Source organism: Cheilinus undulatus, linkage group 6 (genome assembly GCF_018320785.1).
Source record: "Cheilinus undulatus linkage group 6, ASM1832078v1, whole genome shotgun sequence".
NCBI classification, from domain to species: Eukaryota; Metazoa; Chordata; class Actinopteri; order Labriformes; family Labridae; genus Cheilinus; species Cheilinus undulatus.
The window spans coordinates 33,254,742-33,543,099 of NC_054870.1; the positions used below are offsets into that span (position 1 = coordinate 33,254,742).

The 288,358-nt window shown below is 38.8% G+C and overlaps 2 protein-coding genes across 2 annotated transcripts; one reads left to right on the forward strand and one right to left on the reverse strand.

The window, feature by feature from the left end:
* Positions 1 to 36,315: 36,315 nt before the first annotated feature.
* LOC121511084 (VPS10 domain-containing receptor SorCS1-like) lies at positions 36,316 to 151,445 on the forward strand. Its single transcript, XM_041789615.1, has 27 exons — positions 36,316 to 37,062; positions 79,770 to 79,837; positions 87,961 to 88,060; positions 88,272 to 88,430; positions 91,208 to 91,281; positions 99,626 to 99,690; positions 100,168 to 100,286; positions 100,612 to 100,701; positions 101,530 to 101,709; positions 105,666 to 105,812; positions 110,929 to 111,031; positions 111,260 to 111,336; positions 111,974 to 112,065; positions 112,212 to 112,319; positions 112,605 to 112,722; positions 112,888 to 113,021; positions 116,247 to 116,360; positions 117,768 to 117,939; positions 118,227 to 118,413; positions 119,780 to 119,913; positions 120,000 to 120,123; positions 127,718 to 127,830; positions 128,698 to 128,832; positions 136,357 to 136,456; positions 136,864 to 136,972; positions 141,010 to 141,164; positions 151,077 to 151,445. Exons 1-27 carry the CDS (start codon positions 36,373 to 36,375, stop codon positions 151,133 to 151,135), a joined length of 3,726 nt encoding a protein of 1,241 aa, XP_041645549.1. The 5' UTR covers positions 36,316 to 36,372; the 3' UTR covers positions 151,136 to 151,445.
* Positions 151,446 to 166,040: 14,595 nt separating this feature from the next.
* sorcs3b (sortilin related VPS10 domain containing receptor 3b) lies at positions 166,041 to 245,633 on the reverse strand. Its single transcript, XM_041789604.1, has 27 exons — positions 244,953 to 245,633; positions 211,543 to 211,610; positions 200,768 to 200,867; positions 200,447 to 200,605; positions 199,125 to 199,198; positions 198,201 to 198,265; positions 197,462 to 197,580; positions 195,654 to 195,743; positions 195,236 to 195,415; positions 191,369 to 191,515; positions 190,364 to 190,466; positions 189,880 to 189,956; positions 188,340 to 188,431; positions 187,434 to 187,541; positions 187,126 to 187,243; positions 186,811 to 186,944; positions 186,134 to 186,247; positions 185,375 to 185,546; positions 180,661 to 180,847; positions 180,229 to 180,362; positions 179,741 to 179,864; positions 179,317 to 179,429; positions 178,858 to 178,992; positions 176,003 to 176,102; positions 174,992 to 175,097; positions 173,602 to 173,762; positions 166,041 to 166,879 (listed from the first exon to the last, which is right to left on the reverse strand). The coding sequence occupies exons 1-27, from the start codon at positions 245,631 to 245,633 to the stop codon at positions 166,815 to 166,817; spliced, it is 3,726 nt and encodes a 1,241-aa protein (XP_041645538.1). The 3' UTR covers positions 166,041 to 166,814.
* Positions 245,634 to 288,358: the final 42,725 nt, after the last annotated feature.

A 288,358-nucleotide genomic window follows, 5' to 3' on the forward strand; every position in this document is an offset into this window, starting at 1 on the left:
TAAAACACTAACTGTTGATGAAGTTTTTGTTCTAAAATAAAAGAAAAACTGCAGGTTTCATGAACATTTCTAATTCTCCTCAGACAGGTGTGTAAGAGTCTTTATATGTGTAACATTAAGCTGAATTTCTACTTTAGTGGTCCTGTCTTTTTTTATATCCGTTAAATATCGATAAACAGCACATTTGTCATGTTCCCTGCAAATAACAACGTGCTAAACGTTAAAGTAGCGTTCACTTGACAATGCAAAATGCGGAGATTTTAACGTTTTTTTGTTCCCCATGAACATATAGTATTAAGGGAATATTTACCAAATATTTTTTTAACATAGCACACACCCCTGGCTCATGCAGGTGACACACAGACACACAGCTGGAGCGCACACACACAGCGCTGACACGCTGGTCCTTCGTGGTCAGAGAGGAGCTTTAAGAGGAGAAAGCTCTGCTTTTTATCCTCCAGTATTCCGAAACTTTTGCCCTCAACAGATAGAAGCCTGAGGTCTACGCTACCGACATGTTAGCGTGCGTTTCAGTGTAGGTGTGTGCATGAGCGTCGCATTTGTGTGTGTCATTGTTATGCAGCATGAAAGACGAGGATGAGAGGAGAGCAGCTGACGCTGCTGCGTAAAAGAGGCACGAACGGTCAACAAGAAAGGGACGACAGGAGAAAGAGTGACAGGGGGACAGGAGATCATGATGGAAACATCAAAAACCGAAGATTGCGGTCCTACAGCGATATCCAAGCTAACAGCTAACGCTGGACAATACTGGACAAGCCCACTGCCATGATTGGAAAGCCATGCCATAACGGACCAGGAGCAGAGCAAGAACATTTTTTTGCTGTCACAGAAAGATTTCAGTGTTGCTCTCTTCACTTGCTTGGATGAGACACAATGTCTGGTTCAGACAAAAGCGCCACTGCATCTTAGTCCCAGCTAATGACAGGCCTGTTGGAGTCATTAGCTGGGACACAACAACTTTCCATGTTGCTCTCAGCACTAACTCTAATGAAATGTGTTGGTCTGGCTAAGGCCGAGCTAACGTTCGGCTAGCAGCCGTTGTATACAAGCACAAGTAACCCTTTCCCCTTTAACTATCACACACTCACGCTGAAGCAGTTTGGCAGAAGAGCAAAAACACCCATTCTGTTACAGAAAGCGTTTAACGTTGTTGTCTTCCCTGGTTCTAATAAAGAAATGTCCAGTAGTGACTATAAGTGCTGCTGTGAATAATTCAGAGCTAATTGCTCCTCAAACAGCCATTGTACACAAGCATTCACACAAGAACTTACTTTTTCACTCTCAACTTTCACATAGTCATGCCAAAGCAGGTAAGCAGAGGAGTGAAAACATGTTTCCCAACACGACAAGCTTATAGGGTTGTTTTTATTCTTGTCATACAGAAATGTGTCCCAGCTCTGGTTAAACAGAGGCCATGCTAAAACTATATGGGAATAGTGGAGGCAGCCATTAGAGGGCTTTTAGCACAAGTAAACCCCACCCATAGGACAACTCTGTATGTATGGCTCTAGTTAACACGGTGGAGGCAGCCATCATTCAGCACAGTATCACGTACGTATCACGCAGGCAGTTACTTACTGAGTTACTTTCTTACTGAGCAAGCTGCAACCTCCGGTCCTGAAAAATGAAGCCAATGCGGAAGTGCAAAAAATTGCAATACAGCGAACGCCCACTTGACTTCCGTCTGGACACCTGTTAAACAGCCGTTTTTTACACTATAAATAAACTGGTTTACAGCCTGGTTAAAAAAAAAACAAACTTGTCTCAGTAGCTTATGTCTTCATGTGCTCTCGCTGTATGGGGGTGATTTTTTTGTACCACAATGGTTTAGATTATATTTCGGAAAAACCTCACTGCGGACTGATTGGCGTGTCTCATTTGATTGGCAAATAGCTCGACAGGCAGAGGCTACATTTCTGTTAACCAGAATGCTAGCTAGCTAGCTGTGAGGAAGTAGTGGGTGGGCCGTTAGGTTGATCCAAAGTTTGGTTGAGACCGCGATTTCAATAAGGAAGCCTCCGCGGATTGGCTTTAAGAGCTGTTTGAGTCCGCCTATTGAAAGCAGACGGCTGACATAACACAGGGTTTGTCCAATTCTTTCTACAGTCTATGTTACTGAGGCACAGAAATTGCCATGTGTAGGGCTGACCTCAGCGGTCAGCCAAAAATTCATGACAGACTGCCCCTAAAATCTTCTTTTACTTTCCTGTTCAATCATTCACACCACAGCAGGAAGTTTTCTTATTGGAAAAGCAGAACATGGTTCTTTGCTTTTTTGATTCTAGTGTCCAATCTTTGTGCTGAGCTAAATTAGTATGGCCCATATTTAGCCTGAGTGTGAACAAGAATGGTGCATATATCTTTATCTAACTTTAAAAGAGAAAGTCATTGTCTCAAAAGGTCAGACTTTTTCTTCTAACTGGATATTGTAATCCTAGCACTATTTCATCTTTCAGTCCCACAATGTCAGATGCATGGAGATGATCTCATTGTACTTCTCTGACCATGCTGATTGGCCGCTGCCATTGAATCTTGCCAGTGGCATCGGAAGCAGAGTCTCAAGTATTGATTTGAAATGGGGGTTTTAATCTTGAATGACAGGTCTCTATGAGTACCATTATGAGAGAGCTGCTCCAGTGAACTCCATTGATTAATTTTGTCTTTTGAAATGGCAGCCATGGGTCCAGTAAATATATTTCTTTGATACTGATTCAACAACTCAATATGCGGTCTTCTGCACTATTGTTCTCAGTTTTCTTGGGCAACTTTTTCCCCTACTCACTGCTCAGCGTGTCTTGGAAATAACGTAGCCAGATAAAACGGGTCTGTCAATAGAATTCACTGTGACATGTTCTCAATAGAGGCATGCCCTCTCTCTTGCTGAGGAATAGATTTACTTCAATTTCTCTTTATTCATATGTCATTCATGACAGTCACCTGCCTGCCGACGACTTCCGCCTACTGATTCTCTGCCAGAGTTTGGTGAAGCATTGCTGCAGTGCAGCCCAGCTGGTTGTTTAACTGAGAGATGGGAATAGCAGCAAAGAGACTTACCTATATGAAAGGAGCCGTGCATTTAAGACCTTCAAGCCTCTATATTAAAACCTTCATAAGTGGAGATTGACAGCTCAGCCGTCTGTGCTCGGGGATTCTTTGGGAAGTGCTGCCAAGTGCTGTACCTGTGGCCCTGAGCTGCAGTGCAGGGTCAGCGCTGGAGGTGGCCACCTCAGCTTGGTGTAAAATGGCCATTAAATCACAGGCTAGATCTTGTGTGAAGGCGTGTGTGTATTTTTGAGAATGTGTTCCATGTTTTACATTTCAATCTTCAGAGAATGTTGTTGTGAATAATGTGTGTATGATCCTGCAGGATTATGTGAGCAGGTATTTTACTTCTCTTTTGTGTACTGGTGGATGTTTATGTTTACCGTGCCAAATTTGCATGTGCATGTGTGAATCTGTGTGCAGGTCACCCTGAAGCTGACAGACCAGATGTGCGAGTGTCTGGATTGTGCAGAGTGATGAGTGGCTCCCTCGCTGACTCTGCAGACTTGGAACAATGCACACAGGTCTCTCCAACTAATGAGCTCTCTATATAGAGAGCACACAGAGAGAGCCTCCAGTTTCAATCAGGGCCTCCATATCTGGGGAGCAGAGCTTTTTATGCCTGTGCTGGCGCCGGACCAAGGAACTTGATACAAAATGCAAATGAGCATCGAGTACCTGAGGTTCCAGTTTGTTTCTGTCACAAGGTGGAGACTGACAGGTTCTTTGCATTGGGATGGAGTAGGCTCAGGCAATGCTGCTGCAGTGAGGCGATTTTTTATGTTAGACTCTCAGACAGACACAAATTCACAGGCTTTGCTTTGCCCAGATTCAGTTACAAAGCACTTTCCATATCTGTGACAGCAACCACAAATGTATAAAAATAAATCTAAAGTAACACAGAGGTAAGTTTTGTATGTAAACATACTGCATCACATCTCTGCATCTCAGCACAAGGACAAAGATGAATCATTTGTTTTAATGTTGCAAGCTTGTTGTATTGGAAAGCTGTTCTCCCTGATGGGTTGTTTGAACCGACTCACACAAATATAGGTTATGGGGCTCAGAGAGTGACGCAGCACCCCTTGGGGCTAGTGTCTGGACCTCTCACTGAGAAATGACTACATTATTCATTTCACCTCTAATGTCTTTGTTTGGCAACAGTTCTTAAAACAGAACAGGACCACTAACTTATCCTGACTGGAAGGCAGCAAAAATAGATTAAAGTCTTTAAAAGTATTAAAAAAAACATTTAAAGATAGATTATTTTTTGACAGCTGAACATCAGTGATTTAAAAAGCTGTATGTCATTATTAAAGGCAGCTACAGGAGGAAAATGTCCTTTTATCTCCATTAGTAGCAGCAGAATAAAGCAGGCATGAGCTGAATCTAGTCTTCCAGGTACTAAATGAGCTCAACTGAGTTGTGGAATTAACTGCTTTTAACCTAGGGTAAATATTTTTACCTGCCTAGGTGCTTTAACCTCAGGGGAGACTATATAAAGCACAACACCACAGGTTTCTGGACTGCTGGGTGCATTGAGACTTATCTAGGCTCGGTAATGATGAATGCTTTTCTGCACAACAGGCAGTTTGGAATGCAAATCTACTCTTATGCTACCAATCATAGCCTGGTAGCAATATCATAAAATATTCATTTTCACAGGAACCCTATTCTGTGGTGGTGCAAAATACTCTGCCTCTGATGGAGAAGTACAAAGATAGACTCACATACCCTACAGTGTTCCTGTGCCACGTCGTGTACCTGTCAGGGAAATTACAAAGGCTCGTGAGCTCACGTCAGATTTCAAACACCTAACCTCTCTGAGTAAGGGTTGTGTTTCTCTGGAAGCGCTAAATATATGAGATGCCCTCTAGTACCGTACAAGCTTGCTGTTTTTGATCTATGAGGTTGTGATATAAGCTTTGGTTAATAATTGATGTCTAGAAGGATGTCTCTCTCTAGCTCCTTCATATGACTCAAAAATGACATTCCTGAAAATAAGAGGGGTCTTCTGCTGGATGAAAATTTTCTCTTTGTGAATTACTGATGTACAGTGTAGGAGTTCCCACCCACTTCTTCTCCCTCGTTATTGTGGTTCTCTTGTTTTCAAGTGCGCCATGGCCTTTAGACTAGTGGAGAGAGGCTGGGCTGACCTCATTAGTGCTGACTTGCTAGCATATGAAGCTAGTGATCTGTGTCCTGAAGTTTCTATCTGCATGCTAAACAACAAAAATGACCTTCTGGTTTTTCTTCTGATGTGTCTCTCTTTGACTAATTAAGTTTGAGGAAAGGGGACTGGACGACAGCTACAGTGCTTGAAGAGGCGTGTGAATACCATGTAGCTGCCAAGCTACAAATGGATGTGCAAGCACAATTCAGAGGCAACACTTTTGAAGAACACATTAATTTGATATCTTGATGATAAGTGCAATAACTATCACTTCTCAGGTTCATACACAACAACAGCCACTGTTCTTAAGATAGAAAGCTACACAACCAACCACCTTAAGCCAGGCTTAAAAAACTTTGAACAAGACTTGATAAAAACATAGTGTATGGCTGACCGCAGCTATCTGGGATGCCTGTTGAAATGCCTGACTGAAATGTGTGTTCTGGCAGAGTAGTTTTGTCGAAGTTATAGTATAAAGGTTACTGAAATGTAAAAAGCTACATGTCGTCCTGTCTCTGTCTGTCTCCATCTGTATGTAATGAAGCCCTGAGCAGCATCATTCCCCCTCCCCTCCTGCTGTATAGTAGAATGTAATTTTCTGTCTTATATGTGTTATTTATAAATTCCTGATGTTTTTCAACTTGAGTGTTGAGCTTCTGCAGTTTTACATTGTCACCAATTGTGATTCTGGGTTTATCGCTGCTTCACACTCTGAAGCAGAGGGTGGCGCTATTGTGCCTAATTCATTGGGTGCTTGTCGCTGTTTAAAGAAAACCCTACAGAAGAAGAAAAATTTCAAAGGCGGGATACACATGTACTGCAGCAAGAAGGACTTACAAGTGTATTTTCACCGCAGTCTGCATCATTGAGCACACTGTAAGTGTTGAATATTGATATTTATTCATTTATCCTTCTTTTAGACATGTGCTGACCATAGACTGTAGAAAGAATTGGACAAACCCCTTGGGATGTCAGCCGTCTGCTTACAATAGGCGGACTCAAACAACTCTTGAAGCCAGTCCGCGGTGGCTTCTATATTGAAATCGCGGTCTCAACTGAACTTTGGATCAACCTAACAGCCCACCCACTAAGCACAACTTCCTGTCAGCTAGCTAGCTAGGTTGACAGAAACCTGGGGTCCGTTCATATAGTCCATTTTGCTTAGGAAGATTCCCAACTGAGTGAAACAACCCGTAAGCACTTTAGTGTCGGCCATGATAAACACTGGACCATCCTTTACCAAAGGAGAGATGAAAACACAACCCACAATTCATTGCATAAATTTCATTTAAAGTGACGAACCTGTTGACTGCTCATCAGATCAAGTGAATAACTTGACTGTAACTTTACTAGCCCCTATTTAAACAGTGAAATTCAATCAAACTTATAATCCATGTGATAAACTGAAGGCAGTAGGGATGAACAGAGAAATATTACAGACATAAAAACTTAATCATTCAACTTATGATAATGATTTAATTTCTTCTCATTTCCATTTTATTGAAATATTAAACCGATCAGTCAGTATTTTAAACTGTATTTGTTTTGCTATTTTGAAATATTAAAGTAAATGTGATAAGGTTGTAAATCACAACCAATTAAAGTGATAAAGTCGACGTGTTGCCATATTGTGAATATTTTATCTATCATTATAATCACGCAGGGAAGATGAAGTTTATAGAGCTTTTCACATAACGAGCTGAAAGAAAGACAGAACCAGAGTAGGCTGTAATAAAATTAACAGAGACGAGAAAATTAAGCAAAAAATGGATAGGTAAAGAATAAAGCAAAACAATTTAATATCACTGAGAAATAAAAGGACTTGAACATTATTCGTCTAGTCGTGTTGACTGAGCATACATTTCAGATTAAGAGAAAAGTTTCTGCTGTTCTGGACGTTCATACAGTTCCTCTTCCTGAAGAGACTTTGGCATATAAAAATCTTAATGAGCTTAATGATCTCTGACATTTTAGCGCTTCATTCGTAGCATATAACAACGCAGAGAATGCACCGAGTGGTAGATGCAAATTTTGTAGTCCATAAACATTAAATTGTAGTTTTTACACTAAAAAACATATGTCCCATATGTAACATATGATGAAGGGTAAAAACACAGTTTATTCCCTTTATTTCAAACATGACAGAAGCAACATATTCGTCACCTGTTGTTTTCTTTCACCTAACTACAAATGAACTGGATTTGTGTTTTGTTCAAAGCGATAAGAAGTTTAGCAAAACATTTTTCTGTGTATGTTCTTGAGCTTAGCATCAGTTTATCTCGTGCCACTTAGATACTCTGGTAAGTCATCCGATTCCAGTCTGGAGTACATTGATCTTCTGTTTTTCATCTCACAGTGAAACCTGAGTCTCCCTTATAAACATTTTTTGATTTTAACAAGACTAACCTGGAAAGATAAAGGCTAAATAAAAACAAATCTGTGTAGTCTGTTCTCAACACAACCCAAATCAGTTAAACTAAAAATCTGAACAACTTACAAACATAACTCCATATAAGCTTTACGCTGGACCAGCGATCTTGAGAGAAGATTAGTTAACAATAACAAAAATTCTTTGATTTAAAAAACTAATATGTAGGAAAGAACAAAATTGAACTCTTATATTCATAGAAAGATTGTTTTATGATTTGTATATCTGTCATTCATTCAGGAGGAGCCTGACAAGCCAAAGCTTGAAGATGCTGCAGTGGCCCTCGTCATCAAATTATTCAGGTTTACAGTGTGGTCGTGCTGCGGCTGTCCCAAGTGTCCCAAAACAGCTGGTTGGCTCTGGGCATGTTACAATGGATGAAAAGGCCCTGGCAAAAGCCTTTACCCTGACCAAGTGTTTTTTTGGGGGGAATTGGGATTTGATTGAGTTGATTACAAACCACTGACATATTGTTAAAATTATATAGGTTTTTACAATTACAACAGTTTTTTAATAAAGCAAAAAATTGGTGTTGACCACTTGGTTTAGCTAATGCAACATGTCTCGTTCTAGAAGACATAAGAAATATCCAATAATGCATTGCTGCTAGAATAGGGGACCTTCTACCAGCAAGTGTTTTACAAATTGTAAGAGATTTCTTAAAGTGAACCTTGGGACCCTGATGTAAACAGATAGACTGGGTATATAGAAGGGCAGAAAGACAGTTTTACAGTGAGGCAAAGTAAAAAGGAACCAATACATTTAGATCTGATGAAAATTTCAAACACATCCCAAAATAATACTACCACTAATTGTTATTCAGCAATCAATTCTACAATAGAAACTGTGTTTGACTGCAATTGTCATTTCTGAAATGAGGAAACAGTTTGAATGAGGACATTTATAATTGGTAATTACAAGCCTGTGAATCATGCTTGTGACTCGGCTGCTGTGGGGTAATGACTCCGTCAATATAAACTGCAAGTCCAGCTGTGCTGAAATTTGATTTGTCAAGTTGAGGAAGGATTAGGTGCTCATGTCTTCAACACACCCTGAAAAAACACTTATCTAGTTTAATTATGATACGAACTGCATGTGTGTGACTGGTAAAATTTCTAGGATTACTCTTTCTATTTCCAGATTGCTTTAATAATCTCTAATCTCTTTAATAATCTCTCTTGCACAGTCATAAAGCAGACAGGGTGGAATTCTTAAAGTTTAATTAGAAGCTACTTCAGAGGGACTTCAGGCCTGCTGTGCTTACATTTCAATATTTCTCACAGTTCACTGATTCTTGTGAATTTGGTTAAAACAGGTTTTAATTTTGAAAACAAAAAGTTAGTTAAATTACAAAATCTGAAGGTATATCATTATAGACCAAGGTCTTGGCTGTTCAGCAATGTACCAGTGCAACCTCCCATTTTAATTGTTTTTTTTTTTTTATAAAAAAGGCATTTCTCCAGTTATTACTTTGTTTTTGTCAACACCGTCAGACTCAATAAAAAGCAAATTGTTTTTTTATTAACATGTATTTAGAGTTTTTAAATCATTATCTGACATTCTTAGTACACATATATGCTGTTGAATGTTGAATATTCACTTTTGTTCATTTTTTATACTGTTTCACATGTACTCCTTTAAAAGATCTAACATCATACAACGTTTACTTTTAGTCTAAATAGAAAAAGTAATGTTTTTTAATTAACAAACATATTTTAGTATTAAAAGAGACTGTTACTTTAATAACTCAATAGCACTGAAGAAACATATTGTAAGCATATTCCTTTAAAACAAATAAAACTCCCTCTGACGGTGGTGACAGTGGCCTCATTACAACATACAACTCCAAAATGTATATGACTCAAGTCAATGGCTTCTTGCTTAACAACTTTATTTAACTATTTGGTCCAAAAAATAACAATCCTGAGCACTGTGATAAACATTTTTCAAGGAATATAAGGTACAGTTAAGCAATATCATTATTAAAAGTACCCCATCCCCATATAATCAAATATCAAATCATCAAAGTAAAAAATAAAGTCATTACCAGTAGGAATAATGTACAATGCATCACTGACATCATCTTAAACTGTCATCTAGTGCCCCCTACTCATAAAATAATACATTATATTCTTCTGTAAACTTACAGTGAATGTTAGATTTGGTTAAATGTTGTCATGCCATTTTCATTTGGCTTTGGTCATTGGAGATGCATAGCCTACATGGGATATTGTATACTATTTGCCTTGTAGGTAGGTAGTAGGTGCACTATGTGCATCCCAAATGACATAAGCCAAATGAACATGGCATAATAGTGAATTGAGAGAGGGAAGGCACACCTCACCCCCTCGAGTTGGACAATATGGAAGACATATAGGAGGAATTACATGAATGAAAATATAAAAGAGGTTAATGAAACATTACAGGTCATAATGGTTTTTATTGTGATCAACAATTATATTCTAGCCTCCACTGGGGACCATTTGGAGGTTTTTGTCAGCGCTGTCAGACAGAAAACCTGACGGTGTTCACGTCTGACGGTGGTGACAAAAACCTACTCTTTCACACGATATGCATGAGTTGTTCACATTAGCCATCTTTTTTCCCCTCTGTTGCTAGCTACTTCAGACCTCTTCTTAAAAAGTATACCTTTATGTCATAATCTAATCAACTATTTTTTATACAAAAGAGACGGTGTTGACATATTATGGTTGTGACTGTAGCAGTGTCCAAAAATATGAACAAGTTTAAGAGAAAATAGCAACTTTACAGAAGCTTGAGTGATCTCGAAGGATGCAGTAGAGCTGAAGGTTTGAAATTGGGCCCTAAGGAATGTAGTTGACCCTGTAGTTGCCTGATTTTATTGCTTTTTATTAATATCTAACGGTGGTGACAAATACATGGGGCACATTTTGAGCAACCACAAAATAATAGTAAATATTGTTAAAAACTCACCGTTTGTAGTTTTTAATACATATTACAATGTACTCTTTCTTGTGGTGAAGATATTATTCAGTCCAATTATTACTTTTTTTTTTTTTTAATCAAGTTGAAATGATTATCTTCTATCCGAGGGCAACTGATTTTGCAGGCAATGGGCCAGCATATAATCATTAAATTAATAAAAAAAATAAATAAACCTATAAAAGAACCTTACATATGTGCAAAGGATCCCCTGATTATAACCTTGATTCTTTTTATTCATGAAAATGTTTTTAATTTCCAACAGAATTAGCACTTTTCTCAGTGGGACATGTTTTTGCCAAAGTTTCAAGAATCGGTGAGTTATTAATGTTTACAGTGGGGCAAGTCCAGAACCTTTTGGCAATCATCATCTGTTACCATCTAATATACGAGATATATGCCTCATGAGAATGGGCAGGAATTTCTTTGTAATCCCAGTGAAATCAGAGTTAGTGTTCAACAACATTCAGGCAAGACTTTCTTTTCCATGTGGCATTCATATCTGTAATATCACTTCTTTGTCCGTGTTGTAAAGCTGGTCACCTTTTGAGTCTCAGTTTAACAAGAAAACAAAAGTGAAACAACAGCTTTACTCATGCTCAGTTCAGTATATGATGCTGAAAAAGAAACTAATTTCAAGATGATTTTCTCACAATTGAGGCGTCTTTTACATTAAGCATGATTGTTTCACAACGTGCTACAGCATGATAGCTCCACTGTTGGTCTGCCTCCACATCCTTCCATTTTCATGCACACATGCACCTGTACTCTGTCCCATACAGTAGGTGGCAGTACTTACTTTGTAAAATCTGACAATACAAAGAAAGAACAAAAGACGTCACGTTTCCTGCATCATGCTTGAGACCACCTCTTCGAGCAGAATCGTTGCTACAGCTTTTGCATTGTATTTTGGATTGCTGCTTAGCTTTGTGTTTCTGTGTTTTCCTGTTGTGTCTGAGCAAGTGCTCTACACTGAAAAAAGTACAACAATGCTGTTGTTGGATTGATGTAATTTTTTGTTTTATAACAGCCTAAAATGATTGATTTGTTCATTAAATCTAAATCTTCTAAATTATCTTAATGGTTGAACCTACATTTTTTTATTTAAACTGGCAGCTGGACACCAAATTAAATTCTGTCATTGGATCAATATATTTTTACTGCATTAAGCCTGCTGTGCGCATGCGCATTCATAACAACATCCTGTAGCTCCTGAGTGGATTCAAAAAACACTTGATGCGACAGCAGCCGTCACTTTCTGAGCAGCTCTCCCTCTACACTCCAGCAAAGGCATCCAGCGAACCGACTTCGACTGAGAAGAAAGTGCCAAGTTGGTAACAGAAAGGAAAAACATAAGCTTTGTGTGCAGTTGAATTAATCCAAATATAATTTATCCTTAAGTTGACTTTCAAGACTTGTGGGAGGCACATCAGCGCAGGGGTTAGTGCTGTTGCATCACAGCAAGAAGGTTGCTGGTTCGCTTCCCAGTCAGGGCCTTTCTGTGCAGAGTTTGCATGTCTCCCCGTGCACGTGTGGATTCTCTCTGGGTACTCTGGCCTCCAAAAAAATGCTCATTAGGTTAAATTGGTGACTCTGAGGGTGTATTCACACCTGGCTAGTTTGGGGCAGTTCCGAAACAGTGAGCGGCCCCCTAAAGTCCGGTTCGTTTGGACATATGTGAACACAGCAATCGCACTCGGATGTGGGACAAAACTAGCGGGCCGAGATCGCCAAAAGAGGGTGGTCTCGGCTCGCTTTCATTCAAGCCCTGTAGTGGTTCCTTTGCAGTGAGAACACAATCACCTCAGAAACCGGCACAACTGACTCTTAACTATAGTACACACTAGTCGTGGGGGCAGTAATGCGCCCGGTTGCCAACCATTCAGTTAAAACAATAGAAGAAGAAGGAGTAGTAGACGACTCAGCAACAGCAGAAGAAGAAGAGAAGGCTGAAAAACAACAGATCAATCTGAGCGAAATGAGTCGTGGCTCCGTGAGGCGGCACGTCTTCGTTTTAACAAGCACATCAGCACATTATTTTCCAGACGCAGTGTTGACTGTCGAAAAAAATGCATGTTTTGTTGATTAGCAAACACTGATATATTAGCCAGATGAACACTATAAAAAAAACTAGCCACACACGCTGCTGATGTTCCATGGCTGTTGTTTTTCCCCATGGAAAGTGGTTAAGAACCTGAATGAATGAATGAAGAAAAGGAAACTCCCCCGACTTCCGAGTAAGATTTCTGACCAATGAGAGATGAATTGGCATAAATTGGCATTTGTTTACAACTTTGGACCGCAAGAGACTTTTGCCGTGTGAACCCAAAGAACCAATTGACAACTGAAACAAATATATCGGTTTTACCCCTGAATCAGAACAAAGCAAACGAGCCACAGGTGTGAATACACCCTAAATTGGCTGGGATAGGCTAAAGCTCCACCACCACCACTTGCAACCCCCCCAAAACAACTATTATTTCTTAATTAACACAACCTAAAAAAAATTACATTTCTACAACCTTTATAAAATGGTTGTATGAACTTAAACATTTTAAGTTCAAATGAGTGGAATATTTATATCGGTTGATTATGGGAATTTTTTATTTTTAGTTTAGTACAATCTAAAATAATTAGGTTTGCTAAACCTTTAAACATTGTTTCTATGAACTTAAAAAATTTACATTTACCTAATTTAAAAAAAATTAATTGATTCAATTCAAAATGTTTTGTGTGATTGATTACTTCATTTTTTTAAAGTTCAACCAATGTTTTCCTTTTTTCAGTGTATTGTGTGGATGTTTGTATTCTGCTTAAGTGTGAGTCCTCTTTCTGTGCATCCAGCTTTGCTCGTTCCATGTCTTTTTGTCCCAGTGTGCTGTCTGTTGTGAATTCCCGATATCCCTGTTGCTTCCGAGGTGGAGGTCTGTGGTTGGCTGGTGGAGTGGGGCTGGCACCGCACTGAAGATTCAAATATGGCAGCCTTCGATTACTCAGAGACGTCTCTGAGAGCAGCATTTGTGTTTGTTTCAGACTTTCAAATTGTTTCCTATCTTTAGCTAACCTGACACGCCAGATGAAAAGGAAACATTTAGGAAAAGGCAGAGGCTTTGAAAAAAACTCGGAGTGTGATTGGACAAACGTTCTGTCACATCTCTACGCCCCAATAAGAGGAACAAAACACGTGATGTAGCCACTATCGAGCTGCGTGTGTGCAGCCACCGAGGAATAACGCGAAACATGGCGACTATGGACATGTCAGTACTAGACTTTTGTTGTTTTTGAAAAGAAAACAACTCACTGCTGTTCTTTATTCTTCTTTTAACAAAGAAATGTTGTCAAGTTCTAAAAAACTGGTGCTTAAGCAGCATCCACGTTAATCTCTGCTGCTAATTGCAGCAGCCTCTTGCTGCTGCCTGTTTACGTCACGACTGAAAGTCCTGAAAGTACTGCCCCTCGTCACTGATTGGTCCTGTCACTTTCTAACCGGGCCCAAACGGTTCAGATGGGAGCTCTGCAAGATGGATTCACCAGTGAGAAACACGGAAACGGGCGTATCCATCTGCTTTGCAAGGTTAATCTTTAGCACTGTGTTTTTTTTTATTAGTATTTTGGATGATTGGTATTTCGAATCACTTTGTAAATATTGCCCATTATATAGCTGGTGGTTTCTATAGAAAAAGGTGGCAATTGCCTTGTAATGTTTGTGAAGTATTTACTGAGTAATAATGTGTTCATTAAAGTGTAATTCCTCTATACTATTGTGGCAATTCTCTGGTAATTAGGTGGTATTTTTTCCTAACCCTAACTATAACTCTTACCCTTAGAATGACTCGCTTAATCAAGTGGGCCCCAAAAAAACTCTGGGAATTATCAAGCAATTTATATAGAAAACTTCCACCCTTTTTCTTTTAAATTACTTGAAAAAAGACCACCTACTTACCAGAGATTTGCCCCAATATTATGAGGGGTTACTTGAAAATTCAATCATTATTAATCACTTGTCATTTTACAAGCAATAACTCGTAAATATTGTAATAACATATTGCAATATTAAGTTAGCATTTTATCTAATAATCAAACAATTCCTTTTAATAGTGGCAATTCTCTGGCAGCATGGTAGCATTTTAACCCAAACCTAACCCTTAACCCTAATCCTAACCCATACCCTAATCCTAACACACTAATCCTATTGCTTTATTGGGCCAAAAATAAAGAAATCACCTGTGAATTATCAAGCGACTTCTTTAGAAAATTGTCATCTTAATTCTAAGACATTATTTGGTAAAATACCACCTAATTACTACAGAGCTGCCACAGCATTGAGAGGGTCAGGGTTAGGGTTAGGATTAGAGGGACAGGAGTCATCAAGGATACAGTCAATCCCCCCACAGTCAGCAACCTGACCGTGGTTTGTTGTAAGGGTTGAAGAGAAATTCACAGGCCGGCACATGCTGGGTGGGGAAAGCTGTCGTACAGTCCTTGTCGGCTAAGTGTGTACATAGCAACTCATAAAGGGACAAAATGGCATTTTTGGATAAGCTGGTAAAATTCTGGAGTGAAACAAACGTACATCTACAGTACTCCCCCTCAATAGACGTGACTCAGAAAGCCCATTATGTAGCTGATTAAAAGGCTTGAATCCATGAAGTTATTATAAGAATAATCAAAAATAATAACATTTATACATTTTATGAAAGAAAGTTATCTATAAATCTTTATATTAACATGTATTACATGGAGGCACAATGTAAAATGTGTTTTGAAACAATCAGAATGGTCTCACAAAGTCATACAGTAAGGATTAAAAACATGGGCTGAACTAAATCCAGTTGCTGTTGTAAAACAGGTTAGGGTTAGGGTAAAACACCAACTCAATATCAGAGAATTTTTACATTATTGTAAGGAGTTTCTTAATAATTAGAACATTATTGCCAGGTGAATATTTCCGTTTTATTACCAAATTATTAATTGATAAAATCCCACCTTATTATAACAAATTATATCATCCTATCTTACTAACTTGCCACCTTATCATCAAGAAATGACTAGATAATTACACTTATTGCTATTGAATTACTAGGTAATTCTGGCCCACTAAAATAAAGTGCTACCCAGCTTTTGAATGGCATTTTTTTAAAATCAAGGTCGGATGAGTCATTTCTGATGCGTTTCAGGTCAGTAGAAATTGCCATTCACCAAACAACACCAAGCAGATTTGTGGCTCAAGTGTGGATGTTTGATTTATCATGGATTGTTAGCTGCACTTTTATGCAGATATCTGTTCACAGAGACAAATAAATCCTCATAAGAACACCGTTGATGGGAGCTGATATGTCATTAACGTGGATAATGTTCCGTTTGTTTGTTGTTGTCAACACGGACCGTTCCATCTGCATAAACCAAAGTCTGCCGTTACATAATTAGTCAATACAGCTTTGACTACAAATGTAATACAAACACAAACCAGAGCACTTCACATGCTGAGAATCACGACCACTGTGTAAATACAGATTACAGTCAGGGTGTCTGCAGCTACAGGTTCAGGTTTAGTTTCCCTTCCCACATTCAGGTTGACCTCTGATCACATCAAGCTATCCCCGAGGAGTAAGATCTGTTAATCTAATAAAGGGATGAATCACCGTGCTGTCATACCCCGAGGTACCACGTTTTAGAAAAAGAAAACAAAGTGATGTGGGGCCATAAAGTGCAAACTTGTGTGCGTTTGTTACCCATAAATCAACAAAGCCCTGAGTGAGAAAGCAAATTTTCTCAAACTATATCTTCCTATCTTCCATTAGAAGCATAACATAAAAATAACATTTGTAACATAACTCAAACACAAAAATCTAATATTTTACTTCTGTAAACAGGCATAGTTGTAATTATTACACGATGCCAGGCTTTAACAGCATGCAAGGACAGATCGGTCCCCTTGTACAGAGCAGTGGAATATTAATTAAAAAGATGTTTTCTTTTCTGGAACATGTCAGCAGGGCCAATTTATGATGGATTTATATGTTTATTTAAGACTGCAAGGTTTCAAACTATAGAAAGTTTAGTCTTTTGAAAACAGCAGGTATTGGTAGCTGTAAAACAAAACATAATTTTAATAACATCGAAAATTTAATTAGAGAAGTCATTTAACACTCAGTGGAGACTAGAAAATATAAACGTAGCACAACAAGTAAGGACATTTGTGTTTGGTAGATTATTTGTCTGTTGTAACAATGGTTCTTGGTGATAAATCTTACACTGCAGGAAAGCCTGTTGATTTCTCCATTAAATGTGACACATTTGTACACATTTGTGGTAAGGAACATGCATTTGTGGGATGAGCAGCAGAGCTGAGCATGTGGGTTGACTCCATGAAAATTTTGCCCGACATTGCCAGTGCCAAACAGCTAATTTCGGGGTTGTTATTGGCTCTTGTTTAGAGCTTCTGGTGCCTGTGAGTATGGGCCCTGCTACAGTGGTCAGTAGGTGTCTGCCATGCTGATTGCTGCACTGATAGAGTATCCTCTGTCTCAATCCAGAGCGATATCAAGATAAGATTCTGCAACTAGCGACAATCTCATATCTCCTCGGTCAGGGACCGAACTCTATCCTCCAAGATGACAACACTTTCCCTCAGAGAGTGGGGTTTATCAGAGACTACCTCCAGAATTTGGGAGTGGAGAGGATGGAATGGCCGGCCAGCAGTCCTGACGTCAACCCCATTGAACACTTGTGGGAGCAGCTTTGGCGTGCTGTTCATGCTAGAGTGACCAACCCAAGGACACTGGATGACTTCCAACAAATTGTGGTTGAAAAAGATGGGATGGGATGCCATCCAACAGCAGTGTGTGACCAGGCTGGTGACCAGCATGAGGAGGAGGTGCCAGGCTGCTGTGGCTGTGTATGGTTCTTCCATATGCTACTGAGGCTCCTGATTGTTTAATGAATAATTTGTTACATTTCCAATATGTTTTGTTTCTTCAGACTTCAATCATCCAATCCACCAAACAAGAGTTAATGGCAGAATAAGCTGTTTGGCACTGGCAGAGGAGATTTCACAAATTTGTCATGGGCCCAACACCATATTCTCAGCTCTGCCGCTCATCCCACAAACGCATGTTCCTTACAAATGTTTCCCCATTTAAAAGGGAAATAAACAGGCCTTCAACAGTATAAGATTTATTGCCAAGAAGCGTTGTTACAACAAAGAAATAATTTTAAAAAACTACATAATTCTTACTTTTTGTGGTAGGTTTGGATGAAATAGAGATGAAAATGAAGCCAGATTTTTGCAAATATATCCAATATGCTGATATTTCTGAATTCAGTGCAGCTGATGTCCATAAAAGCACACAAAGAACAAGTCTATCCTGTTGTAGAATCTGTTTATCTTATTGTGGCAGGATTTTCTTTACAAACACTCATAAAACAAAAAAAATGTTACAAGAAATAAAATATGTTTTTTTTTTCTAAATATAGGCATTCAGGAATGAAAAACAAAGAAATTCTCTGATTACCTTTAGTATTTTTAACAGTAGCAGTAAACCAAGCTTCATCTGCCTTATGAGAGCCACAAACAGCACTGTAACAACCTGCAGACAGCTAGTGAGCTCTGTGCAGCACTAAATAATAATGTGACTCTTTTATTCAGCTTATACTTTACAAGTTGACTGAACACCCTCATTAAACAACAGGTTTGCAGGGTGAGTTCTTGAGAAAGTGATTGAAATAACTGACAAAAACATGCATTCCTCTCAAGTGAAAAGATTAAACAAGACTTTCAGACCAAAAAATAAAGTCCTTAGAACACACTTTAATATCTAAGGACTGAGGATGATGACTGCATCACGACTACGCTAACCTATGAGTATATGTGTATATTCTATTGGTTTGTAAGGCTGTAAATATCAGCAGAAATTTTCATATCTGCTGATACTGATAATTAGTTTCTTTTGCTATCATCTGCTGATACCAGTATAGGTCCCTACCAGGAAATATTGAATTTACTCTAAAGCATTGCTTCTCACCTGGTGGGTCTGGACCAAAAAACTGGGAAGCAAAGCCATTTTCAGTTGGTTGCAGATGTGCAGCTGAAGAAAAAATGTAGCACAAAATCAATAATGCACTTTTATTTTGAAGGACAAGTCTCCATCTCGTTTTACTGTCACTTTTTTCCATCTCAAGTCCAAACTGCCTCACTCTTGATTAAGAAAACAGTTAAGATTGAAAATTCAAAAAGTTTGGGTCTTGGTTTTTCTTTCAGTAGATGATTGTGGGTTCAGACCATGAACTAGTTAAAAAGCACTAATGTAATTCACATAATTTTAAAGTTTATACTTTCATTTTTCATTGAATGCCCTTCTCATAAAACCTTAAAAGGCAATATTATGTCTTCCTGCTAAAACTAATCAAACAAATGTGCCTCAGTCGACTGCAGCTACTGACCAATCGTATCAACTAATGAACTAAAACACAGATCAGTAAGTTTGTGTCAAACATTAGCATACAGTAGAAAAAGCTGAATCTTTATGTAGTAAAGTAAAATACATGCCTAAAATGCAATGTAAACATTTTAGTCCAACTGAAACTGTACGAACTGGAATTTAGCTATCTTATACAGTTGGGTATACTGTCTTAGACAAAACAGTTTCCATGCTAAGCTTTGACCCTCAAGTCCATTCATTCATTCAACATATAAACAAGTGCAATTCAGTTAAATTAAAAAACTTTATTTGTATCCTCGGGGGGAAATTCAAGATAAATATAGTGCATTCAGAAAGTACTCAGACCCTCTTGTCTTGATTTTGTTATATTGCAGCCTGATGCTACAGTCGAAATTCAAAATTCCAAAGAGTTATTATTATTCTCATAAATCTACACTCAGTACCCCATAAAGACAAAGTCAAAACAGAACTGTAGAAGTCCACCTGTGTTTATTTAAACTGATTGGGCATGATTTGGAAAGGCACACACATCTCTATAGAGGGCCTCACAGCTGATAATGCATGTCAGAGCAAAACAACCATGCCATGAGGTCAAAGGAACTGCCTGCTCAGAGATAGGATTGTTGCAAGGCACAGATCTGGAGAAGGCTACAGAAGAAAAATTCTGTGGCACTGGAGGTTCCGAAGAGCATAGTGACCTCAATGATTCTCATTTGGAAGAAGTTTGGCATAACCATGACTCTTCCAAGAGCTGGTTGCCTGGCCAAACAGCAATCAGGGGGAAAAGAGCTTTTATAAGAGAGGAGAGGTGACCTAGAACCTGATGGTCACTCTGATGGTGCGCCAGAGATCCTGGGTGGACATGGGACAAAGTTCCAGAAGGGCAACCATCACTGCAGCCCTCCACCTATTTATGCTTTATGGCAGAGTGGCTAAACAGAAGCCTGTCCTCAGTACAAAACACACAAAAGCCTGCTTGGTGTTTGCAAAAGTCCATATGAAAGCCAAGCTGTTGCTCTTTGCTAACTGTTGGTGCAATGTCCTTTCTTCTGCAAAAAGACACACCTTGTTATTGATTTTATGCAATTTTACTGAACACTATTCCACCAATCCATAGTGATGTTCCTATGATTTGCCTGATATGAAGACATTTTATGACTTTTTGAGGAGCTTGCACAAAGCCCTAGGCAAGTTTCTGCCTTAGCCTGACAGTAAAATCACATATGCATGTAAACATACTAAATGTTTAACCAAAAAAAAATCAACTCTGTCTACCTGGAAAGTTGATATTCCAGCATGTTCAAACAGAAGCACTGTTTAAATTGACAGCCTCTGCTGCTGTGAATAATGATAGCATGAGTAAAACCTCTGTTTGTATGTAAGTGCAGACGACTCATTAGAATCAGTTTTACCTCTGTATTTGCTGTTTATTCATAAAGCATCTGTTCCCTTTAACCATAATTTGAAACTGTTAAAGAGGGTTTTATTTATCTCTGTGTGGAAATAACGCAATAATGAGCAAAACAGAGAAGAGTATCATACATAAAACTATTACAACAGAGATATGTGGGATTATTGTAAACTCCTCAGGCCTTTTGATTTACAAGGCAAGCCAAGGCAGGTTTAATTCTATAGCACATTTCAGCAATTCATGGTGCTTTGTGCAAGACATAAAAACATAATGACAAAGGGGAGAAGCAACCCATTAGAACAAAACATTTAAGAAGCCATTAAAACAGCTGATAAATCCCAAAAAGCAGATAAAAGATTTCCCTGTAATACAAAGAAAGGGTAGTCAGAGGTGGTTTTAGTCATCTGGAGGCCCCATGCAAAGAGCAATATGAGGCCTTTCATATTCAGCTAAAAGTGATCATAACATAGGAACAAAGTAATTTGAAGTATATATATTTTTATAAATAATTACAGAATGACAAAACTACAGCACAAATGCAAGTGAAGAGTACTTGCCAAGACCAGGGGTCCGTCTCAGGGGCTTTTTTAAATAAACAAAATCTATTTTAATGGTGTTCTTTTTTTTCAGTCTTGCACTTATGTGCATTCAGAATAGATGTTGTAATCACTGAAAGTGATTTAATATATATGCTTTATATTAGGTGCACACCTGTAATGACTATATCTCTAGGCCCCATGAGGCCCCAAGCAGTTGCCTACCTTTGCCTATTGGTAAAACTGCCAATAAGGGTGGTAGAGGAAGCAAAAGAACTATTTTTTTTGTTTGTTTTTTTAAGCCTGATGAAATCAAGTGGTTAATGTTAGCTCAGGCAGGCCATGGTGTCAAATACTGCCATAATTGAGATCAGCTGATCTCATGCAAGTCCTTATCAGCCGACGGCCAGCTGATTTGCTTCTGATCATGCGATTGGCTAATCACACTTTGGCTTCCTTATTTAGACTGCTCTAGCCTGGCTCTCTTTGCTCTGTAAGCCTCTTTTTGCAACACTCCTCCACCCCAGCTCCTCCTTTTTTTCTGCTTCTGACTTAATCAGTGCCATTCTGTTGTCACTGATGCCTGCTCTGCTGTTTTTTTTTTTTTTTTTTTTTTGCTGCTTCTCTCCCTGTCTCAGGCTTTCTTTGTAGTCGTAGGAAGAGTGAAAGACAGGAGTGTGTGCTGCTCCTGCTTGATGCCCTTCCATGTAGGCTCATGGAAGGGCAGGGGGGTCCCAGAACAGCCACACTGCAAAACATAAATAACAGCAATAAGTGTAATAATAACTGCTAATAAAGGAAAATATTCAGAACAGAAAATGATGCTTGTTTCTTGACAAATATATATACTCTATATATTTAAGGTCATCTATGTTGACCTTTGGACCTGCCTAGTTTTTATGCATTTACAGTTATCTTTTCTGATCTGATTATATTTTACTTGCCCAATGACAGCTGGGTTGGCTCCAGCCTTCAGCAGCCCCAAAAGGGATAAGTGGTGAGGAAGATGGATGGATAGATGTTTTGACCTGCACATCTTTATTTATTTATTTACATTTACAGTAATCTATTCTGACCTGCACAACTCCTCCTGCTGAATGGTAGCGACACAAGATGCTACTCATCCAATGAGATGCTTCCTTCAGAGGAGGCATTGCTGTGGGTGTGAGAACAGCCTGCTACAGAAACACATGGAGATGTCAGGAAAGTCTCAGAAATCCAGGGGAGAAACTAAGTCGGGTGAGCTAAGAGCCCTCTATGATTGATCGTTTTCTAACCAACAGTATCTCCTGAAAGTTTTTGTTTTTAGTCGACATATAAATCCCTTCACTGACACTGACACTGTCTGATACAATTTCAGCACAGATTTACAATACCAACAACAAGAGTCAAAGATCATTTCTCTCACTAAAGAAAAAATGTGAGTGGGAAGAGGGAAAGAGAGAAGAGTCGGCGTTAGAGCGGTTCCGTTTTTAATGAGCTGAGATTGTTTTAAAAATTTGGTTTTGAAAATCAGTATCTTTAAAAACAAAAAAAGTGAAAGTCATGCTTTAATTTTATTTAATTTTTCTTTAATTAACCCTTTAAAATGTTAAATGAGGCCCTTTTCTAGAGCTTTCTGTATGCATTTGTTTTGAAATACAAGACTTCTTCAGCTTACAGAACTTTTATCATTTAATTCTGAGAGTATCCTCTTCTTCACAATAAATGCTGAAAATGTTTATCATGAACGGGGCTGAATCCTGTCACAAGTTAGATGATATGATATTCAGGACCTTTGCCTGAGGAGATTCTCTCTCTCGGACCTTGTCAAATTTTAATTTATGACCCCTGAAACCTGTTAAAGTTAGTGTCTAGGCTGTGCTTAAATTTTAAAATAAATTTGAAATGATAAGCTGAAAAAATGTGTTAATTTAAACAAATGTTCTTGGTCAGTAATACTTGCAACTTATCTTTTAGTGCAATAAATTTGTATTTAAAATTCATTTATAGTCTATACAGTGTCTTTTATCCATTACATGGACCTTAAGGTCCCTCTAAAGTGATAAAAAAAATATTTATTTTAGGTTTGTTGTATGACAGGCCACTTTGTTATGAACCACTAGGCCAAATTTCAGTCATGAAAAACATCTCTTAGTATATAAAGTTAAGCTTCAAAATCATGAAAATGAGGCAGTAAATTTTGCTCTAGGATGGTGTGGATGGGTCAGTTGAATGAGCTGAAGCCACGCCCACTCACAAGAAATATGATCCACTCAAATAAAAGAAAAGCTTCTGGTCAGAGCCCAGCTGTCAGAGCAGAGAGACAGAAGTTGGGGATTAAATTTACTGTTTTCTGGCACAAATCTCAAATCTATCAGCCACAGTCACTGATAGATTGGAAAAATTTATAGCGCAAAAATCAAAGGCACAGCATGTAGCCGTCTGTTAACTTTCAATGAAAGCTGGTGATGTTGTGGACTCAGATATTTGCTCTTCTCAGAAAAAACCAAGCCAGGAAAGACATGAACAACTTACAGTCACACGTATATCTCAGTGTTTTCACATGTTTAAAGTACGCTTATTCGAACATATGTGGTGTGTTCAGACATAAAGTTTGGATTTTACTTTACAAGGACTTTAACCAAATATTAACATTAGTTTAACTTATTATTAACCTTAATAATATGTTTATATTTGGGTCAGCTTCGTTATTAGGTGAATCCTTTCCACTCTCATCTTAATTCCAGTTGAATAATTTTTCAAGTGTCAAAATATTTCCATTAGTTGAGATGACATAATCACATTACATTGAGTTTAAAGTGCACAAACAGTGCTGTGACACCCTCCCAGCACCACAGTACACTCTGCCATCTCCCCACCTCTGTACTACCTCTGATGGCAGATCAGGGGCGACATGACTTCACCCTTCCATTACACCTCTGTGTGTTACACTGCAGATGAGGGAGCATAACTATCCAACCTTCACTTGGCAATATGTGAGCGCCAGCAGATGAGGCATCAAATGATTGTTTTCATCAAGGTCATAAGATAGTCAGGGTAGTCTGATGAGTGAAGAGACACTCCAGGTTTACAGGGCTTGCATACCATTTTTTTAAAATCATTTTCAGTCAATAAGTATTTGTCACAGCTGCATAATTCTGTCCTTTTTACTTATTAACACATCATAAAAACAGTTTCTTATTGCACTGCATGCCCTTTCCCCTAATTTGAAATTCTTCGCTTACTGGTGCATAATAGTCAACTTGACAGTCACTACTTTCTCACTGAGTTGTAAATATTTAAGCATGGTCTGGCAACCCATCCAGACGGTCAAACCACTTGCTGCTGTGCCTACCTCTGAATGCTGTGAATGCTGGAAATACAAAAATCTGTGGAGCCGACCCTTAAGACTCCTTGTACTTTTAAAAGTTCTGTGCCTGTAAAGGGGTAAAAAAAGAAGTCTGTATGACTTTGTTTCAATCCCTGGTGTCTGCTGTTGAACCACGCTGAGTATTTCCAAAAGTCCCTGCAGGCTGGGGAAAGTTCATGCAGTAAAAAGATAACTTTTTAACTTGTTTGTAGGATAAAGTACAAGTTGAAGGCCATTTCTGAAACTTCAGTTTCTCTATTTTCAGTATCCTTCAACTCATGACTTTTTGGAGGAAGTGTATTTTTCTTGTAACTGCTTCTGATTGTGAGAAGTCAGTTTATTATGGCAGTTTATAAAAGACTTTTCATCACTTTTTAAAATCATTTCATTAAAATGTCAGCTTCAAAATTCATAGTTTGCTGTATTTAATCATCAAGAGGTTGTCAAGATTAGATTGGCATATATTAACCAGGATCATGGCAAAACTTTACTTCATTAGTTTATACAAATGTCTTTTGGTGTAATAAACACATGTAAACCTATTTTATTTGGGTTTTGTTTATGAAACAATTAAAATTGATGTTGATTTTTGACATCAGTCAATACTTTTTAATTTGTGTGGGTCTTGGGGGCCCTGGCTTTTGCTATATTCAGGCATGAAAACGGGTCAGGGGTGAAAAAGGTGAGGAGGATACGACCCCTCTAGGGGGGTCCGGGGGCATGCTCCCCTGTAAGAAAAGTTTGAATATTTCATATTTAAAAGCATCAAACGGATGAATTTTGAGAGAAAAATCAAGCAGAATTACAAGACAGTATGAATGTATAATGGAGTATCTATCTATGCATGGTCACATTATGCTTTATAAGAAATGAGACTGACAACTTCTCTCATGAAATGCGCAACTACACAACTTTAATGTAGTCGCTCAGATGTGCAAATGGCCTATCAGTATTATCATTAAGTACAGACCCTGACAACGACAAACCTCAGACCACACTTATGTATGACAGGCCGTATATTCTAACCAGCCAAGCCTATCCATGCACAGCTCACTGCACAATGTGCCGCAGAATGAAAAAAGCAAGCCCTTAGATAGCGTTATCTCTCCTGCTGTGTTAGCTTACGTTATGCATCAATGACACGATGCCTCCTTCAGCAAGCTTTAATTCTTCCAGTGATATATTACCTGTAGCTAACATTAAGCCTATTTCAACAGAGTTCCTGGGTAAGTTAGATATACCAGAAAATATTGAAATTATTGAAACCATCACTCACCAAATTCAGTCAGGCAACTATCGTTAGCTATATTCCACTTTCCAAATCGGCGCGGCGTCTTCTTTTCAGCTTCCGAATGCTTTGGTCTGCACAAGCGAACTGCTTGTACACCTCACAAACCAATCAGGTAGCAGTATTCCCCTTCCTTCCCAGAGAAAAAACTGGTGATGCGAGGCCCTTAGCGCTAATGTTTCCATGCTCTCGCGTTTGTAGAGTGAATGTTTTTATCGAATTCAAGGCTCCCTTCAGGTGCGCGCACATGTTCGCAGTTCACTGATAATCTCTGGTATACCTCCATGTCCCGTTCATAAATGTCTGACTTTTTAAACTCTGAAATTCTTGTAAAAAACTGACGTTATAATCCCCAAAACTGGGATCACCCCCCCCCCCCCCTTTTTTCAGCTGAAAAATTAACAGATTTTTCTTTTTATTATATTTTACATTGGCCCTTATAAGCCATCATATATAATGTTTCTAATCATTAATTTAAAAACAAATTAAACATTTATGGCTGTAAAGTTTATTTTTTGTTTTTTGTTTTTGTTTTTTTTTGAATGGGTGTGTATGTGACTCACAGGTCTTTTGTGGCCAGCCTCAAGTGGACACTCGAGGAACTGCAGTTGATAGCGCTTCAACATCGGTTTACTTTTTGAACCGTAGAGGTTGCTGCTTGGCTCCCACTTACCACTCTCATTGGCAACTTAGCCAAGACTGTACAACAACAGTACGTCTTGGTTTCTTGGCACTGTAGGGGATAAAAAAATCAAGCACTGTAGCTAAGAGAACATGAACTTCTCCCAAAACCTCCCTAACAGTTAGTTTTCTCTAATGTGAATTCTGTGATAACACAAAGCTGCTGTTTGTTTTAAGCTGCACTAAGGCAAATTCAGAAAGCTGAAGGTTAACCAAACAATGAAAAATTGTGACTACCTTACCTCATTACTGAATGTTTGCTAAATAAATTATGGTTTTAAATGAGTTTTTTTATATGCAAGACCTGAAGGTTCAAGAATTAAAGCTGTTTCAACTGCACATTAAAATAAGTAGAAGACGATCCGTAATAAAAACAGCAGAGAGAAGTGTATTTCTGCTAAATGGCATGAGTCTTTTCACATGCTCTTGTGACATTGTATATTTTTCTGGAGGTGGAGGCGTATCTTCTTCACTTTCCTCAGATATTGTATTTTATATGTGGCAAAGTAACTAGGATATGTGATATGAAAAGGATACACCCCTCAGCCTTTCACAGAGGTCAGAGCACTTAACCCGCTGTCTGTATTGCATTTCACTATATCTCTCAATAACGTAATTGAAATCATTATTTGAAAAGGGCGATTTTCTCCCCTGCTCTCCCAGAGGTGTGTTCAGCACTAATTGAAGTGGATGTCTCAGGTGTGTATTGCTGCCTCCAACACCTCCTAACACAGCAAGTGTGCTTCATAACACATCAGTGTGAAGCCGAATCACAAAACCTGCCATAGAAGTTCCACACTTTTTCCCTCCCTTTTCATAGACAAGGATAAGGTGTACGCAATTATTGAAGTGTGAAAAGATAAGATTATTTTTCTCTTCCAAATGTGTGTGTGTTATTTGTCATGGACACACACTGCTGTTTCTGCTCAGAGCACAGCAGCAGTGAAGGCAGATGTTAGCTTTTTAGTCGGAGCAGAAGGGCGACACAATGTACTGTGCATAACTAATGTCCTTAGCGTCTTTGCTCCGTTTTTTCCACTCTTATGATCACCCGGGTAATTAGGACGGTTGTGAAAGTGAACCAGACATCAGTGTGGAAAAGGTCCAGTTTCAGGGGCGCACTATACACTGCTCTTTTCTTTTCCCGCCGAATTCAATTAAATTAAAAACACAGAATAATCCACCAACATGAATCGCTGTCGTCTTGTTCTTTTGTGTGCTTTTCACTCCCTGCTCACAAGTCTCCATCTGAGAAGTATGAGCTCGGGGAGCAGAACGCAGTTTGTATTCAGCCTGTGTGACAGCCGGCAAAGCAGCAATCTTGTCTGCCAGAAGACAATGATTCCACTCAGCTGCCATGTTTTGCACAATAATGTGCTCTACGACATCAGTTCTGAAATCTGTCATCCTGCTGAGAAACTTTAAGTCTGTGAGGGAGTCAAAGAGATCTGTCAAGGATATTTGATTTTTAAAGCATCCTTTATGACTCCTAGAATGTTCTGGTACTTTCCTCTGTCTACAAAGGTTTTATTTTGACATATGATTCCTCAGCTCATTTCTGAAAATCATTTATTGATTTTACATTCACAGAACTTCATCCTCTCACTGTGGCGTCAAAGAATAATCTATTTGCTCCTGGGAAGACTTTTTATGGGTAATGAAACAGGCTTAAATGAATTTTGATTCCTATATATGCCCTTGAAATACACTCAAGACCATCAGCAACAAGAATGGCCATTTTTATATTGTTTTTTTTACTATTATTGCCTGGAACTGCAGCCAAAGAAGACTCAGGGATAAACACCATGCGGCTGAAACAGGCTTTTGTTCATTCTTCCTGCCAGAGATTTATTATAATGTACACACTCACAGATTGATCCCCCTTCCCAGTGCCCCACTGGCCCACACTCACATTACTTCAGCCCCAACTGGACCTGAGCACAGTTACCTCTTCTAAAAACCTCCCCCCGTCATAAAGACTCATGCAAGGCTTTGGTCTTGGAATCAGCAGAGGTGGAAAAAGTACACGACTGTTGTACTCAAGTAAAGTACAGTTACTCAAGTTAAAATTTACTCAAGTAAAAGTAAAAGTATTTCAGGCGAAGTTTACTTTGTTTGTACTAAGTAGCTACTGAGGAGTTGCACATTATATCATCTTTCCTTATTGGCCAAAACAGCAAGCGATTAAATCTCCAACCAGGCTGTTCAGATAAAGTCACACATGTATAATAAAGTAAAACACACCGCAAAATAGACAGTGTTAATTCACATAGAGTTGGATTTAACACTTTCAAATTGTCTATAATAGTTAAACTACACTTTTGAAAGTGTTAAATATTTCCCAATATGACAAAGCTGCAGCAACCCTTACAAGGGAGTCAACCTCACAGCAAGGCAACTGATGAAGAACATGCATATATCTTTACGGAGCTTCTAAAGTGACAGGCTGGAACTCTTACCTCCAATTTCCACATATACAGCGACTTCGCCGCCATCCGCCGACGAATCATGGGGAATCAGTGCAGTTCCACGAACATGGAACGATAGTGATGGATAACAATAATGTGAATTTAAGAGGGGTCTGACTGCGGACCGTACATGACCACCCTTCTCGCAGACTATTTATGTGAGACAGCATCTCTGTCAGAACAGAAATACAAGCTAAAACTTAAGAAATAATTTAGAACTGTAATATTTTTTCTTGAGCTTATTTAGACGTGAACTTGAAAAGATATTTCTAGTCTGTATCAGAACTTCATACAAAACATAAGGGGCTGATAACATGGCAGATAGTTAATTTGTTGTTTTGTTGTATATTATGAGATCGTAACAAATTTAAATATGTGGCATGTGGTGTTACAGGGATGAATTAACATTAGTTTTGATCTGTTGCAATCATGATTTTGATAAATGGAGGAGTTAAAGCAAAGTTTTATTTCAGCCTCAAAACAAGAGTGGGGGGTTAAAGAGATCAGCTGTCCTTCTTGAACCGTGTGGAGTTCTGACATCTTATATTTTCATTATAAATCTAATGCGAGACACCAGGCCTCAATCAGTGTATCAAAGGGGGCGTGCAGCAGCAGATTTTTCCCTCTCCCTTAATCCATGGAGTTTGTAAGAAGACTCTCACACTACTTCACCCATAACACGAGGAGAGTGGTTTTTATCTGTAAATGATCTCAAAAGATAGTTGTATATGGATGAAAACACTGGACAGATGTATTCGATAAATTAAGGTGAGACACCTGCCCTGGTGTAGTCTCTGTCTGAAATCTGTCCACACAGCTGAGAGCGGAGAGGATATTCTCTTTATCTCAGCCCAAACTTTAAGCAACTGCTGTTACAGCTAGCATGTTGAAGATGCTGCTGCTGGGTAGAAACTGTTAACAGGCATGCAGGGGATTTTTAAATTAAAAGTGTAGCTTTAAGGTGAGGATATAGATTGATGTTTTGACTTTCTATCGATAGGATTGGATAATTAATAAACCAATCGATGTATTGATATTAGGGCTGTCAAAGTTAAAACGTCAATATCACGTTAACTCAGATTACTTTTAACACCACTAACTTTTTTGTTGCATGATTAACCCATGTGCGTTCTGTGTGACCCTTGACCCATCCTGTAGTGTGCCAGATCAGGAAGTGGCACCGCCATAATGCAGTGCAAGCCAGCAGAAATGGATAGAAGGACAGAGACTTTTGAATAGCAGGTTGAGCTTTGAGGTCATGCCAGATAAGACTGAAGTTATTTCTCTTACTGTCAGCATGAACTGAGTTACTAGGAGTTCGTAGAGTCTTAAATAGCCTGTACCACTCGCTGGCCAAGCACACCGCTAATGCAGAGAGCCGCCCCTTAGTCATACTGGATTGTTTACAATGGAGATGCTCAGACAACACTGCAAGCAGGGATGGACTCGCTATCTGGCACACCGGGCATTTCCCAGTGAGCTGACTCACTTTTAGGCCAGCGTGATTTATTCATTTATTTATACCTGCTATGAACCGGCACTACAGCTGCGCTGACCCTTTATATTGACTGTTGACTGTTAACTGGTCTGATCACATCTCCTAAAGGCCTGTTTACCCCCTCCCCCATCCTCACTCAGCTCCTGCTTGAAAGTGAAAGTATTCGAAGAAAATGAAACTTACTAAAATGATTGATTGGAACTGTAAATAAACCCTAAATTAAAAAACAAAACAAAACAAAACAAAAAAAAAAAACGGTCAATCAAGATGCCGCAAAAGTGTCAAAGACTCTGCTGTTCCTATAAGAGATGGTCTGATGCATGGTGCACAGCTACATCATGAGGAGGAGGAGGAGGAGACAGAGCAGCAGAGGCTGGTGTGTGACAGTGGTAGTGGGGGGTAGAGTACACAGTTACAGTAGTCAAGTAAAAGTGCTGTTACTTAGCAACAATAATTACTCAAGTAGAAGTAAAAGTACTCATAAAAATAAGTACTTGAGTAAGAGTAAATAAGTACCTTATTAAAAAAACTACTCAGGTAGTGAATAACTTCATGAGTAATTTTATTTTGTGCAATTTATTTTTATTTATTTATTTTTATTTAACCTTTATTTAACCAGGATTTATTCCCATTGAGATACAAAAATCTTTTACCTTTATTAAAACGTATTGCATTACAACATATTATTCAGGGGTCACTCCTCCGTTTACTCTGTGGTGCTGAGGATTTTACCTCACGCTGCTGTGAGAACTCAGCTGAGTGTAAAAAAAATACTTAATGAAACTAAATTATAGACAAGTAAAAGTAGTGACCAGTGCATGCCCAATGTAATGCAGTAGAAGTAAAAAGTACTCTGCTCAATAACTACTCTCAGAAATAGGATTTTTTTTAAAAAACCTACTCGAGTAGCATACATGTAATGGAGTAAATGTAACGCGTTAATATACCCACCTCTGGTGACAGGGGAGCAGAGGTGCAGACAGGTGAGCCTGAGAGTGAAGAAGCTCTGTAGAGTATCATAAGCTAAAAAGCATTATTAGACTGTGGGTCCCCTTTATTTATGAAGAGAAAAATGTTTGAGAATAAATCTGTAGCTCTTCTGTGATCTGAAGAATGAAAAGATGGTTGAGTCCTCTCAGTACACCTTAAAAGTTCTCCACTGAGACTTCTTTTACTTTGTGTGTTGATGAGTTTTGAAAAGCTGCTTCAAATGTGTGTTTATTGACATAATTCTAGTAAATCTACTGGACTGATGACAGTAATTTCTTACTGTCAGCATTTATTTTACATTTGGACATTTTTTAGTTTGAAAATAAAAAGATGATAAATAATAGCAGACTTTTTTCAGTAATTACTTGCTTGTTCTCGTGAGTAGGGCAGGTGTGTCCACCTTACTCACCTCTGACCACATCAGGACAGTGAAACACCATTAGATGTGTCTGTGTCTTACTGCTGAGCTCTCAGTGGAGACTTGACTTCTCCCAGTGATCTGTAGTGTAATTCTCTAACTGTATTTAGTCTCTTTTTTTGTAACATCCTGTTGTGAGTCCTCCTGGTGTAAAGTCTAAAGTTAGACTCTACATTGTGGTATAATTCAGTAATGTTACATTAAAGTCAGTATCTCAATCTGTTGTGGCTTGTTGGGCTTGAGTTTACCATGTTATGCTCTCAGCAGATTTTTCGAGTGTTCAGTATCTTTGAGCTTAGTGTAGAGAATTTTCTGGACATTATCTGTTTTGTTTGGGGTTGTTAAAATGAACCAACATTTGCATAAAGAAAGCATTTTTGTCCACTTGTGTTGATAAGGGTATTTAAATCTTGAGAAACAGTCCTGTAAGGTACATTTAGAACAGACAAAAAAGTGTGATTAATTTGCGATTAATCTCGAGTTTACTACTAGTCAAAAGTTGAAAACCTGACCTGCAAAACTTGACTAGAACATGTTACATGAAGCCAAGAAAAAAAGTCTGCTAACAAGTAACAAACTTGTCCTCCATGAAAACACTCTATGTGCAGCAAATGTATCTCATGTAGTTCCATTAGCTGTGAAAACTATGTAGATAATGTAGCTAAAGCTAAGCTCACAAAGCAGCTTTGTAGCTATGTTAGCTTTAGCTATGTTTGCAAAAGTTCACGTTGCTAAAGCTAACTTAGCTACATTAACTTATGAAGTAACGTTTATTCCATACCTAGCTTATCTATGTTAGCTTTAGCTTTGGCTAAAGTGAGCCAGTGTTTGTGTATCTGCTTCTAAAACGGATCTCTAAATAATTTGATTCCAGATTAGACCTCTGTCCTTTTTCTCTGTTTTATCCATGAAATGTTGCTTAGTCTATAATGTTTGCAATAGGGCAGGGAAATTAAATGAAAATTAGATCAAATCACAATATGGCCTGATGCAATTTTCAAATTACAGAAGGTGCAAGAGTACTTTAACCTGAAATTTGTGTCAAAATACCAGTTTAAAACTTGTTTATGCAACAGATATTTTATGCATTACATATTTAATCATTTATTTATCCGTTTATTTGTCAGAGACAATACATAAGCATTGCTGCATTTAATTACAGTGCAACTGATGCAATGTATAAAAGACATCTAGCCATGGCATACAGTATCCTACAATCATTCAAGAGCCTTTTTTGAGAAGTCTAAAAAAAATCCTACTTTCTTCATTTTTGTACTTTTTTTCTTATTAAATATGCAGCAGTTCATGTCAAATTCGCAATACGAGTCAAAATTATCACAATTAGATTTTTTTTATGGCTCAGCCCTTGTTTAATGTAATATTGTGTTGTTGTAGTATAGAATGATTGATGACTTGTGTTTGTTGGAAAATACATAACATGAGGCACTTAAGACATAATCGCATGACAATTCACAATTGCAATATTAGGGGAAAAAATGCTATTTATTATCTTCCCAAATAGTTCATCCCTAGTTTGCAATGTGGTTATCTCATGAATGTAACTTCCAGTCTTTGTTTATGAATAAAGTTGTTTCTTTTTTTTTTTTTATCTGAAACTGGAAATATGTTGTACTGGCAAGTTAAGGCACTGCTGTTCACATGAAGAGTTTTTGAGAGGGGCCATCAGAGATGTGCGGTCTGCAGCCAGACTGCCCTGGTAAATTAACTTATCACATAGTTAGATATAGATATGGCCCTCTAACTAGCACATCCACCTGTGCCATGTTCTTGACATGGAGCACAGCCATGGGAGCGGCCCTGAGCCTGTGACTAGAGATCACAAGATCATGGGAGGACGAGTTCATGCAGGACTAGTATGTAAACAACAGTTCACTTTTCCTTGACTTCAATGTTGTTGTCCATGATTTTTTGCTTTTGCCATTGATGAACAAATTAGGACGTTTAAAGCCTTTTATTTTCTAGACAGAATGTGTGGTTTCGTACAAAATTCTTAAGTTTTCCACCTCAAAAACAATCTTTTCCTTGTCCATGGAGTCATGTGACCCCTGTGACCCTCCGACCCACTGTTGACCTGTGGCTTGCGCATCAGGATAAGATGTAATGTTGATATAGTGATGAGATTTACAGTCAGGAGTGTGTGAACTGTGTTGAATTTTGAAATTGACTGGATGCTTTGAACGCTGTCGTTCCCGTTTGGATCTTCTCTTTGGGGATTGACGTGTTTCAGCAGTGGCCTCCAATGAAAACAGACCTAGCATGTATCTCATGTTGTTGCTCTTCAGAGTTAGACCAGAGCACCAGAGATTGTTTAGCGAGGGAGGGATTTGCTCTCGAGTGTGCAGATTACTGTGCAAGTGGAGTATGTGGAATTTGAGGGTCATGTTTCAACTGATTATCAAGAGGAATACATACATTGATTATACATCATGTCCCCGTTGTGCACCTGTGCATTCCTGTGAGCAACCATGCTGAAGCACACATCTTCCATCAGTGCCAAGGCTAAGGAAGAACGCTGTGCTTGAGTGCAGTACAGAGCACTCACACTAGTCAAACAAACTGAAACTTTGGGGTCTAGCAGGCTTGGGCATGGTTCAGTTTGGCAAGTGCGAATCTGCTCTTACATACAGTTTGCAAAGATCATACTTAGCAATAAACAAACCATCTGGTTTTGTCCACATGGGTCACAGAAATCAATGAAATTCCTCACATGAGCTTTAAATACAGGATAAGCACCATGATGTGGAGCTATTTGAATGGTTGTTTAATTATTCATGTCATTTTTTGGATGAGAAATACCACACAATCTTTGATTCCAGGCTCTTGAATTTGATATTTCTCTCCTGTTAGCTAATTTTGAACATTGTAAACGGAATACCTTTGAGATTTTGACAGTTTTTCAGATAAAGGAAGTCGTTCTTAAATGTCGCCTTAGTTGCAGTGTAATTCTGCGATGCTTTTTTGATAATTTTTGACATTTGTATAATCATCAAAGAAAAATCAGATTACTCAGTTATATGCAACAACACCTCAGTTGCATCCATCTTTTGATGCTTAATTATATCAAGCACAGAAATTCTCCAAGAGACACATGACAATGTTCTAAGAAAACGGACCTCATATACTCAAAGCCATGCATCCTGTGCACAACCATCCATGTCTAAACCAAGCAGACGGGTCAGGCAAAAATCCATTATAATGGCTTCACAATGTCATTGGAGATGTAACCCAGACTAAGTCAGAGCTGGTAAAAAATACATGCAGAGAGCTGTACAGGTGCCACTGACACAAGCATTAGTGCCTTTAAAGAAGTCCTCTGCACTGTAATAGATGGACTGAGCTTTAGCTTTGCATTACAGTCAAGACTTGAGCTTTTCAGCCAATGTTCTCCATGATTGAAATTCTCAGTCAGCCATCAATCTGCATTATAGACTGGTTTCCCCTTGTCTGGTGGGGGCTAACTGAAACAGATTGAGACAGCTCTTGCTCACTGCATCACTAATGGCTGCCAATGAAAGACATCTCTGTGCAGTTGACCCGTGTGTGGAACAGGATCACGTCGCAGCTCAGAGCGATGGGGAGAACACAGCTCAATATAAGGAGTCTCTTCGGCATCAGTCACCAGTCAACAGCATCCTCATCCTATTGACGAAACGTTGCCCAGAAATAGAATCTAATCACGGGGTTTGGACGGGCCCCTAGTTCTCCTAATGGTTTACCATTAGCTGACTGGAACAAAGCCCAAAGTATAGAGAAATATAACAATATATATCCCAAGGGGGCTGCATTGCATGACAATAATGGGTTCACAATTATTGCTATGGCACCTGCATCTGTGCTTATATTAAACAGCAGAGTCCAGTGATGAAGAGAGTGTGTTTGGTTTGAATCTTTGGCATTATTCTCTGTCTAACAACTGTCCATTAACCTGTAAAAAGGGTGCAGAAAACAGAAAATGTCGGGGAATATGCATTCAGCTGTGTTGAATGGATAACAGGAGAGCTGCAAACAATTTCCATGCCACTTTGCAGGCAGGACACAACAGAGTCATTACCTGCAGGGGCATAATTGACAGTGAACACAGGCTATCCTTTTAATTGATTACCTAGCCTCCTGTTAATGGAAAATGCAAAGGCTCATTGTATCTTCCATAAAGCTCATGTCTGGAGCATTAACACACAAAAAGGAGCAGGGGCACACCTAATAATGTTTCTGCACTTCTCCCCAGGGTGCTCCAACACCTGAGGATCCCTCAAGCTGATTTAATCCGAGGCATAATTACCTACAAGATGATGGTCCTTGCAAGAATAAGGCACAGTGGTGATCAAAAACCACAAAGGGACCACGAGCCTCTCCAGTAATATTACTTCATTAAGAGTACGCCCTGTTTTTTTTTTCATCCAGGCTGATGGGTATGCGGGGTACGAGCCCCCTCTCCCCAACTCGTCCAGGATTCAGCCTCCAGCTCCTCCTCTGATGCATCGTTTGCATCAGTACTTGGGAACACTTGTCCGCGCGCTGCTGCTGCACCTCCCTACAGTGCATTCACGGACTCCACTTTGCCAGGTGACGGCAGACACGCGCTGAAGAGTAAATAAAAATGATATGTTTTTAACACGCCTGAGGTGAGGAATTAACGGAGAATGGAGACGCGCCTCGGTCACTTCCTTTTGGCCGTTTTCTCGGAGTGGATTTGGCTCTTCACCCTAACTTCCATCCAGGGCGGAACGAAAGCGGAGGTGAGGTGCATTCCCTCGTGCCAGCTGCCGCTTATCAACGCGTTTCCCCGGGAACTCTCAGCGCTGGATTTGGCTGATTTTGACGAGACACCAGTTGAGGAGTTAGTTGGATTTATCGAGGGGTCACCGGAAGCCAAATCCACATTTGAAGGAGGCGAAAAAAAGCGCAACGTTGAGGAATTTACCGCGAGGGAAGAAAGTTCGTCTAAAGTGCAGCGACGGCTGGGGGGAAATAATACGAAGGACGCCTTGAACGGTCAGCAAAAACTTTCCCAGCAGGAAGTTAAATCTCTAAGTGTGGCTGTCCCATCACCCACTGACGCCCAAAAATCAGAGAATAACAGCTTTATCGCTGAAAATGGGGCGCAGCAGGTTGATTTAACGGGGGAAGAGGATGCAGACGTGCCCAGTTGGAGACGAACACGCGGCGCGAGGAGCGCAGAGGCATGGTCCGGATTCAGACCCGAGGAGGGCGGGGAGGATGCTTCGTTTGCGGACCAGGAGGAGGTTCAGCTCACAAGTTCTACATTCGCACTGACTGGGGACACGGCGCATAACCAGGCCATGGTGCACTGGTCCGGACAGAACAGCAGTGTAAGTAGTTCATGTGCAGCAGATTTACGCACGGACCTGATTCCGCCTGTTTTGACGCAGCGTGGTCAGTGCTTACAATTGGCCTCCACTGTGTCAACTCAGCCGTTTAAAACATGTTATGACTGGGAATGATGGAGTAAATGAGGCGAGGCAGAGATTAATGTGAGACTGCTGAGAGGTTGCGGAGTTTTAGGGAATCAGTCCTGCCTTGCCCCCTTCTCTCTCTCTCTCTCTTCCTCTCTCTATACCTTTTCCTCTGACTCACTCTTATTAGAAACGCACAGACACCTACTACTATTAGACACTGATTAATTGACTTGAAAGAAAACAAATTTTAACACAAGTTTAATGCTCTGGTTGAATTTGAAATAAATGATTGCCCTCACTTTCACATACATCCTCTCACTTTAAGGTAAATTGGGCTGTTTTTTAATTTCATTTTTCATTTTTTTAGGGTTGAAATCACTTATTTTGGCAGTCGGCTACAGGCTCATATTTCATCCATAAATGTGATCAATGAACCTTTTCATGCACCTTATCTTCTTGCTGGAGCCTCATCCACCCTGCTCATAAATAGAGAGATGGTTGCGGCTAAACCAAAGGTTAAACATACATCTCAGTGTTAAAGTAAACATGTTTATCTGTGTCTAAGAGGGTAAAATCAAGAGTAACAATGCAGAAAATTCTGATTTAGAAATCTTATTAGCAATAGTTTAATTGAATCTGCATGTTATTTTAAAAATGTGACTTGTAGAAAGAGTAAATAGCCTAAAGAAGAGCAAAATGGAGCAGAAAATAGCCTAATAGTAATGGCATGAATTTATTAATAGAGATAAACAGTCCAACTTTCAAAGCAACCACAAATGTGTTTTAACCCTGTGCTCATCGAGGTTGCTTTCCTAATATCAAGGGAACTGGCATTCACCAGTTTGGGAACATCCACTTCTTTTATTCCTGCGGTTTGGAACATCCAGCCACCAGCAGCTGGGGATGTGAGTGAATGGGAAAGCTCCAGAAACAACAGGGGGTCTGCAATGTAAGCGGGTCAAAGCCACTTACATTTGTACAAGCAGGAGGACTTTGAAATAGGCTCTTAAAGATGAGCCGAGCCCTGTGGAGTTCATCTAAAACCACACTGGTATGCTGTCTCTTTCGTGTTTTGATCACGAGTCAAGCAGCGGAATCTGAATAATTTCTAGCCCTTAAATAGACTTTTCAGTAAGAACGGGGAAATGTCTAGCTTGCTAAGAATTTAAGCATGAATTCAATTTTTTAACATCTCGGTGAATATAAACTCACTCTGGCCATATTGCTGAGATGAGAGACTGCTGATTTGGATGCCAGATTTATTAGTAGGATCACATTATGACACAGGGTCGAGGCTTGATCTGGAGAACCAGAGATCCGAGGTTCCTTGGATAGCACATCTCTTTTGGCCTCGGGCTAAGTAAAAGTATTTATTCCTTATTTGCCTTTCATTGAGTTTCACAAAGTTATCCCTCTTTTAGGTGAAGCACACACAGGCTGTGAGGCAGTTTAACACATTTGGGTTCATTATACAGATACGTATAATTGTGTGTCATCAGCATAATGACTATGGAAATTGACATAATTAAGACATTATCTCTGGCCAGCATATAGATTATGAAGTGCATGGGACTGGGGCAGCTTTTCAGCTTAATAAATGAAAATGGAAATTTGTCTGACACACAAGCTTCCAAAATTGCATTAATTTTCTCACAGTTCAGTTAAAATGACACAAATTTAAAACATATCAGCAAGACCAACCCATTACCACTGTGAGCTAACGATGCTGCGGTAAATAAAACTAATGCATCACTTCTATCCAGAGGAACTAGAAATGAATTTGAATGTTTTTAAGCAAATCAGTTTAAATTGCAAGTTTTAAACAAATGGAAATAGAAAGTGGCAAAAAAAACCTCCAGAATGCTTTTGTCACTCTCGGCTGTCTTGGAGAGAATTTGGGGCATTTTGGGTAAAAACATTGTTCCACTCTTTAGTCTGTACATTAAAATGAAGCTGCTACTAAGACAGATAGCAGGGGCCTAGCCTATTTTTTTCAGTTTGAACACAAACATAAATGAATTGGCTCAGAACAAACTGGATTTGTGACCATGTTTAACCATGTCATTATTCCTATGCATACATACTTACATACCACTATGTATGCATCGTTAGTGCAATGTAACATACATAGATACACTTATGTATGTTATCCATGTGCAATAATACACACACAAACATGTCTGTAAATGCAAATCTTCTGCAGCAGAGCTATGTGCAGATAAAAAGGCTAGGGGCAAATGTGCAATATCCTCAAACACATTAATAATCATGCACAATACTTCAGCACTTCACCATTTTAGCACTTTAACAACTTATTCACTTTAACTGCAAAGTTCACTTTATTCCTGGCCAGTCTTCATTGTCATATCTCCACCTTCTGTATTGTTCTATGCTGGCCTTTCAATATTAATGTATTGTTTATGTTGTTTGTCAGATTATACCTGTATTTCTTATTTTCGTTATGTACATGCTTGATGCCAAATTTTAAGATAATACTTTTATGTATACCGTCAACCTGCTGGGGATTACAGATAGAAATTAGCCTGTGGCTACAATCGGGCACATTTACACGTCCATGTTCATTAATGTTCACTTAAGTATGCACACTATGATAAATAAAGGGATAAATAGATAAATAAATGGAAGTAAAATATTTCAGTATTAAGTAGCTTTAGTGGCTCTTTTCTAGTTTCTATTAGTCATATCATGCTAAAGTTAATTATGAGTGGACAAAAGTATCAGTACATCTACATGTAAGTATCTGGACTTATGTAATAGAATCATTAAATGACAATACTGACCACTGAATTAGAAGCATAATGAAATCTTAACAGGTTTCCCTGCCAATTTGGATCATGCCACCACTTCATAACTCGTTAAGGTGGAACTTATGAAATGCATGAAGGAAGCCTGAATGAAACTTTGCTGGCATAAGCAGAAGTTGATACTGGGAAAAAGCAAAGAAAATTGGCAGAAGAATGAGCTCATTTCAGACAGCAGTGAAAAGAAGTCAATAGAAGAAGCATTAAGAAGCTGAAAGTGGAACCAAATTGCCATCAATAGTTGCATCATGCATTTATTTAATCTCTTTAGGGGTATTTATATTCTTTAGTTAATTAGATATTCTGTGGTGCATCGTTATATGATTGTCTTACAATATCTCAAATACCAAGGAACTGCTGTTTCCTAATAGCGTTGCTGTTGGCCTCTTATCGTATTGTGTTGTGCCATATATTGAATCTTAATGATTAAGGTTGCTCTCACGCTAGACCTGATTAGTCTGCTTCAAAAGAACTCTGGTTCGTTTCCCTGGATAGTCTTGTTTGTTTGGATTGACGTGACTGGTCGGCATAAAAACGGGGGTATCGGTTCGCTTCCAAACAAACCCTGGTTCAGTTTATTTGAGGTGTGAAAGTAAGGCACAGCAACTTTTGGACCAAAGGCAGGAAGTGGCAGTGAAATATGTATGCAATTTAACAGTCTTAAATAAATGTGTGTACCTTGCTTGGCGTCTGTGTAACTGTTGCAGCATGTCATTGTCTCATGTTGGCTCGCCTTCTTCGGTGCTGAAGACGAACATGCTGAACAGCTTGCTGCCTTGCTTACAACAACACCAGAGCAAAAGCAGAAAGCCTAAGACAGCATACATTTGCTGTTTTTTTTTTTTTTATTATTATTTTTGTGGTAAAACAGACTCCATCGGAAGGAGATGGATGTCCAGTTTCATCTTCTTCTATGACTTCTTTGTCGGGCTGATAGCAGTACTATAGAACTGCTTGACGTTATCTGGATGAGTTGGTTCATTTGACCAAGTGCAATGTGAAAGCGAATCAAACCACATGAGGGTGCAACAATATTGCAATTTCAGCTCCTGGATCAAACAGAGTCCCCTGGACTGTCAGGTGTGAAAAAGACATAAAACTGCTTAAGTAATTTACTGAAATAAAAAACCCAATCAGGCATGATGATCAGATGGTTATAGCACTGTCACCTCCCAGCAACTAAGCCTGGGTTTTGTTGCATGTCAGCCCCTGTGACTGACAGGCGATCTGTCCCTGCCAGTCACCAATGCCATTTTTATCAGTTCAGCTCCCCAAGACCCTCAAAGAATGGAAAAATAAAAATAATTTAGAAAACGAAGAATAAGAGTGACTTTGACCTGTGAGAGTGTGAAGTTTCAGACATAGCAATACTTTTAAAATCATGTTGTAAAGCACCATAATCCAAAAAGTGCCATACTTCAGATGTTCACTCATATTTATAACCAAAACAAATAGGACCTCGCCATAAAAATACTGATCATAAGACGATATCCTTGTGTACAATGTACACTAAGCAGATTACAGTAGGTCTTTCATGGACATGACTGTTGATTTAGCACTGGTCCAGTGAGTAATATGCCCTTTAGCTGTCCAGGTTGGGGTGTCACAGACATTGAGAACATGCAAAAGTCTATTAGACTTGTATTTTTGCTGCTGCTGTGGCATCAAAACAGATCATCTCTATTACATGCACAAGCAAATCATGGTCTTAAATCTTTTTGTCTTTAAGTGCCATCATCATCATCAGGATTTTTGGAATGTCTTTTTAAAGTAACACAACAAACCTTGTTGTCCAGTTTCGCCCTTACTCTTAATGGCACTGCGTCTAGTCTCATCGACTTACAGCTTAACATGAGCATGCTCTCTCTCTCTCTCTTTGCGTAGGTGTAGGCCAGATGGTCAACAAGGAAACGTCCAGATTTTACAGCTGGCGTACTTTTATTAGAAATCTATTTAAAGGAGCAATCCATTTGTCTTTCACAGGTTCAATATGTTTGTTTAACTTCTTAACTTCAATGATTCAGTTCTAACTACTCCCTAAAGGGAGATTTGAAATTTATTTATCGACCGGTCACACGTCATTGAGTAACTTTTACTTTGATTGATAGTGACTTTCACATACACAGGATACAAATATAACATGGATGAAATGGACATACGGTGCATATAAAAAGTATTCACCCCCTTAAATGTTTTAACCTTTTATTGATTTTATAAATCAATCATTGTCAATATAATCAGACTTTTTGGCAGAAAAATAAATAAAAACTCTTTAATGTCAAAGTGAAAGCAGATTTCTACACAGTATTGTTAAATAAATAAAATATGTAATGTTAAAAAAGTGACTGCATAAGAATTCAAATTCAAAATCAAATCAGTATTTCGCAGATGCACCTTTGGCTGCAATCACAGCACTGCGTCTGTGTGGATAGGTCTCAGTCAGGTTTGCACATCTGGACACTTCAATTTTACCCCATTCTTCTCTGCAAAACTGGGGGTGTGAACAGCCCTTTTCAAATCCAGCCACAAATTCTCTATTGCATTGAGGTCCGGGCTTTGACTCCTTTGGGTGATTGTCCTGCTGGGAAATAAATCTTCTCCCTCACTGTAGTTCTCTTTCAGACTTAGATTGTCCTTTACAAACCTTCCAGAGCCGGCTGCTGAGAAGCATCCCCACAGCATGATGCTGCCACCACTGTGCTTCACAGTGGGGATGGTGTGTTTGTGGTGTGCCAAACATAGTGTCTTGTCTGATGACCAAAAAAGCATCATTTTGGTTTCATCAGACCAAAGAGCTTTGTTTGTGAAGGCAGATTTACACATGTGCCAGGTTCCTACCCTTTCTTGATGATGGATTTAACTGAACTGTGGGGATGTTCTGTGCCTTGAATTTTTTTGTATCATCATCCCTTGATTTATGTTTTACATTAACCTTTGCTCTGAGTTGCGTGGAGTGTTCTTTTGCCTACATGGTGTAATGGTAGCCAGGAATACTGATTAATCAGTGACAGGATCTTCAAGTCACAGGTGTCTTTATACTACAATCACTTGGGACATATTAACCACACTCAGGTGATCCCCATTTCACTTATGGTGAGACTACTGGCAACAGTTGGCTGGACCTCTGTTGAATAAGGTCAGTCACTTTAAAGGAGGTATAAATTTATGCAATCAGTTATTTTACCTTGCATATTTTTGCTTATTTGACATTACTTTGTGGAAATATTTTACACACACACACCATTGGGTCCTATTAACCCTAAGGTGGATACACTGGCCACCAATAATGATAAGAGAAAAGATGTTTTCAGGGGTTGTGAATGCTTACAGTGTTCGTATAGAGAATATCTTCAGTGGCTTGTTAGCGTGACTCAGTTTGCGTGGGAAAGTGCGGCTCTGTTTTGACACTTCAGGCTGTGTCCTCACATGAGGATTTTGTCATACACGAAACAAGTTGTCAGGCTGCCCACACTTCTCAAAAAATTTAGACAAGTGTTAGTAAACAATATTGTTGAGCCTGCTAAAATATTTTTTACTTCTGATATTTTGCCTGCTTGGGCAATCAGCTTGTGAGGTGTTTCATGTGAGCTGTGTGATTTTCAGTTTTCCTGTCCTGTTTCAGAGGCTGAGAAATTTTTCCTTAGCATTTATCTGATTGTTACAGCTGCAGTTTCATTAAGCTTTTCAATCTGAAAGAAAACCAGGAAAATGCAGAGAAAATCTATTGCAATTTCACATTGATTTACGAGGTTGTTGTCTGTCATTGTCACAGTTTGTGCCTCCTACTCATAAGACTTAAAAGGGCTCAGGGGTAATTAACAGTCTCTGAAAAGATAATTAACCTCTTGGTTCAAGGATCTGATTGTAATGATAGAAGTAGTAAACATATGTTAAAAGTAATTAAAGTTGCCATATTTCTGAGAGGATTAAGTGAGGTGTTTCACAGAACTCTTAATGAACATTTGATAATGCATTCTTCAATGCTTTTCCTAAAGGAATGCATATAGATTCATAAATTCTCTGAACTTGTGTGGCAGAGGATGTTAACTGTAGATTTGCTGAGGCTCTATGAGCCAGAGCCAAGGAGAGACAAGCTGGAATATGAGGGCTACAACATCCGGTGGTATTTAGAGTGCAGCAAATGATTCATTTGGTTAGGTTGGCATTGTAATTGTCCCTATGCATTGAAATTTGAAGTGGGGTTTGAAGAGCTAAGTAGGAATTTGCATCCTTATCTGTACTTACAGAGCATTCAGAAAGTAGACCCCTATACTGTAGTCAATTTTGTTATGCTACAGCTTGTTGCTCCAGTCGGAAATATTCTTTTTATTCTCTTTAATTCCCTCTGTGTATACCGTATGTTTTTTTTTAATTTAAGCTTTATTTATCCAGGTAGTCCCTTAAGATCTCTTTTTTTTCTGAGGGAGACCTGGCAAAGACAGCATGCCAATCTCAGGTTCCTCACATTTCTCTTGATCTTTGCTGAGATGTTTGTACACTTTGATTGAAGTCCATATAGGAGTCCAGAGCAAAACACATGAAAGCCTGCTTGGCTTTCTCATGGAGTTTTTTTTCAAACTACAAGTGGGTTTTCATGTGTTTTGCACCGAGAAGAAGCTTCTGTCTAGCCACCCTGCCATAAAGCCCAGATTGCTGCAGAACTGGCTGGGCCCTTTAAAAACCCAGTGAATGGACCCTCCGTGGTTGTGGTTTATTATCAGTGTATGTGTGTTGGACCAGTAAAAAACATCATTGAGTGCTAGTGTCCTGACTAACAGTAACCTCATTTTGGAGCTGAAAGTGTGTCACGCTGCTGTGTGGTTCTGATGTTCAGGTTACTAATCCGCACCACTATAAGCCCTTTTCAACGTCATGTCCTCCATTTTTGCCACATTTTTTTCAGCTTTGCATATTTTTGCACCTTTTGACCTATTTTCACAACTTTTTAACCCCTTCTCACAACTTTAGGCTCACATATTTCCCGCTGTTTTGCCACTTTTTGCACATTTTGCCTCTGTAACCCATTGTTGCCACTTTTCACACATTTTTTCCACCTTTTCCTTGTTTTGACACCTTTTGACCAATTTTTGCCTCTTTTTAACAGCTCTTCGCTATCTTTTTGCACATATTTGACCCTTTTGGCCTCTTTTAATTAATTTGCCACTGTTATCTCATTTTTGTATATTTGAACCCATTTTGCCACTCTATAACCACTTTTTTAAATCACATTTTCTGCCAATCTTTGCTACTTTTATTCCATTTTTGGCCATTTATCCCTTTTTTGCCACTTTTTTTCAGTTATTTATTCTCCCCTTAAAGTTATTTCAGTTCTTTCTTCATTATTCTCTGGCATCCTCATGGCTAATCTATGCATGCTTTAGTCAATGTGTCCATTCACATGGTAATGTCTGTTGTAAACATTACCAAAAAAAGGTACATCTGTTTTAAAAAAGGTGTTTACATTTTCAAAAAGGCTATGTTTCAGTACAGCATATAAAAATATGTTTATTTTTTATGTCTGAAATAATAGTGGTTTAATATTCAGGTTAAAAATAAAAACATAGTGACTGCCACAGATTAACTTTATAATGGACCGTGATCTTCTCTGTCTCCATGGGCCCCCCATTTGGCTGGGTCTTCCCTTTTTCCCCACATATGGGCGGCCTTGGTGATGGTTCTCCTTCTGGAACTTTGTCCCATCTCCACACAGGATCTCTGGAGCTCAGTCAGAGTGACCATCAGGTTCTTGGTCACCCCCTATTACAGAGGCCCTTCTCCTCTGATTGCTCAGGTTGGCCGGGCAACCAACTGTTGGAAAAATCCTGTTTGTGCCAGACTTCTTTCATTTGCGAATTATGGCGGCCGCTGTGCTTTTGAGAACGTTCAGCGCAGCAATTTTTTTTGTAGCCTTCCCCAGATCTGTGCCTTGCAACAATCCTGTCTCTGAGCTCTGCAGGCAGTTCCTTTGACCTCATGGCTTGGTTTTTGTTCTGATATGCATTGTCATCGGTGAGGCCTTCTATAGAGAGTTGCATGCCTTCAAAAATCTTGTCCAATTATTGTAATTTACCACAGGTGGACTCAAATCAAGGTGTCGAAACATCTCAGCAAAGATCCAGAGAAATTGGAGAAACCTTAACTAAATTTGAAGTGCTTTTGCAAAGGGTCTAAAAACAAATGTCAATATATATTGATATATTTTTTCTATTTTTCCTAATAAATTTCTACAGTTCTGTTTTCAGTTTGTCTTTATGGTTTACTGGGTGTAGGTTAAGAAGAATAAAAACATGTTTTTTGACTGTATAGATAATGTGCTCACACAGCATGTTTTGATTGTCAAACATGACCTGAGTGCTCACACTCTATGTGTTAAATTGGGGCACAGCGTTGACATTTGTCAATACAGTTCCCTTTTAAAACTCCCACAGACAGAATCTGAAGTTGCATCTTTGTGTTTTTCACTTGTCTCATATACCATGCTCAAACAAAAACACTGTCAGAAATGCTGTCAGTCTCTGACATGCACACAAACTTGGCACCAGCAGCAAATACGAGCTAACTAGCAGCTAAATGGAAACACATGTAGCCTGTCAGCTGAAGATCTGCACACCATAGTTCCTGCAAATGTTTCTCTTGTCCTAATTTTTTTGTCAAAGGAGGTGTAAGACACATCAAGCAGGCTGTTGCTAGTTTACACTGGCACAATCAGGAAAAAAGCTGTGACATGGGGAAGTTAGTTAATTGCACTCCTCTCACTTTGAAAGACAACCAAAGTTCTTAAATTCATGTGACTGGGAGCAGCTGATTGGGCCATGAACGCCTACTGTGCTCACCTGAACACTGCATGGGACAAGGTTCACCCTTGTGCTAAAATTGAGCTTTGGTCTCAAAAATCAGGTCAGGAGTGACTTCGATTCACACCGTGTATGCCTTTCCTAAGATAAAGACTTCCATTTGCCTTCCTGTCTCAGTGAAACATTTGACTTCCATTCACCACCTGACTGCTCAGACTGAGAGTAAACACGTAACCTTCACTTAAGCACACAAAAAAACCCCAAACCAAAAAAGAAATATGGAACCACAGATGGCTGGAAGCAGAACTATTTGGTCTGTTCTCAAGCTGCCTCCAGCTTTATTTGAATCTCAGTGAATACTACAGTAGCCAAAACATGTAAAATATTAATCCAAGAATATTAAAGCAGGATTACTTGTTATTAATCTTCTGGCAGCAGCCATGTGTGAAACCATGGACAGACTGCTAACAGCTGACAATAAGTAAGAACATACCAGGACTTTGTCTGAAGCCCAAATGGCAGAATGTTTATCATTCATGTATTTCATTAAAAACCAACACCTAATAGCAACTGAAATATTTAAAACTGCTATGGGTCTTTTTTTAATCTCTGAAATGAAAGTGAATGGGGATTTATGTTTCAGAACAATAAAGGACGTCTGCTTTTGACTCCTCTTGTTTGAGGTCCTCACATCTCTTGCAGCTGTAGCTGATTTGAAGAACAGACATGGCAGCCGCAGATAAGGATGGGCAGCCTGCCACACTTCATTTATTTGACCAGTCTGCAATTTCTGGAACAGAGAAAGAGATGTAACAAACCGTTATTGTGTTCACATAATAACATAAGTCTGATAACTAGGAATAATCAGGTGTCTACATGCACTCCAGTAATGCGTTACAGGAAAAAAAACTTTACATGATTCCATCAATAATTAGATGTCTTTATACAGCCAAACCGCTGCTGGCTTTTTCCTTCAATTCACCCTCTCCACCTTTAGTCAGACTGGCACAGTAGGGACTTTGTTCAACCTGACTCATTAGCCAAGTGTCTAACGTTAACGTCACCAGCTCTCAGCATCAGTGACGTATGCAGCTGGTGTTGTTTTGCCTCTTTGCTTTGTATTAAGTGAGTCTGAGTGACATCCTGCAACAAAAAAACCTTTTAAATGCTTCTTGTAAACCCAACCTCAGCCATTTTCACTGACGCTTTTTTCATATGTCACAATTTCTATGTTTCCTCGTATGTGGGCGATGAATCTCTTCATGTCCTTCATTCATTTAGCATGAATTAGTTCCGGCTTTACTCCAGTAATACTGCTTCCAATGCTCTTGCTGTTGCTCGCCACGTTTGCTTAGATAATGATCTATCTTATTAGCCTGCATATAAACAAACTAAATGTGATAATGTAAGAGATTATGCGTCTTTTTTAAGTGTGGATCCTTTTTTTGGTTGTGTAGTAGAGGCAGCTTGACCCCATTCACACCACATTCACACACTGCTGAGACTGCTATGTAGACTGCCTATCACTTTTAACACTTCATAAAGTTCGAGGCCACTGCTGACCAAAAAGAGCACGATGGCTTGTCTCAAATTTGTCAAAAAACATCCTGACCCAAGACTTTTGGGACAGTATTCTGTGGATGAGAGTGGACTGAGACACAGCATTTCATGGAAAGAACATCAACAGTAAACATGGTGGTGGTAGTCTGATGGTCTGGGGCTGCTTTGCTGCTTCAGTACCTGGATGACTTGCTGTAATTAATGGAACGGTGAGTTCAGCTCTCTACCAGAAAATCCTGAAGGAGAATGTCCTGTCATCAGTATGTGACCTGAAGCTCAAGCTCACTTGGGCTGTGCACCAAGACAATGATCTGAAAAACACCAGCAAGTCCACCTCTGAATGGCTTCAAAACAAACAAAGGTTTTGAAGTGGCCTACTGATAGTCAAGACCTAAATCTGATTGAGAGTCTTTGACACAACCTTAAACAGTCTGCCCATCAGGATCGTCCCGATCCCAATCGTATGTATCGGATCGGAGCCAATATAAGCATTTTTAATTGATTGGAGATCAGCAATTAGATCTGAGCAGCCCAGCTGATCATTTAAATCAGCTGTTGTAGATGGAGCACAATTCACGACAGGTCGTGAATGCACCAGTAGCGATAGCAACATTAGCGTTCCTGTGTTTAAAATGTCAGCGGCAGTGGAAAAACTACAAACGTGAGAGTGAAAACAGTCCAGTGGCCTCTTGCAGCATCTGTAACATGATCGTTTCACAAGGTGGTAGCAGGAGAGCTGTGTTTAACTCTACAAATTTGATCCGTCATCTCCAAACTAAACATGCAGCGGAATACGATGACTTCACTATAGCAACAGGCAGCTTCACTGAAGCAACACACTCTGGACTTTAAGAGAACAGACAAGTACCCTTGTTGTGACTAATATAGTCCAGTTAATTATCACTTCTGAGTGGAATTATATTGTTATTATTTTATTTCAAATTCATTTATTAAATTGATTTGTTATTGTGACTATTGACTCTGCATTTACCACCAGGGCTGTAGCTAGGGTTTCAAAATTAGTGAGGTCCAGAATTTACCATTTTCAACAGGAATGAGGAATTTCAAACTGAATTCACCTTTTAATACCCAAATTTGAGCCGGCTCACTGGGCTTCTCTGAGAAGTCAGAAATTAATCAAGCATAACATTCAACCACTAAAACTAATTTTTCTGTTCAGGAATGCAAGTAAATAACTAGAATTTGACATATTAATCAAGAAATAATAATGTTCTTTATTATTTCTTCAGTTTTTTTGTAAATCAGTAAATTTGAAAATTCATGGATAACAATAATAATAATATTTTAGCATTAAAAATATCATTTGGGTTAAAAGAGCTTCTACATATTGGTGTATTAACCATTGCAGAAACATAAAAAATGATTTTGGTAATTACCAATGCTTTGAATTTCTGTTGCTATGGTTACCAATTAGCGGTTGAGCCAGCCCAGTAATTTAGAACTGTCATCAGGCAATTCTTACCTCCGCAAAGGAGGTTATGTGATCTGCAGGGTTTGTTTGTAAGTTTGTCTGATAGATACTTAGTTCGTTTGTTAGTAACATAACTCAAAAAGTTATGGACGAATTTTGATGAAATTTTCAGGAAATGTCAGAAATAAGGCATAAGGAAGAACTGATAAGTTTTGGGAGTGATCCGGATCACCGTCTGGATTCAGGAATTTCTTAAAGGATTCTGTACTATTGGGTGATAGGGCTAATGGCGCAGGTCTGCGCTCTCTGTGTGCTTTTCTAGTACTGGAATGTCTTTCTGTACCCATTTTAACGTAGACCTATACACAGTCCGAATCAGTATTCACTCAGACCATGGGGTAAAACAAAAATTTACTTTTATTTATTCCTGAAACATCCCGTGGGTTCTGACCAATATGGGTCAGGACAGGCCCCAGGCTTCCGCCCCTCTTTCTAAAGAGTGATATATGGTTACTGGTGTGTCGACTAGGACCGAAAATAGCGGATTCTAAATACATGCAAGTTTACAAGATACTGGCAACCCTAAGCAGGTCGGGCTAAACTTACCTGTTTTTTTTTTTTTTTTTTTTTGACTGCTCAGGTCTGTCAGCTGTTTTGACCACTTTTAAGTGGATTTTTGATTGTCTGATTTAATTCAAACACTTCACTAAGTGAAAATATAACTTTATTTTTTTGACAAATGATTAAAGCAAAACAGAGCTAATAGATCCTTCCGAATAGAAATGTGATTTTGTGGATTTTCCAACAGTGTTGGCTGTACTGAGTTAAAAGGAATAAGTTTGAGATATCTAGTAGTTATTCAGTTTACCTCAGTTATTTTTGCAAACAAAACCAATTGAAACTCTAATCTAGGTAATTATGAGTATCAGATCAGGACTCAGTATCAGCAGATATTCAATATTAAAAAAACTGGATAGGGATTGGAGGCCAAAAATGCTGATCGGGACAACCCTACTGCCTCACATTTAAGTGAGATAAATATGCAAAGAAAGATAAATTATAAAAGGAGCCAATATTTTTTCAAAGCACTGTATTGTACTTATTTTGTACAGTGTCTGCCTAGCTTTATATAAACACTAGAGGGAAATAAATACAGTATAGTCAAGGCAATGAAAAATGAGTAGGATTTGTTTTTGTCCATTTTCATTTGACCTTTATATTTTGTAAAAAATGATGCCCTGGTTTGCTTGATCTTGTTAATTCAGCTGCTCTAGATGCCTCTCACATGCAAGTTTGGTGAATCAGAAAGTCCAGATTGCCTGTAGGTGTGAAGTTGTTTGTCATTCTGTGACACAGTCAACCCGTCCTGGGTGTTGCCCACTGCAGACTTCAACCAGTCATGACCTTGAATGTCCTCTTTGGTTTCCACTCTGTGCTGCTTTTTCAAACACAGTGTACAGTATTTAAGCCATTTTGAATTATCCACATAAGTATTTAATGTCACTCAGAAATAATCCCTTGTTACTGTAATTATCCCTGGATATCACAGTTCTGCTTGTGTTTAGAAGTATTATGAAATGAAACTATTTCTCTTAATCTATTCATGCTGTGGTAAAATGATGAAGATTCTTTAGCACTGTGGAGTTTTCATCCTAAAGAGAATCAGCCTACTGATGGAATGCCTTTGTCTACACTTCACTGGCCTTGAGCTTCAGCTTGCTCTGCAGTATTGAGGATATTTAGCCTGAGTGACTTTTTCTTTACAGTTCTCCATTTCTTGGCAAAAGGGGCCTCATAATCCTTCTATATCTTCAAGCTGAATAGCCAGCTCCCCTGGGTACTCCAAACTCTCTCCGTCCAGGGCATTTGTTGAGTTTTTCCATCTTTGGCAAAGACCATTTACTCTCTGCCAGAAGCAACCTGCAAGAGCAGCTCAATTCTTGAAATAACCCCTCATTCTAACATCCACTGAAAGCATTTCCCCAGATCTTGGCTAACTCATCTTGTTGGATTTTTCAGCTCTATTTTCAACAAGACAGCATCCTGCTAGGTTACCTATAGTGCATAGCTTATCCTTATGTAGTTGATGGAGACATTTTTTCCTTGTCTCATCTGCTTCTGCAACTTGGAGACAGGCCAGGTTCACAGTTGGTTTCTTTGTGTTTTCGGTCACTTCTCTGACTCACCGGCTGAACTTCTGGTAAAATGCTGTATTTGCTGGCGTTATCAAGTTCTATTTTAAGATTTTGTCAAGGTCTTTATAAAAACATGGTGTCTGAGAATCTGTGGAGTAGTCTCACTTTGCCAGACCCTTCTTCACACTTGTCTTTAGCACCGTGCCAGTGCTGGAGAGACACTTGAACCAGTTATCAGGAGCAACTGACATAAATGGGCTGGCAGGGCTAAACCTTCCTTTTCTCACACAATATGTATCAGAAATTTATTCAAATAGCTTGCAAAAAATGTTTCAAATTTTGGTGGGACCTTGAGATGTAACCAAACCTCAGATATACAATGCCTATAAAAAGTATTCACCCTTTGATATTTTACCCTTTTATTGAGTTTAGAAGTCAACCATGGTAAATATAATTTTGTTTTTATGACAAAACACCTCTTTAATGTCAAACAGATTTCTACAAAGTAATATCAAACAAAAAGTGTGAGGTAAAATAAGTGATTGCATAAATATTCACCCCCTTTAAAGTGACTGACCTAACTGGTGCTAGCAGTCTCACAGTTAGTGAAATGGAGATCAACTGAGTGCAGTGAATTAGGTTGTTTCCACCAAGCCGTCCGGCTCAGTTCGGTGCAGTACGGCACACATTTTTTTGCGTTTCCATAGAGCAAAAGTTGCAAAGGGTTAAAAAAAAAAAGACCTGTACCGTCCCACTTTTTGGCACCCTTCCGTAGGGGTGCCAATATTACCTATCCATACCAAAAAGGTGGAGCTACACACACAACAATAGGGGCTACACTGATGTCACGTCAGCGTGCAGCTCAGCTGCTTGCCACCGGGCTTCAAACACGGAAGTCTGCGCTGTGAGAAACGGGCGAAAACGGGAGAAAAGCAGAGTGATGTCTAATTGGGAAATATTTGGAATCGACGGAGATCCAAACTGTTTCCTAGTCCATGGATATTGGTATCTGGGCACAAATCAAGTTTCCTGACGTTTATCCAGACCTAATTTTAAGAACACAAAGCAGAACCCAAAGGCTCACGTCAGCCTGATCCATCTGCGATGGATGAGAAACTAAATCAATGCTGAAGTTCTGTGAATATGAAGCCTTAGAACAGTTCATTCTCATCAGTAACTACTTATTAATCTACTTCTTACGTTAGATAACCTGTGAAAACATCGCTCTGTGGTTGTTGAACAGGCTCGTAAAACTTTAGGCTGCAGACTATTTTAAAATGAGATCGGCGCACCCCGGATTTCTGACTTAATCTAGCTTGATTTTAACACCAGCTGAACTTTTACTTTATCTTCAGTGTGGTGAATTCTCACAGTACAGCTCTAAACTTTCATATTTTGGCGTATAAAATGTTCTGGACTAGATGTATTCACATATTAATGTAGCGTTATGACTCAAACTGTCTCTGTACACGTATTCTATCAGCTGAGGATCTGTACTGACAGTGGTTAACATCATTAAAATGTCTTCTTTTTTTTTAAGCACATTCAGCTGAAATAAAGCTGTTTACTGCTTATTCCTGACTGATTTCTGTCAGTCATCCTTTCTATAACTCTGCGGCTGGACCAGCAGACTCACGCTGTCGGTTCACACGACACATGCATGCTTTTAAAGCCCCGCCCACTCAAGTAAAGCACAGGTGTCTGTGGAGACGCAAACTATTTGGGGGTTTAGCGTACCAAACCTTACCAAACCGAACTGAATCAAACCGGACCCCCTGATGGAAACACGGCTAATGTGTCTCAAGTGATTGTAGTATAAAGACACCTGTGTCTGGAGGGTTCAGTCACTGGTTTATCAGTATTCCTGGCTACCATTACACCATGTAAACTAAAGTACACTCCAGGCAACTCAGACAAAATGTTATTAAAAAGTACAAGTCAGGGGATGGATACAATAAAATTTTCCAAGGCACTGAACATCCCCCAGAGTTAAGTTAAATTCATTGTCAAGGAATAGAAGGAATATGGCACCAGTGTTAATTTCTTCGACTAAAACTATGTCTAAAATTGTTAGTTGACTGCCTTATTTCCATGACAAAAACTAGACTAAGACTAGCCAAAATAGATCTAGATGACTAAGACTGACTAACAGTAAATTTAGTTTTCATCAAGATCACTAAAACAAATGTGATGTAGTTTAGTTTTAGTCAGGCATTCAAAATACATGTTATTTCTACACTGTGGGTAAATCTGTCAAAATATGATGCTTCTGTAGTTCTTCTGCCTCTCAGCCGTAGAAAGCAGGGATTGTAGGTTTGACATTTTGGCACCAGATTTAGGCAAGTAAATAAATGCATGGAATAAAAGCAAAGACTAAAATGTCAGGACTTTTTATTGACTAAAACTAGACTAAAATGTTTTTGAGTTTTTGTTCACTAAAACTATAAAGGGTAGCAATGACTAAAATGTAACTAAAACTAAAAGGCATTTTAATCTTTAAAAGACTGAGACTAAAATAAAAAATAGCTGTCAAAATTAAGACTGCACGGCATGTGTATAAATCTCCCTAGATCAGGCTGTCCTCACAAACTGAGTGACCATGCAAAAAGGAGACTACTGAGAGAGGCCACCTATGACTACTCTGAAGGAGTGAAGCTTCAGCAGCTGAGATGGGAGAGACTCTGCATACAACAACTGTTGCCAGAGTTCTTCACCAGTCAAAGCTTTATGGGAGAGTGGTAACGAGAAAGCCACTGTTGAAGAAAACTCTTGTTAAATCTCGACTAGAGTTTGCTAGAAGCCATGTGGGAGACTCCATAGTCAAGCTGAAGAAAGTTCATGCCCAACACGACAGAGCTTGAACAGTTTTGCAAAGAAAAAAGGAGTAAAATTGCAGTGTCCAGATGTGAAAGCCTGGGTGAGACCTATCCACTCAGACTCAATGCTGTGATTGCAGCCAAAGGTGTATCTGCTAAATACTGACTTGAAGGGGGTGAGGACTTATGTCACTTATTTTACATTAAGTATTTCTATTGATTGCATAAATCAATTTTCACTTTGATATGAAAGATTTTTTTGTCACAAAAGCCAAATTATATTGACCATGGGGTTCATGCTTTTGGTATTGTAAGGAATAAATGCATTGTCTCTAAATGGGCTGATTTTTACTGCTCAAGCACTGTAGAATCCTCTACCATTCATTTCTGCAGTTTAAATGAGTGGTAGGTGTCATCGCATGCCCCCTTGATCTTCTGGTAATTTGAGCTGGTTTCATTCTTCCCACAGAAAACCAACTTTTCATCAATGACACAAATGTTGCCTTGCAGACAGCAGAGTTGCTAAGAAACTGATTATCTCTTAACTTAGAGACAATCAATTTTACTTTACTTTGTTGAGAAAAATAGATTGTTTCTCAAAAATTAACACCATTGCAGCTATTTCTGATAGAGCATCAATAGAAGTTTCAATTATATGTAGGCATCAAGCTACATCCAGGTCAATCTGAGAAATTGTCCCCTCCCACACATACATACTAAGAGATATAAAACAACCTCCACGTTTTATTTAAATCAATCATTGATAGCCTTGGAGGCTTTACGTTCACATAGCAACAGCGACCTTTCAAAATAGTAGCAGGAGTATAGACTGTATAAATGAAGAAAATACAGGCACAATAAGGCCAGTGACTTTTAAATCCCCATTCTTAAAGCTTCTAGCTTGACATAAAGGCTGCTGCCATCTTGGCTTTTCAAAAACCTGAGAGTTGACATATTGCAGCATGTCATTCATCTATTTTGATTTTATTAAGCTAAGAGATGTCCATAAATATGCCATTTGCTAGGAGGCTGTTGCCTGTTGGTTTAATTTGATGACCTGTGGATGATGTTGCTGAGACTATAACCATGCTTTGCACTCTTCCTGGGAAAATGCATTTAGGAAATATTCTTCTTTATTGTTTTCTATCTTCTTCTCTGTTGTCTCGATTATTCCTGTAAAGGACATTGGACTGACAGAAATCCACATTACAGATTCAAATTCTGACTCTTCCGCTGGCGTGAATGCATGGCACAGCACTGTGTTGCAAACAATGCCACCGCTAGTATTGCAGACTGCTATGTGACAGACAACCACACAGTCTGAGTTCAGTCATCACCATATTTCACCAAGAGCAGTCGATGTGTGTGAAGCACAGTCATGAAGTAAAAGCATTTTTCTCTCTAAGTTTAATGTCTTTAATAACAGGGACATAAAGCTGTTGTGCTCTTTTGGCCTGTCTGTGGCTTTAATACGAGCTGCAGCGACTGGTATTACAACGGCTTAGCAGCTATTTAAAGGTGTGTTTAAAGTCCTTGCTTTTTTTAAGTCCATGCCGATTCAAAGAAGTGGGCTGCGGGGGTTTATCGAGGACAGAGAAACAGCTATAAAGAGTGAAAGGGACTATAAACATGGCGGCAAGCACTAAAACTGATTTAAATCAATGATAAATGTTATACTTCTGAAAAGTCCTTTACAATAAAAGTCCATAGTTGTTGTTTCCCCGTGTGCTTTGTGAATGCAAACATCAAGACATGTAGTGTTAGCTTCCACTTTTATGCCAATTCTGACTTTGAAAATTTGACATTTGCTGCTTTTGGCTGCAGTAGTCCTTAGATATATCCTATTTAGTTGAATCATTATTTTTAACTTATTTGAATATATTGTTTTCTTTTATTGTAGATATTTATTTCTACATATACCGTGTTAGTCTTTGCTGCAGTAGTGGTGCTGTAACAGCTGCTACAGCTGTTTCAAATATTTGATATGAAAACACTGTTTGAAGCCAGGACAAAATTTGAATACAGTTATTGGGAGTAATATTATTATTTTTTTTTATATTTTTGGGTCTTTGAATACGAAATCATGTTTCATGTTACCAGAGCTTTGCATAACCTTACACATAATTCCACCAGAAAACAAAAGAATATTATGATTTTAGAAAATAAAAGAACGTTAATATCAGGTATCGGTACATATTTGTTAGAATCAGATTGAAACTGTAAAAGTGTATCATCCCATCTCTTCAAGAAGACAATGCTTTTCATACTGGTCACCAGTCCAGGATGTACCTTGCCTCTCATCCAGTGGTTGCTGGGATTGGCTACAGCCTCCCATGACCTCAACCAGGGTAGAGCAGTAGTACTCAGTGCTGATCTACTTGGGATCCACCTTGACAAAACATGTTTTTGCAAGAGCCACAATACAAAAACGTCTGTTTCTTTCCTTGAAACATTTCTTTTTTAAATCTGGATGGTATTTCTTATTTTTTAAGGAACTAAAAGGATGTATGGCACAATAAGGGATGGGGATTTAAGATTGCATTAAAAGCCTTCTGTACTGTTGCCAATGATCCAAGTCCTTATCTATACCACCATTGATAGGTTGTAATTTCAGAGCCTGCCACAAGGTGTAGAAGCACTTACCCTCTGCTTCGAGAGGAGAAGAAGCATAACTGTCCCAGAGCAGCATCCAGAGTTGACTGTTCTTTTTAAACCAAAAGTCAGTGAAAATGTATTGCATGTAGCTTAATTTAATTACTAATGCTGATGGACTTTGAGGATGGGCTCCCTCCAAGCGGATGTATAGTGTACAAGATTTTTCACGTTTAAAAGAAATGTTAATGAGCAAAGAGCACGAGATCTGAAATGTGTGCTTGGTTGGCTGAAACAGCAAACAACTGTTCTTCCTGGAAATATTCCTTTTGAAAATATCTTGGTAGAATTTCGTTCAAGAAGGATTTAAAAAGCAGCACCTAGCCATAAAACAGCCATGGGTCTTAAGCTACAGGTTGATTATGACAGGAATAGATAATGGATAACTGAATGTTTGCAGACCTTTCTCTCTGCTGGCCGTTGCAAAGAATGCAGGTTCAAGGTGCTTTTAGATAGACTGCCCTGTTAAATCCAGAGACTCCAAACACTTAAATACGTAGAGCTCATCATTTAGAGGGAACTTATTTTGGTAAAAGTTAGTTTGCCTTACAGCATAAGCCAATTTTTTTTTTTAAACTTTGCCTTTTCAGAGGTTTTTCTCCAGCTTCTTGTAATGATTAGCAACAATAGTGGAAATCTTAACATGAAGATCGCAAAAGAAGTGAATGATCGACTTAAAGACACAGTCAGACCTTGGCTGAAGCACCTGTTGTTAAGCTGTTCATTATATCTATTGGGCCACAACTGTGTGGGCCTTGAGACGACTTAGCTAAGAGATTCTATCCTAGCCTTTGAAAGCACAAGCACAGTATACACCATTCACTGACTAAACATACTTGAGAAAAACTCCATCAGAGATATTACTAAGTGGGACTTGGATCACAGTTAAGTTTGTTGATGCTGCAATAATAAAGAAACATTAAAGACTGTGAGAGTTAATGTCTGTTTCAGGTCAACAGGGGTAAACAAGACCAAACAGAGCAAAGGTTGATTTCATAATGCAGGGGAAGAGGATTGTAGCTCATTAGAAGATGTCAGTTCAAAGAATTTACCTTGACTCCATCAGCGCCCAGACAAAAACACTGAAGAGATAAATGGAATGATTACATTCAGTATGATGCTGTTAATGTGCAATATCATTTAACTGATGTCAGAATTTCTTGTTAAAACCAACATCAGGAATTTAGCATGAAATAACTCACTGTTTAACCTGAAAAGAGGATTTATTCTGTGTAATGCGGGGCCAGTGAAAAAGTAGCCAGTTGTCAGCCGTGGGTAAAGGCTGTTCCAAGAGCTCACCCCTGGTTAAGGTAAGTTTTGAGATTGGACTTGAAAGAGTTAACAGAAGGAGCAGACCTGATTGAAGGGGTAAAGGCTGTTCCAAAGTTTAGGGGCCTTGACTGACACAAAGCTCAGTCTCTTCTCAATTTCTTTTTAGAATGAGGGACAGCCAGAAGGCCAATGTCTGTGCCAGTAGATGTGTGACAACATGAGCGCGTGTATGTATTATATTGTCTAAGCGAGAAAAAGAGAGGATAGAATGTAATTACCTCTGCCAAGGTGGTTATGTAATCGAGTGGGTTTGTTAGTTTGTTAGCAACATAACTCAAAAAGTTGTGGACAGATTTTGATGAAATTTTCAGGAAATGTCAGAAATGGCATAAGGAAGAACTGATTAGATTTTGGGACTGATCCGGATCACTGTCTGGATCCATGAATTTTTTAAAAGGATGCTGTACTATTGGGGGATAGGGCTAATGGCAGAGGTCTGCGTTGTCACCACTTTACACCAGGAGATGGTGGACATGAGTAACTTCAATCCCAGCAGCATTTTTGGGTGTGTTTCTATTCAAAGTTTTGGAGTTTATAGATTTTGAAAGACGCATGCCCAGTCGAGGAGACGAGTTGGAGTGTAACAGAGAGAAAGACAGTGAATAGTAGCGAGAATACTCACAATGCTGGGAGGAATAGAGGAATTTTCACCCTCTGCCATGACTTCCAGTCGTCCACTGAGACCATGAGTGAGACTGCTAGCTTAATGATGCCACTTGGTTTTCACATGTAACAACCTTATCCGCTAGAGACCTGTTTGATGGCAATACTTTTCATGCCATCCAGCATTTGATGTCATCTAGACCAGAGGTTCTACACTGGTTAAGCGCCAAAACCCACCACAACCTCCTCAATGACAAATTGCAACCAACAGTTCTTTAATTTTTCAGTCAAAACCACTATTTTAATGAAAAAATGGGGCAGTTTAGAAATCAAATGGAACAGACAATGTAACAGAATCAAGAGATGAAGACATCTCCTTCAAAATAAAAGCCTATTGTAGACTTTCTGACAGATATTTGGTTACCAGGCACACATCTGCAACCCACTGAAAATGGCAAACGCAAAGATGGGTTGCAGGAGACTTTTTTGGGGGGTCACCAAGTGAGTTTTCATGATGTCTTTACTACAGTCTCAATATGACATTTATTTCTACAGTACACATTATGTGTGCCTTTAACAACCAGACAAAAACAAAACCTCTTTTTAGCCACTTCTTCTTTGTCCCTCAGCTCCCTGCCTCTCCCTCCCTGTATCATAGTTTAGCAAAGTGCACTTGCATGACTTTCTATTCAGATTTTAAGCCCTGTGTGAACACAGAGCTGAAAAAAACAAACCCAGATCATGTTGACTGAATTCTCTTTATGAGAAGCCCTTACAAAGCAACATCTTATTTTTGATTACTCAATGGAAAGAATTTCATCTGTAAAGCTGCTGTCAAAGTAGGGGCTGAACTGCAAATGAAATCAATCTTTATTTAAAGTCATGTCTTCTCTCCCTAGCTTCAGGCTCTTTTTTAGCTTGTTGAATCTAAAAGTTGTGGAGTTACAGTAAGAATACAGTATGTGCCCCATTGATGTGATGTTCAACAACAGTGTAAAACTAGATTTGTTTTAGCTGAGTTTAAGCTGGGGTTACCCCAAGCAAATAAAGATAAATAAAAATCCCTTTGTAAAAAGTACTGACATACTGAACGTAAATACTGTGCAACATCTGGAGGAAACAAACTGTAGACTTTACAAAAATCTTAAAGTACCTTCAAACTTGAACAAATTTGGAAGACAAGCTGAGAAAAATGGGATGTACTTACAACTTTGTTTGCTCTTCCCTCTAACTCAAGACCAGGAAGCAGAGAGTCATCCCAAAATGTTAAACTGTTTGCATAAAAAAGGCTTAAATCTGCTGTAAAGTGTGTTTCCATTGGGGCAGGATGAATGTGAAAATATCTCACAGCTCATGACACAAATAGAACTAAAAGCAGTAATTGAAAGTTTTGAAAAAAGTGGAAAAAGGTAGTTATCTCAAAAATGCTTCTCACCTGAAAACACTGAATTAAATTTTAAAAGACATCATTAAAAAACATAATTAGTTTTTTTTTTTGATTGATATCTCTTTTGTTTCTCTTTGAGCTTATGAAAGTTTGAGGGCATGTTTGCTAAAATAACATTCTTGTCTGCCAAAACTGGATTCTACAGCATAAAAACAGAGATGGTTTTGCAAATTTTGGTGTCAAATGAAGGCAGTACTCTGTCATTTGGTGAAAAACATCCTTTTAAAGCATATGTAGCCCTTTACATCAGCAAAAAACACAATTAGAGGTCCCCCTTTGAGAAATCTTGAAACTGAGCATACACAGCAGCATAGAGGAAAAATCAAGAGAGTTAGAAACACTGTTTAAAATGTCATATTATATCACTTTACATTCTTGAATAAAAATCAGAATGCACATTTTTTCGGTAAAATGCATTTTGATTGAGAACACATCAGATTAAAAAAACCCCAAATACTCCAGCCACAATATTGCATGTCATTCAACAGCAACATAAAAATTTACTTTACTGTAAATATTACATGCAGTGTGTGTAAAAATTTTTCACACCCTTGGATGTTTTATCAATCAGTTGTTGTTTGTATCGCGCCAATTTATAACTGAAGTTATCTCAAGACACTTTTTGAAGAGGGCAGCTCTAGACCACACTCTCTGATGTGGCCTAAATAAATGATCTAGATCGCGGGAACAGATACAGTCTCTATAATATAATTAGAAGAATTGAAGTGAATGGAATCCTCTTATTGATTTCATAAATTAATCATGGTCTATATAATGTGGCTTTTTAGACAAAAAAACATATGAAAAAACTCTTCAATGTCAAAGAGAAAACAGATTTCTACAAAGTAATACCAATTAAATGAAAATGTCAAAGGTAAAATAAACGACTGCATAAATATTCAGGTTAGCCACAATTTTTTGATTGAGGTCTGGGCTTTGTCTCGGCCACTCTGGAACATCCACCTTGTTGTCTTTAAACCATATTTGTGTAGCTATTGCTGTATGCTTCATGTCATTGTCGCTAAGTCTTCTCCCAAGCTGTAGTTCTCTTGCAGACTGAATAGGACTGTCCTCCAGGATTTTTCAGTATTTTCCCACATTCATTTTAAACCTTACCTTAACAAGCCTTCCAGGGTTGGCTGCCAGGAAGTATCCCCACATCATGATGCTGCCGCCTCAGTGCTTCACGGTGGGGATGGTGTGTTTGTGGTGATGTGCAGTGTTAGGTGCCTGCCAAATGTAGCGTCTTGTCTGATGGCCAAAAAACACCATTTTGGTCTTATCGAACCAAAGAACTTTCTCCCACTTGGCCATGGAGTCTCCCATGTACCTTTTGGCAAACTTTAGTTGGGATTTAAAGCGAGTTTCCTTCAACAGTGGCTTTCTCATTCCCACTCTCCCATAAAACTTTGACTGGTGAAGAACCCACCATTTCAACCATATGTTTGTCCCTTCATATATCCCTGTCCCTTTATATACATATAGTAGCTTAAAGTTGCAGTAAAACACTCACTGATGATGATGAGTGATGAATTAGAAATAGATGGTACCTTATTTACCTTACTTGACAAATAGCTCAGACACTGCAGATACCACGTCCATTCTGTCAGTAATCATGCTTGTTCAGCCCCGGCGTTTCTCGTTGCACCTTAGGGGAAGCAGCAGGAGACTGAATATAATCAATAGTTAAATTCAATTTTACTCTAACACCTTCACCTCATTTTGTTTACCTCCCTTCATCATCTTTGTTCTGTATTCTTAGCACATCATCACAAAGCATAGACTGGTATTTCAACTTCTACAGTTTCCTGCATATATCATGCTGATATGTTTAGACTTCCTTGTGGCCGATGCTGTCAGTACAGACCTCTACAAGCTCTCCTAGGTGAGGAACTATGATGGACAGGCTTTGGAGAGAAGGGAGGGTTGCTGTAGCATTTAGTTTCAGGGTGTGAACATCACACATCCTGCTTAAGAAACATAAATAAATTCATGAAATACATAATAAGAATTGTAACACCACAAATCAATGTATAAGCCAACCAAAGGCAGAGAATTGATTCTTGCTGACAGGATTCGTGGATGTGGCACTGCTTTCATTGCATGGATAAACAGAGGGGCTGGTATTTAAAGGCTCAGCTCTGTGCACACAAACTACTGGCAGGCTGAGTTCTGCTCTGCCAAGCCACCAAGCCTTCCTGTGGCGAGGTTCTCTCACGCCTTGAAATCCTGCAGAGTGTGTTTTTTCTGGGCAAGCTGTGTTCCCCTACTGGGTTCCCTTTCTTGTTCACTGAGCGCTGTCTAATAGAGCAGAAATCCCACAAAAATCAGCCAAAGATTTTATTCTCAACTTGAATATGTGGATAAAACAATGCGTTATAGTTTTCTTTGTCATTGTTGAAGTAGGCACTCCTTTTGTTTGCTTAAAACAGGTATTCATTACTGAGCCTGACCAAAAAGGACCAATACCTATACTAATATTAGGGGGTATAAAATCACTATTGCAGACTTGTGACAAATCTATGAAATCTATGGAAATGTATGTAAAGCTGTAACGATTGGTTGATGAGCTGTTAGAACCAAACAGGTCTTGAATCCACCAATACATTTAACAACAAAACTTTCTCTTACCTCACACTTGTGGCTTATTACTGCTCCAGGTCAATCAGCTCCCTGAGATTACTGAGCTGTCCAGTCCTGTAACACAAATGTGAGCTCTTTCTTGCAGGGCACCTCGAGTGCGCGCTATTATTCGTAACATTATTTAGTTTATAGAATGAACGATAACCTGTTCCCCCCTCCAAACCAACCTGGCGGAAAAGAGGGAGCAGAGCAATGAATATAACCGTGAAATGAAAGTAAACTGACCTCCTACCTGTGTGACAAGGTGCCATTACGCATGGCGAAAGGCGAGAAAGGCAGAAACCTTATTTAATGTTCCGCGCTAATGTATTTCAGTTTACCAGAGGCAATTGCAAAACACACTGCAGACTTTTGTAGAGCAAATCTTTTTTAGAAAGTGCATCATTTACTTGCAGAATTGCATTGATCCTGATGTCCATAGAAAGAAGCAACAAAATTTTCCTCTGAATTATTATTCTCGTCATCCTTGATGAGAAAAGGCCTTAAGACTCCCACCATGCCAACATTTCTGTCAAGTTTGAACATGAAAACAGATCAAAGTTTGTTGAATATGTGACAGTTTCTTCCTAATAAAAAATCTCTTAGGTGTTGTAGATGCCAGTATTTAGAAAACAAGAGAATAAACATTAGTTACAATATCTTTTCATGACACATTGTTTGCTTATGGGCAATGATTTTTGTCATTTGGGCCGTTACTGCTTGATACTGATGCTGTACCGATGCATCAGTGCATCCCTAGCAGAGGTGGAAGAGGTACGAAGTCACGGTAGTCATGTGAATGTACAGTTACTTTGGTTAAAATTGATTTAAGTAGAAGTAAAAGCACTGGCCTTTAAATCTATTAAAATAAAAAGTATTTTATTCAAATTTAACTTGAAGTACCTCAAGTAGCTAGGTACGGGGAAATATGACTTTTACTTAATGTGCAAGAACAACAAGAGAACATCAATCTCCAACCAGGTTGGCTATTATAAGTTGTGTCTTAACCTTAAATGAAATGCGTGTTTTGGGATGAAATGTAAAATCATTCTCTCTCAAAGTGCTATTTACCTAACCTTGCATAGCAGATGGATATGCCCGTTTCTCACTGGCGAATCCATCTTGCAAAGCTCCCAACTGAACTGGGCCTGGTTAGAAAGTGACAGGACCAATCAGCGATGAGGGGAAGTGCATTTGGGCGCAACGGAGTCGTGACGTGGGCGAGCAGCAACAAGAGGCTGGTGTAATTATGGTGGAAGAGATTAGTGCGGATGCTGCTTAAGTGCCAGTTTTATCAGAACTTGATAAAATGTCTTCGTTTAAAGAAGAACGAAGAACAGCAGTGAGTTGTTTTCTTTTCAAAAATGAAGTCATGTACTGACATGTCTACAGTTGCCATGGTTCGCAATATGCAGTTCCATATGGAGTTTACTCCTTCCAAAGACTTGTGATTTTTGCGCATTGATGGCACAGTTTATCAGAGATTATGATACACAGTTAAATAGCAGATGATTCATGCGTTTCAAGTGATGGTTTTCTCTTTGTCTCAATTTCTGTTTGTCCTCCCATGAAGTACGTAACGCACGCTAAAGCTCGCTCACTTATTCTCTCTATCTCTCTTTCTATCTGGGCCTACAAAAGTTATTAGAGTACAATTAGCCGAACTCTAATTTCTTGGAAAGCTTGGAACAACAATTACAATTATTATATATTTTTTTTCATGCTTACAGTGAGGAGCACCAATGTCTGCTAAGTGGGAATCAATAAAGCTGCACAAGAAACAACACAACGACAGCACGTCAAAAGCAAAATGCAAATAGGCTTTTGCCACAGAAAGGTGCTGAAATTGTCAACAATATCATAGCCTACGAGTCAACATGCAGGCCTGTTGCAACTACATGTAATAATAATGCTCAGAAAAACAACATCTATATACAATAACTCTGATAAACTTATTAAACTTTAACAGCAGTTGTTGGGACAACACAGACAGCAGCTCTATGCCATACGATCACCTCTATACCCCCAAACAAGCATGATTGTTGAATATAATTTTAATTTTATCACAGACGATCACAGGTGAAATAAAGCCTACCTTAAGATGTTTACTCAGGAACCTCACAGAGAATCTTTTCAGTTTTTTGAGCCAGTTAGTCCTCTGAACAGTTGACTAGAAGTCTGTTATGTCTCTTTTGTTCCATTAAACTACTGAGATGGTGATTTCTGAATCAGTTTGAAAGATGAAAAAACGTGCTTTACAGAAACAGGTATGATCTTGCTGCTGCAGCCATTTAGGGGTCGAAAATTGGGGTTTTCATGCAGTGTTTCATTTTGAGAGATCAAGGTTTGTTACTGGACTTGATGGTGGTTTTAAAGAGAGGTTGAAGAGAGAAGTCTGCTGTTGCGTCCTTAGCTAGGTTTGAGCCATCAGGATTCCCATTTATATCACAGTAAAATAAATTTTAAAAACTTCTCTCTTCGTTTCAGAAGTCCTTCCTTCATTAGTAATGTCCTTTTGTGCTAGATATTTTTTGTGGTTTGGAAATGCTGCTGTTTTAGCTAACTTTGTAGGCAAACTACCGGTGTGTGTCAGCAAACCGGCCTGTGATTGGCTCAAGAGAATTGAGTCAGGAGGGGGACTGGATGAGGCTGTAAGTGCTGACTGATTGACATGTCTGTCAACTACTCATTGTGCTTACAAGAGGCAGACTGTACCAAGCGGGCAGAGCTGTAATTGGTTACTATGTGTAATTTCCCATGCATATCATGCCTGTACCACTGTGCTGCAGAGGGCAAAATGCGGCACGCCAGCGGGGCTTACATCCCATATGTCAGGCCATGGCAGGGCCCTTTGGGCTGTGGCTCCCCCTTGCACTGCGGGGGCTGCGGGGGTATTTTTTACAGCTCAGGCCCCAAGTATGCTTCAGAAAAATAAAACTACAGATTTTAGACAGTACTCAATAAAGAACTAGTTCACTAAAAGGCACTCCATTACAGTCATTTGAGTAAATGTAAGTGATTACTCTCCACCCCTGATCGATTGCATTCCACACTTTTTTCTCTTACAATGACTGTTTACCTGCATACAGCCAGTGCCTGCGATAATGTTTAATTGTTCTAATTTTTGATATTTTATAGATGCTGCATGTGTAAAAATGTGATAGTTAGCATTATAAAGTGCTGAAACTTTAAAGACTTACAGCAGGTAGGTGAGGAGGAATTTCATCAAAACTGCAGGCAAACTCTCTTAATTGCACAGATCCATCTGCAACATTTCAATACTGAAATTATGCTCACCCATTTGTACATTTTAGACAGTGTGCAGCAGTTTGACGTCAACTGTAAAGAAATGTAAACATGAAATAAGTCTTACTAAGTGTCAAGGACTTTTAATAGTGTTTGATTTCTTGTAGTATCATAAATACAACCCTACTGCTCAAACCGAAGCACTTCTGAAACCACTGACTCAATACCGGTTTATGGTTCTGAAGAATGACATAACCATACTGTTTTAAAACACCCTCAGAGTTGCTGTCCTACAGTTATTTAAAGCAAAAGTGATACAGATTGATTCTAGCAGTGGGTTGTGGGTTATACAGCAGGCACATTTAGTTTTTGTCTCAGTCTTAGTCTTTAGAGTAAATGCTTTTTAGATTTAGTTGCATTTTAGTAATTTCTGCACTTTTTAGTTTTAGTTTTTGTTGGTGAAAACTCAAAAACATTTTAGTCTAGTTTTTGTCCCCCCCAAAAAGTCCCTACATTTCAGTCTTATCTTTCAGTCTGAGCATTTATTGTCTTACCTGAATCTGGTACTAGTCATCGCTTTTTTAGTCTTCAAAGATCTAGTTTTGGCTAGACTTAGTCTAATTTTTCTCATGGATAAAAGGCTTTGACAGACATTTTTAGTCATAGTTTTTTTAACAAAATAAATAGAAAATCGTCACACTGTGAGTCTGCTCTGTGTATCTCATTGTGTTATAGTGCTCTGAAGTTGCTGACCACAGAGTCTTACTTTCCCAATGGACACAGATTCACCCATTGATCTTTCCAAATCAAAAAGGATTCTGTTGAAAGATCCAGCCCAGAATGTCTTCCTGAGAGATTTAGGCTCACAGCTTGCCCCGACTCCATCAGGCACAGCCCTAAGCTGCCCGGGGAAACCCCCTGTAGTGAGGGAAAAAAATCCCCTCACAGGCTTTATTTACACTTCAGCAGATGTAACTGAAACATTTCAAACATAACTCAGTCTGTGATTTATCCTACATTTCTGAAACACTTTAGTTCATTTTAATTCATTTGCTTTAAGAGCAGTGCCTTTCAGTTATTGCTTTGTGTGAACACAAAAATTTGCTGCTCGATAAACAACATATCAAATACCAGAATTTGGCAAACAGCCTCCTTCAACAGTCATTTTTATACTCCAAAAGGCACCATGGTTACAGTATAATAAACAGTCTTAATTTAGGGGTCCATGTCAGACATCATAAATGATATATATATTTATATACATTAACTCAGAATGCTTTGAAGATGATAGATTAGGACATTGTTAAGGCTTTTCTAATGACTCAGTAATGCTTAATAGTTAAGAATATAATGGGATTCACATTTTTTGTACCTATTCTGAGTCTGCATTTCATGCACTATTCAGTGAGATATTAACAGCACTATAAACTATGGAGTAACATTATGACAACTTTTCTAACCACCCCAGGCATTGTTTGTTGCACACTATGTTCTTTTCAGTCTGTTTATGCAGAAAAAAGTTGATGTAGATATGATGCATGCTTGATATCTGCTGATAAGAGTGGCCGTCATCTTTCTGGTTCTGATATGTTTTGAAGTCCATATGTTTGCAGTGAATGCTCGCTCTGTTTTCCCTGGCAGATATTTTATGTGAAATGATGTCTTGACATGGAACCCTAAAATTCCAATTGTATCTTTATAATGCAGCTCAGCTGAAACCACTGAGAGCGTGCCTCAGTGCTCCGTCTATAAATCAGTTACCCCCATCGCTTTCTCTTGTCAATATTCTTTTATTGGCCTTCACTCAGTTGCCGTCTCATTTTGTGCTTCAGAACATTTTCATTTTACAGTGACCACCTGCATAACTCGCTTATTCAGTATGAGTTACAAGACCTGGCTGCTGTAAGAAACCAATCACATTCACAACCATAACTCTGATTCACTCTCTGAAATTTCCTTTCTAAATTTATAGTGATGCATTTTGGCAATCAGGAGGTTTCAAACACTGTTGTTGAGCCTAAAGAGACATATGAGGTCAAGAAAACCTTCCCCAGCATATTTATCTAATCAGCTGTTTTGCTTTGTTTATGACAGGGAGAATGTACTTAATCTAAGAGTCTGGGAGCTTTTAGTTTGTCAACATGCAACTTATCACCTTTACAATCACTCTCAGCACTTTTCGATTCAAAACAGAGCATTTAAGAGTTAAGAGCAGTTCTGAAAAACACATCCCTGCACAGTGGACAACTTCTTGCTTGTGTTAAAAACCAGCCCACTCGCTGTCTTATCTCTCCTGCATTGATCAGACCCCCTCCTCATGCGTGCTGAAGCTTCCAAGCCCAGCGGGCTGCTGTAGCCTTGCTGCTGAACTTGCCTGTGCTTTTCATTTATGGTGAAGAAGCAAACTATGTGAGAGTAAAAGCCCAAAGAAGGGGGAAGTCGTTTCAGATGACTTATCAACCGAGCTGCTGCTTCCACACGGGGACGTTGTCTCGACTAGAGAAGTCCATTAAAGTCAGACAGACTGTCTTGTTCTGCTCCACAGTAGCTGTCCATTCAACATGCTGCTTATTTGATGTTCACAGATCAATGCTATCGCCAACTGCAATAGTTACACAATGTTGCCTTCGGTCACAATGTAGCTCAACTTTATTACAGCAAGAATTACAGTTTTTCAAAACTTTTAGGCCTATAAATAACCTACGAGTGCTTAAGGCAATGAATGAAGTTGTTCACTTCATTCTCCCTATTCCTCAGAACATTTTGCTCCTCGGTTTGCTGCATCAGATTTTTATCAGGATGTCAACAGTTTATTTCTGCAGAGTGGTAGTGTGAAGATGATTTTGAGACACAAACATGAGAGGCGGCTGAAGGAGCTAATAACGGAAAGGGTAAATAATGGTGCTTTAATCATAAAGCAATAAGAGACTGTGCTGTTACTGCTTATTGTGATTCATCACTTTCCTAGGGGTGCAGCAAAACACTAAGTGATGAAGATGAATGATGAGGTATATCTTTTGGTAACTACTGATTTAGAATTTATCAGGATATTTTTTTCTAAATCATTTTCTAATTCATCATGATTTATTTATATAATATGTCTAGAAGGCATGTGTGACTCACCAATTAAACCTTTTCTATAAATATTTAAACACATTTTTATTGTATTTAATTTGATACTACTCAAATCAGGTGCAGTACTAGAGTCAACAAATTACTCTGTGGGAAAAACAAAAAAGTATTGCATAGTATCGTAGCATATTTAAGTGTATGATATAACTGCCATATCTTATCACATTATATCCTATTGATTCATGTCATACTGAATGCAGCTATTGCATCACATCATACCTTATAAAGCATCTTATTACATCTCATCATTTCTTATAGTTTGATATTGTATATCTTGTCTTATCATATCCTATTATGCATATCAAATCTTATTGTATAATATTATAAGGTATTATATCTATTTTAGCTTAATGTATCATGTGCAGCACACTGCATTGTATTGTATCTTATTATATCCTCCTGTATGGTATTAAACCATACTGTATTGCCAGTGTTATTATATATCATATCCTATTTCATTGTATCATGTCTTGTATTGTGTTAAATTTTTTAGTATTGCATATAACTGTATCTATTTGATTCATTGTATCCTATTGTGTCTGTCATATGCTGCACACTGCATTGTATTGTATCTAAACATACCAGATCATACTGTACTGTACGAATTAGCATTGCATCATTTTGAATCTTGTAGTATCTTGTTTTATTGTATAGTTTAGTATTGTAATATATCATTTGTAGCACACTGCATTGTATCGTTTTGTTTCATATTATGCCTAGGTGATATGGCCTAGATATCATATCACAGTATTTATTTATTGTGAAGTATTCGTCAGCAGTACAGGCAAATCATCTGTATAAACACACCTTTAAACAGTAGTTGAAGCCGTTGTTATACGAGTCGCTGCGGCTCGTTTAAAAGCCCCAGACATTCTAACAGAGACACCGTGCAAAGCAAAAGTTTGGCATGCTTCTGATACTACACACAACAAACTTCTGGAGGAGAGAACACCTTTTACCCTATTACTGTGCTTCATATGCGTGTACGGGCAGCAGAAAGCTGATTGGATGGTGGATGTTGTCCAGCAGTATTTTCATGATAACGCTGACCTGGAGCAGTTTGAGGTGGAGGATTTCATCGCTCAGCTGATGGATCAGGAGTTTGACACAGTGGTGGATGATGGGAGTTTACCAGAGATGTCTCTCAGTCTGCAGCACATGTTTAGCCAGTGGCAGCAGGGGGCGATACAGCAGCATATGATCATATGGATAAAGTCGGGTGTTATTTAGCTGATCTTTAGAGTTGGAGCAAAACATGTTGATGAATAGACTTTTTTTTTCTGGCCCAGCTCCTTGTGAGTGACCCACCACTTGGTGTTTTGTTCATTAGTTGTTGTGAAGACAATTTAATGGATGGTGATGATGAGAGATCTCACGTTTTGGTTGTTTCATTGTTGGTGTTTATAAAAAAAAAAGTTCCTGCGTCCAATTGGACCTGAAGCACTTTGTGGAACTAAGTGATGTTGTTTCATCGTGTCTAGATCTTTTCTTGTGTTGTTCTTGCTCTCAAATGTACGTTACTTTGGATAAAAGCATCTGCAAAATGACATTGTAACATTGTAGACTTGAACTGAGCTGCTGTCTTATCACACATTGCTTTGTTACGCTCACAGTTGAAATGTTTATGTGTCATGTGTGCACCAAAACACAACACATGCATTTAAACTCTAAATGACGGTGTTGCAGAAGTCCAGTACCAGATGGAAATTTGGCCTGTAATGGAATTGATACTGTTTTTTTATTATTGTTTTCGATCATATTTTATCACTTCCTGTCATCTCACCTTGTCTCATCTTGTCTTGTCTTGTATCACGTGAAATCTTAAATTATACTGTGATTTGTCACAATATGTACATGTTATTGTATTGTATCATATCTTATCTAGACTATTGCATCCTATCAAACTATACTATACTGCACAATATTGTGTTTTAATGGATATTTAGTAATGAACTTTGTCTTATTGTATCTCACTATATTGTATTAGACTGTATTGAATTGAATGGTATGAACTGTATTTTACCGTACTGTTCCTTACTGTTCCAAGTTGTTTACATATATTTGAGTATGGTATATTATGGTATGGTATGGAAGGGTGTCCTATCTTGTATTGGTTGGTATGGTATAGGTTGATATTGTATTGGATTGTATCATTTGGATCTTGAATTGTACATTTATCATTTTTCAGGACTGTCTTCTCTCTCCTCAGGAACTTTTCCCTTTATTGTGTAAGTAAAGTTTTGCTGTTGTTTTATAATTAATGATTGCAGTGACCTGCTATGCATGGCAGAGCCCACAGAGCTGACTTCAAACAGCCCCGCTTCAGCACAACATCTGGTCCATGAGGAAATGTTGCCTTTGTTAATGAAGTGATATTAATTGATGTGGCAGACAAAAGCCTCTGTACATTATGTGTCTCGCTGAGGTGGTATTGAACTATATGGGGATGTGCTTGCCTGTGGGGATTTGTTGCTGCATAGAGTCACAAGGCTATAAACAAAGGAATAGAAAAAGGTAGTTCTCTCTTTTAAAGGTGTTATGTGATGCTGTTTAATGTAGTGATTTTATCGAATGAAGTCCGTGAAATCCATGGGGCCTTTGAATTTGCTCGCTAAGCCGTGTTTTTATTCCTTGAAAGGCTTTCATTGCCACCTGGTCCACTCCTCTGTGGTGTTGTTATATCCTGTCAGCAGGTGTTCTCACCCCTCTTCTTCTCATTTTAGTTGTGACATTTAATGTCACCAGTGATTTATTATTTAAAATTCCATTGTTTATGACCTACAGGACTTTTCAAACTAAGTCTTCTAATACTGTAGACTGAAGCTGCTGTTATCCAGACCATTACATTCAAATAACACTCATATAGATGATCATATAGAGAATGTCTACAAACTATTTATTTTATCATGAATTTAGTTAATATAAGCAAATCTTATTTTGGCAGATTTGGCTGTTCCAACAAGGAATTTGATGATCAACATCTGGCTTGCTTGATTCATGTTTCTGCTAGCAGCATTGCTAACTTGCACGGTGTTTCTTTGTTGCTGTCAGTTACTGCCAGGTTTAATATCCTGCTGTGTAGACAGGTTTTAAGTCAAGTTAAGTCAAAGTTTATTTATATAGAACATTTAAAGCAACCTCAGTTGTCCAAAGTGCCAAAGTTTACTGGCTTAACCACTATTATAAAAATATAATAAAACAAGTAAGAAAATCACAACAAAGGGCTCATTAAAAAACAATCGCTTAATGCTATAAGCATTAATCTGAAGTTTTCTATAGATAGAGCAGCTCTAGTATTAAGAGGTACACTGTTACCCAGTTCTGGAGCTGCCACAGCAAAAGCGCTGTCACCTCGGGTTTTCAGGCTGCATCTTGGAACATCAAGAAGCATCTGGTGTGTTCACTGCAGAGCTCTGACTGGAGCATGTTGGTGCAACAGCTCAGACAGATAGGAAGGTGCCAACCCATGCAGTGCTTTAAAAACAAGTGACAGAATTTTAAACTCTATCCTGAAACTGACAGGAAGCCGGCCGTGCAGCTGCATTCTGAACCAACTGTAAATGACAGAGAGACTATTAATCTACACCAGCACATGAACAATTGCAGTAATCCTAGCGAGAGGTTATAAACACATGGATTACCCTCTTGAAGTCATTTTGAGGAAGATCGGGCTTTACCCTCCCCAGCAGTCTCAGCTGAAACAAAGTTGTATGTGACCACTGACCTGATCTGATGACCTGATTTAAAGGAACTATAAGAAATTACAGCAAGTTTCTAACACAGGGGCAACAGTAGGAGGCTAATGGACTGTCTCTGTCAACACCATTCACAAATTCAGGCTTTCCAAACGCTATGGTTTCTGATTTCCCCTCCTTTTAAATGCAAAAAGGTTAAGCTCAATCCATGATTTTACATCTTGAAGACAGTTTTATAAAACTTCTAGAGAATAATCATTGGCTTTTATGGGCTGGTAGACATGAATGTCAGTAGCAAGAAATGGAAATATTGATGTGATTTTGAAATTGGACACCAAGGGGAGTGTGTTTATTTAACCTTTATTTACCAGTTTAGCCCCACTGAGATCAGCGTAGGGTTCTCTTTTTTGAGGGAGACAACAAATTGCACAAAGTCAAATGAATGCAGGTTGTGTAATCCATTCTTCAAGATTAAAAGAGGAAAGGTAGTCCAGAAATTTGCTTTGAATGGCTTTATAAATGAAGACGTACCAATGTCCAAGACAATGTGTACTTAAAGAAGTCCAGCTGACCCATTGTAGATATTTAACAAAGTTATTCATCTAATCACAAACAAAATGTTTACAGCATGTTGAACTGCAACAATGACTGCAAATATTTCCAATCCAGCTTTTCTGTATGCCTGTGAGTTTTAAAATGTCAAACAGTTGGTTCACCCAGATTACAAGTAAACCTCTCCTCTTGATACTGTGCTTCCATTAATCAGTATTATCCACAGACTTTGACAGTGAGGTTAAAACCACTGGTCTTGTTCTTTTTTAGACTAACTAGCATAACTCCGTGGGCCAGAGTAAAAATCAAAACGCTCGAGGCTATACTCTTCTCCAGCCTTCATCAAGCTGCTTAACCCTGGTGCAAGGGAGCATCTTTCTATAAATGTAGCAGCTCTTTTGCACTTAGATTTTTTTACACTTTCTATCTTTGTCGTTGTTTTGTCAATGTCAAATGTAGTCAAGTGTCTCTTTTCTGTTTTCAACATGTTGTGAAGCAGCTGTCTATTGTTTAGAGCCATTTGTTTATTATTCTTTCATTATGTTCATGTGTGAGGAGACAAACCACAGCGCTGTACCTAAGACAAATTTCACCCCGAGAAAATCACATTTAAGCTTTCACCTATCTCATCATGCATCGGGCATAAGTCAGATAAACACCTTAGACATGTGACAGGTGTTGATATATTTGTTTCTATTATTAATATTCCAGCCGGTAACTCTTGTAACAATTGCTTTCATGGATTCATCCATCTGTTTAATTGCAGTGGCTAAATGTGATGACAGTTTTATTGATGAGGTGACTTAATTCCAACAGCTGATAAGGCTGGATCAACGGGTCGCTGAGAGTGGGAATGAATGGTAATGTGTTGCTTCTCTCATTTTTCTCAGGTGTTCAATCCTTCAATAACAGAACCCCCCTCCCCCTTCTCCTGCTTCCATGATACCTCTCCTCTTCATACAACACCTTCATTTCTCAACAGTAATCTCCTCACCCTAAGCCCTTTAAGTCACCATTAAGCCTCCATTCATTCTTACATAATGATCAAATTCATCCCAGTCCATTTACCTCCAAGGTTTAAGATTTACAAAGGATTAGAGGTTGAAAAATCAATTTGCTTGCTCTTGGATGTCAAGTAATCCAGTTTGGCGATACGTTGGTGCCCCTGCAGTTTAATGGGCTGTGCGGTACAGGGTGACTGTCCTCAAATGTGACACCTTTGTGGGAATTTAAAGGGAAGGATATGCTAATATAAATGGCCTGGTTATGTGAATTGAGGGATTAGTTTTGACATTTTCTGGAGTACTGTAAAATCATTAGAATATGAGCCTTGTCCTGAGATTTGAGTTATCAAGTTAAAGGCTAATGCAGCACTTCAAACACCTGTATAACACACTAAAAGAACTACAAAGTGAATATTGTATCACTATATTGATATGTTAACTGTAGCTTCAGGGTTTCACCTTTGAATTTTTAAAACCTCCTGGAGTGTGGAAAACTTTTTTGCTTGCAATAAGCAATACTATACCTGACAGAAATCCTGGATCCATCCCAGATAAAGGCATAAAGTTAATTGCTGCGTAGAATGGGGACTATTTTCAGCCCTAATTTCCCGACGCCTGTGGGTTGTTTTATTGTGTATGACAGCGCCATGAGGGTGAGACTTTTCAAAGGTATAAAAGCCATTTTAAAAGGGGTCTATAAATCTCTGCAGCCCAGTCTGGACACCATAGTTCTAACAAGCTACATGGATAAATTCAGAACTAGTGCTCATATAAAGGATTTCATACATTCAGCACAAAGTTATAGCCGAGTCAGAGTTTTCTTGGTCACAAAGAGGACAAATAATTAGGCTATAAAGCAAAACTGATGAGCTTGAACTCATAGCATTATTAACAACAAGAGCTTCTGTATAAAATGTGGTCACATTATGAGGAGATGATTTAATATTCACAGGATATTAATAAATATATTCATATATGGTGCAAGCAGATGTGTTTAAACAAATGAGCCTCATGATAAATGTGCAGGATTTTTAAGCCCTTTAATGGACAAGCCGTCTCACCTCTGCATGACACCGTGGGGGCCCTGTTGTTATGTGTGTGCATGCATATGGATGTATGATAACATGTGAATTTGCTTTTACTCACTCAAAGTCTCTTAATGATTTTAATCTGTATTGTGCAAATACCTCCTTGGATCTATATTTCTCATGCACAATATTTACCTTGAAGCTTAATCAGTTATCAAACCAGCAATTTGGGCTGCATGGTGGTGCAGTCAGGGGGTGGCACTGTCCCCTCAGAGCAAAACGGTTCCTGGTTCAATTCCCATTCAGACAAGGCCTTTCTGTGTTGATTTTAATATTTACTGTAGATTTGTAGGTTCTCTCCATTTACTTTGGCTTCCTCCCACAGTTTTAAAACATGAGTGTCCCTGGTGTAATACCCACTAAGACAAAGCCTTTTTGTGTGGGGTTTTTATATTCACTCCAGTTACTTTGGCTTCCTCCTACAGTCTAAAAACATGAGTGTTCCTGGTTGTTATTCTCCGCGTGTCACCCCTGATTGGCTGTTGACCAGTTCAGGGTGTGCCCTGCCTCTCGCCCAGAGACAGCTGGGATTGGCTCCAGCCCATCAGGACCCAAAATGAGACAACTGGTATGGATAGATAGATAATAATAATACTGATAATGCTACATGCTGGTTGTATTTTAACAAACTGTGCAATTTACTGTGAGGGAATCTTGCCCCAAGTGATAGCCACATGGTGTTTATGCTGGTTCTCCTTTTATTATGCTCATTATTTGATTTTTGTCTGTACATTTTCTTTGTATCTTTTATCTATCACTTGATTACCCTTTTTTATCTCTTTGAGCTGCTGAAACAACTACATTTCCTCCAAATGGTGGATCATAAATGTCTATCTTATTTTATATAAAGGATTAAGAATACTGAATTGTAAATACAAAGACTCATCAATAAGTAGATTTATGGATGATAAACCCCCATCTGTTCTAAAAAGATGTTTCATTACTTAAGTAACCTATAAAGAAAAAAACAAGACACATCTTTTTCATTTTCCCATTGCTGTTTTTATGCATTGTTTTGCACATTTGTCAAACTTAAATGTTTAAGATCATCAAACCAATGTTAATATTTGACAAAGATAACGAGGGTGAATACAAAGTGCAGTTTTTAAATTATTTTGTTTATGAAGGAAAAAGCTCTATGTGAAAAGTATCACTAAACCTGATAACTGGCCATGTCAGCCTTGGCAGCAACAACTGCAACCAAGCACTTGTGATAACTGAAAAGTCTTTCATATGTGGAGGAATTTTGGCCCGCTCTTCTTTGCAAAATTGTTTTAATTCAGCCATGTTGAAGGGTTTTAAAGCATGAGCAGCCAGAAGGTTTTCCCAAAAGTCTTGGGGATCATCAAGATGTTTCTTGGCAAATGAGAGACGAGCCTTTGTGTTCTTTTTGGTCAGCAGGGGTTTTGGCCTTGGAAGTCTCCCATGGATGCCATTTTTGCCCCGTGTATTTCTTATTGTTGAATCATGAACACTGACCTTAACTGAGTCAAGTAAAGCCTGCAGGTCTTTAGATGTTGTTCTGGGTTCTTTTGTGACCTCATGGATGAGTCATTGATGCGTTCTTGGTGTCATTTTGGAAGCACGGCCGCTCCTGGGAAGGTTCACCACTGTTCCCAGTTTTTTCCATTTGTGGATAATGGCTCTCACCATGGTTTGCAGGACTCCCAAAGCCTTAGAGGTGGCTTTTTAACCATTTCTAGTCTCCACTTTTAAAAGACTGTGGTTAATGAGTAAATTTCCAATTTAACATTTGGGAGGGAGAGATTACTTTTTAACCTAAGACCAGGTAAGTATGGATGGCTTTTTCCCCCTTTATAAAGGGAATTATCACTTAAAAACAACTATATTCTGTATTTACCTGAGCTGTCTTTGTGTAATATCAAAATTTGTTTGTTGATCTGAAACATTGAAGACAAATATGCAGAAATATAAGAAATTAAAGAGAGGGAAAGGACTTTAAGTGGGAGTATATGTGCCCCTGTATGAGCTACAAAAGCAAACATGACCATCAGCTTGAATGTCGAACATCAGATGGGAAGACGAATAACATTCCTAAACAATTTGCATGACTAAGATTCAAAGTTAGTGATACATTAAGTTGTTAAAAATAGCAGGAATAGATTAATGAAAGCAGACAAGTAGAGAAACAAGGTACCACTTTGTCCACAGGGGGTGCCAAAATCAATGAAACCAAATGTTTCTCACAGGAGCTTTAAATGTTTTTTTCATATTATGATATACTTGGCTTTCGACTACTGACGATGATTTTTACTTAAGCCTTGAGAAATTGAATGTTATAGTCTTAGATGTTTTAAAAACTGGATGATAAATTGCAGCTACCTTATGAGCTGCAGTTTATAAAATGCTCATTATAAAATGTTTGTCTCAAATGAGTTTTCACTGTAAGTTCTGGGAAAAATGACAGGATTCTCCTCCATTTACTATTCAGTGCTGATCCTGTTTATCCAGCCAGTTTGTAGAATTATATAGAGTGAAGCTTTTATTCATAATGGAGTGTTTATATTCATTAATGAGGGTTACAGTGATCTGTATTTGGTTTAGTACATCCAAACACTCTGATTGACTGATTTAGCCCTGAAAAAGCTTGGATTCTTTTGTGTTTGAAATTATTTTCACAGCTAAATGCTGATGTTGCATGAATGTAAGTGACCTTGGAGAGAGCCACCAGTTTTGTTTTACTCAAGCAATTACAGTTTCGAGAGGAGGGCCGGCTTTCATCCAGCATGAGGAGGACTGACGTGTTTGATTTTTAGTGAAAACTGTTCAGGGTTTCAAAATCTATGTGAGCAAGGTTTTAAAAAGTTCAAATTTCTTGTTTACATGATGGAGCTCTTACTTGTTAGAGATGTTTCCCCAAACACTCGTAACACTTGATAATTAGGAGATAGCTGAACACGATGCCAGGAGAGGCTTCCCGAGAGAGCAATGTGATCTGCAGATTTTATGATTGCACCATGCAGGCATTTTAAAGGGTGAAGGGCACAACGTGAACAGCCTTGTTTGTGTACAAGAATGATGAGGCTTTTCAAAATGGCACCAATTTCTGCTGGGAAAATGCATTCAGTTAAAGGAAAATTAACACAAAAGAGAAATGTATGCAGACAGAGGCCTTTAATAAGGTTCTGAGACAAACAGCCTCTCCTCATATTAAGCTGCCATGTATTGATATCTGCTATAATTTACAAGACATCTTGAAACTGACAGATTTTATGTGCATTAAGCAAAGCTCTGTGTATTGACAACCACATATGACTACCACACTTGTTTACGATCCTCTTAAAAAAAAGGTGTCCCTGATATTTACAATGTCTGTCTCTCTGTGCCTGAAATGAATTTTAGTGTCGGCTTATTTATTCATGTAGTCATAGCTTACCAGTGGTAGCATTTGCCCGGTGTCCACAGGGTGTTGAGAACCGTTCTAGCATGCATATGTGATCAGTTTATTCTCACAGAGTATTACAAGGTTTATGGCTTTCTGAAATACAGGGCACGCCATCACAGGTTTGTTTGGTTTCTATTAAAGGTGGAGCTGTCAGTGAGTTTAAAAGACGAGCATGGACGGCTCAGCCCTTTTGTTTCAGTGGGTGACATTTTATTACAGCTGCTCTCAAAACTGATGAGGCACTGCTTCAAGGTTGTTAATCAGTTTCTATCTGGTTCACAGGTGATCCTCATGTTGACAAAATACTACGACTTCAACACGGGCAGAGTAACAGAGAGCTCTCTATGGAGGTAAGATCTTTTCCCTGGTATTACAAGTAGAAATAGATATGTGAAAAAAGAGGAAGGAACCAGGCACTCCAAACATGAAAAATAAAAAGGAAAGAAACACTTAAGAAGCCTTTTGAAATGACCAAATAATTTAAAAAGCCTATATGTTTCAGCTATGTAGGTGCAAGTGCCTGCTTTCATCCTGCCTTTTTTTAGAGTGCACCTTAAGATACACTATGTAGGATTTCTGCACTGAAATGTCTCAGTCAATTTAACAAGTAATCATTCCTATGTCCCATATTTTTTTAACTGAGGTCTTACAGAATCTTTAATGTTTTTTAAAGTTTTCATGGACAGAGAAATAATTAATTTTCATAATTGTAATGAGACGTGTTGTTATGGAGGCTGCACAGGTTGTGAGTTCAATCGCCCAAACTCACCTCAGCATCATGACTTCCCCATTTCCAGCATGTTTTCATGATATGTATTTAGTTTCAATCTATTTATATATTTTACATAGCCATGGTTCTTGATGTTTTTTCAGTGATGTACCCCCTGTGAAATATTTTTTCAACCAAGTACCCCCTAAACAGTGCAAAGCAAAAATAAAAGGCATTCAATACTGCTGTGACAGCAGTGTCTGATTTATGAAGCTTTGTAACTGATAACCACTGTAATGCATGGCAAATCTGCTCATTACTAAAATATGGGTATTCAAACTAATGCAGTGAAAACAGTGACCGGACACACACAAAACCATTTAAAACTTCATAAGTGTGCAAAACACTGCTCATTTTTAGTGTTTTAGTGGTTTCTTTTGAACTATTTGGGGAAAAAAACATCACTAAAAACCTGTTTTTAAAAAAGAAATAACTTAATTTTTAAATAAAGATTTGTGCACACAAAGATAGTTAACAGCTTAGTGCCCTTTTTAGGGATCATAATGAAGATCTCTTCTCAGACTGAAATCATGAACTTAGTTACAGAGAAACATTTCTTCATAAAAAAAGACATCAATAACATATTTATGAGCAGGGTGATGGAGAATACAGTGATTAACAGGTGATGTCATGTGGGATGTGTCAGGGTGGGGCAAACCATCCTGCCATGGGGAAGACGCTTTTTTTAGGATACTAAATTTGTGTAGCCTAATAAATATAAAATGCAGTTTATGAACTTCAAGTTATATATTATTAAAAATATTAATTAGTTACTGTAAATGATTTTTGCATGGATACTATTAAATTTAAATAGATATAATTTAAAATTTCCACTGTTATATAAGATAGCTGAAGAGAGACAGAAAATCTGGGGAGCCTGAGTGGGGGGAAGACATGAACCAAACAGAGTTGAGACCTGGAATCAATCCTGAGATTAGAGCATTCAGGACTTTAGCCTCTATATATGGACACCTGCGCTACCCACTGAGCTGAACTGGCACATTACTTACCTACGTTAGCTACGTTAGTAATTTAACTGTGTAGCTAATGCTGCTTAATTAGCATTTTTAGCAAATGTCGCATAAGCTAATGTAGCTTCATCAGCTTAAGCCTTAGCTATGTTTGCTATGTAGCTAGTTGTCTACGTAGCTAACGTACATTCTTTAGCTTTAGCCTTAGCTACATAGCTGTATTAGAGTATTGTCATAGAGGTCGAGCTTTTCTCCTGTAAGCCGACTGTTTACCCAGATTTATTTAACACTTTGTAATCAGGTTTTGCAGGTCAGGTTTTCCCCTTTGAAAATTTGGTATCCTTTCTCTTACCTTAACCCTAAACCCAACCCTGAACTGAAGTTTCTTCTGATTTTATTTTGAAACTTTTAGCGTGTATTTCTGTCCTGACAGAGGCGGTGTCCCACAGTAGTGTTCTGAAAGCTGTGATCTGCAGCAAGGCTCTTGTAGTGTTTTAAAGCTTTCATCAAATTTTGGTGGATGTTTTCATGAAGAACACAGTTTATATGACCAAATGTGGTGAATTTCACATGAAAAACTCTGGTGGGGGCACTGCTATATCGTAAAAAAAATCCAGTGCACCTGAAAAGGTGCTGCCAAAAAATGAGAAAAGTGAAAGAAGAGAATTTAAATGCTGTGGGTGAGGTCTGCCCTACTAACATCCATCCATCCATTCATCCATCCATGTAGAGCAGACCTGGTTCTGAAGCTTCCATTATCTTTTCATTGTTCTGTAGCTAGTTCAGCTTAATTGATCAACTTTCAAATCTGCAACTTCACTGTTTTTATTCATTCTTAGCACTCTCAGCTAATTTCCTGTCCAAACAACTGTGAAAATGCTGCACAAACACAATATATGCTACCTATTCAGCACTAACCAGCAGACAGAAAGAGTTAGAAAACTTAGTGGTTAACATAGTGGAGCATTTAGCAGTTTAAACGCCACATATTTCCCTCTGGGTTTGGTAGAGAAAGAAAAACGCAGCAAAAGGAGAATGAAAGTTGGACTAACATCCACCAGAGACTTCAAATGAATAATAATGTGGCTCTGTGTCTGATGGACGTGTAAATGAGCAACAGTTTACCAGCAAGTTTGTGAAATAACTTCAAAGGAGAAGTTTGTTCGAAAACTTTATGCTGCTGAACCAAAGTTGAGTTAAAAAAAAAAAAAGTGTTAAAGGGCAGAAAAACTATGCATGTTAACACTATCATATCCTAGTGTTCCAAAGCTCCATTCATCATCACATGGGGGTCATAAAAAATGACTTATATGACAACATACACGTGCTAATCCGTCATTTAGATCTCTCTTGTTGATCGATCAGGGAGGCAAAGCTGCTGGACCCTCACTTTGATCATAAACCACGGTGGATAATCTTTAACAGTCAAATAATATGAAACAATAAAATGTCTGACACAGTGTCTTTCACTTTATTGCCCTGAAGGATGCTGGTTTGTAGCTGTAACAAAGATGGAGGCGGACTGAGAGGAGGAAGAAGAGTGGAGAGGTAGAGGGAATCAGAGGAGACACAGCCTAAAGCTAACCTTGCATAGCAGATGAACACGCCCGTTTTCGTGTTTCTTACTAAAGAATCCATCTTGCAAAGCTCCTGTCTGAACTGTTTGGGCCCGGTTAGAAAGTGACAGGACCAATCAGTGTCGAGGGGCAGTGCTTTCGGGTGCGGCGGAGTTGTGACCATAGACTGTAGAAAGAATTGGACAAACCCCGTGTGACATCAGTCGTCTGCTTACAATAGGCGGGCTAAAACGGTTCTTGAAGCCCATTCGTAGAGGCTTCCATATTGAAATCACGGTCTCAACCGAACTTTGGATCAACCTAATGGCCCGCCCACTAAGTGCGACTTCCTGTCAGCCTGCTAGCTAGCATTCCGGTTGACAGAAACGGAGCCTCTGCCTGCCGAGCTATCTGTCAATCAAATGAGACACGTCAATCAGCTTTCATCCTAAATATAATCCAAATGATCGTGGTACAAAAAAATTCACCCCCCGTACAGTGGGAGCACAATAAGACACTAACTAATGAGACATGTTTGGTGTTTTGAACCAGGCTGTAAACCGGTTTATTTCTAGTTTCAAACTCGGCTGTTTAACATGTGTGCAGACGGGACTTCCGGTGTTCCTGCAGCCAGCCTCAAGTGGACACTCGCGGTATAGCAATTTTTTGCACTTGCGCATTGGCTTCATTTTTCAGGACTGGAGGTTTATCTACAGTTGCTATGGTTTGTTTTATGTAGTTCTATATGGAGTTTAGTCCTCTGTAGGGGGCGCAGCTCAGTAGCAGTTATGTCACGTGTTTTGTTGCTCTGATTGGCCCGTAAAGGTGTGACAGACAGAATGTTCATCAACATCACCCTCTGAGTTTTTTTTTTTTTTTTTTTTCCAAAGACCCTGCCCTTTCCCAAATGCTATCCATGAGTGGTTTACCAGATCTGGCGTGCCAGGTTAGCCTAAAGCAGCTAGGATAAAGGAAGAAAAACTAACTAGTTAACTGGTTAGCATGATGACTAGCATGCTGGTTCACTTATTTCCCTCTGTTCCAGCCTTGGTGGTTGAATGCTGAAGCTTATGCAGAAGTGCAAAAATCTGCAGTTCCTTGAGTGTCCACTCGAGGCAGGCTGCTGAAGCACTGGTGTAGGTACAAGATATTCTCCGGCGTCAGAAAAATACAACTCCCAGACTGCAGTAAGACATAAATGCAGACCATAAATGAATAAAAATATATTAGAAATCAAATGGACTTTATTGGAATGGGAAAGAGGAATTTTTATTGCAGGAGCAAAAGTGAAATACATGTGGTAGCACTTTATTTTATTGGGCCCTAATTACCTACTAAATTTATAGTAATAAGTGGTAATTATCTAGTAATTTCATGAGAATAAGGTGGTAATAAACTGGTAATAAGCTGGTATATTACAGGTAATAATTCAGAAATATGGAATATATATATTAATATAATATTATAAATATTATATATAAGTTTTTACCTCGTAATTTATTAACCATCAAGTTATTTTTTGTAATATTGTGCAGTTCTCTGGTAATTTGATGGTGTTTTATCCTCACCTTAACCCTCAACCACAAAAAAAGACTTGCAAATTATTCAGGAAGGACTCACTTTAACTAAGTGGGCCAAAATAAAGAAATTACATGAGAATTATCAAGCAACCTATATAAAGAATTATCATCTGTGTCTTAGACATTACCAGAGACTTGCCACAATATTACAAGGGCTAGGTTTAGGGTTAGGGTTGGTGTAAAATACCAGCTAATTACCAGAGAATTTCCACAATATTATAAGGAATTACTTATTATTGATACATTTTTACTAAGTAAATACTTCCTTAATATTTCCAACTTATTATAGATAACTACCTATAACTATAAAATTACTAGGTTATTAGGGCCCACTAAAGTAAAGTTCTACCATAAAAGCAAATGTTGAGCAAGGAGCAGTTTTGGTTTGACAAAAAGGTAGTCCTCCAACACTGATAAGGCCTATTCAGTCATTAATGCTGTATTTCATAGTTAAAATAACAAATCCATGCTGGTTTGGGTTGTTGTGGTTTGCTTGGTGCATCTCATCGGCTGCACCAAAACTACTGCAAAAGCCAGAAACGATGTCTTCACCATTTTTTCCAAGTGAAAAGTGCAAAGGCCATTCTGGAGACCTTCAGCACCTTTTGCATATAAAGTTTAGACATCTGCCTTAGGGAGGAGGTTAACTTATGATGGGAGCGCTGAATCTAGCACATATCTTTGGTCATTCGTTCCATGAGCTGTTAGGTTTTTAAATAGGCACTGTTACCTTTACACATACTGTACATTAGGTACTGTTGGACTTGAAATGATGCTTTTTTTATGTGTATAATTTGTGTGGACTTTCCAAACAAAAGTGCCCTTAAGGGACAAAAAGACTTTCCACTCCAGTCCAAATCCAATCCAGTGTGCACTGTCGTCATTCCAACATACAGCCAATCATACTGTGTGACGTCAAACACAGGGAGGACATCTGGCACTGACACCAAAATAATGCTTACAGCCAGGTTCAAAAACAATTACGCTTAGAGTGTATCCTGTCTTTATAAGCACCCAACTGTGTGAGAGGTGAGTTTTTTTAATATCTCATCCATTTTGGTTTTATGAGGATACGTTTTATGAATAATTAGGGGACTGGTATGACTTAAAGCTGGTACAGTGTTGCTCTTTGTCAGGAGGCTCGAGGCCTGACTCAGTTTCACTTCTTTGTCTGTTATTACCCTGACCAAAAGTTGGGTTGAGACAGCATTTTCAGCATGCTATATATTGGCTTCAAAAATGGATGCAGTAACCAAAATGACTTTTGGACTTCGTACAGTAGTTTTTACAGTCTACAGTATGCTCATTTCTAACTGCTGCCTGTCTCCTCTGCTTCCATCTGCCTCTCATTTACTCTTTCTTTATTCATCTCTCTTACAGTTCCTAGTAGCTTACAAATTAGAGAAATCAAACTAGGTTTAAGGCTAACTAGGTTGCTAACATTACCAGAAATTGTTCATGCTAAAAATGTTGTGTCAGCATAGTTGAATGTGAAAATGTCATACATTTGTTTTAACATTAAATTGATAGTCAAAGCTAGTTAGCTTGTTAATAAATGGCACAGAATAAAAACCACTCAGTAATCTTTTTACTTTGAAATAAGTTTAACATCATACCGTTCACACAAATTATTAAATATAAAAGACATATGAATCTAAACAACCTGGCCAGCCTGTGAGGGGAAGATTCAAGTCTGTCCACTCAAAGAGGAAAAAAGAACATAAAAGTTAGGCTTAGGTGACCCAACCATTTCTAGCATGAATAACACCTAATAATACCCTCTATAACCCAGCACAATCAACCCAACTTCATTGTACATCAATCAACTCATCATCGTACACAGAATCAAATGTTAGCAGAATCAATATAAAGTAAAAACAGAATTTTAGACATAGTAGTTTTTAGTTTAAACACAGCATACAGACCCTTTGCAACAGCACTTCAAATTAAACTCATGCGCCTCCCGTTTCTCTTGATCGTTGCTGAGATGTTTCTACACAGTGATTGGAGTCCATCTGTGGAAAATTAAATTGATTAGACATGATTTGGAAAGGCACAAACCTCTCTATAGAAAGCCCCACAATGCATGTCAGAGCAAAAAACAAGTCATGAGGTCTGTAGGTCTGCAGAGCTCAGAGACAGAGTAATTGCAAGACACAGATCTTGGGAAGGCAACAAAAAAATATGCTGCACCGAGGATTCGGAAGATATTTACGGAAGATATACGGAAGATATTTGGCAATACCAGGACTCTTTCAATAATGAATATGGGCACCTGTTGCTATTGAGGACTGAGAACCTGAAGGTCTCTCTGACTGAGTTCCAGAGATTCTGAGTGGAGTTTGAATAAAAGTCCAGAAGGACAAACACAAATGCAGCCTGCCTCCAATCTGGGCTTTATGGCAGAGTGGCAAGACAGAAGCCTCTCCTCAGTGCAAAACATGTTGCAAATAAGCACCTGATGGACTCTCAGACTGTGAGAGACAAGATTCTCTGATCTGATGAAACAAAGATTGAACTGTTTGGCCTCAGTTATAAACATGATGTTTAGAAGAAACCAGGCACTGCCCATTACCTGCCCAATACCATCCTAACAAGAAAGAATAATGGTGGCAGCATCATGCTGTGGGGGTGTTTCTCGGCTGCAGGGACTGGGAGACTGGTTGGGGAAAAGTTAGATTGAGCAAAGTAGAGATATCCTCCATAGAAACCTGTTCAACAGCGCGCAGGACCGGACTGAGAGTTCACCGCCCAACATAGGGACAACTCTGTGAATGTCCTACAGTAGCCCAGAAAGAGCCCTGACTTGAACCCTATCAAACATCCCTGGAGAGACCTGAAAACAGCTGTCCACTGACAGTCTTCATCCAACCTGACTGAGCTTGAGAGGAATTGCAAAGGGGACTGACAGGAAGTCCCCCATTCCAGGTGTGCAGAGCTTGATGTGTTATATTCAAACAGACTTGAAGCTGTAATTGCTGTCAAAGGGACTTCAGCTAAGTCTGAATCCTTGTGTCAATATGATATTTTATGTTTTTCTTTTCAATAAATTTTTAAAGATGTCTAAATTTCTGTTTTCACTTTGTCACTATGAGGTACTGCATGTTAATTAAAGAGAGAAAAATGAATTTTAATTATTATAGTATCAGGCTGCAACATATGACAATTGAAAAATGTGAAGGGAGTCTGAATACTTTCTGAATGAATTGTAAAATTAACAAACAAGGCTAATTTTGGAGGGCAACCACTTAGAAAAAAAATCTTTTCAGCAAATAAGGATTTATGTCCTTAAAATCCTCTTGTTTAAAAACATCAAAATCACAAATAAAATTGGTGTTCACCCAAAAGCATGAATATTAGTAATAATAATACACCTGCTATTTGCCTTGCATGCCACACAGAATATTCTTGTTTATTTTCATAATTAAAAAAATCTCCATTCATCTAGCAAATTGCTTCATGACTTCTGCTGTTGCAATTTTCTGCTTGCCTGATATGCTTAATGATACCATCAGCATCCTAACTAGTAGGTGTTGCTCTCTTCTCCTTTGCTCTCAGCCACAACCTTTTAAATGTTTCCCTCTAATTGAATTTTAGGTCAACTGATTATGGGACCACATATGAGAAGCTTAATGAGAAAGTCGGGTTAAAAACCATCCTGAGCTACTTGTATGTGAGTCCTAACAACAAGAGAAAGGTAAGCTTCTAAATGCATGAAAAACCCTCCAGTGTTGTATAAATTATGATCCCTATGCAGCAGGCTTATTATCATTTTCACTACATAGCAGCCCTGCTGGAGCTTGCACCCTGCGTCTATTCCGAGTAGCATGAGCGCTCTTAAGCCCTGTGGAATGGATGCTGTCAAGGTGGGCCACTGATTCCCTGTCTCCTTTCTTGTCTCATCCCAGATCATGTTACTTACGGACCCCGAGGTGGAGAGCAGTCTGCTCATTAGCCTTGACGAGGGGGCGTCCTATCAGAAACACAGCTTAGCCTTTGATATCCTCAGTCTGCTTTTTCACCCAGAGCAAGAGGACTGGATCCTGGCTTATAGCCATGACCAAAAGGTAACATATAGCTGTCAGCTGGCATGGAATGAATAGAATATATCTGAAAAACATGATGAAGGAACGCTAGATAAGAGAATCCCTGCATGGGAGTAAAGGTAGCACACACTATGAGAACTTGAACTGTGGTGTGAGGTGAAGGTTTATTCAATTATATGTTATTTTCAGTGGTATTTTTAGAGTCTGATGACCAACTTTCATCACATTCTCATTTAAATTATTGGACATTAACAAGAAAAAGCTAAAAATTAAAGAAACATTGCACAAAGTCAAGATAACTGGTAAAAAGCATTATTGCCAGCTAAGCTATCAAGACTGCTGGTGTCCTGACTCTGAATCCTGGCGATGTACATTTATTTTTATAGGAACAATATATGCAATGTATAGCTGTCAGATGGGACCCTCTTAGGGAGGTTTCCTACTGTCATTGCAGACTTTGCACATTTAGAACCACTGCTTTGGTTAAACGTTTATCAGCCATTGGGAACCCTCGTTGGTTTTGGGCCCAAAGTAGTAGCTTACCTTGCCTATTGACAAGTAGTGCTTCTGTTGATCTATTCAGAAGAACACTGTGGCCTCACATATTTAAAATATGATATTCTGTTCTTTATAGGGAACCCTGAAGACAAAATGTGAATTGTCACATGTATGTTGGTAGTAACACATTACAAATGTGTATATCAGGGTTCACAGATTTTTTTTTTTATTGCAACCAGCAACGAATTAGTTTTACTGTTCAAGTAATGCTTTATTGTCAAGATTATTTTGGGGCTTTTCGCTTTTAATTGATAAGACAGCTGAAGAGAGACAGGAAACATGGGAAATTTATCCCACGACCCGTTGGTCGAGGACTACCGTAATTTACAGGCCCCTGCTCTACCAACTGAGCCAAACCAGCACCCAGTCATAAAAGTAAACTGTATCTGAAAAACTGCCCTCTTTCCTTTTTATTCCCACAAAAAAGAAAATCCTTTGCGTGTGCACATCAGCAAATGTTTGGCTGGAACTGTTGTTCATTGTTTTTTTACAACACATGGTGGTAATGCCATATTTTTGGGTGAGTTTTAACAGTATTAAAAATTGGATACCATTCAGTCCTAGAGGGAGGCACAACAGAACTCCAGCTCCAGCTTAAGCTTTATACTATAAAAGAGGAGGCTGGGGTGGGGGTGGTTAAGCTTTGCCAGCAGCAGCAGCATGGCGCAACAGCATTAATGCAAGCAGGGATTAGTGAGAAGTGTGTCATATTTAAATACACCACTGTGTTGAGAGGAAGAGCTATGATTGGCCGTTGGAGCTGGGAGGTGATAATTGGGTTCAGCTGCTGACCACGAAAAATGACTACAGTGTTTTGCATGAACTAACACTGAGCTTCACTTGTTAGTGTGTTGTCTGCAGATCTAGTGGGGTTGTTGCTCTCCACACATAGGAATAATACTGTTAAAGCTATCTCTATTTGCTGTCATGTGTAGAATCTAATGTTTTCAACATTTGCTAAGGCATTAAAACCTTTTAGTATTGGTCAGGTTTTACATGATGCTTGACAGATTGTTGCTCTGTCGATTTTATTTCACAAGCCTATTTGGCCAGCTGAAAATTCTCTTATCTATAAAAAAAATACAAAGCATAGATTGTTTTTATGGTAGAAAGCATCAATTTGGATGAAGACGGCGAGCTAACAGAGGCTAAAAATCATGTGGTCTTGTTGCAGGCTTTTACTTTGCAAGGATTTGTCCTAGACAGCACAGGGGGAAAGTTAACAAGGAAGACACGCCCAAGCAATTCAGCGGCTCACTCACACACACGCAACTGCAAGCATAAACACACACACACACTATTACTCTGTGTGTGCACCCTGCTGTCTGCTTTACTCAGCACCACAGACATCAAACCCGGCCTCCCCAACCCGCTGCTATTGGAGGACTTGATTTTCAGAGAGAAACACAGTCAAGGTCTGAGAAGTGAGATAAATGGTGCAGGGAGGAAGATGAAAGCTTCGTTTAGGGGCCATAGAAGGGTCAAAATGAAGATGCTCTTGAGAATTTTGGCTTCAGGTCACTCTGTGCATCTTCGTAAAAGTAAATTTCATCAGTTTGTCTGTGGTTTCAAGAAAGCTGAAATTAATCTTGGTTTCATTTTGCATCTATCGATTGGCTGTCGTGTCTCTTAAAAGTTTAAAGCTCTCTGATAAGCAAAAATGATGCTGCTTATCCTTGTAAAGCTCTAAGCTTAAGATGCTAGCTGCTCGATCATTATGGTGAGATGACAGACTTTGTAAAAGCTTGGACAAAAGTCTGATTTTGCAGTAAAACAGAATGCTAATGGCTTTATGGAAAAGGAAGATGATTATAATGGTGACTGAACAAAGGACCTGAAAATGCCAATTAGTTAGAGATCCGATGAAGACATTGAAAGAGATACTTTGATTTTTAGATAAGCAGATGTTTTTTATTCCTCCTTCTTACTTTTCTTTGCATCAGAATGAATTCCCTTCTCCCCCATTTCTATATTAAACATCTGCCTTCAGAGCATTACAGAATTTCTACAGGATCTGACAGATTTTCTCATCACAGATGCATTTTCACATAAACTATGCACTCAGCAGTGCAGTATTCAAAACAACATCATCTTATTGACGCCACAAAGTCTACAAATGTGACAGCTGCTTGATAATACAGTTGGACATAAATCAAGCAATAATGCTCCAATATTCTGACTGAGGAACATATTTCTTCTACTGTAACTCATTTGCTTAATGCATTCCTCTTATTTTTCAGCTCTATGTCTCTGTCGAATTTGGGAAAAGATGGCAGCTTGTGCATGACAACGTTGTCCCCAACAGATTCTACTGGTGAGTTCAACTATCAGCCTTTTGCAGAGGGTTCGTCTTTTCAGGAGAGACAGTGCTGCAACGTTGCAGCATATTTTGACATGCTCAAAAAAACAGTATGAATAATAGACAGGCCCAGAACAATTCTACATTAATAAATTAATATGTATGCATTTTTAGCTTTCTGTTTACAGCCGTGGTACTGGAGGGAATTGTCTGTAAATATTTACAAGTCTTATAAAAAACATCAGATAGTAACATGAATAAAAAGTTCACAGACTCATGCTGCATCCATATTTTCTGGTGTTACTTGATCATCTACAGTATTACAAAGAAAATCAACAAAATCAGTTTTGTTCAGTCAGTAATAAAGAAAATGCTCAGATCCTTTATTTAAGGAAAGCATTTTTATATCATTAGAAATAAATTATTCATTATGACATTCTAATTAGGACTATGAAACAATGAAAATTTCAAATCATAATTAATCTCGGAATATCTGTGATAAATCCTGATTAAACCCCCTCATTATGAAATTCCAAACTGTTTTTGTTTCTTAAACCAAGGATAATTGTCTTCCTGTTTGGATACAGACCTGCTTTTACTTTGAAAGAAGTAAGGAACTTCAGCTAGATGGAAGACTATGTCATGAACTTAATCATGGAAAAAAGAATTTGTTATGGATTTAGAATAAGATAAGGGAACATATGTCATCATATCACAATATGACACAGGCAGGGCTCTGATTGTGAGAAACACAATGGAGAACAGCACAGAGGACTTAACTGGACTGTAATAACTTTGTGGCTTATTATGAGTTACTTTGGTCAGATACAGGCCTCTTATACTCTTCTATTGTCTAAAATGGTTATTAACATCAACAGTCACATTGATTTTATGTCACATCCATGTTGCACAACTGTGCTTGTGCATGAAAAACCAATCAGTGCCAAAGCCAACCTTTTCTATCTGTGCCAGGGTTAAAGAAGTGTACTGTGCTGGAGCATGGTGCATAGCACTCACACTAGTCAGACTATTAATCTGTAAAGTGTCTGCCCTCATTCTGATCATTTTGATGTGAGAAATTAAAATCTCCCTCGCGCAGATCAGCTGTTTTAAAATCAGATTGCTGGTAAACATAATAATTAGGACTTACAATGATTTATTTTTGAAGGTGATTTAATGAAAGATTCTGCAAAAAGTCTCAAAATACACTGGGAGGCAGAAATCGAAGGAGTGAGCTGGAGTGATGCAAAGAGAGGAGGGTGATTGGGGGGCAGTGAGATGAGCTGAATTAAAAAAGGGTTTTTCATTTGTAACTCAGAGGAATTACTTCTTTCATATGTATTTATTTCATCTTAAATTACAAAACTGCACAGACTTTGTATTTATTGTTATAATGACTTTAACTCTCAGTAGAGTGACGCCTGTTGATTAACCTTACTTTCCCTAATATAAAAAATTGAGATTTATAGCCTCTCCTGAAGAAAAATGCACCAGCCACCACTGCAAACTAACTGAACTTTAGGGGTCAAACGTGCTCAGGCAAAGTTTACATTGCACCCTTAGTAAAACTGCTCTAATATCATGACCTCAGAATGACCTCAAAGATAAAAAACTGAAGGGTTCTGCATCTTATGATTGAAAGGTTTAGACAAGAAAAAAGTTATTGGTCACCCATTCACACCACATTCACATACTGATGTCAGAGGCTGCCACATAAAGTGCCCATTTGCCTATCTGTACTTTTTCATTCATACACTATGCAGAGGCAGCATGTTGGGATGAGTGTCTTGCCCAGAGGTACTTTGAGATGCAACTATAGCAGCTGGGAATTGAACCCCAAAAGCTTCTGGTTGAAATGAACTGCTCAACCGAAGCCACTCTGATTTAAGCCTAGATTAAATGTTTAAAGTTCAGTTGAAGACTTAAGCAAGGCTTGATATTAACACATGACAACCACCCAAATGTAGCCGAGGCAGGAAGTGCAGTGACTCCCACTAGCCTGGCTGAATTTATCGCGGACACATCCTTTATTCTGACTGGGCTCAGCTGTTAGTGCTAGTATCTGTGAATACTGTCACAATGGAAAATTCGTACTGCAAAAAGGCAGTTTTGCATATAAAGAATAATTTTATCTCAAAATAAATGCAAAGTGTGAGATTTGTGCTCACTTTATACCATCTCACAAACGTTGTGGGTCAGTGTGTGTTTTCTCCTGGGTGGATGAGAAAATAATAGTTTAAAGCTGGAAATACAGTGTTCATTACAGTTCACAGGATTCCAGATCGAGGTACACCATTCAGGGTTGTGATGGTACAAAATAGGCAACTATTAGCCCTGTGATTCCAACTTGAGTATGTGTGTGAAAAACACAAAATATATTTACCTAAAATAAGTAAAAAATAATTCAAATTGAAGACACTGAGCCATTTATATAAGTTACTATTACCTTAGTTCTGCTCCTGAATTCCTCACACAGATATGTTTAAGGATTCAGCTTCCTGCATTTTTCTTACATAACATTAGCGATATAATAAATCTTTAATACAGTCTTCTCTATTAATAATGTTAAAGGATTGGACTACTACAGTGTTTCAAAAATCAAAAAAAGAGAAAGATGCTGGGTGCAGTTTGTGGCAAAGTGGTTAACTTCAGGTAAATGTCAGGTACTGTTTAAGATAAAAAATGACCTTTACGAGAAAAGCCACAAGGTTTTTCCTTGGTAATCTCACAATGGAGCCAGAGATAAAGTTGAAATGCCATGTTTGATTAGGGATTTTTTCCTAAAAAAATAAAAAGCAGGAAGAAATGGATATGAGTTTCAACCACAAGGCGCTTTAGGGCTTCCAGGTGTTAAGACCTGGTGAAAGGTGAGAACTGCTCACAGCGTCAAGTGACCTGTGGGTGACTTAGATCAGTATGCAGTGCCTCTAAAAACTATTCTGCCCCTTGGATGTTTTACATTTTTATTGGTTTTATAAATATATCATGGTTAATATGATTTGACTTTTTTTGTCAAAAAATACAAAAAACTTCTTTAATGTCAAGGAGAAAACAGATTTCTTCAAAGTAATGACAAGGTTAAAAAAGTGATGTAAAATAAGTGACCGCATTAATATTCACCGCCTTCAAGTCAGGATTTAGTCGATGCACCTTTGGCTACAATCAAAGCACTGAGTCCGTGGGAATTGGTCTCAGTCAGGCTTGCACATCTGGTCACTGCAGTATCACTCCACCCTTCTTTGCAAAACTGCTCAATCTCTGTCAGGTTGCACGGAAATCAGGTGTGAACAGCCATTTTCAAGTCCAGCCACAATTCTCTATTGGACTGAGCCAGCTCAAGAGAACTAGCCCCACAGCATGATGCTGCCACCACCGTACTTCACAGTAGAGATGGTGTGTTTGTGGTGATGTGCAGTATTCTCTTTGCCATTCTCCCATAAAGCTTTGACTGGTAAAGAACCTGAGTAGTTGTTGTATGCAGAGTCTCTCCCATCTCAGCTGCTGAAGCTCGAAAGTCTTTCAGAGTAGTCATAGGTGTCTTGGTAACTTCTCTCACTAGTCTCCTTCTTGCGCTGTCACTCAGTTTGTGATGATGGCCGGATCTAGACAGATTTACTCATGTGCCTTATTCCTTCTGTTTCTTGATGATGGATTTAGCTGAACTCTGGGGATATTCAGAACATTTGTTGTATCAGTCTCTTGACTTATTGTTTTTCTTCATCTTTTCTCTGAGTTGATTGGAGTGTACTTTTGTCTTCATGGTGTAATGGTAGCCATGAATACTGATTATCTAGTGACTGGACCCTCCAGACACAGGATTTTATATACTGCAATCACTCGAGACACATTCACTGCACTCAGGTAATCCCCATTTCACTCATGGGGGGACTGCTAGCACTGACTGGCTGGACTGTTGAATTAAGTCTGTCTCTTTAAAGGGGTTGAATATTTATGCAGTCACTTATTTGACATTACATGTTTTTGTTTTTGGTAAAAAAAAAAAAAACAGCCACATTATATTGACTGAGATTGATTTATAAAATCAATACAAGGGTAAAACATTCAATGGGGTAAATATCTTTTATAGGCACTGTATATAGCTGTATGGTTGAAATTCGTTTGCACCTTTCCTGTTTGAAAATGTCTCTTTGAAAGATGCCCCGATCAAATAAAGGAAATGTGACCTTGGCTCCAGTGAGAGTGCCTTTTAGAACTTACATAGCCCTGCTTATAACAAATCTAACCATGTCCACATAGTTTTGATAAATTTTATATGATACTTGATGTATTTTGCACAGGATCGAGGCTGATCTTGTGGCAGAGAGCTTCTGGGTGTCTCTCTGAGTGTTTTAGTGATATTAGCTGTGAGGTGCAAGTTCAGGGATTATGGCCCAGGATAAATGTTTAATTTATAGTAGTTGGCTGCAAAATCCCTCTCCATGTTTGACTAAAAAAAGCAAAAGCACATCACTAATGTTGCAGTAGACTAATGTACATGCAGCTTTTGCATCAGGCTTGGACATAAAGATACACATAATTTCACAGAAATTAAGATAATTCTCAAACAATAATTTATAACTTGTGAAAATTTTTGATAAAATATAACAAAAGATAGCTCTATTTAAAGAGACATGCAGTTTTATTCTAACAGAGATTCTGTGTATAGCACTTCCTTCTTTTAAGTGCTCATTGTGCATACATCATTTTTTTCCCATTGACGCTGGGAGAAAAATTCAGTTCCACAGTTTGTAAGATTGAAACATCTGCAAACCCTGAAACAGCTGCATAAGTAAATCAACGGTTAATTTAATTGTTTATAGTGTCATGCACACAAATTCCCAGCTTATGTGGGCTCATATGACTCCAGAAATCACAAATAAAGTTAAAACATTATTCAGAGAAAACATTTCAAGATGAAGATAATACAGTGGAGTTTATAGTAATAATAAACCTCAGTTTAAGCTTGTATTATCATCCAGCCAGAGAAAAAGTAATCAGTAACAGAGGATTTAAAAGGTGTTGCACCATATTCCCATCTAAATCACACGATAAACAAAGCCTTATCCTCTGCAGGGATACAATTAAATCTGTTTCTGTGGATAAGTAATATGTATCCAAGCTTCTTTCTGCACATCTAGTCCTTTATTTGAGCTTTTTTCTGCCTCGCATAAAGCTTCACACATGCAGATTTTATCATGAGAGGGAATGTCTTTAATTTAAGCGTGTACCAAACATCAACAGACCATCTTTACTTATACATTAGGGACAATTTGCGCTGCATAACAATAAGTTTGCAGAATATCCTGCTTTGAAAAGTGAACCATAATTAATCGTATTAAAACACACACCTTAGTCATCCAAAGATGTTCAAGCAAAACGTATGAAATGAAAGCTCTCCTTTGTTAGACGTCTATCTATCTGATCTATCTATCTGATCTATTTTGCTGTTCAGACAATTTAAAGATAAAGTACAAATTTAGCATGATTAAAAAAATCACAGTATCTTTAATATCAGTGTGTACCATATATTGCCAGTCATCTTTTACTGTTAGAGAATTAATTTGTTGAATAAGGACAGTCTGTGATAGTGTTGGCACCACCCTGCAGTGTTGGCATCATCCTGAGTGTTAAACGATGATCAGTCAGAACCAAAATTTTTGAAGTTCAAATATGTGCTTCCTTTTTGTCTGAGGAAATAAGTCAAGCATGAGTCAAACCTGCCAGAATAAAATGCTCCCAACATCATCAGAGCTCCGCTTTGAAAGATGCACTTTCATCTCACCATTCACTGCTCGTCTCATCAGAGAAAATCTGACAAACGTAATATACAAAAACATGTTAACAGGCACCCCGGCTAGTCAGACATAGGGTTAGTTATGTGGAGAACACAGTGTTACATTGCAGGCGTTTATTTAAGAGCAAGGGCGGCTGTTCGCTGATAGAATTGGATGAAGTATTTGACAGAAAGTCCATTAAAAGAGATGGAGCTGTGAGGCAATTACAGAGTGCTGAGGGAAGCAGGATAGGGGCTTTTCTATATTATACTACAGACACAGTATGGAAAATGAGAAGAAACCCATCTTCTGTCAAAACAGCTGCTATTAATACAACAAGTGGTCGCTCTTGCCATTCTGCACTTAAACACTATCCTGAGGAATCTCTGCCCAAAGTGAATGGAATGGCTTAAGTACACCTTAGCCATAAAGTGCAGAGCAGGTCAAATGTCCGTCACACCAGTGTTTTTAGATAAGCTTGTTCAATTATCGCTCCTCAGAGAGCAGTAAAGCTCTTTTATTTCCCATGTCCCCTCACAAAGTCAAAATGAAAAGCAAACGCAAATGTAAACCCCTAATACTGCTCTTTTGATAATAGAAAATTATAACCGTGGGCTCAACGCAATTATTCTGTCAACTGTTTCCTCAATTTTCTATTTTCCTTTAATAATTATAAACACAGCATCGTTTTGTAAAATATGGCACAACAGCAAAGTAATTGTTGAAGCTTTTTGTTTAAAGTCTTATCAAGTCACCTATTGTTCAAAATGAATAACAAGAATGTAAAAATAAAAAGCAAATGATTACAGCAGTGTCTAGAAGCCAATGCTGCATACTGCCAAGTAAATGCTTCTCATTGTCCATGAAAAACATGTTAGTATAGACAGATATATCTGAAAGGTGAAATAAGGACAACTTTGTTACTCAAGAGTAAAGTTTGACCTTGTTTCTACTTGTGAAATACATTCTATCCGTACATTAGTGTCTTTGTTTTATTTAAAAACCTCTTCCATGCTAGCTGAAGCTGCTAATCATGCTGTGTTTGAACTAATCCTCTAGCCCCTTGGTTCTCAACTGGTGGGTCAGGTCCTTAAAGTTGGTCAGATAACCATTTTCAATGGGTCGCAGATGTGTACCTGGGGAAGAAAATATGGTCTATGATGTGTTTTTATTTTGAAGGATATGGCTCAATTTCTTTGCTCTGAAAACATTTGTTTAAAATTAAAAATATATAGGAAATTTGGGTCCTGATATGTCATTAAGATAGCGCTGGTGGGTCCTGACACTAGACCAGCTGAGAACCACTGCTCAAGTCAGCAAAAGCTGGCCATCTGGCTAAAATTAAGGTTCTTCTCAACAAAAACAACCCAAACTTTTGTGTTGGTTCTTTGGTTGTTCATGAATGACTGCCATTTAGTTTGTGAATCAGTGTATTAATACTAAACATTTTGAGTGCATAACTGTGCATAGTGCATTCACACTAAAAGTATGCGCCAACCCAGTAAACTACTGGTGCACTCAAAAAAATCCAAGAATTGAGTGTGTAACAAAAGACCCTTAGTGAACACCATAATCATGATGTAGCACAGTGGTTCTCAACGGAGATCAAGCCAAACTCCCAAGGCACACCATATATAATATCCGTTCAGTCTCTTTAAAAACATCTCACAGTAACTTAAGTTTTTCTACAGTTGCGTTAATAATGTATGGTTGTACAAATTCCCACAACACTGTAATGTATTATAGTTAAAACAACAGGGGTATGTGATTTGAGGCAGCCTTTGAGTACCTTTTATTATGCTAATCTCTGATGCTACTTAGCTAGCAAATTGTAACTCAGGGTAGACCATTACTGTTCCTTTCAGTTATATTTGCATGTTTGCTCATTTTTGAACAGCTTTTAGCAAATCCCAGTCATGGCACTAAGTTCTTATTGTTTTACTTGTAAATTTTTGCAGCTATTATGCTGTACAGAGTTGGTTTGATTATGCTAATCTCCTTGATGCCATTTACTAGCTAGTACATTTAGCCAAAGGTTTTAAAATTAAAGGTATATTAGCATGTTGCATTCAAACTTAAACTATTTCATTGTTTTATTGTTTGTTTGTTTTTTTCAAATGATACCCAGACACTTCTTTTTAACTTATCAGTCTAGCCTGTACTGAACTGACCAGTGTTTAGGCCCTCTGCTTATATATTAGCTGGGTATGGCTAATATGCTAGCTACTGGCCGCTTTGGCTAGCTACTAGGTGTCTTTTATCTATTTATAGATATCTATTATATCTATTCTAAAACTGCCTTTATTAAACGTTCCTCATCTGAAATTTTAATATCAATTCTTTTAATGTCTATAACTTGAGCAACTTGGACTTGCAAGCACAACTCATGTTGAGGCTATAGGCGAAGATGGAGGCAAACTAACAAGATGTTTTATCATTATCAAGGTTTATACAACCCAAAAAGTTTGTACTGCTGATCTTAATGCCAGAACAGTATTTTATTATTAATGCAGAAGATGTCATTATTAATTGAAATCTACCCCTTAGCAGCAGACTGATCCCCATCGTGTGTCCTGATGTTACAGGTCCAGACTGGGTTTGGACAAGGAGCAGGGAATGATACACCTGGAGGTCAGCGTCTCTGATGGACGTGAGTAGAAAAAATTTATTAGTAGTATTAGCTGCATTTATGGTAATTCCTAAAACTTAAACCTGATGGGAGATTTCAACTTTGTTGCTGTCCTTACTAAAATACCCCTCCTCATTTGAATTGGCTTTATGGAGACTCCTCATACGATTAAGCTAATTCATTTTTTAAGGGCCAGGCTGTGACTTGGCTCCGCTCTTGGCCACAGTGCAGAGAGGAGGGCTCCTCCATAAGGCCTCGTGTGTTAATGCCCTGTCCCCGGGGAGGCTGCCTCATTTGGCTGATGCTAACACAGTGGGACAGCACTATCTACTTTATCTATTAGTGAGAATAAGAATTGGCCTCTAAAATGTTGCCTCTATGGCTCAGTTAATACCATCAGCATAAGTGATGCTAAAACCTTGATTTTTTTGACTGCAGAAGGTTATCTGCTTTTCCCCTTTGCTGTATTTTTAGCACACATCTCTTGTTTACCCACAGGGTCACAGTACATAACTTGTAAACTTCAGAATTGCTCTGATGGAAACAAGGGCAAGCCTTTCCCTGGATTTATCATCCCTAACTCCCTGGTGGTTCAGGATGAATACGTTTTCATCCAGGTGGGTTTTTATTGCAAGGTCTGGCTTCATTAAAAGACAATTAAAAGCTGTAAAACCACTGCATCTTAATGTACAGTCATGTTTTTCATTAACTAAAAGAGGCTATTTTCTTGGGAAAGGATGGCATGGAAGTGAAGTCACAGTGCTGTGTATTATACTAAAAATGCTATAATCCAAAACATACTAATTAGTGGCAAACTCTGAGTTTTGATGGCTGTTTTAATTGTTGAAAACATGCTGCCAGCAATCACTGCACCCAGTGAAGTTTATGAATATTTACCTGAATTGTGATGAGCTTCAAATTGCTACTATTATGCTTTTCCAGGTGCCAATAGGTGGCCAGTCTGTCCATTATGTGTCCTATAAAAGAAACTCTTTCTACCCCATGAAGCTTCCCAAGTACACACTGCCAAAGGTAAGATTGCTGCAGAGCGTGCAGTGCTTGCTGAGCCGAGTGCATGCAGAGAAACAGTCTGCAGAACGAGTGCAATGCTCATTTCACTGTGAAACCCCCGTACTTGTCAAGTGATTTTAAGTAGGCTTGTCTCCAGTTTGTCATGATGTTTGCTGACAAATCCATTAAACTGTTTACTCTGCATTATTACCCTCCTGACAACTGATTTGCTTATTCATAATTATATCTTTAGATCTTGTGTTTATTCAAGAGCCATGCTTAGTTTTTAATCAATTGCCCTCCCTTCTGTATCAATAGATACGTAAGTGAAGAAAATTAATCTGGTGTTGCACAGTTTGTGCTCCTAGGAAGTTTTTTGAAGCAGAAAATCCTTCTGATTTTGCACAAACAGCGCATGGCACTGACTTTCATTCAGGAAAAGCACAGCAGAGGAGTTTGGTGGTTTGAGTGACTGTATCATGTCAACAGGAGAGGTTTAGTACCCACAGTGCTGTTTCAATCAATCCATTCAACCATCCACCCATGTATTCTGTCAGTTTCCTTGAGAAGGACACACACTACCTCTCCTAACACAGGATAAAGGGTTCTGTAAAATTAAATGGAGCCTGTCTTCATTTTTAGTGCATGGTATGAAACGCCTGAGGTCTAATCCCTGCTGATCCTGACTGAATCTTGTCAAGAAGTGACAAATCGCTAGCTTGCTGCTTGGGCTCTGTGGCCTCTGTGTGCACACTTCTGCACACAGAACTCCTTTAAGTCATTTCTTTGTTGGCTGCTAAGCTGCCATCTCCACACATAGGCTTCTTCTGATGATTTGCATGTGTTTAGGACTTGCAGATAATAAGCACAGATGATAACCAGGTCGTGGCAGCGATTCAGGATTGGCACCAGAATGACTCGTACAACCTGTACATGTCTGAGTCCAGAGGGCTGTTCTTCACCCTGATGCTGGAGGACGTCGTGAGCAGCGGAGGACCAGAGGGCAACATCATGATCGACCTCTATGAGGTGAGCAGCGACAGTGCTGCTGGGCCGGTGCTGTCAGCCTGTTACCTTGTTTTATTTAGGCATGATGGTGCCAACCGCTTCACTGGCCTTGTTGTGTAATCGCTGCAGTTCACGGGACTAAGTGGATATTTTATGTTCTGCATGTTTGCTGCGCTAACTTTCGCAGTCATTTATGCAGGTATACAAGCATTATGATTTTATTTTAGCTCACCTTTTGGTATTAATGTAGAGTTCTGCACTATTGTCTGCATCCATATGTATGATTCTATTAATTACAACTTCAGTCTTGAGCAATCACACCCTATATTTAACCTTTAAGTGCCAAATGGAAATGCAGTTAAGCCTTTGGCCAGTGACTTTGTTATAAACCTGCTCCATTGGTTAGTTTAGCAGACTACCTTGGTTTTCCACACCCCTCAAACGTTCACCAAAGCTTAAGGCTAGAAAGGAAGAGGTTAGGGTAATAAAGGAAAATCTTTGTCAGCAGCAGGGCCAACAATATTCAGTGCATTAACATGCACAGATTAGTTGAGCTATGGTTGTAGCTCGATTAGACAATTTAACTGCTGAACTGCTGTCCTTATCCAAGTACGCATGCATAACAAGAGAAATGAGTTAATAATGGGGGCATGTTTGCCTCCACTATGGTGGTTGGCAGTATATCCACTTTCAGCTAGTTACTGTGGACCCTTTTTCTGTTGAACTTGCCAACAAGTTAGCAAGCAGATATCTGGTTGTAAGTGGAAGGTGAAAATATGGACAAACTTCATACACACTCTACTCAAGGTACAAATGAGGTTAACACCATATCTGTACTGAGTCAAAGGGAGACATCACATAAAAGCAAGTGTGTAAAAGGGACATGTGTCTGCAGTAGATGGGGATCAGACCCCTGACCTTCTGGGTGAGAGATGACTAGCTCTACCTAGCCCCGGTCACCCATCTTTCCTTGCATTTTAAAAATCCCAATTAAGTAGGACGAACACTATATTTGAACTTTTTCTAACTGTATGTCACCATACCAAGTGCTGCATGAACAAACAGAACAAATACAATAATGTTAATTTCATTAACATTAAACCAGGGCTTAAATTAGTCATGACATGGATTAATGATGGTCAAATAACTGATAAAAATATATTTGGTAGTAGAAACTCTTCAAAATAATAATACAATAACACATAATCAAGTTAATAATTTGAAAGGCCAGATTTGAATAATTGATGTTTTATGACATTACAAATTTGAAGCACTAACGCCTTAAAATGACTTAAAGTATCTGATAACCAGACTCAGAAGACATAAACAATCTGACAAAAAAAAAAAAAACACCACCAACTGCTAGATGTCATACTTGTTAGATATCATGCTTGACATGTTAAGTGCAAAAATGTTGGTTAATTTAAAAAAAAACATAAGTAAGCAATCAGTGTAGCCAGCTGATGATAGACTAACAATTTCTGATCATTTTTGTTCCAACTAATGTTTGGGCATTAAGAGTTTCTTGATCTGTTTGTACACATCAGATGACTTGGAGCAGTGGCTCCCAGTGGGGGTGTGGCCTCATGATGGGGGGCGGGGGTGACTTCAGTGCAAGAGAAGTGGAGCAGTTCATTAAGGTCACCTCAGATTCAACAATGCGTTTCCAGTTCAAGTCCAAAACAGTGTCTACATATTGGATTGGAGTGTTAAATGAGTATCCACTGCTAGGCAGGCGAACCCTGGCCACACTTTTCCCTTTTGCACTATCCTACCTGTGTGAGATAGGTTTTCTGCTGTTGCCTCAATCAAGACAAAAACAGATTAAATATGGACATTTAAAGCCTCAGAGCTGCACACAAGACTGGAAAAGATCTGTGGCACCAAATAAGCCCACAGTAGAGACTGAAAATATTGCAGGACTTGGGGTATAAATCTTGATGTTCATTAAGTTTTAATTTTCGGGGAATTGTTTATCCTCAGATTTAGATTTCTGAAGCTCCGTTTGAGGCGTTGGTTGTTATTATTTTTACAAAATTGTTAGATTTTATGTTGTGTTAAATATTTTAAAAAATAGGGGTTTACATGCTCATGGTACGTACATGGTACGTTTAGATATTTTTACATGTTGACATGTGCAATGAGGGGTATGGGGGGCCAAAGGGGGGCCTGACAGAAAATGTTTGGGAACCACTGACTCAGAGGAATTAATTTAATTAACATGATGATGCCCTAAGATGAATCCCTGATATTTCATTGTTATTAAAGAAGGGATGTTTGACACATAAGGAGACTGTCTGACAAAATAGTACCCTAAAAAATAATACATCATAAATGTGAGTCATTTTAACTTTAAAGTAAACTTTAAAGAAAAGTAAACGTATTGTTAATATTACATGTTACGTCATATATGAAATTAAATGCAACAAAGCTGGAGCTGTAGTTTCCAAAACAGCATTGTAAATAGATATGAATGATTTAGATGATAATAAAACATTAAAAAACAAAAAAAAGTACCAGGGCTGTAACAAAATGCTCTCAATAATAATTTTTCTCTTCTTTTATACTTTGAACTTATTCCTCTAACATCCAAGGTGATGCAAGAAAAGCTGATTCATAAACAACTTTTATAAGACAAGGATGAGCATTACGTAGCTATCACCATTCATTTTCAGGAATTTGTGCTTGATAAATGACCTTAATAATTAATTAAGGAACAAAACAGCTGCTGGTTGATTTTTATGAACTCACTTTGTGCTTTGGATATAATTGGCATTTTTGGGGGCTGTTTTCTAACATAATATATAGATGATTAATGAGAGAAATATCAGACAGCTTAATTAATGATGACAATAATTCACTCCATTCACTTAAATAAAGAGCCTCTCAGCTGTATTCATCAATCAAATCCCTTTTAAATGCAACTATGAGTGTCCAATCTATCTAACTTTTACATAATTTACCATAAGAACAAACTGGTGCAAACATGGGAAATATGCATAAAAGTTACCATATGCTGATAGTTTTTCCTCAAGTAAAAGCACCATAGAAAATTCTGAAACAATAAAACAGACTCTGACAAGTAGTGTACCAACAAACAGTGTAAACCTTTTCTCAAAATCAATCTTGATTTTTCTGTCGTGTTTTCCTTAAGTGTACCCTGTGCTTGGGTGTCTAGGATGTCCTCACATAATGGAACAGATGTTGCTACATTGCATTTTATTCTGCGCTTCCTCTCCCTCCTATCCCCTTTCTGCCTGCTTCTATCATCTTTTTCATGCAAAACTGTCACGCAAAAGCACATTTTGTCGGTTCTGTATTAAGATAGTGTACCATCCATACACAAATTTAGGAAACACCAGCATTTCTTATAGCCTGTAGTCACAATCCAGGCAAAACAGCAGCTTTAACTGGTGCCCTGAACATGTTGTGTGTGCATGGACAGAAGTACTACGAGGGTGCAGTGACTGCACATGTATGCATCAGCATGAATTATCCTCATCTGGTGCCAGCAGTAAAAGCACTGCAATGTTGCTAACACACACCTATGAAAGCCATCAGTGCTGGTTACTCTGGCTGCTCACTGACCCACACACACGTTAAACCCCCTGAAATATTTAGCTGCAGTGACCTGACCAGCAGGATAGATATACTGTTGTTCCCCCATTGAGGAAAGATGTAAGCTCTCTAAAAGGAGGAGAAATGTGAAGCTGCACGTGAGTCTGTATCCCTGCGCATAAAAACAAAGAGGAAGAAATATCTCAGGGCTGCGCCATATGTTGTTTTGATTCAGCAGAGTCCTACAGATGGTCTAAAATAGTGCTCCCTGTCAGAAAAACTATCACTTTCAGACATCTCATCCTCTCCGAACTAGGCCTTCAGCTTTACTTAAGTCTGAATAATTCACAGTTATTTTTTTCTCCCTTTTTTGTTATTTTCCACCCCTACCGCTCACTCTTTCTCTCTCATGTTTGCAGGTTGCTGGGATTAAAGGGGTGTTCCTGTCAAATAAAGTTGTTGAGAACCAAGTGAAAACTTATATCACATACAACAAGGGGAGAGACTGGCGCCTTCTTCAGGCTCCGGCAACCGATCTCCAGGGAAACAAGGTCTATTGTGAACAAGTAAGTGGGCCACTGACGGGAGAAAGATCTGCTTATTTGGATTTCTGTTATCTGCTTGAACAAATACTTCACTAGGTCATGCCACGGCATGGTCAAATATGGTGTATCACATCAATACAGCAGAGAAAATGTCAAGAAGTGAAGAGGTTGTGTCAAATAATTCTCATAATTTTAAGGTCAACTTTTTTTAATCGGACCTAGATCACATTGGCTTCACATGAGGGAAACAAAACTTTCAACCACTACAATTTGGAATAAACCATTAATCAAGAAATATTCAAGGTTTTTATAGAATTACTTTATCAAAGCCCCTGTGAGGAACTTTGAGTTTACATCAATTTTGGCATTGTGGCCACAGCAGTACCTCTTATCTCTTTGCTGATCTGTTCCTTACATGGAGAAATCTTTTTTTTGACAAAAGAAAACCCTCAGCCCGCTGTCTTATAATAGTCACTGTATCACGCATCAAGAATCTTGGCTGTGGAAAATGTGATAAAGACTTTTTTTACAGCATGCCTTTTTAACTTATCATGTACCTCATGGCAGCAGCTACAAGCATCAGGAGTTGCACATCATCGGCCTTGTGCCCAATGGTCTCATTTGTTTTTGAATATCATGTAAAGCAGTGGTTCTCAACTGGTGGGTTGGGACCCAAAAATGGGTCACAGAGCTGTTTTCAGTGGGTCATGAACTGGTCCCTGGGGGAAAAAAAAATTACACCCAAATATCTAATACACAGAAGTCCTAGAAAGACATGTATCAATATCCTTTATTCTACTGGGCAAAGAGTCAATTCTGACTGTTTCCTTGAGATCTTGACTCAAGTATCCTGTTATCTTAGATGGAAATATCTTTAAGAAAGTTGTTTTTCCTATGATATTTTCTTAATTTCTTGAGGACCTTAAAAATATATAACATCAAAACAGAATGAAAATAAAGCACTCAGAGAGCGCAGACCTGCGCCATTAGCCCTATCTCCCAATAGTACAGAATCCTTTAGAAAATGCCTGGATCCAGACCGTGATCCAGATCACTCCCAAAATCTAATCAGTTCTTCCTTATGCCAATTCTGTCATTTCCTGAAAATTTCATCAAAATCCATCCACAACTTTTTGAGTTACATTGCTAACAAACTAACAAACTAACAAAAAAACCCAACCAATCACATAACCTCCTTGGCGGAGGTAATAAAATCACCACTTTGAGTTTTGGCCAGTCTAACTGCAACATTTATTATAACAATAATTTAAACGTTTTGAGAAATTTGGGTCGCAGTCTTATGTTACGCTGAATTATACTAATTAGTTATGATTAATTTGAGTCTGCTCATAACAAGCTAAAACTCCTCATAGAAGCTTTGGTAAACAGTAGATCCAAAAATTTGACAACAAATAAATTTTCTTCTATTGCTTTGGTCAGAGATGTATTAGTGGTAGTAGTTGTCTTTTAATAGTTTGACAAGGCGTGTATGCAATGACTTTAATTGTTGGATGTTGAGTAGCTTTTTCTACACTATATGGACAAAAGTGCTTGGCCCCACCTGTTAATTATTGAATTCAGGTTCTTCAATCAGACCAGCTGCTACAGGTGTATAAAATCAAACACCTAGCTATGCAGTCTTCATTTGCTAACATTTGTGATACAAAATGGGTCATTCTGAAGAGATTGAGCTTCAAGCATGGTGATGGATGCCACCTTTGCAACAAGACAGCTCTTGAAATTCCCCTGCTGGATATTCAGCTGTATGTGATATTATGAGAAAGTGGAAGCATTTAGGAACAACAGCATCTCAGCCACAAAGTGGAAGACACAAAGTGGAAGACACAAGAAATCACAGAGCGGGTTCAACTACTGCTTTCACAACATACATAAAAGTCGCAAGTGCTCTGCTGATTCCATAGCTGAAGAGTTCTGAACTTCCACTAATATTCATGTAAGCACCAAAACTGTGTGGCAGGAGCTTAATGGGATGGTTTTCCAGAGCAGCTGCATGCTAGCCTCAGTCCGATGCCAAGCACTGAATGGAGTGCGTAAGAACACCAACTGGACTGTGGAGCAATGGAAACGTGTTCCATGGAGAGATGAATCACTCTTCTCTGTTTAGCCAGACAGGCGAATCTAGGTTTGGCAGATACCTGGAAAATGTTACCTGCCTGACTGCAATGTGCCAACTATGAAGTTTGGTGGAGGGATAATGGTATAAGGCTGTTTATTAGAGTTTGGGCGAGGCAGTCTTAATGCTTCAGCATACCAAATTTTGTGGCAACAGTTTGGGGAACCATTTCTGTTCCAAAGTGACTGTGCCCCAGTGCAAAAAGCAAGGACTATGATGGACTATTGATGAGTTCTGTTTGAAAAACTTGACTGGCTCATTAGGAGCCCTGACCTCAACCCCATCGAGCACCTTTGAGATGGAGTGGAACAGAGATTCTCTACTGGATGAATTGGCACGAATTCCCTCAGAAACACTCCAAAATTAAAGTGGAAAGCCTTCCAAGAAGAGTTGAAGCTGTTAAAGCCATAAAAAGGGAGTTAGGAGTACTAAAAAGACATATAACATGTTTTATTAAAGCTTTTGAAAAGAAAAATAGTAATCTTGCTTTTTAAAATCAGCATTATGACAGTTTATCTGTAAAGGTTTTTATTTTGAATCAACTTTAAATATAAAGCTTCACATAAAACATAAAAAAATCAAATTAAAAGAAACAGAATCAGCGTTTTTGAACAATTATATGTACACAAAAAGGGAAATTCACTCCCAATGACTTTGTTTTTATTTACTTGCATAAAAATCAAATGTGAACGGGGAAATATAATGAAAAATAAATGTTTGTGTTTAGTTGGGTAACTGGACTATCTACCAACCCAATACCAGTATAAATAAACTAACTCTACCTTTGTTTGTGGCCAGACAAAGTCTGAAAAAACAATCTGAGTCTGTTCAGAACCTGCACTTCTTGTGATGTAAGTATAGGAGTCATTACAATAACCTCCCCTCACCTGGTTCCTCTACCCATGGTCATGGAGGCACACAGCTGCACACATGTTGGCACACCTGAGGGGAGAGAGTGGTGGGATGAGAAGGACCTTATTTGCATTTAAAGAGGCGCACAGCAGTGTGTCACAGGTTCAGAAACCTCTTCTGGTGCTTGATCCATATTATATTTTGACCAAGCATGTTACAGAGGTTTCAGTAAGACCACAGGGGACTAAATTAAAAAGGCAAAATGGGGTATTATATGTCCCCTTTTAACTAAGATGGTTAATGCCACAAAAGGAAATTTTGTTAAGATATGGAGTGTACATTACGCTCAAATAATGCTGATAAATTATGCTTCTATGTGAGGGTGGCATGGTTTGCATAAATTTGCATAAACAAAATACATTACAAAAAAACTTCTTTAATGCCAAAATGAAAACAGATTTCCACAAAGTAATGTTAAAGAAAAATATGTAATGGAAAATAAGTGATTGCATAATTATTTAACCTCTTTGTGTCAGTATTTAGTAGATGCACCTTTAGCTGCAATCACAGATCTGAGTCTGTGTGGATGGGTATCAGTCAGACTTGCTCATCAGGACACTGCAATTTTACTTCATTCGTCTTTGCAAAACTGCTCAAGTTCTGTCAGGTTGCACAGGGATCAGGCATGAATGGCCCTTTTCTTTTTTTTTTTAATTTATTTTTGGGCCTTTTCATGCCTTTTTTAGATAGAGGAAGGGCAGTGGATAGACTCGGAAACAGGGAAGAGAGTGGGGAGAGACATGCGGCATAGGGCCACAGGCCGGATTCGAACCTGGGCCGCCCGCGTACATGGGTAGCCCCTTAAACCACTCGACCATCTGCGCTCCCCAGAACGGCTCTTTTCAAGTCTAACCACAAATTCTCTATTGGATTTAAGTCTCTGCTTTGACCCGCCCACTCCAGAACTTTCACCTTGTTGTCTTTGAACCATTTCTGTGTAACTTTCTCTGTATGCTTCAGGTCATTGTCTTGCTGGAAAATTAATCTTCTCCCAAGCCATAGTTCTGTTACTGACTAAATAAGATTGTCCTCCTGCATTCTCTTATATTTTGCCACATTAATTGTCCTCTCTACCTTTACAAGCCTTCCAGGGCTGGTTGCCGAGAAGCATCTTCACAGCATTTGGAAATAAAAAATGTAAAAAATTAACAGTTTTAGTGTTAATTTTAGTTTTTTTACGGAGAGATGTCAAGGCTGAGTGAGCGTCACACATTTTTGAAAATATGTTAAAACAGACTACTCTTCACTTATCATATATTTATTTAATGATGATGTTTAAATACAACTCCAGACATAAAACTACCACAATGTGAAGTCTTAACCAATCAGATCAGGCAATTTTACACTAAAACTAAAACTAAGGATATTTTGTCTCCAATTTTATTTTACTTTAGTTAGTTTTGTAAGCACACTGTACAGTTTTAGTTAGTTTTTTTTTTTTTGGTAAAGCTTAGTTTTTATTTAGTTCCAGTAAACTAAATTGACTTTTGAATTTTAGTTTTAGTTAGTTAGTTTTAGTTAACTATAACAACCTTGATGCAGTGTCTCTCTCATCTGAGCTGCTGAAGCTTGTAACTCTTTTAGAGTAGTCATAGGTGTCTTGGTTGCCTCTCTCACTAGTCTCCTTCCTGCACAGTCACCCAGTTTGTGAGGACAGCCTGATAGGCAGATTTACACCTGTGCCATATTCCTTCCATTTCTTGATGATGGATTTGATTGAACTCTGGGGGATGTTCAGTGCCTTGGAAATGTTTTTGTTTCCATCTCCTGATTTGTACTTTTCAATAGCCATGTTTTTTTTTTGTAGTTGCTTGGAGTGTTCTTTTGTCATCAGGGTGTAATAGTAGCATGGAATACTGATTAACTAGTCACTGGACCTTCCAGATACAGGTGTCTTTATTCTACAATCATTTGAGGTACATACGCTGCACTCAGGTGATCCCCATTTCACTAAATGTGAGACTACTGGCAAATTTTGGCTGGGCCTCTGTTGATTTAGGTCAGTCACTGTAAGGGTTGAATATTTATACAGTAAATTATTTTGCTTTTTTTTTTTTTTCAAGTAAACTAATCTACTTTGTGTTTTTGCAGCCGTACTGTTCTTTACATCTCCACCTGCATGTCTCAGAGAATCCCTACACCTCTGGAAACATTGTCAGCAAGGATACAGCTCCAGGAATTATAATAGCATCAGGTGAGGAGATTATTTGATTTGCACCTTCGATTTTCCCATCCATACTGTTGTTTACTTTCAGTCATATCGCTTCCATGCTCTTAAGTTTGTTCTCGGTGCTGTCTTTTTCAGCCCACAGTAAATCAATGTTACCTCTGCATATGTTCCATGATGTGTTAATAGAAAAACACAACAGAGGCTTTCTCTGCTATTCCGTGCATATGTGACATGCATAACTCTTGTGTTTAGGCGTGGTTGGACCAGAGCTGACCAATACTAACGTCAGTATTTTCATCACATCTGATGCTGGAAACACCTGGAAAGAGGTAAAGATTTGCAAAATTCTCTGCACAAAGTTTTTCATACTATTTAATCTAAACAATACCTGTTCTTCTGTATTACTTTTAGATCCATGCTAAGCATGATCACATTTTTATTTTCATCCAGAGAAATTTGAATGATGCCTCAGCCCTGAACTTACCCCTCAATTTTATACAGAACAGTAAAAAAGCTACAATATCAGTCAGGCATAATCTGTATAGAGAATAGTTAAATGAAAAAACACAGAATAAGACTCAGCTTTCAGTGCCAACTTTCTGCCCTGGCTTTTTTAGCTCTTAGTGCCTCATGCTGATGCAGAGAAATAAGGCATTGAGGTTTGACACACAGGCTTGTATGAGACATGTGCATCTCTGATCTGTAAAACAGATAAACCAAAAAGAGCACACAGAGTTTTGCCATCGGCTTAAAAACTCCACAAACCAACAAAGCAAGCAACACTTGCTTGATGCATTTGTTTATTCACACAGCTGAGACTCCTGTATAAAGAGCAGTTGAGGTTTGTCCTTGTTCAGTGTGTAGGAGTGAGAATGCATGTTCTTTATGTTGTCGCTGATGCATACTGTGAGTACGGACTTTAATGTTTTCTCCAGTGTGATATGTCAGAGCTGGTTGTGTCTGCAGGTTTTTCAGGAAGAGTACAGCGTGTTTTTCCTGAATCAAGGAGGATCTCTGGTGGCCATAAGACACACACCTCTGCCAATTAGACATATTTGGTAAGGCTCTCCGAGGACACGGCGCATAGTTTTAGAGACTATACTCAATCTTTGAAAGAGGGGCTGAGACTGTTTTCCTGCTCCAGGCTTTTCTGACTTACTTGTGGCTGGTCTGTCTGTGATCTTACCATTGTTCTCTCCCTCAGGCTGAGTTTTGATGAGGGCAGAAACTGGGACAAATATAGCTTCACCTCCTCTCCGCTCTATGTAGATGGCGTGCTGGGGGAGCCTGGAGAGGACACCCTCATTATGACGTAAGATATGAAGGAGCTGAAATGTCAGCACTTTTTTAATTATCGCACTGGGTAATTATATGTCAACTGGATGAAGACTTAGAAGTGAAAATAAATATTCTTGGTTTGATTTACTGTCGGTTTAAAAGGGTTTCATGAGCAAAGATGTAGAGGAGTTCTCCCAAGGCAAATAAATCAAAGTCAGAGCATCAAATTAACTGATTTTAATAATTTTCCCTCTTTTTTCCCCTAAATGTACTTATCTAACACATGTTTCTGACTGTTTTTCTGACTTGTTTTCCACAGAATATTTGGTCACTTCAGCCATCGATCTGAGTGGCAACTTGTCAAAATTGACTTCCGCTCAATTTTCCAACATCGATGCACATCTGAAGATTATCAGACATGGCAGTTACACAATGGGGTAAGAGGATCCCGGCGCTCCCTGACTGCTGCTAACACGAGGATTTTTGTCGTTGATTAAACTCCAGTGAACCTCTTTGATTCAGACACACAATAAAAATCCAGATGGCACAAAAAAAGAGGGAATAAGAACCTCTGAAATGTTTTGATCCATTATTCATCACAGGACGAAGTGTGCATCATGGGAATGAAGAGAATCTTCCAGAAGCTGAAAGCAAACGTTCCGTGTGTCAAGGCCAGAGATCAGTATATTTCCCAGATGTCAGACTCCTGCCCGTGCACGGAGGCAGATTTTGAGTGGTGAGTTCCCCGCGCTACAGCTTCTCCTTTCTCTTCATTAAATCCAGTGCACAACGCTTTACATGTCTCCAGAGGCTGAGGCTGGGAGGCGAACCCAAGGCACAACAAGAGGAATGTTTGAAGATTTAGATATTATAATTCACAAGTTGTTATTCATATTTTCTCATATCTTTCTGTAGGATCTTACAGCCCACTGTGAATGTAGCTGATGTGATTATTTCTTATTAGGAGAAAATAACAAGCTTAATTGCCAGGACCAGGATTTTAAAACTTGCTTTAAGTTCTTCTTTATATTATTGATTTTGACTCAGTTCAAAGTAATTTAATCAGATTAAAGGTCTTAGAGAGGTTAAAATCTTACAGCACATGAGATCAGGTAAACCAGTCTTTGTTTTTACCTGGAAAAAAGCTTTAGTTTGTCTTTAGAATAGGATTTAGATCATTTTGATCCATAAAAAATGACTATGATCATGATCCAGCAGATGGTTGAATTCAGAATGGGATCAGAAAGTAATTGTATACTTTAAAGTGGTTAATGATATAATGAACCATCCACGGTATTACTTAAATTAAGTCTTTTTTAAATATTTGCCATTAAAAGAGTTATAAAACATTAAATAAAATCAAATATGTCATCAAATAACTGATAGATATAAAATGTCTTGCATATTTATTACTATCTAGTTTCTTTATTATTGTTTCCCATGAACTATGCCAACACAATAGTGTTCCACAATTCCAAATAAAATTACACAAAGAGATTATGGTCATACATGTCATGCAAAGAACACCATAAAAAGTGAAATTAGTAAACTGATTTAAAAAACAATCAAGTAATATCACATGAGAGGGAGCAATGCTGTTTTGAATTTAACAGCTGGGAGAAACTTTAAGCTTGTGTATTTAGTCTGTCTATGTATTCCCATTTTCAGCATTGATAAGCCCTTAAAGTTTACATCTAGTCTAATCCAGTACCCCTTAAAAACATGAAAGCAAAGCTGGATAGCCTGATTCTAGCCAAATTCTCACCCAAACTCTTTGTTTGAATTAAGGGTCAACCTTTGAATCAAAGTCCCAGTTTTATTACTTTAAAATGTGTTCAAAATCACATCTAAACACTCACACTGCTGTGATTAATGAATCACGTGTGAGCTGTAGACTGTACATTAAGATGGACAGAGCAACAACTGCCCAGGAGGAAAGGCAAAATGTTTAGAGCACCCCCTGCTGAATGATTGCAGTGCAGATCATAGACCCCACCTCCTCAATATTAAAAGACAGGAAAGCATAAAAAACATCCAGATTCTGTTGAGATAGCTTATGCTTATTGATGTCCAAGTTTTCCCTTGTGAGTAGCTTTGTTTTGATGAGTTCTTGGTTTAAAAAAAGACCAATGCAACACCAAGATTGGCTGCACTGTCGACAGATGTGGCTCAAAGACAGTAATTTTTCAGCCCCGCAACATTGCAAAAATCCAGCACATCTTGTCTCAAAGCAATGCAGAAAATCTTGTCTGTGTTGTCATTACCTCTAGGTTGGGCTAGTGCAAGGGTGTCCAAACTTACAGTATTTTACTGAGGGACACATACATAGTTCTTTCAATGATTAAGATTAATATCTTTAATGTTAATGAAGGTGCTGAAATGCATAAAATAACATCAAAATAGACTTCTATACTCCAAAAGAATTACCAGGTAAAGACATACTGGACCCCCTATAGAGTTCAAGCCCCTCCAAAGCCCTGCTATGTCTTTATATTAACCTTCTATAGCAAGGCAGATCTGTAAAGAAACACCAAACCATAAAACAGTGGATTATTGTGTGGTAGAAATGCCAGAAAAATAAATGTAAAAATTATGCATTGTGCGAGAAGAACTAGTATTACACCTGCAGTGAACATATACTGTTTATTTCCACAAGTTACACCCTGCTTTAAGACACTTTAAACTATTAAGATGTGGAGACTTTGAGTTATATTACTCTTATAAGAGGTGGAGAGCAAGTACTGTTTTCTCATATTGGGCATGCCCTGCAGATATGTAGTTCTATGGCTCTTTTTATTTGAAAGATATGCCATCTACCCATCCATTATCTATACCTCTTAACCCATTCAGGGTCACAGGGGGCTGAAGCTAAAATGCTTCAAAATATTTGTTTCCACTAGCCATGATTGCTTTGAGCAAAATAAAGAGTGGTCTGGCATAACTCATCCTCCATATCACCATATCGCCTCCATATCACTAAAACCTCCTCTGCCAACATGAGGGATCTTTGACATTTTATTGTTAAGATAAGTGTATGTTTGGTTAGCAGAAGGAGCGAGGCAGCCCCCTTTTGTGCATGTCTTGGCTTCAAACTTCATCCCCAGTGCAATATTTAAGCACAAGTTGTGAGGTATTATAGCTTGACTTCTGTACAATGAAAGAAAATGGGAAGTGTAGTTTATTTTAATATTCTGTCAGTTGTTGAGGTCATACTTCCCATCATATTTCATGTTTTTATGTATAAGCTGTTTTTTACTGATCGCCCCTTTTGTATAGCTGTTTGATTTCTTTTCTGATTGCTTGAGACAAATTTCCAAAAACAAAAATGTCATCACTACTTTTGTTTATTTTTCACTACAATGCATTGAATGAAACTTTTCTTCAAATAATGTAAGAAAAAACTGACACAACATAAATGGAGGAATGAAAGATAACAGGAATTTTGAAGTCTATCCCCAACAATCTCTGAAATATATTTCCCCTGCAATGTTTTTCTCTTTGTCTAATGAGTCAGAACCTCTCGTACGTCACTTCACTGTCTCTTATGTTCTTTTATCTCCTTCATCTGCCTGTACTGAGCGGCACTCATAGCTATATCAAACAAGCTTAACACCACGTAATTACTATAAGACTTATTAAACTTTCCAACCGTGGCTCCTGAGACCGTGTTTCCCTGATCACAATGACAGAAATCTGACAGATCCCTCTGACTCTGCCAAGGTAATAATTGCAGAGTGTACTAACACGTATACGCCTTTTCTGCTTCAGGAGTTTGATACATAAAACATCAAATGTCAAATACTCTGAGAGCTGCTGGGCTGTTGCAACTTTTCTGCTGCCTGGAACACCTCACTGTGTTAGATTCTGTTTGAGCTTTGTAATTATGTTTGATATGTTAAATAAATCATATCTAATCCCAATTACACTCTCTTTGTCTGTACTCTTTGTTTGACTGAAACAGTGACTACGGCTTTGAGAGGCAGATAGATGGAAGCTGTGTTCCAGCTTTCTGGTTTGTTCCTTCAGCTACTTCCAGAGACTGCATCGCAGGAGACAGTTTCCTCAACACTACAGGGTATGCTTTATCCTCTTTGTATTGGAATCAGCTCATGGAGATGTGGGTATGCTAATATGCTAATAGGCATCAGTGGAAAGTAACATAGTACTTTTACCCCAGTATAGAGGGAAATATCCTCCTTTCATTCCATTACATCTATGTGAAAGCTTCATCCGTGTAGAAATTCTTACATTAAAAAATTATTGATAACCCTTCATAATTCAATATATTTTCAAACATTTAACCAGTGATGTTGGGCCTATTGGTTTGCCACAAAGACATCCTGCTTGTGGGTTATGTTGTTATATATAAGAAGTCTATGAATTATTAAACCTCCCTCCACTTTCTCATCTTAACTGCCTATATATTTCTGTTTCATTAACCGCTCAAGGCTCAACTAGATCGTTTTAGATCACTGGATAACATTTGTTTATGATAGTATGCCCTTTTCTCAAGGAAAATTGCAAATGCAGTGCTTTAATTGTGATTAAATGTTTTCACTACTGAGCTAAACTTACTCTTAAGTAAACAATAGGATTTCTTTTTCTAACATTTCCTGTTTTTGTGATTTTTTTTTTAGTTTTTACTGCAAACACCTTCCATGAATGATTGTTAACCCTAGATTCCAGTGAGATTTTTTCATACATATTTTAATTGTTATATACTTTCCAACTAGAAGCACCGGGTTCCCAATGGGTCATGTTGGGCAGAGAGGAAAAAATTATATGATGGGAAAAAAGCTTTAATCCCAGTTATGTGTTAAGTAGGAAAATTTAAATGAATTATAAATAAATATACTGTATAACCCTGACTGGTACCGTAATCCTGACCTTGTAACTTAAACAGAAGTTTTATCTCTTTTTAATTTTAAAGTTTTTAGCATGTATTAGCCTGCAGTCAGACCCCTCTCAAACCTACTGTAGAAGAGGCAGACATTTTCCCATCATTAAATCATTTGTCTTGCAGAGCATGTTTACTGGGACAAGGACAGTGGTCCTAGTAAAATCCCTAATCAAGTTAACTTGATGTACAGACTTAAATACACAGATATACACTCAGTACCTCCCCTCAAACCTGACTATGACATGAACTTCTTGTATTTAGGACTGAAGCTGGAGAAAGCAGAGCAGTCAAAGTCACTTAAAGTGATAGATAAACAATAGAAGCAGTGACTTTTATAATATCCTTACTAATTCATTATTAGTTAGTATAAATATTTAAAAGCCAGGTCAAAGAAACCTCCTTGTTAGTGATAGCTGTTGTTGATAAAAGGCTAATTGAGCTGATAGAGATGTGGGAGTATTTAGACAAAAACACAGTGATGTATCTCTTCTGAATGTCTCTTAGTGTGTATTTGTTTAATGTCTGCTTTTTCACTCATGCAGTGTTCATCTGTGTCTTTTGGGGCTCTTTAATAAATTCCAGATATCGCAGAGCTTTGTCTAACAACTGCACCGAGGGAACGCTGTTGAAGTACAGCCCCAGGCGACAAAAGTGTCCCACTCAGGCACCCAGGGGCCTCCAGCTCTTCACCAGCGAGGGAACGATGGTGGCAACGCTAGGGAGGAATGTCACCTTCTTGGTCTTCCTGGAAGAGGTACTGACTTCTCTCAAACAAAGCAGCAATATAGTCCATTACAGAGAGTTTCTTTGGAATTGCATGTTTTTTTTCTACAGTCTTATGAGTATGTTGAAATCCTGTCAGGGACACAGCAACGAGGCAGGAGCACCAGCATGTCAAGTAAATGTGCAGTGACATGCTGTACCACATGACCGCCTTCTTGCAGATATTATGGAAAATGCATGCTGTTATGTGTCAGCTAAGACGCTGACAAACATCTGAGGCTACAGTGTGACTGACAGTATTTTGTTTTCTTTCTGAAGGGTCTGAGCTCCACCACAAGTATAAGGGTAGACTTTGGTGACGGGACCTCCATGTCTTATGTAAACATAAGCTCCATTGACGACGGGGTCAAGCATATCTACAGTAAAGTTGGCATCTACCAAGTTTCTGCAACAGCGACCAACAGCTTAGGCTTTGACAGGGTGATACTCTACCTCCACATATCCTGTGAGTCTAAAACATTTATGTAAAAGGCTCTGTTGAAACATTCACAACTGTATAAGCATTCTTCCAATGAACAGAAATGAGAAAAAATACCTTTTTTCCTTTAGAATAGTCTTGAGTTTGTCTGCATGTATTCAATTACACTATATTTTCATTACTGCAAGGGTAGATAAAGAGTCAGTAGCCCCCTTGGTTGGACAATAACAATAGTCAAAAATGAACCAGTATCTGATGTGTTGTGTGGGAAAACATGATAAACTTGTTGTTCTTTTCTGTGGAGAATTACCATCTTCAATGGAGAATATGTGATAAAGTGCCCACTGATAATGGCTCATATTTGAGCCACCAATTGAGAACCACTGCTCCAGGCTAACCTCTTAGTTAATGAGCCTGATAAAGTGCTATTCAAGGTACCCTTGAGTTGGTGTATTCACTAGGGCCATGCCTTGGGATCCATCCCCACATTTCAGCTGGCAAATCATGACTCAAAGTCGACGCCCCCACCCTCAAATTTTTATAATGAAACTGATGCAGATTGGACCTGAGGTAGAACAAAACATCACTGTATGTCTTCTTGATGGCTTCACAACTTGTCTTAGTCCCATTTGTCCCGTGTATTCGGTGTCATATTAATTTCACTTAATGAAGCTCCCTGTTTGGTTTGAAAACAGGTTCAAGTATTCTTTTTGAGCCTCTTTGACAGAACAGATGTGAGAAAAAATGACTAGGTGTCCTCAGGGGTGCCCTTGTATTAGACAAAAGTTGACCAAATTCATTCAGAGTGACCTTCTAGTGGAGAAAATATTGTAAAGAGCCCTAATAAAATGCCCTTTCAATAGAAAAACATAATAGCATAACAGGGCAGCAGAAAAAGTGCAATACAGTTCCTTACAGGCAAGAAATTCTTTTATACCCTGATGCTGTATTTGTCCACTCTTGCCCCTCAGACAGTCGAGAGGAAAGAAAAAGAATGCAAAATCCTTCTCCAAATATGCTCACAAATCTTTTTTTCTTTCTTCAAATTGGCTCATTCAAGTGAGACTCTGTCCAATATACCCATCCAAGGTTTGGAGTTCTGTTGGTTTTAAAACTGGCTGTTCATCTTCTTCCTATTGACAGAGATCAGCAGTGGTCAGTTTCTATAGAGCTCATTATAATGGGAACCAAATATGACATTTTCAGAACATCCAGATACTTGTCAAACTACTCCTACACTGCAATCAACTTCCCCTCTGTTCATACACTCAGTATGAGCCCTAGTGTCATCGCACAGCCTAAATATGTGTCTACAGTTCGATTTTTATCCTTAAGGGTGCAGTGCTGTTCTAACAAAATGTTAATTTTTCATATATGTGATCCCTTTCTGTAGGTCAACTTGAGCAGGTCCAGCTGTTGGCTCCTTCAGTAGTCATCAAGAACAAAGCCGTAAACCTAACAACAGTGTTACGACCCAGCAATGTTGGGACTGTCACCTATTATTGGTGGTTTGGTAACAAAACAGAGGTAAACCCTGCTTAATAATTGTCCATATTATCCAGCCTTGCTACTGTCCGAACAATCTCACATTTCTCTAACTCTTTATTTTTTAGCCCGCGGTGACCCTGGATGGAGCAATGTCTTTCATTTTTTCTGCAGAGGGGAGTCATTCTGTTGTTGTACAGGCTGCAGTGGGAAATACAGTCCATCAGGACCAGATGACTGTTGCAGTTTATGGTAAACCATGCTTTTTTCCCCTTACTTTTTAATTTTGCTTACACAGCCTCTAAATAGGTTTACATAAGTAAATAAATATGTCCCCTTAAACTAGAAAAATGTCCCTTTACACCTTTAAATTGTAGTTGTAGAGCTGATTAAACAATCAAGCAACATTCAACAGAGAAAACTGTATCAACCCCATTTCCACAGAGTGCCCCAGTCACCTGCTCTAAGCACTATGTAACTTTGATTGTGGGCAAAGTTTCATGAGACTTCGTGGCACTAGTTCACACACCAGCCCTAAACCAAAGAGAACCAGTTAGCCAGTCTCAGAACCAGGCCTGGAGTGGCTTATCTGGTGAACTGGTTGAAGTGGGCCAGTCTACTTTTAGGGCCTTAAGGGCCGATGCACAGTGGCATTAAACAGGCTGCACTCACTAGGATGGACACAAGCAGAAACACTCATTGTTCAAGTCGTGTTTTCTCTCTCTATGCGCTTGGTTGGGCGGGGAGTGCCGTCCATATCTGACTGGCAACACTACTGTTACATTGGCTTCGGGTGTACCTTGTCAGTGGCTAATCCCTCCAACTCAACACAGTCAAGGTGATAATCAAGATTAAAAATAAATAACTAGAGCTAAGTTGCGAAAAAGGAATACTTACAAAACCAAAAGCTTAAGAAGCTTATGAGACCTATTGTGCAAATTTATTTTATTGCAAGCTCAGATCAATGAATTGTATGCACTTGTAGCCTAGCCTATCACAACACACACTGATTAACTTGATGCAAATAGCAACCCTAATGCTGCAGTTATATCTAAATAAGACGAACTTGACTTACGGATGATTGTTTTTTCTTAAATGAAGGGAAGACTTAAAACTACAAAAAAGTAGTACAACTCTAAAATCTTAAAAATGAATGGGTTGTATGATAGGTCATAACAATGAAACACTTAAAATTAGGAAAAACATTTTGATTTTAGTTTTTTTTCATAGTGAAAACTGGCTTTAATTGACTTGAGAAAATAATTCTTACAGATTTTATTCTTGATTTTCTGTATTTGCAACAGTGCCAGGTCCAAGTGCTGAGTTTTGTGCAATTGTTCCTGTCAGTAACACACAAGGCCCATCTTAGCTTCTGTGTGTGAAAATGATGAAGTTAGATCCAGAATATTTGTATGTGAACTTTGTAAGTAAACTTTAATACTTTTTAAAAGATATTAATACCTGAATACTATTATAATGAATTCATGATACATAGTCCACAATTACATACTGTATCTTCAGTAAAAGGTTATGAACTAAAGTGGGCTAAATAGTCTCGCTCTGACTCTGGTCAGTACTGTTTGAAATAATGGCTGAGGCTTGGAGACTGTAGAGGATGTTTATGATGAAGCTAAGAAGAAAAAAAGAGAGAGCGACCGACAGCAGAGTGTACATCTCTACAGATACTATTCATAACAAACAGGCCAGCCCACAGGATTGGCTGGGCCCCTGAAAAATGCAGAGAATGGGCCATCCAAAGTTGTGATTTATTGATCTATCAATGCATCCTGGCTAACAGTTTCCTCATGTTGGAGCTTTTTGCAAATTTTCACCCATTTTTGACACATTTTTGACAATTTTATTTTGTTTTGCCCCTTTTAACCCGTTTTTGTTGCCTTTTTACCCCTTGTTGACCTTTTGGTGCAACTTTTTGTCCATAATTGTAATTTTTGTCCACTTTTTGCTCTTTGTGCAACATCTTTTTGCAACAATTTACCCATTGTAGCTGCCTTTTGCCCATTTTTTTTCTCCTATTTTTGCTATTCTCTCCCATTTTCACCTCTTAATATTGTAGCCTTTTCTCCATTTTTTCAAGTCTTTATCCCATATTTGCTACTTTTTTGTAGCTTTTTGTCTATTTTTGCTTCCTTTCCCCCCATTTTGTCCTGTATTCCCATTTATGCCACTTTTGTCTGCTTTATGTCAATTTTTGCCACTTTGAACCCATTTTGATGCATTTTTCCGATTTTTGCTTTTTTTCAGACATTTTTCTTCTATTTTGCAACTTTTGCAACTTCTTATAACCACCTTTTTCCCATTTATACCACTTTTAGCCTTTTTTTGCCACTTTTAATCCATTCATGCCATTTTGTGACTATTTAAACCTATTTTTGCCACTTTTCACCCATTCTTTTCACAATTTTTTAATTCTTTTCCAAAAAGGTTGTCTTGGTTTCTTCTACTTTATGCAAAAAAAATTACAGAATTTCTCTCGTTGATCAGGATTAATCTCCCCTTTTTGTTGCTCTTTGAAATTCCACTATTTTTCATAAACTGTATTTGTTTCGTTATTTTCTTAAGGTCTTAAACTAAGAGTAATTGGCTTCCTGTCTGGTAAAGACCTGCTTTTCTTCTTTTTAGAAATCACAAATCTCAAGTAGATTGAAGATTATGAAATAAATCTAACCATCAAAAAATGAACTTGTTATAGATTGAAAAGGAAAAACAGGAAACAGTGATAAACTGACTTGTTTGATAACAAGGTGAAGATGGCTTTTGGCTTGTCCACTGAGCAGTTTTTTAAACCTGAATTGTCACACTAACAAGCAGTGATGTACTTATTTTACATCAGTGTTTGTCAAGATGAACTACAGATTTGTGGCCTAGGAGTGTTAGGAAATAAATCAGATCAATAATGAATATTTTGTTTTTAGATATGAAAAATAATAATACAGTTAAGAAAGATAAAATAAAAGTAAAAAAGCAGTAAAACGTGAAAATATTTTCAGTAATATTGAAAAATAAGTGTTTAACATAGCGGTGATGCTTGATATTTTTTATTTATGCAAAGCTAATGCTAATTCTAATGCTTAGAAAGACATGTAACACACCGCCAACGGAAGTTAACTAACTGAAGTTAACTAACTGAAGTGTAACCTTTTTAAATCAAAGTAACTGAACCTTTCAAAATCAAAGGTGGAAAAATGAGTTTCAGCGATGAGTGGAATCCAGTTTTATTTTCAGGAAGTAAATTCAGTCCTTTTCAAGTGAGGAATCTGCACAGTCATCAGAGAAGTTGACGCTGTAGCTGCATGGAGAAGCTGCAGAGGCTTAACCAAAAGATCCTGAAAGGGACAATGAATTATGCGATTAATTCATTCACACTGACCGCATCACCCATCATCCTTACAGAATAACTGAGCGGTGATTGAAGGTGGTTATAGACAAAGTTATTGAAAAAAAACCTGCTACACCCCGGTGAAGAAACAAGCTACGTTTGTGTATTTTTTAATGTTTCCAGCCAAATGAATGAAAGGCCTTCTACTCCTTTCAAACCACCTTTAGTGCCTAGAAAAGGATTATTCATACCTATGTTTTTAGGTCTTAAGTTTTCCACTCATTTTTTACATATTCTCTTTCATGAGCACTGATGGTTTGCAAGCATTGTCTCTCTCTTTTTAAAGTTTATTAATGGTTGGAAACAAAAGTAAAATGGGGAATCAGGGATGGATGTTTTCATGACTTCATCAACCATAGTCAACATTATATGACCAGAGAATTGCAGGTCTGGAGGGGCTTTGAGGATTTCAGGAACACTTTTATTTCACGACGGGAGATTTTGCTGTTGCCTAGCAAGCTGTTCTTTCTTGAAATTGTAGGTTTTGAAATAAAAGATACTGCCTAAGGTTTTTAACCTGTTCAGATCAGAATGGCTGACCCTGACCTCAAGCTGCTGCAAGATCAAAAAGGAACCTTTGATGAGAAAAAGACCTGTCTTGTTGAAGCATCCTGCTTTGTTTTTTAGCAGACAAAATCCTGAGCTACATAGAAGCAATAAATACCAAAGGTTACTGAGCTGATTATAGAGTTGAAGCCACATCAGCCATACACAAGAAAGCAAATTTACATTACAGAAAGCTGTAATGTGCAGGGTATGACTAAACATAAAGCAGACAACACTGACCACAACAATGTCTAGAAAGCCTATGTATCAAAATTCTAATGATTTATTTAGTTTGAATTGTTTCTTTCTTTTCATGACTCAAGACGCATATTAAAAATAAATGTAAGTGTACCTCTTTGATGTTGCTATAAGATTTCAAAAATGTAGTCCTTCAAAGAATAGCAATACATTTCTTGAGACAAGCAGTTGAAACCAAAATATGAGACCAAAATATGTATGCAACAAACTGTTTTAACTTTTTTTCAATGCTTGAATAAAACATTGCTACATTTCTTTGGCAGATCTTTTCAGAGTATAAGATATTCTGTGCTGTGTCCTCAAATTAACCCAAAATGAATGAAAATCTCCAAACAACGAGAGAGAAAGACGTCCAGTCATGTTCATCAATTACAGTTTGGCAGTCACACTCTGCCGTTTAAATAAACTATGTACGTTTCAGAGGACCAAAACAAATATTATTTTTAGGCAGACCTTCATCCTTCACCGCCCTCACCTCCTCATGCCTCAAAGCTTCCCTCATCTCTCCTTTACTGCTTCTTTTACACGTTTTTTGAAATGATAGTGTGGGACAAATAATGAAAACATTTCTAAACAATTGTAAGGAGAGGGGAAAGAGGGACGCACTTGCTAACCCAGGTGTGTTAAAGTCACCCCAGAGGGATGTACTAAAATCATGAAAACACTGATAGGAAAAGGGCAATGAGTCAAAAAAATAGTAATAAGCAGTTACCAAAAATTCCTGTTTTAAATATCACTGAGAAAAGAGGAAACTTCTGCTGACTAAAAAAATGAACTGTAGAGAAATTTCAGTTCCATTTTCAATTTCAGTATTGTTCTTACTGCTGGTTTGTTCAATTAGTTTATTTCAATAATTTATTTTAGATTTATTTTTATGTTTTAGTGTCATTTTTATTAGTATCAGTGTTATTTTTTCAGTAAGATGGATAATTGTCAGTCACTCAAAGAGTCAGAAAAAGTGACAAATGATACAATTTTGAAAATACATTTGGATTTGCTGCACTTCACTTTTCATTTTTTATTTTAATTTGATGTTCAAATCAAACTCAAAACTTAAATTTACAACTGTTGGAAGTCTTAACCAATAATATTAGGCCAATCAAATCATTTTATACTCCCCATGCTTGGCTCAGTCAGTCTGCGTCAGTCAAAGACTAAAACTAAGGATATTTTGTCCCTAATTTTGTTTTGGTTTTGCAAGCATACAGATCATTTTTTGTTGTGTTGTTTTTATTTCAGCTTCAGTTTCAGAATTACTTGTGGACCTCTGATAATTTGTGAAATAATTATAATTTGGAGCATTTGCACAGGGTAAGCATTGTTTGTAATGTACTCAGATTTACAGACTTTTCTAAATGCAGATATGAAGGTGCTCCATGGCTTTCCAAAGGACAACATATAATAAAGTGTTGTCTTCTTTCTCTATGTATATATATTTTTAGTATTTTTAGATCTGTAGCAAGCTGTCTGAGTGATAAATTAGTGAAATATCTCCTCTGACTCCCATAATGCATTGGGCTGGCATATGTGGCCTGTGCGTATCTGCAGCCGAACAGACAGAGAAGGCGAAGTGTTAGAAAGTTAAGCATACCTCCTGTTAATGTATGAGAGAAGCTAGATGACTCATGTTAAATATAAACCTCTCCTGTCATTTTTAACAATTTTTTATGCATTTGATGCTGTTGAAGTTATTCTGCACTCTTTAAATTGGGATAGTTATGCACCGACAATAGCCCTGCTCATACAGATCAGCTATTATAGCCTAAGCAGTAAAACATGATCAACACATTACCAAATTAAATTGTGTTATGTGCAAAATGTCCAACTAGATATATAGACATAAGTCCAGGCAAGTGTAAAGAAAAGTTGTAAGAGGCAGAGTCCAAGTAATGTGCGTATTAAGAGAGCAGTAGTTCCCACATGTAGATTTGGACTCTCAAGTCTTAATAAATAAGTTTAAGTCCGGTACAGTCTTTATTATTTTTTTCGACCAGAAAGAAAGTTTCAGCAAAAGCCGAATGCAGCAGGAAAAAACATTATTTCTACCCTAAATCACAGAGATGGCAATTCGCATGGGATTAGTATTACCTGGACCTATGAGTGTGCTGAAATATGGTTGGTCATTTGCCCTAGAATTTTTACTCTGCAGAATTCCTGTGTGATATCACAAAATCTCAGATGTCCCTAGGTAATGCTAATCCCATACGACTAGGGCTTAAGTTCACTAAAATAACCCTGCACTAGACTGGTGTTAACTGAGAAACAAAATTGCTGGGTAAAGACCTCCAGCAATGACCAACAACTATCTTAGGGCAACAGGCAAATCTATGCAGAAAGGTTCCTAAAATGCTAAAACAGACTATAATTTTCACATATCACACAGGTCAGACAGATGCTCTCACTATCTCTAATGGTGAGATAATCAGTCAGTACAAAGTGCTAAAACCAAAGAGTATGTAAGTTTACCACAACTGGGGTGTTTGTCATTTCAAAACTTTGCACATCCTCACGTCCTTGACTGACCTGGAAGTCTTTCTCACACCACCATGATGAAGGATCTTCCACTTCCTTAAGCCTGGTATACACTTTTGGGATTTTGGGCTGTCCCAGATAAAAAAAAAAAGTGTCTGCCTTGTGCTCCCACTGTACGGGGGGTGAATTTTGGATCGTTTGGATTATATTTAGGATGAAAGCTGATTGGCGAGTCTCATTTGATTGACAGATAGCTCGGCAGGCAGAGGCTCCGTTTCTGTCAACCGGAATGCTAGCTAGCAGGCTGACAGGAAGTCGTGCTTAGTGGGCGGGCCGTTAGGTTGATACAAAGTTCGGTTGAGACGCAATTTCAATGTGGAAGCCTCCACGGATTGGCTTCAAGAGCCATTTGAGTCCGCCTATTGTAAGCGGATGACTGACGCCACACGAGGTTTGTCCAGTTCTTTCTACAGTCTATGGTGCTACCTACTTCTTCCTGTCTCTCCCTCGCATCTCTCTTCCAATTCCTCACTGGGTGGAGCTAAGATGCGAGGAAGCAGTGCAAACAGAAGAAGGACATATTAAAAAATGTCAACTGTGAAGGGCCTCTGGTCTTAATCAGGGCTAATTAGTCACATGCGCCTGTCACTGGACTGACATTATTCCCTCACCACACTCAGTGAATGGCCAGTGTGATGTCCCCATCAAGATTCTGCAATCAGTTTCAAGTGAGGGTATTCATCTCAAAGTTAATTCCATTTTCATCATTTAGCCAAAAGTAATCTTTGATTCAGAAAGTCTGTTGGTTCTCTTCAGTTGTATCTTGCAGTGGCACTCTGTTGTTATGCCCATAGACACAGCATCCCTGAGGGTAGGGGTACTCTTCCCCAGTGCAGAGGGAGCACTGAGAAACACATTCATGGAACATGTTTGAGCTTCAAAGTTGACATATAAACATGGTACAAGTGTTTGGTCTGAGGGCTGTAAACAAAGAACTGAGAACAACAAACCCAGAGGGGGTAATACTCAGAATCCCAGGCCTTTATATTTTCTGATGAAAGACCAGAATACACTCTTCAAAAGTGGCTTTACAGCAGTTTTGTGAGGTGTCTGATTATTATATTAGACAGAAGAGTGCATTTGGTCTGATATAGATCCCTGTCTGTCTTTCAGACTATTTTCGGTCGCATGTTCTCGCCTTTTCTTCCAATCTTGACGAGATGAACCCAGGGGTGTCTGAGTGGAGAGAGGACATCAGCAGAGTTGTGAAGAGCTGTGCAGTTCAGGTCAGTACTATAACACAATCAGGACTGAAGTCCACTCTTGAAAATCTCATTCAGATTCTGTCAATTAGCTGCTTTTCTCCTGCCTGGAGTGAAAAATTTCAAGTGTCTGTCCAAGTGAGCAGATGACATTTCCATTCTTGGCTCTGCTGCATTTTTTAATACATGCATGCACTTTTTTTTTTTTTTTTTTTTTAATCAAGCACCACTCTCCACTTCTTGCAGTGTTTTTGACCTCGCTTGCTGTGTAATTAGCTGTTAACCTCTCCATGCTGACACGGCTCATCACCCAACATCATCATTAGCAGTCTGAGCTTTGAACCAAACTTGTCAAAACACTAAAGGGCAATAAAGGACAGCTGCCATTTGCTCTCTAAAGAGCTGAACGCCTTTGCCTAAAGACTTCATCGAGGAGGGAGTAGCTGTTGTTGAGCACATCGTTCTCAGAAACTTCAGATGTTTTTTTAAATAAAAAAAGCCTCAGCTTATGTAAAAGACCTGGATACTGAGCTCTATATATATCCTACGGTAGCCCTCAGTATGAAACATTCACTTTGACCTTCTGTCTTGTCAGATATTACCTCAGTTTACACCAGGAAACTGACAAGAGACCTCTGGTTACGGCAGAACTGCACTAAAAGCCCTGGCCTTTACCAAAGACTGTCAAATTGAACTTGCATGTTATAGTCCACCATGCATTAGAAGCTGGCACTGACTGCTGCTGAGGCTAATGTAATATGAAGCAGAGAGACGACACTATTTACTCATTAATGCATGCAACCCAGGATCTTATTTTGCAGGATCCACTCAAACAACGAGAATTAGAGAACCTTTTTAATGAGGTGTTGTTGTTTTATGTTTTCATTAAAGGTCACAGGAATCAGTGAGGATCAGCTCCTAGTCACTGTGCTTCCTGGTTTACCAACGACAGCAGAGATTTTCATCGTGCCTGAGAAGAAGTCGAGACATGGAGCTGTGGATGAAAAGTGGGCGCACCTTGATCAGGTACTGTCTTGTTGAGTCTTTTTAATGGGCCCTGGCAGATGCTCACTATAATGTGTGTGTGTGTTTTCTCTGTGTTAATTAAAGCAGCACAAAGGAAAGCGGTGCAAGTCAAAAGACTGTCTCTGGAGAGAAAATCCCTAGAGAGTATGTCCTTTACTTTGATACAACATTGTGGAGTTATTTGTTAAGGCTCTATTGTTGTATTAAGAGAAAGCATACTTGAGTATGTTTGAATATTTCTCTCACCACAAGGTTTAACATAGTTTTCTTAAATGTTGTGTGTATTTTTATAAACTTTTGTTTATTGGAGTTTTGCACTCAGAAAAGGCAGTATGTTTGAAGCACTTAATTACTTTATTTAGATAGTACAGCTGGGGACAGAAATCATGGGGAGGATGGGGGGTGAAGACATGCATCAAACAGCACAGAGAACAGGAATTGAACAGAACAGAAATACAGTGCTTAACAAATTTATTAGACCACCCTAACCCTAACAAAAGTAAGGTTTATGCCACAGCTGCCCTAAATTAACAGCATTGGTAATAACCAAAATCATTTTTTATGTTTCTGCAATGGTTAATACACCAATATGTAGAAGCTCTTTAACCAAATGATATTTTTAATGCTAAAATATCATTATTAATGTTATCCATGAATTTTCAAATGTACTGATTTACAAAAAAACTGAAAAAATAGTAAAGCACATTAATATTTCTTGATTAATATGTCAAATTATATAAATTTACTTGCATTCCTGAACAGAAAAATGATTTTTAGTGGTTGAATATTATGCCTGATTCATTTCTGACTTCTCAGAAAAGCCCAGTGAGCCGGCTCAAATTTGGGTGAATTCAGTTTGAAATTCCTCATTCCTGTTCAAAATGGTAAAATGTGGAGAGCTGACTGAAAATGAAAGAGTCTGCATTAAAGCACTTCATGATGCTGGATGGTCTTTGAGACAAATATGACAGGTGGTCTAATAAATTTGTCAAGCACTCTACATGCTAAAACTTTTGAAATAAAATCAGGTTAAACCTCTGGATAGGGTTAGAGTAAGGGTCAAGGTAATGGTTAGGATACCAAAAGGTGAAAGTTAAAAGCCTGTCCTGCAAAAGTGGATAACAAAAGGTTTAGTAAAGACGAGCAAACAGCCTGCTTACAGGAAAAAAGCTCATCCTCCATGAAAACATTCTAATGCAACAGACGTAGCTTACAATGCTCGGTTAGCTGCATTAGCTATGTAGCCAACATGGCTAAAGCTCAACTCACAAAGTGACTATGCAATCTAGGTAGCTGTGTTTGCTACATGGTTACATTAGCTTTAGCTATGTTACTTAGTCTCACATTGCTAAAGCTAACTTAGCTATATTGGCTTAACATTAATTACGTAACTAGCATTGCTTTGCTAGCTAAAGCTAAAGCTAGCTATTCATGTAACGACTCCTAAAACGGGTCTATACATAATTTTATCCCAGATTAGACTTCTGATCTTTTTTCTTTTCTATCTATAAAATGTTACTCAGCGTGTAATCTTTGCAATGTGATTATGTCATGAATGTATCTGCCACGCTTTGTTTGAATAAAGTTGTATTACCAAAAAAAAAAAAAAAAGGAAAAAACGTATACTGTACCAGCAAATTACTCTACTTCTGTTCTGAAATAGATGTTGTCTGAGATGAACACTCTGTGAGAGTAACCATCAGAGATGTTTGGTCCTCAGCCCGACTGTCTTGGTTGCATTGAGGACTATAGCCTCTGTAGAGAGCACCTGCTCTACCCGCTGAGCTAAGCCGGCGTCCAGTTTGAAGCACTTGAGAGTCGTACTGTTGCGGTGTACAGTAACATAAAACAAAACAGACAGAACATAGCAACTACAGAAAAAAAAAAAAAAAAAACGGAACAGTCAGCTTGGCCATACTGTATAGAAACTGATGGCAAGCATATTAACCTCATTCTGCACAGCTGAGTAAAGAAGTGAGAGAGAGGTCAAAATAGATGCATGAAATGATTGAAGAAAGCTATGTTATTGCATGTATTTTCAGGGTAATAGATAAATTGGACAGTCAAAACTCCAGAGGGCTGGTTTAAAAGAGCAAGCAGACATAAGCTCTCCCAGTCTCCACCAGTAAAGATGAGAAACTTATTCTTCAAACTACTTAAAACTGATTGTTTTAAATTTTGTTAGAGCCAGTGGAAGGAAAAACACTTTTACAAAAAAAACTAATCTCTCAATAGGCTGATTTGGAGGAGTGCTTGATTTCCTCTTTGTAATGAAATAAGATGTGTTGATGTGATCATTTCTCTCATCACAAAGTTAAGTCTTGTTTTGCAGCTTCTTGTTTCATATAAACAATTTCTCCAACATCTGTGATATATGTTACTGCTGATGGGCAGATAATCTTTTTGTTAAGGAAAGTCTGCAATTTCTCATATTGCAGTCTTTTCTCTGTATAGTTCATTTCATAGACAGCAGTGCTTTCGTCCAACATCAGAGGTTTAGCCTGCAGCCATTTGCATGATAACTCTCTTTCTCTCTGCCAAAATTATCCCATGCCAAGTAAGGTTGTCAGGTTTCCATACTTTGATACTTTATGATATCATGTGTTTTAAAAATGCAGTATGTGTTATTTTACTGATCAGTGGTATCAAAAACTGCAGAAGCTTCATAATAACTACAGATATTTGCTTGTATTTTACCCAGTGGGAGAGAGCACTGTTTAAATTGTACATGTACAGCCTGTTGGCAGTACTGGTGCTGAAACATTACCACTGCATTGGTATGATTTAGACAATGTGAAGAAGTTTGACTGTAAATTTTGGTGATTTAGAGATAAGACATTCTGCTATATTGAATACCTAAGACAGTGGTTTTGGAATGCCAAGGTACACTGGTGTCTAGATGTGCCATAGGAATCTGTGTGACCATATGGCATTACAACAACCATACAGGATTGATGCTGTAAGGAGGCAATTATGCGTGAATAATAATACAGCATGTCTTGAGATTTTTGCTTAATTACAGGTTTGCATGGGCAAAGAGTCTGAAAACCACTGGCCTAGGACTTCATTTTGTTACAGTGGAATAAAAAACCTGAATCAAAACTTTTTTGATTTTGACCATTATTGCATCACAATGTAGAATTCTGGTATTTTGACAACCTTAGTGCCAAGAGTTCATTCCCTGTCAAAATCCCTTTCAGAATCTCATTCTCCTCTGAATCTTTCAATCATAACTTTGGCTATAGATTGCCTGTAAAAAGAAACTGAAGGAAAATCCTTAGCTTTTGGTTACCAGTATGATCATGAAAGAAGATGTGCTTTGTCTTTAATCCAACATACATAAGTGAAATTGTCAATAAAATGGCTTCATATCATTTTCCTCAACATAAATCTAATCTTCATTAAGCAGCTTTATTGTTTTATAAATTCTTTAACATGTAAGTAGATTGACACAGGTAAACAGATTCCTCTTTATGTATGCAAGGGGCTTCATCTGAAACTGTAGGCACCAAGTCAGTTTTGAAGTCATTTACATATTACTCATATTGCAGTCTTTTTCTGTGTACAGTTTATTACATGGACAGCAATTCTTTTGCCAACATCAGAGGTTTTTGCCCGTAGCTCTCGGCATGATAACCCTCTCTTTTTTGCAGCCAAAATGACTTAGTGCCAAAGTTCATCCAGAATCTCCCCAGGATATGAAATAACTTCCAGGCATTACAGTCAAACTTTCTGCAATATCTTAATGATAGAAAATTAGGAAAGATCAGTGCCTCTTTTTGGTTAAGATTTTAACATTTGTTATTTTTGGATTATCAAACTTCATGAAATTTATTGGCAGCTGCTGTTATTTTGAAAAAATATCAGATTTTCTCTCTAATTTCTGAATTTCATTTGTCAAGTGTGGTCTTACCAAGGTTTTTTCATTAGTTTTTATTTTCATTTTATTTTCACTTGTTGTGTTCAATTTCAGTCAGTTTTTATTAGTTTTTATGTGTATTAGTAATATGTGATACGTTCAGGGCTGACCCCCAAAGGGCTAGAAAAAGTCATACAGGGCATTCGAAAGTATTCAGACCACCTTCACTTTTTTCTATTTTATTATGTTGCAGCCTGATGCTAAAGTCGATAAAATTCATTTTTATTCACACAAATCTGCTTTCAGTTCCTCATCATGGCAAAGTGAAAACAGAATTTTAGACATTTTTGAAAATTTATTTAACATAAAAAAAACAGCATAAGTATTCAGACTTTTTGTTTGCGACAACACTTAAAATTTAGCTCAGGTTCCTCCCTTTTCTTTTGATCATTGCTGAGATCTCTGCCTTGATTGGAGTCCACCTGTGGTAAATTAAATTGATTAGATATGATTTGGAAAGACACACCTCTCAGCACCAGTTGTTGACAGTATTGACAAGATTGATGTAATGCACAGATCTGGGGAATGCTACAAAAAATTCTGCTGCACTGAAGGCTGCCAAGAGCACAGTGGCCTCCATAAATGGAAGAAATGACACACACCCAGGATGAAGAGCTGGTTGTCCAGCCAAACTGAGGAGAAGTGCCTTAGTAAGTGAGGAGACCAAGAACCTGATAGTCACTCTTACTGAGCTCCAGATATCCTGTGTGGAGATGGTACAAAGTTCCAGAGGTACAACCATGACTGCAGCCCTCCACTGATAGCCAAACCAAGCAGGCTTTCAGATGATTTTGAATGACCTGAGACTTCCTGAGAATTGTAAATGTTTTTGCAAAGGGTCTGAATACTTAGTGTGATATTTCAGTTTCTTACATTTAGTAAATTAGCAGACTTTTCTAAAATTCTATTGTCACTTTGCCATGGTGGAGTACTGAGTGTAGATTTATATGAATAAAAATGGATTTAATGACTGTAGCATCAGGCTGCAACATAACATAGGGGGGTCTGAATCATTCTTCACTTTTCATTTTATTTATTCAAATTTGATATCTGAATAGAGCTCAAGACTTAAAAAAGGGCACTGTGTGGAGTTTTCTTTAATTAAATCAGACTATTTTACTCTCCCCAGGCTTAGGTGTACATGTCAGTCACTATGCTGCTGTTAAAGACTAAATCTAAGGAGATTTTGTTCCTAAAATGATATTGTTTAGTTAGCTCTGTAAGCTAACAATACAGCTTTAGGTGGGTTTTAATTGCTGTAAGTCTTATTTTTGTTTAGCTTCAGTTAACTCAAATGATTTTTACATTTGAGTTATTTTGATAGTTTTAGTTAACTATAAAAGCCTTGGGTCTTAACATTGTAAAAATGTGATACTAGATGACTATTGGTTTTATGTATATATATATATATATATATATATATATACACACACAGAGGTACCAATAAATAACACATAAAGATATATTTGATACTTTTGATCAAGTTGGGTGCTCTTAAGAGATTTTTCAAAGTAACATTTAATCCTAACTGCTCTTCTTGGTTGCAATATGTGGTGTATGTACATCAGCAAGTTCCCTTTAAAACTTTCCCATCCTTCCTTTCAGCTGTTTGTTTCAAATCAGCTCATAGAAACTTTAAACCTGTTTTGATGAGGCAGTACATCACGATGAGCATGATATCCGCATATATTTTTGTCAATGTTACATTATGGTTGCATGGTAACAAAGTTTTTTTTAGTGCAGCTGGATTCAGGAAAGTCTGCACTTCATTGCCATGCAACAATAAGGTTAACATTGACAAAAATAAATGCAGACATGATGCTCATGGTGATGGATTACCCAAGTCGACCAAGTTTAACGTCTGTGCAAATGTATTTCCATACTGTAGTGAAATAAATGGACACAGGGCTGCATGGTAGGCAGGAGAAACACTGTGGAAAAGGTCAGCGGTAATGAAGAGAGGACATTTTTTTGTGGTAATTGAGGTAAAAGATGCAACTCCTGTGTGGTTCATTATGTTAAAATAGGTTTTTGTTTCCTCTGGCTCCTCAGGCACATCGGAGCCTCATAAAGCCCTCTAAGACATCCATCTTATTGAGTTTAGGAATGAATTCCCTGCAGAATTATTCAATCAAAGCACTACTTTGCAGATCTATAAAGGTTTAACAATGCTACATGAACTGAAATTGTTTTATTCCAAGAAACTAAACAGTGATTGCTCTCGTTGTGGAGGCTCAGGCTTTAAACAATGAAAATGTATGTTTTTATTGCCTTAAATGCTGTTATTCCTCCCCTATTCACTTGCAATCTAATCCTTCCTGCAGAGTAATGCATGAAAGGAACACTAGAGGGCAATGTCTTCCCATGTTAGAGCTCTTAAAAAAAGAGACCAGAAATATACACAAGGCATCTGAGTACATCTGAGTATTGAGTTATAGACTCACTGCCACCTTAAAGAAGTTTCATAAACCTTCATGTTACTTTGGTATTATATTTCCCACAGCAAAATAAGAACCTTATCTCTTATTACATTTAAGAAAGCTATTAGAAAAAACAATACCAGCTCCTTTTTCAAACCTCCAGCTAGACAGGCTCATTTATTCATCATAACGGATCGGACCACAATGTATCACAAGTAAACATCATTTTGCTGGCTCGCAGTCAGTCTTGAACTAAGTTAATAGGTATTTAATTACATTGATGCATCATATAATTGGCACCACGGAGAAAGGAGACAAACTGGGGCATGCGGCCTGGATTGGGAATTAAAGAGATGTATTTATCTAAAGCCTGTCTGATTACCTGGCAGAACCTCACAGACAATAGGGTAATAAATCTTCAGTTCACTGTTTCTCATCTCCAGTGAATGACTTACAGCGAGGCTGCATTAAGCCAGCGTGTGCCCCCACACACACAGGCGTGCATGCGCTGAGTGTATGTGTGAAGCAGCTTATTAAAATGTGTAATAGATTTACTGACCCTGATATGCCACTAGAACAAAAAGTAATTATTCATACTGTGTAGAGCAGTCTAATTTTAACCAATGGAAAGATTTTAGAAAGAGCGAGATGGAATTAGTGAGGCATGGCTAAGGACTCAAATGGGCTCTGGGAAGGCATTTTGGTCTCTTGTTAAATGACTGCTTCATCTAGGTGTGAAACGCAGGGGGAACTTAAGGGAAAAAGATTAAAACAGCAATTTGATGATTTTAAAACATGGTTTAATTTCCAATAGCTTTGCCTCAGTGAACTTTTAGTTCTCTTCTTTAAAAAGGGTTCACCAGCAGTATAAAAATGTAAAAAAAAATCCCTGCTTTCATGAAAATAACAAAAATATTCTCTTTCAAATGCCACACTAGAGGCACAGGCTAGACTTCCACCCATTATGGTTTCCATGGTTCTTAAAAGCCGGCTGGGTTGCGATGCAGCAGGTTTGGTTTTCCGTGTCATATCAACATTTGCTCCTCTTTAGACGGAAGCAAAAATTCTGATTCATAATTCAGGCTGCGGGATGAAATGACTTGGGCTGAAATATTGATGACACTGGAATATTGCTGTGCAGCCAACGCTAACAGTCCCCGTCTGCTCTGTCACTCCTCCTCATAGCTCTCTCAGGTTCTGCTAAGTGCTTTGAACCAAGACCTCATCCGGTTCACACTCAAGCCAGGGGTGCTTGTGAACGTGTATGCCACACAGCTGTCGCCAGGTGAGTCTCACACCTACCTAGACATTTGACATCCAAAAAAAAACCCCCAGGCCTTTTTGGTGGAACAGAGCTTCTGTTTAAAGATGAGTAATACGTCCGTACAGGAACTTCTGCAGGCTTTCAAATGGTGCGTTGTTTTTGACAAATGAACTCTCTGGAGAGCAATACTGAAAGTGATTGGATTATCCTCCATAAAGTAAACCAAACCATAAAATTTTGATTGGACATTCATTTCCTCATGTCATTTTTCTTGAATATTTGCAGTAAAATGACACAGCTCTTTTTCTCCATTGTCATTTAATAGGATTTTGATACAATTTACATTCATTCATCAAAAAAAATGCATTTGTCCTCTTTTAATCTTCATAAGCTCTTAGTTTTCCCTCATTCTTCTTTGTCCTTCAAAGCTCCTCTGGTGGACAGCAGCGATAGCGGCCACAGTGGCACTGCGGTCATCATGCTGGTGTCAGTCGTACTGATGGGCTTGGCTGTGTTTGTTATTTATAAATTCAAAAGGTACAGTATGCATGATACAGTGTATTATACAGGAACGTAGGAAACACAGGGAATCTATTTGAATAATGTGTGAAGATGAATCATGTGATTTTCATACTTAAAGCTCCTGTGAGGTTTTGATGTTGGTGCACAGTATGGACAAAACAAGACAGCTGATCTCTTTGCTGATCTTGGTTATACATATGAAAGGGTGTTTCTTGAAAAAGAAACCTCATATATAGTCATTAAAAAACTTTATCATGTGCATTAATTAGTCTTTTTGCTGATGGTCTTGCTCACTTTTGGGTCTTATACAAGCATCAATAATAATTCAGACTTTTTCATTACCAGCTGAAAACTCGTCTCAGGATCTAAAATATAGTCTTAGGTACATGTACTGTATGCTTACTACTGTAACAGTACTACTGTGCTTTATGTTTGTTTAATTTATCCAAAAAGATATACTAGTGTGAATAAAGGGGATATGACTTCACAGATGGAGGGCAAAAAAATACCCCCTCACCTTATATGGGTGTCCAAACTATAGCTCGGGGGCCTAATGCGGCCTGAGGTCCATATTTGATTTGCCTGCAGCAAATTCTGTAAATTAAATGAAATATGGCCCAAATGAAGCATGTGCTTGACTGTATGTGCTTCTTAGTTTCAGCAAAAGGCAGTGTTACTATGTTACTACTATAAACAAACATCTTGATGACAAGAATTTATTGATATTTTTATGACTAAATTGAGAAAACACTGTAGATAGTAAACATGTTGGCAACCATATTAATAAAAATATCTGACTTTATAACGCCCTGATGGATTATCGCAGAAAATAGCAGTACCAATGATGGACCAGGGCTCCCTGAAAGCTGATTAGTCACCCCAAAATCCCTAAAATGTCAGCTATTACTTCAGCAATTACTTCAGCCTACCCAATCACAAAGCAAATCTTAACAAACATTAGATTAGTTTTACTATCTATAAAATCTCAAGGTGAGGCATATGAAAGTGGCCCCACCATCCTTATATTTCTGTTTGTGGCCCTCAGTGGAAGAAGTTAAAGCATGCCTGCCTTATGAAATTACATATTTCTTTTGGTTAAAATCTCTTGTGATATATTTTCTGAAATCAGCCTAAAATACATTCTGATGCATCTGAATGACTTGCAAAAACAAACTTTCCGGCAATAACAATAACAATGTGAAAAGACAAGCTTTTTGTTGTTCGTCTTGTAGACATAAACTTCATGTAAGAATCAGTAATAAACTCAGAGTTTTTTATTTAAAGCAACCAAAAAAAAAAACCTCCTCCCAGGACCTTTAATATAATCTTCTGTCATATGTTTGACATATTGACATGTTTGTTTGGTAGTACTTTATTTTAGTAGGCCCTAATTACCTCTTCGTTTTACGGAAATGCAGTGGTATAAACTAGTTATAAATCAGCATTTTACAGTGTAATAACGATGTAATATTAAGGAAGTATAAACTTAGGAATAGTGTTTTAATTATCGAGTAATTCCTCATAATATTGTGGCAGTTCCCTGGTAATTAGGTGGTATTTTTCCCTAACCCTAACCCTCTTACCCTAACCCTAACCTTCAAAACATTATGGCAATTCCCAGGAAATTAGTAGTATTTAACCCTACATCTCTAACCCTAACCCAAACCCTTGTAATATCATGGCATTTCCCTGGTAATTAGGTGGGTTTTTACCCTCAATCCCTAACCCTAATCCTATGACTCTAATCCTAATCTTAAACCTACCAAAAACTGTCTGATTGGGCATGGGACTCGCACTGGGCCTTGATCACAGTCGGTGGGCTGATCTGGCAGAGGGGGTCTAGTGCTGAAACTCCTGGTGATACCAGGGAAGACACTTCTCATGACTGAGCTCTACAATTCTAGTCTTTCATGCTCCAGAGGACCAAATGTAGATTTATTTCACAACACTGAACTAAACTCAACCAACGCACTTTACCTCAACACTTTCCAACAATTTAAAGCAATAAAAACAGAGTACAAACCCTAGATCCAGCACTCTCAATTACACTAGTTCCTCGATAGTGAACTCTTCTACCACAACTTCTACTTCAAATCATTCTTTCCTGGCCAGTAACCTGTGTGAATTTCTTTGTAATGTTGGGCGGGGGTTTCCTGTCTGTGAGGCCAGTGCCTCTCCCTCGGTCCTCCATTCCAAACTGTCAGGGCAGCGGCCTAGTCAAGGGCCATTGTACCTTTGTTAATGTAGCCCTCGTAATATTGTGGCAATTCTCTGGTAATGAGGTGGTATTTTACCATGTAATTTCTTAAAAATAAGATGATAATTTTCCATATAGGTTGATAATTCCCAGGTATTCTTTATTTTGGCCGACTAAAATAAAGTGGTCCTTCCTGGATAATTTTTGAAGTATTTTTTAGAGTTAGAGTTAGGGGGTTAGGTTCAGGGGAAAATACCACCCGATTACTAGAGAATTGCCATAATTTTACAAGGAATTACTTAATGATTTATACCTTATTACTAGGTAAGTACTTCCTTTATATTACCATATTTTCAAAGTCATTACTTGGTAAAATGCAAACTTTTTACTCGGTGCTTATTCTCTGGAAATTACTAGATAATTACATCTTATACTACAAGGTAATTAGGGGTCACTAAAATAAAGTGCTACTGTTTGCTCTTTATGGTGCCATCTTTTTTTTTTTTTTTTTTAAGAAAAGATACTACAGGGAATAAAGGGATATGATTTGACAGACAGGGGATAATAAACCACATCTTTGTAGCATAAAATAATTACAGTTTTTCCTGGTAATGAATCATGTTAAAGTAACACGGATACATTTGCATGACCTGCAAAAACGAATGAGAATGGCTACAACAACACTGATCATTCCTTAAAGTTGTTCTGGTCTATCATCTGACCCCTACCCCCGGCAGCACTTTCAGGCAAAAATAAAAACAGTAATACTGTAAATAGTCAATCTTATTGTTGAAAATCAAATTTTCTTTTCATGTCTTATATAAGCACCAAGATCTATGTCAGACTTTTTCATTACCAGTTTAAAACACCTCACTGGAGCTTTAAATCACTAAAAATATCCCTGATAATATAGTTGTTATTACTGTTGTGTTTAAACGCTTCTGTGTGTCTTATAATGACCCTGTTTAGAAACAGCCCATTATCTGCAGGCCAGCTCCTCACTGCTGAACCCCTAAAACTTTCCACAGGAATTCAGCCTCCATTTATCTCTGAGTTATGGACACTGGCGACACAATAATAGCTGCAGGAATAAGACAATTCCCCTCTGTCTCAATCTGCAGAATATTACAGGGAATGACAGACTAATCAATTCTCTCACAGAGCTGAATGGGTGTCAGAGTCCTGCAGTTATCAATATTCATCTATCTGACAATGTGAGGGTTGACCTTTCGGAAATGCTAAACACAGCCATCCAAGGTGAGGCATACTCTGCAGAATGGCAGGAAAGGTTGAGGTGATAAGTCCTGAGACAACATATATTATACAGTGAGGGACATACAGTAAATAGCATCCTGTGCTGCAGGTAATCCCATGCCAATCACAAGGGAATAGCTGGCTTCCTCTGCAGTTTCCTGAATTCTACTCATTATGAAGCCCAACCTTGCTTAACTCTAACTTTTGGGATTATAATTACTACATTAAGAAATCAAGTTTGAGTTCCTAAAGCTGCCTCAAATGTCACAGCACCAGCTGCTGCACAAAATCACAAGGGGAGGATCTGAAATTAGAAATGCAAGATGTTAGTTTTAAGCAGAATTGCGGGTGCATCTGAAGGGGATGAAAAATTGATTGAAAACTGAGGTGAACAATATGAAAGTGAGAGAGCAATGCCCAGTGGAACGCAAAATGCCCTAGTTTCCAGCTTTCAAGCAATCCCTTCCCATCTTTAACAGTTAAAAATAGTGTGTGACACATTATGCATAGTGAAAGCATTAGTGAAACAGACCTGATGGCAGCTTTCCATTAACTTGCTGTTTTTAAAACCCTTCTCTCTTTTTTTTTGCTTGGCCTAAAGGAAGATTCCCGGCATCAACACATACACAGCGGAGCAGCCTGACAAAGAACAAGAGGTCATCCCAACAGTGACCTCCATCGCCGTCCCAAATCCTGAGGGGGACAAGCTGACCTCTCTGGATCATGTGGATGTACAGCTGGACTCCAAAAGCAGAGGTATTAATGGGTCTGTTCCTTTCTTTAAGCCACAGTTTCTCCTCGAGCATACAGAGTTTCTTCTCTGTTATCCTCTGGTTCTTTTGTTTGACAATGTAGATCTATTTTGTATTCTGCCTGAGTAATTACACAGTCAGAGGTGTCAGTTTTTAAAACAACAAAATAAAGAAGCTTTCGCAGCAAACAAAATGTGACCATGCAGCTCAGAAAGCAGAAGAATGATATGGGTTAATAAAAAAGTTTTCTTAGATCACTCTTTTAGCTGAACCTGCTTATTTTGGGGGATCTTTATTGGGAAAATGAAATTTTTCAATGTATTTAGGTTTAATGGTGGTGTTATTTTGAATATCCATCACCTGAGTTTGAAGATTTCATTTTTTTAGGACAAATGATCAAATGAAAGTGGAACTATATTTAAGTACATTTTGTTATTTCTGCCTGTAGGGAGCTTTGTCTTTTTTGGTGACAACCTAAAATAGAGTGGGATTTATGAAATTGTCCTCATTGTGACAAGTAATACTGATGTTTAGTTTTTATTTTATATCTTTACTGTGATGTCAGCCAATGGGCATGCACATTTGGTAGATCATCCTAAACTGTTGCAAATGGTCTCTCTCCATGTTAATAAGGTAATACTATAATTTACCATCATGCCTACAGCGCTTGTTATATATTATAACACTATATTATAGAGGAAAACATGTAAAAGGCAAAGGAAAACTATTGGAGTACCGTCTGATCTTGATTTTGACACCCCCCTGTGGACAAATCAAAAGCTAACTTGCTTATCTTGTTCTGCACACTTTATTGGAGTTTTACAATAAAATAATGAATCCATTTTTTGTTTATTATGTTTAACATGCAACTTACAAAGAATCTTTGGACTAGAAAATAAAAATCAAAGACTGTTTCAGCAGCATGATGTTGATAGCTTCACCTGACACCTACTCCCTTTCAGCACTTCAGCCTTTCATGGTACAGCGTGTACAATGGGAATATTTGCAACATCTAAAGCCCAAAACACATCGGCACTAGACTGCCGCATCGAGTCATACCTCGCTCCCTAGCGTGCACTGACAGAAGCGCATCAATGATCAAACCCCTCACCAGCTACGGCATGGCAAGGTGCTTGATACCAGAGCGTAGAGCCTGCCCAGGGCTCACTTTCAGGATCAGTCAAAAGATGATGAAAGCGGAGGTATTTCACCGGCAGTTGAGCCCTCCAACGTATTCTGCGCCTCGAACAAAAGATGGCCTTAAATGTCTTTTACTGCACACGCAGAGCTGCTACTACAGCAACCGAGATGGACAAGGCAGCTGTCCTCTCAGGAAATCACTCCGCCAGCCAGGGCCAGTCGCACCAGGTCTGGAGCAGTGGCGTAAAGTGCTGTAGTGTGGCACATCTACGCACATCTGGCTGCTGCTAGTGTTGGTTTGTTCATAGAAAATAATTTGGGCAATATTTGGACGGTGCAGATATGTTTTGGGCCCAACAGTCAGATTCTACATTTCACCATTTTTGGTGCTAACAATTTTATATATATATACTTAGTATAGTAAACACAAGTTTTGATAGGCCTACTATCAAATATTATGTTGCCTTTTTACCAAGTTTGTTCCCTCAAATGCTACTAGGCTAAATATTTTACACTGCTCCTTTAATATTAACAATAATACAAATATAGTCAGCCTTATTGGACATAGTATTTTTTTGTGTCCATTTCTTGCTGTTTGGTTACCCACCAAAAAGCCTTTCAAAGCTGCTCTGAAATAATCTTCTTGGGTTATGTGATTGACTTATATGACAGCTTGACTGTGAAAGCTCTTGTGTGTTTTTTATGGTCTGTTTGTTTTCAAGGGGAAATACTACAGGGAGTAAAGAGGACATGACTTCACTGACAGCAACAAAAGAAACACCTTACCTTAAAAAATCTACAGCTTTCTTTTGGTTTTAAAGCTGCTGTGAATTTTTTTTAGATGGTTACCAAACAGCCTGAAAATAACTGAGATGCATCTTAATGACCTACAAAAGCAAGTGAGACCATCAGTGACAGGATTGAAAATTCCTGCTGTTCTGTGGGTGTCAAAAAGGATGTTAAGCAGAGTCCTGCAAGGGTCCAGTTTTGTAAGCCTGACTGAAACCATCTGAAAGCTGACCTGTTTGCCACAATTCACCCACTTATTACCCATATTGGCCTAGGCCCATGAATAATACAGCGTGACCCTTGAATAAAGAAGTAGTGAACACTTTAACATTTTTTTTTCAGCTGAGGTATCTGACTGAGCTATGACAAAACAGATCAGTGCTGGTGTTCTTTCTGACATTTGCACCAAACTGATAAAAATCAGCATTTTACGGCTTTTAATTAGCCCAAACGTAGCTACCTACTATTGGTAGGTTTCTACATCTCAAACTCTATATAAAAGGTAGAATGTAACCGCCTCTATCTGACTTTACCATTCAGAGACCACTCACATCCTCTTCTGTACCTGCACTGCTTCCGAGGGCTCTGGCTTTAGTAACGCTGGTGCTGGAGCAAATGGCCCAAACAGGTAGTGCTCAGGACCACTACGGTCCACCACAACACTAGAGGCTGCTTCATGGGACTCTGGGGGGGAGAAATCCTCCATCTCAAATGATCGCTCTAAGGTAGCAGAGCTGCAGGACTCTCTGTCACTTTCTGGCAAGGGGAGTCACTGTCACTTCCGCTTCAACTGGAAAACCCTGTCCTTAAAAAAAAATAAATAAAAAAAAAAATGGTCCTTTTTCCCTCCCTCCTCTCAGTACCAAACTGCTCACTTCCTGTGCATTTTTTGAAATCTTGAAGTGGGCGGAATAAGCTCTGAGCTTGGGTTCACTTACACTTTAATCACAGTGTATGATACATCCTCATTCGGCTCATTCCCTGATATTCACAGGCTTGTGCACGCTACGCACACAGATAAGCAGTGATTGATAAGCCTATCATGGTGCCTTTTCTTTTTCTCACACATGTAAATGCACACTTGTGCACACTTGCATACATCAATGCAGGCATGCTTCTGTTGAAACAAGTGCCCACTTGTAGAAAGTGTAACCACAGACTGTAAAAGAAATGACTAAAACTCAAAACTTACAACTGTGTGTGGCATAGCCACTTTGAGAGTAATTCCCTCGGGCATTTGCTAAAGAACAATTCCTCATATGAGATAACTAAAAAATAAAACGGAGGAAAATGTGCCCAAAATTACCTCAAAGCTTCAAGAACCTAATTCTGATCATACTTGATAGTATTCACTAATTTAGATGTAAAAATAATGGTCATCATTGCCATCTAGCCTATTAACTATTACAAAATTATAGAATTATATTTTCCATCCATAGCTCAACGTTTTCATGCATCACCCGTTGAATACCCCTGGGTACCCGACCCAGAGCAGGACTCTATTGAATGCCACCAAAAAACTTTTTAAATAAAAAACATTTTGTGATATGTTTGGTTTCAAAAGATAGCAGGATTGGATATTTCATGAAGAGGTTACTTTAGCTGCATGTATACCTTGCACTGAATTTATGTTGTAGCACAGGGATGGGAAACTTTGGTAACTGATATTTAGTTTATTGTCCCTGCCGGAGGGCCTAATTGTTAGAAATTAGGGGATACTCTCATTTGAGCAACTATGGTTATAATTTAACAAAAGGGACCAATGCATCTTGAATTTCTTTCAGGATCAATGAAGTATCTATCTATCTCTATCTGTCTATCGATATAGCTTTCGTCATCATAATTTTATCAGCTAAACACATAATTTAAGCCATTTTTAACTGATTTTACAATGCAAAGAATGTAACACTCGGTATTTAAGCATATTTACATACCTAGTTTTTATACAAAGGCATTTAATGGTAAAAGGGTATAAAAAACTTTTCACTTTTTCATTTTTGATAATTTCTCTACTTTCTTGCAAAGAACCAAACATTTGCAACTAATCAAAGCTAATTATAGATCCGTCTTTATTTTCAATGCTTTCATGTCAGATTCCATCGTGGTTTCTTCCATGTTGGCAATTTCTTGATAAGTGAAATTTACTTGGGGCCACTCTGAGTGAGGAGGAGGGACACATGTGGCACACAAACCACCTGTTACCCACCACAGGTTAACAACGTTGTTGGACAACACAACTCCAGCTGATGCTAGTATATTTGTTTTATACATCTGTGAAATATAACTTATATCTTAAGATATTATAAGCTTTAAAGATTCAGCACACAAACATATGTAGGTCAGACTAAAACTGCTCCAGACTGAGGAGGGTTGCTGCATTACCTCAGTTTCAGGTGTTATTGTTAATGTGGGCTAATTAGTGGTGTCAGTGAAATGCAGGTGTACTGTGGAAATAAACTGCAGAGATTTAAGAAAGCCTGAAATGTCCATCAAAATATAAAACAAATTAAGAATTAAAACATTTCTGATCTTAATACTTTTCTGTCCAAACATATCAGTCATATTTCTCAGATTTTAGAGCGCTGGATGAGCTCCTGTCCCTTCCAGCCTCTAGCCGTGCGTAATGACGTGGGCAGCAGCAGATTAGATTGATTATTTAAGTCTATAGGCATGCCGATTGATTATGATCCAATGTAAAGTTATTTCTGTGTTTGTTTATGGTCAGCTCTTAAACATACGCCAGGTTTATGCAGTTAAATAGTTTGAAGTAAATTATTCCTTGTCCTGTTAAATCCTTTACCCAGTTACAGCACTCTAAATATGTTCCCTGTTCCCTATAAGATACTTAACATTTAACTAGTTTCTTCATAAGTTTTCTCTTTTTTTTTTCTACTTCAAATTAGCAGTTTTGTTCTGGTTAAATCTAATATTTTCTAAGTGATATTGCGGTCTGCAACAGGACTTTACTAATTACTGAAGGTGGCCTGTCTGTTTTATATTTTACAATAAATCTACTGCTTAAAGAAACGCTCATTCATCAAAAATAACACATAATGTTATGTTTAATGTTATATACACTTTAAAAGTCATATCTGATCTAACAAAGCCTGATTTAAGCTGCACAGCGAGTCAATAGAAACTTGAAACTTGTGTACACAAGGTTGAGAGTATCATACGCCTACACTCAGATTGATAAATGCTGATCTGTGCGCGGAAATGAGCGTACACCCAGATTTCTGGTGTATGCACATTTGATAAATGAGGGCCATTGTGGCCATAAAATTGGTCAAATCTACTTGCTGACTTAAAATATATCTGAAGTGCATTTTCTTATTCATGTGTCCCAGTGGCTACGTAAATGCGTGCAAAAATTCAGCTGCTGTACTTCCCCTCTGCTCTGATGTCTCTTCTCTTTTAATCTTTGCAACAACTGCAGTTTAATAAACCCAATAATTATCAACTCAAAAATAAAATGCTAGGTTTCAGTTGCCTTGGTTCCTATACACAAACAAGAAGAAAATGTGCTATAATAAGGACTAGCTTTTAGGTGGAGTATTGCAGAGTGGTGTAGAAGTATATATTGCTTCCAGCAGGTCACTTTAGTGTAGTAATGGTGAAAACTCAATGCAGAAGGCTTCACTGTAAGGGCAGGACCAGCAAAGGAATGAAAGGTACCACTAATGTAAAAAGAAATTTGTATGTAGCACTCAGAGGTTAGATATTCCTGAATTGGTTGTAAAATGAAATCCTAGCACTGCCCAAAGGTTTGTAAGGCTGTAATGTTATGGTCCTATTATTCTTCCATCTCTTCCAATGAAGCTGCTTCTGTTCACATGATGAGCCTTGAGATGCTTTTCCTCTTTTGTTGCCGTCTCCTGCCAGCTTCAGCAGACTCTTGGGGTAGAGTTTACTTTTGCTGAACTTTCCTTTGCTAATTTGCAGAAACAGGGATGCACTTTGGAAATGTAGTCATTTTTCTTGTTAATTAGTACGGCAGAATGAGTTGGCTTTTCTCATACAAAACATGTAGGTTAGCCAAAAACTTTGAGAGAGGCTGGGAGAAAAGGAGAAGAAGCACTTTTAACAGGGATAAACTTTTAGCCGAGTAGCTTTCTTCCATTCCTTTGCTGAAGGGGGTATATAGAACTTGTTCATAATTTGCATTATAACACTTGAAACTCAACAAAAAAATCTCAACATGTTGTTTTAACCAATGCAGGGTCTTGGCTTCATGTTTGATGACATGTAAATAAAAACTAACTCACTAGACTTACAATTGACAGATTAAAAGACTACAGGCTGCAGCATGGCTCTCACACAGTACTTACAGTTTGATGATTGCTCTGAAAAGGTTCATTACCCTACAAAATATACCCATTTTTAGTGGGGCAGTTGACTGAACAGAAGGCTAATGTGACCGTACCTCAGACCAGAACATTGTAATGTTGAATTTTTAAATCTAACTCTGTAATGCTTTGAGAACCACAAACAGCACTGACTTCACTTCTATTTTGTTTTGTTTTGACATTTCCAGATGAACCACAAACATGATGCATTTAACCAAAACTTTCTCATCACATGCAGTAAGGCCATAGCCCTCCAAGCAGGCAGCTTCAAGTACCACATGCCAGTCCCAAATTTTCCCCTTCTATCTCCCACCACCTCTTCAAAATTAGTTTTTCTTTTCTAAGACAGTGAACTAAGGGTGTGACGGTTCACAGAGGTCCCAGTTTGGTTCATATCTCTGTTTTTGTGTGCAAATTTGGTGTAATGGGAAAAATCAACAAAAAGTCACAGATGCATAATTCTAGGTTCGTCTACTTTATTTCGATCTGGCAGCTGTCTGAGTTACTGTGGTCTGTTCTGTCTATTGTTATTAAAAACTAACTGTGATGGTTGGCACAGTCTGTGAAGTATTAAACTTTAAGAAAGAGGAAAACCAAACAAAATGAATAATAAAAAGCAACAGAGAAGAGAATATCTTCTCCTTATTGGAAATATGAAATAAACTTTAGAAGTAATGCATCATATTTCGGATGTATGAAGTATGTGATAAGCCTCTGTGCTCAAATTATACACTGGCTTTCGAGAGAGACACCATTTTTCAATGTGCACCACGGCGTTCAGAGTCGCATGCTTCCCACATACATACAGTATATAAATGCAGCTTGGTCAACATCAGAGTTAACAGTCATTCTGCCTCTTCTACAGCAGTGAGGTAACGCTCTCAGTAACCTGCCATTTAGGCACAATGACAACAACTTAAGTATCATGCAACAAATTAAACAGAGAAAATCAGAGCCAAAAAAAAAATACATCAAAGGAAACGTGTTGTTATACCCACAAAATCCTTGGGGAAGTTTCTAACTCACTGATAAGTTCACATATCTGTGTAATTCTTGGCTTTATTTCAGTGCAGCGTTGCTTTGCATGAATGACCACAGCAGGGATAGAAGCAGAATTTTGTTGATTGTAGAGACTGGTGGTCAGAAATTTTAATTTATTATGTAATGAACAAGTAAAAAAACACCATTGAGATATTTATACCACTGGTTTTGTATTTCAGGAAACTTAATGAACATAGAATAAAATAACAGCCTACATATTGACAACTTTTTAGAGCTCTCCCTAATTACTTATTTAAGGCTTTTAGGGGAGCTGAGCTCCTCTTAGCTCCCACTTTTTTCAAACTATCATTAGCCTACACATAAAAGTTTGAAGATTTTCTCCAGAAACACTGTCCTAAATGTTCTTTTGACAATGCCCATATCCAGTACTGAGCGCTCATTTGGCTGATTACGTTGGTTAAAAACATATCTAAAGCTAAGGACACACTACAACATTTTTTGACACATTTTACCCATGATTCCCAGTTGGGCAAAGTCTGCACCAGTCTGCAATAGCTGTGGACAGTTGGCATGGCTCTGTTAGTGTGTGAGGAGAACAGACCCGACCCAACCTCAGTCGCTGTCATTTAAACATGTTTGAACTTTTGAGTCGAATCTGGACGCAGTCGAGTTATGTGAACTGATTACCGACCCAACTGCAAACATTTGTTGCCAACAGCCAATGACAAAAGAGAGAGGGGAAGCAGGGGAATATCAAAACAACGATGGCGAGAGTTAGCACAAGAGTTTGATTCATTCATTTGGCTTTAGCTGGTTCAAAAAATCAAGTAGTCTGCGATCCTTCATCAGGGCCTGTCGTACAGTCATGTCATACAAAAACTGCTGAAACCAGTCTCTTAGTGTGTACTCCTAGTCTTTTCAAAATCTGTAAAGACTGTAAATGTTGTGTAGTGTGTCCCCAGCTTGAAGAGTACAAAGACAGATAAGCATCTGAGTGGACCGATGAGCATTCATAAGGATATAGGAATATATATGAGGCCATTCTATGAGAGTTTGACACAACAGGGAGATGATGAATTAACTTCTTGTAGGTAGGAATGCAGTTTAAATTCATCATTTTATATTCTCATCCGGCTTGTTATTGTTACGATATGTTTTGTTTTGCTGATGCCATTTTCTTCAAACTATCTTGCCAAATGACTGAACTAATTGCCTGCTTAGTACCAACTTACTTGATGTTCCTCTGAAACATCTCTACAACAGGCCCAGTGGGCCTGAAACACAGGTGTCACAGGTGTAATTTATGCACTTCATCTTGTTGGTGCCACCGATTGGGCTAAAGCAGTGGTTCTCAACTGATCCAGCCTCAGGACCCACCAGTCTGTCTTAAGACAGATCACGACCCAAGTTTCCAAAAAATTTCAACAAAGCAGGTTTAGTTAATTGAATATATTGCAGTTTGGAGCATAATTGGACCAAAATGCCTCATACAAAAAAAAGGGACAAAACTGACAAATTTTATACCTTCTTTCCCCATCATTATGTCAATTTTTGCCAATTTTCCAGAGATCTTGTGAAATTACTTCATTATCGTGGGAAAATTAGCCATTTATTGCAAGAACAGGAGATAAATTAGTTGAAATATTGATCAAACATTTAAATTTACCCAATTTCACAGAAAAACAGGCTAAAATAAAAGGTATCAATGCATGTCCAATGACGATGTAGTCCAGACCCACTGAAACCTGCTCCATGACCCACTTTTAGGTCCCGACCCACCAACTGAGAACCACTGGGCTAAAGGGCTTTACGTAGTAGCCATTAACTGGAGCTACAGTGACTACTAGTGGCAGGCAGCTGCATTACAGTTTAGATGGAGTGTTTGACCAAGGTTGTGTACTGATAAAACATTAACTATTTTTACTAGAAATTATGGTGCTGACTAATGAGGGATCCAACTTTAAGCATTTAGCCAGTTCAACTTGCACATCCATTATTACTGCCACTTATTTGGGCTGTAAATGTGACCATGTCTGACTGCTTTTACCTCCTCTCCACTCCCAGATATTTGTCATTTGATGGCATGACACCCCATATACAAATAGCAGTCCAGGCCTGTGTGAACTGACCCTTTGATGCAGTAGATAAAGCGGTGACAGCATATTTGAATCTACGTTTATAAAGAGAAACAATTTGTAGCTGTCTGTCAGAGAATAGATACAGCTCATTCACTCTTTAAGTGCTGCTATTTTTCCTCCCTATGTGTTACCACACAAGTTGCCAAGATACAGTGCTATTAAGTGCTGTGTATATTTACATATGCCATTCTGGGTGTCGACAGAGTGAGGTATTAGTATTCACAGGTAAGTGTAGCACAATCAAGTGTCAGCTATAGTGATGAGAATGTCGAGGTGAATTATTTGACCCAATAAAATAATTAGTGCATCAGGAAAGAAGCGTGGAGGTGAAAGCATTTTCATCAAGAAAATATCTACAAGGTTCCGGCTGATTTACCTCCAGCCGCAGCTAAACAATCGACCCATCCGAGATAAATGTGTTTGTGTGCGAAAATACACCCGTATGCAAATGGCCACATAAAATTCCCCTCTCTGTCTGTTTCCTTTCTTCTCCCTTGCCAGGCTACCTGCCATCTCACACAGACATCAAGCTCTCTGATGAAGCGCCCCATGTGTTTTAATGTTGGGAGTCTATGACCGACTCGAAAGCAATACATCTTCTTTGGCAGTTACTTCCAGCAAGCTATGAAACCACGGTCACAATGAACGGTCTCGAGTGTTTTGCTACCCATGCATGGATGGACCAGTTCACACTGTGCTGCCTAATCCCTCCGAGGAGACTGTACAGATTTCTACTCGCTTCTTGAAAACAAGGGACACTTTTTGACTGAAAATACTTGTATTTTTGCAAGGACGTTGAACTTTTTATGTAAATAATGTACATCCATAATGGAGGACGTTGAAGTTATTTGTCTCGGCTGGTTACAGCTGCGTCTGCTCAAATTTAAAAAATATCAAGCAAGGAACAGACGTAAATGTACGATACTATCTCCAAATATGCTCCTGTTTCTGTTCTTTGGGCCTGTGTTTGTGAAGTTTACTTTGTTTAACTCTGTGGAAACAGCTTATCTGAGCAAGACAGTGAGGGAAGCAGATTCATTAAGCTCTGTACAATCAGTAAATCTTATCACCACTTTCTCATCAAATGAAAGCTTGCAATATCCACAAGATGAGGGAGGGCTCCTAGTCCCAGATCTGTGTATTCCATCACGCCTGCCGCTCAAAATGCTACACGTCATAACAAAAATAAGAGGAGAAAGTGAGTGTGTACTGGAAAGGTATAAACAGACATTCCTCTTTGTTTATGAGGCTTTAATGAATGACTTTGGAATGAACTCCATAACTCTTAATACCACCTTTAAACACAATACCCACATTTTGCCATGAGCTGAATCATGCATATGGATTGTAACTGCAGCAGTATTTGATTAAAAATGTCAATCTGACTGTTCAACAATGCAATTACTTTCAAACTTACGCATCAGATTTGTTGCTGGGAGCATCTCTTGTACACTCTGGTTTCCAAAAAGAGCTAAATTTACATTTTCTGAATAATTCTAGTGTTAGAAATTTTGGCTGCAATGCAGCAAAAAAGTGCCAAATCTGTATTGATATTCATGTCTTAACAGGATAAGATTTATTAGTCTTTTTCACCATCATTAATTTGAAGAGTTCTTCTCTTTGACATGAATTATTCCTCGTATTTTTGTTGTTTTCCACCTGAAGGTTGTACTACACCACATGTCAATTGGTTGAAAAAACAACCTTGAATTCATTTTTTTTATTCATCCCGGACCGTCTATCAGCCATGATGACACCAGCGTCTCCACACAGCATTCCCCGAGTTCACAGCGATGCAGAGGATCCTGCAGTCTGTTCGAGGTTCGCCCCCAAGGACTCGGCGGACAAAAGGCTGCGGATTTGTTCATCTCCACGGCTGCGAGGGACATGGAGATAGAGAAGACGTATCTGCTGTCAACAAGGCTCAGCCTACGCGCCGAGCTTTGGTCAGCCACTGTCTCTTTGGGATAAGTACTGAAGTTCTTCTTCATCAAACTTTTCTTTTTAAGTGTTGTCAGCATCATATGTCAGAAAGACAAATTGACTAGAGGCTTCTCCATACTTCTTCCCTTCCAGTCCTGCGATGGAGCCTGAAGCATAAATAAACTCGCTCTCGTCATCAGGTGAACGCTGCCTCTCTCTCTCTCTCTGGAAGACTTTTCTTTTGTGCTCGTTATGTATTTAACAAAGTTTCTGTTATTGTCCCAATAACCGACCTGTGAATACGATTGTGAACATATTTGCATGATGTATTTTTTTTCCTCTTTTAAGAGACTTCAGATATTTCTTCAATAGAGGAAAAATGAAATGTTAGAAATGTGAGCTGCAGTATTTTTTTCAGAAGCTAGAAAACTCATTCATTACAAGTGACGTGATTATTCAGTGGGTTGTTTCTGTGTCTGTCATTTGATCTTGCAGAAAAAACCATGATTGCAGAATAAAGCAGAAACACAACATTGATGCAGTGTGACTGGGTGTTAAACTCATTTGCAAAATGATAACAGCTTATTTTTCCCACACCTTCGATCTGATAAAATAGTGCTGTAAGCATTAATGCAATAACTGTGATCTAATTAAGGTCCATAATTCAAGCATTACATTCTTTTAATCCCAATGTTTTTTTTTTATTATTATTGGGGTTTTTTGCTCTCATGAGAGAGGCAGGACAGTAGATAGAGCCGGGAAAGTGGTGAGAGAGTGGGGAATGACATGGGGTAAAAGAGTCACCAGCCGGACATGATGCTGGGCTGCCAACGTACATGGGACGCCACCTAACCACAAGGCCATCTGTGCCCCTGCCCCATGCTTTATTGTCCCTTTCAGCATATTCTGGTTAAGCCACTGCAATATCTCTCTGCAGCCACAATGACAAAAATAAGCATACCACTGCACTATAACATCACTTCACTTTTAAATCGTGTAGACAGCTCAGTGGATAAGTCAAAAGTCACCTGTGTCCTGTGCAAACAAACATTTACCTTTATCCCATAGAGGGTTAATTCTTATTCCATTAATTCTTAACGACAGGCATTCACAAGTCAGGATCATGTGACTGCAAACAGCCAATAGCAAACATTGTAGCCAACCTTGATTTTTTTGGCCCAAAATACACTAAATAAACCGGAGCAACTGTACCTTCCTGTAGTCCTGTATGGCCCAGCTTTCCTACAGTGCACCCAGCAGGATCTCCTTTAAGGAGCAACATAAAAAATACCAAAACATCCCTTTCTCAAAATAATCATTTGCCAGTCCTAATTTAAAGTAATTTCTTGAAATACAGCCTCAATCTCTTGTTTTTGATTTTGTTTTTTAAGAGAAAGACTCCCCTTGAACAGGTCTGTTACAAATTGGTAGTTTTGACTGACAGGTATTCTCACTTTGTCAAATTAGTTCCTTTCTCTGTTTTGTCTCTAACAAGTGTTGCTTAGCATGCTAAAAGTTTCACTGCAGCTATTTGCATGATACAATGGGGGCCCAGCGGCAGGACAATGAGAAGTAGCCTGTAGTGATTCTAATGGGCTGGTTTCTTGGCTCTCCCACAGTGCTACAAATTAATTACCCCCCTCTCCAGGAAATCAACACACATACACACACAATGGAGAAAGATTTTCCCAGTCTGGGCAGCACCTTGAATGAAAAATGTCCCACAACAATAACCCACAGCAATATTGTGTTAGCCACAGTGTGAAATTGATGAGCATGTTTCCTTTCATTGAGTGCTACATTACGGTGTCTGGCTGCAGCGAATCATCCATTAGTGATTGTCACCGTTCAATTTGATTGTGCGCCGGCGAACATCCCAGGGCAGTTAGAGAAAGGCCTTGGTGTTAATTCAGACTGAGAGCAGGAGCGAGAATAAGACTCTCGGGGCGTTGATGGCTGCTGGAGTGATGAAGATTGGTGTGTGATATGGAGCTGTTGAAGTGGCAAAACAAAATGCAAAACAGAGGGAACAAGGACATTGTTGCTGCAGATTTGTGTTTGAAGAGCTGTTTCAGCCCATCAGCCGTACAGTCCTATCCTCCATCCTTCCTGTCTGTCTGTCTGTTTAATGTGCTCAGCTTTTATGTCTCTCTGCAGGTGTTAGAAATGGTCAAGCCTGTTTTTTCCTCACAGATTGTCAACCGTCCATCCATGCTGTTCTTGTTTTTGATATCTTAGGACCTATTGATCAGATTTCTTCAAATCTTGCAGAACACAAACTGAGTGGAACTGTTGGATAAATGTTAAAGGTAAAGGTCCACGTTAAAACTCAAGAATTCAGGGGCACAGATGGCTCAAGCCCAAAATAAATCTTATAAAAAAAAAGAATTCAGAAATTAATAAAGCACATTTTGACATGAATATCTCTAATTGCCATTTCCACATAATCCGTCTGCACAGTGTTCCATCTCCACAGCACACTCCACAGCACATGGCAGCCTTTCTAATCAGTCTTGGGAGTGGGTAATTTGCGCGCCTGCTGCCTTCCTTGGATGTGGTCGCCCTTTCTCGGGTTCCCTTTCCAGAATCCAACCCATATAACCCATGGTCACCATTCACAAAAAGAACCAGTGAAAGTTGACGGGGCAAATGTTGAATGAGACGCTGCCAACACAAGGGACAGTGATCATTTAGAGGTTTTCTTGAGTCACCGAAGTGGACAAGAGACAATCCTACATCCAGCTTGGGTCTGATATGTGCCAGCACTTGCTGGCAGGTACCAGTGCATAACTTACATTCTTAAAACCTATTTTTTCATGTAAAAAGTGGGCTGCAGCTTATACACAGGACATTGTATGCACCAGTATAAAGTGCTGAGACACCTGACATCATAACCGATAGTCGGCTGGGACCCTACATGATTTAAATTCACCCGCATTTATTGTGTATTGCATGAACCCGTTTTGGCTTCACTGCCCACAACATGATGGAATATGTAACGACACAGACCACACTGGTGAGGTGATGCCACTTTTTAACAGCTTTTCCCCTCCTTAGATCATAACCCTGCATTTAAAGAAAGCAGGGGGTGCAGGCAGCCTAGTGGTTTAAGGCGTGCCCCATGTACGCAATCGACCCGGGTTGGGAACTGGCCTGTGGCACTTTCCCGCATGCATCTCCCCAGCTCTCTCGACCCTGTTTTCTGATTCTATTAACTGTTCTACCCTGTAAGTCTGGGCTCTTACCCATCTCCAGCATGTGCATTAAAGGGATACTTCAACATTTTGGCAAATTCACCCATTGCCATAATTCCTAAAGTCTTAGTACTCACCACTCTATGAAATAATAACGTATAATTATGTAACATTACGACACATGAAGCAAATACTTGGAACTATTTCTTGAGTGAACCACTGGGCGGAGTGACACAGTGCAGCAGCCATGCCAGGAGTGTAGTTCCGGCTTTGCATTTAACTTTAAAACATCTCTGTCTCGTAATGTTCCAAGATTATTTCATAGCGTGGTGAATGTACAGGTCACAACTTGTCCACGAGAGCGTTTTGGAGTTGTTGGATTGTGTATTTGATGAGTTTGATGAGGGAAAGCAAAAATTCCCTCTATTAACATAGCATTAGCAGTGCAGCTGGTTTAACGGGCCCCCCAGATCTAGAAACAGCTTGCACCGACAACTAAAGGAAACGAACCTATTACTAAGACTATAGGAATTATGGCAATGGGCGAATTTGCCAAAATGTTGAAGCATCCCTTTAAGTACCACTGCACTTTTACTCTGTAGTCTATTTTCCGTGAGGCTTGTTACCAGCTCACATTAAATCTGCACAAAATCAACCCCAAAAGGAAGTTCCACACATAAACGCACAGAGCATCACTCAGTTTCAAAGGGAAACACCAGGTAAAGACTGTTGATTGTGTATTCCATCCCTAAATTAACATGAACAGCAAATCAACTTGGACAATCAAAGTAACATGCTGTTTTTAAGTATTCTATTTATTTCTGTGCAGATTGGTGATCTTGTGATCAAACTGATTTAGGTCCCGTCCACACAAAAACGAATTCAGTGGTATACGCAAAAGTTTTTTTGTCGTATCGATGTTTCATCCACACGGAAACTGCATTTTAGGAGGCCGTAAATGCTACTTTTTGAAACCTGGTCCCAGAGTGAACAAATCTGTAAACGCTTACCGTTTCGTCTCCGTGTGGACAACCAACCGCATCTTTCTTGAAACGATTACATCATACATAGCATAGCCACTTACGCCACAAGTGCGAATCAAATCAAAACAACAATGTCGGATAATGGGGTTATGTTTATGCTGCAGAAGCTATTGAGCTTATTATGGCTTTTACAGCAAAATCTGATGCTCCTTTACCACCACAAAGAACAGCATACACCATAAGGGCAACCAGGAGAAAGTTTGAGGCAGTTTTCTGTCATCTTTTTCTCTCTTTTGGTACATTTCTGTGGCAGCGTTACAGTCACTTACAGGCTTGGTATATGTACTACAATGTTTTCAGTCATTCTCGGTGGTTCCATGCTTATGCGGAAATTTCCTGAAACAATCTCGTATTGTTGAAAAACTTTTTCAAAACAAAACAGAAATATTTAGTTTTTGTTTCCGTGTGGACAAGGCCTCAATCACAAGATGGAACTCGCAGACATGGACACTGTGAAAACTGCAGGTCAGGATAAAATGTTCAGCTTGGTTTCCAGATAACTGTACGCATCATGGATAAAATGTTGTAGGAAGGTCCTGATTTTTCATTTTTTCATTTTTTTTTTCTTTTTGCTGTCCCACCAAAATTTAGCACTCAATTCATGTGCATCCAACTTTTACCATGATCCTCCAGAATCTCTGTAAAACCTCAGCACCTATTCAAGCAGTTTTCAACCTTTTTTCACCTACGTAATGCCTCTGTTTCTACCTGTAAAGGGGGATCACTTTGTCCACCAAGACCCCTCTGATGTTTGTAGGGAATGGTGGAACACTGCAGGAGTATAAACATCACATCTTCATAGGACATTGTGAAATCAGCTCAAAAGCTGGTGCTGAGACAGGACTTAAGCCTCGAGTTAAATGATGACAATGCTGACCCCAAGTTATAAAAAATTAATCATTTAAAAATCACTATTTTGTTATTTTTAAAAGTAGAAAAAAAATGCTAAAGAGACCAAATCCATTTCTACACCAGGATGTAAACAAGTTCATTTCTGCTATAAAACAGGACATTTTAACATTGAACCTAATGGGATTCCTCTGCTGTTGAAGCCTACCCCAAGTGGACACTAGGAATTGTGTTCTTGTTTTTTTTTTTTTTTTTTTTTTTTTTTTTTGGCTGCTTTTCTGCATTGTCTTCATTGTGAGCACCTGAGGTTAAGGATTGATGAAACTCACTCACAGCTTTTCTATCACATCCATGTGATTTCCTAATGTTTAGTTTTTTCTTACCTTATTGAATTCTGTTTCACTGTATTTGTTTACATTTAGTTGGGGCTCGATAATCTCGTCCTTTACATCACCAAACTTACAATGAATTGCAGGTCAATATCAGAGAGTCTGCAGAAGTGTGGACTCACAGAAACTGTGTAGTTTTGCAGTGTTGAGTCTGTGGGCCTCTGTCACAATTGATGATTTGACAATGAGATAGCCCTGAAAACTCACACCTTAAAGTCTGCGAGTGTGTGATGCTTACATACTGCCATTTGAAGGCCGGATATTTATGTCCGTCGTCTGCAACGTGTCACACACAGAAGCAGAATAGTGTGGCGGAGCCGTTATGCCCCCGATCTGCCATTGGAAGTAATAGCAGAGGTGTGATGGGGGAAATGAGATGGCAACATCAGCGTCAGAGCCTGCAGATTATAACAGCACTGTGCAATATGTGAAACATACCAGGACACCAACATTACACAGTTATAACCAATGTGTGAGTAATAAGGAGTGATGATGACGGCAAAACTTTGTCAGAGCGCTGTTACTGCAGTCTGTAAAGGGCTCTTGTATGAGCAGATTGGGATTGGATATTCGATAAGACTGATTAGCTCTTGTTTTTAGAGGTCAAGTTACATTTAGTGAGCTTCTTTCCCATTCCTGAGAATGACTCCCACAATCAGCCCTATTTACTCATCAGTCTTTCAAAGCAAAGACTGCAAGTCCCTTACTGGATGTTTTTTTCTCCCAAGTCATAATTACATAGGATGAATGTAGGGATGCAATGATTATGGGCCTTGATGGCACTTTTGTAGTCTGACAAATTAGCTTAGCTTCATGATTATCCTGATTATGTGGCAGTGATTTCTGAATTCTGATGTATAAAATCACATGAACAATTTACAGGAATCGAAATATCCGTCATTGTTGCCTTTTTTTAATAGAAGTAACACAATGATCAAATGCTCAAGTCCAAAATAAAAACAATAAAAAGTCCATCTCTCCTTTTGAACTGGAGCCTTTGTTCTTAAAAACTGAATTGCTTTTTACTTTTAGGTATTTTCATTGATATAAACATATCTCTCCCTTCTTCCATTCTTTCTCTTTCCACTCCTGTGATCAGCTGATTATGAGCGTTCACTCACTTACATACTAAGTCAGATCAGATTCTGCCATAACCTTGTCTGACCAATCGTCACCGGTCGTTTCATTGTGGATGCCGCAACCCTCCTCCACCCCAGCCACCTCCAATTGTTTCAGATTTGAGCTTTGCAAGAGAGATAGAGATAGATAGATATATACTATAGATAGATAAATAAATACAGTGCTTAACAAATTTATTAGACCACCTGTCATAATGAGGAATTTCAAACTGAATTCACCCAAATTTGAGCCGGCTCACTGGGCTTCTCTGAGAAGTCAGAAATGAATCAAGCATAACACTCAAGCACTAAAACTCATTTTTTCTGTTCAGGAATGCAAGTAAATAACTATAATTTGACATATTAATCAAGAAATAATGATGTGCTTTACTATTTTTTCAGGGTTTTTTTGTAATTTAGTAATTTGAAAATTCATGGATAACAATAATAATGATATTTTTGCATTAAAAATATCATTTGGGTGAAAAAGCTTCTACATATTGGTGAATTAACCATTGCAGAAACATAAAAAATGATTTTGGTAATTACCTATGCTGTTAATTTAGGGCAGCTGTGGCATAAACCTTACTTTGGTTAGTGTTAGGGTGGTCTAATACATTTGTTAAGCACTGGACTTTATTGATCCCGAAGGAAATTCAATTTCAAAGGATAAATGTTCACTGCTTTGTCTCTCTGCTGTAGTAGAGCTAATGTAGCAAGGCATAAGAGGCTATGCTGCTAAAGCACCACTGCTGGTGTCACACTGATTTTGTTCTGTGCAGGTTGCGCCAAAATAACATTTGTCCTCTTATAAGCAATCAAAAACAGAAGCACAAGGTGTTGCAGAGCCTTGAGGATGAACTAACCTTAACACTTGAAACCGCGGTTAATATTGTCACAATATGATCGCCTCTTTCCTAACTAAATCTGAAACTCCTCATGGACTTTAAGGTGTGTTCCCCAAAAACTGTGCTTAGTGTTAGTCCATGTTTAAATCACCAAGTCTGACAGCTCTGATGTGGACTTCTTAATGGCACATTGTGAACTTTTCATGAATTTGTTTATCTGCTAAAGGTAAACAAACATTGGCTCTATTTAAGCAGAACTGAATAATGTTTGGCAAATAAACAACTACATTTAATCATGGCATGCATGGATGTGATAGTAAAAAGTTAAAATGACAGTTGTCAGTTTAATACTTTTGTGGTAATTTATATTGCTTTTGAAGAGTTTTCAGTCAAATGTTTAATTGATATTGAAGCTGAAATACAAACGAGTCTGGCTGGTGTCGTTAAATTCTGGTAGAGTTTAGTCTTTAAGCTTCAGGGTGGAGACTGAGTTTTTTGATGTCCCTTAAAGTGAAATTGACATATGTTATATGAGCTGAATGGACATGGATGTAAACTGCAAACAGCTGTGGAGCGACATTTCTTTTCAGATGCAAAGACGGAAAAGTAGCTGCACTAACATCGAAGGTTCTGCACAAAATCATCTGTTCCTCATCATTCGAATACAGCCTCAGTAATTGTTCCAATTAAATCTGTATCTGGCAACTTGAGTGATCAAGTGATAAAGTGAAATGAAGCTCAGTGTGAATGTCAGATGGAATCTTCACATAGGTGTTATCACACTTGTGCCCATTAAAGCCAGCTTCAGCGCCTCTGTTGGATCATGAAAGTGCTCTGCTGAGACTGATACAGCGACTGCTACGAGGCACCTGAGTATGAGATCACACTTTGGATACAGAGTGTGAACAAAGATCCATGAACCTGGATGTTGTTGGGTTTATACCTTGATAACATTTCTCATTTAAAGACAAACAAACAGGTCTAGTGAAACCATTTATCTGGGGAAAAATATGAGTTTCATATCATTTTCTCTGTAATCTTTTCAAACACAAACTGTAAACTAGCAACATGTAAAATAGGAAAAAACATATTCCATACAAAAATACATTTATTTTGAACAGTTTTAAAATGGCAATTTGTTCACAGTAAGAAATATGAATCAAAACAAGACGGTTTGTATATCATCAACAAAAATGAACAATATCATAGATCATGCACAACTTTTGGCAATTGCACAACTAGACTATTAGACGAGGTGTTATTTATTTGATTAATGTGTCAAGTAAAGTTTAAAACCAGCCATGATAAATATATATACAGTACTCGCTCACCCTAATATAGTCTTTATTCTTTTCTCAGAGATTATTAGGGCATGCCACTGTAAAAAAAAAAAAACAAATTAAATAGCTTATAGTGAGACTTTAGGAAACATACGACTGCTTGTGCAGTGGGTTGACTTTACAGTAAAGTGAGATGAGACTACTGTATAGATTTACATTCCCTCGTATTCTATGTACAAGTTTTCAAAGTTCTCACTTCTAAGGCCAGACCCTTGTGTCCTTATTTCACATTGTTGTGTAACACTGTCTGAGAAACAGTCATTGAAAGCACCATGTTATTATACAGAGTAACTACATGTTTCTTTCTTAAAAGCATTCACAACAGTTGACTTGTATGTATTTATATATATTCATCACTGTTTATTTACAACTCAATGACGTCTAGTTTAAGGGCGGTAAATGTTTACATGAATCAAAAGGGTAACAGGAAAATTTAGATTTTACATAAAATAATAACTGACAAAACATTTATTTCTGTTTCTGCCTTTAAACCAGCTCCTTTGTTTTTCAGTCTGTTCTTTTCCCATTAAAAGTAAAAAAAAAGATCAAATTTAAACATAGACAACATAAACAAGACTATCCATCTGATGATGAACCACTAATCCACTCAGATTCATCCTTGATCCGGCACTCTGTTGCTGAGCGTCTCTTCTTGTGTAACAAGTATGTCAGAAACATTATGAAACCTGCAAAGTAGATGTGCTGTACTTTATGAATAATGTGCTCTTTAAATAGCAGGATAATACAGAGTTTTCAACCAAAGAAGTGGATTTAATCATCAGATTGTGCATTTGCTTTCTGCTGCCATGAATTTAGAAAAACTAACACTGCACCTGAGCACACATAAAGAAAACACCAAAAACCCCTGGGGCACAAAGATGGCGAGAGACCCTGGCTGCAGACATCAAACATCCATAAACACATGGGCTCTTGGGCATTCACAATGTATGTGCATTGCCTACTATGTGTTTTGTAACTGAGGTGTCTTTTCATTTAAACTGAACTCCATGTACTAAGGATGTAATGGTATTGAAATCTAAAATATAATACCTCAGTAACAAATCCATGGTATGGTATATATTGGGGTATCATAAAAACTCCAGAAACAAAAAATGAAGACTCAGAAAATAGTGACCTCAACATTTATTTTAAAACAAGACGCTCACAAGGAAACGTATTTGGCATGACTAGATGAGATGATGCACCTGCACCACACTCCCCGATCAAAGTTAGCACTGTTTAAATGATAAAGCACCTCTTTATGCTCATATTGAACAAGATAACACAGGAGATGTGTCACATGTTGCTGATAGAAATCACAGTTTAATTGCTTTTACTCATCAGTTGCAGTCACCAGTTCTGCGTAAAGATGTCCGAATCTAGGTTTGTCTGCAGCCAAACGGTGTGATGGTTTGTTGAAGCTGCACAATAAAGTTCATGCACTAAAAGTCTTTAAATAAATCAAAAGGCGCAGGTTTAACGCTCCTGTTATTCCTGTTATATCCAAGGTACTTTTTTTAACGATGTGTGCTACCTTTACACATGATGTAGACATGAGTGTCGCGGTTGTTTCAGCCGTCATTCAGGGAGGAAATTTTGTCAACCTCTTGCTTAAGTGAATACTTTAACATTGGCATTTCTTTCATTTAACGCACTGTTAGTTATTCTGAATATTTAATATGGATTGTCACAATTTGTGCAGGATGTGGCTGGGAGCAGACGGCAACTGTCAGAAATCCAGAGGGAGTGGGCGAGAGTGAGATTAAAAAAATAATTCCATAAAAATGTATACTGATTAATCGTGCGTTGATAACATCAGATAACCAGCTAAATTAGCCTTGTGTCTTTGGAACACGTAAAAAAATCTCTGTGCTCTTAATCTGCATAATTTTATTCATAAATCCATATTCTATAGATTAACACCATCTAAGATTGACTAGTAAGTTGACAATCTGTCCTTGGTCTCAACTTCTCCTGTTTCAAAGGCTAGAAGAAAGTTCTGGTGTCATTTAGAAGCATGTCCTTTCTGATTGTCTTTAAATCTACCAGTAAGGCAGTCTTTATCAAATTATTGTCATATGCTATTAATTGTGACTAATTTGATTATTTCTTTAATCAGCTAACATTACAAACAAACAAACAACTTAGGGGTTTTCAGTGAGGCAAAGATTACAGTTAAATAAAGTGTGCTTGGTTCTATGGTTGTCCAAATGCTCATGTCTTTCTGGAAATCTGATGCCTGCACTCAGCTGCCTCTTCAAAGATGAGCTGCAGTACATTTGTCACTTACAAAAATGTTTGTGTAAGCCACAGAAAGTCCAAACAGGTCAGTGGAAACTGGAAATGACACTTACCCTGTGTTATCAATCAATCCATAATTTAAAGTACACAATCAGAATTATTCACATAAACAGAGAAAGACATTTTTAATCTTATTATTTTGAACTGAACCATGAGTTCATAGACTTTTTTCTCTACAAACTTGCAGGATGAAGAACTATAGTATGTTGCTCTGTATTTTAACCAAAGGGATGTTACTCAGTGGATCAGAGCTGATTACAAATTAAATTCAGAACTAACAGATTAAAGATCAGAAAGCTTCAGGAACCACTAAAAACTGATCACACTTTCGCTGCGTTGCCACCAAGTGGAGTGGTTCAGGTTGGTTAGGTATGGTACACGATTATTTGTGTTTCCATTGCCAAAAGTTGGTAAAGGTGCAAAAAATAACTGATATGAAGGGTGGTTCAATTACGGCAAAAATAATTATTCTGTTTTTTTAAACTGATATTGAAATCATTGTTATTAAACATTACTCTGTTACAACATCTGCCTTACAAACATATTCATCATGTCATCGAACCTCAACAGTAAAAAAAAACTGAACAAACAAAACAATTATAGGAAAAGTATTTTTAAATATTAACAACAAATAAACAAAAGACTTATTTCCTGGCCAAAATATAACAGCAAACACTGAAAACTGAAACTCAATTGACTGCCCGGCATGTTTGGCATCATAATGAACTTTTGCCAATATCCAATATGTCGATATTTACAAAATAATTTTAGGAGATACTGATATTGGAACTGATATCTAAATGTAGATCAGTCCTTAACCTTCTGTCTTTAAAGGACATCCTTTAAGTTTGAGGATGACCAAATGATCACATTTCAGTTCTTAAAAGGAACCCTGCATGATCAGACAAGTTCATCTTGTTGGACAGGTTTTTGTATCTCTTGCATGTATATTGAACTTAAAACCTCACTAGATATCTACATTTTGAGTAAATTTGAGTTTATAAACTCACCAGGACGCTGCCATGTTTTGGTCCGCGCTGGCGGTGTGACGTCACTGTTCCGCAGCGCTCCTCACTGTTCCTATGCAGTAACCGCTGTTTCAGACTGGCAGCCAGTGTTAGGGCTGCATCTCAGAGAGGCTGCACGCCTCACACACAGAGAATTTTAAAATTTGAGGTTTCTTCTGTATTTTATTTGCACCATGAATGGTTATCTGTCCGTCTGGACAGGAAAATGATAAATACAGAGCCATATTTACCTTCTTGTAGTAAATATTTATGTCCACATCTGCAGAATGTTTGAAATCCATTTCTTGATGAACCAGATGAAGGCCACCAGCTAAAATGTGTGCGTTTAATAAAGTAGTTCCCCGAACTTCTACTCTTTATGAAGCTTTCTGTTTCCACACGGTTCAGGTAAAGGTAAACACAGTACGAAAGCACTTCTGTCCATTTCTTTGGAGAGACTCCCTTTGTATGTACATAATGCTTTTACTTTGAAAAGCTCCCAGCATGCTTCAACCATACACTGAGTCTAGTCACTTGTAGGGAGTTTTATTGAGGTAACACAGGAGGAATGACAGACCTTTGACAGCAGGGAGACAAAACTAACATGCAGCAAATTCATGTCTGGTATGAAAGCTGTTATGGCAGCAACAGCTGCAAGCAGAAAAACTGTCTGAAGCAGCGGTTGCTGCATAGGAACGGAGAGGAGCGCTCATAGGAAGCGCTGCGGAACTGTGACATCACACCGCCAGCACGGACCAAAACATGGCGGCGTCCTGGTGAGTTTATAAACTCAAATTTACTCAAAATGCAGATATCTAGTGAGATTTTGTTCAATGTACATATGAGAGATACAAAAACCTGTCCTAACTAGTCTGATAATGCAGGGTTCCTTTTGAAAAAAACTTCTAAGTGTAAGAAAGAAATGATGATGAATAAAGAAAAAGACCTTTGCTGATGTAGGTCTGTTGGTCCAGCCTAAAACTTCACTGACCTATTTGTTTATAAGGCCAATATTTACAGCTGATTTCTGGCCAAAATTTCATTTCCAACTACAGCAGAAATGTTCATATCTGCTGATACTGATATCATACCGATAATATTGTACTTCCCTTCTGATTTGTACCATCGTGGTTTATTGGCACCATCCTGTTGGGGTACAAAATGTACCTAATTGACTTTAAAGAGTGGAGATAGACTCACTGCAGATAGTTTGTCCATACAATTGTCACTTCTTGTGTCACAGCAGCAATATTGGATAACACAAAATGGGCCATATCAACAGCATTTCCCTCATTACTTATAAATATGCTTGTAAAGGAAACTGGGTGTACTGTTTGGTAACTGAACTCATCAGCTGTACTGACGTGTTGTTCACAAATGAGCCAGTTTAAGAGCTAGCTCCTTATTGTGGGCGTCAGCAGCCGGCTTCTGTTTGAAAGCTTTTTTCCTTTTGTCCATTTTTGTTGTTTAATTGACATTAAAAAAGTAAGAACAGAATCAAATGGAGAGCCATTTGGGAGCTAAGACATCAACTCTTATTAATGAGCTGAGCCAAATGTACCAGATTTCCAAATACAGCTGCGATTTCCATCACTATGAGAGAGGCTGGATGCACACTGGCTGTGGAAACGCAAAAAAGATCAGGGTTTACTGTACCAAAGTATGCCAAACTATAATGAACCAAACCAGACCACCTGGTGAAAATGCAGCTTTTATGTCTAATTGTCAGTGGGTAAACAGTGTCATATTGTTTTTAAAAGTGTGGCTAATGTTGGCAGTGCTGGCGCCTGCCTCCTTGTAGATTAAAGCAAACAATACTTCTACTGAGAAGAACAAGAAACAAAAATTTACAGGGAATTACAGTTTATTTTTCCAAACTCTCTCTGAACATTCCTAAAATACGTTGGTGGGTATTCAAACTAAAATAGTCAGTGTGGCGCTAGCTATCTAACCTTAACGCTTGTAAGAAAACTGGACACGCATAAATAGTCACCAATTTTTCATTTGGCCGCCCTTAAACTAGAGGCCCGGGGAGTCCAGCCTGGTGGGCTGATCATCATCAAGTATTGTGAAGTAGATACGTCCTCTATCCATGTGAGTTAAAAACATGACTTTGAACAATAGCAGCTATATGTGTGGGATTAAAAAAACAGTGGCAACAAAGCAAACTAATGCAGCACAATTGTAACACAACAATCTGTACTTACTGAGTGACAGAGCGCATGTCTTAGACATTAGTACAGTTTGGAAATTCCCGTGTAACAATCCTCTCCATGTTTCTTCCTATTCCTCCTGAAAACATGCAAAAACACAAACAGGGTTAACAAAAGGGTAGTGAGCTATTCTGCACATCACCAGTTTCCTTTTAGGGTGCAAAACAAGGCTGAGTTAGAATCATTTGTATTTTAAATGATCTACATAGCATTGATTTTACTGGGAAGTTAAAGCTATCTTCAACAAAAAAAAACAAACAACTATAAGTTCATTTTTTTCTTTAAGATGAAATGGGTTGTCGAAGCTTTTATGCTTCAGTCTAAAATAATTCCCAGTTCATTTTGCTTGAAAAGCCCCTGTAGTCTAAGAGGGGTGAAACAGGGTTAGAGGTCAGAGCTGGTGATGGAGGGTTGATAAGATGTGATGGATAAGATAAGTGGGGTCATTTAGATTGTGTAGACTCTGGCTTGCTAAAAGGTGCCACTTTTATCGACTCCATGAGAGTAGTTTAAATTCTGTGATTTCTTTAAAACTATGCAGCATCAACCTAATGCTCTCTCATTAAACTAATAACCTGGCAGTTAGTGGATCAAGGTGAAGGTTGGAAGTTGAATTAAATTTGAAGACGAAGAATCATTCACTTGATTAAAATTGCTCTTATGTGGGGAATATTTCAAATTGTAAACCTTCAGCTTCCTGCTCTGTACACTAAAAGAAAAAGCTGAAATCTAAAATATTTTACATTTCTCCTCATTTTCAATATAGGTTTTTGTGTACCATCATGGCTGTCAGCATTGGCTGAATTTAAAGAGTTGTTTATGTGAAGCAAGGAAATGCCATGGATTTATCCAACATCTAAAAATAAAAGTCACTTTCAGGCCTCTTCTCTAACTTCAAATTATGAGCCAATGATCAGAGTTGTTACTACTTAGAAATACCTTATAATTCAAGGCAGGATTATAGATGTATAAAACAGAGATGAGCGTCTTTTTCAGATTTGTTCAGTAATGTCACAATAGGCAGGTCCAACTATTAAGAAATGAGAAATTGGCGTGACTGTTATCATTATAGAGCATTTTTCATTTAGTTTGTATTTATTTCTTCTTATTTGAAATGTTCAGTTTGTCTTAAAACATTAGTTTTGATATTTCTTTAAGGGGCTGGAATAAAGGATTTCATTTCTAAAGCCTGCTACACATTACCAGATAACTATGCTGATTATCAGCCTGATTCCCCGCTGACTAAAGTCAGCAAAATCCTGATTATCAGATGGTTCTCAAGATTGTCTGAACAGTTTCCTGTGATGTGTGGTGTTAAGAGTAGGGCTGTCAGCATTAATGCATTAATCATGATTAATTAAGCTCCATAATGAGTGTTAATTTTGTAATCCCATGCATTGTTTTCCTTTCAGCACACAATGTTTCCCTGCTGTAATATCAAAGTAGTAACCATGGTGGCTCAGTGTTTCTTTTCACTTTAAAAACTCACAGACAGCTCAGCAGCAAACTCAAACATCATTTGTACCTTGTGATGTCAAACATTTACCTTTTTATGCTCCCTTTTTTCTTTTTTAGTCCATAAAAACCTCCTTTTTGCATGGTTAAGTACATGCCAAAATCTTTAATCTACCCTATTTTCTTTCAAAATAAAAGCAGCTCTGTATCCGTCAGTTACCCTTAATTTAAGAGATAAAACCCCAAATAAAACAAAAAAAAAAATTCAATGAAAATGGTGACAAACGGGGGGATTAATCTTGATGAAATAAAAAAGTTTTGAGATTAACAGAGAATAAGGTTTTTAGTTGTTTAACAGCCCTAGTTAAGAGTTATCAATCCCTCTCCAATCTGTGCTGAAGATGAATGAAGCCATTTTGACTCAAGACCAGTACATTTTAAATATGTTCAGTGTTTACAGAAATCCTGTTTGGGGTAACGTCTAACACAGCCAAACAGGAGTGCTACAAAAAACAGAACAATAGCCAATCAGGGAGCAAACTGACCAAAGAAGGAAGCACAGCAAACACAGCTGTGGCAATGATAGCTATCGCAGAGCAGAAGTGGGTTATGCCATCACAACTACTGCCAAGGTGCATGGAAGATCAGGTACAGAAGGGCACAGGAAGCTCCAGCACTTGTAGTTTAGAGAACAACATGACAGATGCGTTTAGCTTGTAGCCTTCATCAGGGTCACCAACACATTTGCATTGGTCTTACAAAGTTGTTCTCTGAACTACAAGTCTGGAGATTTCTGTTCACAGTGATAGCTAACATGAAACATAAAGTTAGATGTGCGTCAGAAGTAGAGAACCACAAGGATGTTTGTACAACATGGACTGTAAAACATGCCGCAGTCAAATTGAGAAAGGTTGGAGCTGGACTGAAATGATCTACCTGGAGAAGCTTGTTTAAATATATGATGGCTGTTGTTGCAACAAGCAGGTTACAGCATCCACTGTATTTCAGGAATGAGCCATCCCCTGCTGTTCAATTGAAGACCTGTACATTTGTGTGGAGTGTCCTAGTCTATGTTTTTTAAAGACCCATCATGCAACTCATAGTGAATCTTTAGCAGGAAAAGTTTAAATAGGCGATTATGTTATCTACTGCTCTGACACCTATCCCTGGGCAGAGGCTTTAATCATTGAAAAATATCAATGTGAAAAAATCAGTCTTCTTTTTGATAGTTTAGTTTATTTTGTAGCTGACACAGACCACCAGTAAAACTGTGAATTAATAAATCAACAGTATACAGCAGATGCCATCAACTATTTTTGTACAAAGGAAGGGCCAGCTTTTTTCTTGACAGACACTATGGGGGTGGAACTTTCTAAGAAATAAAAATAAATATTTTGGTCTAATTAACATATTGTTGTTAATACTTTGCATTTCTTCCAGTTTGTATGTAACTGTCTAATCTTTTGCAGCCACTATCAAGAAGGGGAAAACAGAGATATTGAGCTACATGCAGTATTTCTGGTGCTCTCATGTTGTCCGCTGAATTTGGTGTGAATACGCTGAGTCATGATTGGTGGAAAAACATATGCAGGAAACTGGTCTTTTGTTGAACTCTCAAAGAGCCAGAAGTGGAAAGTTGGTGCAAAAAAATGATTTAATCAATCAGATTTAATCAAGAATGGATTGGTAAGTGTGTGTTTATCATGGCTTCTTATAAAAATGCATGCATCTGTTCAGTTTGTAGAGTTAAAGTTTTTTATTTTTATTTACACTTAAAGAAAAGTCATTCCTGACCAAACTGTTTCAGTCTCAGTTGTTTTTGGGATCGTTGTAATGGCTGTAGGGATTTAGAAGGAAGTTGCCCTAAATACCAAAACATTTTTTTTCCTCCTCACATTTTTGAATTTAATGATGTGTTTGAAGTGGATGGGAAGCTGTGTGTGTGTGTGGGGGGGGGGGCTTATGTGGCCTTGGGGATACCAGCTGATGATCACTGGTAAAGAAGAAGTAGATTTTGGCTGTGCTATATTGATTTTTTAAATTTTTTATTTTTTTGCCAGAAGCGACTACATTTAGCCAGAGGGTGAAACCAAAGAATTTGATAAAAAGACTTGAATTAGCTGAGGAGGGGTTTTTCAGACAATGAGCAGTAAATGGCCATACACCTTTAATTGTATCATGTACAACTCTAGCCTAGAAAAAACTTAGCTGAAAGCTGTATGAAAAAAAAAATCAAGTAACTTGCAGGAACAGAGGAAGTATCTACTCTAACCTTTTAATACTAGGCTGTCAACATATTTTTCTGCTTTCAGGGCAGGTTGATATGGGGGTCTAAGATTTAATTGATTTTGCTGCCAGCTTTAAGTGGCCATTTAAAGAAAGGCATTTTTCTGTTCCTCGGAGGCTTCATTTCTAAGCACCAGAGATTGATGCTTGAGTTGAATGTAAGGACGTTAAAGGAATAAACATAGGTGAGGATGAAGGTAAAGCCTTGTCTCTGATTTGCTTATTTTGTGGAAGTCTAATTAAAGCAATCTTGCGATAATCATGTGATTACTTGAGAGCCGCTCCTAAATATTTGAGTCCTTCATATCACTGTAAACAGAAGCAAAGAGCCTACTAATGTTCTTATTCTTCACACTCAGTTTAGCCATCTTTTACCCCAAATGGGCCCTCTAGAGAATCTTAAGTGTTCGTCTTTGAGGTTTGACAAGTGCATATGGAGTCCTCGGAGTGCTTATCTCACATCAAACCAAGGTCCATTTGGAAAAGTTTGCTTCTTCCTCAAAGTGAGCTTGGTGGGGGTGGGGGTGGGGGGGTCTGGTATGAGACTGACTAATGTCTGTAAGAGAATTACAGCTATGAAAACAGCACCCTTACAAAATGTTCACTCTGTGTCCCTCACAATGACAAATACTGACTTGCAGAATATTAGCTTGCTTACAGTGCCTATAAAAAGTATTCACCCCTTTGGATGTTTTACCCTTTTGTTGAATAAAAATAACACCAAAAAAACCTCTTTCATGCCAAAGTGAAAACAGATTTCTACAGGGATGTTCAGTGCTTTCTTGATACTTGATTATTCTTGTATCCATCACCTGACTTGTACATTTCAATAACACTTTCTCTGAGTTGCTTGGAGTGTTCTTTTGTCTTCATGGTTTAACGGTAGCCAGGAATATTGATTAACCATTGACTAGACCTTGGAGACACAGGTGTCTTTATACTACAATCACTTGAGACACATTCACTGCACTCAGGTGGTCCCCATTTCATTAATTCTGAAACTACTCCACCAAATGGTTGGACATCTGTTGAATTAGGTCAGTTACTTTAAAGTGGGGTGAATATTTATGCAGTCACTTATTTACACTACATATTTTAATTCCAAATTAATTCCAAAAAGCCAAATTATGTTGACCATGATCATTTTATAAAATCAGTGAAAGGGTAAAACATCCAAGGGGATGAATATTTTTATAGCCACTGTAATTATTATATTAAATGATGTGCAAATACCAACTAAAAGAGCATGTACAAATGTGACCTGCCATGTAAAACATTCACAGTAAATGTGTACTTGAATTGACTTAATTTACACTTAATTTTGAAATCAGTCTGTCTAGGATAGGGCTATCACAATATCAGAATTTCATCTCATGATTATCATGGCCAAAAGAAGTCCCATTAATGATATTATCACATTAAAAACTGGTTAAAGAACACTAACAGTCAAACTGATCTACTTTAGTGTTTGTCAATTTTTTTGGAAAATGCTCCAGACACAAGCAATGGAGAGGTGGAGAGAGAGTCTGTAACCTTAATTACACAGCAGGAGTGCCCAAGAAAGTGCTGTCTTTCACTATAAATGACCAAACTGTGAAACTGTCTCCTTTCAACTGGGCCACAGTAGTAGCCGTACACTGTGGACTAGCAGGTTATTGAGTCGTCTTTTCCTGCAACTGCTTTTTCTTTTACTTCCTTGTGTTGTTTTTTGAGTGAAAAGAGGGTAAAGAACTCCTTAGTTACCTATTAGTTACCTGGTATAACTGTATGGCTATAGCTTATTTTTAACCCTATCAAACATTTATTTTTTAAAAAAGATGGCAATTGTCAATACCAGTATATTTAAACAGCCCAAGTCTAAATCTGCTTGGAATGTTCTTTAATGTTTCAATCTTTATGAATTCTGCCTGTGGTTTTCATTTCAGAGCCCCATCTGCTCTATTCAAAGTATCATTGGCTATCAGACTTGTTCCTGAAGCTTCTAAAGCCATTAGACTAGAATGAGATCACATAAAATCACTGTACCCAGACATTAATTAAATTAAAAGTGTTTAATGTTTTTGCCTCTGGTGGGGGGTATGTTTCAAACTGTCTGGAACAAGACCCCCACAAGCTGTGGAAATATGTCTATTCTTTGTAAAACGTATTTTAGAGGGAATTTCAGTGCATAGGTAATACAGCTTCATCTACAATAAGATTATTTACTATTTAATGGTGAGGGTAGAAATATAAGATTGCTTTGTGTTCACACCAGACACTACATTCTGGTCTGTGTCACAATGGAATCATTAAACAGCAGGTTGTAAATTTATTTAATCAAAGCCCAAATAACAGAGTCTTATTCTGCTCTGCCCTTTGGTAAATGAACCATCTCCAAAGAAAACGGAGAAAAGGAGTAAAATTTATTTCTGAACAGCACAGACTTGGAAAAAAAAATGAAAACAGCTGAGAAATGAAGAAGAGCCAAAAGTGCTGAGTGACCAGAAAAAAGGCCTGCAGCCCACATGTCTGTGTCAGGAGCACCGCAGTACTACCTCTGTCAAATAATCCACGCTGTCTGCAGGGACTGAATCGTTCTCATCTTGAAGATCTCACGGTGAATGTCAGCCGGAGCCATCAAAAAGCTAACCTGACGTTTTTATAGCCAGTTACTGTGCAGCAGGTGTGTAATTTGCAAAAACATGACACTTGTACACTTAAGCGTACAGCAGCCTCTTTCATAGAGGAGACTTCATTTAAAAATATTGGAGCAACGTCATTGTTTTGGTGTCGGGACCAAATATAGCCAGATTTATTCTGAACAGATGCTTAGAAATGACTTTTAGGATATTAAAAAGTTCATTAGTATCTCTCACAGTGACAGTTATCCTTTAAATACTGTATGTGTCTAAGCAGAACAAAGATATTCACCTTCTTTCTCAAATTTAATTTAGTCTTGGCATTAAAATTGTATCAAAGCTGTCATGCACATTAGATTATATAAAGTAAAATCCTTTGTTTCTAAACTTGTTGACATGAAAATGTGAACGACGTAAAACACAAGTTTGCTGAGAGACGTACCTCTGCTCCTGGCCTCCAGCTCCTTCTCCATGAGTTCTTTCGGAGAGGGAAATTCACTGAGCTTCACTTTTGTCATCGTGTCATTCTGCCCGACTGTGCTGATCACTTCTGGATCTTTCTCCTGACTGTCCTCAGTCTGAACGTGGATCCAGGGAATTTTCCTTTTTAACAAGGAGATACAAGAGAAGCTGGGTGAGTTTTACTTTAATGGAAGAGTAATGAATTTCTGAATTTGAGTTGAGAACACAACAGAGATCCAGCGATACACTCAGAATACAATATAATTACTCTAACATAACATGGTGAGTATTTCACTGTTGGGGCTAAGATAAAGTTATCCATATAAGTTCTCAGATTATTTTTTTTTTATTAAGGAGTAACATACTGTAACAAGTAATCCATTATTGCCATATTTGCCTTTACCTTTTGTCATCGAAGCATTTGCACTGTTTCTCTGCTAACTGTTGGCATGTAGCTGTGTGCCAATGGACGGTAAATACAGCTGTGTCAGTGTGCATGCGGATTAACAAAGTAAGTTAGTAGCATGGATGAGAGGATGGCATTACTCTGTGGATTATCAACTAATTATCCTCATTTAATTAGTTGAATTTTGGATGTAAAGGATCAGAAAACCCTCACAGAAAATGAAAGATCAAAAGCTGGAGCTGAATTGCTTTTATTGTTTCACAGCCTGCGTGTAATAGGGTACGCCTCTGCCTAGTTCATTGTCAGACTGTGAGCATGTTGATCACTTCTTTGATTCTGTAATTATAAGGCTGCAGATTTACAGATTCTGGGCAGCAGAGTGGACACGTAAGAGTTTTCATTTTTGGTAACATTTATTTTTCACAGTATGTAACACACCAGCATAACCAGTTACTTTTAAATGTGGCACATTTATGTGTCTGTTATGTAAGTTCTCTCAAATCAAATTACAAATGCCCTTTAAAATGTTTTACTTCACAAATAAAATTAATTGCTATTTCACAGATTGCAAAGTTTGGATAAATAAATGCATATTTTTCCTCATATAAAGCAATTACTAAAATTGCGATAAACCATTTCGGAACTTTGTTTCAAATAAAACCAATGAAAAACTAATACCAAATAACAATATGTTTAGCACAAATAATGAAAATCTCTCAAATAAACACAAGCTAAGCCCATTTTATCTGGTCACTTGCTAAATTCATATCTGTACGCTTCTTTTAACAAGCTACTGATTGCACAAGAAATATCAGAATTATATAGCATCCTCTGCTGGTTAAAAATAGCATTGCAATATGTACTTGGTGAATCATTTTAAGTTGTCCTCGACTGTATCAGTTTTTACTTGTATCAAGAGGATTCCTGGTACATGCACTGTATTCTTTCATCAAAGTAAACGCACCTTTTAAACTTGTAGATGAAGAATGCGGCTAAACCAACAATCACCACAGTGAGCAGCATCAGCATGGCAGACCCACTGTGGATGGAGTTTGAATCCACAAGTGGTGCTGAAAGTTAAACACATCACATGAGGGTCACAATTCAGGAAAGATAAATGTGTTAAACAGCCTTTTTCTCTTCTGAGCTGTGTCTTATTTCAAGGAGATTACTTTCATTGGCCTGTGTCGTGTAACAACAGCAGGTACAGTTTGAAGAGCTGCTCTCTGCCGCTTATCCCCTAAGGGTATTAAAAGAAACCTTTAGGAGGTCTGCTGCTTCTCCCTGGGGTCCGTCATGCAGGTAGCTTATGCATAGTCATGGCTTTCTAAATGCTGAGATGCAATATTCAAAGTTTCTCCCCTTGTCGGCCATCTTTCTCTCCTTCAGAGGGAAGCCTATGAAGTGTGTGACCTTTCTGGATCATTTTAAAGGCAACCCAGACCTTTGTATGCAGACACAAATGAAGACAGATCCGCTGCTGGATGAAAAGGGTAAAGCCACGCAGGCTTGATCGACACGTTTTTGCGATATGCTAATGACCCGGTGACCCTGCAGATTACCTCAGCGCATACCAAATGACTTCTTTGTCAATCATTTCATTGATCGAATGATTTCAAAGAGAAGTACTGTCTCACAGCCTCAGGTGAAGAACTGATTCACTGTGAAAGATATTTAAATCCTGTGATATCCTTTATCACACAAATCTCACTCAGGGAATACTCTTGCCTTTGTCTTCTTGCATTAGAGAAGAACTCAATGTCAAGCTGTCCCAATAAACACACGCTGCTTATCTTTTGCACATCAGAAGGCAGAACAAATTTACCATTGTTATGTAGACAAACTTTACTGAAATGGCATAACTTAAGACTAACATCTCTCCAAACTTTCTGCTTTTACACCCTTGTAAAATGTTTTGAAAGTTATAACATTGGTGGGCGTGAAAACAATAAGCCATGGTTTCAAACAAACTCACCCAAAGTTTGCTGAGTCATGTACACAATGATGCGAATATCTGCTTTCAACTCAAACTGGATCAGGCCTTGGTTCAGGGCAGTGACAAAAATGTTGGATATCTGTTTTAAGAAAGTAACAAAAACACAGAGTTATTCTTCATTTATAAAAATGAATCTTTTAAGACAGTTCATTTATTTTCTTGTGTATTTTCTTTTCCAAACTCTACCCACAGTATATTAATCTAGAGCTTAACACAGTAAGCACTCGCCTATTCTCTGAAACCCAGTTCAGACCAAAGATATGTGACCCAAAAAGACTGATTTAGAAGTTGCAGGGGAAAGCTGCAGCAAGCTGCCAACTGAGCCATTACTGCTTAAATCAGTCCAGTTGTCAGTGTTACCAGAGATTCAGTTTGTCAAGTCACCCACAGCTGGTTTTAGAATGCAAGTCATGGGTTTAACAGTCATGCTGCTAAAGCGCCAGTTTTTTTTAGAACTTGACAATATTTCTTTGCTAAAAGAAGAACAAAGAACAGCAGTGAGTTGTTTTCTTTTCAAAAACAACAAAAGTCGAGTACTTACATGTCTAAAGTCGTCATGTTTCGTGTTATTCTTCAGTAGCTGCACACGCGCAGCTTGATAGCAGCTACGTCACGTGTTTTGTTGCTCTGATTGGCCCGTAGAGATGTGACAGACAGAACGTTCACCCAATCATACTCCGAGTTTTTTTCAAAGCCTCTGTCTTTTCTCAAACATCTCCTATTGAAGCTTTTCCAGATGGATGTGTGAAACAAATCCATCTGGCATGTCAGGTTATCTGCCTCCCTTTTCCTTGCAAAACAATCAGTAATGTAAAAAAGAGAATCAATTAATCTCTGTCCACTTCCATTTTAAATCTGGAGGTGGAGTTTTCCCATCATGCCCTTGTGCAAAATGTTTAGATGCATTTAGATGTTTTCATGATGTGTTTGTAGGTTGCCTCTTGTGCAGTGATCTTTGCTGGGATTTCTTTGCTCATGTTTCTGGTGAATTACTTCTGCACCATAAGTGAAGTTATCTACTAAGTTGGTCACTTCTTGACTGTGGTGGGGCATGGTCTACAGTGCAGAGTGCAGACCTTTAGTTCAGGTTGATTCTATCTCTGCATCTGTCTTTTTGCTCCATGGTTGCCATAAGACACACTACTTTGCCACAGTTGTTTATAGCAAATTGGTCATCTTTTTTTTAAGTATGAAAAATTCTTTGTACTGTTTAAGAAATTAAAATGATAAATTGCTGTGTATTTATGTAGGAAGAAAATATATTAAATGCATGTAAGACAAACAAGAACGAACATACAAAGTAGCATTTAAGACAAATCAGTTAACTTTAAGATACTGCAAAGGTAATTTAAAAAAAACAGCTCATACTGTTTTTTCATTAACAGTACAATACTTAAATTTTTAGTGAAGGTAAAGACCTGTTAATTTTACAGTAACATATAAGCAAACCTGCTGGAGGTTGATTACTGTTATTTTACAGTGAAGCTTAAGGTACATGTTTTTCAATAGTTGCGGCTTCCCTGTCACCAAGAAGCACAATGCTGTCAACCAGAAGTCAATTTTTATTTGCTATTAGAGGCAGCACTTATTCCTCCAAACAAGAAAACTGCTCTAGGAATAACTGTGAGAAATTGAAAAAGATGGGATATCTCCAGCCTCAAGCTCATGGCGTATTTCCTGACCCTGAGTATTCTGTTAAAGCTCCCACAGACAGCTACCAAAGCTTGATCCTCTCATTGTTTTATGTTTTTGCTTTTTTAAAAAGCAGATTGAAACCCTAGCGAGTAAGTCACTTTGACCATGGGTCATTCATATCATAGCTACAGGTTATATGAAGGTAAAAGACAGGAATTAAATGTTGGAACTGGAGCACAGAGAGTCCTTGCTACAGAAAAGACATTTAGGCTCCTCCAGTTGCAGTGGTGTGAGCTGACAGGCTCTCAGAGCTCTACTGGGTAGCCCAAGTAGTTACAAGTTACAACTTGTCTCATCATTAATCTTTGGTCTGAACTGGGCTTTAGTATTTAAAAAGAGAAAAAGAATAATGCTGCATTTACCACATCATTAAAACAATCGTGTCATTTTTTAAGTTTGCATAGAATAGATAAAACAAGTTAAAAATATAAATGGGCAGCTACAACATAAAAGCATATGAACCAGATCAAAATTTATCCATCCGTCCATTTTCTACACGGGGTCACAGGGGGCCTGGAGCCAAATCCAGCTGTCAATAGGTAAGAGGCAGGGTTTACCCTGGACCAGTCAGCAGTAGAAACTGACATATAGAGGCAAATAATGCTCACACTCACACCTATGGCCAATTTAAAGTCACAAATTTACCTAACAAGCATATCGTAGGTGGTGGGAGGACACTGTAGTACCCAGAGAAAACCAAGGCATGCACAGGGAGAACATGCAAACTCTGACGAGTCAACATGCTAGAAAAACATATCAAGGCTCTGTTTTAAAGATGAAAATGCCTTTAATATCATGGCATGGCTATTTAAGCCACTGAACTGTCTGCTCAGCATTTTTTGGCAGCAATCTCTCGACAGGAAGTCAAACAATATTTTGTATAATTCATATGACAACTTGCCAAGTATTACTAGTGGAGATCTCACAAAACTAAAACATGACAGGAATTCTTATTAGGGTGAAAATGTCGAAGATTAACAAGCTGCTCAAAGGCAGAGCAGAAGCTCCCATGAGGTAGTGCACTTGAACTGGATATTTCCCACGTGACCTGTTTGAATCAGCGCTGAACCTCAAATCTCATTTTATCTTGTAAGCTAAGTGTTTTGTCACACCCCTAATTTCAGGATAACTTCACTTACCGTTTCTAGAGCCTCCTCGTTGCTCCTTTTGTGCTCACTTGATGTATGTTCATCAGGGAGGATAAAGAGCTCTGCTGTGCTTGGAAGACCTGGGTACAACGACACCAACAGCTGGTCTTCAGAGACCCCAGACACCTAAAACACAAGATGCTGTTGTAACCTCCGCTACGGTAACGGTTCAGAGTTTGGACCTTTAATCCAAAACTTTTGACAATAAAGTCACAACTTCCAAACTGACTTTGTCCCACGTCAAACATTTTGACACCAATTTCAATTAAATTCACACCAGACTAGGTGTCTGGTTACAGACGAACTGAGAGAAGACAACATTTCTCACATGGACCATAAAACATGAGTGCAGGATGACTTCTGCACAGGTATAAAATAGTAATGACACTGAGAGCCACAGGGTGCTGATGGTTTCAGGAAAGATCTCAGAGCAATAGAGACTTGATGTACCTGTGACAGAGCTGTCCGTACCACACGCCCTATGTCCTCCCTCCACTCAGGGATGTCAGGATTGTGCTCGTCAAGAGCCGGCGAGAACGATAACAGCAGAGACCTGAAGAACTCTGGAAAAACAGAAAAGTGAAGCCTGTTAGAGTATGAGTGCTACTTCTGGTTTGGTTTCTGATTAATCAGATGTGTAGTTTTGTCTTTTTTCATTTGGCAACATACGCCTTGAAGTTAATTGCTCTTCGAGATTTCGTGTTTGCCTACCGTGACATTTTATTCATTAGATAAGTCCACATCGACATCAACACAGTGCTGCTTGCAGAGTGGACCGAGAGGCATCATACTTTCCCTGAGATGGTGTATTGCATATTCATGTAACGTGCATGGTTCCAATTAAAGTGCTTTGAAGACTGTCTCCCCCACTCACCTTTAACTGTTATAACTTTTGAATCCTGTATGATTGTGCTCCCACAAGCAACCTGGACCGTGACCTTGTTTTTTCCTTCTTTCTGAAACGTGTACGAGATGCTTCCCTCCAAGGTTATAATGGGCTGGATTTCAAAAGGGAAAAACACAAATAATTTCACAGAAAAACTTGCGTCCTCTCAGCCAGTTATAGAATACTGTGTGCATGCAGCCCTTGACATGCTGTATAATGAGGTGGTGCTGCAGTGAACACAATCAACATGATAAATAAATATGACCAGCCCTACTAGCTGGATCCCCCTGGAAAGACACTGGGCAGTCACGTGCAGTCACATTTTACATGATTTGTGTGAAAGCGCTGAGGATTTACACTTCAGCAACGCAAGGACATGAAGGAGAAGAGTGGGAGAAAAGACTGCAGGAAACAGGACCAAAACAGTTTATGTGCATGAGGAACAACAGTGGGAGTGGGTGGAGAAAGCTTCTTACCTCGGAGCTGTTGTCAAACCACCAGAAGAAGGTCAATATTCTGGTGTGGCTTGGCCAAACTACTGCAGTCAGATTAGCCTCCTTCCCCCTGATGGCCACGATAGGAGCGGAGAGATAAACACGCTCCACTGGACCTGAGGCGACAACACATGCACTGTAACACATCCATGCATATATGCAAACGTGTGTATACATATAAATGCACCCACACGCATATATAAAACAAACAGAGTATCATTGTAATCACAGATGGTGTAGATTTAGCTCCAGGTGTGTTTTTTTGCATTTTCCAAGGCTAAAAGGCATAAAGGTAACACAAGCATGACTAAAATGAAATTTAGTGGAGTAGGGACGTGACTATCCATGAAAGAAAAGAGGTTCATGCAATAAGAGCTGCTGCAGGATGAGTAATGGCATTTCTTATTCACATACTGGTGATGTGTAAAAACAGTGTGCTCCTGTCAGATCCCTGGCTGTTTTCAGCTGTGGCTGTCACTCGGTAAATCCCAGTTGCTCTGTAGATGTGCCTTATGCCATCATCGGTCCTGCTCAGGTTAGAGTATGTGATCTTGATGCCATCCCCAAAGTCTAGCTGGATACTGGTCCTCAGCGAGTCTCCCTGGGGACACGTCGGAAAACATGGCCCCTGTCATTGCGGCTTAAGTCAGGATACTTCAATTACAAAAAATACAAGTGACGTAAGCACAGGCCACTGCTAGAGTGCTCAGGTTGAGATGTCCTTTAAAAGGTGTCACAAGCATTTTGTTGGTGAATATGAATGAAAGGAGACAGAAATTCAACAGAGAGAAGGAGAGGAAAAGTAAAAGGAGAGCAAAGGAGGCAAGACAGGTCATGAAAGGCTCATAGAGCAAGAAGGATGTGTTTATAATCTGTTGATCTCTCTACTGATAAAATCATCACAAACAAATCAACATATTCCTCTTATTCACACTTATTAAAAGAGGAAAACATGGTCTCAGAAAACCCTTGAGGCATCAAGCCATGCAGATAGTTTTTGTTTCATTCACAAATGCTTCTAAGTAGCTGATCGATTACATTTTCGCTGCTGCAAAACTTGCTACAAAGATCGATAATGATTCATTTAAGTTACTAACAACGTTTCAGCATAATTTTAAAGAATCCATTATAACTTGTCTTAAAAGGGAGAGTGTCCTATCCATCCATATGGCACCCTGTCTATAGTGTTTCACAGAGATCATCCTTTAAGTAATCCTAGGGAGACATGTCCACAAATGAAAGATCAAAGTACTACTCAGAGTTAAAGACAATTTTGACTGATAGACTAATCACAGATTATATTCCCATTATATATAAGTGAGGCAGAAATCAGAAAGACATGTTAAAGTAACAGTATGTAGGAATTTGGTTTGGTATGCTTTAGCATCCACTAAACATCTCTGAGTGCAAATGCATTTTTGCAAAAGATGGACTTATTTATATAGAAGCCTGAGACAAAACTGATGGATGATTTTCTGCATCCAGTAAAGCTGCTAAGCATGAAGCAACGATGACACCGGAGGCAACCATGCTGCCAAAGTTACACTGTTCTAAAAGCTGGCATCTTCAGCTCTCTGTGGAAATATGATAGATGCAGTTCTCTCAGTAGTAAGTTATTGTACTATTGGGTTGACTTTGAAACGACTGTCTTTTGGTTGAAAAAGTTTGATTTTATTGCTTTAAATCTAAGAAAAAAATCAGATTATAGGAAGTTCTGTAGTTGGTCTTGGGATGAAAGTGATCATCTCAAGGTTTCAGTGCCAGTTCATGCTGACAGTAAAATAAAAAAAAACATATACATCTTTACCTCCGCCAAGGAGGTTATGTGATTGAAAGGGTTTGTTTGTGTGTTAGTTTGTGAGTTTGTTAGTTTGTTAGCAACATAACTCAAAAAGTTAAGGACAAATTTTAATGAAATTTTCAGGAAATGTCAGAAATGGCTTAAGGAAGAACTGATTAGATTTTGGGAGTGATCCGGATCACTGTCTGGTTTCAGGATTTTTTTAAAGGATTCTGTACTATTGGGAGATAGGGCTAATGGCGGATGTCTGCGCTCTCCGAGTGCTTTTCTAGTTTTTAAGATGTATTTTGGGGCTTTTTATGCCTTTATTTTTAGAAAGGAGGACAGAAGATAGAGTTGGAAAGAGGGATGAGGAATGATTGGGAATGAGACATACAGGAAAGGAGCTGGAGGCCGGGGGGCATGACCTAACTACTCAGCTATCAGTGCCAATCATCCAAAACAGATTTTCAAGATTTCTTACTTCCTACTGATATAAAGCCATATTTTTAAACTAAAGTTGAAAAAAGTCTGACATTCATCTATCACAGAGCATAAATTAGTTGACAACTGCATCGCCTAACCTTAATCTAACATGATCACATTTCCGGTTTAAAAAATGTGATGTGATGGGATATATCCATTTGTAAGCAGTGTTAATCCCAATACACCACCCCTGTCCCCTGCTCTTCTGACTTTGGTGATTCTTTGGGGTAGATCCACTAAAGAATAGTCACTACAGTGGCTTTTTGTGTGTTTTTAGCTGTGCAAATGGCAAAAAGATGGCCTCTGATCCACAGAGCATGTGTAAAGGAGAAATCCACAATAACTGCACACAAACTGCAAGCTGAGCAAAGAGAACCCAGTCCCATTTACATGTATGTAAAGGAGGAAATATTCAAGAATTCAGTGCAGACAGTAGAAGTGGTGAAATTTAACACCAAATGAAAACAGGTATTAAACCAGCATTAGTTCCTTCTTTACCTCTTGCTTCTCCTTTTTTTTTTACTTAAGTCACTTGTTTCCTAAGATGAAAGTAGTGGCAAGTTTGAAATGCACTGAAGTACAAAATCAAACCTCAGAGTTGTGTACTGCAATATTGGACACCTTTAAATAAATCAGCTCATAGAAAACAGTTTACAGATAAGCTGGCCTATTTATGGGTTATGAAGAGAAAGTTTTTGGTATGTGATGTAATTTTATGTGCATTTACTTTAGCTATTTGTCTGCACAATAAAACAATGCCTCCATTACGCAGGGCATGCACACTGTGTGATTGAGATGTTTTGAATTTCCGCACAGAAACATTCCAAGATATTCAATCAGGCCGACAGACAGAGCAGGAGAAGCATAAGCAGATGTTTCTGTAGTATTTCTATTGTTTAATTTATTATTATTCTGAAAGGGCAAGAGCGAGCACATATGGATGATGCAGGGATTGTTTTTAACTATAGCAACTGGGGGGAAACATAAACTTCAGTGGTCCTTAAATAAAAGGCTTAACTGTAAAAGAGTGTAAAGAACACTGCAGCGCCTAATAACAGACTGGTGCTGTCTCACGTGAACAGCTGTGATGTGTGTTTTGTTCATTAATATTCCAGCGCAAGCACACTTTCTTATCCTCTTCATTAAATAAATGTATCCTTACTGCCCTGTTAATTATAATTAAAGGTCTCTGTAATCTTGAGTTGTGAAGTTTTTAGTCTGTTGCAGTATGAGCAGCTGTTGATGTCCATGAGAAAAAAAATCCTGAACATGCAAGTGAATTAATAAAATATCAGAGTCAGGCAGCAGGAAGTTTAACAACAGACAGAATGACTTCTCTCAGCTCTAACTGACCAATGACTGATTTCCAGACATATAGGTTTGTATGAAAGTATGGGGTTTAATGTGATATCATACCAACAGCAGGAATACAAGTGTGTGGTCACTGTGTCTCTGAGTCACACATCATCATCAAATAGCCAGCACCTGTTTGTTTTACCACACATCTCTGCACGAACAAGTTCTCAATCTGAAAACAGTATTTTTCGTTGTTTTTACTTTGTCACTCTGTCATCATGGTGTTGGTGATCTGCGTGTACAGTCACTGATGTGCCTGCACATTATTGGTGCAAATCCTTTTGTGGATACAGTGCAAAAGAGGAGCTTCTTGCAGGCACAAATCTTGAGCTAAACTTTTACTGCAGTGCAAAAAAGTCTTAGTCGATCTCCTTCATTTAGCACTACCCTCAGGTAAAAAACATGAAATTCTACAAGTCTTGTATAACCAAGCACCCCAAAAATACTTTAAAATGCCTTTTGAATGCCCACTGGGGGGTCAAGAAGCGGAGGACAGTCATTACAAATAAATGGGAAAAGAGGAAAGTAGTACTTCAAAGCTCTAAATGTACCTGTACACTATAATTAGCATTGGAAAATGTCCACAGAAACTGATTACAATCCCCATACTTAACAAAAAAGTTGTTTGTATCAGGGTTCAGCAGATTTATCTGATGTGGAGGTGATCAATACCCCAAATACTCAATCTAGCAGACTTCCTAGCATCGTCTAGGTGGATGAAGGGAGATAAGAAATAAAGATGAGTGTGTACTGAGCAAAGAGGCTAGCTGAGCTCCTTTAACATAAAAAATCCTCATTTGGTCACAAACATGATTTTTAGTGAAATGGTTATGTACTATGAACAGAATCATACTTGTAGGTTGATCAACTGAGTGATGATGTGCCGTTCACGAAAGTGGCTGTTCTACAAAACAGTTCCTTTATGTTAGCGAGTGTGAGTGCCAGTTGTCTTTCCTATATCTGTTGTTGTTATTTATTCCATATTTAAAAAGCCAACAAATTATCAGATGAAGAGCTGTTTGGGAGACGTACAACCAGTTCTCCTGAGTTAAGGAAAATAATCTGTATTTCTTCTAAGAGATAGATTTCCTGTCACAACAAACAAGGCTGGAGGTTGGTGAGATGGACATCAGCTGAGAAAATATGACCAAGATCAGAGTTTAATGTACTTAACCACGGTAAAACTGTAACTGGTTTTTGGGACACAAAAGTAGAAAAGGAACTAAGAGTGTTTTAAATTTGCATTTTGAGTGCTTGGCATGGTAGTAAACACCTCAAAACATGGCCTTTTACATAGTGTTTCTCTATGCAGAAATCACTACGTGGCTCCCAAGGGAGGTCTCCACTGCTACGTGATAATATCTGCAAAGAACCTATATAAAAAATTTTAGCAACTAAGTCACTAATGCTTACAGAGCTCTAGTCACACTAGTTAAGCTGTAATATTGTTGAACCAACCTTTTCTGACTGTAAACTACATCTTCTTTCATTACAGCAGTGACTTACATCATCGAGGTAAACCATAAAGGTGACGTTGCTTCCAACACTGGCACTGAGCTCGCTCTGACTGGTGGACAGCCGGAGGCCTCGAGGTGGTCGGGGTCGACACGCCTGCCTCCTGGGTGAGAACACATTCCTCCCACCCTCCTGACAGTTATTGGCCAAAACCTTCCGATAGCTTGAAGCAAAAAATAAAAGAAAGAAAAAACACGTGTTTAAATTTTTCTATATCCATACTACTGAAACAAAACATGTTATAAACTGAATTTCACAGTTAATAACTATCTTGTACTCAAAGATTTTTTTTTAAACAGAAAAGGAGTAAAGCTGTAGAACACTACCGTCCATTAAACATTTTAAAAAGAAAAAATGTTTTATCCAAAATGTTGTGCTTTTACATGTTCCTGTTACTTTTTATATTTCTATAGCAACAAGGAGGAAATATGACCCAGGTCTTATGTATTTGAGACCCCTGGGAGCTGCTTAATTGTAATTCGCTATCAATATTCTTCATTTACAGTGTGCAATATAACTGTATCTGTGAGTTTATCATCATAATTGTTGTGCACACTCCAGTCCTACTTTGCATTCCTATGTATTATGGAATTGGGACACCGTCAAGGTTACGTTTCCCACTCAGTCTCTGTTTCTTATCCACTGAGGAAGTGAATGCCTATTTTCTGTTTGTGCTCTACACAACATGACAAACAACTTGGACTGGAATAATATTGTTTTCTGATGTATTGAACATCGAGGGCCACTTACCCTGTGCTGTTAAGATAGCTTTGGCTGGTGCTGCAGCTTTTAGCTGCCCCATTTGGATTAAACCAAAAAGCAGGGGAACACTTTCCATCCACCTGGCGTTCCCATCCGTAATCGCTGCCAAAGAACACACCACACTTCATAAAATGATAAACAGCGCTACTCAAATAATCTGGCATGTACAAGCTTTTGTAGTGGGGCATAGTTTGAGCTTCATGGCATATATTAAGGCCATAACTAGAGACATGATTGTCAGACAAGCAGGATCAAAGAGAATTTCAGACAGATGGATAAAAGATATTCAAAATTCATTTAGTGATTCATTATTAATTGAATTCTAATAAGTCACTTGACATTATGCAAATTACAGTGGCTCGATGAAAGTTTCTAACTCCCATTTAAAAACTATAATTAGATCTGATGAATACAGTCACATTAGTTATCCAGTAAATATGCAGTGTAAGAAGATTATTAAGGCAGATGAAGTTCAGCAAACTGATACTTCTGTTTTTGATTACAAATGCCTACAAGCAGCTGTAATTAGAGTCAATTGAATAAGATGATGAAAGAAGAAGAGCTGTTTGACAAATACATTATAAAAGAGTTTAAGGATCACTGAGGATAAAAGTCTGAGTTACACTTTAATCTCAGCTGTGAAACCTGAGAGAGGAAGTCATTACCATTCAAAATCATAGGATGTGCAGAGGCAGGGCTCCGAGGAGTAGATCCTGGAATAGTCCTGGGCCAGCTTGCAACGATTCCCTGGCCTTCGCTTCATATAGATCTGCTTCTCGCCCATCACACACTGCTCACCCTATCGAACAGAGAAAAATGTAATCTATTTTTATCACAAGATTTTGAGAGAGTGTAAAGAGAAGAGGGAGAGGGATATTTGTTCATGCATTCAGCATGCCTACAGTGTTTACAGTGACAACAGGCAACCGTGCATCTCTCTGAGTTGACAATAAATCAATAATGTTTGATATTCCTGTTACCTTGTTGTGAAGCTGCCATTTCTGGTAATCTCCGTCCATGCATCTCCTGTTAAAGAGGCCCTTGTAGTCGATCTTGATCAGCTGCCACTCTGAGCGATGGCTGAAGTGTCCAAAGAAACTGAAACCAAATAACCAAAATGCATATTTAAGATGACAGTATGCTGAGAACAACATGCAAATGCAATGTCAGTTTTCACATGGACAGACAAGATAACATTAACATGAAAAAAACAAAGAGCTCGATTACAAAGTAATTCTTCAACATGTGTTTGTTTTATTCCTGCTGGTCTGTGCTCATCTCTGCTTACGTGATTATGTGATTGTCAGATTCTGGCTCCATTAAAACTCCATCCACATACAGAGGAGCCAGGGAGAAACTGTGCCGGTCCCATTTCTTTCCTTCGTCTAGACTGATCCTGAGTAAAAACAAACAACAGCTGTCAGCGCACGAACATCTGTCTGTCTGTTTGTCTATCCATCCATGTTTATCTGTCTGTAGTGGCTAAATATATTGCTTCCTCTACGCATACAACGTTAAACATTACCAGCACAGAGGCTGGGCGGTGAAAAACAATGCATAAAGAAATATAAAAGATTTCAGGTCATTTAGCTTTTGCCAGAGTTGAAAAATGAAGTGCCTTTGACTCTCTTCAAAGAGAAAAATTATCTCGACAACAGGCTGAACAGTAGAACAAATGTTCCTCAGTGCAGGTAGGTGACAAAACAGCACAAGAGCGATATGACTCAGGTTGTAACATTAGAAATAGATGGGAGGAGGGGGGTTCAAATCACCTTTCTCAGAGCTTAATCACGTCTGACAGGGCTGAAGTGAGCAGGGACATCAAAGTGGATGGTGTTACAAAGCCTCAACAATATGAGGGACTTATGAGGGCATTCTCAGCCTCATATTTCCACCCCACTCTGTTTTTCATTTACATAAAAGCACTCAAACCATCATATCCATCCACGAGTACACAGACGTTCTTCTGCTGGAAATAATTCTGACAGTTCTGAAGCTGCAGTCCTGATACAACATTCATGCAAACTTTGCCCATCTGCATTTCAAAACATTACATGTAATCATATGCCCCATCAAACCCAGGGAAATAAAATTATACCCCGGTAATTTCCCACTACAGAACATCTCTAACACCTACGGTTCCTGCCTACAGTGATAATGACATCAGCGCTTGTTGAACAGTCGCTACACCTACCACAAATGTCGAATGGGCGTAGCTGCATGTAACACTGCCAGCAAAGCTCCGCCATTATCCAGAAACCAAACATTGTGTTCTTCATCAAAAATCTGGAATGATCACAGGAAAAAAGAACACAGTTGTTACATGAGCACAAGTACAGAACGTATAACAAGATTGTGGAAACAGTAGATGTATATATTTTCAGGTTCTGAAATGTATCTACATTAAAATAGCAAGAAAAGCTGCAAAAGTCACCCAGATGCCATTTCAATCCTTTTGAAATCAGAAATAAAAGTGCTTGCCTGGTTCAAACATCAACTGGGGTTAAGCCTGATTTATACAATACTGACAAGCAATAGCATGCTTTGTAGGCCTATGCACATATACTGTATGTGCACCTTCTCAAGATGTATCTCAAAACAACAGATCATGGGGCGACTGCCAGTCTCTGATGAATGTCTACAGTCATACTGTAAGCACTTTAGTGTGAGATAAATGACAGCAGGCAATTACCAAATCATCAAATCTATAAGTGACATCCAAAATATCATGGGTGCATTTTCTTGGCCACATCTTTCAGTGGCCAAACAAGTGCAAATAAATTTCTCCGCGCTCTTCTTCAACTGATTCAATAGTCGCTCTCACGATGCCTTTTTTAAACTACTCTTACAAGGCTATGCTCTGCTACTCTCTCTGCAAGCCGCTCTTGCAACCCTTCTCCACCCCAGCTCCTCCTTCATTCTGCCTCTGACTTAATCAATGTCATTTTGTTGTCATTGATGCCGGCCCTGCTCTTGGTTCTGCTACTTCTCTCCCTGCCTTATGCTTTCCTAATCAGCATAGGCAGAGCAGGAGTGTGTGCTGTTCCTGCTTAATGCTTTCCACGTAGGCACGTGGAAGGACAGGGGAATCCCAGAACAGCCACACCACCAAAAACAAACAACAGCAATCATGCTAATAAATAACTGCTAATAAACAAATATTTATAGCCAGTGGTTGAGGCTATCAAATTTGGTCCTGACTGAAAGGCAAGTAATGACATCTGACAACTCTATATCAACATACAACAATAAATAGGGCTCCACAAAGAATGCAGTTCTATCATTGTTATGATAAGAGCATTCAAAACAAGCATGTACCAACCACCTGAATTATCTCAGTATATAGCATAACTTCTTCTATGTAAAAAGGTCATTTTTTCTCTCAGGATTTGTACTTTTTCCTACTGGATGGTGGCTCATCCGTAATAGCTATGCTTTCACACTATTTTGATGCAGACAGATGAAGCTCTAGCTATCAGGTACCTCTTAACTGATGGGTGCCAATGTAACGGGGAAAAAAAGCAAGCTTTAAGATTTATTTTTGAGCTATGCTGCAAACAAAGATATTGTGGAAAACATAAAGAACAGCAGACACATTTAAAACAGTGAGTTTGTATGTGTTATTACTAATTATATTTTACTATTTTATCACACATGAGCTATTTTCCTCCTGCAGGCCAAAGTATAAGCACTGAGTTTCTTCAGGTAAGTATGTAGCCTCAGGTGTGTCTCACCTGTCTCCAGTTATTTCCTGCATCTGATGATATAAACATCCCAAGGTTAGTAGAGGACAGCTCTGTTCCGATATTCCCTGAGAACAAAAACATGAATAATTTCACTCAGGCTGTATTTACATAGCAAAGACTCCATAACAAACCTATATGCACAATCAACTGATAAAATCGTTATTTTTGAAACTGTGCATGTCCTCATTTTCCTCCGGAGGACACATTTTATAACTTCCTGCAACCCAATCATCTCCCCAAAATATGAGATTTAGGAGCGGAATTTTCAGTGTCTGATTTCAATGACAGAAAAAGGGCACTGTGTGATTTGCTTTGTGCGTTTCTGTGGCTGCACTGCAACATCCATTCATCTGAGTGAATGGGGATACCTTTGGTGATAAAAAAAATTAGCAAAGTCCCTCTGCTTGCGTCAGCGCTAATCTGATCAGTTTAGTTTATGAATCAAACACCCATCCTCTGGGCGTAGCTCTACCTGTAGCCACGATGACCCCCGGCACAGACTTTTTGCTGGTGATTGGTCCGGACGTGTATGGGTTCTCTGACATCTCCAAGTGAAGATGCAGCGAGCAAAATGGCTGTCAACAAAAACAGAATTCAATGCAGCACAGGTTGAGACAATATGTATCTGGAAGATCTTCACAGAATTATAATTAGCTTTGCCTTCAAACTATCCTCCCCATTGAGAGAAAAGTGCTAACATTTTCAGACACCATTTATGGAAAACAAAGATACTTTGTTCTTCTCATCTCCTCCGCTAGAGAAAAAAGGCAGAAAACGGCTGAGAGGACACAAAGGGCATTTGAATTGTTTCATTCTAAAGCAAACAAGGCATGTAATTAAAATTCCCCAAGATGCACTGATAAAACTGGAGAAATTGATTCAAATCATTTCCACTCATCTCTCAGACTAAAGCGGAGTGAAAAACATCAATAAAGCTTTTCAAACTGAGGCGGTTGAAGGGGGGTCAGAAAGCAGACAAGAGCACTATGGTCATCCATGTGGCACAGAGAAAAACTGTAACCTGCTATTAACTGAACATCCCACATTATTTCAAACACTCTCCAAAGAACATGCTGCCTGAATGAGGTGACGATCATACCTGCTGAATAACACCACAGCCTCATAATGTGATTCTGTGTAATCTAACATTCATTAGTCCATTGTGACTACAGGTAGTAAATTGAAATCACAGAGGCTAATGGAAAGTCTAGACCCCTGAAACTAAAGGCACTGACACTCTGTGACTCACACCGATGATAAGAATTTTCTAGCCTAGCATCTCTTCTGTCATTTAGGAGGTTTTAAAGAGGCAAGCTGATGCTGAAGCTGGCACGTCGCCCCTGAACAAATACAGCTCGGGAAACCAAGAGCATCCAAAGCACGGCTGATGAGGTTGCTACATTTGACGAATGATATGTGTCAAAAGCTTCATTCCGCATGAACAAGAGCATTCATTCACTCCTGCCCAAAGGCTCACCAGGATACAGTGAAGGTTATTTCCCGCAACATCAATGGCGGGAGCTGGCAGCAGGGCCCATGTTTGTCCCTTGTTGTAGGTGATAAAAGTCTTGACATGATTGTCCAGCAGTTTGTTGGCGAGATACATGCCGTTTATCCCCTCGACCTACCAGAGAAAACAGCAAAAATGCAGTTATGTCTCAGGGAAGCTCCAGATGCATTTGTCATATTAAGGATGTTTTTTACACTTAAAAGAATAACTTGAACAGTTGACCAACAGAAAATAAAACTATGACTTTTAATTTCTGCCTTTTAGAAATTGTCTTGACCATTCATGCTTTAATTATTGAATTACAAAGCATGGCATGCAATGTGATCCTTTGAGAAGGTGCAAAGTATCGACTTGAGTGTCACAATTGAATTCTGTTCTTTCATAATAACACTGAATGACACTGACTTAATAACTTTAGCAAAATTGTATTTTGTAAAGAAGAAATATCAAGTGATACCTTAATGAGATTTATTAAGTGCTGTGAAGAAAAAAAGTTACTCCACATCAAACATGTTGAAGAACAACAAAGTCTCAGTATTAATGGAGCAACAGCTGTGAGCTAGTTAAGATAGACAACCTGAGCAGCACTGATTCACACTTGCATCATGATCCAATCACCTGGCAAGCATTCTCACAATTGGCAGTCTATTAAAGTGGTAAGATTTCCTGGACTGCAGATGGCCTAATGATTATGTTAGGCCCAATGAACAGAGGATAGTTCTTTAAGGGGGAAGCACAGGTTTTCATTCCCAATTCTCTCCCTGACTCCCTGACACCCCCCACCCCCCAAAACAAACACACACACACACACACACACACAAAAAGTTCCAAGATTTCCAATCTTGTTCTTCATTGCCCACACTGCCCTGCATTAGTACTGCACTTTTTCAACCCCACTACCACTCCAGCATCCACCTGTAGACTCCAACAAGAGCTGAAGCTCGTCACCTGGAATTCTGCATGACTAATAAATCTTAGGAGGTCGGAGCACAACTCTGGTCTGCTGCTGCAATAAACGCTCTAACCTTTACAAGCGTGAGCTGTCTGACTGAAATATTAATTGAATCCCAATTTTAATTGAAATATAGCCAGCAAAGCATGGCATCCAATTAGCGCACATGTGATCCATCATAATATTCTCTAAACCTAAAATCAATACTTGGAGATTGTAATAATAATTGTACTCCTTGGTCGTTACTTAATGCTACAGAAACCTGCAAAGCTCTCATAATACTGAAGAACTGTTATAGCTTTTGATGGGCTTAGTGGCATTTGTTACCTTCAGTCAACCATTTTCATTTTAAAGCTTCCCAGTGACTGGTGATGTATGGGATGACTAATGTCAGCTGGAAAGGCTGATGTGAAGCCGTCCCATCAAACCCATGAATACAATACACTAGGAAACAGCTTTTTTAAAGATATATTTTGGGCATTCTTTCCTTTATTCATAGAGAAGGACAGTGGATAGAGTCGAAAACAGGGATGAGAGAGTGGGGGGTGAGACACGTGGGAAAGGAGCCACATGCCTGACATGATCTGGGCCGCCCATGTACATTGGCAGTGCCACAACCACTGGGCCACTTGCACCGCAAAGAAGCAGCATTTGAACAGCTGGCCACTTTGCACTGCCTAATATGCATGAAAGGGTAAAAAAACGTAGTTTAAGTACAATACCAGTGTTTTATCCTTAAGCAGTTTTAACAGTAATACTTACATACATACTTACATAGGAATGCTTAATTCAGTATCATTATTGTTTTATGTTGGTATTTCACCAGTGAAATGAGAGGGAGTGACTATGATAGTGTAACATATCAGTAAGTAGCTTAATAAGTAGCAATGCACCATATTTTTCAGACTTATCCAAAGTATTTCAAGTACAATCTTACTCTGTCACATGCATAATGCCTGTGATCTTGTACTGTAATGGTAAAAAGTTCTGCATTTACTTTTAAATCTGGCAGAGTACATTTATGAATTGTTACTGAATTATATGCTCCAATAAAGCTCCTTATAATTGTACTAAAGAGCAGCATTTAAAGATATACTTCCTCACATTGCACTAATGCATAAAAGTTATTTTCCAAGCAATAAAGCAGTAGAGGTCCTGGAAACTGCATCCTCAAGATAATGACTTTCTATTTCCCCCACTCTGTAGTGAATTGTTTTAAATCATAGGTCAAAGATAAATTTATTATTCACAAATGGAAAATACCAGACAGAGCTACATGAATAACAGATTTATTAGAAGTGTCTGTATTAAGTATTGGTCAAAATAGTTTTATGTTAAAGTGGAAATGACATAGAAAGATAATACTTGGCGTATGGTTTTTTATTAATGCACTTGTTTGCCTGTTTTTTTCCCTCCAACTTTCTTTTTTCATTCAATCACTTGTTTTGCATGTAATTTCTGTGTTTTACTCACTGAGTTCATATTTGTATAAAAGACTGCAGGCAAATTCCAAAAGATCAGATATGTATAGATATGTATTGATTTAGTGGCCTGAATCTGATCTGAAAAGATCAGATTCAATGATGTTCACACTGGCAGAAAAAAAATCAGATTTTGACCACTTTGAGTTGCAGTGTAAACGTCGCCTATATGTCACATAAGTGACAACAATTTTAAATTTTTCTGAGAATGACAGGGACTTAGATTGATACGGATTCATGATCATTCCTACTAGACATCCTGTTGAAGGTTTTATCCAAAGCATCTTCTTCTGTTTGGGATTATTATGATTACAACCCTTAAAGCCAGGCGTACACTGTGTGCGAATTTCATCCAATTCAGGTCAATTCAATTTCAGTCACGCAACTCGCTTGGTAGTTGTGCCAGCTTTCAGTCTGATAATGTTTCTTTTGTCATGCTGTGTACACTTGGATGCAACGGCCAACCACAACCCAACTATGGCCGACCAGCTGCTCCTGACTGGTCAGATGGATTTCTGACATGTTTGATATTTTGGTCACATGACTCCAGACACTCCCACAGTGAGAGCAGAACTATGAGCAGAATCCTCAACTTTGCGGTACTTTTCCTTTGTAAACTTTCAAACAGCTTCTTAAATCATCATTACAACAGCAGGGATGACTTTCTAATGCCCCTACCAGTAAAATAAAGGAAATAAATAAGCAGGAAATATTCTCCCCCGCAGATCTCCTGCTGACACAGATGAGCGATAATGGAAGAGAGAGAAAGAGCGAGGGTCTGACTGGATAGTGCGTGAGACTTTTTCTAAGTGAACAACAGATTTTTGTCACAGTCCATCCTGACTTTACTTGTGCAATGTCAGCACTCTGGTCACGCACAATCATCGAACCGTATAGTGTGAGCACATAAATCGTGCACGATGGATGTGCATTGTAAGCAACTAAATGGTAAGCAATTCAGGCGCAAAGCGTGAGCTGACATTCTACCATGACTTTTATGGAGTCATCCTGAAATCACACAGTGTATGCCTGGCTTAAGAGAAAGTTAAAAAAAGATAACACACTTGCTATTTTGTATCAGTCTTGCCGATCTGTCTGTTCAGTTCTGCAATTTATGTTTTATTAATTTAAACTTTAAAAATAAATACCAAAATCAAGTTCAGTAATAATAGATCAAAATGTAATACCTTCAAATCCCAAGTTATTTAAAAGGCTGATGGCATAATGGGAAAATATGTTTTTAAGTGTATTTGTTTTGGAAAAATATACAGATCCTGTTGGGTTTTAAACAGTTAAATTCATGACCTTGAGCTGAAAAATGTGACAGCCAGCCCACACATACTACACTCCCCATGTGAAATGGCTGGAAGCAGCAGCCAATGACTTAGACTTAAGGCTCACCTTATAAAAGTCGACCAGGAGGTTACCGGCAGGTCCTCTGCTGGTTCGCAGATTCTCTAATGAAAGGGTAAAGAAGACCCCAGGAGAGTCAGAGATGTACAGGCTGTAAGTGTTGTTCTGATTCCACTCTTGGACTGCAGCGAACACTTGCTTCTCGTCTGTGCTGATGATGTGCATGTCCTTTAGGAGGGTGTGCATTAGAGAAAGGAAATTAAAACAAAAACATGTGAGAAAGACAGGCATGAGGGAGGAAACAAAAAAACATACTGTTAAGGCTCTTGTGAATACAGTGTGATATCTATGTGTAAAACACCTTTGCATAGTGTGATTTCAGTAACAAATGGGAAGAAAAGTGATTAAAAACAAAATCAATCACATTTCTTTGTAATCTATGATAATTTGACTCTTTAGTGCTTACCTTTGGCAGACAGTACTTTGGTAATTGCATCTTCTTGAAGGATTCTCTCATATAGGAGACAAAGTAGCTTGTTCGTCCTGACTTTGTTACCTGTGCAATAAAGTCAAAGAAGTTCTATCACTCTTTAAATAGATCACATATACATATTTTACTGTCACTTTAACAAACGCCTTGTTTTCCTCCATTTAGGTCAGTGACTTTTATTTGCACATTTCATCTTCGATTGAATTCATGAGTTTTTCCTACACAGATATGGTTATGCAAACTCAAGAAAATAAAAAAAAAGGGTGATGGGATGGGAGGGAGAGAATTTGCCACCATCACCATCCTAAATGTGACTTGGCAGTGAAATGAGGACATGAAGCTCGAATGTCTCCAGGAGGAGGTATATTAATTCTCAACGCATGACTGGGTTGATAAAACGCTTGCGATTTTTACTCTGCTTTCCAGAGTGTTGAAAGGAGATTAAAATTACAAGCACAACAGAAATTATTATCATTATCTCAATTAGTCCCAAGCTAAGAGGCACTGAAAATTGTGTTGGCTTTATCTACACTATGTCTTGAAGATCTTAATGCACTGCCACTTCCCCAGCCACTTACAGGCAAGCCAACGCTACTTGATTGCTTATTTTCTAATCAACTAGAAGGATGGTGTTTGTCCCCCAACACACTACATTAGGGCTCTAATGGAATAATCTATCGAAAATCAATGGGCTGCATTTTCCCAGGCCACATTTTTGAGGATGTTGCACTTGGCTGTTCCTTCTCTCCCAAGAGACTTTGGAGGTGTTGAAGACTGCTTATTTCGTTGTAGCCCAATCGATAACCTCATTACTCTTTGTCAAGTTAAATCCAACTGCCCTGAGCAATGAAAGTCACAAGAAAGTCATCTGTGCGGTGGCTGCAGCTGTGTGCAGACACTCCCTGGGTCCAGTTATTTTCACCAGCGTCTTCCTCATGTCTGCCTCTGCCTTGACGGTCAATCTCATCTCAGCTAAATGCAATTTGGGCGTTTTTTTATTGAATCACCATTTCTGAACCACGCTGTGATATTTTTTTCAGACATTTTCTTTCTTGCATCGCTGCCATACCAATCAAGTCTGTGGATTAAGTGTGTTGAAAGTGAAACTAGGTCACTGCTAAAGTATTGCCGCTGCAACATCATATCATATCAAAAGATTAAATCTGTGGATAAATAAATTAGAAACGAACAGAAAACATTCAGGGGTGTTTATTCAAAATGAAGGAATGCAGAATGGTTTACCACAAACAGAGAGCTCGAGAAAAACTACTATAATTTGATTTTTATTTTCCTGAAACTTGGCTGGAGTCTAACAGGGATGACCAAATGCATCAAGGCTGACCGGCACAGAGAAAATTACTTCACTGTGGATGGAAATCAATGACAGAGGAGGGCATCTGGAAATTAAATTTCTAATAATGACCCTGACTGCTGCTGTCTAATTGGAGTCAAAGTCAGAGGGAGCAGTAATAAGGACACCAACCTGTCTATTCACAGCTCCTTTTCTGTGTGCTCACAGCTAGCAAACACATTTTTCAGGCATGGAGTATTGTCAGTGCGGAAACTCAAACACAGAGCGTGCCTCGACATGAAGAAGACAAAACATAATCAAAACACACATTGGGCATGTGGGGTACAGGTGTGTTGGGGAAAGCCATTATGTGGGTTTTGATGGGGAAGCATGAACAAGAGACAAAAAAAAAAAAAAAACAAAAAATCACAGCGACAGATGCCTTTGAGTGTGAAAGAAGAAGACAGCTGGTTAACTCTATGACTATGCAAACCTGTGTGAAAACATATTCATCCTGCACAACCAACGAGTTGGTGTCTACATATCCAGGGAATAGGTATTGTCTGTTGGCTTCTGTGCAGCGCTGGGCTCTGCATTTCACGTACTGGGCGCCTAGGAAGAGGCGAAAGGAAATCGATCAGAAGTAAATTACAATCGTTTACCCTCAAACAGTACTTTGTATGCGCTGGGGGTGCTATACAGTATACATATGCTAAATACACTAAAGCACAGTTCTGTGAAAACTTTAAGCTTGGGCAACTTTGTGAATAAGAAAATATGTTAGATACACAGTGGAAACTGACTTTTTTCCCCCTAAATTAGCTGACATTCAAGAGTAGTACAGCAGAGGCTCTTGTGGTGTGTCACATTTTTGTGTTGTATTGTGTGAGACAAGAAAAGTTTGCATGCTAATTTAGATGCTTTTTTCACCACAGGAGTATATTTTGCGAAGCAGGAAACCCCTATAATTGGTTTGACAGAATGCTGTTTAGAAGAGGGAAGTTGAGGTTTGTCTACGGGACACAGGGGATAGATTAAAGGCAAGAAACATCCATCAACCTGCTAAAACTCTCCGTTTTTGTCAGAAGACACCTATTCTACTTTACTAGACTTCAGGGACCAATCTGAGCAACAGAACGGGTCTCATCTTCCCTGTGACCTCGCTCTAAATGAGAGGCGAGGGGGTCCTGTGGGTCTCGCCACTGCAGTGGACAGGAGTGAAGCACACTCACGGCCTTTTGCGATGCGCGTCTCGATGTGGACCACATCAGATTCTCTGTCCAGCCCCATTACCGCCCTTGAAGAAGAGGAGGGAGGAGGAGAAGATGGAGAGGAGCAGAGAGAGGTGAAGGAAGATGGGAGGCAAAAAAAAGAAAATGAGATAAGATAGAAGGGGGAGGCCAGGGTGAGAATCTCTGCTGTAGGTGGGCATTGTGTGAAAGCCATAGAAAGATGTTTTTATCTCCTGTAAATCAGTCAGCGCATAGAATCTGTGCCACCAGAGGCAATTAATCTCAATTCACCAAAACATCAAGAGAGAAACAACAAGGGGGAGGGGGAGACAAAACACCAGCTATGCCCATAAATATCCACCAAAGCAAATGTGTGTTTTTATGAAATCGTGGGTGGCTGCAGCACTGTATTGAAAAATAACTATTTGACATAATATGTGTGGAGTAATGCTTTCAAGAGCACAAATAATGCATTGTTTCAGACGCCGCTTTTCCTGCTGTGCTGTCTTATTTATCAAAAGTCTCGCTGTTCATGCATGTGGAGAGGATGTCCTCCATCCAATGTCCTTTCTTTCCTGTCTGAAAAACATGCTCGGGTTTGACACATACCATGGCAAACAGGGATAAACGGGCTCACATCAATATTCACTGCCTTGTGCTCAAGCAGTCTGGATTACTAAATGACAGCGACAACAAAAACAGCATGTCATGTTTGTGCTATGGAAAAAGAAGCACAATATTGCTTCCTCCTACGTGATATGGATATAATCTGCTTTGTGCTTGACTGCAAAGAGAGAGATCTGGTTTTGACAAGAGGTCACTGGATCCTTCTGACAGCGCAGGGTCACAAACACTATCATTATGCAAATTACAATCAATCACTGTGAAAAAAACAGTTCAAAAATAGGATCCATGCAATCATACCAGTAGAATCTGCCCGGCATCACGTTGTCGTGCACAAGCAGCCATTTCCTCCCAAAGTCCATGGAGCTATACAGCTGCAAGGTAAAATAAGTTAGAGATTTATCTTTAGGTGTCATGATCAAAACAGCAGCAAAGCTTACATTTAAAAGCCCATCACTGATCCAGCATCATGTACAGCATAGCATTCCCAGCTCAAGTACAGTCCCTAAGCAAGGTTCATAGAAACTGACTGGTAGCTCATCTTTAACATGCCTTAAATAGAGTGGCCTGTTCATCGATATATGTCCTTTAAAAAGCCCTTTAAAATGTTGTTTTAAATAGGTCATTTAAACTATTTGGTGCCATTTCGGGGTGGTAACCTTGCTTAAAAAATTGTTATTTCCATCAGTTCATCATTTTATCTAAATGAGGCCTTGTCAAACTACAGGAAAAACATACTGGTCAACCTCAGGATATGATGTAATATTATTTTTTATAAATTCTTTGCACTTGACAGAGGCCAAATGTCCACCCTGTTGCACTGCTATCTTAATATTTACATTTTCTAAGAGTTTATCACCCCAGAAATGTATCTGAACTTTCATAAATAAGCCTCATTTTGAAAAAGATGCATTTATTATTCAGGGAACATGCAATTTTGACACACATATCTTAGAAAAAAGAGAATGTTTTGTTACTTGATAGCATTTTACCACTTCATACCCCACAGATAATTTCAAAAATTAACATATTTTATGTTTTATATTTTATTCTATTCCAACACTAAAGTAACAGGGTGGACAAAGGGATAACAGGTTGGATGAGGCATAACAGGGTTAGCACTGACTTGTTATTTAGAATTAAATTCATTAAATTAAAGAAGCTTAAGACCACCAACCCTCACCATTGTACAACAACAAAATCAACATCCAGTAGACAAAGTCTTCCATATCACACTTCAACCTTCATGTGATCTGTTGAAGAAAGGCAGCTCAATGAATTTTGTTAGTTAAAGCCATGGAAATTAAAGTGAAGTTGTTCTTATACTTGTGATTATCACAAAGCCATGATGTTATACTGTAAATTTAGTGGGCTATTAATGCTGTAAACAGTTCCAGGTTATCAAGTGTTTTGGTCGACACACGCAATGTTTTATCTGTTTGTCCTACCGCTATCACCCTTTCAAAATAAAAGCATGTCAATATATAATCACACTCACTTGAAATATTCACACAGCCTTAGGAAAATCTCCCATAAAATACATAAAGAACACCATTTCATTTATTTAATTAAAAAAAAAAAATAGTTATATCCCCTCATGGGTGCAGTGTCAGAGGTAATACCTTGCTGTCATGACTGTAAGCCAGTATCCAGTTCTCCTGCGCAGGGTGAAAGAGCAGGCTCAGGACATTGAAGTTAATGGTATGCTTCTCAAAGCTTGCCCCTTCATCTGAACTGATGAGAACAGCGCTCTCTACCTCTGGGTCGCTAAGCACCATTATCTAAAGTACAGAGGGGCCAGACAAGGGACATGGCATTAGAAGAGAGGGAAAGAGGCAGAGATAGCCTACCGTCATTTGGCTGCAATTTTTAAAAAAGCAGTAATTTGATGTACGCTTTCCCAGAAATCAGACAGAGATAAAAGCAAACAGAGAAATGCTGACCTTCTGTTTGTTGGTAGGGCAGACATACAGGTAACTTAAAACTGTCCTTGAGCCCACTTTGTCATTGAGTTTGGTGTAGGTGCTTCCATAATCAGTCGATCTAGACACAGACAAATAACACATTACAAGTTTAATGAAAAATCCATTAAAGACTACCTGAGATAGAGTCTGAGGCACAGTACCAATGCTTTAGCATGTTTTAGCCCATTTACTGCAAGTCAGTTATTCCTTACATGACTGCATCTCTAAAGCACACCATACATTTTCAGATTGATTTTCTACCGATCAGAAAGGAGCCCTTTGCTTTATTGAATGGACCATGCAGTGAGAGTAGTCTCATGCTGATTCTTTTTTATACAGTGTGTTACTCTGTAAAGCTCTTTGTTGAGGTCTTGCTATAAATGTACTTTCCTGCCAAAGTGTGCATCACTTTTCCTGTATAAGCTTAAATTTTATGGAGCCAAATGTAAAAAAAAAAAAAAAAAAAAAAAATCAGAAGTTCACTCTCTCAGGCTGTTCATGATACTGCTTTTTATTCAACATATGTTTTTGGGAGTGAAATAATAGACCCTCCCTTCATAGATATTTTTGTCAGAAATATCTATAAAGAGATCTGTTAAGTAGTCATATCACTTAGAAACAGTGCATGTTGAACCTTAGGACCCACCATCAACTCCCCAATAAGAAATCACAACCCAGATTTTTATATTTTTCAACAAATCCCATTTATTGAATTAAAAATAGTACTGATTAGACATCAGACAGTGCAAAGCATATGACAAAACACAGAGAAAGGACAAAAGACATTTTTGCTGTATATTTTTTTCCCAGGCATACATTTGCAACCCATTAAAACGGGCTCACTTTTGAGTCCTGACCAACCAGTTGAGAAATGCTGGTTATAAAAAATAAAGGAGAGAGGATTCTCAAATTAAAAACAGAAACCAGGGATTGTTTGTAATATTACTGTCTAGCGTCACCTCCAGTTATCATAAAGTCCCTCCCAACAGTGCAATCCAGAGCGAATCTCTTCCTTTTAGGTCAGTCTTTGGGTTTCAACAGCATGCACCATGATCCATCTCAGACACGTGCCAGAAGCACCACTCTGCTCGGCTGGAGATACAAACTGTGTCTATTTTCAGCTGACTGACCCAAACCAGAAAGCATACAGTGCAGTCTGTGTGGATAGGTCTCAATCAGGCTTGCAAATCTGGATCTGCAATTTTATTCCAGTCTTTTTTGCAAAACTGCTCAGGCTCTGTCAGATTGGACACAGGGGATCAGGGTGAACGCAGATTCTCTGTTGGATTTAGGTCACCTTGTTGTTTTAATGCTTCGGGTCATTGTCTTGCTGGAAAATAAATGCTCTCCCAAGCTGTGGTTCTCTTGCAGTCTGAATAAGATTGTCCTCCAGGATTTTCCTCTATTTTGCCGTATTGAATTTACCCTCTTCCTTAACGAGCCTTCCAGGGCCGGCTGCTTAGAAGCATCCCCACAGCAAGATGCTGCCACCACAGTGCTTCACTTTCGCTTAGTTTATTGCTTCTCTGATTATAATCTGATAATTAGTGGAAAAAGTGAGTAGATATATTCATCATCAACCATATCTCATGAGGGAGGTGAGATGCTAGCGATCTAAAAATAGCTTGTTGTCGTGAAAACTCCGTCTGAATTATGATTTCATTTCTGTTGTGATACGAAACTTGATAAAAACAATAGTGATGGACACTCAGGCGTTTATGTTGTCCATGATATTTGCCTCACTTTGTGTTCTAAATGTCCACTAAAACAGGAGAGAGGAACGAGAAGCTTGAGCTGAGGAGCAGTTGGGTGTGCGTGTGTGCGCGTCTGTGTACGTGTTCAAACTCTAACATTATTTTTCAGCTTTGGAATATCCATGTTCAATTTTTTAATTAAGGGGTTTACCAGGGGGTTGGATAGTTTTTACAGGCACTGTACTCCTAAAAGCAAGCAGGTGACAGGGTGCAGAGCAAGGCCAACTCATGAAGACAGTAAGCACATGTATTGTGTGTTCAGCATTTAGGAGGAAGGTAAACAGGTAGATTACAATATGACTCAGAGAAGGCCAATGTCAACTGGTGAAGGTTAAGCAGCAGTGAAAGCAAATAAGTTTAGCGCTAAGATTAGGCATGTCTATCAAATGAAACAGGTGTGGAGGTAGAGGTACAGTAAAGGACATCCTTCAGTTTTTTTTCCACTAGCCAGCAAAAACACTGATAGAAATACAGAAAGAGCCAGGAAACCACAGAAAGTCAAAGACCTTAAACCAATGTAAACATTCTGTATCTATTATTATTAGTAGATGTTGTGTTGAATAGATTTTAAAGAACCAGCACTGCAAATGTTGCATCACGGTAGAAATGCATTAAACAAGGTTATAAGATATTGATATGTGCAGTGCATTATGGTAAGTAATTAACTATACACAGAAATCACGACAGGGTAACTCTGTGTGATCACTGTGTTCATGCAATGCCACACAGAGGATCCCCTTTAAAATTCCTTCACTCCACTATTGTAAAGTAAGAGCTATAAAAGAAAATGCATTCACAGAGAGTAAAAATCAGAGTTTGACGGCCAGTCAAGGGAAGCTTTCTGCATAAAAAAGGCTGACACATTCATTAGGTTTTTCCTTTTAGCAACTAAAACACCATTTAGCAGTAATGTGGCTTTGACACACACATTACGCAGACTATACATCCACTTTACACATGTCAGGTCTTTGAAGGCTGAGTTTCATGCTACACTGACATGTAATGAAAACAGCAGCTGCTTGAAAGGTAGGAGATTAATTTATGAAGTTCAGGTATGCTTGGAAAATAAACTGTACAGTACAGGAAAAACATCCAACATTTAACAAGAATAAAAACATTCTGAGGCATAAACACATAAGGTTACAACATACCAGTACAGATATAATATTTTTAATGACATTTGGAAGAAAAATTTGACTTTTTAGCATCAGTAGATTTCTGTGAATGTTCTCATTACTGAGTACTTTTTCTTTGAAATCATCTGATAGTTTCCTTCTCTTTCCTACAAAACAATCCCAAAGACAGTACACTGGTTTCATTCAGTTCCCCATGACCAGCATGATTTCATCATCTGCTATTTTTGTCACATGATTTCATGAAAACAAAGCCACTTTTTGCATTGCAGTAACTTAGTGTAGAAAGTGTGATTTTTTTAGCTTTCTTCATTCTTGTTTAATGTCAATAGGCCAAGTAAAACAGGAAATGTGATCATTTGAATTAGATATAAAAATAAATCTTACAGTTAGGAGACAGTGGACCATACTGTACAGCAGGGGTTCTCAAACTCTTCAAGGCTAGGGACCCCTTACAGGGCAGAAAATTTTCTAAGGACGACCCCATAAAACTCACGCTGATTAAACATGTTAACTGCCATTTATACTCCGATGCTGTATTTTAAACTCTTCAACCTAAATACAAGCTCATGTACAATTGAGTGTGGTTTCTTACTTTTTGCGATCCTTTGAGCAGCCAAATAAGAAGCCCTCTCTGCTTTTTCAGAGGTTGTGGTCAGGTTCACCATTCGTGTTTTTTGGAGGATGTATTCCTCCCCTTTTTTGTCAGAAAAAATCTTTTGTTTAGTCCTTAAACTCTGCATGCTTTGTTATCAGATGACGCTTTATCTTGGCAGGCTCCATTTGTGGACACATGAAGACACACAACACGTTTTGGTCTTCCGTCGCTTATCTCAATAAAACCAAACTCGAGATAGCTGTCATCATATTTTCTCAGTTTAGCTGCTTTGGGCCTAGCATCACTTGATGATGTGGATGCGCTTAAATATGTATCCTTTGTTGCTAGCTGGACCTGCACACCAAACCAGCAACATGACTAATGCGTGACGAGTGATAGATTTACATGTTATCTCACAATCATATCTGCGTTTTTATTGGCCCAAAGCTGACTTATGTGGGATTCCTTGGTTTAGTATGATTGTTTTATGGCGCTGTGGTCCCCATGTGTATTTATTTGATTTTGAATTGCATGGCATTACTTTAATATTTTATTTTAAATTACTTAACGGACCTCTAAGCTGTGGCTCGCAGACTCAGGGTCCCGGACCCCAGTTTGAGAACTCCTGCTGTACAGGACTGGCATTAGTATTTTTTTCATAATTTCATAATTTTCTAATTTCTTTCTCAAAATGACAATATATTGTTTCACTTCACAAAGCTGAGGTAGTGCAGACAAAAATGATACCAAACATGAGCATGGAATACATTTTCTCAATGGTTTATATTGTAAAAAAAAAAAAAAAGTATTAACAAAATGGCAAAACAGCTGTGGACCTTTAAAGGGTTAAGAATATGTGTGCTGCAGTAATGACACGTGAATTTTAAAAAAAAGTTATGGGACTAAAAAGACAGAAGAAAAAACTAATTGGAAATTTGAAGCTCAATGATTTTTATGTGTGCAACACAGTTTAAAATGACTAAGATTTTTTGCACACACTTGTTTGTGTCTTGGGGACCAGAAAGTGAAAAAAATATTCCATCTGTGACAAAAAGTCTTCAAAATATTCATGTTTACAGAAAAAAGACCTTGCACCTTTGTCTGTTAGCTTTATTTGTGCCATTATTCAAGGCAGCTCTGTCTGTGGTGACACAGGGAGGAACATCATAGACTATCTGTAACACGTGGCAGTTTGGCAAAGCATGATGATGGAACAGCCCATGTGACAAAACAACATGGTGGCTAATGCTAACCTAGTGGCAAAAATGAAAGCTGATTATAAATTGATTAAATAAGACAATCATTGGAGACACTGGCGTGGATTTAATCTTAAATTACTCCGGAATGTCACATAACTTCCAGGTTCACCCCAGAAGCCTCCGTAAGGGCTAGTAATGCATGGATAGTGTCATTGGAACTGCACAGCAACAGGCTGCAAGAGGGAAAAAGGTAAGTGGCTAGGACTTATGGTTCAAAAGTTATTTAACTTTTTGCAACCTGTGTCTTCTTGTCATTTATGACAACGTCGGTCTGAGAGGGTTAACTAAAGTGATAACAGAACGGAGCAATTTGAACTACTTTTGGAGTAACATTTAGCCAGGACTCAACCAAATAAGTTATCCTGGTTTTCTTTTTTTTACCTCTGCCAAGGAGGTTATGTAATGTGGTGGGTTTGTTTGTTTGTTTGTTCATTTGTTAGCAACATAACTCAAAAAGTTGTGGACGGATTTTGATTAAATTTTCAGTAAATGTCAGAATTGGCATAAGGAAGAACTGATTAGATTTTGGGGCTGATCCGGATCACCGTCTGGATCCAGGAATTTTTTTAAGGATTCTGTACTATTGGGAGATAGGGCTAATGGCGGAGGTCTGCGCTGTTACCACTTTACACCAGGAGATGGCAGACATGAATAACTTCAATCCAAGCAGCAGTTTTTGGTGCAGCAGTTTTTGGGTGTGTTTCTATTCAAAGTTGTGGAGTTTATAGAGTTTGAAAGACGCACGCCCGATCGAGGAGACGAGTCGGAGCTTAACAGAGAGAAAGACAACGAATTGCAGCGAGAATATTCACAATGCTGGGACGAATAGAGGAGTATTCACCCACTGCCATGACTTCCAGTCATCCGGTGAGACCATGGGCGCACCTGTTGGCACACGTAGCGAAGCCAATGCTTTGGCTCACTGTGTTTCCACCACACCGGGGAGGGAGTAATTGGCGAATGCCGTGGTGGGGGGCACATGATGACGGATCCAGGAATTTTTTGAAGGGTTCTTCACTATTGGGAGATAGGGCTAATGGCGGAGGTCTGCGCTGTCTGAGTGCTTTTCTAGTTTTTAAATAAAAACCTGCGATTTAAGTACATTTCTAAATAATAAAAATCACATGGTAACCGTTGGTTGTGGATGACTGTAGAACTATGACTGCAAAACTATGCCTAGATGCCTTACAGTCATCCAAAATCAACAGGCTGCCTGGAAGGTAGCCAGCATTAAAGGCATCAACCTGTCCCTACCATGTCTTTAGCTGCCTTGAAGTCAGCTAGGCTTTATATAATAAGTAACTAAGCTTTCAGAAGGCATCTACATACCTACCAATTAAATAAGGTTCTCTTAATTTGAGATTCAACTGGGTTGATTTTGTTTGCTTGTTTGCTTTTATTTATGACATTATTCAGATTTGACTTAAGGTAGGCCTAGCTAATATTAACAAGCTTATGCCTAATTTAGAAGCTAGCAAGCGAGCTATCATCATCATCTGGGAATGTGGCAAGCTCGCTCACTTGATATAATGGTGACTGGCGATTGGATGAGAGGTTAAGCTCATGACTAAACCTGATTGGTGCAGGCGGGACAGGCCTTCCAGGCAAAGTTGAGGGCACAAAACACCATCGAACCTGGCAGCGTCTGCTTATTGTTTTTCATTTGTCAGTCACCTTTTCTCCTCTCTCATTTCTTGTCACTGTGAACCCAAAATGCTTCCTCACATCACATTTAAAAGGCGCCACATATCGTAGCATCCGCCATGTCACACTGTTAGATCAAGCCAGCAAGTGGAGTGCAAAGGACGATTGGTATGCAAGGGCTGATTGTAACTGTAGTTCCAACATCCCTTTGCTCTGCTCCACAACAGTAACTACACTTTTACCCTGAAGACCTTTAATTTGAAACTGTAACATGTCTATACTGGTAATGAGATGCTTCTGTCACCTCAAAAATTATTTTACATTCTGATTCTTTTACATCTCTAATACGTACTGCTGCTTTTGTGTATTGATGATATTTGGTCTGAAGTGGGCTTTACTCTGCTTTAAAATCTACTGTCTATCTTAAATAAGTGCTAAATTAGCCTTTTATTGCTAAATTTGCCTTTTGTCTTCATCTGATCACCATGTTTGGTCTCATCTTCTTGTATTTCTTTGCTGTAGTAAAACAAATTAGTGAATACAAAAGCGATAACAACAGGTTTAAGATAAAATATGTGAGTCATCTCCCTTCTTTTTATCTTCTCTTTATGAAAATAAATGACCCATTTCTTGGCCCCTTATTACTTAAACAGCTCATGTTGAAATAAAATAAGACATTCAGGTCTGTCGCAACTTGAAAAGGCACTTCACAGAACTGCCTGTTCCTTACAAGTCCGTGCCTCCTGTGACAAGGGTAGATGTGTTTGTCATCCCAATCTTCATATTTCTCCTTGCTCTCAGTTCTACCTGAGTGCCTCCAAATGTAATTTCACTGCATAATTGGATAGATACCCAGTGTCTGCTATCATTGTCTGTGCATTAATCTGAACCGTGCTGTTTGCTGTTGACATTGTTTTCAAAGACTTTTCCTTTAAACACATTTGTAGTAAGCTTAAGTACTCCTCTCCACTGGCCTGTCTGTCTTGCCGTAGAAAAGCCTCTTAAACAGTGTAATTGCATCGTGAAGTTTTGTACACCGAAAAAAGACGGCTATCTCCAGACACAATGGAACTTGATGCGAGCTAAGTAGGGGTCTGCGAGTCACACATTGATCAGCACATTGCATTTTTCCACCAACAGTGGCCTGTAGCTGTAGTCATAAATCATTTATTGTGTTATCGCAGAAATCATTTACTGCTGTTTCTTTTCATAACATTCAAATCTGTGCTTTTCTAATACCCCTACTAAGAGGTTTCATGCAGCCCCTGAGGTACACTCTAATTTACTCACGGTGCCATTGTTAAGCAGACACCTTGATGATGGAAGACCTCCTGTACACAATATGGGATTTCAAAACGTGTCAAGTCGGGTGTAAATCTTCGTGGCGCCTCTGGTGAAACAGATATTAATTTGAAACTCTATGCTTGGTGGAGTGATGGTCTCTTTTTCGTGTGTATTTCAGAATGAAATGAGTTCTCTGCAGGCTATGGGAGAGGTGAGAGAAAAAGGCATATCAGAGGCTGGATAGGGCTCTGTGGTATAATCCTTAATGAATTCTATTCTTATTTATGACCTGACAGGGCACTGTAACTCACCTCTCAATATATACTGAATGGAATTACTACTGCTATACAGTGGCAATCGCATGTCAATTGCTTCGGAGACAAAAGGTTACAGATGACAATCAATCAAAAACTCCATCAGGAAGTTTCTAGGTCAGAGAAACGAGAGATCCAAACAAAGAACCCCTCCGATAAGCCTCCCCATTTGTCTTTTGGAAACAAGAAATTTTTTGTTCATGATGGACAGAACAAAGTCTTTCTAAAAGGATGTGCAGTCTCAGTTGTGTTATTTATGGAGCTGCAGAGAGCAAAGAAGAGGAGGATGCTTCATTTTGAAGTTCTCCAGATTGCTTTATTAAAACATGCTTTATATTGGCTTCCAGTGTAACTTGATTGCTCATATCCTTGTGAAGGGGAACACTATAAATCAAGCTTACAGTACACTGGATCCTCTATGAATACATTATTCTGATTGTTTTTAGGGCCATGGTTTTGCATTTTTATAAAATCTTGCAATGATGTTGCAACCTTTCTGTTTAGCAAGTCCACCAATGGTCCATTGTAATCTGTGATACAAGTAAATCTGTGATGACCATATTTTATATTTACCCTGAATAAGAACCAATTTATGCTGTAATACAGTATAGCCTTTTTCAAAATGTAAAAATCTTTTCTTAAAACAGAATTAGCTTTTCTGGTAGTTTTAACAATACAGATGGGCACATTAAACTAAACCAACAGGAAAATAATGACTGACTTCAGAGCTAAGCCATGATGTGCACCAATGTCAGAATGCCAGAAAATAAAGACGAAGAAACTAAAATAACTTTAAGGGGACAACAATTTAATAATTGCCAAAAGAGGGAAAAATGCAGAATTTTTTTCAAAAAATTGGTTAAAAGTGGTAAAAATCAGCAGAAAAAGTGATTAAAGAGAGGCAAAATGGGTTAACAGTGGCAAAAATTGGTTAAGACAGACAAAAATTGGAACAGTGGGAGAAATGGGCTACGAAAAGTAAAAAGGGTAAAATTGGGCAATAAATGGTAAAAAGCAGTTAAAGGATACAAAAATGGAATAACAGCAGGAAAAACGGTCTAAGTGAGGCAAAAAGTGGCAATAAAGTGGCTAAAATAATCATTTAATTGCATGATAAGTGGGTAAAAAGTAAAAAAAAAAAAAGTTAAATTAGGCAAAATTTGGTTGTAAGAGGCAAAACTGGGTAAAAAGAGAAAAAAATGGGATAACAGTGGCAAATAAAGACTAAGAGAGTAAAAAAAAAATGGTAAAGAAAAACTGGTGGAAAACAAGGTGAAAAGCAGTTAAAAAGTGGCAAAAATTTAATGAAAGATACAAAATTGGACAACAGCGGCAAAAAGGGATAAAGATGAGTGAAAAAAAAACATGACAAGTGGTTTAAAAGTGTCCAAAATTGGTTAAAAGAGACAAAAATGGGATAAAAGCAGCAAAAATGGTCTAAGGAAGGCAAAGAGTGGCAACAAAAGGGCTTAAAGAGACAAAAATTGGATAACAGCAGACAGGCAAAAAAAGGCAATAAGATTTGAAGCAAACACAAGATACATGTGCAATCCAACAAGGATAAGTAACACCTAATCCCATTTAAATGCTCATATCTGCCTCTACAAGTCAAACGTGCAGACAGATGGGCAGAAAATAGCAAAAAAATAGGCAGAATATTTGTGAAAAACTGTTAAAAAGTGGCACAATGGGTTAAAAGGGACAAATATGGGATAATAGCTGCAAAAATGTGCTAAGGAAGGCAAAAAGTGGCAAAAATGGGTTAGAAGTGGCAATAAAGTGGCAAAATCAGCATTTTAGGTTGTGAAAAGGGTTAAAAAGTAACACAAATTGGTTAAAGTGGAAAAATTTGGTTTAAGAGGCAAAAATGGGTTAAAAGTAGAAGTAAACTGGGATAAAACAAAGTGGATAAATGCTGCACAAATGAATGCAAACAGTGATGTAAAGGGGTGTAAAGGGCTTGACACACTTTTCAGCTCCAAAATGAAGAAACTGTTCGCCAGGACGCCTGCTAGCACCAATGCTGCCGATCCAACACGTGCATTGACATCATCATTAAATCACAACTATGAGGGCTCATTCATTGGGATTTTCAGGAGCCCGGCCCCTGTCATAATACCACAACCTAAAACTTTGATGTAATTGTAATAAACAAACAACATCGATACCTGACCTGTTTTGATACCACATCATTGGTTATGAATGGTACATTATGGAACCCCCATTCTACCTCGTTACAACTGAGATGGTTTGTTGTGAAGATGAATCACACGCACCTAAAAGCATAGAGGACTCACACCCACAGCCCTCCATAAGAGGGAAAGAGGGGGAAAGCTTTTCAGGACACAGCTGCCATTTAGGGGGCCCATGAAGTTTAACACTGATACAGGCCATTCTACATTTGAATACTGATAACTAAATGTTATTTAAGCTAAATAATAAAAGTATTTATCAAAGCACAGAACTACATATTTTATTTCAACATGCAAACCCATTCTCATTAAAACTTTATGAGATATTTGTTTGTTTGTTTGTTTTGTTTCATAAAGTAATAGGTAGTGCAATTGAGCTAAACTGTATTGTTGGATGATGCATACATGCAACAAATTAAATTCAGTTAGGTGCAAAAGCTGAGTGGACCAGGACAATGGGGCGAAGTCTAGCCAGCACTAATGCTACTGATCCTTTTAAGGAGGCCCCATTTACAGAGCCTTCCTGGGGCCCAGTTGTTTAGACAGGGAGGAGAAAATGCCAGAAAGCAATCTTACCTCCAGAGTGAGCTTTCTGTTACAGCCCCCAGGTTGAAGTCATACAGTTTGGTCAAGATCAGGATCACCTGCAACATAACAGGAGCGGACATGTAATTACATGCTGACGTCGACACTTAAAAGCCTTTGCATAAGTGCCTCATAGCATACATTACCTGTCTGCACTTAATGACATGAAATGAATTCACATGCCTGCTACACTAATAAAACCCAGCCTCATGCAATATGTAATGCCAATGACAAGGCATCGTCATGTTGTCAAAAGATGTCTGCAGGTGGCAGGATCTGAATAAAAATCCATGCAGGCTGTCAAGAACTGTGTTTGTATCTCATGTGGAATGATACCTACATGACAGCAAAATCCGAACATAATTGTTCAGTGAACACTGAAAAGAAATTCAGTCAGTCAGCGACTGTACCGCACCACCCTCTCTCTTCCAAAGCTCTTATTTTCCTTCTTTCTTTTACCTTCAAGGTAGTGCTGATTGCAACTGTTGATGGAAGGCATTATGCTCCTTATTTTGGTAACTGGAAGAAGTCCAGCTCCAGTTTTGGGTAAATGCTTTTGCGTGTTCTCTAAGGACAGTTGGACAATGTGTTTCGGGGGGGAACAAAAATGTAGCCCATAAAAGCCTGCCAAGGCGCAGAGGGCAGAGTGAAATGGTGTGCAAACGAATTATTGTCACTCCAATGGCATTATAAATGACTTCCCATGGGGATGCTCATAACTCAGGATGGAAAGGAGGGGAGTTTAGGGCAGGGCATGGAGGGGGAGGAAGGAGGGAGAAAGGACCGGTGGATAATAGCAATCAAGGAGCAGGAACATGGCATAATATGAGGAATTTTTAAAAAGCCTGAAAGATAGGTCAAAAGCTCAATTACAGTGAGTTTAAACACATTAACCTTATGGGACCAATGGAGCGAATCATTAAACTGAGAAAAGCCACACAAGACTAGGAGGAACAAAAGACATGCCTCTAAGTCGGCTTTGAAAATGTTAAAAACCCAATTGACCCACAATTTAGCCATCAAACAGCCAGTGTGCATGGCTGGGACTATCTGCATTTACAGGTTAATTAACCAATCACACAGAGAGATAAGCATTTGCATAACTAAATGCACCATGTCTGCAAGGTCCGACGCTGGAGTCTGAATCAATTTGGAGTACAGACTTAGTTAAATGGCTGTGATGTTAGGCCTAATTGCCTTCTTTGAAAAATAGATAGGAGAGAAAAACTCTGCCAAACTGTTGATCGTTTGTCTCCTCAATTCTCTTTTTTGCTAACAACAATAACTCTGTGTCACGGGACGTTACAAATACGACGAGGTAAATTGAATCTGGAATTGATTTCATCAGTGTCAAACCAGAGGCAGTTTATCCCTGACCAAAGGGATTCTAATATCCAACACAGCAAATTAACTGAGTAAATGTGTTCTCAAATAGACTTCAACCACTTGCACCATTTTGCACAAGGATCCAATTTAATCAAACACTAACAGATTTAGTCGGGAATGCTCAGCAGCCTCTAAAAATAGCCCCAAATGGTAAAACTTGATAGCAAAAAGCCTCTTAGCACCCAGGCTGATTGTCATTATGAGCTCTGTCTTAACCAGCGTCAACGTGTTTGTGCGGTTGGCTCATTAACAAAAGCTGACCCATTGAATTGGGTCAGTGAAGAGCCACCTCAGGGACCCACAGACTAGTGAGGCAAATGACTGTTTGGATGATTTGTCCCTAAGTGGATACATCAAGAGTACATCACTGGAGACTGTGTTCCCACGTCCTCGACATTATTGATAGGCTGTGCATCCGTGGTGCGAGTCAATGAGGAGCAACTGCTATACATGCTAATGCAGCAACCAGGAGGGTCATAACTCGCCCGGCAGATGCATGACTTGCACAGCGAAGACCCGACAAATGAAGTTGCATTAAACGCATATTTTAAGAGTTCACAGTGCAGCTGTGCATTTATGTAAATACTGAGCACAAACAAACACAAAATGGCTCCCAGAATAATCTGGAGCCTTCGAGGTAAATATAATTTTCCATGCACATCATCGCTCACTTGCATACATGAAATTAAGTAAGGACCCTGGAAGGCCAAAAGCAGTGCATTTATTCATGTTTATGTTTTATTGATGTGAGCAAAGAGAGCTTTGCCCCGGGAAAGCCAACCAATCATTTTTCAGATTGGCTCCCACCCTCCAAGGAGTTGGGTTTAGTCATCCTTTTATCTTAGCGTTCTATTCTGGTGGCTTTCTTTCCCTCTTTCTTTCTTTCTTTCTTTCTTTCTTTCTTTCTTTCTTTCTTCTTCTTGAATGTTCATTTTCCTTTTGCTGTTCTTTCCTTTTTGTCTCTTTGCTTCTTTATTTCTTCTTTTATTTGGGTTTCTGTCATCTTTTGGCTTTGTTTAGTTTTATAGTTTTAGTTTCACTCCTTTAATTTTTTTCCGTGTTTTTTCCTCCTTAGCCTTTTTCTTTCTTTGTTTCTTAGATTTGCATTTCTTCTTTTCTCTTGGGTTTTACCATTCCTCTTGCCCTTTGCCTTTTTGAGCCATCTGCCTGTCTTTCTTGTTCCTCCCTTTCTTTCCTCCTCCTTTTCTTACTTTCTTGTTTCTTTGACTCTTAATATAGGCTATTCATTTTTTCTGTTTTTCTCTTTTCCTTTGGCTTCCTTTATTATCTTTCTAAATATCTAATATCTTTCCTTTTTTGGTGCACTGCCGTTTTATGTTTCTCTGATTCATAATTTCTTCCCACTTTCCTGCTTTTTTCTGCATTTCTTACCTTTCTTACCTTTTTGAGATTTTTTTTTTTGGGGGGGGTCATCATTCCCTTGGGAAATTCAAGTAGAAGCTTACAGACACATGACATGAGACATCTCTTTATTATTATTATTATTATTATTATTATTATTTAACCCCTTCCCTATATTCACCAAAACAAAATTTGCAGGAACTCCTACACAGCAGTAAACACCTTATCAAATTAAAATTACACTTGAATCTGAAATAAAAAATGATACTATAACCAAAAGTTTAATAGTAAAGTGAACAGGTGAAAAATTAAAGACCTTTGCAGAAGAACATAGATCAATCTTAATAAAACCTCAAGAAAATAATGTTCTGGGCCTGTACAAAAATAAAATCTGTACTAAAATGTACAGCAAAGTACAGCAGTGCTCTATAGAGAAATAATAAGCCCTGGTTAGGGTTTTTTTTTTATAGTACAAGTCATTGTGTATCGATAGTATGATTGCAAGATGTGGAAAAGGTGCAGCAATGCTGCATAGACATGATCAGAAGTATATGAGGTGAGGCATTTCACTGCAGTGATTAAAGTAACTGTAAGTAGATTAATTAGTGCATATGTGAATATGAGGTGAGGCATTATACCACAGTGATTAAAGTTACGGTAAGTAGATTAATTAGTGCATATGTGAATATGAGGTAAGGCATTTTACTGCAGCTATTAAAGTTGCAGTTAGTAGGTAATAAGTGTACAGCACATGTGCATATGATGTGAGGCATTTTACAGCAAAAATTAAAGTTACAGTTAGAAGATTAATTAGTTTAGGGGCGCACCAGTAGTCGAGTGGTTAAGGCGCGCACCATGTACGCAGTCCATCCGGGTTTGAATCTCGCCTGTGGCACTATTTCCTGCTTGTCTCTCCCTGCTCTCTTTCCTGTTCCCAACTCTATCCACTGACCTCTCTCTAATAAAGGCACAAAAAAGCCCAAAATTAAATCTTTAATAAAAAAAAAGAAGATTAATTAGTTTATATGTGCGTATGAGTTAAGGCTTTTACCGGTGAGCTTTCTTACAGTATTTGAGATACTGTAGAGCAGTTAGAGACAGAGCTGGATATTTTACATATAGCAGGGCTAAGGTGGTAAATATCCTACACTGTCTTACTTCGCCAAGACCAGGAGTTGACCCTGCGACCAGTGTGTTGCAGACTACAGCCTCTGTCAAGGGGCTCCTGCTTTACCCACTGAGCTAAACCAGCCCCGCTTCATCCTCCAGTATTTTTCTCTTCATTCTCTCTTTTCTCTGGTTTGGTCTGTTCTATCTTTAGTCTTGTTCTCTTTATCTTCATTCTTTCAGTTGTGTCCTTTATGTCTTTGACTAGCTTTCTTTCTCTTCTTCAGTCTAACTTTATTTCTTTTCTTCTGTCTTTAAAACCACCTTATTTTTTCCCCACAACCATCATATCCTAAAAGAAACCGCATTACAAAGAAGCTAACAGGCACATTGTTGTAAAGACATCTCCTAGTCAGGTGTAGATCTGAACTCTTTCAGAAGGCTAATAGACCTCCTCCCTCCATACACCCGATTGTCATTGTGATATACTGTATCGCTTTGCAGGCAGACCTACACTCTCTACATGCACAAGTGCTGGAGCATGCAGCTGTGTATTACAGACTCAATGACTCAGATTGCTGGACCAAATCCGATCTTTTCAAACTCCATATCAATCTGTTTTGGTTTTTTTGAAGAGAAATGTTTAAAGTGCTTTAGTGGGACGTGAGGAGCATCTCAATACAGGATAGTGGGCTGAACATTTTTACATGGTTCACAATTTAGATATGAATCATTTCTATGTTTTGTACAGCAATACGACTCTTTATACAACGCCTGTTGCTCCACATCTGCAGAGGGTTTTTGTGCCTTTTAACACCACACTTCAAATGGAACCTGTTGCACGCTCCACCACCACTAAAGCTTTATTAATGTGCCCCCGTCCAACAATATCTCCATTTAATTGGGCAGCCAAGGAGAAAAAGTCACCCTCACTCTTAAAATCACCCCTCGAATTGTTGGTTTGTTTCTTTTCAGGAGTAACACAACACAGAGAAGAGGAACAGTCTTCAGGATTATGAGAAATACAGCCACTTTCATGTTCCTGCCGCTGTTTTTGAACCTAACCAGAGGGGATAACTGAAGGATCTAAATTAATTTCTAAGGGACCCCCAAAGTTGATAACAGTGACTGATGTAAGGCTCTTTGTAATAACTCGGCTAAGAGAAGCATTGACACTTATCCATATTTTATTTACCTTTAGCATCCAGTGAAAAGTTCGTAGCTGGAATGATACACATTTACATCCTCATGAATACACATAAGGCCTTTGTATTGTACTGTGGGGTAAACATATCCACACACAGAGCCATCTCCTGGGAGTCACCCTTGTCTATTTACCTCCTCTGAGTCCAACCACAGCATCAAAATGTCTGACAACCCACTGAAATGTGTCGACACTAATTAAATCTTTGTCTAAAAGATGGCTTTCATAAGCAAATTTTAGTGCGAATATGGCTTCTTTTCTCTGTCAGCTGTCTTGAGGTCAGTTTTTGTTACCTGATCAGGTTTGACAAACAGAGTAGAGATAGTTTTAGTGTAAAATGTGATTTAAAAAGAATGTAATTCAAATAGCTTTGAGTCAGAAGGTTTTTGTGACTACTGTAGATGTATATCTACACAAGACATGAATTTACTCAAAGTGTGTGCTTACTCTTTAAATTAGAATATATATTATAATGAATGGAATGACACTAGGCATGTTTACATGGACCACTTGTAATCGGAATAAATCCCTGATCGGAATGAAAATGCTTAATATACACACTCAATTTGAATGAAATCTTCTGATCCGGCACATTCGGAATGGAATTTCATTCCGAACGAGAGGGGTAGTTTATGTCGATCCTCATTTTCATCTGCGTCCATGAAAACACTTGATCTGATCACTTCTTCCTGTTTGGGATGTTTTTGTCTTACTGTGCATATCTGCCCCATGTGACATGCTTCGTTATTCTCCTACTTTGAATGGACAACAGCAGAAGCCTGTTTACTGGTGAGCTTGCTGCTTTGACAGGGGAAGCACCAGAAACATCAGAACTGTCTGCAGCACACGATAAAGGCCTGTTTCTAAGTACAATAAAGTAGAAATAAAGATAATATAAAGTACGAACAAGAGCGAGTATACAAAACAATATTTTCATGCAGGGATGAGTTAAAAAAAACGAGTGAGCGATCTGACAGTGTAAAGCCATTACACCATTGAATGTGGTGAATGTGCAGGTCACAGCGTGTCCACGAGAGTGTTTTGGAGTTTTTGGATTGTGTATTTGATGAGTTTGATGAGGGAAAGCCGGAATACCGTCTGCTTAAATTGAGTTGGCACAGCAGGTCCGAACTCGGCAGCGGCAATCTAAAAATAGCTTGCACCGACAACTGAAGGTAACAAACCTATTACTAAGACTATAGGAATTATGGCAATGGACGAATTTGCCAAAATGTTGAAGTATCCCTTTAAGTATGGTACTGTGATGAATACCACCTTTGCAATAAGACAGCTCATCACATTTCATCCCTACTGGATATTCCACGGTCAACTGTAAGTGACATTACTACAAAGTGGAAGCATTTAGGAACAACAGCTACTTTGCCACAAAGCAGAAGACCATGAAAATCACAGAGCAGGGTAAACGACCCCAAAGGCCTTGCGTTGAAGTCATCAACACTCCTGCTAAATCCATAGCTGAAAAGTTTTGAGCTTCCACTGGCATTCAAAAGTGTACAGCAGAAGCTTCATGGAATAGGTTTCCATGGCTGAGCAGCTGCATGCAAGCCTCACATCACCAAGTCCAACGCCAACTATCAGATGGAGTGGAAAAAAAGGACACTGACACTGGACTGTGGAGCAGTGGAAACATGTCCTGTGGAGTGATGAATCACGCTTCTCTGTTTGGCAGGTATATGGGTGAATCTGGGTTTGGTGGATGCTGGGACAATGTTACCTGCCTGACTGTGACAACTGTGAAGTTTGCTGGAGGAGGGATAATGGTATGGGTCTTTTTTCAGGGCCCCTTATCTCCAGTGAAGGCCAACCTTAATACTTCAGCATACCAAGACATTTTGGACAATGCTATGCTTCCAATTTTGTGGCAACAGCTTGGGGAAGGCCCTTTTCTATTCCAACATGACTGTTCACAAAGGTAGGACAATAAAGATATGGTTTGATGAGTTCAGTGAGGAAGACCTTGACTGGCCTGCACAAAGCCCTGACCTTCAAGCACTTTTGGAATGAACTGGAATGGAGATTATGAGCCCGGCCTTCTTGTCCAACATCAGCGCCTGACCTCATAAATGCTCTACAGAATGAATGGGCACAAATTCCAGCTTAAACACTCCCAAAACTTCTGAAAAGTCTTCCATGTAGAGTGGAAGCTGTTACAGCTACAAAAGGGGGATCAGCTTCATTTTCAAGAGCATGTGTTTATGCAGGCGGCTGAATACTTTTGTCTGAACCCTAGCTTTGACTCAACCTGGACAGAGATGATCTTCCTGTAGAGAGAGCTCTGGGTCTGCTTTGGTGTACTGAGAAAAACGCCTTTAAGTTCAAGATGGAGGTCAAACATCAGTCTCCAACTAGACATGGTATGTTGTACATGACTAGTTCAGTGTATGACCCCTTAGGTATTGTTGCACCTGACACTTTGTTTGCCAAGATGTTGCAGCGAGAGCTCTGCAGGAGAAAATGGTTGGAACGATGTTGTACCACCAGATGTCTTAAACCAGTGGGAGAGGTGGTTGCATGATATTGATCGGCTGGCATCATTTAAGTTGGACAGGTGTTTAAAGCCAAAGGACTTTGGTGAACCCACACGAAGCCAACTTCATCACTTTGCAGATGCAAGTAAGGATGGTTTTGGTACTGTAACTTACATCAGGCTAATGAATAACAGAAATGAGGTTCATTAGCTTTCTTGATGGGTAAAGCCAGAGTAACCCCTCTAAAGTCTGTAACCATCCCACGACTTGAGCTGACAGCTGCTGTTTCAGCTGTCAGAGTGGATGTCATGTCAAAAGCAGAGCTTGAACTTGAGCTCAGCCAGTCTGTGTCTTGGACTGATGGTACTTTAGTGCTGCAGTATATCAGTAATGAGGACAAACGTTTCCACACGTTTGTGGCGAATAGGGTTTCAGCCATAAGAGAGGTTTCAAGCCCTTTCCAATGGAGGCACGTTGGCTCCAAAGAAAACCCAGCCAATGTTGCATCTAGAGGAATCAGTGCCTCTGACTTTCTAAAGAACTCAAGCTGGTTTGAGGGTCCTTGTTTTCTGTGGCAGCCAGAGGAGGACTGGACAACCAACTATGGCTGTGACGTCACAGTGGATTGTGATGATCCAGAGGTCAAAAGAGATACCTTGGTAAATGTTGTTGTTGATGCTCCACTTAATGCCACTGACAATCTCCTGACCTACTTCTCAGATTGGAGCAGACTTAAAGTGTAAGTAGCGTGGTTTCTCAGGCTGAAAGCAGTTTCGATGGAACTCAGTCGTTGGAGAAAGGATGGGAAAGCCTCTAACAATGCACAAGTTGGTCTGATGGAAAGACCAAGGGCAGCCATCACACCGAGGAGTAATATCTTGACCCCAAAGGATCTGCTGGAGGCTGAGTTGTCCATCATTCGCTGTTGTCAGCAGCAAAGATTTGGTGATGAAATTTCCTCCTTGTCATCTGGAAAAGGAACAGTTAACAGGCAGAGTTCTATTTACAAACTGGACCCAATTTGGGAAGACGGACTCTTGAGAGGTTGGAGGGAGATTAAGCAAAGGAGCAATGCCTTTGGAAGACAAACATCCACTTAGTCTCTCTAAAGATCAACACACATCAAAGCTAATTATAAAGCATTATCACCAACTCTTGGGTCACAGTAATGGAAACCATACACTCTCTGCCCTGAGGAGGAAATAGAGGATTAGCAATGCTACCTCAGCTGTGAGGAATGTTATAGCTGGGTGAATCCTTTGCAGACATTTCAATGGAAAATTGATTGAGCAAAAGATGGCTGATCTTCCAAGGGGAAAGTTGTCCCAGATCTACCACAATTCACTAATTTTTTTGGGCTGTTGAAATCAGAAGGGGTAGAGCAACCTGCAAGCGGTATGGTGTGATATTCACCTGCTTGGAAAGCAGGGAGGTTCATTTGGAGATGGCAAACTCACTGGGGACTGAGGCATGCATAAATGCCCTCTGTCGGTTCATCAGGAGAAGAGGTCAAGTTTGTCGCATCAAATCAGACAATGGAACCAACTTTGTTGGAGCAGAGAGAGAACTGAGAGAGGCTCTTGCTGAACCGAATCACAAACAGATTCAAGGCGCTCTGATTCCGTTTGGTGTGGAATGGGGTTTCAATCCACCAGCAGGGTCCCATCATGGTGGCATCTGGGAGCGCATAACACGCATTGTAAACTGTATTCTGAACTCAGTTTTGCACCAGCAAATGTTGGATGATGATGGACTCAACACTGGAATGTGAAGTGGAGGCCATACTGAATGATTGTCCCATAACCAAACTGTCTGACGATCCAAATGATTTGGAACCCCTCACACCGAACCATTTGCTCCTGCTGAAAGGGAGGCCAGCTTTCCCCCTGGACTCTTTGAAGCCTCAGATATGTATGTGAAACGTCGCTGGAGACAAGCTCAGTACATGTCAGATCTGTTTTGGAAGGGATGGGTCAGAGAGTACCTCCCACTGTTGCAAGAGAGACAGAAATGGAATCAGAGGAAGAAGAATCTTGTTGTTGGTGATGTCTTTGTCATCATGGATACCTCAGCTCTGTGTGGTTCCTGGCCTCTTGGCAAAGTATTAGAGGTATTTCCTGACAAAGGGGGTCTGGTGCGTTCTGTTAAGCTACAGACCAAAACTAGTACTATTGAGTAAAGACGAAGGTGGATTATGTGATGTGCTGTGCATGTACGGTTATTAAAGTTTTTGCATTTGGCTCCTTTTGTAATGTGTGTATTTAAATTTTCATGTCTGTTCACCAGTAACAACTAGAGGCTGGTGTGTAGGAGCCAATGAGCGCTACTCCATAAATAGTAACCAATCTTTGTCCGGGCAGGTGTTCCGCCCGGAAGTAAAACAGTTTTTGACCGCTGAAGGGGTCGGTATGGTAAATTGTTTGTTCAAGTTGGAGGAATGTTGAATTACAATTGCTTTGGAGCAATAAATGCACAGATTATTAAAATGCAAGCTATTGTCTCGGTCTCTCTTCATCAGATACGGTGAAGTTGTCAGCGCGTCAATTAGTAAAATCCCGGTGAAGCACCTCAGGGGCTTCAAGCATTAGCTCAGCCTCTACACGTTTATGCAGGCGGCTGAATACTTTTGTCCATCTAGTTTATGTCCATTCATATTTTGAATTTTTATGAGAAACATCAGCTCTCTTTCAATTCTGACTTGCAGTGAAAATAACACAGCTGTTCCCAAAACCTCTCCATTTATTAATCATGACAGCATGTTATCATTGATGTGTTTTATCTGCAGGCTAATTAGAAACAGGCTTTTAGCTCGTTGATTTTTAATTGAGAAATGCACTCTGCTTTTCTAAAACTGCATGTATTTTATAGAGGAAATGTGTTTGATTGGACATACGTTCCCCTTTTTTTACTTAATACCTGCCTCGGTACATCAGATTGGCTTAAACACAGACTTGCCATTTGAAACACAGGAGTTGTGTAAAATAAGAATTATGGAGTGGCACAACTGATTAAACCAACACTGTCACTGGAATATAGAACAAAAAGAAGATTGTAACCTGCAGTTCATACAGGATCTGTTCCTAGGAGAGACTTGATGCTGTAAAATGGCAGTAGAGGTAAATTTCCAGCTCTCATTTTATTTTTCATTCCTGTGTAATGTAGATGAATACTGAGAAATCGTCTCTGCCATTATTTCTTTGAATAAAGTGGAAAGGAAGTGGTTAGGGAGAGGAAGCAGGGTGAAAAATGTGCAACACAGTAGCCAGATCACAGTCTACCAAATAATGCAGATCCATTGAGCCCCCATTATGCACCCCTGCCATTATCAGACACCAAGAGTTGGCATTTCATGAGGAGAGCAGGCTGGGACTCCATTGTTCACCTCAGTGCTCCGTGTTTCACTGGCCCATTCTCACAGATGCAATCCCGAGGACACAAAAATAAAAAGCCGTTTCATTTGTTGTTAAGCTCATTACATTTTCAACTTCATTAAGGGAACGAAGACGGAAGCCAAGGGCAACAAAGAGTCACTGGAGTGATTCGACAAACACAGTTTTCTTAAGTCAACCAGCTAATTAATGTCCTGGATCCTCTGCCCATACTGAGAACATTTTAAGGCCTGATGTAGACTACAACTTTAAGTCTAATTTCCTGTGATATTAAAGAAGATCAGCAGCCAAGAACAAGAAATAAATCATTGTGATGCCAAATGAGATTCAGAAAAACACTCGAAACTTCAGCGTCACAGCACATCAACACTGTAGACTTAAAGTGGAACTTTTTTTTTATTTCTCAGAAGATTAAAGATTAATATATTCATGCATCCATTAGAAATTATCTGATGCAAACACCTGCAGAGAAAAGAAACACAGTATTAGTTTCAAATTTGCATAAATTTCTTTAAGGCTTGACAGCAGCGAGGGGCAAAATCAAGATGCACTACAAGTGGGCGGAGGGATATACAAAAAAAACAACAACAACGCTGGATCCTGATTGTGGCTTTGCAAGGATGTCTCTGAAGTGGAGGCACTTAGCAAGAAAAGACAAACTGCTTTTAAGAGAAATGGTGTGGTTGAAGAGAGAGGCCTTCCTCTGTCCTCGTCTTATCCCTGGACCAAATTGATTGTTTGTACTTTTGTGGGTGAAAACCTACTGCGGGGATGCTGCTTTCATCAAGTAAACCTCAGAGAAACGTCCCTTGTGCATTAGTCTGCTGCTGTCTGTGCGTTTGCTTATCCTCCAGACTCCTGAGCTTTCGGTCATATAGCCCTGATGCTTTGAGCTTCAGAGGTTTCCAGCAATCAATTCAGTCCATTATGGGGAGGAAATTAATGAAATGGGCTGACTATAAAGGGCTTTACTTCAAATACAGCTCCATTGTGTGGAGGTTTTGTGTACATGTTATGTCTCTGCTGCTTACAACAATGCACAATAAACAGAGCTGCTTGCCATTACTGGGATAAAAGGCTGTGATTGGTCAGCTTCTTTTCTTTAAAGGGAAGTGTAGAGTTAAAAAAAAAAGTCAATGAAATATGTTTAATGGAGCAGGTATAGAAATGCACTTGTAATGTCTGTAATTTTTTCCTTCTTGTTTGGGTGAATACATCACAGAGAAAAGCACCGTCTTACAAAAAGAGAAGGTGAAAAACAAGGAACACAGCGTTCAAGGACAAATTTGATGGCAATTTGAGGAGTCATTTGAGTGTTTTGACACATTCGACAAAGTTTTAGTCACATCCCGTGCAATTTAAAATTAATTTGATGCATTGGAAGCCGTGAGGAAAGACAAAAAAACAGCATTTGCATTTTATTCGTACAAGGTTTTTGTTCTTTTCCGCTCTGGTTTGCTCATATTTAATGTTTAGGGTACAGGATGACTACTTTTATTCTTTTAGTGCATCCCTGTGTTATTTCTTAAGCCATCAAATACAAAAGAGGTTTAAAAATGAACCTAGGTGTAAAAAGAATACGTAAAATCTTATAACTTTTAACACTAGTTTGCATTTTGAAGAGCAGCACTCAGACATTTCTTCCACTTTCTTCTTTTCCCTCACAGCTTTGGCTCTTAATGGCCCGGCTTCTGCCCACGGGAGTCTGAGCTGCAGCCAAAGGCGGTAGTGGGTCCAAATTGAGAATTTGGAAGAGAGAGAAGCCCTCCACCTAAAATGACCCTCTTCACTGCCAAAAGTGATGTGAGACTCACATCATGAGCTAAATGTGTCACACGTATCCCCGTTTGTCATTTCGTTCAGCACTTATTTGCATTTTTCGTAATGTTCAGAGGCAGGGACGGGCTTCTCCTAAAGGTTTAGACAAATTTCAATATTGAGTTTCTGCTTCTCCTCTGGGCGTCTTTCTTTTTTTAACCATTTGTGAATTTCCTCTTAGCAGAGAGTTATAGATGCAGTCCAGTGAACTGACCCTTTCTCCTCCCTAGGTGTTATGATTCAGACTGACAGGGCTCTCAGTTCAACGGCCCCACATGCAGACACTGATAACTGATGACCGACAAATCCAAATGTCATTTCAGGCTTTTACAATGAGGCTGAAGCTCTTGACACAAAGTCATTTCTCTGTGATAAAAGCCTTGTTAAGCTTCATCTGTTCACATAAGTGATGACCCTTTACCTTTTATGTTAAGTTACTGCTTCTTTATTTCTTAAAGCATGGTCTGGGACGCCTTCATATGAATAAAAACACTGCTTGCCATCAAAGCCTTTTATTTTACCTCTTTTTGTGTTCAGTCAAAGAATCAGCCACAGATCTTCACTGGTTAAGGGCAGCTTGGGCTGGGAACACAAGCAATCTTGTCAGGTCAGAGTACTAAACAGCCAATGGGTTTTAAATTTGGCATGAGAAATCAAAAAACAAAATGTTTCCCAATTACTGCTTAAAAATGGGGTAAAACATGTAAATAACATGCCCTTGGTACTTAAAGGCAGTTAATTTAAAACTGGAAATCAAAAAACAGAAAACAAAAACTATTTTCTGTTTTCTTTTTTTCTTTTCTCATTTTCCAAAAAGAAAAAAAAAGTAAATAAATGAAAACGGCCCATTTTTCCCCTCTGATCAAACAAGAAGAAGAGAACACTAGAGACGTAACATTCTGTTTTTCTTGTATGTGTGACCTGCTGAAAAAAAGAATGTTAACATCAGTGTTTCCATCTTTGATTTTCTTTTCTATTTTTAATCAATAAATTGAAAAACAAACTGTTTATAATTTTTTCCATTCATTGTAGAAACTGAGAAAAGAGAAACAGGAAACAAAAAACAAAAAAAGAAAAATGTACCTGAAAAAAGAATGTTACACTTCTAGTGTTCTCTTCTTGATCTTCCTTTTCTGATCAGAATGTAAAAAAATATAAGGTGAAAAAAATTAACCAGTTCTCATTATTTAAATTCTTTTTTTAAAACAAGAGAAACAGAATAAACAAAAAATAGAAAACCAAAAACAAAACATGATTAATTTTTTGATTTTCTATTATTTTTCTAGAATGGTCCTAACACTCTGTCGTATCAAACTAAGTACATGTGAGCACCACTAAAATGGCTTGATCTAAAAAATGCACATATTTTATAGTTGTACAGCTGTAAACACTGGTAGAAATAATAAAGTGAAATATCACTGCTTTTTTAACCAATCAAATCACAATCCAAAATCCTGCCTCACAGTTACTGTTGGATGTAACGCGATACAGTGGAATGTTACACATTACATTTGTCTGTAACACAGTAGTGTAACGGGTTACTGCTGCTACCTTTGTAATGACATTACATTTAGTGGAAAACAATAATCTTGTTACTTGTGTTACTGTGTGTTAAAACAGGAGCACAGAGAAAAGAAACCAAGCATCCCTTTGGCGTGCTTAGGCAAAACTCACTGATTCAGGTGGATTCAGATGACTGACACCAGCTTAAGTCCATGGAGGAGGAAGAGGAAAGCAGCTCAAATAAGGGCATCTTCAGATGCATGGAGATATGAACACAAATTTAGATTTGTTGCACAGGAAAATAATGTGACGGTGAAGTGCAAACACTGCCCGGACCAGAAGAGACTCTGCACTGTTGTGTAGTCTGCATCAAATCTTTCCAAACACCGGCAAAGGCAGCAACACAAAGCTAGTACCTTAAGACCCCCAGAGACTGAGTGAGGCATCTGCAGGAACCAATCAAGCAGACAAAGCTCAGTTTTCAACAACACAGGTAACCACTAATGCTAAAATAGATAGACGTATGGCAGGATGGCGGCTTATATGGTGGAGGAAACGTCACCCACCCAAGGAGTAATGTAAAAGTAATGTAACTAAAAGTGTAACTAGTTACTTTTTGATGTGAGTAGCTAGGTAGTGTAACTCTGTACCTAACCACCCCAACACTTTTTGTGACTTTTTGTAAGCAGCTCTGCAACCAACTTTCAGGTCTCAGCCTACCAGCTAAGAAACATTGCTTTAGACAAAATCAAATCATTACTTTGGTTTGGAAAATCTGTTGGTTGTCCTTGAATTGTACTCTTGTACCAATACAACATTCCTGAGTAGGGTCATCTCTCCCCAATGGGGCCCACCCCTTTGTGAAACGTAAACAAGCAGAGGGAAGCTCTGTTCTGCCAGTGTGAACACAGGGCTCAGAACAATAAACCAAGAGGGGGTTTTACTTCATTACACCAAAAAAACACCCAGTAAAATGTATCATTATTATTATTATTGTTGTTGTTGTTAAAGACTAGCCATGCTAACTTACTCCGACTGCCCTGTAAAATGTTGAGCTTTATTTTGTAAATGAAGATGTAAATCTTGGCAAGGACACCTAAAAATTGAGGTTCTGTTGGTTAATTAAAGGGTGAATTAATAAAATGGAAATAAATGTGGTTTATTATGCTATGCTAAAATGCTGTATAAGCCAAAACAATATTCTAAATACAACCATAAATGACTGTTTAAATGTCCCTGTCTAACAGCTGGAGAGAGGTTAGTGTCATGAAAAAGTATTTTCCCCTTTTCTGATTCCTGATGTTTTTACATATTTATAACACTTAAATATCTTGGGTCATCAAACCAATTTTACATTTCACAAAGATAACCCAAGTAAATCTAAAATGCAGTGTCTGAATGATTATTTAATTTTTTAAGGGGTTAAAAAAATCCAAACCTATCTGGCCCTATGTGAAAAAGTAATTGCCCCTCCTTGTTTAATCATGAGTTAACTGTGATTAACCACAGTTCTTGGAAAGCTGAATTCATTTTCACTGGTCACATCATGGCTTGATTACCACCAGATTTGTTGAATCAAGAAATCATTTAAATAGAAACTGTCAGACAAAGTGAAGTAGGCTACAAGATCTCAGAAAGAAACACACCATGCCACGATCCAAAGAAATTCAAAAACAAATGAGAAACAAAGTGATTGAAATCTATCAGTCTGGAAAAGCTAACAAAGCCACTTCAAAGGCTTTGGGACTCCAGTGAACCATGGTCAGAGCCATTATCCACAAGTGGAGAAAACAAGGAACAGTGGTGAACCTTCCCAAGAGTGGTCGGCCAACCTATACACTCTGAGAGTGCAACCACGACTCATTCAGTAGGTCACAAAAGAACCTAGAACGACATCCGAAGAACTGCAGGCCTAACTGGCCTCAGTTAAGGTCAGAGTTCATGACTCAGCCATAAGAAAGACACTGGGTAAAAATGGCACCCATGGGAGAGTTCCGAGGCCAAAACCACTGCTGACAAAAAAGAACACAAAGGATCGTCTCACATTTGCAATCTGCATCTTGATGATTCCCAAAACTTTTGGAGAATTATTCTGTGGACTGACGAGACAAAAGCTGAACTTTTTGGAAGGTGTGCGGCCCGTTACATCTGGCGTAAAAATAACAGCATTTGATAGAAAGGACATTGAACATCGATGGAAAAATGATTTCTGCTGTCTACCAGAAAATCCTGAAGGCGAACATTCGGCCATCAGTTTGTGCCCTCAAGTTCAAGTGCTCTTGGCTTATGCAGCAGGACAATGACCTGAAATATACCAGCAGGTCCACCTCTGAATGGCTCAAGAAAAACAAAATTAAGGTTTAGGAGTGGCCCAGTCAGGGTCCGGACTTAAATCCAGTTGAGATGCTGTGGTGTGACCTTAAACAGGCAGTTCATGCTGTAAAACCTCCAATATGGCTGACATAAAACAATTCTGCGAACAAGAGTGGGCCAAAATTCCTCCACAGTGGTGAGAAAGACTCATCACCAGTTGTCACAAACGCTTGATTTCAGTTCTTGCTGCCAAGGGTGGCACAACCAGTAATTAGGTTCAGGGGGGTATTTACTTTTTCACATAGGGCCAGATAGGTTTGGAGTTTTTTAACCCCTTAAAAAATTAAATAATTATTCAGACACTGCATTTTGTATTAACTTGGTTTGTCTTTCTGAAATTTAAAAATAGGTTTGATGATCCGAAACATTTAAGTGTGATAAATATGCAGAAACATCAGGAATCAGAAAGGGGGCAAATACTTTTTCACAGCACTGTATGTATATGGTCAGTTCACTGAAGTGTAGACTGTTCTCAAGATGGTTAACTCTAGGGGCTTGTCATGTTATTTCAGCCAGGGTTAAAATGTGTTTCCTGGTATGTGAACTCATGTTCGCCTGTCTGAGCGCTCACAAGCAGCAGAGATGAGAACATCAAGGATTAGACAGGGATGTCACCTGGTACAGCTCAGTAAATGCATCCTAAGTATCTGGCTTGTGTCCTTTTCTTTGGTCTTAGTCAACCGGAGACTCGTGAAGAGACTGAAGGATTCAAAGCGGAGGACCAAGGACTGACAGCTGTCAAGTGGCTTAAACAGCTGATTGTGCCTTTATAAATATGTTCTGTATTTAATCAAATATCCACATTAACAGTGTTTGGTCTCAGTATGTGTGTGATCACAAACACTTGAACATCAAGAGACACCTGCAGACAGTTAAAAACACATACCAACTATTTACTGAAGGAATGCTTTTTTAGGCTATAAAATTAGTTTCTAGCCCGTGTAGGCTACCCCATATTTCATCTGATTGTGATTGCTAATTTTTATTAACTCTGATTCTTTCAGAGTGCCATTTACCATGTAAAAGGAAAAAACATATATCATAAAACAATGATCAAACCACTTATTACTGTTAAACTTCATTGACCCCACGATGGAAATAAAATGAGTTTCTTACTGACAGAATCCCAATGCTTCAGACTATAATTCTCTGCAATCAAATAAACACAGAAAATAACTATTAAAGGGGTTTGTAGGCCTTCATATTGTTTTATATTGATGGTGAATCAGAAAACAAATCAAATAGTATAGTGATATACTCTGTTTGAATAATTTGATTAAAAATATGCACAGTGTTTTACTGTAAATACTCATTTCAAACACTTCACACATCAGCTCTTTTACAGCTGGTGATTATACACCGCTTTCCACATTATTAAGCAAATGACATTTCTCTCATTTTCCAAAATATTTATGCAAATGACAGAGTATTTTTCAAGTCATCAGCCATTAGAGCATAATTCAAATGTTTTGAACAAGCTTCATAATGATAACCGTTTTTTTTTTAATAAAAACCTCAAAATGCACTTTTCCACGTTATTAAGCAGGCCACAGGTTTCAAGCAATATGGGAAAGAAAAAGGATCTCTCTGCTGTGTGTCAACTAGTGTAATGCCTTGACAAGGAATGAAAACATTAGATATTTCACAAAAAATTAATCGTGATCAACGTACTGTGAAGAAATTTGTGGCTGATTCAGAGCACAGACAGGTTCGTGCAGATAAAGACATAATGAGGAAGGTTTCTGTCAGACAAATACATCAGATTAAGAGAGCAGATGCTAAAATGCCATTACAAAGCAGCAAACAGGTGAAGCTGCTGGTGCCTCTGGAGTCCCACCAACCTCAAGGTGTAGGATCCTCCAGAGGCTTGCAGTCATGTATAAACCTACTATTCGGCCGCCTTATCCAATGCTCACAAGCAGAGACGGTTGCAGTGGGCCCAGAAATACATTAAGCCTCATTTTCAAACAGTCCTGTTGGCTGATGAGTGCCGTGCAACCCTGGATGGTCCAGATGGAGGAGTAGCGGATTGTTGGTGGATGGCCGCCATGTCCCAACAAGGCTGTGACGTCAGCAAGGAGGTGGTGAAGTCATGTTCTGGGCCATATTCATGAGGAGAGAGCTGGTAGGCCCTTTAGGGTCCCTGAAGGTGTGAAAATGACCTCTGCAAAGTCTACAGAGTTTCTGACTGACCACTTTCTTCCATGGTAAAAAAGAAGAGCAGTGCCTTCTGTAACAAAATTTTCTTCATGCATGACAATGCACCACCTCATGCTGCAAAGAATACCTCTGTGTCATTGGCTGCTTTTGGCATAAAAGGAGAGAAACTCATGGTGTGGCCCCCATCCTCCCCTGACCTCAACCCTACTGAGAACCTTTGAAGCATCCTCAAGCTAAAGATCTATGAGGGTGGGAGGCAGTTCACATCAAAACAGCAGCTCTGGGAGGATATTCTGACATCCTGCAAAGAAATTCATGCAGAAACTCTCCAAAAACTCACAAGTTCAATGGATGAAGAATAGTGAAGGTGATATCAAAGAAGTGGTCTTTATGTTAACATGTAACTTGGCCTGTTAAGATGTTTTTGATTGAAATAGCTTTTGATTTCAGTAAATTTGACCTCCTAATGCTTGCAAATTCAACGAATGACCATTTACAGTTCTTCACAACCAAAAAAAAAGTTTTAACCCTTAAGGTGCCACAGTTTCTTCAAGAAAATATTCAATATTGATATCAAGATTTCAAAAGGCTGTAGCTTGAAAGTTGTTAGAGATAAAGGCATACTGTAATCAGAAGAATCTTCAGTATGACCCAAAATTTGTGATGGGAGTAAATTCACTCATCTAATTTGTATATTCTGACATCACCAGGTGGCCTCCACCGCTATTGGCTGTGCGTTTTCTCCCACAGCTTCTACCACGTCTGCCCTACCTCCACAGTGTTTTTCATTTCCGCTACCTCTGTCACTTTTCGCGGTGTTCTGACCCCCCTGCTACCCCCACCATGTCCCGTCCTTGGCATTCACCGATTACTCCCACCCCGACCAAGGTGAGGCAAAACATCGGCTTCGGTATGTGCTGCTCGGGGACTGTCATGGCGCACAGACTCCCTGTCGCTGCTGACAGACCCATCGTCAGTCTCACCCATGGTCTCACTGGACAACTGAATGTCATTGTCAAGGGGTGATTATTCCTCTATTTCTCCTGGGATTGTGAGTATTCTCGCTACAATTTGCTCTCTTTCTCTTTTCTCCCTCCGACTACAACCACTACTACCACTTCCTCGCCTCCTCGACCGGGGATGCATCTTTCAAAACTTTCTCTCTCCAAAACTTTGAATAGAAACACACCCATAAATGCTGCTTGGATTGAAGTTACTCATGTACCCCATCTCCTGGTGTAAAGTAGTAACAACATTAGGCACCATATTTGCAGCTAGAGCCTGTTTAATACAGCAATGTTGTTTGTCACAATTTTGCGACTTTGGCGCTTAAAGAGTTAAAAATCTATCGTGCTTAATAATGTGGAAAAGTGCAATTTGGGGTTTTTATTTAAAAATAAAAATAACTATCATTATAAAGTTTGTTCAAAAACATTTGAAATATGCTCTAATGGCAGATGACTTGAAAAATACTCTGACTGTCATTTGCATTTATATTTCGGAAAATAAGAGAAAAATATCATTTGCTTAATAATGTGGAAAGCGGTGTAATCTGTTTAATGTCCGTTGTGTCCATCTGTTTTGAGCTCCATTTGTCTTCCATTATTAATCTCCAGTGACATTATAAGGTTCCTCTGGGGTGTGTGTGTGTTTTTTTTTTAGTATAAAGAGTTACAGGAAGCTCGCTCTTATATGAGTCTTCACTCAACACTCCTCAGATCTCAGTCCTTGGTCCTCAATTTGCCAACCAGTTTAAGATCTATGGAACAGTCCTTAAGATGGCGGGTCAGGACCTACTTCCTGTTCAACCAAAGATGGAGGACTGATGAAATGAGTAACTTTGGATTGACCGGGACTTACGAGTGACAACAGCATAACTACAAAGTGCTGCTTTGTTTAAGTACTGGATTATTCCTGTAAAATGTGTGTTGCAGCACTTGTTAAGCTCAACTAGTAGAGGGGGCACCTCATGAACAGAGGCTAAAGTCCTTGTCTCACTGATCACAAAAATGATTCCCTGATTTTATTTACTGCTCATTCTTTTGCCAACATTTCCTATCTTTTATAGCTATTTGATCTGATAAAGCATAAAGGTCAAAAATAACTGTACAAAAATGCTGCTTTTTAGATGGATTTTGCCTTCGTATCATCCATAAATACTAGGGCTGTCAAACAATTAAATCTTTTAATTGCATTAGATCTCATAATTTCTGTAGATGATTTCAATTTATGTTCCTGTTTGCTGCATTGTGAAGTTCCACAGTTTTGAGTTCAAAGCTGATTTTATTGTATCTGTTTTTTATACTGTCTCAACCTAAGGTTTATTGACAATCAAAGATTATAGTATGAACTTAACCAAGGAAAAAGTAACTTGATAAGGACTGAAAAGGAATGTTAAAGTGAAACTTTTGATAAAACAAGGCGCAGATGACTTTTGACATGTCCATTGAGTTGTGAGACATTAGGAGAACTGGTTAATCAGTATTCCTGGCTACCATTACACCATAAAGACAAAAGAAAACTCCAAGCAACTCAGAGAAAAGGTTATTGAAAAGTATAAATCAGGGTATGGATACAAAAAAAATTCCAAGGCACTAAACATCCTCCAGAGTTTGGTTAAATCCATCATCAGGAAATGGAAGGAACAGGGCACATGTGTAAATTTGCAGAGATAAGGCTGCCCTCACAAACTGAGTGATTGTGCAAAAAGAGTCTAGTGAGAGAGGCCACCAAGCCAACTATACTCTGAAGGAGTTCCAAGCTTTAGCAGCTGAGATGAGAGAGACTGCATAAAGCAACTGTTTCCCAGGTTCTTCAACAAAGTTTTATGGGAGAGTGGCAAAGAGAAAGTGGCTGTTGAAAAAAACTCTAAATCTCGACTAGAGTTCGCCAGAAGGCATGTGGGAGACTCCATGGTCATATGGGAGAAAGCTCTTTGGTCCATAATGGTGCTTTTTGGCCATCAGACAAGACACTACATTTGGTGGACACCAAACACTGCACATCACCACAAACACACCATGCTCACAGTGGTGACAAAATCATGCTGTGGGGATGCTTCTTGGCAGTCTGCCCTGGCTGGCTTGTAAAGGTAGAGGTAAAATGAATACAGCAAAATATAGGAAACTTAAGGACATTCTTATTCAGTCTGCAAGATAACTACAGCTTGAGAGATTTATTTTCCAACAAGACAACAACACAGAAGTCAGTGACACAGAAATGGTTTAAAGACAACAAGGTGAATGTCCTGGAGTGACCGAGTTAAAGCCCAGATCTTAAATACAACAGAGAATCTGTGGCTGTACTTGAAAAGGGTTGTTCACTCCCAATCCCCATGAAACCTGTCAGAGCTTGTGCAATTTTGTAAAGAGGAATGGAGTAAAATTACAGTGTCCTGATATGTAAGCCTGATTGAGGCCTATCAATACAGACTCAATGCTGTGATTGCAGCCAAATGTTCATGTCTTTTCTTCAACTAAAGAATCAAACTTTCACCATTTCCTTCTGCTGGAAAAAAAGGAACTGTTATGAACATTTCTGTTCACAAAAGTTATTGAGTATAACCTCAAACATTCATTTTTTGAAACTGACAGTTCTGTAATTTTTGCATTTGGTTAAATTCTTGATTTGTGCCTTCCTAATAGTTGTAAACGGCCATCTGCACTTTCTAAAACTTTTCTGGTTTATATCTTAACAAGAAAGAGATGTTTTGGCACGGAAAGGCGACAGAAGCCAGACCAAACACGACATCATGTAAGTTGGAATTTCAATTACCTCAGCATGAAAAATTGAGCCATTGAAATAGCAGGATTACGGACCAAAGGACGGCTAAAAAGCATGAGTACATAATCAAAGATGGTGATGATGAGCGCTATTTAACTATCAGAGTGTGTCGAGGAGAAAAGCACAGCAGGAAATAGAGATTACAGACTAGTGGCTTCAGCTTTGGAAGATGTTATAATGGTCTCAGAAGTACAGATAGCATACAATTAGATTTTGTTTTGAAATTCAACACGCAGATGTTTAATAATTTATAGTCTTGTTTCCGTCTTATTGATGTGTATTTGCACTGGTCATTTACTTTGGTAATTGTGGCCGTCTCTGTTGAATATTTTGTCAGAATTTCTGAACAGCTTCCATATTTTTGACCTTATTTAGCTCTTCATTGATGTCTTGTTTTTACAATTACATATTTTCTACATTCAAACCAAAAGCATTCATTCATCTGAAAGGACTGGTTCCAGGATACCTGTTGAGCAAATATTCCATATGTGTCATTTTGTGTTTGGAAGTTTTCCATCACCTCCATTGATTGCTCACCGTGTGTGTGTTTTTGTGGATGCGGTGCTTTGGTTTAGATCTTTTCTATCACTAGAGAGGGGGGAAAAAATCATTTCCTGCTGCAACTAATACATTCCTGTCACCGTAAACTGCCAAGTCAAGTCATTATTTAAGCCGACTGCCACCTGAGCAAGCTCAGTCATCTTTAAACATGATACTATCTGTGTTGCTTCAGGGGATTCGATGCTTCAAGGCCCGACAAGGCTCATCGAATAACGTTAGTGAACCTCGGTCACCTGGTTTGCCTAGCGTTGGGAGACAAGATTCAGAAAGGTATGTTGTGAGCTGTGATAGGCAAGAACACATGCAGGGGAAGCGCCAGACTTAAGGGCCAGGGTGACCCAACTGGGGGACTGACTCATGCAGGGGTGGCATAAAGTCTGTAGGCATAAAAATGAATAGCATATTATTAAGACGTGTGAGAAACCTTCGGTTTTTGTTGATTTTTACATTGCCCATGAACAAACAAAATACATTATCTCTTACTTGTCCTGTGGTGTTTTACATTAAAGTAACTCATCTGTTTTTACCTTCAATGTCCAATCTGCTACTAAAATTGAATCTTTGGTGTAGGAACTGTTTTCAAAGGCTTTCTTGTCTTATAGCAGTACTTTCAGTCATTAATAATGACAACACAGACATAAACAGTCTTATTGCTGATGATCTTGACAGCTTTTTAGGGCATCCATAAATATAAATATTACAAAAAACCCAAATCCAAAAAAGTTGGGGCGCTGTGCAAGATGTAAACAAAAACAAGGCAATGATTCTTAAATCTCATTAACCTATATTTGATTCACAATAGAGCATAAACAAGGGGCAGCAACACTTCTCTAAAAAGTAGGGACAGGGCCTTGTTTACCTTTGTGTAGCAGCCCCTTGTCTTTTAACAATTAACAGCCTGCAAATATCTGGAAAGTGAGAAGACCAGTTGATTGAATTTTGGGAGAGGAATGTTGTCCCATTCTTGTCTGATGTAGGATTCTAGCCCCTTAGCAGTCTTAGGTCTTTGCACTGACTTCAGTTGGTGAGGACCCTACTGAGAATAAAGGAATCATCATTATCATTATTATTCTAGCAAATAAATCGCTCATTTTTGGGCCTTGACATAACCCAGAACTCACCAAAACCTTCCAGAAAACTGTGCCCCAGTGGATATTTAGTGGTTTTGTGCAAGTCCATTGCACAAACGGGAAATAGGGGACTTGGTAAGTGCTACATGCATGAAAATCTGTTTATATGACTATGCAAAAATAAAAGTCTCTTAGGACCTAAAATGTAAAGGGAACACACTAAAAACAATTTTTTGGTCAAATTAATGCATTTTTCACCCTTTCACAAGTTTCACATTTTATTGTACTCCTCCTGGATTAACTACAGTTGGGTTTTTTGCTCCTTCTAGACAAGTTGGGAATCAAAAGTTAGCAAAAGCTTGAGTTTTGCCATAGGGTGGGGCCATATCCAGGGGCCAAAGTAGAATAATCATTTTTCTGCTTTTTTTTGCTGTGTTCCAGGTCAAATGATTATACATAACTCTGCAGTGCTGACATTCATCACCAAACTTCAAAGAGATACTGAATACATTCATTCATCATTATCATTACTTTTTCACAGTGCTTCCATCTGACAATTAAAAATGTCCTCCTCTGAATTTTGATTTTTTACCCCAAAACCAACTTTAATCATTCAGCCCTCCCTAACACTCTAACCCAGGCCTATGATTTCTGGTCTTCATATGGACCATAATCAGTACGACAAAAAAAAATTAAAAAATAAGGCATTTTTGATAGTGCCAAATGACTTTAATCTGTTGTAACTCTTGAGTACATTATCTTGTGGTCTTCAAAATTCTCTGGCAACACAACAAAATGACACTAAACACACCTACATGTAAAGATCTCAACATAGCACCGCCTACTGGCAACAGGAAGTGGCATGAATGGGTCATATCTTCATTCCTCTTACTGTGACCTATTAAATTTGAAAGAAAGGCCTAAATAATTGCCCACAACAGAGCCATGTTTCATTAAGGGATGCCACACTGGCAATGGTGAGCATTTTGATATCTCACCAATTTGACAGGAAGTTAGTGTAACTCTCATACCAAACACCTGATTGGCTGTTTGCAGCCCTGGTTCATTTTGTGATGCTCCAAATGTTTACTGTTGGTGGAAAATTTGGACAGCATGCGAGACAGTTCAGCACCAGGACACTTCTACTATGAAGCCATGCTGTTGGGACGAATGCATTATGTGGTTTAGCACTGTCTTGCTGAAATACAAAAGGTCTTCTGTGGAAGAGACTGTCTGGATGGGAGCATGTTGCTCTCAAACATATACTGTATACAGTACACTAGTTCCTTTCTAGATGTGTAAGCTGCCCATGCTGTAGGCACTCATGCAACTCCATACATCACAGATGCAGGCTTTTGAACTTTGCGCTGACAACAAGCTGGATGGTCCTTGTCCTCTTTGGGTCGTAGGACACAGCATCCGTGGTTTCCAAAAGAATTTCCAGTTTTCTGACCCCAGAACACTTGTCCATTTTTTCCTCAGTCCATTTTGAATAAGCTTTGGCCCAGAGAAGACATCAGTGTTTCTGGATCATGTTTACATATGGCTACTTTGCATGATACAGCTTTTACTTGCATTTGTGGATGGCAAGATGAACTGTTCAGACAGTGATTTCTGGAAGTGTTCCCACCTGTCTTTAATGTAGTGCTCCCTTCGACCCTGAAGATGATGAGCATCCAACATTTACCTTGGCCTTGTTTCTTGTGAACAGAGATTTCTCCAGATGCTCTGAATCTTTTGACAATATTATGTTCTATAGCTGGTGGGATATTCAAAGTCACCACATTTTTCTGAAATCGTTCCACAATTATTAGATGCAGTTTTTCTGCTGAATGATAAACCTCTGCCCATCTTTCCTGCTGAGAGACTCTGTCTCTCTAAAATTCTCATGTAAGAGACCAGTCATGTAAGAGACCAGTTACCAATAAACCTTATTGGTTGCTAAATGTTTCTGTTTTTAATTAGGACTATGTACTTTTCCAGCCTTATGTTGTCCAGTCCCTACTTTCTTTTAGATGTGTAGCCATCAAATTCAACATGAGCAAAGATTTATTATGAAATGGCAAAATGTCTCAGTTTCAACAGCTGATGAATTGTTTATGTTCTATTGTGAATACAATATTGGTTTGCAAATCATTGCATTCTGTTTTTATCTACATTTTACACAGCACCCAACATTTTTGGTGATCGTTTGATTGTCCTCAAATCTTTCTATCTTCCACTGTATCATATCTTTATTCACTGCTAACATATTGTTATATTTTTTCAATGGGGTTAAACATTACCTGACTTGATAATATTTCCTTTTTCATGAAGGATATTACATTTTACTGATATTTAAGGTCTTGCACCATCTAAGATATTTTCAACATAGACTTAAGTTATTATAAGTCATACCTGCCTCTTAGTAGATGTAAAGTCCTGTTTAAATATAGCTTTCATGGAGTATCAGGATTAAAGCAGCTGCTTGGTGTCAGGAGTGTATTCCCCAAGACAGGTTGCATACTTTAGAAATGTCAGATGATATTCTTAGGACTCACACTTTCGTTTTCCAGTTGAAATATTTTCTGCTGTCAAACAAATTACCTCAAGTTATATGCCATTTACTGCTGTTATATTCCACTGGCTGTAGGTTTTAGTTGCATGGGTTAATTATCAGTTATTTTCAGCCATTTATCTGCTCAGAAACAATCAAGCACGACAGACAAGAGAGTAACAAACACTGCATGAAAAAAAAATGTTTTTCACTGATTTGTCAAATGCAGTAAAAACATCACAAATCTGACAGTATTTGTGTTTAGATTCAATCTTAGTCTTTCTGCTCTTTTGACAGTATTCATTAACAGTATGTTGTATTAAGATTGCTTAAACAACATTACTCGCCTTTTAAAATGATTCACTTATTATTCCATCATCATAGCAGGTGAGCTGTATGTGTGGAGGCTTAATGTTGATGAGGTAGCATATCACAACCATCATCCTAGAGTGCAGGAATCAAGAGTAATATTGGCAGCAGAGAGCCGCAGGAAAAGCTCGAGACAATGGCATATGTTTTGCACATTACAACTCAATTGGTCAAGTGAGTGCAGGGATCTACAAGTGTCTACAAGCCACTCTCATGCACAAAGATGGTAATTTAATACAAATAAAAACAAGAACAAGAAAGAAAAGAAAAAATGGTTTGCAAATATACTTGAGTGGCTGTAGATATACTTGGGTGGCCAACCAATCTACAGTCTATTTGTGGGGGATCACTGAAGTCATTTTAAAAAGTAACGTAACAGGGTGGCAACATCATAAATCTTAACTTATTTTTTAAGGACCTAAAAAAGGAGTGTGCACTACATTTTAGAGTATTTACAAAATGAAGAGTGTCACATTCAAAGGTCACATATTTTACCCTTTTAAGACAGGTTTATATTGGTCTCAGAGGTTGCCAAAACATGCCTGTGAAGTTTGTGGCCAAAAAATCACTCCAGTATTGGATTTTGCATGTCCAAATAAACCCTCTGTTAAAACCCTGCTCAGAACGAGCTGTTTCTGTGTCTGTGCCTTTAATTGTTACTGTGCTGTCTGACTCCACCCCTGACCACACCCCTCCCAGCAGATGTAGCTGCTGCTGGCCATGCTGGGAATAAAGCAAAGGAGAAAGTCTTGGACTTGAATTTTTTTTTTTTTAAGTATGGGACTATGAAGACAAAAGAAAAAAACATAATAAACATAAAAACTCAAAGATGTTTCTGTGTGCCACACAGTAAACAACAGTCACTTAGGCTTTTTTTTTTTTTTGCAGAAACTTGTTCTGCCATCGCTTGGGGACCAAAAAGGGAAAAAAATAATCATTCTGTGACAAAAAATCTTCAGAATATTCACAAATTTACAAACAAAAGTTCTTGTACTTTTTTGTATTGACTGTTTTAAGTCATTATTCAAAGCAGTTCCTATCTGCAGTGACACAAAAAGCCATACTACAGGCTATCTTCCTCTCCATTATGAGCTATTCAGGCCATCTAGTACATTAGTTGCCCACTTAGACGTGCACAGTTTAACAAATTATCACATGATGACAGAACAGCTTGCCATTGATTTTCACAGCCAACACAAAGCATTGTGAGTTAGCATGCTAGGCTAGCATCAGAAACAAATAAAATGTATACCAAGACATTCAATATCAGAGTTACTGGTTTGGAATTAATCTTAAAATGCCCTGGAGATTCACCCACGTTTCAGGTTCCCTAGAAAAGCTTCTATAAGGGCATGGAGAGCGTCATTAGAATGGCACTATGACTAGCTTCAATAGGAAAAAAAGTAAGTGGTTACGATTTATGACTCAAAAGTTATCTAAATTTTAATAACCTGTGTATTTTCTTGTCATATACAAATATATCTGTCTCAGAGGGTTAATGCACTATCAATACTTTATTTCAAATAAACTGATGAATATACTGGCATACCTTGATAGGAGGGCTCTTGTGTGTAGTGTAGAACTTTCAAATTATCATTCATTTCTTTTGATATCGATCTAACTTTTTTCCTGTAGTTACATTTGAACACATCATCATGACCTTTAATTTACCTTCCCCAAATAGTAATTTTACTGAGCTGATCTTAAACACATCATTATATAACATGCTGTCTCTTTTAAAAGGCTAGTCATGCTTTATCCTGCTGATTTCAACACTACAGTCATATTTTTAGCATTTCAGACTTTAAAAATGAGCAAATAGAGCGATTTGCATTATTGCAGAGTTTCTGCTTTGCTTTTTGAGGTTGTAAAAATGCATCGTATTAATTTCAGTCTGTTTCATAAACAGCTAAAAACTCACTCATAGGAGCTTTAAGCATACTAGGCTCACTACTGGGGTAGGCATGGGAATTACAATGAAACTCCATAAGTTTATAGAACAGCATAAGAACTAAAAAAACTGGAAAAATTCAGACTTATTCAAGGTGAATCTGGTGGGATAAGACTATAAATATTCAGCAGTGTGCAATCATCACAGTAGTGAGTCAACAGAAAAGATGAAACTATAATCATTTGTGACCTTTAAGCTAAAAAAAAAAGACTTCTCCAATAAAGTGCCACAGTTAGTGTTGGCTCTGTCTCCCTGATGATTAATAAAGAAGTCGTCTCTCATTTTAATTTTATGATTTTACCAATCAGAAAATGCATAAATTTGTTTTCATAACTCCATCACAGCTATAGTATGCGTCTGCCTCAGTGTGACACTTATTAAACTAATTAATCACATGCAAACCTGTCAAACATGATTGTGTGCCCATTTTTTTTACCCTTTGATTAAAATTGAAATTTAAGAACAGGTTGTGTTAAACAGAAAGAGAGTGATGGAAAGCAGACAAGAATCAAGCGGCAACTTTGAGCAAATAACTCATGGCAGGCTCGTATTAGCTGCACTTTGGGAGACTAAACTACGAGGTACAGCTGAGGGAGTGCTGAGAGTAGATGTTGATGCGATGCATTATGGTCCCCAAGCACAAATGATTCATGAAAGAAAGGGCACACATGCATGTCTTCTAAGGAGTAAAAAGTGGGATTTCACTGAATTATTGCTACAGTGTGGGTGAAACGTGTATCCTGCGTGCAACAAAATGAAAGCCAAAAGCAAAAGGAAATGCTGCCTTTTCTCAGCAGATGTTTCAAATTAGCTCATCTGAGCTCCATTGTTAAAGTAAGCAGGAGTCATACAAAGCACAGAGGTGCTATCAGCGTCTAAAAATCACATCAGTGGACACAGTGGCCCTTAAGGGTTTAGACGTGCGGGATTAATGAACAGATTTATGGTGCTGACACCCCAAGGGACAAGCAGGTAAAGGACAAAAAAAGCCTTGAGGAAAAGATTTATCTTGATATATATTTTATTTTATGCCTTTAAAGTTTTAATTAGAGTGAATCAGGTGTTTTCATAATAATATACCTGTATAAAGTCTGACATATTATTAAAACCAAGAGCTGAAAAATATCCAAATGAAATAGTCTTAGAGTGTTTCATTCGTGACTTCAAACATGCACTTCTTTTGTTTTCCATCAAACATAGATCAAAATCCCCTTAGATGTCAACCAGGGGTCTGGATGACGATGAAAAGTGCATGAATAAAAGGTTTCACAAGGTCACACATCAGCCCCTCTTTGACTGACTTGTGACTAATAAAAAGGAGATTTGAGCTCATATTATAACAGAGCAAAAACTGGCGAAATGCAGCCGCTGTGAGTGTGTGTGCAGAATCTGAAAGAGAAATGTGGGAAATTATCAGAAAAACAAAACCGCACTGAAACTTTCCCCCTTTGTTGCATGTGAAGAACTCAGCCCCGGCTCCCTCTCTTTTAATGCACTTTTCATCATCTTGTAACACCCACAAACTCTGGTCAAACACCTCTGTGGATTGGGAACCCATTCCATTTGATTTTATGGATCAAGGAGCTTCTTTGCAACCGGCTCTGGCATGTTAAATGGAATGGCTGTCTATCTAATGAACCGGTTTGAAACTCAAACGTCCCCCAGGGCAGTGCCATTTCCTCCTTTTTTTATTGTCTGTTTATACCGATGAGATTATGTGCAACAATAACTGCCTCGTTCTGATTAAGCATGCGGACAACGCCACCCGGGAGGCCTGTCTGGTTCGCGGTGGAAAAAGACGATGTCACAGAGCTGACAGGTTTAAATCCCGACAAAATGTAACAGAGAAACCTCAGTTAGATTTACAGCGTACGCCAAGAAGAACAGCTGGCCTCATCAGTGTCTAATAGCAGGCTAGTAAAGGCCACCAGACCCTTATTCTCCTGAACTGTACTTACACCATATCTTTTCAGCACAAGGGACGTCAATAAAGCTCCTCATTAACTGTCCTCACTGTCCTACTTTGGTTAGCTTGTATAAAAAATGGTCAATCAGGAGCCCAAAATCATTTGGCTGCCAATACCTCCCTGATCACCAGCTGGCTTGCACACTAAGACTTCTGCCTTCAGGGGGATGTGAGCGAGGGGTTTGGTATCCCCCGGGTGTAGGATGTGCTGCAATGGCTGTTAAAAAAGATTACCAACATAGTCATAGCACTGCAGGGAAAACCCAGGAGAGGCAAAGGACTGAAGCATTGATTCGCCACGCAGGACATCCCCAGCCAAGTGTGTTTATGAGTAGTATTTTTAATGAGTTTAACATCATTATTTGCTCATTTTAATGGCACAGGTTACTTTAAATCATAGAGCTCCTGCTTCCCTGATTCAACATCAGTCAATCAATACTGCATGCACTCAGGAGGCATGGCTTTGAAAGGGGAATGTGTGCACTATATGTTTTATCCTCATGGTCGAGTCCAATCAATGTTATCTTTCTTAAAGTCAGGGTCCAGGGAGCTATGACTCCAGGCTTTGATGTCTCAGACAATCACAGAAATCAAATAATAGTTTGGGGTCTGATTCGTGGACAGATTTGAGGTTTTATACGATGGAGTTATTTTATCACATGTGAACTCTGAGGATCCCCTGCTGGCGATTTCACCATCACCTTCTACATCTTTCTCATTTTTCTCCCCCCATGGGATTGTACTTCCCGGCTAGATCACAGGCAAAGTCTGTGAGAGAATTTTTTGATGGAACTATCCTACACCACAGGAATGAAGTAATTTTCCTTCAAATGTCCCTTTTAGATTGGATTTATTATCAGTCATTTACATCTAATATAGCCGCAGCTCTAACATCCAGTCATAAAATGCCATCAATTTAAAACTCTGCAGTTCTGAGTCGGACTTTTTTGGGGGGGAGGAAGACGGACGGGGGGTTCAGACTGTATAAATCTCAAATGTTGACTGGCTGCAGTGACAAGCCCATCAGTGATGATCCAGTGAACAGTTTCCTGCAGGACAAAAGGCCATTGCTGCTGAAGACATCTCAAAGCAACAACATATTTCATGGTCGCAACATCCCACAAATCACATTTTATTAGCTGCATTTTTGCTTTATTTCTGTCCACAGAAACATGAAAAAAGTCTATGATGCTTCTGACATTATGACAAACCAGATAAGGGACACACGTTTGAATAATATAATCCATCCAAGGAGGAATATGTGTATTATTTTTAAGATTATGTTTGAATATTCAGTGTTTAGGGGCACAAAACCTCCTGATGTGCTCCCAGATTAAAGCCGCTTCCTCATCACCTGAAGTAAAAAGTCACACTATTTTTTTTTTTTTAACAAGGCTGTTTGTAGTTTTAAGATCTTAGTGCATGATAAATCCTGCAGCTTGCAAACACTTTGGATGCTGAACATGTAAAGTGAGCGATAACATCTCTCTCTTTGTCTTTATGAGGGTAAAATTATGTGTGCAGCTGTGGTGTGTGTGTCTGTGTGTGGGGGTGGGTGGTGCTCTGGGTGGTTGCTGCAGTGTGTTGTCATCCATTGAAGTTGTTCACTCTCACATCAACCTGTTTTGAAGTGCAAACCTTGGCAACATTTCAAAAAAAATAAAAAATAAAAACAACTATTGCACTGCCCAGGTAATTAGACAACAACCAACAAAGTGGGAGTCAAATGTCAACGACACAGGCTGGGTTCATTTGCCAAAAAGGTCAGACTGAGTCTCATCAGCGTCACATAAAGGGTCAGCTTGGACACACAATCCCTTTAATTGTACCTGCTGCTCCTTCCTGGGAGACATTACTTGATTGTTTCATAAATAATTAATGTGTTTTGATTGCTGCCAAAATGCGTGCCAACCTCCCATAGCTCAGTGTCACCTAATTTTACCTGCGGGGTTAACTGTTAATTTAAAGTTCAGGTGACAAACACTCAGTTGAAATAAATGATTCCACTCTAGTTTGGAAAGGAAAGAGAGAGAGGATCCTGCGTGTGCGCATTCACATCCACAGAAACATCCGCGTAATCCGCATACAAACACAACCTTTATGTGGCAAATACAAACTATGTATAATTTGAATGTTGGAGGCGAAGATGCAGAGTTGAAGTCAAACAATGTTGGACCAAAATAGTATTCTTTTGGGTATGAATTCCCCTTTTGCGCGCTGAAACAGCTGTGCGTAAAGCTGTGACAAATTCATGGAAATATATTTAAAAATGTTTCAGATTTGAATTTCACACATAAAAAAAATGCACTGTAAGCTGTGCTGTGGGGGGTTGCATGATCTCTGATGAAGTGATTTTTGTAAAACAGAAACTCACACTGCTGTTGTGCCCGGACCAGTGCACCATCGCCTGGTTGTGCGCGGAGTCTCCCGACAGCGCAAAAGTAGAAGTGTCCAGGTGCGGCTCACTCTGCCTCGGGTTAGAGCCTCTGGCTTCCTCCCCTGCGCGCCGGTACTCGACTCTCGGACTGGAGACACCCTGGACACTCTCCACGAACCTCTCTCTTGACTGCGCCTCTTCTCTTATCCTCCTATCCACGTTATCGCTCGTACCCACGCTCCTTTTTGCCCTCTTTTTCGCGTCAGGAAATTTGTTCTCTGGCATTACTTTCGCAGAAGGTTGCCTTTCGTTTTTCTCTGAGATGCTGCTATACTTTTTACCATGTATTTTAAGACGCTTACGATAGTTGGGCTCCGCTTTGACACCGACCAGTGCCTCCTTTCCAAGTCCACTCTCATGCTCCACTCGCTTGCCATTGTTCAGTTTCAAAGCACCCGCTCCTCCCGTCTCTAAAGCTCCGAAAACTTTTGTTTCATTGTAGACTTTGTGTAAGACCTGAGATTTCCGGGTTATACGCGCCTCCTGTGCCATTACCTCCATGCGATGAAATCTGTCGTTAGTTCTGGGAGAACTTATTTCCGCTTGAACCACAAACTTGGGGTAAAAGATGTGCAGCAACGCCAAAAGAGACAAACTCCAAACTGACCAGAGTCCCATTGTGTCCTTCCAAGCTGAGAGTCTATCAATGTAAGGGGAAAAAAAAAATCTGACAGGACAATTCCTACAAGTTCTGAAATGCTCAAATGTTCATCTTTAAGAACAAGAAGCCATCCAGCGGACCCGCTCACATCCAGGAATTTGTCAAAGTGAGGGAGCAGTTGGGGGGGCGCTGCGCATCAGCCAAACGCGCCGACGGAGAGTGACTGCAGGAAGAGCTTCAGCTCATTGTTTATCATCATAATAAGGAAAAAATGTCTTTAGATGCTGAAATTATTATCACACACTTCATTTCTTGCCTCCAGCGCCTGATTTTGTAGTTTTGCAACTGAATATGATGATATGCAACAGTCAAAGTTATCCAAAACAGAGGGTTTTTTTGACTTGGCATGAATGACTCAAAAACTAATTTGCGCTTTAGAGAACAGTGCTGTGCTCTCGCTGTCGCAAAATTTTACACCTGGAAGGAGAGGGAAAGCAATTTTCTTGCATCAATCAACACTGAATCCGCCTGTCTGTTGCGTGCGCGCGCACGTGCGTGTCTGAAAGCACATTTTGGGTAAACTCAGTTGGACTTTCTCACATATATTTTCAGACTTCTACGTGGTTTTGATGTGGGATTTTCTGCTGCATTTCGAGGGAATTTGTTGTTCTTTTTAATTAGCCCTCTAATGAAATGTGCCCCAGGCCTTCTTCTGCACAACAGCCCGGAAACAAGAGCAGCATTGAACTCTAACCATGATGCCTTCTCTGTCATCCTGACGACTTCTGGTGCCACAAAAGCAACAAGCCTCCAACCATTGCTTTTTAATCTTTGCCCCCCTCATTAGTTTTACAGTGCACCTTTGAAAAATGTGACTTTCTCCAAATCAATATGCTATTTTCAAGGTATTAGTTTCAATTAGTGAAGCCAAATGAATCCTAAAAGGCAATTCTTACATCCTGCTGACAGAGCTCTCTTGTCAGCTTCTGCAGAAACTGTAAGTCATTCTTGCAATAAAAGCAAACTATTTTTTCACTGGGATGTGATGTTATGATGCCTGGTGATATGGAGCTACAACACACATTAGAGGCTTTGAATCAGCTGCCAGACAGCTGCCCAAGGGAGAACCATAAAGAGAAGGATTTCCATCTAACTCAAGGACAACATGCACGTCTTTGGATCACAGGAACAAGGCGAGGAGCGTCATTGGATACGTCCTTGTAGTGTGAGGGCAGATGTTACATATATTTGGAGATAAAATTACTACTTTCTGTCAAGGTTAAAACAATCTAGGACTCAGAGTTACTCAGTGAAAACTTCTACATTTGCTATAAACATGTCAGCTAGACCAGATGGTATTTATGAGCCACAGTGTAGAAGTTAAAAGGAAGCTATTACCGTGCTACCAAATGTTCTGTCTTACTTTAAATATGACAGTATAAGAAAACAGGTAAGAAAAAAAACATATCACATACATTTTCAGGACTCAGCAGCTTGTTACTGTACTGTGGATGAACTCTGAGCGGGGGAATCATGCATCTACTGAGCTGTGAAAAAGACAGCAGTAAGGGGATAAGAAAATTCACTGTCCTTGAAAGCAGCATAGAGAGAACAGAGCACAAAACAGCCAAGTGGAAGGCCTGACATTGACATGAGTTCAATGCTGAGAACAGCACCTTCTGATCTCGCACACGTTTTCCTACAGGGGGAAGCCAAGACAGCAGTGAAGAGGCTAGCTGCTGTAGTGCCATTCTCCACACAGTGATCACTCAATTTTTTTGTGCAATGGCTGTACAAACAAATTGAGATTCATAGAAGTGAAGGCTCCGGGCAGCAGGTGCAACAGTTGCAACTCCAAATCTCAGACAGCTCACTCCCTCTCTCTCTCAACAGGCCATTCCCGCCAGAACGCCTCTGCAATGAGGGGGTAATTGGACTGATCACACTCTGTTTACCCATTATGCTGCGAAAATGAAGTGGGTTGTTCCCAAACCCACTGTGACAGACCCAGAGAGGGAGGCGGAGCCTCTTCCATCAATGACACATCTTTTAATCTGTGCTAACCTTGGGCCAGGGGGAGCGGATTTAGGAGATGCGCCTTGATGCGTGTATATGAGAAGAAAAAGGGAAAAAAATGTGTGGAAGATATATCTAAGAGGGGAGTTTTAATGTGCCTGTGCCCTACATCCTACACCCAACTATGACAAGGAATATTGCATATCTTCCTGGTAGGAGAACATCTACAATTCTGCATAAATCTGTGCCCAACTGAAAGGGAATAAAAGAAAAAAGAAAGATGAGAGAAAGAGAGTGAAAACTGTGTACATCACTGTAGCTCATTCAATTTTATGTGCTCTCCTCCCCAGTGTAGATCATTAGCAAGATTATCAGATGTAATCATCTCATTCTGGTGGTGCATAACTCAGACAGCCCCTGCCAACCGCACCATCCTTCCTCCTGCTTCCACTGAAGACAGGGAGCAAACGCTAAAGCTTTCAGGGACAAAATCCCATTTGTGCATCCGCTGTCTGCATCCCAAGCTTGTTAGTTCCAACACTTCAGTGATCCCGGCGGAGCGGACGCACAGGCAGTAGCAGGAACCATAATGGCCATCACCCAGACAGCTCACACTCGCATGCAGGAGATGAACAGCAAGGTGCACTCCCCGCTCGCCTATACCCATGCCATTAAAAAGAGAAACTTTCTTTTATTGCAGATAGCAAAACACTTATTTTGTACCTTCCTTTATCGTGCAGATGAAATAAAGGCTTTTTAAAATCGCAGAGGGAGGAGCAGTGTAGGGATGCTTTGCCACTGTAATAAACTGGCCCTGTCACTGGAAACACGACTGTCCTCATTGGTGAATCTCTGTCTGACTTTTTTTCCTCTTTGATGTCTTTGTTCTTGAGCTTTTTTCCTTTACATGATGAACACAGGGATGAAACTGTCAAGACATCTTATACAATTCACTTGATCTCCTCCAGCTGCAGCTCATCTTTCACACACAGCTGTAACACTACAGGCTGCAGGATTTCTCACATGTACTCGGTCAATTATACTTTTTCTCCCTTCATCCGGATCCTTTAACATGATTTATACCATCTACAGAAAATCTCCATTCCATTACAACTTGGAGTGGCATATTTAGGCAATTATGTCCATCTTTTTATACAATAATCCCTAAAGCAACTGCTGTGATCTTGGGTAGAGAGTAAGAGAGGAAAAACAAACACAAGCTGCCAGATGATGAGACGAGCTGCAAGCCAAAAGTTGGAGTAAAAAATCAGAAACGACTATTGAAGGGAAAATTAAAGCATGTACATCCAGAATATCCCTGTGATTTGAGTCTTGTATCATGAAATTTACATCATTATAAACTAATGAGACAACAGCGAAAGGCTTTTAAAGGAGTGTTATAGCAACAGAACTGAACAGATTTTACTGTTGATAGCAGAAAACTGTGCTCTGACATAGTTTTATGTTGATTCCCCTTCAGTGTAAAGCTGCTTTCATAGATGCTGTTGTGAAAATTTCCTGAAAATTTCAGGCAGACTGCCACTGAAATCTTTCTGAACTGGTTGTTCACATGCATCTTGGAGATACTCTGTTTTGGATGGGTGCAGACGGATTGGCCAGACGCCATGTCTGTCGTCAGGCAAATCCATCTTGAAAAGCTGCAATCTACATTGTTTGTGCCGAACCGAAAGTGGTTCAGTGGTTCTGACCAATCAGCATAATTTGAGGAGAATGAGGCGGTAATAACAGATGGGGTTTTGTGAGCCCAGAGTAGTGGCTGCCAACGGGGAAGCGGTTAGCTCGAACGTAGCTTTAGTATAGTGACAGTGTCATCAGAAGTGGGCCACATTTCTTTACTGAAATAAGAGCAAAGAGCCACACAGAAAACTTTCATAACAGAGAAGATGTTTCCGCTCATAGAGCTCATGCAGCAGCTACGTGAGCTATGCATCTACATAGCTAAGTTAGCTTCAGTTAGCTTTGCTAAAGCCCACATTGCTAAAGTTAACTTAGCCATAAACAATGAAGCTAGGTAGCTTACATAGCTGCATAGCTATCATAGCTAAGGCTAAGCTCACAAAGCAGCTATATGAGCTACATGTAAAGCTAACAGCTTTAGCTATATTGGCTAAAGCTCACCTTCCTTAAACTAACTTAACTATAGATAATATTGCTATGTAGCTCATGGAGCTGCATAGCTAACATATCTAAAGCTAAGCTTACAAAGCAACCAAGTCAGTGACGTATCAACATAGCTAAGTCAGCTTTAGTTACATTTTCTAAAGCTCAAGTTGCTTAAGCTAACTGAGCAATAAATAATGTAGTTATGTAGCTAATGTAGGTAATGAAGCTTAAAATAAGCTAACAAAGCAGCTATGCAAGCGATATATCTATTAGCTAATTTTGCTTTAACTACATTTGCTGAAATTCACCTTCCTAAAGCTAACTTAGTTATAAATACTGTAGCTATGTAGCTTACATAGCTAATGTGGCTAAATCTCAGCTAACAAAGCAGCTATGTAAGCTATATAGATATGTTATCTATGTAGCAATGTTAGCTTAAGCTACATTTGAAAAAGTTCATGTTGCTAAAGTGTGAGGCTTCCTTAGCTACATTGGCTTATGTAGTAATGTTAATTACATAGCTAGTGTAGCAATGTTATCTTTAGCTATTGCTAACTAAGCAAAAGTGAGCCACCGTTCATGTAAATACTCCTAAAACAAGTCTGTAAATAATTATACTCTGATTTTTAGCTCTGATTTTTCTCTCTATTATATTAATGAAATACTTCTTTGTTGTTTGTAATGTTTTAAACAGGGTTATTTCACAAATGTAACTGCCAGATTTTGTTCATAAATAAACTTGAATTTAAAGAACAAATAAAACTGGAAACTTGTTGTACCAGCAGATTACAGTATTTCCTTTCTGAGATATACGCTGTCTCAGGTAACAATCTGTGAGCATGGCTGTCAGAGATGTACAGTCTACAACCAGATCCCTTTCCATTTTTTTGGACAAAACATCAGAAATTGACAGAACACCAGTGGCCATTAGCTTTGATGTGGCTGTAGAAAAGCAGCAGTTTATTCAGACCTCCACCACATTTCTTTAAAAACATGAACAAAGAGCCACAAGCACTACTGGAGCTGTACATGCCTACTGACTCATTTTGCCTTGTGGCTCTGATTGGCCTGTCAGGAAAATGACACAGAACGTTCGTCCAATCCCCTTCTGAGAATTTTTTGAAAAGTCCTGCCCTTCCCAAAACACTTTAATGCATGTGAAATATATCTATGCATGGAAACATGACACAGTCTATCTCTGGTCATGATAGGGGATAAGACCATTAAAAGAGCAATGCAGAAGAGCTCTAATTCTAGCAGCTATCTTACATGTTGTCATTATTTTTTAGATTGTAATGGCTTTTTGTCTCAGCCACATTGTAGCTATTTTTAATCTTTATAGTTATTGTCTGGTTTTGGTCATTAAATAAGTCCTTAGGTTTAAGTCTACATCTTTATTCAAGGTATTTATTTTCTTTGAACTAACTTATATAGCCAAATTGTAAAGTCAATATTTAAAAAACAATCACATTAATGCACCATCACTATTTCAAATAATTTAAAATATACTGGTGAAAATACAGACATGCCTTACATGCAAAGTAGAGATTAGTTAGTCTCATTTAAATCGGAGTTTGTCAGAGGTTTTATCACAAAAGATTTATTTCTAGCAAGTCTTAAGGCCAGCTTAGACTACACAAATCCAGCCATATTTGGCCTGACCGCAACATCACAGCTCATTGTCAAACATCAGGTCCAGTTATGAGTGGGAATGACAAACGCTATTATAGTGTCACATAATCAACAACCAAGACGCCCCATGACCACGATTCAACTAGACTAGCATGTCAGACTTTTTCTTGCATTGTTATCTAGTTTGACACCTGATGTAACGTTAATGATGTATCCTGACACCTACTGGTAGGGACTGCATTTGCACACAGTGGATCTGTATTTATTGGGTAGGTTAACGGGACATTGTTTTTTTTGGCATGTTATCACATTCATAGCTGAAGTTATATATGAAGGAGAGCCGATTCATACTATCCTCCTCTGGATAAATCAGGATGAGTCCATAAGTGAATTCGCACACAGTGGTGATATCAGCATAATGATGAGCAGTTGGGGTCACACTTGTAGTGTGGCAGGTCTGCCAGACAGGATAAGAGTCTTGGTGCAAAGTCTAACATGGTGCTCTTGTGACAGACAAAAAAAAAAAAAAAAAAAAAAAAAAGTGTAGTCTTAGCCGGTCTTTAGTTTATACTTACTCATGGAATAAAGGTTGTGGACTAATCATCAGTTTCAGTTGGCAAAATTAGCACTGTTTTGAAGAGAAACGGCATGGAAATGGACTTTGTTTGGTTAACTCATGCGCATTGTGTGTGACCCTCGAACATCCCGTTTGTGAGATCAGGAAGCGGTGCCATCGTGATGCAGTGCAAGCAAGCAGAAATGGATAAAAGGACAGAGACTTTTGAATGGCAGGTTCAGCTTTCAGATCATGCCAGATAAGACTGAAGTTATTTTCTCTTACTGTTGACATGACCTGAGTTACCAGGAGTTTGTAGAGTCTTAAATAGCCCGTACCATTCGCTGGCTGAGTACACCACTAATACAGAGAGCCGCCCACCTAGCCATGCTGGATTGTTTACAGCGGAGATGCTCAGACAACACTACAAACAGGGATGCACCCGCTATCTGGCATACCAGGCATTTCCTCGTGGGTCGATACACTTTTGGGCGAGCATGATTTACTCATTTATTTATATCTGCTATGAACCGGCACTACAGCCGCGCTGACCCTTTATATTGACTGTTGTCTGTTAACTGGTCTGATCACGTCTCCTAAAGGTACGTTTACCCCCTCCCCCACCCTCACTCAGCTCCTGCTTGAAAGTGAAAGTATTCGGAGAAAACAAAACTTACTAAACCGATCGATTGGGACTTTAAATAAACACCAAATTAAAAAAAAAAAAAAAAAAACAGTCAATCAAGATGCTGCAAAAGTGTCAAAGACTCTGCAGTCACCATAGGAGACGGCCTGGCTCTGGTGAATATGCAGCTGCATCATGTGGAGGAGTAGGAGGGGACAGAGCAGGACAGGCCGATGTGTGACAGGGGAGCAGAGGTGTTACAGGTGAGCCTGAGAGTGAAGCAGTGAAGAAGCTCTGTAGAGTATCATAATACAAGCTAAAAGCATTATTAGACTGTGGGTCCCCTTTATTTATGAAGAAAAATGTTTGAGATTAAATCTGTATCTCATCTGCCATCTGAAGAATGAAAAGATGGTTAAGTCCTCTCACTACACCTTAAAAGTTCTCCACTGAGACTTCTTTTACTTTATGTGTTCATGAGTTTTGAAAAGCAGCTTCAAATGTGTGTTTATTGACATCATTCCAGTAAATCTACTGCTATGGCTTGCACCAGCTGTGCATAAGTTCAAACATAGCTCTAGGTTTAGGCTGTAGGCTTCACAATACTCACATAGGCAAAAATGCCTTGTCATATTTTCATCCATGCTGGATACTGTTTGATGATTAACGGCAGTTAGCAAACGTTATTTTTAGCAGTTAGCATCTGCAGCAAACACGGGGTTGATAAAATTTTTTTGAGTGATTGGTTAAATTAAGAGAATACATCATATCTGCGACAATATTTTGGTTAGTTTGGACATAAATCTTTACTAGTTAAGATCAACCTTACGTCTCTGTGGTGCACCCGAACAATGACACAACTTAAGTTAGAGCTTAACTAGTTTCAACGTAGGGTTTAGTGTGGACTTTACACCATAACTTAAGGCAGAATTTACACCTAACTGGTACAACAGGCTACAGGACTGATGACAGTAATTTCTCACAGTCAGCATGTATTTTACATTTGGACTTTTTTTTATTTGAAAATACAAAGATGGTCAATAATAGCAGATGTTTTTTAAGTAATTACACCATTAGATGTGTCTGTGTCTTATTGCTGAGCTCCCAGCAAAGATGAATTCTCCCAGTGATCTGTAGTGTAATTCTCTAACTGTATTTAGTCTCTTTTTTTGTATTATCCTGTTTGTGAGTCCTCTTAATGTAACCGGATGTTTCTGTGAGCCTTTATTTCCCCAATGTGAGGCCAAAATTCGCTGCTTTAGTGTGAAGGATCCAGGAATGATCATTGAGTGATTTAAAGTTAACTGACCGTGTACTTTATGTCCATGCGGGATAATGAGATCTGTTGTTATGTGTTAAGCTGCTGAGGACAACAGAGGGATTAACTTCTAGAGGTCTGAAGTTAGACACATCATGGTATTATTCAGTACTGTTACATTAAGGTCAGTATCTCCATCTGTTGCCCTTGTTGGGCTTGAGTTTACCATTTTTTGCTCTCAGCATATTTTGGGAGTGTTCAGTATCTTTGAACTTTTGGACATTATCTGTCGTTGTTTTGGGTTGTTGAAATGAACAAAAACTCGCATAAAGTATGCATTTTTGTCTACTTGTGTTGATAAGGGTATTTACATCTTGAGAAATAGTCCTGTATGGTACATTAAAAAGTTTTAATCTATTGACAGCCCTAGTTTCTAGCCCTATGAATTTAACGCCTTTTACATTTTTCAGATCTTATCTACCTATCATTCATACTGAAATTCTTAAATATATCTATATATCTTAAATTTTATGCCCCTTTTCTGAAGTGTCCAGGAGTTTTGTGCAAATCTGAACTGGGCTTAGGCTACTCTAGCTGTCAGGGACAAAGACTTGGACCCAACCAAAAGGACTTACAGCAAGCTCAAAGCAATGCTAATTCAAATGGGTTTTAAGTTGCTGTTGAAAACTAGATTTGCAGTGTTTGACTGTGCAGTTGTTTTCTACTGAGCATGTTTTTGGCTTTGCATGGTTCATGTTTTTGCAGCATCTGCATTTGTTGTTTTTTTTTTTAAACTGTGGCACATTTGAGTTATTGTCATTGTTAAGGCTTTTTGCATACGCTTTTGAATATGCATGGGACAAACTAATTTCAGTCATTTTGACCAGTGCAGGTTGGTTGCTTTTGTTGGTCACCATGTCAGGTTGTAGGAACTTAACCTTGTATATTTTCTATAAGTAATGATGTATGACAAAGTTTCTAATTCCATGTTGTGGGGATAAGCTCATTGATATTCAGGTAATATGACAAATTTCCCAAACTGAAGAGTTTATTGCTGTCAACATCCAGTCTGACAGCTAAGAGCTCATGTCTGGCAATTTGGCCTTTTGGGATTAAACATCTATATTTGAGCTTGTGATGTTACCAGTAGATATCTCAGTCTGCACATTGATGTTGTTGCAAACTTTTGTCTTCAGTGTCAAGGTCCTGTCTTTTGATTTGTTTTTCCCTTCATTTACCCCTAACACTTCCTTCATTCATGAAATACATTACAACAGAAATGCCAGTACTGAAAACATGTTTTGCCATGAATCAGAATTTATTCAGACAAAAACTTAAACTGGCTTTGAAACCATAACTAATACTGTAAAAACATGCTGAAAGCATTTATGTGGTTTGCTGATTCTCTGGTTCAATTCTAAAACTTGGAGATATGTGGGTGTGCACTTTAAAAACCCTGAAGTCCCAGAGTAAGTTTGGTGTTTCTGTACGAAGGTAGGTGGTGAAGTCTAACAACAGTTGGGGATGGTTGGATTGGCTCTATTTCCACTTCAGCAAACTATTGTTGCCAACATTAAGCCCTGGGTTTTTCTGTTTGTAGAAAAAAGGTTCAAACTTGACCATAATCCAAAACAAATAGAGCCTCATCAGGGCAGAATCTTCTCAAACAAATACATGAACACTGATTTCACGTAGAGCTGTCTTTAATAATTTGTAATTTTTCCAATGACACATTGAGCTGACTGATCTGCTACCTGTTGATGACTGATCAACAATAAGAATCACTGTACATTCAGATGCTTTTTCTCTCTCAGTAACAATGCAGAGTCCAAGAGTATGAAGTAAACCATCTCATTTCTAAAACCAGATATCTGCATATGCATGTGTAAGATGATAGCCATTGGCTACAACCATCGCTCATCCATGAACCACACAATGGACATGACTGACCCAGGTTACCATGGTAACAAGTGCCTAGAGGACATAGGCTACAAATTACAAATTCATGTCAATAGAAAGATGAAAATTTAGCTTGGGTAAAGTAGACAAGACTATTTTTCTTTTAAGCAAGTTTTATGGACTTATTCAACAAAACATTCTGAATAACATTGAAATTATAGAAAAATTAAAAAACATGTTTGCCAAAAGACTTAAACTTACTCAAAGTCATTTCTGCAGGGAGCAAAAACTTCTTTTCTCAAAATTTTCTGTCAAAAATGTATGCTAAGATCATTTCCAGGAGGCAGTGTTGCTCATTTGAAATAAAATGTCCAGCCTTGTGACCTCTAGTTTGGAAAGTAATTTCATTTCTACCTAAATACATTAGCTCAATTTATAAGATTTGTGAACAATATGATCAAGGTTTCTCGCATTCCTGTTGACATACCACCTTAAATCAGACACAACTTTCCAAAAACACAGATTAGCTGATTTAATACTGGGATACAAAGGTGATGAAGGTGTTGTTGCTATGTTTCTCTCTTTTTGCCTTAAGTCATTTTGATACTCCCAGTAAGGTGACTGGACAAAGGTGAAGCAAAAATACCTCCACATCTGGCACTGGTGGCATAATTCAGAGCCAAAGGAGAAAATCAATGCAAGACATGATTATCCTTCAGCGGCTGCTGGATGTGAAGCTAACAAGCATAAAAAGGCAAAAAGTCAAAGTAAGAAAAGTCGATAACCTTAAGTTCAAGTATAAAATCTAAAATGAAACAAATAAGGTTTTAAGTCAGGAGTACTTGGTCAAAAAACACATAGTTTGCAGTTATCAATGTTTAATTTTGTTAGCGGCTATTATTATTATGCATTAACTGCTGGTATTTAATTTTGGCAGTGTTGCTGTTCTGGGATTCCCCTGCTCCTCTACGGGCCTTGGAGGAAAACCTCAAGCAGGGACATCACATGCTCCTGCCCTTCTGGTGCCTACAAGGAGAGCCTGAGACAGAGAGAGAAGCAGCAAAAACCCAGAGCAGAGCAGAGCAGGTGTCAATGACAACAGAATGACACTGATTAAGTCAGATGCAGAATAAAGGAGGAGCTGGGGTGGAGGAGGGTTGCAAAAGCAGCTTGCAGAGGGAGCAGCAAAGAGAGAGCGAGCCAGAGAAGCTTAAATATGACGGCATGAGTGCATTTAGCCAATAGGAAGCTTAGCTTGAAGCAGCTGGCAGAAATGGCAGCACTTGACACCAGGGCCTGCCTGAACTAGCATTCAAAGCCAACCATAAGGGAGATAAAGGGGAGAGCTTTCTTGGGCCCAGCCAAACAGGGGGCCCATGGAGATCAGCAAAATCATGGTCCACTGTACTGTTAAGCTGTGATAACAATTTTCTATTTTTAACCTGAATAATAACTACTCTTATCAAAGAAACAGAAATATATATATTTATTTATGCTGTAGTGCAATATAGCCTTTTTAAAATGTAAACCCCTTTTCTTTAAACAGAATTACCTTCATGTTGGTAATGTTTATAATGCTTACAATGTGGATGGGCACACTGAACTAAACAATTAGGAATGTAATGTCAGACTTCATAGCTATGCCATGATGGGCACAAATGTCAGAAATTAAGTAGAAGAAAATGAGACAGCTATTAAAAATCATTGAAAAATTGCAAAAAAGCCCCAGCAATTGGTTAAAAAGCGGAAAACATGGTTTAAAAGTGGCTAAAAATTAGTTTAAAGAAGCAAAGAGGAGTGAAGGTGATTGACAAGTGGCCATAAAGTAGGAAAAATGGGCAAAAAGGGGATAAAATGTGTTGAAGTGGCGGGTGACAAAATGGGTTAAAAGTGGTCAAAAGAAAGGGTAAAAAGAGGCAAAAATGGGTAAACATGGCAAAATGGCAAAAATTCTCAAAAACTGGCAAATTAAAAGCGTCAAAGATGCGAAAAGGGCAAAGGTGAGAACACGGGTTAAAAGTGGCCAAAAGAAATGGTAGAAATGGGCAAAATGAGGCAAATGAGGGCAGAAAGGCCAAAAAAGAAGGTAAGAGTAGTGAAACGGGCAGAAGTGGCAAAAGAGGGTCAAATTAGTCTCAAGAAATTGGCAAAAAGAAGTGGTAATAAAGCATAAAGGAGTGGCCAAAATAGGCAAAATAAAAGTGGTTAAAAGTGGTTAAAGAAGTAAGATAGGGTGCCACAAGTGGCAAAAAGTGGCAAAAAAGGGTTATATGAAGCAAAGACTTCTAGAGAGCGACAAAAATGAGTTAAATGTGGCAAAAAAAAGTGGCAAACAAGGGCAAAAGGAAGCACATAATGGGTTTAAAGTGGCAAAATGGGTGGACAGAGTGGTAAAAAGGTGTTAAAGAGTAGCACATATAAATAATTTTAACATAAAAACCCCACAATAGCTCAACACTTTGCAGCTACAAACTGAAGGAAATGTTAGCCAGGACGTTAGCACCAATGCTACTGATCCAACACACATGCAATGACATCATCCATGAATCAGAACAGGGGAGGGCCCATTCTCTGGGTTTTTCAGGGGTTCAGCCAAATCTGTGGGAAGGCCTGCGAACATTATACCGTATGCACAATTAAATGAAAAATTTTGAAATTCAACTGAAGACAGATTAATCACAAATGACTCCTGAAATTCCTAGATTAATGGCGATTAAAAATTCAAATCACTTGACAGCTCTCATAATCAGAAAAGTGGTAATTGAAAAAAGCAGTTAAAGAGAAGAAATGAAGTCTACACACCAGGAAGTTCCTGATAAATAATTTATTCAGCAAACTGAGTCAAAAATAGCTCCTACAAAACCTTTATTCCAATAGCGAGGAAAAACTTAGATTTTTCAGCCCTTGGCTTGATATTCTTGACACATTTTGGCCCTTAGGATGAAATAATTAGGAAACCCTGAGGTAGTCTAACTAGTTTCTAAAAATAACTGACTTTAAGTTCTCTCTGTGTCACTACCACATGCGAGCTGTAAGGAATTTTCCTTAAAAATTGGACTACAGGCAGAAATGTGTGTGACTGTTTCTCTGCCAGCCATGTGATGGACTGACAGCCGTCACAGGCGAGTTGCTGTCTCAAGCCCAACACATGATGGCTAGGCAAAATGACCGAAAGTAAACAAATTCTTGATTCTATTCAACCACTTCAACAGGGATTTATGCTTGAGCAATCCAGCTTCAGATGATGTTTGTGAATGCTTCTTTTATTCGAATATGTCACCACATTCAAGCCAGCAATTATGACCGACAAGCATAATTGCACATTTATAAAGCTGGTCTGCTTATTTTGTAATGAACATGTTTGTTTATTGCCACTGGAGAGTGAACACCATCTGCTATCAAACTCAAATTCTTTGACCCACTTTGTAAAAAACAGATATGTCTCTTAAAGGGAAATATCAACAGTTTTCAATAGGTGGGCAGTTTAACATGCACGATTGAGTATTTAATCTCTTCAATTGATTTTTTTTTTAATGAAGACTATTGTGTTCACATTATTATATGCCGAATGGGGCTTATTTTTCAATGTAAGGAAAAATAAAGGTAAATAGGAGCTTTAAAAAGCCATATAAATGTATAAATAAGCCTTCAGTGCAGAGTGAAGCTATAATTATGCATGATTACATTGTTAAAGAAACATAAAGTGAGGAGGAGCGCAGAAAACTGTGTGGTACCATTTACAGCAGCCTGAGGATGCATCTTCTGTCTATTAACAATGTTGCTGTGCAGAGCTGTTGCAGCTCTAGTACAGTTAATATAAGTCTCTTGTTAAATGGTAGAACGGAGGCAAAAAAAAATTCCCTGAATCAACAAAGTGACCTCTGTTCTTTCTCAAATCATATCAGCAAGCCGTCATCATATGGATGCAATCTTCGTTCTCTGGTTTCTAGCTGCAGGACATCTTTACTAGAGTTTCACAAATACCGCTGAGGATGCCAGACCATGCTGTGGGAGTCATATTTGCATGCCTAGAAGTACAAAAAAAAAACAAGTGTTTTTATTAAGATAGTTCCAGTAGGATTGGATGGCAAACAACAACAGGAATAGATTAGATTAGAAAAGTGATAAAAACCTGGCGTGGCACAGAGTTCATCCCTCCATCCTTGTTAGCATTAGTAGGAGGCTGGGGTAGATTTATAGCTGTATAACATGGCAAATTAAAAGGAACCGCTACGTGTTCAGAATGAGGAAAAAATAAAAAGGCCCATCCTCCCTGCTCCTACATCATAAACAAGTAATGGTTGTATCAGTTTACTGTGGCGTTATATTTTATGCTGACAAGAGGGGAGCTGAGTATGTCTTCCCCACTATGGATTTGGTCCCACATTTACACGTTGGATGTGTGGGCTAGCTCGGACTTTTCCTTCAGGCTGTCCACACACACTGAAAGGAAAGTCGATACTGTTTAAAACCCTGGGCAACTTTTCTGAGATTTTTTTAAATGAGCACTTTAGAACTTGGCCAAAGGTGATGTGTTCTCTGCTCTCTTACCCTTTTTTTGTGCGGGTGTATTGGCAGGCAATTGCTTACTACCAACAGCCCTTTTCCTCCCACCACATGCACACACACTGATACACACACGTCTTTTTTCTCCCCTTTTTGTCTCCCTCTTTTTCTTGGTCTCTCCGACTTCCTTTCAAGTCCATTCCCACCCCTCCTTCCCAACCCCACCCCAGCCTCCCTCCGTCTATGTGTCTCTACTTGCACTTCCTCACGCCGTTCCCATCTCGCCCCCTTTTGAAGTCTGAGACAGCTCGAAATCCGACGTGGTTCTTTTTTGGACAGCCGAGGGGAAATGGCTCAGAAAGAGAGGCTCAAGTTCGATTACAGCTGTTAATCAAAAATCTACACTGCCCAGCACGGCGTGATGTGAGAAATGATTTTTTGGTTTCAATCTGTCAAAGCCACTCTATTTGTTAGATGCACAGACCTATATGAAGATGTATGGCACTGTACATCTGCTCACGCTTACTTGGTGTGCAGAATTAGAGAAATGGAAACTCGCTGGGACTTCTCAAATACACACGACAGGGAAGACATGCAAGGGCAGACAAATGAAACTGAAAACAGAGCAAATATTCAGACTCAAGCAACTGTATCTTCTATGGCTCAGTGCAACTCATTCACCACCCAGATATAATACAATCCTGCCAACGCTGGATTATGTTCTGTCTCTGTGTTATTTGAATTTTCACTGATCGTGTTCAAACTATGCACTGTGTGTGTGCATAAGTTTTATGACATTGTGGCAACTGTGGTATCATTGTGATGACACTTTTTTGTGGTAAAATTTTAAGAAAAATTATTTATGTTTAGGCTAATATGCAGATACAATTTTAGGAATTTTGCAAGTCACAAATCTGGGGAAAGCTACAAAAAAATTCTGCAGCATTGAAGGTTCCCCCAAGAGCACAGTGGCCTCTATATTTCCTAAATGGAATAAGTCTGACACAACCAGGACTCTTCCAAATGTTTTCGCCTAGTCAAACTGAGCAATCAGGGTAGAAGGACCTTAGTAAGAGAGGTGACCAAGATCTACTCTGACTGAGCAACAGAGATCACATGTGGAGATGGACAACCATCACTGCATCTCTTCACCTATCCCAGCTTTATGACAGAGTAGACAGAAGAATCTCCTCAGTGCCAAACACACAAAGGCCCACATGGAGTTTGCACTAAAGCACCTGAAGGACTCTCAGACTGTGAGAAACAAGATTCTCTGTTCTGACTAAACAAGACTGAACTGTTTGGCCCCAGTTCTTAATGATATGTCAAGAGGAAACCTGCCCAATACCATTTCAACAGTGAAGCATGATTGTGGCAGCATCATGCTGTGGGGGTGTTTTTGAGCAGCAGGGACTGAAAGGCTGATCGGGGTTAAGGAAAAGCTGAATAAAGTGAAGTACAGAGATATCCTTAATGAAAACCTGCACTCAGGACCTCAGACTGGGCCAAAGGTTCCGTTTCCAACATAGAGGAAAGCAAAAAAAGGAGCCCCCTCCAAACAATAAACTCCTCAAGGTGCACAACAAGAAAGACTGACTAGAAAAGGAGGTGTCAGCACTCGAAAATGTCCTTTTAGGTATTTTTATTTAGGCAAGGCAAAACGGATGCGTTTTGACTCATGGTACACTGAAGAAGACCACGAGTTGAAACACGTCTGTTGTGCTTTGTCTAAATAAAACTACCTAAAAGGACATTTTTGAGTGCTGACCTCCTTTTCTAGTCAGCTTCCAACATAACGATGACCCTAAGCAGCTTTGTTTTGAATGGCTATGGTTAATTATAAAAAAAAAATAGATAAAAAAACAGGTGTAAAGTTTGCTGACAGCAAATGAAGTGCATCTTCAAAGATTTGCACATTAACCGTGCAAAGCCAGTGGACTGGCCAGATTCATCTGCATGCCATCAGCACACCTGTACTAAAAAATATATAGCAATATATTGCACTCCTTGTCAATATGTGTATCATTACAGATGTTACAGGACCAGTTTTGGCCATATATTGAAATATGTGTTGCCTTTGGTGCAGTTAACAAAAAAGCCATCAGGTGGCAGCAAACTCTAAACTACATGATGCAGCACAGGCTTCAGATCAAAACAAATCAGCATGCATAGAAGTCGACATATACTAGCTTTGTGCGTTGTGAGTATGATCTGCTTAGGGTCCTGTTTCTGCTGGTGACATTTCACAATATGATTGGCTGTACATTGGTGTGATGCGTGATACAGGTTTGTAGATTATAATCAGTTTGGAATTGCTAGCAGGCTAGCAAAGAAATGAGTGCTATAGATTAATATGTCAGTTTTTATTTTGGTTTATTTGTATCTTATTTTAAAACAGGATCAGCTTTACAGGGCAGCTCTGCTTAAATATACAAGGAATTTGACTTTGGCTACATTCACACAGTGGTCAAATTCCAAACGGTCAGATATTTATGTGATTTAGTAACACATATGACATTGGCTTAAATCAGATATGTAAAGATCAGATTCAGTGCAACTGGCACTGTTTACACTGTCAGAAAAAATATCAGAAATGAGTCCTGTGTGAGCAAAAAGAAAATCATATTTGGGTCACACTGAATGTAGCCTTTTATTGACTGTGCTTCGTATGTACTAACAGTTCATATTAAACGTATGTGTACATGCTCAGATATGAGTGCAGTGATTCTTACGCACAACTTCAAAAACCATTTCCATAAACTCTCTGGCATACTGCCAATCACAGTGTGCCATGTCATCATACCAGCATACAGCCAGTCATCATGTGTAATAACACTAGCAGATGCAGAGCCCTGAGCTGATCGTACACCTGGGCAGATATGGTAACTACACTGCGTAAATAAAAGCAAGATACTGGATTTTTTTCTTCAAACTACAGAAAGTCAGGAATTGGAAATGAGTCATGCCACATGGAAACTGCAAGAACAAGGTATAACACTGCAGCAACACAACTGACCTCCAGCCACTGATGACAACAAATCATCCTAGTTAGAATTCAGCTGTTTTAGGCTTGCTATGCTGGACCGGTGTGCACCGTCCCAGTCAGTATTGAATGAGGCTGTGAAGTCAAAATTTCCTCCAACGTCCAAATGTAACGCAAGGATCACAAGCAGCTTTTATGTTTCATTTGCAGATACCTGGGCTGTATAGCTCATGTGATAATAATCCACCTAGAACACACAACACAATAACAAGAATATCAGAAATTACCAGGAGTCTATTGCCCCTCTTGGTAAAACCAAGACTCCAACAGTCATGTCAAGCACATACTGTAGATTCAGCAAATTTCAACTACTCAAACAAAATGTTAAATCATTGTCATCAATTAAACAGTAACAGTACTTTTTCGTAAGGCAAAATTGCATTAAACTTTAATGTTATAAATTGTGTTTATTTTCTAAAAGTTACAAAATAGAAGCTTCACTTTTTGTCCCCATGGAAACTTTAAAAAAGCTTAAATGCTTAAAAGCCTCTGTTTAGGGATAATTTTAATGTTTAATCCAACACTATCAGAAAATCTTTCATTTTATGACTCATACCATAAATGTTTCATAGTTTTGGCGATAGCTTTGATATTACTAATTATGATGATAAAACAGGAGACCAGAGGCGATAAGACAGATTGTTTCTTTCTATTTTCTTAGATATTTTCTCTATGTTAGACTTCACACACACTGACACACACACACTGTTACAAAGAAACTCTGTCCTAAATGAAAATTAGAAACTCGGCTTCTTTTCTAATTACTGGGCAGATTCAGGCTCTGATTGACCTACTTTTTGTTGGTCCAGTATCTGGCAACGCTGAACACAATCATTAATCTAGTCAACAAACATACTGGGTCTACAAAGGTAGGAGTGAAAAGTGTAACACAAAAGTTAGCCTTCTAGTTACTCTGTTGGATTTTATTACCACAAAATTGTACAACAAAAGATTACCCTCAGGCAGCTAGAATAGCATGGAACAATGAGCTGGTAGAATAAAAACTGAATCTTAAATAAGACAGCAATAACAGCTGTGATATTTTTATTGACAACATAAACATGACATTTGAAAATATCTAAAGAGCACAGAATATCGGCTCTGCCATTGAAACACCAACAGTCATACTGTTAGCCTTTGTAATCCATCAAGGCATTATAAAGCAAAATGCTGTTATCATGCTGGTTGCCGATATGTTTTCCATTTACAGTGATGTCTTCATTTAGTGACAACAAAAGGAATCAATAAATTCTTCTTGTCAAAATGTTTGTTTACAGAATTAGCATGGCAGCACTGCCTTGTGCTGAAACCAAAAAGTACAACACAGTCAAGCACAAGATTTGTGTTGTGGGCTGTAGTTTATTTAATGCTTAGAATTTGCTGTGGGCTAATCAAACATGGACCATTGTTACTGTGGGGTTTTTTTGTTTTGTTTTGTTATAGTGCTTTTATTGTGCAGGAGACTTTATTTACTGTGCTGTATGAGTGGAACATATGTTTGACTTCTGCTGTATGTTTGACATCTGTTTAGCTCAGTTGATAGAGCAGGTCCCGTATACTGAGGCTCCACTAGTCATGGGATTGATTCCTCATCATGGGACGTACTATATGGTCCCACGCTCTCTCCCCATGTCTCCAGTCTCTTTTCAGCTATCCTATCTAAAAAAAAGGCAAAAAATAATCTAATAAAGAAAACCAACTGTCACTTTCTGCCTAAGTGATTTAGATTTTGGCAGCAACTACAGTTCTTATTCTTTTTTTTATCCATTAATAATCAATACTTTTTACTACTACTTTCTTTTTCTATGCAGTTCTTCAGTGCATCTGTTTTTAATCACATGCTAACATACTGTAACCAAGACATCAAGGCGCTAAATATTTCATACATATGTTAAAGTATTATAACAATGTAAAGAAGGCATAAGAGCAGAAATAAGGACAAAACATGGTTGGGTTCTGGTTGGGAGATGACAGACTCTGCCTGCTGAGCCATTGCTGCCCACAGTTTATGCAACTATGAAATATTACATGTGCAATTATGACCACGAGTACACATGCCACTGTCACACGTTGCATTTGAACTGACATGATTCAAAATTTACCCACTGCTCAAACGTGCAGGGAAAAATAGCAAGATTGACGGATAATGGCACCACTTTCTGTTCTCTCTCATAACAATAGGTTAGAATCCTGCATCTAAAGAAAACACCTGTTTACTGTTCAATACATAAAGCTTGTGGTTTGATTGAAACAGCCCTGCAATTAAAGTCAACATGTGACTTGGCGAGGTGGGCAGCATGACTTGTGGTCTGTGGATCCATACTTCACAAGGCTGAGAGCTCAACTACCACACCATTAACTAGCAGGATTCAAACTATACATGATGAAAACAGATGGTAATAAAAGAGCTGCACAGCTTCATGAAACTGCACAGTGTGGACTTTGCTGAACACAGTGGAAATCATCGTCGTAGGTGGCTGGCGGGAAACGTTCTGGGTACATTGGTGAATAAATCAGCTGTTTGAGCTCACAAATGTAGTTCACCCAAATAAATTATGGTGAATGTACAGGATTTTACGTGTATGTGTGTCAGATGCATGCACTCTTTAGTTTACAGGTATTCTTGCAAGTTCTTGGATAAACTACCTCCCCTTTCCTTGCTGTGTACAAGTAGTCAGACGATGATGTTCAGTAACAGATTTAGGTTTTTTGCTACATGGACCTGTATAGCTGGCATGCCTGCAATCATAACCCAACTTCCATTTCAGTTTTTACCATGACTTTTACAGAATAGTATCTAAAAATAAGACATTTAATTTAGCCCATTTTTATCCCTCCTGTCAAATGCTACAGAATGTTCCTTTTTGGGTCCAGGTAGACATTTGTGCCAGGTTTGAACAGATTGCCTCCAGGTGTTTCTGAGATATTCTTTTCACCAGTCCAAGTGTTTTTCAAATCATTATGATGCCAAAGTGAAGATCACCTTTGGCTTTTTAAACATAAAGAATTGAATGTCCTCATCATTTGACTGTAAAGATTTCTGTTGAAATTAAATACAATATGCTTGGACAATGGACAAAAACAGCTTTTAAGGGTGCATTCACACCTGACCTTTTTGGTTCAGTTGAAATGAATTCAGGTCCATTTGCTAAGTCAGGTTAACCCTGGTGCGGATCAAAGAATCATTCTAAGACCGCTCATAAAGGTGGCTCTGGGCTGACTTTTTTCAGACTCTGATATGGTTCATTTGTAATGAGAACATGAACTGACCTCGAGCCAACCTCTGAAGCCTTGGAACCAGCTTTTGTAGCCAGACAAATATGTGTTAAAACCCACAGCCAGGGTCTTCAGAAAGAGTGAAGCAAGTGTCTTTTTCTTCCTCTTGTCTGGCTGCTGTCTGTATGAGAAGTATTACAAAGGCATCATCCAGGGTTTCCCACATAGACCTAACAAGGACAGCTCTCCCAGGTTGGCTATTAATAGCTTATTTCTGATTTCTTTTTGGAGAAAAAATGGGATCTGAGATCAATTAATAGATGCACACTCTGCACTTGCTGTGCCCCTCTCTGTGACACACACTGTATTGTGGTGCTCACTCATTACTTTACTCTTGTACACAGGAGCATCAGGCCCAATTATATTGGCGGGGCGAGCTATGAGGTAAAGGTAGCTATGAGATAGTTTCAGGTCAGGATCTGTAAAATATTTTCTTCTGAAAAAAGCACCAGGTGTAAAGGATGAAAACCCAGGAGGCTATTTTTCAGCAGAATAAATAAACAACCCGTACCCCTTAAATACTCATTTTGTCTTACCTTAAGAAAAGCCCTGCATCTAAAGTTTAATTTAATAGAATAATTATGGGGTATCGCCAAAATAATGCTTAATAGAGATAAAATCTCTCATGCAGAATGTCTCATACCAGAATGAAATGTTTGCAATATCTTATTATTTGGAATTATATGTGGTTTAAATTGAGGAGTCAGTGCCTCAGCACACCCCACAATCTACTTGGAAGGGGTCAGAGGTGGAGCCACCTCACTTCGCAGCACTCTCTGGACCAGAATGTAGGGCACACATCAGTTGAATGAGCGAACATGGAGCTCCAGAATCCTCCAGAGGGCATCTTCACTCACTGAGTCAAGCGCCTTCTGAGAGTTAACATACAGTAGGCTGTAAGCAACCCTCTGTTGAATACCCAAAAACGCTCTGAGGACCCAAAGTACCAGGATGTGATCTACAGTAGACCTCTTGGTGAGTCAAAGGATTGATTTTAAAAGGTCAGCAGGATGTATTTCTTTTAGTTATACATAAGAAGTCAGAAACTGAAAGATGAGTTGGTTTGTTTACAAGGGTTATCAGAACTAACACAAAATTAAAGTTTGACAGTACCTTCAGCTTTTGGTGTTACTACAGTGGATTTCAGGAAAAAAATCTTGATTTTAAATTTTCAAAATCATCATTTTCCAAAAGTATGTTGTCACCCAGCCCTACCATATACTTCATATACAACAGTCAATTCCAGCCCAAGTAAACACAACAAACTTGACCTGATTTTACAACAATCTAATAAACAAGTCCATTATTCAGACCAAATCAACTAAAGAGTGCTCTAAGGCAGCAGTGGGCAAGTAGCAGCCCAGGGGCCACATGTGGCCCTCCACCCCACTTAATGCAGCCCCAAAGTCAATTTCAAATACTAATAAATTAGATACTTTGAGAAAACAGGACAAAATCTGCATAAAAGCCTGAAAACAGAAACATTTCCATTATAATATTTCACTATTTGTTTATGGTTAGTTATTTTATTTAGTTTTTGATCTGATTTTTTATCAACTTATTTGCAGTGCAAGTGTTTCAGTAAAACATCTTTATTTATGTAAATGCACTAAAGAAACAAAAAGGGGAGAATGGGATTGGTTGTCACGAGTTGATTGTCACACTCATTATATCTTGCCACCAGAGGGCGGTGTCTCCCAAAATCTGGTATGGAAATTTCCAGAATTTTGACTAAAGCTCACCTACAGTTGAACTTGAGGTTAGAGTACGTTTTATGTTTTGAATGTGAAATTGAAAATATTGAGCTCCTCTGTATTTTTTTCAGGCTTTTATGCAGTGGGTTTATAACAAAACAATTGTTACCCTTAACAAGTGTGAAGGGAAAGCTACAGTTTAAATTGTTGTTAGCTAGCTTACTTGTTGTTAGACGTTGTTTGCCTTGATGCTAGTAAGGAAAATCCAGTTGGGGTTGGTTGTCACATTCTTTTTGGGTTGGTTTTCACAGTCGTTCAGTTGTTCTTTATGTTGATAGGCTGGTCTTACTTCTTGCTCATTTTGTGTTGCATTAAGTTATGTATTTGTCAACTTGTCAATGCAGTTGCATTGCTAGGTGTTGGTTGTCACAAACCAACCCCTAGCATAAATGCTGGTATAAATGAAAATAAAAATGAGAAATGATAATAAAAGTAACATATTATGCCTTACTCTGAATTATTAGTAATCACGGGGGTTAAATTGAGAATTTCTAACTTTCTGTAAAAATATGGACTTTTGGCATTGACAATAAAATTAATGCAACCCTGTTGGTGAGGTAGTAGGTTTGCACATATTAACTATAAATGATGTAATACACCAACTGGGTGGTTCATTAAAAGGTCTTTTGGTGGTGGAAAATGTATGTCAGCCTGTTTTGTTGAGATTTTATCTCTTAAAACAATTCAGGTTTATGTAATATTCCACAGCAATGCATTATTTATTTCCACACATGGGTCCTGGGGGCTTACTATAAGATACAAGTCAATAATATCGAGTAGTAGAAAAAAAAAGGTAGGAACCACTGCCTTAATCTGTTAACTTGCACCAGCAGATTCTGATCTAATTTTAGTCATCTTCCGGTCAAAGTGGAGGTTCTGGATCATTTGTGGTACCAGGAATCCTGAGGTATTTACAAAACTTGGAAAGAAAATCCCCTAATACCTCAGGCTAGGGTTGAAGTCATGGAAGTAAATGCAAACAAAGAGCTTTAAAATAAGTGAACTGTAATTTGCTAGTTTTTCCTATTCCATTTAACTACTAAAGCTAGAACTAATAATTGCTGGTGTCAGTCATCATCCCCCAGCTTTACTTGTTGCATCCGCATCATTATCCCCTTCAGCACAGCCCCATTCAGTTTCATTATCATTCAGTGGAGAGGACTGATGGCGATGAGTACCACACCACGAGACTCTCTTAATAATCACGGTTCCAACTTTTTTTTTTTTTTTACATTTCTACTCCTATTACACGCTGTCATACTTACAGGCTGCACCGTCCATCTCTTAATCAAACCATAAAGAGAGCGAGTGTTAGACGTGCAAAACTCTTTAAGTTCTCTCAGAGTTTCTCAAATGCAAACAGCTAAGACAGGAGTGGACAGATAATTATAAAGCCTGGGTCACTTCAGGATGAAGACAAATGAAGTGGAAGAAGGATAAGAGACTTAAGAGAGCTACATGAGATAGTTTCACAGATGCTATGGGTGAACTCTGCAACTTGTAATAATCTATGAATGGTGCATTCTCACATTTTTATTAAAAATATGTTAGCTGTAACCATGTAGAGAAGGTCAGTAAAAAGGAAAATCTGTTTTTTTTTTAAGAATTATTTCACCAAAGTATGTATCTACCTCAATATACTATTAGAAATGTCATTTTCAGTCTATTTGGTTTGTAGGTGGGTAATATCACTTGGAGATGGTTCAATAGGTGCAGAGGGCGTTATCTGCTTTTGACTTTCCTCATTTAAAGTCAATAGCTGAAGTAGAGACCTGACAATAAAAAGAACAATTACTTTTATTTATAGTGCAAGGTAAGAAGAGGACGTATGCAGTCAATACACTGAATTTAGTCTGTAACGGTAACAGCGATGGCATTAAACACCATTGAGACCTGTGTATTAAATAAAAGCAACAACTTTTTCTCTATTGCTTTCCTTCTGCTTTCTTAATTGCTAGTATGTGTTGTTATATATGCTTTATTCATAATCACATCTGCCTCATTAAAAACCTTTGAGTTATTACTGACAGTAGAATGAATATCAGAGTTGATTGGTGATGGAGTGTTGCAGGTGCTGTAAAGTATGGTGTGTCCTGTTTTACTGATTTTAAGCATCATGGGAAGCTCCATGTTTATGAACACATATACAGATGAGGACAAATTTATTATGTGGCGCCCCCCCCTCAGGTTGCGAACCAGGCCTTAACTGATGCCAACAAGGAGAAACAACTGCAGTCAGCTCAGAAATATCTGAATTCCAATTTTCAAACTGTTTAATTCACTGAAAAATGCAGTGCTACACTGGATTGTGCAGATGGATGGAGTTCTGGATGATTGGTGGATGGCCAACATATCCCATCAAGGCTCCAATATCAACAAGGAGGTGGTGGAGTGATGTTTTGGTCCGGAATCATGGGAAGTGAGTTGGTAGGCCCCTTTAAGGTGCCTGAAGGTGTCAAAATGACCTCAGCAAAATATGTGCAGTTCCTAAATGTAAATTTAGGTATAAAAAGAAGAACTGTGCCTTGTGGAGTAAAATCATTTTCATACAAGGCCATGCACCAACCCATGCTGCAAAAAACACTGAGGCCTTAGCTGCTATGAGCATAACAGTATCCTCTGGTGATACGCCTGGAGACTGCTGGTAGTTTTTGGGCCCTTGAGACATCCAAAGCATTGCCAGGGGCCGCCCCTTACTCCGTCCTAAAGGTGTAGACTTTTTTCTTTTCTTCAACAGATTATTTTCCACTGCCCCTGGTAATATGCAAGGACATCCGGAGCATGGTCTGGTTTGTGTCAATCCTCCTTCCCGCCTGGTGGCGTCCTTAGGTGGGCTTACTCACTATAACATGCCTTACTTCAGCATTCGTTTTTTTGGCCCAAACATGGCTAAAAGTTCTGCACAGTACTGTATGTTTCTAAGACAAATGTTTGCCAAGATATATTCCTAAGTATGCCACTTTTCTGCAGGAAGCATGCATGTGTACTAATGATCAGATCTGCTGTTCTTCTCATGGGGATGCAACAAACCCTGGTCTTAACTACGCCCTAGTGAGTTGATAATCAGCTTCCTGTAGCTATGCAATCTTCTTTACTGAGTTAAAAGAAGCCCTGTATCCAGAAGACAACTTTGTATGTTAAACCTGAAAGAAATAATAATGAATTCCAAAACGTGACAATAAGGGTTGTGCACGTGGAGAAGCTAAATGTTTCCAGTGCACTAAACCTCAGATAGTTCTGATCGCTAATTGAGATGGAGTATCATCAACTAGCAATGCACAGTACAGCAAAGAGTGCAAATGGCTCACGAGCACCCCTGAGATTCACACTCTCCTGGACAGCACGGGGAAATAAGAGCTGGAGTTTGAAGACTCATAGTGGATCAAACATCTGTCATCAACAGTCACATGGCCAATCTGAAGCAACGAGCTAAATGCAACCAGGTCACAGCAGAGGTAAACAACTGGCCGGTATATACCTGACAGAGATTTAATTTACTTCCTAGATCTCCGAGCTGCCTCCACCAATGACCCATCTCTGCAGCAGCACTTCAGCTGCAGAGGATTTGTTGAGGTTTTGAAGGAGCTGAGAGGGAATTTGAATCCAGATTCAGTGATGAGAACAAGCTCAAGAAGATTTTCAACTTTATTGAAAACCTCTCTCATACGGATGCATCCTCCTTCACTCTTACCGCCACACAGCTCTGAGAAATAAAGAGGTAGTAATTCAGACAAACAGCTCTTTAATGCAGGTGTTTCTGTTCAATGATACCTGTGGTCTGAAATAAGCCCAGCTCTAAATGCACCGAAGATCCAAATACTTAGGTCACATTTTGAGGGGCTATAGCCATATTATTTTTGCAGTGTGTGAGCATATATGTACCCATGGTTACACTGATGGACTGCCTAGTCTCTGTGACCATGGCAACACTTATGTTGAGTGACAGATTGGCGGTCTGTCACTCTAGCCTGATTTACTACTTCTTATCTCTACCTCCTAAAACTTTTTTGGTTCCTTTATTTCTGATGCCACTCCAGTATGTGAAAACATGATGAAATGAAGGTGCATATGCAAACACTCATCAATAGCAATTTATCTGTGGTCAGTGCTTTTAAAAAAGGAATATCCCTTTACAAGAACAATCAAAGAAGGAATGACACAGAGACATATGAGACACACCCACTCTCTCACACATCTGTATGAGCTTCCTCTCAATCATAAGAGACCAAGAGGAGGTGAGATCGGGTCACATGGGTCTCAGTGAGAAGGCATGTGGAGACACATCTTACCGCAAGGTGTGATATGAAAAACTGACGCTGTCCGCTTGTGACAGGCACAGAAGAGCTTAGCCTCCTCAGACCAATTTTCTGCAACTTCAGTTTAAGTTATATATCACACCCTGTACAAAAAGAGAAACAACAAACAGTGATACAGTTCAAGCGTCACTGCCTGTTGTTTGACGATTCCCCCAGAAAATATGATCAACTTCAGAAAAACAGCATTCAAATATGGTTAAACATACACTATACTGCCAAAAGTATTTACTCAACCAATTAAAATCAGGTGTTCCAATCACTTCAATTGCCACAGGTGTATAAAATCAAGCACCAAGCTATGCAGACTGTTTCTACAAACATTTGTGAAAGAATGGGTCGTTCTCAGAAGCCCACTGAATTCCAGCATGGTACTGTGATAGGATGCCACCTCTGCAACAAGTCAAGTGGTAAAATTTCCTTGCTCCTAAATATTCCACAGTCGACTGTCAGTGGTATTATAACAAAGTGGAAGTGATTGGGAACAACAGCAACTCAGCCACAAAGTGGTAGGTCACCTAAAATGACAGAGCGGGGTCAGCAGATGCTGAGGCACAAAGTGCGCAGAGGTCGCCAACTTTCTGCAGAGTCAATCACTACAGACCTCCAAACTTCATGTGGCCTTCAGATTAGCTCAAGAACAGTGTATAGAGAGCTTCATGGAATGGGTTTCCATGACCGAGCAGCTACATCTAAGCCATTCATCACCAAGTGCAATGCAAAGCATCAGATGCAGTGGTGTAAAGCATGGCGCCACTGGAAGTGGAGCAGTGGAGACACATCACACCTTTCCATCTGGCCATCTGATGGACGAGTCTGGGCTTGGCGGTTGCCAGGAGAACGGTACTTGTCTGACTGCATAGTGCCAAGTGTAAAGTGTGGTGGAGGGGGGATTATGGTGTGGAGTTGTTTTTCAGGAGCTGGTCTTGGGCCCCTTAGTTTCAAAGGAACTCTGAATGCTTCAGCATACCAAGAGATTCTGGACAATTCCATGCTCCCAACTTTGTGGGAACAGTTTGGGGATGGCCCCTTCCTGTTCCAACATGACTGTGCACCAGTGCACAAAGCAAGGTCCATAAAGACATGGATGAGAGTTTGGTGTGGATGAACTTGACTGGCCTGCACTGAGTCCTGACCTCAACCCGATAGACCACCTTTGGGATGAATTAGAGCAGAGACTGAGAACCAGGCCTTCTCGCCCAACATCAGTGTGTGACCTCACAAATGCGCTTCTGGAAGAATGGTCAAAAATTCCCATAGACACACTCCTAAACCTTGTGGAAAGTCTTCCCAGAAGAGTTGAAGCTGTTATAGCTGCAAAGGGTGGACCAACAACATATTAAACCCTATGGATTAAGACTGGGATTTCACTTAAGTTCATATGCGAGTCATATGTGAGCCAATACTTTTGGCAATATAGTGTATCTGTAGTTGAAAAGCTGTGTCTGGTATGTGCTATCATGGGATTCATTGACTAGATTTGACCCTTTGTTAAAACTCTAGTCAACATGTCTGCTGATTTTCAACAACTATGTCTAAAAAATTTAGAGTATCATGTAAAAGTTCATGTCTTCCCACAATTCAGAAAGTTAAATTTTCATCTATTTTAGATTTATCTTATGCAAAGTGAAACACTTTAAGACTTTTTTTGTTTCAATCTTGAGGATTTTGGCTTACATCTCTCAATAATATTAATAATAAAATCTAAAAATATTAGAATATTTTTAAAAATCCAGTGAGTTGTCATTTTCTCTCTCTGGTTCAGTACACACAACCACAATCATGAGGAAGACTGCTGACTGAACAAATGTCAAGAAGACAATCACTGACATCCTTCACAAGGAGGGTGAGCCATAGAAGGTCATTGCTGAAAGGCCACGCTGTTCTAAGAGGTTGTTTCAATGTATATTCATGGAAAGGTGGCTGGAAGGGAAAGGTGTGGTAAGAAAAGGAGCACAAGCAACAGGGATGAGCTCGGCCTTCAGAGGATTGTCAAATAAAGCAGATTTAAGTACTTAGGGGAGCTTCATAAGGACTGGACTGAGGCTGGAGTCAAGGGATCATGAGCCAGGGATCATGAAAAAGAACTAAGAGATCTGAGGGGCACAAAACCCAAGGTGCTTTAAGTCCAATGTATTCAGTTTCAGCAGTCAGTGATGGTTTGGAGTGCCATGTCATCTGTCATCATAGTACTCCTACGCTTGATTGATCAGCCAACTAGCCTGACCTGAACCCCAAAGAGAATCTCTGGGCTATTGTCAAGGGGAATATAAGAGACACCAGACTCAACAATACAGACGAGCTGAAGGCTGCTATCAGAGCAACCTGGACTTCATAACACCCCAGCAGTGCCACAGACTAACTGGCTCCATGCTACATTGCGTAGATGCAGTAATTTGTGCAAAAGGAGCTACAACCAATTACTAAGTGCATAAACGAGCAGACTTTTCCAGGAGGTCAACATTTCTGCAATATGAATCCTTTTTTGGACCGATGTTTTGTGATATTTTAATATTTTGAGACAGTGGATTTTTGACTTTTGTGAGCTGTTATTGTCAAGATTAACACCAAAACACTCTTTATCTTTGTATATTAAATAAATGTAAGTTTCACCTTTTAAATTAAATCACAGGAAAAAAATGAACCTTTCATGATATTCAGTTTTTTCTACATGCGACCCCTCCATCCACCATCGATGCTCCCAAACATTTAGTTTTAACTAAAGGAAGATTATATTCAAGACCTTTTAGTTGGTCATATATTTTAGACATCAAATTTTAATTGGGTTTCAAAACCAGAAGTATCTCCTTGGCTGGGTAGTGGGGAGGCAAGGGTAACAGAAAAAGGGAGGAGACACTACACCTAGTTTGAAAACAGAGAAATAGATGGATTTAGGTAGATTCAAATTCGAAGATAAATCTGAAATGGTAGTGAAAGTGTCGTCTTTATACTGGCACTTCTAAACGTATTGCCTCAATTCTACCGTCTTTGATGACGGTGACAGAAACTTAAAGTGGCACCAAAACTGGTACCAAATCTTTGAAGTAGAGAGCACCATGAGGTTCTTTGTAAAACTAGAAAGATAAGCAGCAGTGAGGATGTGAGCGGGGCTGCAGGTAAAGATAAGACACATGACTGAGTCTCTAGCCTACATCATAGCAGTTCTGGGGATTGTAGCCAGATATAGTCATGTTCAAGAACAACAGGTGAGTCAGCTCAAATTCTCTTGACAACTGTGGATGGAAGAATTGATGCCCTTTAAAGACCATCCTTATCTTTACAGGGAATATAGTGCCTATAAAAAGTACCCCCCCTCCCCCCCCCCCCCCCCTTGGACATTTGACCCTTTCATTGATTTCATAAACAACAAAATTTGGCTTTTTTGACAAAAAAATGTTAGAATGAAAACATATCATGTAAATTAAAGTAAACAGAAAAAAAGATATGTAATGAAAAATAAGTGTATGAATATTCTCCCCCTTTAAAATGACTGATGTAATTAAAGAGAGGTCCAGTCAATTGGTGCTACCAGACTAATAACTGGCAAAATAAGGATCACCTGAGTGCAGTGAATGTGTCTCAACAGATTGTAGAATAAAGACACCTGTATCTGGAAGGTCCAGTCACTGGTAAATCAGTATCCCTGACTACCATTACACCATGAAAACAAAAGAACACTCCAAGCAACTCAGAGAAAAGGTAATTGAAAAGTGTAAATCAGGGTATGGATACAAAAAAATGTCCAAGGTTCTGAACATCCTCCAGAGTTCAGTTAAATCCATCATGAAGAAATGGAAGGAATATGGCACGTGTGTAAATCTGCCTCATTCAGGCCTGATAGAGACCTATCCACACAGACTCAGTGTTGTGATTACAGCCAAAGTTGCATCTACTAAATACAAGCTTGAAGGGGGTGAATATTTATACCGTCACTTATTTAATATTACACATTTCTGACATTAAAGAGATATGTTTTATTTTGTCAAAAATAAATAGAAATTATATTGACCATGACTGATTTATAAAATCAATAAAAGGTTAAACATCCAAGGAGTGAACACTTTTTGCAGGCTGACCCACGCCAATGCTCCCCAGGGCGGGGCATAAAACTATTCAGCCGTTTTTCATTCTCTCACTGGAGGCACACATGTGTAAAGGGCAACTCATTTTTATCACTTCACCCACATCTGTAGATCATTACGGATAGTTTCTACATCCCTAAACTTTAAGCTGAGCATTCATCCTCACAATTGGGAGTTCATGAGCTTCAACCTAAATAAAATCTTTGAAAACGATGGCAGTCTGATCACATCCTGTGCTTCTTCTCTATCAACTGTAAAAGAAAATACTCCAGATTCCCTCTTACTGTCTTTAGTCAAACACAAACTATTTGAGCAATATTTATGAGAGGAGTCCTCGCCATAGTTACCCATCAATGAACCCTCTTAGATCATTTCTCTTTGCCACCTTCATCCCAAAACCAAATCAGCTAGGTTTCCTCAGTCTTTCTATGGATGCCACAGTATGAGGGAAGATTTACTGCTAGATTTTACCATGCAATGCACTTTTAAATAAACATCTGTATTTTTAATTCTTCACTAATTCATTTCATTTTCTCTTTTAATCTGTCAAACGTCTGCATGTGTGCTTAGACAGATTAAAAAAAGGAATTAATTTCAGTTGGGGAATAAATTGATTTATCTAAAATTTATTAAACTGACAAGTGACTAATGGACTGAATAAATCAAAGAGCAAATAATTTAAAATCATGATGGAGGAACATTTAATACATTCAATTAATGTTTGAATGACAAATCCAAATGATCTCTGTTTCTAATGAGCTCAAAGCACTAAATACTTTGAAATACTCTATTTAATTTAGTGTTTTATTCAACTGGATACACATTTTTTGTTTTTTCTTAAAGCAGTGATTGTCAATGTGACAATAAAAATGACCAATTATATATTACATTAAAATAAATATTAGCCATTCTGCACCTTAACAGGTTTATAAGTAAAAGCAGTCAATAAAGATACTGGATGACAACTCAGTCACTTGTTATTCCTATAAATGACAAACCAGCGATAACTCTCTCCAAACCCAATCAGGTCTCCTTTGCTCTACAAAGCCCCATTAAAGTCTTTGTTCTCAGATGAAGCATCCAACAAAAAATCTCTAAACGCCAAATTACAGAACCAAACATCAGACAGGAAGTTTGTTCCAAGCCAGAGAAATTAATGGAGCATTTAACTGTTTAACAGTTAAATATTTTCCTGAGGGGTTGCTGGAGAGCAAGTGAAATTTTTTGGGAGATTTGCAAAAAAATGCAAAAATAGATATTGCTGTGCAATAGTATGGAGTGTAAGGGCCATATTAACCTCCTGGTACCTGAACTTTTGTTTGAAACACATTTTTAGGTTCTCCCACTTCTTTGGGATTAGTAGGTCCTGATAAGTTTGATCAGCCTTGTCTTTGAACAGGAAGCATTTTTGACCAAAAATTATGTTCACAAATCTCCTGAAAGTCCTGTTTCTGCAGGAAATACAGCACTAGATAGGTTTAGGGTTTAGGTTAGAGCTTGTGTTTTGGATGTCAGCTGGTCAGTTGTTGGGGGTCTTCAGTCAGTAAGAAAGGGTGTGGATCAGTTAGGGAGGATGGGGGAGTCATTTTGATGATGGACCACAAGGATGCCTTGGATTCTGACCTCAAATCTGCGTCTGTGAATGGTGAGAGCATGGAGTTGTAGAGCACTTCATCTACCTTGGCAGTGTAATCCATCGATCTGCTGACTTTAAGGCTAAGATCAACCACAGACTTGGACTCATGCATGGGGTGATGGGTTCGCTGAGTCAGACAGTGTGGCGTTCCCAGTTTCTGAGCATGCGAACCAAAGTCAGAGTCTTTCAGTCCTTGGTCCTTTTGGTCGTACTATACTCTTGTGAGGCCTGGATGTTGACTGATGTCCAGAGGTGCCCACTGGACTCCTTTGTGACAACTTCTCTCCGGTGCATCTTTGCGTTTCACTGGCAAAACTGTGTTTAAGGCTGACGTGCTCAGGGGAGCAGAGATGGGAAAGGTCAGCTGCCTGGGGGACAGCAGCTGTGCCTTTACGGGCACCTGGCATGCTTTCCCTGGCCTGATCTACCTCACCTCATACTGGGTGATTTTCCCCAAAAACTTCCATTGAGACTAGCCCAAAGATTCAAACATATCCCCAAATTTTCAATAAGAGAACTTAATAATTTCCAAGCAAATTCCCTAAAAGTTCAGTATTAATTTCTATGAAATTATTTTAGAGCAAATTCTCCCAACATTTGAAGGAAAATACTTAAACTGCAGTGAACATTCTGTCAGAAAAAAATATGTAAAGAAATTCTGATTGCAACAATGATTAATATGTCGTAGAAAAGACACAATATAATGACCTCATATGTACATGCGGGGACTTAAGACGTTTGCACAAGGAAACTCTAAACATTTGAAAATTAAAGTCATATTTTAAGAGATTCAAGTCATACATTTTTGGAGATCCACCTCGCCAGATTGTCATGAGTTAATGTGGAGCTAAAGCTTTACTTTATGTAGTGTGGACCAACACAGACACTTTTAGGGTGTTAGGTTTAACTCTATGTGAGTTTGATTACCACTGGTATTTTGTTCATTATTGAGGTGTGACTTCACCTGAACATCTTGGTTTGACATCTATTCTCCTGTTGTTCTTGCCAATAAGGCAGACCATATTTCACTGTACAACTCCTCAATAGCGATTCAGTACTTAAAGTAAAATTTATATTGAGCTTTTCCCTTTTACTTGAGTAGATTTATAGACCAGTACTTTTACTTTACTTTGACTTAAAGGGATACTTCAACATTTTGGCAAATTCACCCACTGCCATAATTCCTATAGGCTTAGTAATCGGTTAGTTTCTGTTAGTTGTTGGTGCAAGCTGTTTCTAGATCTGGGGGGACCAATATACCAGCTGTTCAGCTAACGCTATGGAAGCAGACGGTATTTTTTGCTTTCCCTCATCAAACTCATCAAATACACAATCCAACAACTCCAAAACACTCTCTTGGACAAGCTGTGACCTGCACATTCACAACGCTATGAAATAATAACGTATAATTATATAACATTATGAAACATGAAGCAAATACTCTGAAATATTTCTTGAGTAAAGCACTGGGTGGAGTGACACAGTGCAGCAGCCTTATCTGGAGTGTAGTTCCGGCTGTGCATTTACCCTTAAAACATCTCTGTCTCGTAATGTTCCATGATTATTTCATAGCGTTGTGAATGTGCAGGTCACAACTTGTCCACAAGAGCGTTTTGGAGTTGTTGGATTGTGTATTTGATGAGTTTGATGAGGGAAAGCAAAAAAACACTGTCTGCTTCCATAGCGTTAGCTGTACAGCTGGTTTAATCGTCCCCCCAGATCTAGAAACAGCTTGCACCAACAACTAAAGGAAATAAACCTATTACTAAGACTATAGGAATTATGGCAGTGGGTGAATTTGCCGAAATGTTGAAGTATCCCTTTAAGTCCATTTTGACCAGAGTAACTTTTGCTAGAGTACAACAGTCATGTAATTAGTTGGTTGTAATGTACAATAATGTTAGATATGTGAATATCAGCAAAACTATCAACCTCCTGCATTAAAATGAAGAATTTGTGGTATCTTGTGCAGTTTTAGTCTTCCTTACTTTCTTATTGAAGACACTAAAGTAAACTAGAACCTCACAACACTGGTTTCTTTACTACTGTCTTCAAAGCCTTGATATAAGTAATGTGCACTCAGAATATGAATATGTAGGCCCTAGCAAAATCATACTATTCCAAAGACATGACTGTTATCATGTAACTGAGTATAAATAACAGGAATACATTTTAGTGCATTAGGGCATAAATTATGAGGCAAGGCCTCATTCATACACAGAAATTCAAAGTGCTTTGCAGAGTTAAAGTCACCACATTTATAACATTAAAAGCATGAAAAGACAGCAGAAAGACATTAAAATGAAATGTTACAAAACAGAAGATAAGAAGAATTAAAGACAGATATTCTGCAAAAATAGGAAAGGCCTATCTTACAATTAAAAGATTAAAAGAGTGGTTTGGAAGAAGCTTAGAAAAGTTTGAACTTATAGGAAAGCAGCAATAAATAAAGATTTTTATAAGAGCCAACGAATGTAGAAAGACCCTGGAAGTTTATTCCAGAGGTGAGGAGAGTAGAAACTAAAAGCTGCCTTACTCTCTTGGTTCTGGTTCAAGGAACAGTAAGTAAACTTGTCCTAGAGGCCCCTTGGGGTCTGGATGCCTCGTAAGGGAGTTAAAGTCTGGGTAAAGTCCATTTCCAGCATTCTATTCAAACAGCACCCTGCTAAAAACAAAAGCATGAACAGGTTTCTCTGTGTTTTCATTGGACAGAAATCCTTGAATATTTTTAAGATAGGCAGATGTTGTATCTGTCTTAATGTGGCTGTTAAAATGTAGGCCTGAGTCCATGATTACACTAAAGTTTCTGGCTTGGTTTGTACATTTTACTGTCATTGTGCCAAAGTAACCACTGAGTTTTAACCTCTCCTCTTCAAGACCTAAGAAGAGTATTTCAGTTTTCATTTTGTAGACAAACAAAGCATGCAGGGTCATCTTACAGGGCAGATACAAAACAGAAAATCAAAATAATGATATGCATTGATAAAATTTACAGTGACAACATAATAGCATGAAGGTTCCCCATAAGGAAAACAATCTGCTGGGATATGCCAGGTTAAAAAGATGGTTTTGAGACAGGATTTGGAGATGCCATGGTGGTCAAGTGGGTAGTCAGACAATGAGGTGGATGGAAGAAGAAGGCCTAGGGGTGCAGAAGGGTGTGCTAATGTGCAGGAGTTCAGAAAGTTAAAGAAGGGCGAGGTTATGGGTGGTAATGATGCTGCTGAAGAACAGGAGTGATGGGATTCTGATGCTGATACCAGCAGCTGATTTCTGAACTAGCTGGAGTTTATGAAGGGATTTGCAAGAGAGACCAAAAAAAAAAAGATGTTACAGGAGTCAATCTGGGAGGAGAGCAGAGTGGGAACAAGGATGGCAGCGCTGTTGGGTGTTAGAGAAAGGCAAAGGTGATTAATGTTGCATAGATGGAAGTATGCAGACCGAGTACCATTATTAATGTGAACTTGGAAAGACAGTGTGCTGTCAAGGATGACATCTAGACTGTTAACCTGAAGGGAGGGAGAAACTGAGGAATGATTGACTGTGAGGAAAACCTGTCAGATGTTGTTAAAGTGAATTTATTGCCAATAAGAACTTCAGACTGATCACTGCTGAGTTTGGGAAATAGTGTGAGTATCAGGATTTGATTTCTTGTACCTGTAGACACTCAGAAGGGGAGGCGGGGGGTTGGGTGGAGTTAGATTTAGTGGACAGGTAGACCGGTGTCGTCAGCATAGCAGTGAAAGTTGTCAAAAATGGACATAAATGATACATCTGTTTGAACTGAATTTGAAAATTGACTAAATGAATCATTGCGTATTTAAATACGCATGAGAATGAGAGGAAACCTCCTGTTTTAACCACTGACATTAAAAAGATATTGCGGGACTTTTTAGGTTGGGTCATATGAGGTACTTGGTTATAGTAGTGGTGTAGCCTTCGGTGATTTCTGTGAAAGTTGATCTTGTGGTCATTATGAGCTCAGAGAGATCTGCGGCATAATGGCTGTAGATGGGAACATTTAATCCGCATTGTTTAACCAGTTTTACCTAAAAATTGGCCAGGAATGGGCGCGCAGATGGCCTAGCGGGCCAAGGTGCTGCCTATGTACACGGGCGGCCCAGGTTTGAATCCGGTCTGTGGCCCTTTGCCCCATGTCTCCCCCCACTCTCTTTCCAGTTTCTGATTCTATCCTCTGTCCTCTCCTATCAATTAAAGGCATGAAAAGCCCAAAAATAAATCTTTAAGAAAATGAAAATTTTTAAGAAAATTGTGTTGGCTCACCTCTACGCTGTGTTGAAAACAGACAAAGCACTTATTACTCCCATTTTGTCTCCTTCCACGGCGCACTGATCCTCTGATCAGCTGTGTGGGTCTGCGGGCTTCTACAGGGATAATAACACCACACCAAGCTAAAACAAAGATAATATTTTTTTTCTTAAACTTTCACAGAAATCACTGGAGGCTAATGCCACTACCATAGCCAAGTACCTCATACAACCCAACTTCAAAAATCCTAAAATATTCCTTAACATTTGGCGTATCATTAGTTATTGATTATTATTGAAAACTTAAAACTCATTAGCTTTAGACTGTATTCTCTCATATAAATCATTTTAATCTGTTTAATCTATATTTTTTAATCTCATTTATTTAAGGCATTCACAACTTAAATCTTGTGATGTTACAACTTCATTGTCTGATGACTTTCTTCTCATAAATACGCAACTTTAATCTCAGAAAAGTACTCTAATCTCATAATACTATGATTTTCTTCTCTTCAGGGGTGGCCAAGCTCAGGCACTGATTTGTAAGGGGGTGGCATTTTTGTGGATTTCACAAATTTCCCATTTTTTTAACCTCAACAAATCATATCTAAGTTTAAGTAACAGAAGAAAATAGAAAAATATAAATCTTTTTAACTTAATTCTTTACAGACCCAAGGACTCATTTCTCTCCAATGCACCTGTCGGATGAAGCAAATAGATTTACAAATATTTGTCTACACACTAGGGGCCCAGTCCCAGATCCGAGTACACTTGAGCCCAAAGTCCAGTTGGGCACTTGGGAGGTAGCCTCGAGAGTGATTCAAGTGGACCTTGGCATGGTGCAGATGAGATGTGAATGTAATTGTGAATGTAATAAAGGATTGAGGGTCACGTCAGCATTATGACACCATTGTAAAAACTAAACTTTTATTTCAGTCGCAGTGGTCACACATTTTTCCTCAACAAAAGGACAAAATCCTCTGAATCACATAAAAGAATGGTCTGCTATGACTCGCACTACAGATGAACAAAAGTTGGAGTCAGCGAGATGAGATGTAAAGGCAATTTCAGTCCCCTGTCACCTCGAAAAACACATCTGTGAAGCATGAGCCCTTTTAATCCACTGAGCTACACATGGGAGTGAAGATCAAAGAGCAACATTTGTTGGTATCTCACAAAGTGATTTTAAAAGCATCCATGTCGGCAGGATGGACTTCTTTGCCTGGATAAAACATACATAATTTTCACTCAGGTCATGACCCGTGTGGTTGCCATGGCAGCTTCTTCTTCTTTCCCCTCCTTGGTAGGTTTATAGACCAGCTACATGCATACCGCCACCTGCTGTACAAGACTGAGTACGTACTGGGCCCGGGCACCGGTCAATGTGGCTACAGTGAAAGCAAGCCAGCGGGGGGTAAGAGGGAAGTGGCCGTGGTGTAGTTTGAAAAGTCCAGGCTAATTTAAAAACACCCTTAGTCACGGATTTTGGGAAGGCACCTAGGTTGGCCAATAACATTCCAAAGTGCCCATGCCACCTCTTTGGACACACCCCCACTTCTCTTACAACTTTATTCTCATAAATGTTCTCATTTAAACGTTAATACACTTTTTTGGCCCGTTTTTGTTGCCACCCTGAGGCCAAAAAGTAATGCAAGTTGATGGGGCTTAAAAACTCAAACAGTTTTTAAGTCTCAACATCTTTATCAAATATTTAGAGGAGAAGAGTAGAGAACAATTATGACATATGTAGTTAATTCTAGTGTTAGCTGTTGCATTTAAGGAAAGTCTGTAAATCTGGGATCTAGACCATATTCTTGTACTGTGTCTGGATTTGAATGTTTGGGCTGTGCTTTTAGCCTTTAAATAATTAACATCAGACACCCTTGTCATTTGACTAAAAGACTCAGTCTGCTGTTTATTTGCCTGAATCCATCCACGATGACTTCACAGGGGACATGTTTGGATGCACAGCTTTAAAATGCATATGTGCAACTCAAACACAGAGCGAGGAGAAGTAATCATGAATAAATGAATGATCACATTTAATTTGGTCTTTTAGCTAAATGCCAGCATTTTCATAGCGAGCCACTGAAGCAAAAAGAATTAGTAGCGCTGCGCTTTTTAGGCTGAGGGTACAAACATGGAATACGAGTCTGGCGGGCATTGAAAATTTTTCAAAGTTTAAACTGCCTCCTGTAGGGCCGTGGGCTGAGTCTTATCAGGGATGACACGACTTTTACTCTCTGAATCCCCCAACTGCTCGCTGCTGTTAACTCCAGCGCTTTACATTTCTTTTATTTCACGTTGAGAGGGAAACGGCACGACTTAAGCTGCATGATGGTTACAGAGTACTGATACCAGCAAAGAGATTGTGTTCATAGCCGCTGAACAATCAGTTGTCATCACTGGGGATCTGATGGAGGTGCTGCGATGGAAGCGAGCGATGAGAGAGGCTAGGGTTCTTCATGCTGTGCCTGCCTCTCAGGCAGGATCGGGGCTTAAAGCTTTCCTCTGAGACTAAATTAAAGGATCTTCCCCCTGTGCCCCGGCTCCTCTGCTCCTCCTCTGCTTCTCTGTTGGGCGGCTTTCACCACAATGAGATGGAAATGTGACACAGTTAGGTAGGATTCCTGCCTGGGCCTGCACAGACGAGTGGAGGTGTGTGTGACACATTTCGAGCGACTCCTAGCTGCTCCCAGAACAGCTGCTGAGGACTGTTATGACAGCTTTCCACTGAGAGCACAGGAATCCATCTTCTCTCCACGACACATCTATTCCAGTTCAGTCACTCTCATTTTTCCTTTTTCTGCAGTTTTTTTTTTCTTTTTTGCAACGCTGTCATTCATGCAGCATAGATTGGGTTTTTGAGCGACTGAAAAAGTGGTGGGAAGCATTACATTTTTGAATAACGTTGGCAGGTGTAATTACTCAGTTCTGTGAAACCTTCATACTGTATCAGGGAAACAGAGCTCCTGAACGCTCGCACATACCTACAGACAGCTATTAGAAAGACAGCCTTTGATCTAGCTTTGTCTGAATCCATCCTTTCATGTGACTTTTGACAGCTTTATCAAATCAGCGGTAATGCCCTCGGACAAATCTGGGATCAGACGCAGACAAGAGAGGGAAAACAAAACTCTTATATTCCCTTGTTTCTTTTTAGTTCATGCCATTGTGCAGCTTTAAGACTGATATGCCAAGTCAAAAACACATATTTTGTACTCTCCATGAACTCTGCAGAGGTAGAGGAGTGAGTAGTTACAAACAGTTCACTTACACCGAATAATCTCAAAACGGGCACCTGTTTATCCTGGCTTTGCTGTGCAGTAGCAGCAGGAAGCCAGGAGGAGACATGTTTTCTGAGCGGCAGCTTATGCAGAAAGCTCTGCTGCAAGAAATACAATGTTAAATGTATAAAAGAAAAAATATATCCTCCTCCTGGAAAAAAAGCCCATAAAACAATCAAACAGGATTTTGTCTGTTTGCTGTGAGTCATTCTAAGGATGCGAGGCAAATTTCTATTTCTTTTAATAATCTCTCCGAAACAGATGACATTGGTTTTCCTCTGATATTGTCTAGCTGTGGGTTAAAGGCTGAAATATTCAGCGGATGTTGCATACATATGAGTTCAAATGAGAGAGGGAATTAAGAGCTAAACAGTCAACCATGGGCGGTAAGCGAGGCAGGTTCATATTTAGTGTGCTGAAGCTCAGAGGGGGGTGTGTGGCAGACCAACAACTGCTTGGAGAGGCCCCTCAAAAAGGCTTGGATTAATACGTTTCACCTTTAAATTTAAATCATAAGTGGACTACTACTGGCTTAATAATTGAGAGGTTTTAAGTAGTTTGTCTTCAAAGATGTAACAGTAATGAGCTTTAATGTCTAACAACAAAAACAGTCAGAATTACATAGCTTTTTCACTATCCACAGACGTTTTGTCATATAGTGCCTGATATAACAGATTGTGTATTAAGATGAAGGAAGCAACAGCCACCTCGAAGTGAAGCCAAAATCTCTAGAGCTATCTGTTGACTTGCTGCAGTACAGGTCATAAACTCTGCATCGTGAATGATAACAGATAGGCCATGAGGCAAATCCTTAAGTCAAAATGAAAGACAAATCCATTTCTTTTCAACCCCAGTTCTGCTGTGATAGCTATTTTCAGGATAATCTCTGTCCATGTCTTCATTAGATTTGTTTAAAACAGTGATTTAATGCTAAAAAAGGAGTGTACATGATGTCATGATTAACCCAGTGAATAAATACAGTTCTTATCAGTGCTCTCAACTAAAATTAGCAGAGTAAAGCAGGGGCGGAGCCAGATGTTTTAAATATCTTGGGCCAAGCCCAAACAAAGGAAGATCCAGGGGGCGGCTTCCCTGGAAATATTTTACTGATCAGGTAAGTGTATGCAATATTTTTAACACAAGTTAAAATGCCAAGAATACATCATTTAGTTTAATGTGGTTTTTTTCTTCACCGAATTGCACTAAAGTGTCATTTACATTCCAAAACCATGATACACCATGTTTAAATTCAATAATTCTCACTTCTTCCTCTTTTCTAAGTTGCATTGCATATGTAGGGTCAGAATTTGAAGAAAGAACATATGGGGTTACAGATACTGATTTATTCACAAAGTTGCTGAATTTTGTCTTTTTTTTTGACAATTTGAAATGAATTTGTCTTTCTGCAGTGAGTGTTTAAGTTCTTTAATGGTTAAATGTTGTATTTTTTATTATTATCAGATTTGGCTGGGGGTGGGGGGCTATCCCAGCTGTCATTGGGCAAGAGGCGGGGTACACCCTGGACTGGTCACCAGTCAATCACAGGGCTGACATATAGAGACAGACAACCAGGCACATGTACTTTCACACCTACGGCCAATTTAAGAGTCACCACTTAACCTAATGGGCATGTTTTTGGTGGTGGGAGGAAATCGGAGTACCCGGAGAGAAACCACACATGCATGGGGAGAACATGCAAACTCCACACAGAAAGGCCCTGACCGGGGAGCGAACCAGGGACTTTCTTTCTGTGAGGCAACAGCGCTAACCCCTGCGCCGCTGTGCAGCCCCTAGATAAAAAAATAAAATAAAACAGTATGGAATAAAAAATTCCATGCTGCTGATTACCATTCACAAACACTATTAACCATCCTTAAAGATTCAGGGCTTTTGAGAAAACATCCAGGGCTTCAGCCTCATAAGGCTGACTTTAAAGATAGTGGACTGGGAACACACGGGGGGGGGCAAAGAAAGAAACTCTAACTTGCAACTACAAGCTCAAAAACCAATGGCTGGACATTGATTCTACAGAAGGCACTATAATGGATATAAATGTACACAGCAAAGTAAATCATCAACACATAAGGAAAGACAACAGGACAACAAATGCAGCCTTTAAGAATGCACATAAAATGCTTCCTACAGTTTCTTCCACAGCTTGGACAACACTGTATTGGACATCTCCCTTGTGATGTTCCTAGTGGAGATAGTGGTTGACAGTGTCTTGATGTCAAATTTTGGAGTCAGCTGAGCTCACTTGAATCTCACCAGAGGTGATATCAAAAATGTACCACATACCAGTTTTGTGACAGTAAACCATAGTATAACATACTTTTGTCGTTTTGTGGCTACCAAGCTAGTGTTACGCTGCTGCACTAAACCCAGTTATTAATATCACCTGACTCCAGGACTAGAGAGCCCGTAACCCAGTGCCTTACCCTATGTGATGCATTTACGTGTACTTGTT

Bases quoted from the DNA above. Each gene is read 5' to 3' on its own strand.
- LOC121511084 (XM_041789615.1), top strand. From the start codon at position 36,373: ATGGAGACGCGCCTCGGTCACTTCCTTTTGGCCGTTTTCTCGGAGTGG. The intron at 111,032-111,259 runs GTGAGGAGATTA...TCTTGTGTTTAG, and splicing joins AGGAATTATAATAGCATCAG to GCGTGGTTGGACCAGAGCTG. The intron at 141,165-151,076 runs GTATTAATGGGT...CTCCCTTGCCAG, and splicing joins GCTGGACTCCAAAAGCAGAG to GCTACCTGCCATCTCACACA.
- sorcs3b (XM_041789604.1), bottom strand. From the start codon at position 245,633: ATGGGACTCTGGTCAGTTTGGAGTTTGTCTCTTTTGGCGTTGCTGCAC. The intron at 179,865-180,228 runs GTAAGAAGCTTT...TTTGAAATCCAG, and splicing joins GGTTTGACAACAGCTCCGAG to CCCATTATAACCTTGGAGGG. The intron at 179,430-179,740 runs GTGAGTGGGGGA...CTGTTTTTCCAG, and splicing joins AAAAGTTATAACAGTTAAAG to AGTTCTTCAGGTCTCTGCTG.